The following is a 266,496-nucleotide window of genomic DNA, read 5'->3' as shown; positions in this document are numbered from 1 at the left end:
CCGTCACGTTCGAGTACGCCTTTGACAATGACACCGTCGCCAGCATGCTCGAAAAGGGCCACGACGTGACGTGGGTGCCCGAGGGCCGCAGCGCCGTGCAGGGCATCATCTTTGAAGACGGCGTATTCGAGGCCGCGAGCGAGCCGCGGCAGAAGAATAGTGGTGCATTTGTGGTGTAGATGGTTTAGATGATATATCACGCTTACGCTAGATGATGAGATTTTATGTGCGACATAAGCCAGGTTTATTGAGGTTATCTGAAGGAAAGGGGTATCCTCGAGTCTATCAAAGTACATATAGAAATACAGGCAAGAGTCAACAATGCATCTAGGGCGTCATAGCCACCAACTTCTCCATCTGGGCGATCCACTTCTCGTCAAACTCGCTCTCGGTGAAGCGCTTGGCCGACCGGCGTGCGCGGAGGCGAACAGGGAGCGGATCCTTGATGGAGAGGGCCTTTTCGTAGCCCTCGGCGAACTCCTTGACATTCGTAGCGTGGAAACCTATAAGCTGGTTAGTCTTCATCTTCACAGAAAGCTAGGTCAATACTAACCAGTGGGCTGGCCGTCGATTTCAATAACGATATCCAGCTTGGGACCACCGCTGGCGTGGACAACGGAAATCAGACCGGCGGCTTGGTACTCGACGACACCAATGCCAAAGTGCTCGTTCCACATGCCATTGACACCGACGGAGGCCCTCTGCAGCCAGTCCAGAATTTCAGGCCACGAAGCGTCCAAATGAAACTCGACACGGTCTTTGATGCCGAGCTCATTCACCAAGAGGCGCAACGTATACACCCGCTTGGAGTCGTGGTCGTCTCTGACACTACCAATGAGGACCAACTTCGCCTCCTTGGCGGCTTCGGACTTGGTGTTCAGGAAGTCGGCGAAAGCTTGAATGACCAGGGTATGGTTCTTCTCGGGGCGGAACTGAGCAATGTAGACCAAAGCCTGCTCTCGCTTCCGCTCACTGGCCTCGGATACCTCTACTGCCTCTTCAAGCTCCTCGACAGCGCATGGTGGGAAGTTGACAGCGATAGGGTTGTTCCTTCCCTTGGCCTGGCGGTAGGGGCCCCAGAGTTTCTGGACATGACCTTGGGTCCAGGTCGAGTTTGTCATGACAATGTCAACAGTAGATCCAACCCGGGAGTACAAGGCCGCAAACATCTTCCAGTAGAACTTCTTGACCTTGCCTCGGATACCAACGCCTTTGCCGGCGTTGACGCCCTGACTTCCAGTCTCGGCCTTGGGGTCCAGTGATTCCAGCATATCAGTCGAAATTGTCGGGTAGTGAACATAGGCACAAGTAGGAACTCTGCGAAAGAGCAACTTGCACAAACCCAGGGAGAAGGCATAGCCCATAGTATCAATGAAGATGTCAGGGACAAGGAGCTGGAAGGCATCCCATGCCAACACTACAGATCCAATCGATTGTCCAAGGAGGGTGAAGTGAGGCCATGTCGAGGCCAGAACGAGGTGTCTTGTGCTGACGTAGAGGAAGTTGATGGTCGGGGGATGCAGGTCGATGTTGAACCGGGTCTGAGACATGTCGTTAGTATGAGGAAAGAGGGGTTCTACGGTGGGAGACAAACCTTGACGCGCTCGAGCATGGCCTGCTTGTTCACTTCATGGTCGCCAGTGTACACAACACAGAGTGCATTAGGGTATCTCTCCTGAGTGGTCTTGATCGCAGCCCAAAGGACTCGCTCTCCTCCTCCGCCAGCGTTACTGGGTGCTGTTAGTGACCGTCCTTTTGGCGACTTTTGCAATCGTTCGACATACCAGAAAGGGTGGAAGAACCCAACGACCCCGGTCCATTCTGAGTCCTTCTTTTCGGAGCTTCCGGAAGCTTGTGCCTGCACATTGTTCTTCCCGCTGCTGGAGCTCTTTTGGGTGTTCTTGAATGACTGTTGCTCAGCAGTCTTGAGCTCCAGAAGCTGTGCTCTCCTTCCCTCTGTCTTTTTTCGTAGGTACCATCCCAGCAGGGAACCAATGCCTTTCATCAGCAGAGGAAACATGATGTAGGTCGCGATCGGTGTAAAAGCGATGATCGGCACGACGACGTAGGCTAGGGTCCAGGGATCGAGGCCAAAAGAGAAGGGCGTCTGCCCAGACGGCGCTGAGCAGGTTTCGGGCATCGGGGTGAAGGGATCGCAGAATTCGTAGGATTAGGTTTTGGTTCTGCTTCGACAAACCTGGGAACCGGTGGTGGTGTCGAGGTGGAAAAAAGAGGGCGAGTCGAAGCCGAAGGGGGCGTCGGTCAAGTCCAGCTTCAGCATTGCCCGTTGACGTCGTGGGATGCTATGGTGAGGTAGGGGACTCGCAAACTGGCCAGGTTGTACTGCAAGCTAGAAAATGGGGCGGGGGAAGCTGCAGCGGTACGAATACAGTGGGCAGTCGACCCCCACCTCTAAAGGGTCCAGGTCTTTTCCGGCCCCGGCGAGCTGTAGATCCGCTCAAGCCGCGCCCGTTGAATCAAAATGGCCCGTGCACCAGTCTGTTGGTGCTGCTCTGAATTGACCACTGAACGCCCGACGTAAACTCAGATATTCTCATGATCAACTATTGACAAAATCTAGCCTCAGCTCCTTAACGATCCTTGACCAGCCCGCATCCTTCATTTCAAGGGCCACTACCCTGCGCCGCAAGTTTTCGAAGAAAGTGTACCTTCTCATGCCCTCTGATGAACATTTAAGCATCTCATCATGGCTTCCCTGAGAGCGGCGCGTTGCGCCATCACACCCGGCCTGCGCCAATCCATCGGTTTCTCATTAGCAAGGCCACTTACCGCCTCTCTTCGCCCACACCTTGTCTCGAGGACGGCACGATCACCTCAACGAGAAATCGGTGCCAGAAACTTTAGTCTAGGCGGGCTCGTCAACAGCAGCGTCGAAGCTACCTCGCAAGTAGTTGTTTCGCTGCACTCGATGAACGCGACGGGAAATTGGACAGGCACCATCGTGTTCTCGGCCTTGCTCATCTCTCTGTGCAGAGCACCGCTTCAATACTACGCCAGACGCGTCGTTGAAAGACAGGGAGAAATCGCACCATTTATGGCCGCCTGGAGTCACGTAATTCGTGGGACCCGTCTCTCAAGGGCCATACAACTAGCCAAGGTTCGGAAACGAATGCTGAAAGAGCTAGGGGCCCAGAATTGGAAGACTTGGGCCCCAGCACTCGGCCTGCCCATATGGTATCTCATGTCTGAATCTCTGAGGCGTCTTTGTGGTGCAAACAGCGGACTTCTATCCTTGCTCACTGGCAACTACAAGAACCAGGAGGTTTCAGCCGGTGTCGCCTCGACCTCCGTTACGGAACAGGCATCAGCAGCAGCTTCTTCGTCTGCCGATGCTGTATCTAGCAACCTGGATTCACTAAGCTATGTTGCGGAAGGCATGGCAAATGGTGGCGTGCTATGGTTTACCGACCTCACGGTAGCCGATCCAACAATATTGTTGCCTGCTATGCTGATGGGCACTCTGGGCTGGTTAACGATGCCTAGAGGCGAAATGAGGAAGTATGTATTCAACCTCTCAACATCTGAGCAGAATGTGCCTCCGGGTCTGAGATGGCGAATTCGCCTCCAAAGAGGTCTACTTCTCACGGCAATCTTGATTCCCGCACTTTGTATCAAATTGCCAGCAGGCATATTTGTCTACTGGATTTCTTCAATGATCTTCTCCCAGATCTCTGTCAAGATTATGGATAAAGTACGCGGCAAACACGACCCTTGGAAGCCATCCCCTCATTACGAGCGCTTCCACTTGCGGGGGTTGTAGTCTTGGGGAGAAAAGCCATGGCAATGATAGAGAAAGAAGACACGCTGTCCCAGATTGTATCCTTAGCTGTACTTGGGCGCCTGATGTACAATATTCGCGAAACGCCACCACAACGCCAATGTAGAAACAGCAATCAAATAAAGAAACCCCCAATACCCCCATGACGTGCTAGTCCAATACAATTGCGAGAATGATGATGGTGAGGATGACTGCCAGGATGAGCATCAGACAACACCCCTTGTTGCGAGCCGCCTTCTGGTGTCTCGCCGCTTGGCGGAGCTCTATTTGAGCGCCCCGGGTATCGTCCCGCACGTCTTCCACGTTATCCGCGATGGAAGTAAGCTGCTCGCCTTGCTCGGTCACAATCTGAGCCACCTGCCTGAACAACACATTGAGATCGCCGACACCCTGCTCAATATTTCGGATCTCCTCTTCACGCTCGACAATGAGCGCTTCCTGGAAGTCCACTTCGTCCTGTGATGCGAGGCGGCTGACCTCCTGCTGCTGTTGAAGCTCGAGACGCTCCTCGGATCCAGCCGCCGCATCAGCTCCCTCGCCTTCGGTCGCTGCGCGCGCAGCTGTGACGGACGCTCGTTGTTTCTCAAGTGCTTTGCGCTGGATGTCTTGGAACTCTTGCAGGACGTTTTGGAAGTCGGTCGAGATTCTGGATTGATCGTACTTTTGTTGTTTCTATGCGCACGGTTCATTAGTATACGGCTTTGCGCAAGTAGTCTGTGGAGTACGAACCGTCAGATCGTCCCACGTCTGGAGCTTCTTGACGCCATCTCCAATCTCCTTGCACAGATCGCGGGTCTTCTCGAGGTGGTCGTGAACTCGTTCTCTGACACGGGGAGTATCGCGCTTCGTTCCAAGAATGTTGACGTCAGTAGTCAGCTGCTGGATATTGCGCCGCAGGTTGAAGATCTTGTTGGTCAACTGGGACTGAAGCTGCTTGAACTCGGGATCATCGGTGTATCCGCCTTGACGACCCGATCGGCCGGCTTCGAGCGAAGATAACTGGTCGTACGACATGATTGCAATTTCGAGGGCAAAGTATTCACAAATGAATCGGACTAAAGGAACGGCGCCGTTGTGATTCACGGATGTGTTTATTTGGCCAGTATGTATCAGTCAGGATGTCTGTGGACGATAGACTCGTAATGATGGTCAGGAACCTGCATGTCGTCGTCGGCTGTGGCTGGAACACTACGTAAGGGCGCCACCTTCCGTCCAATCAGCTCCTGTTCGCAATAGTGGTGCCTGATTGTGTTATCTCCACGTGATACATGTGGCTCAGTCCGCGTGCCGGGCGGGTCCCCTGGACCTCAAGCAAGCTCAAGTGGGAGCTGCGTGTTGTTGTACTGGAGATTTTTCCATTATTTACTTCCAGATCCTGGCTCCGGCACAAGTCCCAGTGCAGCCTCGCCAAACCTCAGCCTCCCAAACATTCGGTCTCGATGACCATGCACCTTCAGCATGGCACCGGCAACAGTCAGAAGGGCTCCGTATAAGGACTTTCTGCAGCCTGCGCTGCACAGGCGATTTTCCTCTACCGCTACTATTCTGCTTGCTATTTCTTATTTGCAAGCCATCCTCCTCTCGGGTTGGAGCTCTTGTGAGTAATGAACGTTGAAGATGCATGCTTGCGAAGCTTTGCAACTAACTAGCCTCTCGTAGACTTTTGGTCCTGGTTCCCCATTGGCCCCGCGGGCTTTCGAACACTGTTCCTCTTCACCTGCGGTCTCTCGATCTTGATCCTGCGCATTGCCCAGTACCACGTCGGCGCCCGCGCCTCCAACTCGACCTTCCACGCGTTCGCGCAATTCTTTTTTAGCATTCATACTCTCGAGGCTTTCCTCTTCTACGGTTTTTCGAGCGCGCTATTCAGTCATGTTTACCTCTGGGCCCTGCCGGAGAGCGCCAACTTGGGATGGGTCACATACTATAGTGGGGACCGCGCCCGCGTGAACGAGAGAACGTTGATCTTCTTCTGCTACATGGCCGTCAGCGCCGCTGTTCAGTCGATTTTCCACTTCTACCAAGACCAAGACAAGCTCATCATCGATGTCGCGCGGTCTGAGGGAGGCGAAGTCAAGGTTTCTGGGGATGCTTCGCTGAATAAGGTCTTGGGCGAAGTCCCTGCGATCCTTATCCAGTCTGGCGTCAGAAGTATCAGCACCACTATTGTCGCCGGAGTGGTATACTTCATGGCATTGCGATCGTTCTTCTGGGGCTGGGCTTTGTTCTTCTTGCGACCTTTCTATAACCTTCCGAAAACCAACATGCTTCCGCCTCAGTGGCCCGGAGACATCTACTTGATGTTCCGATGCGCGGTTGCTGGCTTCCTGATCACCGCCATCTGGAAGACAGCCAATCATGCGTTTTCGACGTTCATGGTTAAGGCGCCTCTCAAGAACGGCAAGCCTCTCACGAGTGAATCCAAGGATCCAAACGGCAGTCTTCTGAATGGTCTTAAGAGCAAGAAGGACTCCGTTCGGGTAAGTGTACAATCAGGCAGCATACACCGATCCTCAAGCTAACACTGACAGTGCTTTGCCCTCTGGGAATTGGCATACATTGCTCGTAACGAAGAAGGCAGACGCAAGGCCATCTTCATGGATATCGACCGTAAAGATGGTTCTACGTGGTCTCAGATATTCATTTACTGCCTGACTACCATCAAGAGTATCGAACAAAGAATCGATCAGTACGGAAAGCCCGCGGCTGTGCCGGCTGCCCCAGCGCCAACTGCGGAAGTCCGAGCTCGGTCTTCAGCGCCATTGAAGGAGGACCCTATTTTCACTAGCAAGCCCGCGAACAAGACGATGCGCGGCGAGCTGGAAAAGGCCCTCACCCAGGTGGGAAGCCACCCCGGCCATTCACCAGTGTCGCAGCTGAGCCCTATCGCGAAGAAGACGCTGCGCGGGGCGCGTGACAAGGTTCTGAGCAAGGAGCAGCAAGAGGCGCTGTCTTCTCCTCAACTGATGAACCAGTTCCAGACATGGGCGCTGAAGGTTATTGGCAACGAGTACGTTGGCTGGATATTCCGCCAGGAGTTCCGCAACCGCCTCACCGCCGTTATCCTCGGAACGCCGTACTCAGAACTGAGCCAGTACGTCAACGCTGTTGATGTGCTCAGCTTGTTGGCCGTTCACAGTCTCAATGATGATAACTACGGCAGGGTACAAAAGGATGTTCCTACCATCATCCGCACCTTTACAACCGTCATCACCAAGATTGAGGCATTCAAGGACAGCTTTCCCGTTCACTGGACCGATATTGAGAAGGATAGAACTGCGCCCGAGGTGGAAGCAGTGATTGCAGCCTTGAAGACGGGCTTGGCCCAAGTGATTGCGGAGTTTGAACGATACAGCAGCGACTTGAGGTTGACTCGCACGGATATCAGACTGGCCAAGGAGGCGGCAGCCCAACAAATACTTCCCACGAGTGAAGTCAGATCCCAAGGACCCGAGATGCAGCAAGCCCGCTAGTCACAGGCTTTGGCATATGTGGTGTCACGGTACAACCGTACTTTGTGAGGGGCGTTTGGTAGGCAAAACAGGCACGCATAACGGCATAACGACGTGTATCATAGTCAGATTTCACGAGGCAGTGAAACATTGCAGCAACATCATGGTTTTATCAACAGAAGGGCTGATTGACGGTCTCATCACATGTTAAGTGAGGCGCACAAACCGGCCTTGCCTGCGTCAGCTCATCGGTTTGAGCTAGTCGAGAGCAATGATACGAGACGATTGGATGCCCGCGACTGGGTACTGGCGCACGTGTAAGACAGCAGACGCTACCTTTTCTTAGTCATGGGGCTTATGCCTTTCCCAAGGCCAACGCGGCGTCACGGCAGGTAAAAAATAGGTTCCTCCATTCCGAAGACTCCCCTCTCTTCCCATTCCGTCCCATCCCATTGTGCATCTGTCTTTGAGCGCCTGGAATGTAGAAAAGTTAGTGCCCGTTGCCGCCTTCCCGCTGGTGCCGCTAAACCGGATTTTGGATTAGAGCATAGAAAGCCCACCTAAAAATCAGCAGGGGTCCGCATGGAGGAACCCCCACCTGAGCTTTGTTGCTTTGTGGCCGGGAAGGCACTGCTAAAACAAAATGAAAGCCCCCCAACCAACCTCTCGCTTCCCCCGTCCGTCATCTTCTTCGTCGTCACCTTCACGCATCTGCGTGCGCAACCTCCACCTTTTTCTTGTCTACTTACATATTCACCAACCTCCATTCTCTCCCTCCACCGTACTATACCCTTTTCTCCCCTATGTAATGTCTAGACTTCACACTGGCTCTTCTTAGCCTAGCTACAGCTACATTCTCCCTCGTCGCATAGGCTTCTTTCTTCCGCCCAGCCATGCTTTTCCAGTTTGCTCCATTACCTCATGCACTGGCCCGTCGGTCCATGATCCTCAACCAGCATTCTCGTCGCTTCCCGGGTTGAATCCTCAACGCTGGGAAACCCTTTCGAATCGCCCCCGATGTTCTCCCCACGAGCGATATTCCGTTTTATCTATGGAAGTTTCTACTTCGTCCTATGCTTCCTCCTCGCCCTTCTCCTCCTCGTCACCCCCGGCGACACCATCTACCAGGCCTATTCGAACAACCAGCCATATAACATATGGATCATTGCCGCCGCTCTGGTCCTCACCACTTTAATCGTATCCTTCATCTACGCGACGCGACTGTATCTCAACAAGACGATCCTCGCATCAATACCGAAGCCATGGGTTCCTATTGAGAAGGGCGACGTGAACAAGAAGGTTCACGAAATGATCACAGCCGACCTGAAGCGCAGCGCAGCCATTGCCTACGACGCAAGGCCGCGCATTGAGACGAATTTGTTGGGTGGCGATATGGAGGAGGTACTGGTCGAAAAGCAGAACTCTGGCGGTAGCGCGGCAAGGAAACGCTTTCAGCTACCGACCTTGAAAAAGCCGGCAACAACAGAAAAGGAGACTGGCATTGCGCTACCTCCTCGAAGACCGGTTTGGGGCGAGATCGAACACTACGGCTGGTCATCGCCCAACTCACTAGACCTCCCGGATCTACAGTACAGCACCGTCCTCTCCGAGCTCCCGAATCTCATCGAAGCAAAGGCCCTGACACTGGCGCCTCCCGATCCGACCTCTTTCAGTCAACCACCGATGCTCGATGCCGATGCGGTGGCCTTGCTGCAGCGCCCGTTACCCATGAGTCTGCGCGACTACCTTGGCCACCTTGCTGAGCTGGGGGTAATCTCGCTTAATGCGACGACCGCCGATTTCCTCTCCACCTACGAACATGCGCGCTTCTCTACGCGGGCTATTTCGAACGCCCAATTTCGCGAATTGATGCATTTGTTTGCTGCGATACTGCGCGGCATGCGACCGCTAGATCCGGCAGTCCTCGGTCCCTTGGACGAGCCCAGCGAAGGCTCAGAAAGCGACATCGACAATGATGCGCCCATGGCCACAAATCCTACCACTCCACGCAGCTTATCCCGGTCTGCGACACAGAGCACACAAGGCTCTTATACTAGGAGAGCGCCGACCGTCAACGCGCGCAACTCCTCTGCAAATACGTGGGCTCAATATCGCACCGCGCCGGCTACCCCGCTGGGTACATTACGAGGAGCCATATCGAGATCCTCCAGCATGAATAGCTTCGCCCAGACTCGGCCGGCGTATGGTCCGAATCATTCGTCATCTAGTGTCAGTTTGCGGTCGAGGGCATCAGGAAGTTCCGCTTCGGGCTCCGTCATTAGACTCGCGACGCGGACGGACTCGACTGATCTGCCCTACATCCTCTCTCTGCGGGAGACCAGGGCCTCGTGAGCTGGACCGACACAAAATATTAACGACTGAATGACTATGGGCACTGCATGATATCCACGGCGTTTTGGTGTGAAGGGGGGCTCAAAGGGCCGGCTCAATTTCTTTGTTGTATTATCTAATGTTAATCGCATGCATATAACTTTACTCTGTTCCTTTGAAGAGGTCCCACCACCCAAAGCAATGTTCCACCATGCGTCAGCCAATGAACGTTGTTCTCCAACCCGTGACATCTGCACCTCGATCTGACGTCGTGTAGATCGATTCGCATGCAGGTATTTCCAAGTCGGCGGGGTTCGGGAAGAGGTAGAGGCGCGCTTTGACAGGGTCGTCGCCTGTAGCAACCCGTGGTGGTGGCTTTTTGGGGGTTGAACTAGACTTTGGGTCTATCTTAGGTAGTGTGGGAAAATCTCCGAGGAATGGTAAGGTTTGATTCGAATTGAAGGGATCGAGAAGGCGTGTACGGGAGGAAACGTATCGAATAGGAAAATAGAGAGATGAAAGGTCAATCTGGGAAGGTTCGAGGCGGGAGGGGAATGGCATCCAATTAGTACTTTCCCGTCTGCGCGGCCCTGCTGGGGGCGCCTGACGGGATGGTACTTGGGGGGTAGGAATGTTGACACACCCCTGGCTGGCTGCAACCATTTGACGGGCTGGCGCAGCGGCGCAGCCAATGGAGTTTGGCGACGTGGGAGGTATATGTACCGGTAGGTGTACGAAACAGGTTGCAAGTACCAACCACACTGCGAGGTAGTGGTGCGATACACATAAGCTTAGATAACATTGTGTGATGAGCACAAGGACTGTCGGGAAAGCTGCCTGCCACGAAACTTTGCCGGCCCGGTACCGTTCTCCAGTTATTTGGCTCTCCGAATCCGAAGCAACAGGGCCGTAAATGGCACGTGCTTTCGGACAGGGCGGTGCGTTTCTGGGGCCGGGGTCCGCCCAATCGGTGTAAGCTGCGGCTGGCAAGGCTTGTCCAAGGCCCCCTGGTCGGATCCGAGTACAGGCGTGTGTACTAGGTACCGTAAGTAGTGGTTTGCAGTCTAGTGGTTGGTCGAGGTCTGGCCAGCGCACTTGTCAGTTTGTTTCTCCTCATGCCAGAAGTATGTGCACGCACTTGGCGGGTTGTCATAGACATGCGTGTTCTTAAAACACCCAAGATCTAAGAGGTATTCACGAATTCTTCACCGCATCTCATCCCTTGAGGGTGGACATTATGTCCTCGATGTTGCGAGCTGCTTCGGCACGATGCTTTGCCATGGACTTATCCGCCGAGGTGGAATTGTCAGAGAGCATGGTTTTGGGGCCGTTGTTGTCGCTGAGGAAGGACTGGATTCGGCTTTGTCGAAGCTGCTGCTCTTGCAGGATTTGAGCTTCAGTTTGGGGGGAAGGGGTGTCCCTTGAGGAAAGAAAACGTTAGCTTCGCTGGGAAGAGGAGACCGATAGAGAAAGTAGGAGCTTTTGAGTAGGTGTGTGAAGTGGGATAGGGTGGATAATATACCCATTGACAGTAGCTCGGTTTGAGGCGGCGTACATACTGGCAATGTACTGATGTAGGTACTAGGGTGCACAGTGTGTTGGATGTGACAACAATGTATTGGGAAAGAATGCCCCGTGGGCAACAGCAAATGCAAAGATGATCGAAACACGGATTCAAAATGTGTGAAGATGTGAGTTCCCGACTGTAGAACGCCGGGACATTCATCATACTTATGTAAATTCGAAGTTGGCCGTAGTTGGAGATGAGAAAGATTCGAGACTGCGGCGATTTACCGTGCTTGAAGTCAACATACCCTTGTCAATTCTGCTGGGGCATTTTGTTGATTATCTAAGAAGCAGCAGTACTTCCTCGTTCGTATCAAGCAAATACTACAGTTTGGTATGATGGGTAAGTTTAACCTCCTGGCTGTGTACTGTGTAGTTGAAGGGCCGTGAACCACTAGCGACGAAGGTATAATTTGCCAATGGGGAGCCAACCTTATGCAGGGATTCCATATCCGTACGTTAGCGCAATATGTACGGATAGCACGGTTGTGCATTCTAGCGCACGGGGGCGGGGTTGGGGGGGGGGGGGTGGCAGCAGTGTACGGATACTTATGGCTTCCCGCAACGCGGACGAGGAGCGGAGGCTCCAGGTGACGGGCCTGGGGATTTGACAGCCTGAATTCGAAAGTGATTGTGGTCAGTTGTGATGTGCGGTTAGTGGAGAAGGGCCTGGAGTTGGGCAGCATCGGGATCGGAGCCAGGGAGAGAAAACACCCGCCTGTCAGCCCTCAGGTCTGGACGCAACAGAAAGGATTGCTTATCACGTGCGTCTTGGCGTATCTTGCTGCACAGGTTGCGTCCTTCAAACTGAGGCATTCAAAAGCAGTAGAGATAGGCAGCTACCAGCAAGCGCCGCCACCAGACATAACCTCACACACGGTCACAGTTTTGCGCGCTGACAACCTGGCCAAAAGAGACTAAGTGCAGCCTTCACCTACGTTCTATCAGCATTGAAATCACTACCTCGATGAGTCAAGCGTGGTTTTGAGCACAGTGTGATAACCTTGTCGCATACGTACCATGCCGGGCGGTTTCCTTTCCAAGCCCGATACATTTCCAGATGGTTGTTTCCGCCAGAAAAGCCGGGGAAACAACCACCATCTGAGAGCATACTAAGCGTAAAGTTCTGCAGATTCTGTGTTGCTATGAAATGAACACCAGCGCTGAATGGAAATTTAAACGATCATGCAAACGTTGCCGTCCCCTACTAGGTCTGGTGCGACCATCGCAAGACTCGTGGAGTCTTCGTTATACTGAAGTGTCTAGTTCAAATCGCCAGCATCCTCGTCAATGGCGCAGATGCGATGGTCACAAAGCAAGTATGATGAACCATCAGAAGACCCGAAATTTCAGTCGGCACTAAGTTTTCTCAGAGGAGAAGCAGATGCCTGTCATATCATGTCCAACCGTCATTAAAGTAGGGCAAGTTGCACGTTAACGTGCGGCATGTCGCGATCGGGACTGGAAAACAACGAATCGAAGCCACAACAACCTGAGCGGCGCTAGGAGGAGGAGAGCAGGTAATACTGCGTAGACCAGGCCATTAAGTTGGGCCAGCCGTTTCCACCTTTGAGGGAGTCTCCGAGAATCCCTCACATCTGACTTACATTGACTGGTGTGTTTGGCCAGATATTGCCCCATGAACTTGGGCAATCAAGAAAGTATGATCGCGTCCCGGCCGCCCCTCTTCTCGAGTCCATGGCTTGAAGGTGCCTCAGTCGTCCTTAAGTACATAGACACTGGTGCACTACCTAAAAATAAGGTGTCTCCTGCGCGGGTTCCACCGTTCCGCCCCGCATCTGAACCCAAGGGGAGCTATGGCCCGGCCTAGGTGGTGAAATTTCGGACGGAGTGGATCCTGGAACGGTGCGCGGCGGGGCTGGAATCTCCTGGGGTGCCGAATTTGCATTACTTATCTTACCTACCCTACCTACCTTTGACACTGTAGTACATACTGAGTAGGTTGTCGTTTGGGGCAATCCTCATCGGTCAACCACAGATATCCATCTTAGGTAAGGTAACTTTATTGGTCGGATACCTCCAGTATGGTGAAGACCCCGGGTTGCTGCTTGGGTCACTTAGCCAAGACCGAAACTCGACCGGGCGCTATTCTTCCTGCGGGCCTCGTGGGATATCTCGTATTATGTATCAGGAAATACTAACATTGAATCTGCGTGCACGAAGTGAGGTGCTCATCCAGTCTTTGGTGTGGGTTCACGAGACTCGAGGGCGGGAAAGAAAGTTGATGGCAATGCAGCGAGGACCTACAAAGATCAACGGTGAAGGAAAAGAAGAAGTTGCCTAGCGATCATTGTAGTAAGTGTTACCCCTCGGCGTTAAAAGCATCTGCGCTAAAATACCATTATTTAAGTATTTAGCTAGATACCTTAAGTACCCTTTCCTCCGTCCCTCATGGACATTCGTCATTTCTCGGTGTGATCCTTCAACCGACTCGAAAATTAGCGAGCTAAGCTGTTCGGAAAGGTACCCAGGCACAGGTACCCGCACTGCAAACACTTCTCCACTTTCTCGGCACCGAATCCCTCTCCACTCCGCATCCGACCCGGCGTCATGGGTCCGGAATGTTGAAAGAAGGACTTTCCAGAAGTAGGGTGGTATCGATACGCGACGGGACGTGTCCCAGGCTACCCAGAACACCTACCGACCTCTACTCAGTTGAGCACCTCAACCATAAGCGTTAGATTAGCATATTCTTCTTTCTGGTCTATTCAGGCAGGTCACGCACTTACTTACATGTAATCTTTGGAATCTCACATCCACAATTCATTGCCCAAGTTTCGTTGCACCCGGCCCTCATTGATCCAGATACGAGATTATGGCCATGATTCTGTCGCGTTTATCTGTGTAGTGTTTTTTCGTAGACGCCTTGGAGGTATTCATCATATGAGGCAGCATCGGGTTGGGGTATTCACTATCCCCCGAGAATAGACGAAGTCGTTCTCTTCCAAGATGCAATCTCTCTTCGGCGTCGGTGTCCTTGCGGCACGGGGGTGAATCGCCATTACGGAAGACTAAGTCAGCTTGGTTCAGTAACGAATATGAGACAGCTCAAGGACGAGTTCAGATAAATTAATGGAAAAGGAGGTGTCTACCCATGGATAATGGACTTATTGGAGTTTGCAGTCATCGTTGTTTCGATCCCCGACAACTTCGACAGCAAAATCCCTTTCGAATGCTGGGTGACGAGAGAAGGACTTCCGGTAATTTCAAAACCTTGGAAAGTGATGAAAGTCAAAGGGAATATTTCAAGAAGGATGGCTCCGGAATTAGAGATATTTGTACTGTTTAATACTTTTCTGAGTGCCAGTATGAGACGAGGTGGTTTTCAAGTTTCCCTTCGCGGCATGTCAACTTGATTTCGGCGAGCATCGAAAAGACGGAGTGCAGCCCGTGGCCCCGATGGCGATGGAAGGCTCAAGTACGTACCTCTTCGGTAGGGGCTCAGAGCAGCTTACTTTAGGTACCTTACCTAGGTTGTCTGGTACAATAAAGCGTCCCAAGAACCCCATCCTTCGTCCTTTCCTGCGGGTATGGCCCTCAGGATGTCTCCATCCGGGCGCCGTAATCATTGGTATACAAGATCGTGATCCAGTCAGTATAGTGTATAATGCTGTCTACGAGGGGCTACTAAATCTCAGAGCATCATCAATGCTTGTAAGTTTCCCTTGCTGGTCTACTTCGTTCCCATTGAATACCTAAACTACTGTCGTGGTTCTAGACGACTCGGGAGGTATGGTAGTGCTGCGCTCCTGCTGGTTTGTTGACGACATAGTTGCTGCGTAACGTCCCGCGCCCATTGACTGGTTGTTGGCTTGGGCTTTATCCTGTATCAATCTACAAGAACAGAATTGGGTTCTTCAGTCGCAGGATCCTGGAACGGTAAAACGGAAAATATACATTCTGATACGTCGTCCACCAAGAAGAAATACATAGAGAAAAAGGGCAGATTTAGCAGACCGGGACCAACCGTTGATCAGCGAAGGGACCTAAGCACGTGGAGCACGTGCTGCGGTGCCTGGCACCACAGGCAAGGACAAGGCACCCAGGCCACCATTCACCTAACCCGCCCACCATCGTAACCTCACAATCTGTGCGGTTGGAACAGTGCCGGTACCTAAGGTACTCTACCAACCACGATCGGTGCCCTAACGGACAAGACCTTAAATAAGGTACCTTAGGTACGGAGCGAACTGTATCTTGTACCCAATCCTGGACAGGAACGTACCTTCCCACACTGCCATGGAACGCACTGAAGCTCTCCGCTACAGCTTAGTGCTTCCATTATTAGCGCCCTCCCTGGGATGTGTGCGTCATGGTTCCTGTATTCCCCATTGTTCCAGGCCATCGGGCCTTGAGGTGCACAACAAGAATGCCGTTCAAGATCCGACTCCATGCCGTTGACTAATCGCAAGATCATTGGGTATTAGTCGACGTGTTGGTGGTAGGCTAGACAGGTTTAACAGCTATGTGCATTCGGGTCGCTTCTTTCGTTCGGATGGGATTCGCAATCTGTATGATCTGTTCACTGTGGTGCTGTGCTCAGTATGTGTAGCCTAGCTACCGCGTAGATACTTACCAGTCGTATATGTCACAGACTCGAATTTTTTGCGCCAAAAAATTCCCAACTACTCTCAACGTTCGAACTTGGCCATGGTCTCGTTGATTTTCTGACTTGCTTTGGCGCGGTGTTTCACTAACGACCTCTCAGAAGACGCTGTCATGCAAGGCATCATAGTCCCAGGACCTTTGTCTGCTAGAAAGGATTGAAGTCGTTCCGTACGATCCACTTTGGCATATTCGATTCGACTATCGTGCGATCTTTGTGAGAAGTCTCTGAAGAGTCTGACATCAGTTTGAAATTCCGACAAACAGTAGGCACAAATGCAATGATGATAAGAGAGGAACACAAGGATCCACGTATTCCATACCCGTTGACGACTGCGCAGTCGGAGGTGGTGTCCATCTTTCCAATTATCTGTACACAATGTGTTTCTCGAGATCCGATGCGCCTGTAACAGTCAAACAAACCGGTGACGCAACTGCAGTGCAAAGCGGTGATGCTGGCAATGAAGCATGTTGGCAGGAGAGCTATGAGATCTCCATTTCCAATATATAAGAAAAATCCATGCTATGAGAATAGATTCAAACCGAAGAGACAGCAAAGTGCTTCAGCATCGCGTTCTTCTTTGATAGACCACCTGCACAGAACTTGCGTTATTGCCACTTTCGGTACAGCTGCAGGGAGATGGTGTCAGTGGTACAATGATACATGCATGCCGGTGCGTTTAAGGTTAGCTTGTAGTTGCCTTACATTGAGCCGCAATATGGTGCGCGCACCCATCCCTCTCTCGTGGAAAGGTACTTACGTAGAGCGAAGCCGAGTTCACCAGAATACCTAGACACTGTCCCTCATCGGACTTTCGAAAACCCGGCATTACCTGTCTGGCCAAACCAATTCACTCAGGACCGGATCTGAGATGATACACCAGCTGTGCACACTCCAAAGCTCTGAACCGGACTTCGGGCACCGGACGACACTACCGAAGCCATCGCCGTCATTGTACTGCCTGTCACCTGCACAAGTCGTGACCGGGAGTAAGTTATGGATTCAAAGCAAAGGATCCGGACTCTGCCTTTCATTGAGGCAATCAATTCTCTCTTATCCGGTCGCTTGTGCTTGCATGAGCTCCCCGCTAGATTTTATCATTGCTTCAAAGTTGAGCATTCCCTACGTGATGGCATCGAAAGACACAGATGTATCTTTGTTAAAGAAGCCTCTTCTTCTTCGAGAGAGAACTTTGTCTCGTAACGAATCTTCGCGTGCAGTTTTGTAAGAGCAGGTGGAAGTATAGTTTTATGGTAAGTAGCATGGGACTGATCTCCGTTCATCTCACAAGGTCTCATGGCTGTAAACACCACACCAAATATGAATCCATAACACTCATTGAAACTTGGTTTATTAATCCCTAAAAACACGCTATGAAACGAGGCGATACAACAGACGGCGAAGCCATCAATATAACGCCCCTTTCCAGGACTTGTCTGCATTACCAGCCCATCAAAGAAGGAGCCCCTCCATCGTCTACTAAATCGATGTGTCGAAATTTGACCAGCCTCCAAGATAAATTCGTGACGAGTCTTGAAGTTCCAGTAACCCAGGGCTACCCAGCACACGTCGGAGACCTGCTCGATGAAAGCACCTTCGTGTTCGACCCAACGATGTGGTGAACCAGTCAAATGGGCCCTAGATATTTGGAATCGGAAACGGATTGTTGGGGATTGTTGGGGATTTTTATTCGAGATATTCGAGTCGGAGGATGTGACACTTCTTTGGCGGACAATAATGTCACTTGGAGCCTTCCTCCTCGACCGAGTCCCGCGTTCCTTGGTACACTCTTCTCATAGTTCGCCAGATTGCCGACGGTGCGATGGGGAGGTTTTTCAGCGCAGGATACGCCTCACTTTATTGACACCCACTCTGGACTTTGGCTTTCATCATGTGAAGATAATAGATGGCAACACTTAGCGCAGACTTGAGACCAACCATTCATCTCAACGTCGTCCCGACCGGTGATGACAGCAGCAATGCCGCTGGCCAGCCTCACCTCGGGCCAGAACTTTAGACACGTCAGCTTGCTCCATATTCGGCAGTCAGTTCAGCGTATCAAATTCCTTCGCTTTCGATGAGCCCTGTTTACACATCAGCAGATGGTCATTCATCCTACTCATGTGGCCTTTTTTCACGGGGCTGCAGTAATGTGCCAACGTTGTTGGGACCAGCGGTCTGCACGATAGGTTTCAGGTGCTTCCAGGCTCCAACAAAAACAGATAGATAACGTTGTTACACAACTTAGCTAGCTTACTTTGAACACTTATACCTGTAGGCAGTGACCAGGCTGGCTGTTGACGTCTGATCAGGCAGCTTTAGAGCACGCCTTCTGGCTAGAGCCGCGAATGGTCTGCATGGTTCGCCTACGGGGCTGGTTCGCCCAAGCAATGTGGTGTTGGGTATCCCGCTGCCTCCCCTTCATTTCTCTTCTGAGGCATATGAGGGACTGCACCCCTACGATCAGTCCTACTCAATCGTTTATATCTCGTTAATTTTCTTCCCTTCAAGCCCCCTTTTCGCCCGACTCAAAAAGCTTCTCGACCAGCGGATAGACGAGAAAACCTTTCGTCCACCCAGCGGTGTCTGCGCGGAAATAATCAACCTTTGGCACCATATTTGGCACTTCGAACTTCATTTTCATCATCAGGTCACAACTTGAGATACGCCAACATACAGCAGCCTTCCTGGCACTAACTTCTTACCACGAAGTCAAAACGCATGAGTCGTCCAGCGTTGGAACCCTTTCTTGAACAGCAAGATCGGCCGATCGACACGATATGTCTACAATCGTATCCTCTTGGCCCATCATTTATTTTCAAGCATGACACGAAAGCGTACCCCTTTGGCGAAGCTTGAGCCACGACGAGTTGAGACCTCTTCAAATTAGGCTCCGAACAGTACGAACGGAAATATTAAGGTCTCCAGGAAAATCAGATCAACAAAATGCCGTCTTTAGGCTTCTGCGTCTCGATTCGGTACGATGTGGCTCGACTACAGCCAGGGTAATAGGTCGTTCTCTACGCAGCCCGACTTGCGAAAATACTACGGCATGGATTATGGAGCTATTCCGACACCTAGGAAACTTCTAATTATTCAAGTACGGTATCTCGAACATCATGGAGATTCCGTTTCACACGGGTCGGCCGATGATCCAGGCAGCATCGTCAGTTGGGCCCTGCAAGAGGCTTCTTGGAGTATTGACAGTATCTTCAGACGTCCTTCGACACCACGTTGCGGTGACTGTCATGCTTCAACGCTGATCTCGGCTACTTCCCTATCGTTGCTGAACCAACGAGATGCGTTAGCATGCAATGCCTATGATAGAATAGAGATGCCCAAAGCGTGCATGAAGCACATTACAAATGTCTGGTTCATGTTAGCCACGACAGACATCTGATAAAAATCGTCCCTCTACTAACCGCATTCAAGACTATGCCTAAATATGATAAGCTCGAGAATAACGATGTGTTGTGCGAACCCCGTGCTTCTCACAGGAACGCGGAGTGCACATGTCGAAATAGTGTTCCTGGATTTTGAGGGAAAATTATTAGGGCAAGTGAGACAGATGCTACCTCCGTACCCTATGACTTCGCGATTGGATACTGCCTGGTGGTCCGGATGCTTGACAACCGAACGGGACCGGGACGCTTAGGCAGATTACATGCAGACATACTATTCGACGACGATCCCAAGCCTCAAAAGCCCTCTTAGACCTTCGCCATCGCGATTCAATTTCGAGTCGTGTGGTGAATAATCATCAATCATGTGAGATTCATGAGAACGGGTCTCGCACGATCCGAATTGGTCCCATTTTTAGCATAAATCCATGCTCTATCTTAAGAAGGCACTACAGCTTCCTCGTCCTTTTTCTCTGGCTTCCGACCCCAAGCAGCATACCTAGAAGTTACGTTAGTTGATATTGTGTCTTAGATATCAATATTCCAATCACTTACACGTCGTAGTATGCATGAACTCCAATCTTTTTGTGTTCGTTCCTCACCTCAGCAATGAAGACCGTCGCCTCCTCCTTAGTCCAGTTCAGGACGCGGGTGAAGAGAGCCATAGAGGCTGCTTCAATTCCCGAGCCGGCAGATGCTTGAGCCCACAAGCCTAACTCCTTGAGCTTCGGGTCCTTAGGCCAGGGGTTGTAAGGCCAGATGGCCTTCTTCTCCTCGACATCGACAAAGCCTGCGTCCTCCAACATCTGCTTGAAGCTGGCAGCGACATTGACCGGACGACCCATCGTTGCAGCTGCCTCCATGACCAACTTCGTCCACTCGAAGGGCTTGAAGTCGTCCGTCATCGTGTCGTCTCGACACATGAGTGGAAACATGTTGTCCTGAAGCTCAAGATAACCGCCTGGCTCGAGACGCCTGTGTTCAACATGTGTCAATATTGATGACCTGCTGATCGAGGCGTGCTACTCACTCATAGGCCTTGGCGATCATTCCCGGCCAATCAGAAAAGCTCGCAATCATGTTTCTGACAAAGATGAGGTCAAACGGCTCCGACCAGAGCCACTCTTTCTCGACGTCGTCAACCTCAAATGAGCAATTTGGAGGTACGCTACAGTCAAGTATTAGCTGAGGGATCGTCTCTGTTGATGCTAGAACTCACAAGCCGGGTTGAATCGGGCTTAGGTCAACACCAAGCACCTGGGGAAAGTCAACGACTGCAACCGCCTTTTGTGTTTTCGTTGGAAATTACTATAGCTTCAGCGTGGTCGTCCGCTACATCCGTATTAGTCGCCATTACTACACTACATAGAAGGCGGATTGACTTACCATAGTCTAGGGCCCAGACGCCAGTACCAGTGCCGATGTCTAGCACGCGCTTGGCACCAGCGTTCTTGGGGCAGTTGCAAAGTTTGTTATCCCATGTAAGTAGCCACAGGTTATGGGTGAGATCTGGCAACAGGTGAGCTTGACTCAACAGGCCCACGCGGCGTTCGGCTTGCTTACCAAGTCTGTCTTGCTCTCGCTTGAAGTTGGTCAACCGTTAGAAATGAGCAAATCGTTGAGAGAGTCATGGACTAGTACCTCGTCATTGGGAAGGAGATATTCTGTTCACGATGAGACAAGGTTAGCCTTCGCAAAAGGCGTTGGGCGAGATGGTAACTTGCTTCCATCGCTGAGCCGATGATAAGTCCGACCATTTTCTCGGCGGTAGTCGAGGATGCTGGACCTCAGAGAAGCCAGCGAGTCGTCTATGGACTACATGATGTCAACCCATATCCAAAGTCAAATAGCCTGAGAAATATCTCTCACCGACCCACCGATAGAGGATGCACCATCGTCGATCTCGGGTTCCTGGAACTCATGTCAGTCACAACTTGCTATCTCATGGGCAATGAGCATAGGACATTGCGGCCGAATACTTACCGCAGCTATTATCGGCTGCTGTGCCTGATCAGCCATCTTACAATGTCGAGCAAGGGAGATTCCGAGTAAATTTTGGTGTAAACAATGATGAAGAACAGAACTATGAGTGAGGAAGAGTTCCAAGTGAGGGGGCAAAGGGCTGGGTAAATGTAATCTCGCGTCCTTCCGTATCGAGAGGGCCCCTGGTCGTCTTCTCCATGTTGATGCATCGCCCCCCGCTTGCATCCCTCTGTTGGTTTGCAGAACTGTGTTTGTTTACTTTTGATTGGATTTTGCCATCATTATCATCTCATGCATGAATATGCAAGGTGCCCGGAACCGTCATTCAGTGTCCCGTGGTGGACAATAAATCGAAATACAGCAAAACAGCGCCAAATTTACGGATCCTTGGTTCGCAAGTGACGAGGCATCACATCGGTTACGATCTCTTCAATATTAAAAACGGACATGCTTGTCAGGGAACGGGCGTCCAAAACTTCTTGCTTTAGCAAAGAATTGTGGCTCAATTCTATGGAAACTGTCAAATAAGGACATCAATTGAAAGAGGAAGCTGCCAAATGCCATGCATGCTTAAGCACTCCCTCTTTCAGCAGGTTTCCGACCCCAGACTGCATAGCTAGAGAATCATCAGTCAAGGTTCCCACTAAGACATCTGGCAATTGACTTACACATCGAAATAGGCGTGGATATTTTGCTGCTTCAACTCCTCTCGAGCTCCAGCGCAGAACACTAACGTCCGCGCCCGCGACCATCCCAGAACGCGAGTAAATAGAGCAAGCGAGAGGGCTTCCAGGCTTTCCATGGTGATAGACTGGCACCACATGCCCAATTCATGTTCTTTGGTGCCCTCTTCGGGCCACGGCCCAATCGGCCATATCTCCTTCCTCTCATGCACGTCTTCGAACCCAGCGTCCTCGAGCATCTGTTTGAATTTCGGGGCGTCATCAAGTGGCTGTCCAATCAATCCGGTGCTTTCAACGAGCAGCTGAGACCACTTGTATATCAATGAATCTTCTGGCATAGTCCCGTCGGTACAAATCAAAGGGAAGCCATTATCCTGCATTTCCAGGTATCCACCAGGTTCAAGATTCCTACATTGTCAGATGGTCAGTTATATATAAATGTAAGACTACAGCAGAGCTTGGGCGACCAACTTGAAGGCTTGGATTACGAAGTCTGTGCGACTTTTGAAGCAGGCGTTCATAGATCTAGAAAATATGAAGTCGAATGCCTCTAACCAAATCCACTCTTTCTCAATATCGTCAACCTCGAAATGGCAATTCGGAGGGACGCTGGTAGGTCAGTACGCCAACTCTCTTCTCACCGGGACAAAGTCGACTCACAATTCAGGCTGTATAGGGCTCAGGTCAACACCCAAGACCTGTGCATCTGAATGTTAGAGTTGTTTAATGCACGACTTTGCAGACATTAGTCGTCTTACAAAAGCTCCGGGGTGCTCATCCGCTTTCGTGCCATCAGTACCTCCATGATTTGCCTTTGAAGCCACTCAGCAGACTTACCATACGCAAGAGCCCATATTCCAGTTCCGGTTCCAACATCAAGAACTCTTTTAGCGCCGTATAATTTGGGGCAGTTACATAATTTGCCATCATAAGTTAACTTCCAAAGATGGTGAGCAAAATCTGTCTAGCGAGCTTAGTACTCTGTTTCCTTCTCGATGCTTCTTCACTTAGAATACATACCTAGGCGGTCCTGTTCTTGCTACATCATGCATCAGCAATTCAGTCCCTTGGATTCCATCATCCTAGCGCACCTCGTCGTTGGGAACGTGATAGCCTGTGTTAAAGTCTTGTAAGTGGCATGTCAAATGTTCAGGCTGAAGGATACTCACTTCCATCACTTAGCCTATGGTACGTCCGGCCGTTCTCTTTACGATAGTTCAAAATACTGGACCTCAAGGAAGCCAGCAAGTCGTGTGGTTAGCAGGAGGAATCTATCAGGAGTCTGGGTAACACACAGATCCTCCTATGTAGTAGGTTTCCTCGTCAGTACGATCATCCTATTCATCAAGTTAGCACACTCATCCGCTCACGTGGACGATGGCACTGCACCCACGTTTCCCGGAAGTTGCGCGTCATTTGCCATGTTGACTTGTAAGTTGGTTCAGCTGTCTTGATGTTCATAGAATGGCAATGACAGGCTTAAAAATGCAGCTGGAAAAATGAGGGGAAAGGAGGAGAGCCGACTGTTGGTTGCCCCTTGGCTACCCTTGCCACCATTCTTCTACACTTCCAACAACCATTCGCTAGACCCGCTTGTTATTATTTAGAGGCCAGCATTTATCAATTGTGATTGGCTTGCGCTGTCATCGTATCACCGGGCCTGCAGGTTTGCTAGCTGTACGACAAGGGTCGTGAATGCAAGCTCCATCACTCTTGGGCGTGCTCAGAACTAATACAGGCAGAATGACCGAGTAATATTGCCGCAGCACCAGTTCCTTTCTGGATCACTTCCCTTTGCGAGTACCACATCGTACGACAGTGCAGCGTTTCCCACCTGCCAGGCCTTTTTAGCCATGTTTGCAACAGGCATTCAGCAGGCCAGGATGCCGTCTTATTGATGAACGGCATGTGGGTAGCATGTTAAAGAATATGCAGTGTGTTTTGAGAAAGAAGAATGTGCAAAATATCACAGATATCTAACTAGCCTCCTCCTCCCCCTCCTTCTTCTCGGGCTTCCGGCCCCAAGCAGCATATCTATTCCGATTAGTTAAATGACCCGTACTACACGGCAATGAGCGAGTGAGTGGCTGGATACTTACGCATTGAAGTAGCCGTGAACCTTTTGCTGTTTCAATTCATCCCTAACCCCAGCGCAGAATACGAAGACCTCTTCTCGAGTCCAGCCAAGCACGCGCGTGAACAAGGCCATGCAAATCGGCTCAAGGCCTTCCATGGTACCGGCTCGGGAGCAGATTCCCAACTCCCTCTGTTTCGGATCCTTCTGCTGCCATGGGCTAATGGGCCATTTCTCTTGGCGTCCCTGAACATCTTCAAACCCGGCATCCTCGAGCATCTGCTTGAAGGTGGGCGCAACAGCCATTGATTTACCCACGATGTCCGTGGCCTCGACAATGAGCTGGGTCCACCTCAAGACTTGGGAATCTGCGGGCATGGAACCATCATCACAGAAGATGGGAAACTCATTGTCTTGGATCTCAAGATACCCTCCTGGTTCCAAGTTGCTTCGAATCATCGTTAGTCGAAGCAGAGCCCCGCCTGTGGCGTGGTAAGAAGCACTTACTCGTAGGCTTGCTTGATAGCGTCGGGCCAGCTTTTGAAACTTCCAACCATTGATCTGATGAATATGAAGTCGAATAGCTCTGTCCAAGTCCATTCTTTCTCGAGATCATCGATTTCGAAGCGGCAATTGGGCGGAACGCTGCCAAGAACGGTCAAAATATGGTCCCCTTCATGCCCCTAGCAAAGGACTACTCACTAGACGGGTTGAATAGGGCTCAAATCAACACCGATAACCTAAATTGACCCATCAGTGGGATTCGCTATGTACGAAGGGAGTTGGTTTGACATACGCTTGCTTCGGGGTGAGCATCCGCTATCAGGCAATGAGTAAGCAACCAAACTTCAAATGCCGTGTGAAGGTATTCTCAAGCCATCCCACTTACCATAATCAAGGGCCCAGATGCCCGTCCCGGTTCCAACGTCCAGGACTCGCTTGGCGCCCTTGACTTTAGGGCAATTACACAGCTTCCCGTCCCATGTAATAATCCATAAGTGATTGGCGAAATCTACGATGGGTTGTTGGCTTGCACGTCCAGAATATGGAAACCAGGCCAGCACGTACCTAAACGGTCTTGTTCCGTCTACGGTGTGCATGAGCTAGACAGGACAACTCCCAGGAATACGCAAAATATCTCACCTCATCGTTAGGAAGATAGTACTCTGTTCGACGGTCTCAGTAATCATTTGCCAGAGCCGAAGATCAAATCAACTTACTCCCATCACTGACTCTGTGATACGTGCGTCCATTTTCCCTCCGATAGTCGAGGATACTCGACCGTAGAGAAGCCAGGGAATCATCGGTAGACTATTTGTCGTCAACATTGTGGAAAACGCCCATCTTTGCCTGGGATACTGACACTGTCACCTATAGTTGAAGCGCCGTCGGTATCTTGAGGATCCTGCCTACCATATCAGCCCGGACTATGATTTCGAAATTCTGTTCAAGTTGTCCTCCGTACATTAGCTGGAACATTGTCTGTAGTTTCGGCCATGCTTGAGTTATGGAATGCACAGTCTTCGTATGTGATTTTGGAACAAGAGAGTGGCCCTGGAAAAGATTGAGGGGTAAGACGGGGTTATATGGTGTTTGCTGGTCGAGCTTGTTGGCGGCGGCGAGGTGAGCCCGTTGTGCATTCATAAGAATGTATCCGTACGGCGTAAGCGCCAGCAACTCCACTCGTTGGTTTCTCGAATTTCGTTCAGATCGAATGATTGGACCGAACCTCGTTCGTCAACCCATTTATGCATGCACCGGCTTGGTTGGTCGGTCTTTGAGCCTAATCTGGCCGGAACAGCGGAAATACAGCCGGTCTTCGGGGAAATATGCTTGGCAAGATGCAAGGTGATATGGATTCGTTCGAGGTTGATGTTAACTGCCCGATTCGAAAAGTGGCTGAATCCATGAGCAGCACTGTTTAACTCTATCGTTTTATATTACTAGAGGATTACCGCAGTATATATAGACGCTACCCTGCCCTCGAATTCCGTACTATTTAACCTTAACCCTTTTTATAAATTACCTATTCTTTCCTCTATTTTACCCTCTCCTTTATTAAAAAATTATTAAAATTATAGTTTTAATAACTTATTAATAAGTTAATATTATTATTTAAAAATAAGTAACTTACTCTTATATATAAGTACTAAGAGTCTTATTATTATAGAAATAGTAATAAATATACTAAAGTATTTAAGAGAGCTTTTTAATAAATTTCTAATATTATTTAAAATAATTATCCTCGAGTTATAAAAAGAAACTAAGGTATTATATTAATACGGCCCTATCCGTCTTATTAATACTAATAATACCCTTTTTAATATAAAATATATTAATAATACTCTATAACTACGTTATTATATTTTATAAATTATACTTAACGTCCGCGAGGATTTTAATATTATTTACTAAGTATTTTATTAAAGTTATTATTATAGGGTTAGTTTAGTTATTAATATTTTAATAAGTATTTTAACTTAGTATATTTAGAAGCTCTTATAGTTCTTAATTAAAGGTTTTTAAAAGACTTATAATTAGACTTTTCGTTTATTATAAATAAAGCTATTATAATTAAAGCTATAATACTACTTATAAACTTCGATAATAAGTAATTAGTAATATAATTATTTTTCTTTTATAATAAGCTTAAAAAAGTATTTTAATTTAAGTACTAAATAAGTACTATACTATTTTATTAAAACTATATTCTTATATTTATAAGTTAGAAAGAATTAACTTTCTTTAATAACAAGGTACTCAGAATCCATGAGCAGAAGAGCGCGCATGCGCACTCAAGCCCCTCTGTCCTTTTGAGATGCAGCACTGTGTCTGTTCACTGCTACAAACATCACGGACGGATATGTGTCTATGCTTAGACTAGCGGGTGTCACGGCCATAAGATCCAGAAGGAGAGTTGAGATTGGAATCGATTGGAGACTATAACAGCCCAAAGTCTCTACTCTTCTCAGGTGAGGTTTTACCTTATATCTTCATGGCCAAACAGATCTTTACGCTGATCACATCAAGTAGAGCCACTTGCAATTTACAACCCTGATTCTGAGAATAGCCATTTCGTGCCTCTTCGACGTCAAATGCGTGAGCAATGATCTAGGTGAAATGTTTTGTATGGAATTACCCAAAGCTTTCCGCTTTAGCACCCGTATGGTAGTCCGACTTCAGCCACTCCCGTAGTTTACTCCAGTAGAGCTGGGCTTGATGGTTGATGAGCCCGTTGAACCGTCTGACTTATGTTTCGTAAAGCTCTGCTGGAAGGTTTTGATGGCTCTAGTTGCTCGACTTTTGTGATGATCAATGGCAGACTTCAAGTCCCGAGGGTTGTGGGAAAGAGGCACGAGGGTGTTGCCGTCTTGGAGATGTTCCTGCTGAAACCGAGCTAGTTGGGATTGTCGAGGTATGTGTTTATCAACAGGGTTGATCCGAGGAACAGTTGAATCACTGGGTTTAGAGAAAGGTTAACACAGTCTTCTCAATGGAGAGACAGAGCTTCAACTTACATCCCATGATCAGGACTAGAACCAGGAGAAGACATGGCCGGGACTCAGAGCAATGGATGAGATTCCTCAATGAAGTTATTACATTGAAGCTCGGTGATCTCGACTTACTGGAACAATGTCCTCTACGATACTGGCGAGGGGAGGGTCTTATACAAGATCAAAATCTTGGCCGAGTGCGGCTGGGAAGACTGTATATAACGGCAGTCATTTCAAGGTGAACAGGTTTGAGACGGACATGAGGTACTGGCGAACTGCCAATGATGCTCTCGAAGCCAGATCAACTTGAGCAAGAGCTATTGAGTTTGACACAGAAAGAATAACACAATGGTCCGCCGGTGACCCGCGGCCGTTCGCACATGGACTTGATTTAACCGCCATCCCACCGTCACCGGTGATTTGCCCCAGAGTGGAGATGACCAACTTCGCATACTGCTTCACACCCCCTCGTCGTGCCGGATTCAACCTGGCTTGCTCCTCCTAAGGCTACGGGCCGTTACACCCACTTCCAGCGTCCCAGAAACCCGGTGCGTGGCAAGTCGGGAGGCTGTCTAGGCCCTTCACGGTATCGTCTCCGTTCAAGAACCCCTCAGGTAGTCTTCTTTCATCCTTCGAGAACATGCAAGGACACTCGACACCTTCCTCAAGGAGAAGCTCGTGTGTCGACTAGGGAAGATTACTCTTGGACCCCGGAAGAATACTGGTCACATACTGCCCAGCATGCATGGTATAAGCCACGACGATCTTGAGGGATAATCTCGTAGTCTCCACCACATGGTTCTCGGAGGTCTCCAAGGCGCTAATAACACGGCACCGGCATTCAATGAGACGTTGCACATGTTTCCTGTCGGGGAAATGAGGTCCCTGCCGGCGTTTGAGGTCGGGGCCACTGCGGAAAGTCCGTTACTGTCTCCGGAGTGATTGTGGCTGGTGTTCTGCAGCTAACAAATCCAAGGGCTTCAATGGAGGCTTCATCGTGCATGCTGTGGCTAGTGCTTCTGGCTGGTTGGCTGGAATGGTGATCGAAGGCAGAAACGACAGGCAACCAGCCACAAGTTCGGCCATGTGGTGTCCCTGTATTCTGATTTGCTGGAATGCGAGCAATAAGTGATGGTTGCTGAGCCGCTCACCATGCTGCATTGATTCGGCCCTGGAGAGGGAGGGATGCATCGCGTTATGAGGGACATTTCTGCCACCACCCTGGTTTGTCGCTCTTTTCTCGGTGCTACATTAGCCAATGTTACACGAGGATGCTTAACAGTCACCTGGCAGCTTGTTTGAAGATTGAAGGAATGGCAGATCAAGTTGCAGTATTCAATTTCAGGCCGAGGTCGCGAGGCTCCAACTGCTACGCCTTCTGTGGTAAGCAGCTATTCGATCTCCAATTCTTTCCCAAGTCTTATCAAGAGCCTACATGCCTTACCCTGGTATGTTTCGAAACTGCCAGTGTGACTGATACACGGTTGGATGGCGGCGGCCGCCGGCGGCGAACAAAGAACTTCTCAGCCACACTCAACTCCCGCCAATTGAATATACGCTTGGGCTCTAGCCACCGAGGCTGACTCTGTGAGGAATTCGGATTCTGGGCTATTCAATGGTTATGATGCTTGTAAAACCTGAAGATTTGCCATATTTCTCACGGCTACGCGGCATGATGGCCGCCGGTGTGGGAAACGAGGTGGTGTCCGCGGTGTGATGTGAAGTCGGAAGAAACGTCCACAATTGAGTTCCAGGTGTCTTAGGGGACCCCAGTCATGGTCCGCGGGGAGGTCTCGGGCGATGCCGCCTTGTGGCAGGTGTTGCAGGTACACCAAATGGCTCGTGCAGCCAATGGAGCTCCCCTGTTCCCAGCAAGTCCCAACGCCATCTTCGCCTGCACAACTCCCCTGCCCCTCGTTGACCACCTTGCCTGAATAGGACGGTTCCCCGCGAGATGTATCTGACAGCAGGCATCTATTCACGAATGGCCTCATCAGGCACACCATGATGGGATATGTCAGTCAAAATATCGACTAGGTGACGACCGTGTGCCTTTTGAAGGGGGCCTAACAAGCTAGCAAGATGCTTGAGGAAGCAATGCCGCTGTATGAACCCCTCGATGCTGGCAAGTCAGAAATCAGGCTTCTCGAATATGTCAGCTTCTCTGGTCAGCCGTCCCTGAGACTCAGTTCGGTATCTCTCGACGAAAAGCCTGTATACACAGCCCTATCATACGTCTGGGGAGATGCTTCCATCACTGAGTCAATCCTTTTGAACGACCAGGAGTTTCAAGCAACCAAAAACCTCTTCCACGCTCTTCAGCATCTCCAAGATCATTGGATAGACACGTTTCCTGGCCGACATCCGCAAGGCTTCAGGCTCTGGGTGGATGCCCTTTGCATCAACCAACAAGATGTCGCAGAACGAAATCAGCAAGTGCAACTGATGCGACGAGTTTACGCGAGTGCCGAGCTCGCGTTCTCGTGGCTCGGAACGGATACCGAGGAGATTGGCGCAGCATTTGAAACGATCAACCTGGTGGCTCACGAAATGGACAAAGTCGTAGGACGACGCCACATTGGAGGAGTTGAGCCGCACGAACTGATCAGCTGGATGAAAGATTGGCCACAGCTCATCTTGGCTGATATAGGACCTGAAAACGACTGGCATTCCAATCAGTCGTGGAAGAGCGTTCGGTCTCTTTTCACCCTACCTTACTGGTTTCGCGTATGGGTAGTTCAAGAGATTGTCCTCGCAGAGAACCTGGTTTTGTTATCTGGGAAGTCTTCTGTTGACTGGATAGCGCTTTTCCTCACATGCAGTTGGATTGGAAGGTTGAAAGAGATCCGGAGCTACTTGCAGAAGCCTTGGTGGATGGTTGATTCTGCCTGGCTCAGCATCACGTCGTCCGATAGGGTGCCATGGCACAATCCCATGCGACTCATGGAGGCGAAGCACCTACACAAACGACCAGAAACGCTGAGTGCAGACGAGTGGGAGAGCTGGGGCTGGCATTTGATGAGCTGGAATCACACCCTCTCCGCCACCGACCCCAAGGATAATATCTATGGCTTGCTTGGTCTCACCAATTTGCCCCTGATTCCCGACTACAGTCCGGACGTCTCGGTCGCTTCGGTATATGTCGAGTACTTTGCTCAGAATCTTGCATACTGGAAACGAACAGGACGAGGCAAAGAGCTTGAACTTCTTCCAATGGCTGGCCTACACATGACCATGGGGGCGACTCAACCACTGGTCACCCCAGACCTCCCGACGTGGGTTCCGAACTACCCACACGCATGGAGTGAATCAAATAGGTTGTTCGAGCCGATCATAGGAGACGCTGATAACGGAGTTTTCGGGTCAAATGTCCCAGATGCGAACATCTCGGGCGAAAGACACTTACTAGTGTCCGGCATTCGTATCGGCAAGGTAATTCGCAACCTACCGAAGCCAACATTATTCGATACTGAGAACAAGCTTGTCAAACTCACCGAACAACTGATAACTAGTAATGATCAGTTTTCCAATGGGATGACTGCGCAGGAGGCCGTATTTCGCGCGGTGTTCGAATCAGGCGGTCGTGGTGAAGCTGTCCTCTTTCGGTACCCCGAAGCCCGAGCTGAGATGGCTCTCGGCTTCTTGTTTCACTTGATGTACATCGATCGAGAATTCGCAGATGAACCTTTAGGACAGCGCCTATTCGAGCTACTCGGCCTAGACGACAGCAGCAGTGAGGCGTTCAATAGTAGCCTCTCGAAAGCATTTGTTTCTGGCCATGAAATCGAGGGCCCATGGCTGGAAAGGCTCGCAGAATGGAATCCAGAGGATGGCATTTCACCTGAGGTCCACGACCAGGTGAAGTCGGGTGTGAGCGCTTGGGACTGGCGTGATCGCGGGATGTTGTATATAGGAGGAGCCGGGGGCAACTACATTGGCGTTTCCCGACAAAACATGGCTGAAGCTGGGGATGTCGTATGTGTACTGAAAGGGTCTTCGGTGCCTGTCATCTTGAGAAAGACCGAAGACGAAGCGACTTGGAGCCTGGTTGGCACGTGTTGGGTAGCCGGGATGATGTATGGTGAGGTGAAGACTAAGCTTGATGACGCTTCCGTGAGTGTGGAGAGATTTGAATTACGTTGATCAGGGATCTCAGCAACATCAAGACGCCAGACATGAGAGGCCACAATCATCATGTAATCGCTCAATTCTCTTGAAATACGCTTAAGACACTTTGCGGAATAGTTTGCGCAAAGACTTGCCCCCGATCCATCGCTCGTGCCATCATATTGTTGACACCTACTTTCCCCTATTCATGTAAAGCTTGAACTCCATCATCACTGACTAAAAGTTACATTATTGAGATGATTTAGCTCAAATAATTCCATTTAAATTGGACAAAATCAACATTAGTAGCTGCGATAGTGCCTCATAGGTGAATCTTACTTCCACGAAGGCGGCTGGATGGTACTCTGTGCCGTTGGTGCCTGAGTATTCCGTCCGCCCCTGGCCATTCATCCCAACGCCGTCATCGCCTCTGTGGCTCAACCCACAGCCTGCACCCTTCATGACCATTCGCGTTGGAGAGTCTGTCGGGGTGATGAGAGGGTGCACTTGGCAGAAAGTTTTGATTGTGTCTTCTCACACTGGCGCATACGACCTTGCCATTTAAAGTCTGTTGTTCGCCCGGGGCGTCGCATTTCAGCAACATATCTTGCCATTTCGCCATTCGCGTACATTTTATTTTACCTATCTTACTAAGCGATATTCTGTTGCCCGCGTGAATCTTTGTACCTCGAGTATCTCGATATTGAGGTTTCTTGGCGGTTCAATTCCCGTCGTGGGCACTTCTTTGTATAGCCGTTCTCACGTTCGCCGCGTAAAAATGTACTTGGAATTCATGATACAGACCGACCCCGTCCGAGTAAATAGCTAGAAAGGCCGTAAATCAAAGAGAGAAAAAATCGTTAAGTAGAAAAAGTATTTCACCGATAAGGAATCGAACCAAAAACTTAGGTGTCAGGTCAATGGTCGAGGGGACTGAGATCCACACTCGGGTCTTCCCCCATGAACCCCTCGACCATTTCACCCGAATCACTTAAGTGACAGGAGTGAAGGAGGAAAGAACCAAGTACCCTCCGACCTCCAAGGATTCCGGTTTTCCCAGGACTATTCTTGCATATAAAAGGAGATTATTCGAGAGACCTGTTTATCGAAAGCAATGCCTCATGATATCGCAGAGTCCCTCGCGACAGTTCGAAAAGGCGTGCGATCTTGGGCCCTGAGAACCACCCTCCTTCGAGAAGATTCTCACCCTGGTAGTATGAGGGCCATATCACTCTTAGGTCTTCAGGCTTCCCCCCCCTTGGTTCTATGCAGCCATATCCCGAGGTTGCCCTGGCACACTGGACACTGTCCGTACTTAGTTCCAACACACCACCATGATGCACGTTATCCCTAGGTTCTTAAATCCCCTTCAGCAATTAAATAATACTCAGAGATTCGTGAAGCTTGAAAAAGAAAATGACCGCTGTCTATGACTGCCTAATGGATTGGATCAAATGCACTCACATCCTCCGTGCCGGACCGTCCCCGTTCTCGGCCCGGACCCGGAGCGGGGCCGACGTCAACAAAATTACCCGCTCCTGCCCGTCACGCTGCAAAAGATCTTTCAACGTTCGATTTGTGGAGAAGGTTGCACCCACCGCCGCCCGCAGCAAAGAACACACCTCTGGCCCCCCCTGTTCGTTCGAATTTCCAGGCCCGCGCACCCGAAAATCCACGCTAAGATAAACGACGATAAGACGTTGAGCACGAGCCAACGAACTCCCCCCCAGTCCCCAAATTTTTTAGTCGTCCTTCCCGTCGCTTCTGCGCATCTTCTAGACGCCGATCGTCAACAGCCTCGACTTGTCGCAACGTCGAGATCGCCAACGCACTCGTGTGACCAAACCTTCGAGTCTTTGAAGCACCCCAAGACATACAGCAGCCACATCATAGAAAAATTCTATACGTCTGTACACATCAACTATAAACAATGGCGCCAGCATCGCCGTCCGCCTCTACGGCAGCCCCCAAACTCCCCGCCTCGGCAGACTTCAACGCCCTCTACAACCGCATCTCCCTCGCCTCCGCAAAACAAGCAAACTTCCTCACCTCGATGCGCGCAAAATACCCCTCCCTAGCACGATCATCTTCCTCCTCCACACAAGCAACAACCTCCAACAACGCCGCTGCGCCAGGCACCTTTTCATCAATGTCGAAACCCACCTCCTCAACCGAGACCACAACCACAGCCACCTCAACAACCAGCCGCCCCCGAGCTCCCGCCGACGACGCGGACCTCCGCTTCGAAAACCCAAACACGGGCCTCGGCTTCGCGACCTCCAAAGCGGACCAGACCACCTCCGCCGCAACGCGGGACCTAAGCCGCCGCCTCCTCGGCAGCAAACGCGGAGGAGGTCGCGCCGTAGACGACCCGAAAGCCCTCGCCGCCGCGGCGCTCAAGAAGCGCAGGCTACAAGACGACGAGAGCGACGAGGAGGAAGGGAGAGGCAGCTGGGGCAAGAGCAAGAAGAAGAAGACCAAAGTACATCAGGAGGAGGGGGAGTCTGCCGGACCCGAGGCGCTCGTACACCCGGCGGCACGGGAACGGGGCGATGTCGAGATGCGCGAGGGCGGATTGCACGACACGGAAGATCAAATACACGACAATGGCCAAGACAGCAAAGAGGATGCTCCGATCGCTAGTCCGATCCAGCCGGAAATAGCGGCCATGGACCCCGCCGAGGGGGATGAGGCCGATAAGCGACCCGAGACAGACGAAGCCACCAAGGAACGGAAAAGGAATAAGAAGAAGCGGAACAAGGAGAACAAGAAAAACAAGATGGCAGCGGCCGCTGCCGCTGGAGGAGAAGGTAGCGTCGGAGCCGCTCAAAAGATATCAGTGGCCTAGGGGAAATCATAGTTCCGCACATGACGAGTGCAGACTGCGGATCAGCGACACACTGCGACTCCCTTGGCCCGAGATGCCGGGACATCATCTCGCCAAGACCGCCGCCCTCATCCCTTGAGACCCTCTGGGAACTGCATGTGCGGTAGGCATCAGCGACAAGTCTCGGAAACTGTCGAATCACACAACTGCCGCGGATTGGCTGGCTGTCACAATATTGGTCATTGCATCTTCGCATTAGATCTAGCCAAGACTTGTTGAGCATGTGCCATCAGGCCATTTACAAGCCACACACTGCTGCTATTCCTGACCAAATACCTCAATATTCAGATGTGAACATGTTATTTTTTGAATGATTATCCATTTCCTCTCGCATCCCAAATGCAGATGTCGCAAATTACACCCCGATATGGACAGTTTTGGACAAATCTTGACAAACCTTGCCGCCTGACGTCCCTTGGGTATCCCGTCTCCTGAGCTCCGACCGCAAACACACAGCCTCCATCCGAGAGTGAATAATGTGAAATGAGATGTGGGATCCGCACTTGTTCTGTTCGATGAGACGCCATTGTGACGCTGAATTACTAGAGTTGCTAGTTTATAGTATGTTGTTGCTTCACGCAGTTCGGCCGTGATGCAGTAAATAACACATGGTTGATATCAATGTTGAACTTTTTGACGATTGAGAAATCCGGTTGTAAGTCGAGATTGACCGTCGGTGAATCGTATTATGTAGTGACCGTTGGCTTCGTGTGTGTTTCGGGTCTTGAACCTGGAATTTTTGGTTGTAGATATGCATCTGTGCAGATCGTGTACTGATCCGAGTATGATCCCCCTTTCTTCTATACAAGGAAAGGAATATTTCCAGGAAATCATCGGATAGATGTGTCTATCTGATATAGAAATGTACGGGCACGCGTACGAGGAGTGTGCCATGCATAAGGATCCAACGGACGACCCTGAAGGAGGCAATTGCTTTGCTCACTGCATACGCTTGCGCTTCCGATCATCGTCGCCTCGGGGATCCTCATCCTCGTCGTCTCGTTCAGCCGTGTCAGTCGGGTTGAGGATATGCGCCATACTTCCGCGACGCGTGGGTGGTCCTGAATGATCTCTGATGGCTAAATTCTTGTTGTCCCGGTTGGCCGAGTTCCACGACCAGTTGCCAAAGGTATCCCCACCACCACCATTCGAAAAGGGTGCGCCAGGAGGTGTGGTCGGTCGCGATAGAGGCCGTACTTGGGTCGCGTTTTGCAGTGAGTAGGTGGACAGCGACTCCCTTAGGCGCTGGTCATCCGGCGCGAGTCGGCTGGGCGAAGATGGCCAAGGTCCGGAAGGCGGTCCTGATGGAGGCCCTGAAGCAAACGGCGGCGGGGCACTGGGCTGCCACCCGTGTGCCCGTATATCAGCCGATGTGTGACGTCTTGCTAGACTTCCAGGAGGCGGCTCCACCTGAGCCAAGGGATGCGGCCCCGGAGGAGGCGGAGGCGGCGCCCCCCGCAAGGGAGATGAGGCCTGTGGCACTGAACCACCGCCAACCGAACCACCACCAATCGAGCCATAGGGTCTTCGCGTGCTGATCGAGAGATTCGAAGGCACAGGAGGCCGGTAGAAATTCTGCCCTCTGGGCTGGGGAACAGCAAGATTCGCGTTTCGTCTTGGGTCATCCTGGGGTAACTGCCGCGGCGAAACCGGTGCATTCTCCACGTTGGTGAAGTATGCTCGGCTGCTTGAGAATGGCGATTCCTGGGGATCATCAATAGTTCGGAGCATCTCGGCCTGTCTTGCCATTTCCGATTGCAAATTGAGAACTGATTCGTGCAGTGTTAGCTACCAGCTACGTGGACCGCAAAAGATGCAACTCACCATCCCGGTGCACTGGGTTGTCGGGACTAGGGACGAGACTGAGCACCGTCCTAGACAACTCTTGGTTGAATTGGAGGAGCCGTGACATTGTTTCCATCACCGCTTGCTGCTTAATATGCATGTAATGGGCATTCTCTTCACTTCTCTGCAGTCGCATGCTCAGGTCGTACAGCGTATGCTCGAGCCCAGGCATACGCATTTCGGAGCCATCGCTCGGGGGAGGCATCGGTTCCGAAGGCGTTCCGGGCTGCGAAGGGCTGGGCTTTGAGTTGGGATACTCCCGGTGAACAAGAGCATGACGTGAAGCTCGCCGTTTGATTTCACGGAGTCCAACCAGGTCGCCTCGCTTGAAATTGCCGTTTCCATGTTTGAATTCCCACAAAGCGGTCTCGGGATTTGTCGTGTGGAAAACGTCGCTCACTGTTGCCTCAATTAGCATTGGACATTTTGTGATCAAAGGAGATGCTATCGAACCTTTATGAAACCCATACATGTTCAATTGTCTGACGAAAGAGGATATGTTGGTGTGTTTGAAATATTGTCTAGTCGATAGTGAGTAGGTGAAGGACATATTCGAAAGCGTGTTCACCTACGCTAGAACCTTGGAAAAGTCCGCGGACGGTGACATAACGAAGCTTTCAGCACTCGCTGACCATGATATCAGATGCTGTATGCTTGGGTCCTCCAGCATGCTGAACGGTGTTAGCTATACTGCTACTGAACATTGTTCTAGACTCCTGCTCACCTGTACAGCTTATGTATGAAAGCTGTCTGCACAATCTTTGGCTGGTGCACAGCCGCGGCCGCAGCTGCGGGCGCGGCGGGCATGGCGATCGAGTTGTTCGCAGATTGGTCTGTAGGCGAGGTGTGCTTGGATGCGCCGTTGGCATCCGTATCGTTGTGCTTGCTCGAAGGAGAGGTCGTGCTGGCGTTGTTGGAGGAAGTGATCTCCATAGGCTCACCGGGAGATGGAGCAGACATTTGGATGGTCGGGGTCGGGGTTGGGATAGGTACAATGCGATTCGGAATCAGATCGGCATGACCGTTAGCAGGCAGAGGAGCTCTCTGCGGACTCTCAGTCACTGTGGCCATCCCCTCTGTAAGACGCAAGAATCCGGTTAGCTCTAGAGACAAGGGCGCAATGAATTGCGAGGAGAACGCGGTTTTGGGAATGGCAGGGAAGACAGGAGAAAGAGTTGGAGCGGTATCGAGGCGGTCGCGGTGGGTTTGAGGAAATGGTTGAGGGGCTTGTCTCACCTCATGGCTTCGCAGAACGGTATAGGCGATGCGGGCGGGTTCTGCAGCGATGCGCGCAGAGGAAGACAATGGGATAGGTCTATCGCAGGAGGTATGGGGTTGGGGTGGCTATCTGGAATCGATTCTAGTGTCGAGTGGTGCCTTTGAGCCCTTTGGCAGCTTCGCGAGAAGGCTTCCTTTGGCTAGGATTGGCGAGAAACGACAGCAATGTTGGTTGAAGCAGGCGAGCGCGAGTGGGTGAGCGGTTTGGGGATTGAAGCGTCCAGCCGTGGTTCGGTTCTGCTAGCAGCAGGTCTCTGTTCCAGCTGCCGACAGGCTTCCAACGTCGGGGGATTGCTAGGTAGAGGGATGGATCTGCTGGAATGCGTCCAGATTGGCAGAGTTGAAGAAAAAGGTTCGGGGTGTTCTTCTCGTCCAGATGGGTGGCGGAACTCTCAGCGAAATACCTAGGGATACGGGATGCGGGATGCAAGAGAATGGAAGTGGAAGTGTCGAAGTTCTAGAGTTCGAAGAGAAGGAGAAGGGTTTCCGAAGGCCAGGGCCGCCGGAAATATGACGACGAATGAGGGACAAGGACGAGGGACTGGGGGTGGGTGGTGGTGCTGATGGTGGTGCTTGTGCTGCTGCTGGCGAAGGTTTAAAGTGGCTCGACTAGATCGATAGTCGGTTGGATCTGCGAGGACACCGGAAGAAAGAAGGCCTGATTAAGGAGAGCAAGTGCCACAAGAATTGCGGGATGGTGTAAGGTAGCGTGTACTCTAGACTGTGATTCAGCAGTCAGCTTCTGAGTGGCCCCGTTCTAATTGCGGCGTCGATGTGTCAGTCGGTTGGTAAACCCAATGCTTCAAGGTACCTTTTGTCGTGTTTGGGTCAAGGAGCAAGAGAGGGAGCAAGGACAGTAGATAGCCGAAGAAGCATGTGTGGGAGAAGGAGGCGGAGTGTGAGCGACGAGTCTCTATTGAGCCCAAGCACGGTAATAGTATCCGTAATGAGAGAGAGAGAGAGAAAAAAGGAGAAGGCGAAAGTAATAGAAATCGAAAAAAGGGATCTCAGGTATCCAATGTCAAATGGCCGAAAGTGGGAGAGAGAAGGAGGGAGGTGTGGCGCCCGTCCCACCAGCAGCACCAAGTGAGGATGTTCAGAATGTTCAGGTCGGGGAAAGTGTCGTTATTGATGGAAGCTTGCTGATTGGGCTGAAGGAGGGGGTGGGAGGGCATCCGCGGGCGTGTGAGATGGACGGCCATGCATGGGGCGGGCCCAAGTCGCTTTGCCTTGCAGCAGCAGCAGCAGCAGCAGCGAATTTTAGGGGTACGAAGTACCTAGGTACGAAGCACCAAGGAGAGGACGGGAGAGCTCCTACTCGGTCACTGAATTCTTCTTTCCCACCTTCACCTCGGGCAATCACACATTCCGGTACGTATAGTACCTTAGGTACCCAGGTATCTTACCTAGGTACCTCACTCAGATATGAGATATCTCACTCCAGGTCTCTCACTCACGCACAAATACATGGGACGTATTTGTACAAAGGTATACACGTGCGCTATCTTTGCCTATCTCTCTCTCATCTCACTCACACACGCATACACATGCTGCTGCACACAACAGGGCAGGTGGCACGGCAGGACAGACGATGTGGAATGGAAGATACCGTGGAAGCTCAGGAGAGAAGGGGGAAGGGGGTGTCCGGTCCCCGCCAGCTGAAAATGGGAATGGACAGGTGGGAAAGCAGGAAAAGGTCACATTCAATCCAATGGGTGGGTGGATCTGGCTGGAGGGGGGGTCGTCTTCTCCTCGCTGGGATCTCAAAGCGCACCCCCTCCCACAGGTAGGGAATTAGATGTGGGTGCAGATGCTGGGGTCCCTGGTGGCATTCTCCGGAACAGGGTCAAAGGAACAAGGTTAAGGCCGATGGATGAGCTGCCAGCCAGTTACTCAAAGTCTCAAAGGCTTCTTCTCCTGCATGTATCATCCCGTGCCTCTCAGTATGGGCGAATACACCAGTATTGTATTCTTGCTCTGGTCAGTCTACGCACGTCGAAATGGATAGCGCCCGCCGGGATCCCGTACCGCTCAGAGTCAGATTTTGGCTCGTCTGTCTACGTAAGGTAAGGTAAAGAGGTAAAGAGGTAAAGAGGTATCTCTGCAGCTACAGTACCTACCTACGCCATGAATCTGAATCGAAGAGGCGTTGAAGCCCCGTCAAGATGAGATGAAATGCAAGTCCTGATGTCTGAACCCCTGACGAGACTCTTTCCAAAATGGGCCAAGTTTGCTTCTTCTTTGCCGGGTCTTTGCTATCATACAATTCAAATTCACGAAACGTCAAACATGATGATGAAGTACACTGGCAGGCAGGGAGGGAATTGCCATTTCCCCATCCTCCAGACAATAGCCCAGACGTTCGATCGGCGAAGCTCTTGACGCTCTTAGTCACAGTCATTTGCTGATGCCCACCAGTCTAGAGGAGCACAAAGAGCTTCAGCCGCACGATGCCCTGAGCATCAAAGAGGTACATGACACCAGATAGGCCATGTCTCTTACCACTGATAAGAATGAGAGTCCGCAACTGTGTCGTACAAACTTCGACGCCAGCCAGAGATATGGCAGAGAGAAAGGGCAACGAGTGACGTCGGATCAAGTACCCTGCGTCCAGTCTAGTCCGCGCCTATCTGTCCTTGGCTGCCGTTTCCTGCCCTGCTAGGTGTCCCATCGAGTACCTATGCATACAAATAGGGAGCACCACAAGGCTTCTCATATTCGACTCCATATCTCCGGGGTCTGGGCAGCACTCTCTGCATTGACAGCCGCATGACTGCAGGTCAACCACTACATGAGGTTGCAGTTGCTTTGGACATGAGGTTCGATTGACAGTTTGAGCCATGATGAGCGAGCTAAAGGTACACTACCTTGGGCGTACAAAAAACACGGCTCGGTCTCTGGAGCGCCCGCCCGTAAGGAACCCTAAGACCGCCGGATGTTGGACCGTCGACTCGACTGTGTTTTAGCAACACGTCTTTCGCCCAGCCGCTGGTCGGAGCCGGCGTCATGGCATCAAGTGGATGGTCCTGGCGTACCTATCTGCCTACCTAGCTGCACGTCTGCTTCTCCCGTGCTTTGGAGCTCAATACGCAACTCTCGACTTACAGTTGCCAAGACACCAGCCTGCGTCGGAAACATTACACCAAGAGGCGCCCACCAGACAATGTATTTCGTTATAGCAATTCTCTCTGATTTGTAAGTTTTGGATTTTTTTGCCAGCCAAGTAAGTAGAATCGTGCCTTTGGCAGCTACCATTGGATGTAAGGAAGGGAAAAGTATTTGCATCTCCCGTACCAGTCAAGGCAGACTCTACCTAGGCAGGTAGGTATCTTAGTGGTTCAGTCAAGTACCCACGGCAGCAAGCAAAGGAAGGTGAGGTAAGGTAGATGGAGATGCGTACCTGCCAACTTGATACCTAGGGGTAAGATGATATTGGGAAGGGTCAGCACAGGGCACCTTCTGACTGGCCTTGCTTTTCCTTGCCTCGTGTTCTTTTCCATTCGTTAAACAGACAGTCAGACACCACCGGGCTCGACTCTTCGTTGCATGTGGCCTCGATTTCTATTTGCGCATTCCATCTCCGGCCCTTTTTCTTTCCAGCTTCGTTTCTTCGCCGTTCTTTCTAACTCGATTGAATGCCATTTACAGGGCCTGGAGCTGAAGCTTGAGCGACCCTTTCACTCCTCCACATCTTGAACAAACGCATCTCAATTTCATCCACCGCCCTCCCTCTACCTAGTCGTTTTCTGGACCGAGCTCTTTTAATTTCAACCGCCTCCTCCAGTATCAGCCTGGACGTAGGCATAACCGATTCAACGTTTCTGTCAATTTCCTAGCATGTCGCCTTCGGATACACCATGATATGCACATCATGTATTTGTCCACCTTTTCCCGTACCCCCTGAGACCGTCCTCTCCACCCTAAAGTCCGTTTTTTGCTTTCTTTTCCCGTCATTCGATCCCCAACTCCTCGTTTCTCTGACACGCTGTCTCAGTCGTGCAGCTCAAGATCTCTTCTCCAATCGCCCGGTCCAGGAAGCTACGAGATTGCCATCTGCGACAATCATAGCCTTTCAGCCAACCCCGTCTCCTCGATGCCTAGATGCGGCCGCGACCAGGAGGGGTGTGGGTGGGGAAGACACTATCCCAGCAAACCAAACCCATCTCCTGCTGAGAATGAGATGCGATACCCAAACCTACAAGGCAGACCCCCAGCCTCGATAGCTTCTAGCCGGCTGCAGCTAGAGGGTCAGTATCAAGTTTCGATCGACCCAAACGAGAGGCATCATTTTCTTCCCAGTCCTTACCACAACTACCACCCTTTAACCATCATCACCACCACCACCATAACACAGAACCAAACACTAAGGGCACGCCAGGACCCTGCAAGCCGTGCAGGCTGGATCATGCTGCTACCGAGATGCTCTGTGCTTTCTTTCTGCTTCAACAGCTCCAGCTTAGCCTATCCGTTGCTCAACTAAAGCATCCGGTTCGTTGACTACATGTCACGTCTGTGTCCGTTCGACGGCAGGGAGACGACAAGCGAAACTGGCGGGACTCTTACCGAGCCAAAGGTCCCCAAGCTCCCCGTCCCAGGGCCTAGTCCCCCCGGGCACGAGCAGATGCTTTTACAACTGACAAGCCAGTCGGGAGCTGCGTTGCTTTCCCAGGAGTAGTGTTAAATCTCGATCAACCGTGGGCTTCGTCGACTATCCTGGAAGCCGACTGGCCAAGAAACTGTGCCTGGCTGTCTTCGCTTCGGGCCCGTGCTCTGTGGTACTGCGAACGGTCCAGTGTGTGGCATGTGGAGAGCTTGTCCTCATCAAATTGAGCACGGAAGTGCTTCAGAGCGGCTTTTGCGCAAGCCCTTTTGCTTCCTGTGTCTTACCGTGGCGTGATGATGGCCTCTGCCACTCACCCAATGAACCTTGCCTTCCCACCGCTCAAAGCAGGCCGTCATCTTAACCAAAGGTTCGAGCTAGCGGTGGTGCGGTGCTTGTGGCAGCTAACGCAGGACCACAACCAGCCCAGGAATTGCGGAAGACTCGAACCGGCCAGACGGTGCACTTCTGTTTCAACGGCGTCGCTTCTTCGCGATAATGTCCACAATCCGCGCGAGACGGCTAGGGCAGACACGATCAAGCCATTCGCCTCCAAACGACCACCCTAGCAGAATGGCCGTGAGCTCAGTGCCTAGAGGCCCAGTTGACAATCGGGTCCGTCGATGCAGTACACACGCAATGATCACTCCGCGTCAAGGAGGAACGCACAGAGACCCATAGGTCAAAATACGATCTAGACAAGCACCGCATTGCTCTTGGCCGGAGGCTCTTGAGATGCTGATTACCTGCCGCAACAACCTTCATCACCAACGAAAAAACTCAACAGGTTGGGTCCATGTCGTCCACGGTGAATCGGAAGAGGCTATTGAAAGCGCAGATTCAAGATTTGATAATCAAGTTTCAGCAGGCATGTGCCGCCCACTGTGCCGTACCCGAGGGACTTGACAACCACGAAAACCGTTTCGTTACTGCACTCCGTACCCTGGTTAAGAGCTGAGACCAGAAGCGAGGAAGTCACTAACAAACAACCAGGGAGTTTCTTGTCTCCCATATGTAGTGCCTGCTGCCACGGGAGGCTAGGGCAATTTGATCTGCAACTACTCAACATCAAATGGCCCATCGTTCGTTGACGCCTCAACTCCAATCTCGAGCTGGCCAGTGCCAGTCCGAGGAAGTCGGCGTCTTTACGCCAAATTCTCCGCAGATTGTCCGATTTACTGCTCGCTGTTCACGCCTTCCCTCGCCTCTGGATATTACAGCAAACGATTTTTCGACAGGTGAAAAGGGGAGCTGGAGACCATGGACCGGGCCGACAAGGGCCCAGCCAGCCAGCCATACTCGACCGAGGGATAAAGCGTCGAGCAAAAGCCCTGAATTTCCCCTTCCAACCCCTGCCCCTGGTCCAAATCCAGACGACGACGTGTGCTTGTCACGTTTATTACCACGGAGAGGACTCGTCTAAGAAGCTCCTGCGAACAATGCGAAGCTATCATGTAGTCGTTGCATTCCAATGGGACAAGACTAGGGTGCTTCCGAACGTTGAGGAGAAATGTATGCAACCCCCTACCCCAGTCGCCCAGTCAGCATTGAGCACTGGAAGCAGTTTCTTCAGGGCACGCATTCCGATCTCTGGATACAGCTGGGTCGCCTTTTCCAGCGAAACTAGGCACAGTTACCGTCACATGCTCAAGATTGTCTTCAACCGTGCCTGGGACTACTTCATCCGGCTCTCGCCTCGAAGCTTGCTATACTCTTCCGTTTTGAAAACAAGATGTCACGGCCATTCAGCTCTGTCTTGGCGCATCCTTTGAGCCTCGGGTGCCCTTAGCTGAACAAGGTTTAGGGGGTGATTTCCAGCGCAGAAACGTTGACCTCGTTACAAGTCGACACCCGCATCTGCAAACTCTTCCTACCTTAATCGCAAATACGCCTGTGGATGGTGCCCTCCAGCGAGCGTCATATTCAGGTCATTCCGACGACGGACTGCTACTGCCGCACAACCGGTAAGTCTCTAATCCTTCCTGAGGGCTCTTTGCATCCACCTGAACCAGCTTTTTGACTTCTTTCCAAACGAACGAGTTTGTGGATGGCGGCCTGAGCGAACGAACTGCAGTCCCAACGTTTCAGCAGAACCGCTATCCGTCCAGCCTTGTGTGACTACTGGACACTTTGCTGGACTACGCACTCATCATGTCAGAATGGAAGCTGCTACAGGCAACTGTTAGATCGAGCACCTCAACGTTGTCGATCCGACAGTGTTCTCGACCAGCACTGGCTCTCCTACTCCTTACACCACCACCTGTGACCTAAGGCCCCGGCCCATCTCCATGGTCCGCTCTTGATGTAACGCGAGCCGGGTCCGGCGAACTCTCTCTGCGGTAAGCGTTCTTTCTGTCCGAAGAACGTTGAAGATGTAACGTCGACGCTCGTCTCACGGCGAATCGCCAAGCTTCTAGAAGTTTGACTCATACAATTGGCTTCCGGGAGCCCTTTGAGAATTGCCCAACCCAGAGCTCTGGTGTACCTTTCGTCTCATCTTCAAGTTACTGAGATTCTTCTTTAACAAGCAAATCGCTGCTGTCCACCTTTGCGTATCGAGTTGAAACCCAGAACGGACTAGTTCCAAGAGCCTGCTCTATACAGCATGGTGACTGGTTCCGTGGAACGACACATCCGAAGCCAAAGAAGAACCCCACGACCGAGATCTACCCCGTTCGACTCGAACTCTAATTTTTGCATTACCCTGTCGAATTCCGGGTATGGTTGTTCATCCTTCCGCCCCCTTGCCTAGTTTGCACCGGACAGATCCCGCGGGTAGCCTACGTCTAACTACGGTATGGCCGTTCTGCAAATAAGACAGGGTAACATGTCGCAATCACGACAACATGCATGCAAGCAAACGGTGATGTCCCACAACGCGTCAATGGATGCGTAGCATGGTTCTTTCCTTCGTCTTCGTGGCCGAACATGACACCTAAGCCTCTAAAAACAACAGGCAATGGGACGGATACACCATTGTCCTCCAGGCTCTGGTCACCGTGTACCGGATTCGGGCCGCACCTTGCCGCCCATTCCGCTTTCCCTCCTCCACCGTCCCCGCGCACACGGGAACGAAGAGTGCTGCTGGGAACTCGGCACAGTGTTCCGAGAACGACCATGGCGTCTCGGTTGGACTGCCGAGAGAGAGAAACTTGACACGAAGACGGCATGTCTTGGGACAACACATCTTTCAATCTTGAACTTAATCGAGAAGAAGTTGAGGTTGTGGTGGTGCGAATACTTCGACCAGGGTCCCGCGAGAAACCCTTACTTCCAGCACGAGGATGGAAGTCCAAAACCCAACCAAGAGACACGTGGACGCCCTCTTGTTGTTTGTTCCAGTCGGTGCGTGTCGTAGTCGAGTCTTCGCCTTGGTCCATTTCGTCTTCGGATTTGCTGCTTTACTTTACACGGAGGAGTCTCGGATCCGGGGGGTTGAGTGTTTGGGCTTATGCACCCATCACGTCCGACATTATGCCGTTCGAGGCCGGGGACCCAGAGGCTCCTTCTAAGTTCTGGATGGGCACCCTCTGGAAGAACCTAGTGTCCAAAGAAGGGAGGGCGAACAATTCGACCCAAAGTCAAATATCGACACAACGTTCTGACCCTACACAGTAGAAAAAACATCAGCTCGGAAAGTCCGCGAGGACCGGTGCCATGGGTGCCGCCCTCGTACCTGTGCTCCAGAGAGTTCCACGTATGGGAGATGAACCGCGACACATCCTCATCAAAAACACACACACGAAAACGACGATACGGACAGATCTCCGCCTTTTCACAGTGATATCTTGCTCCCTTTGCGGAGAACACGACGTGCTTATTCCTCGTATTATTCATACCCTTCTGTCCCGACTCCGTATTTTAGACATTTTACAAGGAACACGACATGGACGACGATGACTGCCGAAAAAAGCAAAAAGGAAAGAACCTCTATCTGTACGGATATCGCCTTTGTATTAGCTAGTCATTCATTTCACGTCTTCCGCAGGGGGAAAAGACAAACGCAGACCATCAAGTAGTCACTATCGTATCATCATCCAAACGCCTTTCCTTATACTGACGGGAAGGACCCATCCAAACAACCATGAAACCCAATTCCCGACATGGGGAGTGAGGGGGGTTAGCCCCCTTCCCGACTATGTGCCCTTCCCGGAGCAGCCATCCAAGCCATGGATGACCAAAAAAACGAAAAAGGCTAAAAGTCGCCATCGTCAACATCCATCCCGCTGACTCTCCGCTCTCCGATCTCGCGGATCTTGTCGCCCAGGATCGACCGTCCGTACCGCTCCGCAACCTTACCCGCCGCCTCAATCATACGGCCCGTCCGATCGCGCATCAGACCCACCAGCTCCAGCGCCCGCATGCCGCGCTCCTCGCCCTCGCGACACTCAATGGCCAGCATCTGCAGCAGCGTCTTGTCGAGCTCGAGCTCCAGCCGTGCAAGACCCGTCTTCTGGGAGTGCGTAGCGTCGGTGTGGTCAATGAGATCGCGCAGCTGGGCAGAGTGGATGCCGGAAATCAGGAGCTTCTGCTCCAGCTTGCGCGATTCGCGGCGGCCTTCATCCTCCTCATCGTCGCCGTTCTCTCCTCCCGCACCCTCCGAGTCCGGAGCGGGAGCCGGAGCGGAGGTTAGTGGCACGGAGAATTCAAACTCGGACAGCAGCGGCCGCGGGAAGTAGGGGTACTGGTCCCCGCCCTTGAGGATGATGCAGTGAAACTTCTTGTCGGCTACCGCAATTGGCCAGTAGGTTTCTGTCTTCCTTCCCGACGCTAAACGCGGGAGAAGCTTTGTGTCAAGGAGGGGCACCCAGCAGGCGCGCGAGGGCTTCCGCCAGTGAAGCAGGGTGAGCAGAGTGCCTGTCGAGTCATAAATGCAAGGATCCTGAGTCGGTGTACCCTGCCTGTCAGCGAAACTGCATCCCTATGTCCGAAAGGGAAGAAGGGGAGGAGGGGCGTGTAAACTTACGCCGACATCTGAGAAGAAGACGCTCTGCAACGTCGCGCCATCGGATAGTGCGACGGTGTCTTCGTTTTGGCAGATTTCGTCCCGCTTGATGTTCTCGATCGTGTACAGGAGGCGAGCGTTGCCGTCTGCGCCGACGGGGCCGTTGCCCATCGTTATGACATAGTCACGCCAGCTGGCGCAAGTGACCATGGGTGTGCTCTTGGGCCGATAGACCCGGTACGGTACTCCAAAGAGGGTGAAGATACGCACATAGTTGGCGGTTGTGGTAACTGTGATGAAAGACTCGCTCAGCGACATGGCAACTACGGCCTCACCCTTGGGCAACTCAGTCCGCCAGTCTGTCCGCTGCGTCCACGTCTCGTGTGGGCGGTAGAAGATGGTGGCGGGCGTGTTGTCTTGCGGTGGACACGAGAACAGAGCGCCGTGCTCTGTCAGGCAGGCCTTATCGTAGAGGAATGTGTCTGTGAAATGGAAGTCGCGGTGGAACTCGTGATCGTAGAACTCTACCGTCACGGTGTTGTGACCGTCCTGGTCGACCGTCCAGATGACGCCAATCATATTCAGGCAAAGGTATTTGCGGTTTCCGCGCCAGGGAGTCGAGCCTGGTTGGAAGGCCTCGTGGAAATTGAGCGCGAGCTGGCGGCGCTTGCTCGCGCGGTCGCCGTCGTCGCCGGCAGCATCGAGAGGCCTCTTTTGCCCCGTCGAGTAGCCCGCACCGTCATCGTCAACAACAAAGCCGTCTCCATCATCGTAGCCGTCCTCACCGTTGAGGAAGGAGTCAAGACTGCCCAGGGAATCGCGGCGAGGGCGGCTCGGGATCGCAGCCTTGCCGTTGGCATCTGGTCTCCTGGCGTTATTGGAGATCTCGGAGAGGGGATCGTGGATAAAAGGTGCAGGCTGGCGAGGCAGCTGCAGGAAGCTAGAGAACTGCTCCGTAATAAGGTTGGGGTAGATGTAGACCTCGCCGTCAGACGTTGTGAACGACAGCAGGTTGTCCTTGGGGTGCCATGTGATGTCAATGACGTTGCTGTAGTCAAACTTTTGAATCACGCTCTGTGTCTTTGTCTCCCAGATCAAGAGCTTCCCGTCCTTTCCTGCCGTCGCCAGCATTGCGCCGTTGGGCGACCACGCCACCGCGGTGACATCACCCAAATGCCCGTTGGCAAACGTCCGCTGCTTCTCCCAGTCGTTCTTGGACACGACCTGGACATCGTGCATGGGCGTAGGCACCGCAAAAGCCCGTCCGTCGGGATGCCACACAATTTTGGCCGAGTTCTCGGATTCGGGGTCGAGAGGTCCAATGATGCCGTCCACCTTGCGGATGAGCTCCGGCGTCTCTGCCGTCATGGAGTAGACGTATATGACTCCATCTGTACACGCCAGCGCCAAGAGCCCGCCCTTGGGATCAAAGGCTAAGTGCTTCGTCGGGCGCCCGTGGTCCTTGAGAACGCGGATGCGAGAGTTATCCTGGGTATCGACGACCTTGACCGTGAGCTCGTCGCTGGCGACGGCACACCACTTTGCGTCGGGGGATAGAGCGACGTCTCGAACTGGTAGGGAGGTGCGAGTGAGGAAGCGCTCGAAAGTAGTGTCCTCGACCGAGTAGACGCTGACGGTGCCGTCCTCTGAGCCGACCACGAAGAAGGCGTCAGATGCGGCAACGGCGCAGTTTTGCTCGGGGCAGTCGTCGATGTTGAAGGGCTCGCCATCGTGGTGGGTGCGGTAGAGGCGGATCGTGTTGTTGGAGCCAACGGTGACGAGGCGGGCGCCTGAGGGAGTGTAGGCGAGACGGGTTGTTCCTGTGGTGTGCGCCGGCCTCGGCCGCGGTTTCGGGGCGAGGGAGGAGGCCATTTCGGGGTTGATGTGTGGGATGTGGTTTAGATCTTGTTCATGGGTATTTTTGAACTCTTAATGTCTCGGAGAGATCGGTGATTATGAGTGATAAGTGAAGCTGACCGTTTGAAGAGTCGTGGTATCGTCAATTGGGGTCTTGTAGTTGGAGATGAGTGTTTGAGAGAATCGATGTGGTGATGGTGGGACAGAGGCACTCTGAGAGGGACGCGTTTAGACGCGTCGCGAATTCAATTAAAGCAACTTTTTGACAGGCGCGGGACAGGGGTCGTTGATAGAACCCCGCCAGGTACGTACTTCTTCAGTCTGGTCCTCTTCTCCAACCACTTGGTGACAGATGGGGGGGCTGTCACTGCTTTCACAGAAATGCATCGCAGGCATCAGAATTGATGAGAAATGCAGCTTGTGAGTGAAAGTGGGCGATCCGAAGAGTTACCTAGATTAGGCATCAAAATTCCCAAAACCCATTTTTTGCCTTCTAACCGACTATCGTATCTTTAACCAAGACTGAGTTGAGCTGCATTGTACGTATTTTATCCTACAGTTATTGAAAGGAACGGTCCAAGGACTTGGGCGATCGTGAGAAATACCCCTCAACATGGAGTCAACCAACCAAGAGACCTTCTTCGAGACGGAGTAAGTATACGTTGAACGAGGCTACCAAGAGAATGACTGACAATTATGTAGCACGCAGCAAGAAAAGCGCCAGCAGCGTGCCAAGAAGGAGGGAAACACGTTTGGCAACCCGCTGCGCATGCCCTCCAAGCTCTTGGCCGTCATCAAGGATACCAAGTCCAATAACTCCGTCTTCGTCGCAGAATCTGGTGGAAGGGTATCTAAGGTGAACATCGAGGTAAGATTCTCACATACCTGCGGCATGAGTCTTGGGATTCTCCCCCCTGGCCTCTTTGATTCCATCCCATCAGAGTGCTGTAGTGAGATAGTGCCCATCTCGAAATCAGGGGCTCACCACATCACAGACACGAACCACCACAGCAAAGTACACCGGCCCCTCCGTCCCAGTAACATGCCTCGCAACAGGCGGCGCCTCCAACGACACCCTCTTCGCAGGCAGCTGGGACAAGGCAATCTGGTCCTGGGATGCCACAACGCGCCGACCGGGCCGTAAGTATGAGGGCCACTCCGATTTCGTCAAGGCTCTGGTCTGCGGGCGCCTCGGCGACAAGACCATCCTCGTCAGCGGCGGTGCAGACAAGAAGATTATCGTCTGGGACGCCGACGCGGGGCGCAAGCTACACGTTCTCCAGGACCCGACCACGACCATGATGTCGCTGCAGTCCCTCGCCATCGACCCGGTCCTCAGCACCGCGGACGAGATCGTCCTTGTGAGCGCCAGCAGTGATCCGCACGTTCGCCGGTGGAAGATCAGCCTCGACTCGTACGCGCAGCTTCCCTTTGACCAGCCCCCTGCCGCTGGAGGAGAGAAGGCCGCCGCCGCGGGCGAAGAAAAGCTCACGATCCAAGAACACGAGACGAGCGTGTACAAGGTCCTCTTCGACATCACCGGCGACGAAGTCGACCTCTGGACCGCGAGCGCGGACGGCACCGCCAAATGCCTCCTCCGCGAAAAGGCCTTTTCCGCAGAAGACGCCTTTGAGCATGGCGACTTTGTCCGCGCCGTCGCGCTCACGCCGGACTGGGTTGTCACGGCGGGAATCAACCAGCACATCAAGGTCTGGGACCGGACATCGGGCCAGCTGTACGCCCTCCTCGACGCGCACTTTGACGAGATCACCGACCTTGTCGTCCTGCGGGGTTCTTCGACGGCGGCGGCGGCGGCGGATGTGCTGTGCAGTGTTGGTATCGACTGTACGTTGCGGACGTGGCCTCTTGACCGTAAGGGGTTGGATGCGGCGGTCGAGGAGATTCGGGCTGCGTCCGAGGTTGTTGATGGGCAAGAGGGTGAGGGGGAGAAGAGGAAGGACGATGATAAGGAGCCTTTGATGACAGCTGAGGAGGAAGCGGAGTTGGCTGCGCTGATGGAGGATGATTAGAAAGTACAGTCTAGTCAATGAGATGGAATGGCATCGCGATCTGGCTCGCATTCTGTTGCCATCAGATCTTCACGTCACCCTCGTCTGCTTGGCGAGCTTGCCAATGTGATGCAATCATGAGCTACACGTCACGAGCTCAGTAGAAGGAGCGGAGATCAGGACATGCGAATAACCAAAAACCGGTTTCGCATCGACTGCTCCAAGCCCGAGATGTTGAGACTTGCTACTTCCTGCATGAGGGCATCACTCAATAGGCTTTCGGTCAACTCAATCCTAAGATTTCATCCTGACCTCCAATACGGCTAGATGGAGGCAGCAGAATTATGTAGTTTGGCGGTCACTGATGGTCTCTGATGTTGGGCAATACCGCTGCTTCGTTTACTTGGCCTATCACTTTCCCCCAGTCAAAGATACTGTACTTCCGAAGAGAGTATAACGTCGCGCGCGTTTGCTCACCAGTAACGCCTCATCCAGACTGCCTGAATGCCATCAGTGTCTCGGCCTGCCCGAGGCAATGGCTATTGTTGGGGAGTCTCTTATCGGAAGTGGCATATTGGCGGCATCACATCTACAAAGCTATACAGGCAAACATCAACGGTTCGGATGACGTGGCAAACGGACAGAATCTTACATGGGTCTCTGAATTTCACCTGAGATTGCCGAGGGTATGGAATCAACGTCCTTCTCGGATTTAAGTTGCTGTTCTCTTTCGACGGAAGATGCAGTGCATGTCGACATCTGCGGCATTCCATGCAGCCGGTCGATCCGTGGCGTATCTTGTCCGCTTGGATGTCGCCGATTTCACCAAGGAAAGACTGATTGTAATTATTCGTTCGGGTGGGCTCCACGTGTTGCTCTGTGGGAGCTGCCGTGATATGTGATGGTCATCATCGTAGTCTGGCGTACCATGCTCGTATACAGAGTACTTCATACCAATGACCTTTCAAACGCCGTCCTCAATTCCGCATATGTTTTCATCCGTGTTCCTAGAATGCGGGAGCTGCCTCTGTGCTCAGCACTTATCTAGCGGCCCGGTCACCCGGATCAGTCTTCCGAACCAGGCCCGCCATACTAGGTCGTCCACGATGATGGCCGATCCCCAAGACTCACGCCAGCAAGTGCCACTTGCATGCCCGTGGCTGGTGGAGAGACTGGCATCGTATTCAAGCACATCTGCTCAAATAGCTAACAGAAATTAGTGGCTTCAATGGCTTGCCAGCCCGTGCGAGCATGCGAGGTTGCCGAAACGCGGCGATCGCCTAGCTGCCACCCTCGCCTATCACAATATAAAAAGTGGCAATGGGCCAGAACCACGATGCAGCCAAGCTTGAGCTGAATTGTCCATCCAAGGGAATCCTGGATTGGATTGGGGAACTATGGGCTGTTCTTCAAGCCGGCCACGATCAACGTACGGGTCAGGGGTACGACTGCCGGCGGAAGGGCTTGTGCGACCAGAAGAGCCGCGGGAATCTCGAACTTTGAATCTTTTGACAGCATGTAAAGACGTCCTTGGGTCGACTAACAGGTGGCCATGTAAAGGTCTCGCTATTGCCAACAGATGAAACACAGACGTCGAAGGGAGATTTCTTTCTTCGTTTTCCACATTTCCCATCAAACCGCACGGGCAGATCAGGGATCTAGGCTTCCCCAAGTGCGGCTATAGATGAGACACTTTAGCCGCTCCGTGGCCTCGGCTTGATGGGTCCCAGCCGATATGTTGACGCTGAGTGAAAAACGCATTGATTCCTTCTCAAGGTCCACGACGCGTCTATTGAGACGTCTTGTCTAAATCGTTAGTGCCAGCCGGCGGGTTCGCGACGACGCGTTCGAATATATTCAAAGTGTATACGTGTGCACTGGGTACGTGTGTAGCGCAGTCTGTGAGCCGCCGGACAATTATCATGCAGAAAAAATGGTACATAAAGACCAAATGCTGCAGGTGATGCAAGACACAGCTTATGCAAACGTGGTGGGGAATATCGAAGAGTCTAGGGCGGTTGGCGTGGTCCCAATCGAGGCAACGTTGTGATCCGTGGCCACCGTCTCAACGATTCAGGTTGTCTGCCGTACAACAAAGGCCGCATTTAGTCTGTTTCAAGCCCTTCACCGCTCCCTCTGATGACAAAGTCGTCCCGTTACTGCAGGAACTGACTCAAAGGGCAAACGATACAGTGGTGGTGGGGAACGCTCAAAGCCTGGCTGGATCAGCCCTTTGATAGTTTAGAGCAACGTACTGCCTGGCGATCCGAGAACACGGGATAGGCCCCAGAGACGCCGCGTTGTGGATTATCGAAGATCGATCTGCTGCCCAGCTGGGATATGGAGCGGCGCTAATCAAGGCTGGCAGATCCCTCTTCAATTTGCCCACGAAAAAGCAATTTGTGTGGGATGGCTGCAGGCAGAGAGTAGATTGCTCCAAAAAAGTTAAGGAGCCTGAGAATATGCCCAAGGTAGGTAATGAAGTAGTAAGCTGCATCCTAGAATGGCGAGGTAACTTGGCGTGCTTTTGTATGAGCACATCCAGAGCTGGTATGCTGGTCGTTTCGTACAACGTCGGACAACATCCGGGCTCGGGCTTCCTGGTGTACCTATCTCTGTAAAGGCCATGTTACGCGCGCAGGTTCGTGGTTGAGAGCGCTATAATAAATCTGATGGATGACAAAATTCGACATGATGGCGCCTATGCAGCATGTTGTTGGCGCCCAAGGAAGAGCGATGTCCATACAGCCAATGGCTCTTTGCCAGGATATAAAGTCTAACAGTATCCGTTGCATTCCCATCATTGATGAACGGAGCCGGTACGTTGCTGGAACCACGGTTCCCAATGCGTGCTGGGTAAAATCGAGGCGCATTTTTTGAAGGCAAAGCGAACGAGTCCGTGCAAAATTTGTATCGAGTCTGGTGTCGTAAAGTGTCTGCCTCGGCAAACCTGTCTCGTCAGATGCGTCCTAGTGATCCCTCCATGCCAAAGTATAGACTGATAGCGTGGCAAGAAGCTGGTTCCCTGATGCCGATAGCAATTGTTCGTATTGTGGACTGCACGCGTGTCCGTGACACGGTTGGCCAACCTAGTTGCTCGTAAAAGAGCGAAAACTCGGGTAGACTGCGACGGCGTGTGGAGATGGTGAGTGAAGAGGAGCGCGTATACACGCAGTATGGCACAGAGTTCTGGCTAGGGAGCAACTATGCGGGATAGAGTTGGATTGGTGGCGCGAGTCGGGGATCTGAGGGCGAGTGCCTCGGTTCTGCGACACACAAAGGGGGCTCCAACGTGAAACTCTGTCGAAATTTGTACTATCGATGGTAAAATTTGCCCAATTTGAGGAAACTCAAGGTGGCGATGGGCGGCACTCGAACAGCGGCCGTTTGCAAAGGACCAGGTCTCGTGATAAGCTTGTCAAACCCCATATGACAGGTAGAGGTGAGATGAGGTTCGAGGAATGCTTCCGGACGAACAGGCTACAGCCCTTGTCACGCAGCCTATGCAGGAACAGGATTTCCCTGCAGACACGTGTGTGTCGTGCAAAGGCAGGACGCAGGGGGCGGAAGTGCAAACAAAAGAGTGTGAGAATCTACCTTACTGTAGGCATCTTTCGCTGGAATTTTTGGTGAGAAATGAACGAAAGGTACTCCGTAAGCAGTGTGAAAATAAGCAGGAACTGGTAGGAAGCAAACAGCCAGAGCAGATCCTGCCTTGCCGATTGGCCCTTTTTCCCCGACTAAGAGCAGGCCTGTCGTCGATCGCCCAAAAGGGCAAGGCTCCTTTTCGAGTACATGTACCCCTGTCCACAGCCCCTGCTTCGTCCACGCTTTGCCCGCCTGGCATGAACCCTGAACCCTGGACCACCCGTGAGGCCCCCGCCAGCCGCCGTCTTGTAGACCCACTTTCCACACCCTCCTCCAGCTGAGTGGCCAGACACAAGGAACGCCATCCATCATCGCAAAGTGCCGCATCCAGGCGTCCCTTGTTCCAGCCTCCTAAGCCATCCAACCTCCCGATCTTCCCTCTTGTTTCTCTATTGCACGGGCTGCCCTGTGGTCTTGCAAAGAGCATGGGTCGTATCTTGCCTTGCGGACACTATGGGACGGCATTCGATGGGGAACTATGCCCGTCCCTTCAGACTATGAATACAACCCTTGCCTCGCACTCACTCACCTACGCAGTAGGTCGATCCGTTCGCCCTGGATGAAATGGAGGCTATTGTTTGGCCAACTTTGTTTGTCCGACACAGACTCGTCGCAACCGTACCCGCAAGGAACCTAGTCTTGCCTTAAGATGTTGTGTAGAAAGCTGTCAGCCCAGAGTGCTCGCAGACTCTGTGTTACATTCGCTTCGCTTGTTTCGTTCGTCGTGCTAGCAGCCCGCAGTTGCAACGTCCAGATACTGATACCGGCGATACGAGTCTACCATGGTAGGTAGGTAGGTTCGTCAAACGGCTACATGGCTTAGCCGATCAATGATGCAAGTGACGGCGGCCTGCACAACTGCCAAAGCAGTCTGCCATTGTTCCCCGAAGCTGGAAACGCCGACGGACTGGCTCCTGCGACACCCGACGCTGAGGTCAAATCGGATTATCGATTTGGGTCCTAGTCTCAAGCCATTCAGTAACGACCAGGGAGAAGGCGCCGAGGAGCTTGCCCCAAGCCTCCAACTCTACGTAGACAAGTAGGTGGTAGCAAGTAGCGTAAACCTTTCGACTAAACGCCCCAGACCTGCCACCACCAGTCACCCATCTCGACCTGAAGTGTCTTTGAACGCTACCGTCTTACTAAGGAACGCACGCAGTCTCGCTAGCTCAATAGTGAGCGTTGGCCAAGGGCGAAGTAAGACGGATTCCGATATCCCACACCGAGAGCAGACGCGCCGTTTAGTCTTCACCTTTTCAATTCCATTTCTTGGTGCGCCTCCGTTTCTGCATCCAGCGTTCCGGCGTCACGAGGGTCACCTACATTGAACCTCAGGAATCATTCGACAATACCTCCTGCTTCCTGCCTCTTGCCGTCTGCCACCTTCCGTTGCCCCAGCCAGTCCTTCCTCAGGTGGTCAGTAATGTGAGGTACCTTAAGGTAATCAACACTGGCAGGCCGCAGCACACAATTGGATTGCACTACGACTGGAATTTGATCATGAGATGCTCGGCTGAGGATTCTGGTCTTGATTTGGTTGGTTCGTTCTTTCATCCGGACAAGACGACGCATCTTTCCATATAGGCAACCAACCCCAACAAGGCCTCAAGCTTACCGCACCATCCCGTCCCAGACATCCGGTCACTCTTTCCACATCGCATCCCCTTTTTCTCGCCGGGAAGCCACTGCGTCGTTGCCAACCAGACTAGCGACTTGGGGCGTAGCTTGGAGACGCCAACTATTTGTCTACTCTCTCCTGTCTCCCTAAATCAGGAACATCGACTCGGTAGAGCCAAGCCACCTTTTCTGGCCCTTATGCCGCCGGCCGCGCTTACGTCTACGCCTACTCCATTACACCTCTTTATTCTCTCCAGGTCTGCCCATCATACTTTTCCCGCCCGGTGGCCGTTGGATTTCTCCATTTTTCGCATCCCAATTTCTCTTCTCTCTTTCGGCTCGTCACTGCTCTTGCTGTTGACTTGGACGAAACTGGCCAACGTGGGAGAATCGGCAACTGGTTGCACTGATTCACACCTTCCGCCTTTTATCGACGTTTTCTTCACTTCGCTAGCAAGGCCTCTCCGACAATCGAATACACTCAATTGCGTTACTTGAACGCTTCATCTCACCTCTTCTCCGCGACTACCACATAATTCATAATCAGCTCATTCGTTCGCGAACTTCACGCCTCTATCAATCTTCATCTCCCTGGACGACTCTTCCCAATGGCCGAGCCTGCTGAATACCATGGCGGCCTCGTTGCCTTCGAGGGTCCCCATGACCTCGTTTCGACTCAGCTCCGTCTTCTACCTATATCATCGCAAATTGCCATCCTTCCCAGCGTCAAGGAATTCCTCGAACCCGAGAACCCCGATGAGCCGTTTGAAGCGCGCAAGTTTGTCAGGCGAGTTCACAATGCTGTCGCCAAGAGAAGGGACACCGCTTTGGAATTCTTGAAGGATTCGAACCCCAAGCGTAAGAGACTGGTCTTCATGAATGGCGGTACGCCCAGCGCGCAGACGGTCTGCATCAGAGCCATCTCTCGGAATGAGACAGAGGGGGATATATCCAAAGCCGAAGCAATCTTCAATGACCTTGTTAAAGGTGGCGTTGCCGGCCTCGAGGACCCCGCCAACTCAAGCGGCTCATTCCTTGATACCTCGGAGGAAATAAGCGAAGACCCCATCACCAGAGCTATGCGTGCTGCCGATGCTCTCGACCGGGAAACTGCAAACTTACAGCCTTCCAGCGACATCGATCTCACCACTCCCGCCGGCCGTCCGCGCCCGAGAAGCATGAGCCTACCCATGTATAGCTTCGCCGATACCTTTGGTGATATGGCATCCTTCTACGTCTTTGGTGGCCAGTTCAGTGAAGATCATATCAAGGAGGAGGGGCAAGTCGAGGCTACGACTCCACATCATGGCCCAACACCCAGGCTCGCCATCACGAATTTCGACGAGCTTGAAAGAGTCTCCGGTGAAGGCTTTGATAGTGACGGTAAACCCATCGTCACTGCTCCACTTCGGTCTCCGAGCTGTGTGGGCGAGGCATACGAGCGGGATGATGTATTCTCATCTTCTTCACCTAACGCTCCTGGCCTTCTCGACGTGGCATCTCCCAGATCTGACGTCTTCAGCATCCGTTCGACAGAGCCAATATACATCGAACAAGCCTCACTCGTCCGTATGAAGTCATCCGCCTCTTCCAGGACTTTGAAGCGATCACAGTCGATTAGCCATCTCCATCGAAGCAACTCTCGCTATAGAGACACTCTCATGCGGCTGAAGCCTAAGGAGCAAAGTGCTGCTGAGAAAATTCACAATGAGAAGCCCTTCGCTGAGAACTTGTTGCTTTTCGCTGAGAAGACTACTGCCGAGAAGGTTGCCGAGGGTCGCCCTGTGTCGGTAGTTGAACTCATCGAAGACGCCGAAAAGCGCGAAAGTAGCGCTAAGCGCGTCGAAGGCCCGAAAACAATCTATGTCAAAGCAGCCCGACCAAACAAGGGAGTCAACAAGGCATTGCCGGCCCCTCCACCGTCCGAGAAGAGACTGCGCAAACGTAAGCATACCAAGTCTAGGTCGAAATATGTCGACAGAGGAACCGATGCCGAGGATGTCGAACTGAATGAGACGCCCTTCCGACCTGTACTACCATTCTATGAGGACCTAGTCATTCACTTCAAGGACGACAGTCCAGACCCAATCCTGGAATACATGATCAAGGCTTTCAGAGAAGGTGTTTATCCTGTTACACTGCCTTCTTCTGCTTCCTCCGGCACGCTTACTGCGGATGGTGACAGATCGACCCCGCAGACTCCAACCTGGCAACTGGCCGAGCCCGAAGTCACCCAGTTCACGTCCACGACGAAGGTCAGCACAGAAGAGTACGACCCTTTCTCCTACCAGGGTCCGACCTACACCGCGAAGTCTGTCCAGCCTTTCACCCGGACTGTAATAAGATCAGCTCTGCCTACGCCTGCGCATACCCCTCCGCCCACGGTGTCCGAGTCGGAGGATAAGTTCCACGATTTCAACGCCGTGCACGGTCAGACGGCTGTAGCCATGCAGAACTCCCTCAGATCAGTGCTTAACATCTACTTCCCACCCAAGGGAAGAGGGTTCTCTCAGTTCAACTTTCCGTTGCTTCCCGAGATGGACGCACTGTGGAAGCCGATATTCCGGGACGTTGAGCCTGGTGGAAGTCCAAGAAAAGACAATCACCGAATAGACCAAATCCTGGCCATAGGTGCGCAACGTGGAGTCAAGAAAACATTTGTCTCTGGAGTAACTAGCCAGCTTGAGAAGTTGGGCACAAAGTCGAGCGGCATTTCGAGGACCGGCAGGCTGGATTTCCGGTAAGTTCTTTTCTTTGGGTGATCTTTCCGCCTCTTGACTAACGAAACTTCTCAGATATCTCATTGCGAACGCGATGCAGTCCTTCACCGCACAGCCACTGGCCAACCAGACTCAAGACAACCCTTTCACCAACTCATATCTTCTGGCGACGCTTATCATTCCTCATCTTGAGACTTTCTTTGCTGCGCACTCCGAAGTCCGTTTTCTGATTCTCGACTACCCTCCGGATCATCTTGCCACCATCCTCGCTTTGCAGAAGTTGGTCGGCGTCGATTTGATGAAAGTTGCCCAAGTCATTGATGCTCAGGCCAAGGAGCCACTTCCCTTCACTCATGTTCGAGGTAGCTCCTTGGGACGTATTCCTACTGTGAGTGACTTGGCATCGAGCTCAAGCTCACTCCAGTCCAAGGGATCGAGATCTGCCGCATCGACATCTTCGCGAGATGGGCTGGCAGTTTCCAAGGCCAACTTTCTCCTCGCATCCACCGCAACAGAGGCGGAAGTTGCGACTTTTGTGTCCACCATCTGGAAGACCCTGGTTAGCATCTCCAAGTTTTACTTGCCTGAAGAAAGCAAGAAGCTTGAAGAGAGTAGTGTCAAGAGCAAGCGGCAATCCGGGAACTTCTCGGCATTCCCTCAGGCTTCGATGAGCCCTCCGATGTCTCCGCCATCCTCCAGTGGTCGCAAGGCCGTGAATAGGGCATCAGGCTCTATCAGAACTTCAGCCCGACCTTCTTCCATCGCAGAAACAATCATGAGTCGCCGATTCAAGTCACGACGAGGCGACAGAAAAAGCGTCGGCGATGCCACATCCATCTTAACCGTCGATATGGACTACGAGAGCGATCTAGACCTCGAGGAAAGACGTTTGATGCCCATGTTCTTGAAGAAGAACCAGGTCCGGAAGGGAAACAGCCGCAAGGCCCTTAAGTTTCTCGGCCTAGCTTGATAAGTCACTCCGTGACTTTGTACCGTTACTTGTATCTGTAGGGCTAAATGGCTCGGCCCTGCATCTTGTTTTCCTTTTCTTTGAAATGACCCCATCACGACGTTTCATTCTCAGTCTCAACACCATGGCATAAGGTGTTGCATCATGTTGGAAGAAGAGCCACATTATGTCGAAGGGGGAAATGGGGCAGAGGGCCGAGAGATGGATGGATACTTGCTGCTCGGTTTCAAGATCGATGATCTTGTTCTTTGCTCTTATCATCAGTTCCGAGCGCGTCATATGCGCGATCTTTCAGTTGCAGTCTTGGCTGGACAATACCCAGGGACAGATCTCCCATAGATACGAAATGAAACTTTCAGAGCGCCTGCATTCTTCCTTCTTGGTGTTGATACTTCGCCTACTTGGCGCGTCAGTGATGGTGGCACCTTGAGGTATCAAATAACCGACTTGTGTTGGACCTCTCGATGGGACTATACGTTCAAAGTAGAGGCCTCGACGGATACTGCAACATCAAGTGAGACAGAATAACATCAGGACCATGGTCATAATTGCCAGTAGCTCGGACTACTTCGACATCTCCATCCAGAACAACTCACTGCTTTTGAAATCTGGCCTGACCAAGTCGTTGCGCATTTGCACACAAAGACATCTGGGCACGCACCAAAGTCCTGGACATCGTTATCACGCCGGCTCAAAAGTCCGCCAACACCATCGAGCTCTCCCACCAAAATTATCTCCAGAATCCCCCACCTTCTTACACGACACATGGCTTCGAATGTATCTATCTCAGTTTTCCATTAATATCTGAATACGACGCTGATCTGAAGGATTAGGGAGATGTAAGATTTTCTGAATTTAAGTCTAAGGTGATAAATTTAGTGTGAGGAGACTGGAGAGAACTTTCAAGTGACCCTTGATGGTACTTCTGACTCACAAAAAGTTCATTTTCTTTGATAACAAGATACTTGGAAGTCGAGGGAAACCACAAAACCCAATATGCCGCCTCCAAGAATCGCCATAGATCCATCTCCATTTGCCTTTTGCCTGCGTTCAAGACCCCGAAGTCTCTCCCTCCCCCCTTGAGTATCAGCCAAACATTCAACAATCGATATCCATCATCCAACACTCATCATCCAACACTTAAGACGAGACCAACGAGATGAGCCAACGAGGATATTATAACGACCTCGGCGAGGACATCATACCGGCGGGTACCCCCTCCGACAACGGCATCCCACACCGCATCCAACAGCACTCTGAGATTGCCCGATTGTCTCAGGATCTAGAAAATAACCCGTCAAACCTCGATACACTTGGACAAGATACTCGACGAGTTCAAAGACATCGAGGGACCAGAGCTTTCTCGCCTGAAGGGAGAAGGCATCGATGTGCCGATGGCGCGTCTCGGTGGGCTCGATCTGAACTACAAGATCTGCCGAATCGAAGAAGATCTCTCGGCCCCTCGAGAAACATCCGCAGAAATCGACAGCGATGCCGCGGCGCAGGAATGTATCAAATGGAAAAGGTGCCGAGACTCCCTGGGCCAAACAGTGTTCCAGAAGAGGTCCCATATTATCGAGCATCTCAACGTGGCGAGCCTCTGGGGACCTTGTGCCAGGACCATAGCCCAGGGTGTGGAGACCTACTACGGCAGGTTTGATAGATACCAGACAAAGTCCCTGGGAATCAGTAATTGGTTCCGCAATAAAGCTCTGCTGTACTACGGAGGGCAATCTTGCAAATACCAGGCCGCAGAAATCTCCAGGACGGACACCGAGATGGCAAATCTTTGGGCCGAACCCTACGAACACTGCTGGTGTCACGCCACCGGCTCGTGGATGCATCTAGCAGACACACCAGATGACGAGCATGCTCAACCCCTGCCTCAGCGCTATGCCGCCGCGAACATTGTGCCGTATTCCTCGAACGTACTTCATGAGATCTTGGATCACCTTTTCCGTGAGAGAACGGGCGAATTGAGCGGGCCGGCGCATTCACTTTTACTTTCGACGCTGATCCAGTATTGGTTCAACCATTATAAGCTAGTCATTGTCCCTGTTGATCCGGAAGAACAGCCACTCAAACGATGGAAGATCGACATCCTCGACAAGGGCATAGAGGATGAACCCCCTTCACGACGTAACCCTCACACCTGGTGGGGATAGACCTCGCAGAGCCAGACATCTTCAGGACAGAGAATCGGTATTACTCAACGACAAGCGACCGGCTGCACGATTTCTGTATTTCCATTTCATTATGGCACTTCTCCGCTTGAAGGATACCAAGTCGGAGAGCGGGAAAGACGCCCGGGCAAAGTACTTGTCCCGTGACCTGTCCCCAACCCTTCTTCACTTCCTATCTCCTTAAGGGGTAACACTCTTCTCTCCCCCCTTAATCATGGGCCACACCCATTCACTACCTATTAGAGTATATTCTCCTATGTATGTAAGAACAATTTTGATGCGAAAGGGCAGTACTTGTGATATGAGTAGTGAAAGGGATACTGATTGAAATGTATGGTAGGAAACCAATTATGTTATCTTTGGGGAGTAGGTTCGATTCCTGGTTTCACTTCCAAGTGATTCGTAAAGAGTAAAACCTAACGCTATCTTGTACGAAACCCTCGTATGCGCCGCCCATCATACTCTCGTTCGACATGCAAATGCTCGTTGACTAGGTTGGCAAACGCCTAGATTGGTTCAGGCTGAGACCTCACGCGGGATGCTTTTCACGAACTGGGAAACAAACGGAATCGTCACCCTCGATTGCCGCAATATCAAGAAGGAAAACGTCACTTGCCCATTACTTCGACCCTATCTACCAGAAAAGCAGCAGCCGCCAAGGATTGGAAACAAAAAAAGAGAAGACATGTGGCTGGGAACAAACGCGCAGACACCCATACGTACGGCCCGCTGCGTTGCCTATGTGCTCGCCCCCCGGCCAACCAAGCTTGATTGCAAAGCACACGATACGCCGGCAAAACAAAGCCTACGCTTGTAATACACATCGAGTTGACCTTGTTATTCACTCTGCGCTCAGTGAGATCCCTAGAAGTCTCCCACCGAACGCCCCAGAGTCTGGCTTCTGAATTGCCGTCAGGCACCAGGAGCCTTGTCGTTTGCCGTGAACAACGCCATGGGTCCAGTTACAGAGGTATCTTGTGTCGATTGTGTGTGTGCAGTGCGAAGGAGCTGGGACGAACCAAATCAACACTCATCTATGCGTAGAAGTATGGAAAGCAGCCTTTGCGCGGAAGGAGAGAAAAGCGAACGACACAGCATCGTCCGAGCCAAAATGTGATCCCTACACCGTCATGAGCTGTGCATTCCCTTCCTCGCCCATTCTGCCCAGCTGTATCCCCTCCGCCGAGAAAAATCCGTAAAATGCCATAGAACACAGGTAAGGAAAGCGGGCTTCGTAGAAATCAGGGACGATACATTTAGCAGCAGCCACCTCCCGAGTTCGAGGAGACACCGTGGCCGGGGCCAACCTGTACGGAGGGTTTCGTGTTGTTCGCGGTCGTGCTACCCATGCGCTCCTTGATCTGGCGGGCCATGGTCAGGAAAGCCTGCTCGACGTTGCTGGCGTTCTTTGCAGAGGTTTCAAGGAAGGGAATGCCCAAGCTGTCGGCAAATTCCTATTGGAGGGTTAGCAAACAGATGGTCAAAATAAAGAACTTTACAGTCCGAGTGGGAGTTGTCGGGCAATGTGTCGCATCAACAGCCGGCGGGGGTAATCTGACCTTGGCGACGGTGTACTCGACAACCTTCTTGTCGGACATATCGCTCTTGTTGCCAACGAGCAGCTTGTTGACGCCCTCGGTGGCGTATCTGTCGATCTCCTGGAGCCATTGCTTGACGTTGTTGAAAGAGTCCATGTCGGTGACATCGTAGACGACGCAGATGCCGTGGGCACCACGGTAGTAGGAGGAAGTGATGGTGCGGAAGCGCTCCTGACCGGCAGTATCCCACTACCAAGTAGATAAAAATGTCAGCATTTGCGACAGCCTCATTTCCTCGACAACATTCTCCACCAGGATCAACTCACGATTTGCAGCTTCACCGTCTTTCCATCGAGCTCTATCGTGCGGATTTTCTAAGGTTTATCGTCAGTAGCCGATCGGTCGGCGTCGGCAGAGTGGGGGATTTCATACAAAGTCGACACCGATGGTGGAGATGTAGGACTCGGTGTATGTGTCGTCGGCGAATCGCAACAGAAGGCAAGACTTTCCAACACCGGAATCACCGATGAGGAGAAGCTTGAAGAGGTAGTCGTACCTGGCGTCGGGTCAGTATCGATGTGGAACCTAAATCATATCGGCGATTTTCGCGCTTTGCGCGCCATGGCAGCGAAAAGATCGAAAAGACGACATCGATGAGGGGGGGAGACTCTGTGAGAGAGAACAAGGTCAGCTTAGCGGCGACTCCCGAGGATTCCTCGTTTCGCAAGGCAAGGAGGCGGAGGAGGCGGTTGAGGCAACGTACTACTCGGGGTTCATTGTGAATAGCGGGGGATCTGATCAAGGCTGGTAGGGATCGAGAGACGCGGCGGATATAGGCGCGCTGGGCGATTATATGGACGTTGTGTAGGTGTTGGGAGGTTGATGGATTTCGGTGGTGTCGTGTTGAGGTTCCAGGTTGTGAAAGCAACAAAGCCAGAGTCAGGACAGGTCAAGTGAGGTGGTAGGAGTCGGACGGAGTAAATGCAGGCTGCTGCTACGTCAAGGCTTCTAGCGCGGTGTACAGAGTACCAGTCAGGTGCCAGTCTCTGATTACCTTAGTGCTCGGTGTCCTGTGCCCATAGTCCTGTGTCCTGTGCAGTGTCCAGTGGGTTACCGCCTGGCGGGAGGAACAAAAGGACCCACGTCGACCTGGGCAGTCAGATGTCACCGACGAATGAAACTCTTTGGAGAGGCTAGTACGGCACGGGATCAAGCACGTGATACGTCTTTTTAGTGTTCTGGACCGGCTCCAGTGGGGCTGTTCAGACACCTCTGTGACCTTGGGGAGGCAGGCACCTGGCACGCAAGCAAGGCAGGGACGACATGTTGAGCCTGTCCTTATCCAGTGGCGTCCTCCAGGTCGGGTGTCTGCGCCTCCACACTACTTCTGGGACATCGGATTCCGGATGCAGTACGTAAGCAGGTGCCGGGGTCCGTCCTCGTTCCTGCAGTCCTTAATATCAGGGGGTCAAGTGCTATTTGTCTTCCATGAAACGCCTCCGCCAGCAGCTGCGACCTGCGGCGAAAAAGTTTCCTTTCAAAATGTCGGGTAGTATCTGATCTGGGGGCTCTTTCAACGTTGGAAAGCTTGTTTCGTTTCTTACCATCAATTCCGGTTCTATCATCTGCTAATACCCTTGCTCCATGAGCCATCGCCACATAAAGCAAGTTTTGGGCAATACGGGTATCCCCAGAGCAGTGACCTTGACAGGTATCCCTTTATCTGGGGGTGAGGCCGTTGGTGCCAAGACACCACATTCTGCGGTTCATGTGGAGCTTTTCAGGTCTTCAACCTCACTTATCCCGCATATCTACTTACACGTGCAGACCTTGGCTGACTTTCCATTCCCTTTTGATATATGACACGGTTGATGATTGTCAGAAAAGGAACTCCAAAGTAGCACTGCCAACCCCAAAGGTGATGAATCTCTTTGTCCTTCCCTCCTGAAAGTTAGTTCACTAGATAGGAGTCCTAACTGCCCTTGACTTATTACTTCGCACCACCTTCTACTTCCATTGCTTTGTAAGATAATGATGGCAACACTACTATTGAGTGGCCTCAAATGATGAATGATGATGACCAGCAGGCATCAACGTGACAATTTTATCTCTGCCGGTAGTAAGATTGTCGATTTTGACTGCCGATCAGTCAATTTTCCTCTACTAGAGAAACTACTCATGATATCGAAGTCTGTAAAGAAGCTACCGCTTCAGTTGTCATCGGCTTCTTTTTTGGTCACAGCTTTCAGTCCAGCCATGGTCACTGAAAACTCGACAGCGCCATCCAGACCCTGCCCCGTAGCTCTCGAGTGAGGAGCGAAGACCACTTTCATCCATCGTCGCCAGTTCTTGAGCGCTGGCATGCCCCGATCATCGGCTTCATCTTCTATGTGCCGATGCACTCCATACACGGGCTTCTTGAAAAGCGCGATGCGGCACGCAATCTGTGTTGACCACACAAGACCTAGACTGGGCGTCTTGAGCCCATAGTCTGCAAACGGATCGTCGCCCCATCCCGTGAACCATCGTTGCTGGTGGTCAAATGCGAGCGCGGGAGGCGCAGGCGGGCCGAAGTCATCCAGGCCGGGAGGTTCAGGCATACTAGAACGAACATGTTCAGCTATGGACGATGTCGGTTCGACCGCCGACGGTGAGAAAGCTCTCAGCCCTCTGCTCCGCGATGCCAGTGGACTTTCCTGAGTGAAACTCGGAGCAGCGGCCGTGGGCGCCGCTCTAGGGGTCGCCACGGGCGCAAAAGGACTGGAGAAGCGATCCGCGACTTGGTTGGCGACAACAACAGCCAAGTTGTATGTTTGGGCCAGCTCTCTAAGCAAGGCTCCAAGTCGCGTGAGTTCGTTGCTTCGGGCTCCCATATTTGACCCATGATTACCAAGAGCCCCTCGCTCAAATTCGGCTCGATAGTTAGAGGCGACAGAGTCCAAGACGATGAGTCCAGTATTCCGCCTCTCAACTTCTACGGGGACTTGAAATTGGAGAATGTGCTCCTGTGACTCAAGGTCAGGTGTCGAAGTACTGAGGATACCGTCTAGAGACGGCTTGTCTTCCGGTGAGAGGTCTGCGAACCGCGGATTGGATGACAGTATTTGCGATAGACGCTTGGTGGACAACTGAGCCTCCGTTGTGATGTATATGGCCGGGCGCCCTAAGCCATACGGCGGCGGCAATTGAACGGCCAGCAATAAGGATAGCAGAAATTGCGTTTTTCCAGCGCCGCTTTCGCCCGTGATCTCGGTCACATAGCCGGCTGGGATTCCTCCCCCCAAAGCTCGGTCAAGAGAGTCGTCTAGAGTGCTAATGGTAGACCATTGATTCTCAAGATCCGTCAGAGAGCGCTTGAGAAACCGGCTAGCCTTTGGCGGCTCGTTGGCAGAGCCAAAGTCGCGATGGAGGGCATCGACGACGGCAGCGCAAAGTCTTTTGATGTCAAGCAAAGGCAGTTGAGTGCGCTTGCCTATGTCAACGACATCCTGAGTTAGTAAATCTGTGACGGAAAGCTGATGGCGTTCCAGAGCCTGCAACAGTCCAGCAAACTGCCTAACAGGGAAGTCAGGTATCAGTTGGAGCAGGTCGGACATGGCATGTGAAGAGAGTCCGGCGGCATGGATTGTCGAATAGCCTCTATATTCTCTTTGAAGTCTCCTGTCTCCGATGTGTTCTGAAGAGTTGATGTCTTGCGATGGTAAGGCCTGGTGAGTGAGATGTGAACAAGAATCGTCACAGGAGCTTGAGAGCCATTATGAGGTGTTCGGCCAGTGAAATGTTTGATAAGATCTGATCGCCAAGGCCGCGTCGCTGCTTCTTGTCGTAGCGTGTCAGTTACACGGAATGGGAAGTTATGGCCAGGATTGATCTTGCAAACGAGCGCGTATTCACCTACATGTATGGAAGGTATTGATGCACGCCATCATCACAAAGACAGAGCCAATGGAGAGAGGTTGATGATTCCCTCGGCTAGGTACGTACCTGATGGTGGTCATTTTTGATTATGTCATCACGCCCACTGGTTGAGATCTGCTGGCACTGGCATAGAGTCAAAATCGCCAAATGACTTAAGCAGTTAAAGCAACCAATCCCTTTTTGCGACATGCATGCTTTTTAAACTTTCACTATTATCTTATAACTGATCCCAATTTCATTATTTTGAGTGTATGGGGAGGCGGGCTGTGTCCGCTCTCACGCCCGCGAAGTGTTCGAGTTTAACGTCCACCGCGGGGCTGACAGCACCTTTACTTAGTCATGCTTGGGCATTGACATAGACTTCTTATATATCTGCCGTTGTCGATAGCCTGTCAGCACGCAAGTAGAAGACGGGTCTGATATAATGCGTCTCTGGATGGCCCGACTCGGGTGCTGGGTCGGTCATTATTTCAATGACATCGCTTGGGACTCAAGTCCGTTCCCAGGTATCATCATCATGCTCACGCAGGACAACGATGACAGAGACGCCAGCTACCGAAGCAAAAACGACGCTTGAAGGCCGAAGTCTAAGGGTATAACCCGTGGAGGAAGATGGGTAGTGCTCACAAAAAGAGGGAGAAGGGTGTCAGACCTCGAAGTATGGATGAAGAAGCGGGATTGCTTGCATGGTGGAATTAGTTTGCACATGGGAAAAGGACTCAAGCGGTAAAAGTTCTTGCAATCCAAAATGTTGAACACAGCAGGTAGGCTATCCCATCTCTAAGATCCCGGCATATCTAGCTTGAGAGCGACGGAAGCATGTTCATTGGGGACGGCGGGCAGATTTTCAAGCCCAACTTGAAGTTAGACCATCTCTTCATCCTTGGCTTTCTCTCCCACAAACGTCTTTGGTACTTGATTACCGGTAGCTTTAACAAAGCGTTGCTTAATTATATAGTTGTGATGATTTGAGATCCTGTCTCAGGCTGGGTTCATTGGTGCCAGCACAGTCACCAGCATGTCACTATTCTGCCGTAGTAGCTAATCAGTATCGAGATTGAGAGGTATAGGCCCTCTCACATATAACACCGACTCCCAGAGACTGATAAATGGTTGCTTTCCATTCAGTATAATGAATTAATTCATGTGAATGATCCATGTTTTTTGTGCCAAAGAAACGGCACCACAAATTTGGCAATACTGTAGGCAAGACGCCTGGGCAACCCAGACAACTCTGACAATGGCGAATCATAGCATGCCCAGCCAACAAGCCTCGTAGGTATGCAACTAAGGCTGGTATACTAGTCAATAAGAAAGATCTTCATCGCCTCATCGCCAACTCTGACTACGCCTGGTGCCTCGTTCTCGGTTCGATTCGAGGCCCTAGACTTGGAGGGATCCATCGGTGGGCTACCTTATGTCAGTGCAGAGAGACAATCGACCCGACGGATACAATGGAACCTTAACAGTGGAGTACAGAGATTAGAGGGGCGAGGTTTGAAAGCGGTTAGAGGAAGAGCTATCTTCCAATCGCAAAGCATCCTTGCCCTCCAGCGAGCCACTGAGGGACGTCAAGCAATAGCGCACTATCTAAGCGGAAGTTGTCTTCCAATCAAGCGCCTGCCTGCCTTCCTACCTACCCAGAAAGGGGGACGCATGGCAGAGGTACCTTCTACTGATGTTTTGGAATGGGATATCTGCCAATTTTGCTCTGTTGGCTACATGGACTTTGCTGCAGCAATCTATATGGTCAATACGTATGCAAATAGGACCGGTTTCCTTTTCTCTTTGACGCGAATTATTGATGGCGAATTTCCTCTGACTCTCGTCAATCCCAACTGAAGAAGGCTATTCATCTGCCATATCAGGCCAAGATTTAAGACGGAGGGGCGCACCTGCCGTCAAATTAATATCAACACCGTAGTATGTAAGGTGGGTGAAAGGTGGGTAGTAGGTGGCCCGCGACTCAATGACAAAGTCTACATTCAGCAAAAGGAACGGCCTCTGCCCTGCGCATCTTCATCTTCTCCCCTCTCCCACAGACTCCATCGACGACGATGACATGGACTTCACCCTACTTATATTCGACTTCATTCTTCTACTTCTACTTCTACAACACATCCTGCACTCGTAACTTTGGCTTTCAGTTCGAAAATCACACCATCAAGCTAAAGCTGTTGATCGGAATCTAGTCGACAGGGAAGTAAGCGCTGAACTCCTCAAGCTATCGTTAAAGATCAACATGATCACATCAATATGATGTGAATGGCCTCAAATAACAGACCCCTCGACGCCCAAGCTTTCCACAGCCTCAACGGGCCTCGAGCGCAGAAAAGTTCTGACGTTGACGAATGCCGATCTCACTGTCGATCACGACACAGTGGAGGCAATTTTTGGGACTCTTGTCGCGCGCGCGGCTACTAGTGACGTTGTCTTTGACTGGTTTTCTCCAATCAACCCGAGGTTTCGAGCATTAAGGCACGGCGGAGTCGTCAACGTGGAGTTCGCAACTAGGCCTGTTTGCGCCGTGGCACTCGAAGTACTACCGCCCGGGTTTGAACTTTTGGTCGAATAGTCACTGTGGAGAGATTGAAAAAAATACGTCCATCAAATGTAAGTGTACATCGATCCCGTTGTCTCTTCTCCATACTACCTTGATCAATACACAGCGTCAGCTACGGAGTCGAGCTGCCGCTACCGCCAACCCTACTTTCACCGCCGTTGTCAACCTCACTCTTGCCGTTGTCGTTATCCCTACTCTTGCCCCGGTCGTCAAACCTAGTCGCGACGGATGCTACACTCACTGTTACCCATACTCGTGGCGTACGAGGTTGACAAGACCCCAGCACGCTAGGAGAAGGAGGAGGGCGCACTGCTTGCCGAGAGTGTCAACCATACTTATGAGGTACTTGACCCTGAGATGCCTGTGCCTCAGTAAGACGACTGAGCAACAGCAGTATGACTCTGAAAATATTCTCATCTACATTCTACCCGAGCTTATAACCTGCTTTATCTCCCTCCCTCAAGGTGTTACCCCTTCTTCACCTCCAACCTCCCCATGGGTAACCACCTTCTTCCCTCTTTCCATAGTAAGCTATGTAAATCTTCCATGATGAAGATCTCCATCTTACAATGGGGCCACTTCCTTAGACTTCGGTCTCAAAGGTCGCTTTGGCAGCTCTGCGGAGTGTGGGTTCGATTCCCACAGCGATCACCAAAGAAGCAGCAGGACACCTGCATAACCACCAGGTAGATTTCTGACACTATTTTATAGTATTGCCTCAAGACCACTACTTAGTAAGGAATCGAATTCAGGCGGGGAGGTGTCTTTGCCCTCGATGCTTGGGCGGCGATGTGCTAGATGGCAGCAGCTGAGAGCTTGTTTTGCGATTCAACCTGGCCGCCGAAAAGGGCTTATCAATTCACAACGTGAGACCCTTTACGATGAAGTAATGATGGCAGTTGTCATTGCAGAGGAAAGGCATATATGTCGGCGCCATGGGTGTATGTTCCCAACGTCAACGAGCTTTAAGCAATGTGTTGATAAGAGCTTTGCAGGAGGCCAGCAGAGGGTTCACGCCTCCTCTTTCGTTGCACCTCTTGTAGACTTTCCCGAAGCATCTCTCTAACAGTATTCTGTGCCTCTCAACGGGTTGCCTAGCCATGGTGCCATTTTAGCCACTAAAATCCCGGCCAACCTGTCCAAATTCTCGGTAGACATCCTCGATTGGCAAGACTTGTTGTTTTGATCGTTCTTCACACGTTCTTTCGCACGCCCGCTTTGGGAACAGATGGCAGACGGAGCATATATCTTGTAGCACCGATGGTGTTCAGGCGGGAGCCGCTAGCTATCCGCTTTCGCAATTTGAACAAACAATCACAAGGCAACGAAAAAGACCAGAGAGTCGCATATTAGCTACTGATTCCGAAATCAATTGAGCTATGGGGCCGTTTTCCCATCTAAACCTGACCTAGGGAAATAAGCACAGGCCCGAGGCTGAAGCCTGCTTTCAGGCGGTGGTCTTGTCTAATTAGCAAATGCGAGAGAGGACTAGTGCAGCATACCTTCGTCGAAAGCTAGTCCGCGATGGCCTAAGGGCGCCAGACTCACACGCCGGATAGTCCTCGATCAACACGCTAACAACGGGAAACCTGACTTCCAACGGCAAGGTATGATGCTTATGGCACTCTCGGTTCCAGCGAGGAAGGATCCGATCTTCACCTTCGGCGTCCTCTTGGGAGGGAACAAGACCCCACTGGCCCATTTATCAGGGTTCGTCATATGCTCTTCGAGAAGACCCTAGATCTAGGCAACAGTATTGCCATAGCTTCCAGACTTGCACGACAGCCGCCAAACCCTCATCCGAGTCTTATCAATTCGGCGGCGCTTGCAGCAAGTCTTTTGTGCTACATTTTGGCTACACTCTGTGGTGAAGTATCTTCCCAAGGACCGAATAATCTGCTATTTCTGGGACGTCTTATCCTCCCTGCGCAACAACACTTTGTCCCAGCTTCTATTCTTCTGCTATGTCTTTGTCTCCACCCCCGCCATTCTCTTCCTGCTCACCCTTGGTGCAGCAGCCCCGGTGGCTTTTGTTCCTCTCTTTCCGTCCACGCTAAAAGCACTCTTGTTATTCAGCTTTGGCAAGCCACAATGATCTATCTCTTCTGCAATTGGTCTGGTTAGACCCCAGATGCCTGACTAGCCCATCCTCCCAGAAAACTAAGCTCTCTAGCTAGTCTAGGGCTGAGCAATTCGCGGATCTGCTGTTGAAGTCAATCCGAGCATGAACCGGTCCCGGGCGGTGCTTACACCTCATGGCTCACTATCAAGACAACTCGTACCTTGGGTCAGTGCCCCGAGAGCGCCCTTTGTGGAACAACAACGATGGAAACAGATACGGGAATACAAAGAGGGCTAGGTTTATAACCAAGACATTTAGCCCATCCGCTCCACGAGCGGTGTTCCCCTTCTCTTCTGTCTTGTTTGGTCTCCCTCGAGTCAACTTGACGCACAATACTGTAGATCGAGTCCTCGCCAGTCTCATTAAACCTGTTCAAAGTTCAATCAACATGGTGAACAAATCCAAGTCCCTCGCTGGTTTGGCGGCTCTCTCAAGCCTTGCCAATGCCAAGATCTACGAACTCCCCCAGGCTACCACTTCATTCAACTTTCCTCTCGACCAATTCAGCCCTCAGCCGACCAAGGCCCCCGCTTACGCTGACTTGAGGAAAAGGCAATCATCAGCAACAACCACAGTCCTCGTTGCGCCAGATAACACTTGTGGCTACATCTCTGGGCGTGCCGGCGCGGCATACACATGCGGGACCGCCGCCAGCTGCATCTTCTTCACATCGGTGAACAGAAATACCCCCGGCCGAGTTGCCTGTTGTGACGCCAGTGATTGTGGTGCCCGGCGAACATGCTACGATTCTAAACAGGTCTCGTCGTCTAGTCTCTGTGATGGTGGCTGTCTTGTTGATCGCTTCACCTTGAAATGGTATGTATGATCTCGAATATTGTTCTTTCTCCAGACGTGATGAGTACTCTAAAAGACTGATATCGTGTTCAGTACCAACACTGCTCGACCATACTGCAACACCATCTCCTTCGCAGACGGTATCTTTGACTACTGGTGTAATACGGCAGATATCTCGACCCCGCAAGCCGCGACGACCACTTACGCCGGCGGACCGGCGCGCAACTGGACACCGCTCGCCCTGACAGACGACACCACATCCAGCAGTGTCATCCGGCCAGCCAGCTCCGGAGTCATCACAGGCACCGCCAGTGGTTCCGTGTCCGCGCCCTCTATAACTACCTCTCCTGACAACGACAATAATGGCGGGATCAACAACAATAACAACAGCAAGTCCTCGACCCCCGTCGGTGCCATCGTCGGAGGCGTCATCGGCGGCATCGCCGTCATCGCACTCATCGGCTTTGGAATCTTCTTTATTCTCCGCAAAAAGAAGAAGACGCAGCAGCAACCCGGACCCGGTTCGCACGGCCAACCTCCCATGATGAACCAGCAGCAACAGCATCAGCCACCACCAATGGGCTACGCTCCGGCGCCCCAAGGCTCGCCGGCACCGTACGCCGCCCAAACACAAACGCACTCCTTCTACGAGCCAAAGTACGATGGCCAGGGCGGATATCCGCAGCAACACTACGGCAGCACGCCCCCTCCCCCTCCTCAACAGGGCGGCGGCTACCAGCAACCCTACTACAGCGGTAACATGGCGGTCCCCGATCGCGCGGACACGACGAGCCCCAGTGCCATGTCTCAGGGAACGCACAGTAATCGCCTCAGCACGCGGCCCGTCAGCCCGAATCACCCACAAGGCGGCTTCCCGCAGTTTGGCGGTGGTGGGCAGCCACAGCCGACAATTCACGAGGCGCCTGCGAGTGGCGATGGGCACAAGGGGCAGATGCACGAGCTTGCCTAGTTGCGTTTGTGAGGCGGTGGAAGCTATTGTCAATCTTGATCGTCGTTGTTACGACATGAGGCTTTTGTGTTTCTGTGTATAAATTTGTGCATCTTATTTGGGAAAGTTTATTCGTCGTGGAAGCGGTGAGTTGATTAGCTACACAGACTGTAGCGACCACCCGACCGCCCGTCCAGGGTGAACTTGGTGTATTGGGGTTGTACCAGACTCGGGCTTTATGATTTATATCCTAATGAAGGTTGCTATCTTGCAAAGAGATGTGTATGAGCCTCTTGGTTTTGACGGGGACTGACGGGCCTTTGAGAGGTTGATTCGCCCTTCGTCTTTAATGATATCTGAGCATGGTTCTGAGATCAATCGAGAAAAACTGATCCTTTGACACTTCCGGATTGGAGTAACGTTACAGAGTGAATCAAAAAGTTCCAACACGTGTAAAGATCGTACTCGACACGCAGCAGGCACAGCAGTTTCGTGCAACGTTTATAGACTAGGATGCCAAGGAGGGCATTAAGTGTCAACAACAAAACAGAACTCCGGTCAACGAATAAGTATTACTTTACTAACAAAGACTACCTCCATTATTACCCCTACTCTCGTCCTTATGTCAACCGCCTATATTACCATCGCTTTCCCCTTCCTTATGACAACTACCTCTGTTGCTACCTCTGCACTACGTCTCCTTAAGGTATATTCTGTAGGGGATACATGCTGGATGAACAAGATTACTCCTCGAAAGTAAACTGGATCCAGACTCACAAGAAAATGTCTTCCTTTGAGCAAACGCAAATACATCACAGGCATGTTCCCCAGAGGCGGTATCCGCGCCTTTGCAAGGTGATCAACCCAAGACTGGCTCGCTGATCTATAATGCCTCGAGTACAGCCGGCTGCTAAAGAAGGCAGATGGACGGTGTAGAAGTAGCGAAATGTCACGAGGTCACTCGATTGCGTGAGAAATAGTCTTGGGACTTGGAAACACAATCTAAGTAGATTTCTTCCCTCCTTCGCGCGCTGTGTATCCAAAGGGGTAAACTTCTTCCTCGATACCCTATTTACACGCTTCAATATACGAGCATCGAGCTTCGTACTGGCCAAAAAGACCTTGCTCTGCTGACGTGTATACCAACACAGATCAGCTCACACACGCAGCAAACACCACAGCATTTCTCCGTGATGCGGCGCAGTCACGGTCCCACGATGCTTCTACCCGTCCATCCAGGCAACGCTAATAGTCAATCAGCCGCAGCTTCTTCCCAATCTCCCTCCGGCGCGCCTGTACTGCCGCACGCTCAGAGGGTTTCGTCTCTCCGGGGTCCATGTTCTCTCCGCGAGCCTTGAGTGCTTGGAGAAGCATGCCTGCGTCAAAAAAGCCGTCTATACACATGTGGTGTCAGCAAAAGCTATTTGAAATGGAATTTGAACGAAATCAAAGAGCAACTTACATCCTCCAAGCTCATCATCCTCACTAAGCGTAACACTCTCCTCCGTAGGCGACTGCGTGCCCGTCGAAGACCTCGCGACAGAGGTCTTGATGGCGTCGTGCGCGGTAATAAGCCGGCCGCGCGACTTGATCCCCTTCGGCGGCTTCGGCCTCGCCTGGAGATCGAGCTCGCGCGCGCGCGTCTGCTTGGCGGCGCCCATGCCCGCACCGCCGGTGCCGCGGCGGGACGTGATGCGGAGGATCCGTCGCACCTCGAGGAGGTAGCTCTCAAGCGTATCGACGAAGCGTTTTGTCTGGCGGTGCTTACTCGACACGCAGATGGAGATGCTCTCGTCCTTGATGATGTAGCCAATGCCGAAGCCGTCACCCGACGTGGGGCCGAAGCCGAACTGGCGCAGGGAGGGGTTGCCGCAATTTGATGTCGACATGATTGTGTTGTTAAGCTTGTCCCAGCCCGAGTCGGCGAAGATTTGTGGCATCGAGGCCTGGTTGTTGCCGTTGCGCGAGTTGGTGCTGTCGCCGCGGGCGCGGCCAGTAGAAGAGGACTGCAGCTCGGCGCCGTTGAGGGAGAGCACCGAATCCCGGCCGGGGCTCCCGACGGCGGACTCGCTGACGTCCTGCTCCGAGAGGGCGTCGATGGGGCTCGAGTAGCCGTTGGAGCTGCCGGAGACCTCATCGTCCATGGAGCGCTGCCAGGTGCAGAAGAGGGCGTAGAGGTGGCGGTCGCAGCCCTCTGCCTTGGCGCACTCGCGCGTGCTGTTGACGTGTCGCTGGCACGCCTTCCTCAGGGCCTCGACCTTGTGCTCGGCTGGGTTGTCAGCCCAAAACGTCTGGACAAAATTGACTGACTCGTCCGAGACGCTGCGGATGGCCTCGGTGCGGCCATGGAGGAAGATCTTGGTCATGGCGGGTTCGTAGGTACACTCGACACGGCCGTAGAGCCCGTAGTAGGCGGCCTGGAAGGCCATCTGCACAAAGGCGTCGGGGGAGAAGCCCATCGAGGTCATGAAATTCTTGCCGTAGTGCTTAAAGTCGAGCGTCTTGAACTCATTTTGCTCAATGAGGTCGGCGAGACGGGTCTCTGCAAAACGAACGGCGACGCTGAGCTCCGGGTTCATGTCCCACTCGAGCTTGTGCGGCGTTGTGTTGACCTCGCCGAAGCTGTCCGGATCGCGCTTCGCCGGGTCCGGGCTGGTGGAGGCCCAGAGGGTCGGTGCTTGGCCGTTGATGGTCCGGGCGAAGCGGAGGATGGTGTCCGTGTACACATCGCTGGCGAATCGCAGCACCGTGTGACCGTCGACACCTGTGTGCTCAAAGTTGATTCCGGCGCTACCGTTCTTGCATACAATAATTTGCAGCTTGTCGTACCATCTGTTGGTACAGGTTCCGATTTGCACACCCTTCTCGACCAAGCTGGTGCCGCATAGCATATTACCACAAAGAGCGTCAGCGTCAACCGGCTCGGTGTAGTCGAGACACAGAACGAAAAGGGCCGAATCGACAATGCCCAAGCAGTCGGCGTTGTTTGAACCTTCTTCCCGTGTCAGGACATCTCTCAGTCCTGACCAGATCTTCCGGTTTTCCGTGCTGAGAACGCCAAGGGCCCCCTTGGCCGCATCCTGAATCGGCGTTTGGGCAGCATCGTCGATGATGGTCTGCAGGTTGATGGACACATCTTTCTCGCTCATGATGAGATCATTGTTGTCGTCCAAAACGTCGAACCAGTAGAATTGGCCGTGGCACATGACAATGATGTGCTTTGACTCTGGGTCCTGCTCGATCTGGCATCCATTTTCCGTGGGTACACGTGCTGTTCCGAAGAGCCTAGAGTATTGGTACATGCAAAGAGGCTGGCCTTTAACCGTGTCTGGAGGCAACTCTTCCTTGCGAACTGCTCTCACGAACTCCAGGGCCGACACCACGAGCGATGCCGCTCGGGTCACTTGGTTGTTTCTTGCAGGAGTGGGATCATCTTCCAGCAGGAAAAACGGGTTGAGATTAAGGACAACCGGGTTATCAAAGTTTAGGTATGAATCATACCCTTATAAGTGGGTTGTCAGTCAAGATTGAGCCAACGGGTGCAGATGGGCTTACAAAATTGTTCAATATAACTCGTCTTGTCCTGTGCGTACGTCTTCAGCTTTTCCTGCAAAGCCGGGCCATCGTGCTTCAGGAAGTCCTGTAGCGCCTGCTTGGTCTCCGAATGTTCTCGCGCAGACTGTAACGGCTTGAGGGCAGTGAGATACTTTTGCGCGGTAGCTTCCAATTCGGGGATAGGCAAATGCTTGAGCTTTTCCTGGGCAGCGAATGTGACACCGCCCTCGACGGACTTGTCTGTGTATACTGCCATAGAGCGAGTGGCTTCTGTACTCTGCTTCGGTTTTGACGGTTCGACTTGTTTCCAAAGATCTGAGGTGTCTGGGATGGAACGTGGAACCGAGGAAGGAGGAATGGCCTTTTCGAGAGTCTCACCGAGTGGCCTAGGTCGCGAAAAGATTCTGACTTGAGTGGGCATGGTTGTTAGCGGAAGGTAGGTCCTTTCTTTATGCGTAGAGAGGCGAGACGTTGGTGCTGATGTTCAATCCGCGCAGCGCCGTGCGGTAGAAGTAGTGGCAGTCTTGGAAGCAAAAAGGTGGCATTACACCAGACAATGCTACAACATCTGGACGACTGAGAATAGTGTAATAGATAGGGAGGGAGGGAAGAGAGAAAAGAGGAGACAGCTCGGCTACAGGAAGGGGAATGGACTAGGGATATATCGACGGGCCTAAGGAAGTTCGGAAGAGAGAGGGAGAGGCTGACAAAGTGAAGTCAGGGTGGTAGGCACTAGCATACTGAGAAAGAGGCACATCTGTAAGGCGGATGAGATAGGTACGAAGTACAGACGAGATGGGATCGAGTGGAACCCCCCACAAAGACGACTAGGATGGGGCTGGCATGCAGATACCAGTTCACTCTGGGGTCCCGGGGTCTCATCTCGAGGGAACAGGACGTCCTTTCACATGTGGAACAGAGGTCTTGAGGCATCGTACCGCAAGGCCGGAAGCAAGCGCTTGATTGGGCTGGCGGAAGACAGGAAACGGGGAGGGGACTGGCACTTCGGGAAATCCGCGCTGGCTGGGTCAGGCCCTGGGAGGCAGAGGGGAGCTTGGCTTGTGAAACTCGCTCCGCAGGCCCGATGCGAAATGATAATATGGGTGCGGCCAGTTTCGTAATCTGCCGAGACTTTATGGATAAAAGACAAAGCAAGACAGGGGAAAGAAAAGCAATGTCACCTACCGGCGCAGTCGAACCAGCTGTTTGCGGCCGCTGGTGATCTTTTTAGATGAAGATGTTGAACGTAGTTGGAGTAGAGAAGGATTTGTGGGCGAGATTGACGATTTGTCAAGTTGAAGTTGACTTCTGTACAATAGCTTAGTTAGAGATGGCTGGCTCTTTGGCCAAGACATGCTGCCTGGTCGTCCTCGGTGAAGGCATCCGTCAGATGGACCTGTCTAGCACGAGGACAAGCAGAGACACAGAGGCACAGGTCGGTATGGGCACCTGTCACTCACCTCGTTACACTTCAAACAATCGGATTGTCAATAGTATCCACAGGCTACTACTGTAAGGGGCTGGGTTGACCACGAGAAGTGAAGAGGAGTCAAGGCAGGATGACGGGGATGCAGGAAATAGAATTCGAGGACTAGTTCCGGGATGCGACTCGACGTTACTGGGAGTGAGCGGGTTGTCGGCTACGATGAAGGCGGCGGCGCGGAAGGAGGGAAAGAAGAGAGTGTGAGCGTGCGCGTGTGCGGGTGCGTAAGAGGATGACCGGGTGAGTGAGAGAGAGAGTGAGTGAGTGATGAGTGAGTTAGTGAAGGGTGTGTGATGCAATGAAGGCGATGGGCGCTTCTGGAAATCCGACGTCAGGCCCCACAGGCAGGTGCAGGCGCAGGTCGCAGATGATTTGCCTTGTAATACTCTTGGAGTCTTGGTATCCGTAGACTTGGGGTTGGGGAAAAGTGCTTGGCTGAGCCGGTTCAGGCTGCGAACCCCACGGGGTCGTGGACGTGGCGTTGGTGATTGTGAGTGAGCCTTTCGGGCGAAGGGGAATACCGCAACAACGTGGCAATGGACGGCTCTGGTTGGACGGACGAATCAAGCACCGGTTTGTCATGCGCTTAATGCGACCTTGGTGTATGTATGTACTCCGTACAGGAAGACCAGGCCAGCCCACAAGGGTTGGGAGTGTGTGTGGGTTGTGAGTTGCGACACACCTCCAATGCGCTTGGCGGCTGACTGATTCGGTGCGAAGGTTGTGCTGGCGCGGGTTTTGCTCGTGAAAGACGCCGGGGAGACACGGAGGCTAGGGTAGATGAAGAAGTTGGATGGGTGGATGGATGAGTGGGTTGTCGAAGACTGATAACCCAGCCGCTTTGGAGTAGACTTCTTCAACAAACCCGAGCAGCTGTATAAATGCCGGTATTCAGGTTGATCATCGACGTTGCGCCGGTTCAAGGTTGAGAAGCACGAGAGATAGCCTCAGTCGCATTCCACGAGTGGAGGTCGAAGAGAAGAACTGGAGCCGAAGAGGGTGAGAGAAAAGAGGGGAAGCCGGGAATTGTGGGTAACAAATCGTCCACTTCAGTTCCCCCCGCGGGATGACCTAGAGTTATTAATTGGAGAAAGCGCCAGGGTCCAGCGAGGAAGATGTACGAATACTCCGTACCAAGGTACTTGCTTCGTCTCCTCCTCCTTCCCTTGGGCGACGACAATAAGATGCAGGAATGGCCACAGAGGTAGAAAGACTGGATGGAGCCTGTATTCGTACCTTGCTGCGTCTGAAACCTGTAACCTTGCTGGATCGTGGATGCGGGTTGAGTCCAGTTACTGTGTACTAACTGACATGTGCCCAGTTGCGAGCCAAGCAACTATAGCGGCGATCAGGACCAGCGGAAAGTCTGTCAGGCTCGGGACCTTGGGGGTCGCTTTGCGGCGGTTGGGGTCCGGTTGGTTTGTTTGGCGTGCGGGGGTTTTCTTTTCGTCTTGTTTTCTTCCGTCGCCGAGTTGCCAGTCCTTTTGGGTAGTGGCCCGCTGCTTGAGAGTCGGGAAGCAACAAGAAGCAAATCTGGTCTTCCAGTGGTCGTTCGTAAAGCCGAGAATAGATTTTGGCGCTTCTTCAAGAGTCCGGGTTGAGTTGGGCAAGTTCAATGATGATGCTCGACTTTGGTTCATGCTATATCTGCTCCGGGAACGAGGAACAACCCCTCACGGTCATGTTGGAGAATAGTCGCTCAGGTGACACTAGCAATGACGATGCTGCTTGTCACTGAAGCACGGCTAGTCGCTGGTCTGTCTACTAGATATGACCTCCGAGTTGATGCCGGCAGACTCCATTTAAATCATCATCCTGTTTAACGGCATCAGTGATTGACGCGTTGCCAGGCTCATGTTTGTCCAGTGCGCAGCTTCCAGCACCCCTCTCCTTCACGAAACTCTTCCACCTTCCCGAGGACACCTATCAATTAGTTAGACACAACTCGTCAAAAGTCCAAGATGCATCGGACGAAGAAAATAGAGCAGCCTGGCGTCGGTCGGGGAAACGCAAGTGGCTAACAAATCAACGGCCTGGACCGAACCACCCGAACGCCGCCGGCCGACCCAACCCAGCCAAAGAATGGAACCAAACCAGTCCACTTTGTGGTTGACCTCTGGATTGCCGATGGTAAATCAAATCTCCTCCCCTCGCCTGTCTGCTGTTCGGATCAAAGGACGTTGAAAGACGTGGGACGCTGGCGGGGGTGCTTGGGTTTCCCAAATTGGACCAGCACCCATCTGGCAGGACCGCAGGACCGCAAGCAGCCGCCCCACTGTGAGGTAAGTACCAAGGTACCTTGGTGATCGCTCCACAGTGGGTGACAAAATAGGAAGTCAACAAGATTATAACGCCTACTTACCTGCTTATTATGCCTAATGTTCTTGTTCTTGTTCTCGTTCTTTTTATTCTTTTTATTATTTCTGCTATTAGTCTTGACTTTTGTATATTCAGTAGAGAATATTCTTCAAAGGATGAGTAGGAAGAGGGATAGAAGAGGCAGAAATAATAGGCAACGAGCTAGGGAGGGTACCGATAGAGCGGCAAGCGATTTTGTCGCCCACTTGCCGCCTGTCCGGGTCACCTGCAGCTTGCGCCCGAAGTGCCCTGGGGAACCTGCCGCCGCCGCCAGCTGACACGCAAAGGAACATCATTTGCCTCTCGTCTGGTTGGTCCGGTCAACCTGCCCTTCCATGATGAAGACAGGACCTTATCGAGAAAACTCCGGGGCTGCGGAACCCTTCGCCTGTGGGGGGAGCTGCCATGGGGTCGGGTGCTGGTGACACAGCATCCGGTGCTTCTTTTTCCCCGCCATCTGCATCTGGCATTCAGCTCTGCGCCAAGTTGCCTGATGTCTGATGACAGCTCTCATCCACATCCACTTTCGTACCTACTGTGAAGCCGAATGACTGGGATCTTTGGTATGTATTTGGAATATGATGCCGACGTCTCTAATTCTGCAATATGAAACAACGCAGATAGACAACGCGGTGCTGTTGTCGCCTCAATTGTAGGGCCAACCTACGATTGCTCGTTTGGCCACATGCTGGGCGACTTTCGGCGGTCTCTCTGTATATGCGTTTCACGACACCGAGTTGCCGGCCTTTCGGCTCCGGAACAGAACCGGCCCCACTTCAACTTACATGACATGACGGTTCGGGACTTCGGCAACGACGCAACGAGTAAGTCTCTCACTCAAGGAATAGGATCCATTTCTCATTTTGATTGCCGATCCTCCCTATATTTGTACCGCTCTTGCTTCTTATAAGCACAATCTCATTTGCTATGTAATTTCCATTCCCCAGCTTGCACCCGGAACAGCACCGATGAATGAGAGACAAGCAATGAGGTTGGTCTCCTTCGAATGCCCTCTATTATCAGGCGGTGTCACGTTTCTCGATGTATTTGTGGCTCGCAAATTTCGATTTTACTCACAAATGCCGTCTACGTGATACAGTCTCTCAACTCATAGCAAATATCCAAGTCTATTCAGCAGTCATCAATCAGGCGCCTCTGTCAGATTGGAAATCATACACGAGGTAGATTATTATGTCAACTATATCTAAGTGTTGGAATCCTAAATACTGAACTGAAAACCAGCCTCCATTTCCACCGCATATTCCCGATACTACGGTGTCTCTCCCATATGTACCATAAGCATATACAAAACCCCAAGTCCGTCATGAGGCTCAATTCGTAACCCACGCTCTGCCTGAATCTCATATTAAGGGAGCGCATAACAGGCTACCGGAGACTCAAAAGTATCTCGCTCACGGTCAGCGCAGACTCCCGAGGACAGAGCAACTATCACACCACCGCCACCACCCCAGCTGTATCGGTTTGGTATTACCCAAAATTTAGTAGTTGTTAGGGCAGCGAATCATCTGGTTGGAAGCGGTAGGACGGCCACCGCATCCGTGGTAGGCCATGGAGTAGCACAGTCCGTGGGCGCTGGCACCGCCGGCGTCCTTGTCGGTGTGGACGGCGTGGACCTCGTAAGGGGTGACGGTGGGGGCCTGGCAGGCTCTCTTGGAGTTGGCATCGATGTACTGGGTCTGTTTTTTTGGTTCTTTTGTCAGAAACAGCTCTCTCTCTCTCTCTCTCTCTCTCTCGCTATAGATACCAAAGGGAATTTTACTTACGACGATGACGCCCTTGTCGACGCTGAAGTGAGGTCTCTCCCAGAGGAAGCAGACGTTGAAGGCGCCGCAGGTGCCAGAGTAGCTGATACCGGTGGTGACACTGTTGGAAGTGTGTTAGTAACAGGTTCAGAATCTAGGGGAGATTTGTGGGTGCAACTGACCTGTCGGGAGATTTGCTGATGCTGAGGCCAAAAGTGCTCAGGAAGGTAGAGACGGCCTTGGTCCAAGTGTTCTTACCGCCGAACTAGAATCCTTGGGTTAATTTCACAAGCTTTCGATATAATGGCAGAAACCCCTTGTGGGTACAAGGCCTCTCTTTCGGAGGGGAGGGGAAGAACTTACTCCGGGAATACCAATGGAGCCTCCAAGGGTGACGGCGGAGGTGTGAGTGACGGAGACAGTCTTGCTGATAGAGCCGACACCACACTGGGGGTCCGAGACGTAGTGGTAGTATCCGTAGACGTTGTTGTTGAACGACTGTCTCACACCGCGGTGAACGTAGTTGGTGCAGCTGCTGGAGCATCGCAGCCTGTCGTCGTAGAAGCACATATCGGGGAAGGCTCTCTTGCTGACATGGCTGGCGGGTACGTGGACTTCCGAGTCGGGGTTGCTGGCGAGAGAAACCATGGATGCTCTATGGTTGCAAGTGTTAGTGGGAAACAACTCCAACCATCGTATGATGCCCTATGATGAGCAGTAGAAGGGGATCACGCACTGGTAAGCCTTGACTTCCTCATCCGTGGGGATGAAGTTGCCCTTGGAGTCAAAGTACTCGGGGAGGCTCATGTAGTGCGCCTTGAACTGATCCGTGGTGAGGGCAGAGATGTTGAAGTCCTGGTAGGTCAACTGCTTGCCGTCGATCTCGACCTGCTTGTCCATCATGGGGAGTCCCTCGTAGAGGGCCGAGTCGGGCGTCCACTTGTTGTAGTCGAACGCCTCTTCGGGCTTGTAGGTCGGCAGGTCGGCCGCATCCCTCTCGAGCAGGGATGACATGCCCTCCAGGGACGAGGACGACTCCAGGCGGGAGACCACACCAGCTTGGACCTGGCCGAGGGCCATTGCCACAGAGAGTAAACGAAGCATGTTTAGAAGCTTAAACAGATTTTCTGATTAGGTGAAAAAGAAGGTGTGGCTTGGAAGGATTGAGCTTGGTCTGTGTGAGGAGACTTGGAAAGAAGAATGCGGAGAGAGCGAACCGGAGTGAGCGATGCTTGGCAGAAAAGCTTGTCGTTAAGCATGAAGCTCTGTCGTTTATTATATCTTTTTTCACGAAGCTTCAATTCCCCTCTCCATCATCGTGGACCCTCCTCACCCCCTCAACCTCCTCAACCTCCCTATCCATCCCACTTCGCCCGCACTTTCGCTCTCGGAACTTGCCTGCCGTCGAAACATGAGTCTGTACTGGAGTCCAGATAACAAAGATTAACGAATGCCCTCACATGGGTTGCTCTGACTCGGAATTGAGTTTGGATTTTCGCTGCTAGTACGCTGCGCACCTGACCGTGTTGAAATGAGAAAAAGTGAGGATCGCGCGAGCACATACCAACTTGAATGGTTGAACCAGCGGTCTATTTCCCGCAAGCATGTTTAGAGTTTCTAGAAGCTCAGACAGAAGCTCTGACAAGTTCGTATAATTACGATGTTGGTCCAAACACTGACTCGCACCGATATTAACTTATCATGCTAGCTTGAGCTTCTAGACTAGAAAGCCATCAAACTTCACCAGGGTTCTGGCACGTGTATTCCGATCTGCCCTTCTTCTTGCACCATATGGCTTTGATTCTGCTCAATGTTGCTGACCGTTGCTCGGGTTTGCTCGAGTCAGACTGTCGAAAGACTAGTTGAGTTTCAACGAGAAATAATATCAGCACGTAAAGTGCACCAATATCGAACAAAGACTAGACTAAGTCATGGAGATTATGTGAGATAATGACATTTCCCGAGATATGGTGCCTCGAAGCCGTTGCCCAATCGCTGTATCGTTATTTTCGAACCGGAGGCCGAGAATACTGAAATATATACCACAGGTCCGGATCTCGCCAAGACAACCCCCAGTGTCACACCATCACCTCTATTTCAATCACATATTCTTTTGACCTACACTCTTTAGTCAACAACTACCTTCTCTCACGAATCTCAAAAATGGTTTCCCTGTCGCTTCTCGCACCTTCCAAGGTCGCCTCTGCGCTGGTTCTCGTCCTCGGACTGGCTGACATGTGCAATGCGGCGGTCCAGTGCGACATCATCACCAGCGTGAACTGCGGCAAGGCCAAGCACCACTTGGGCCACAAGCTACCTACCAGCGTCGGCTCGACATACTACGTGGACGGCTTCCACGGTGGTGTCATGAACGCAAAGTTCCAGTCCATGGTCAACTCCGTCCCGGGGTGAGTCTCTCTCTCCATCATCTCAGGTGGAGGTGATTGGTGGTGTTTGCTTTGCTAACTAGTGAGCCAGCAACTCTGAATTTGTCGACCTGACGTACAACTTCAACCTTGGCAACTACGACAGGGCGTACTGGGTCCTTCTTCCCACGTCCTTTGGTGGTGCCAACGAGTGCTTCGCGGTCTACAAGAACTGCGATGTCACAATCAGGTTCTGGGACAAGAAGGACCCCCTTCCCAACTGGTACACCCTGGCATAGATCCAGAGGGTGGTTGGCCTAAGTCTGTTACTTTTAATCCATTGCCGTCGTCATTCATATGCGCACGAAAGAGGCGGTCGCAATGGAAGTGGGCTCGCCTGGTTTTGTCGATCTAGGTGAATTTGGGGTGGGGAGGAGGCTCACGTAGGGCTGTCAAAGCAGATGACTCATACTGCGATATAAATAATAATACCACAATGTGCATAATAAGTTGAAAGAGTCGAGTTCCCGCAGCATGAAGCAAGAGTGAAGAGACTGTGATGTTTGGCGACCCAAATGACCCAAGCCAGGAGGCCACTAGATGGAAACTGAGAAGACGTACAACAATCATGTCATTCATCCCACCGTCACGCGTACGTAATAACAATCTTCCTAATGGGCTCTGGTCTGTGGAGTTTGCTTTAAGGTATTAGCAAATAGATTCAGTTTGATCACTAATTGTCCGTTATTGAACCCCAAAGGAAGGCAGAAAAGACATATCGCAAGGCGCATCAGATACACGGCGTCCCGGCATTCTGGGAAGTGAACAAATGTAAAAAAGCTTCGTGTGCGTGTTCAGTGGGCCTCGTCTTAGTTCTCGAGGGGGTTAAGCTTATGGCGAAGCAAAAGTAATCAGACTGACCAGGCTGACCACACCGACTCCAGACGAACTGCGCGTGGCAGTGGCATGGCATTGACTTTCTGATTCGTGCCCGCCTGCTGCCCCGTGCCTCGAGCCTCGTGCTTCGTGCCCGGTGCCGTCTCTGCCGCCGCCCGCCCCCGCCGGCGACTCGCGAGAAATAGGACGAAGGTTTTGCTACACTACTTGAAACGAAAGAAGAAGTTGACATGGATGGAAACTTTCGAGGAGACTGATTACGGGGTCCACTTGGCTGATGGTTTGGGGAGTCGCTCAATCAGCCGGAAATTAGGCACGAGGTTGAAGTTGCTCCACTACCCCGATAATCAGGTCGAGGTTGGCCGTTGCCTCAAAGTGTCAGCCGGCATGGGTCCGTGTTGCACCGACCGTAGGTATCAGTCAGTTCGTCCAATCTGAGGGAAACAAGTACGGAATGCGGATCGGCGTCAAGGATACTCCGTATGACGGGCTGACACTCAGCGCAACAAGCATTTGCCAATACGGCGCCATCCGGTCGCCAAGTAATAATTATTTGATGCCATCCAATGTGGCTTTCAGAAGCAGACTCGTGGTGAATGTTTTTGATGCATCCAACGAAGGTCTCAAAGAGGATATCCATTCGACACTTGGTAAAGTTTAGAGGTCTCCGTCGTGGCATTCTCGTGCCGACTTCCGAATGACTACGATGCGAGGCGCATAAGGCCTTTGGTGCTGACAGGCGCAGTCCGTTTAGGGTGTTTCTATCCCTTTTGGGAATTCGATTCGAGCGGCACGATGGTTAGGTATCCGACCGTGCGGATAAGTTGGTTATGGTCAATCCGTACTACGTGCCTAACGAGCGGGAATGACTGAGGATGACATCCTGCAGGTGTCTCATTGTTTTTTCTTCCCTCCCATGCATCATAAATGCGACTAGTCGCGATTTGGTTGAATCCACGAGCTGAGTGTGTGTGTCGTGGGGCTTGGATGAGTGGGAAGAAGTAGAAATTCGTAAAGGTGATCCAGAAAGATCCAAAGGATCGGAACCATCTCCACAACCCTCGCACTCGCCTAATTCTTGGCTTTCCCTCTTGTGGATACGTGCATGCTGGAAACACCTTATCGATTGGCCCGGTCGCATCGATAAGGTATAGGTAGGGCTGCCTTGGCCCGCCTTGGCAAGAGCTTGTCCTCTACTCCCGGCCTGCCACTGTCTGCCATCTTCCAACGACGCCCGGCAACCGCGAATGGTCTACCTTAAGGTACCTTGGTCTTCCAAGGTTCCTGATGGTCCCTTACTCCTTAGTCTCATGCGCGGACAACGGGAACGATGAGCCACACCCCATTCCATCAGTATGATCGCAAAAGCGCCAATCATCGACTACCATAGGTGCTTAGATACCTGATCATCGTCGTCGTCGTCGTCTTCTATGGGCTATGCATTTGGCGTCTACCTGCTTTCGTTCCCTGCAGGTGATGTGTGGGTCATGAAGCCCAAGTTTCGTCTATCTCTGTACTACTTTTGCTGCGGAAGAGAGAACATCTCGGCGAGTGTTTTGAGAAGATCCACGGGCTGCCTCCATCGCTGTCTGCATTCGCACTCGTCTAAACGGATTGAGGGTTCGTCTGACCCAGCCTCCACGGAAGCCCATTCCGGTCTGGTCATTCTGTATTCACCCCTGTCTCAGAGTGAACTACCCATGATGGATCTGGGTGTCAAGTAGACTGTCGCTGGCGAGAAGTTATAACACACCTCCGCCCCCCCCGATCAAGTTTATGTAGAGTCGATATTCAACCAAGCATTTTATTCCTACCCCTGACTCATCGACTTCGAATCTACCAGACACCATCATAACAACTACAAGAGTACATACTCAGACAAGCAGCATTAGACAACGACTCCTCCACCGAAAGAGACATCAACAACCCGTCTTACCCCTGAGAGGCAACTTCGACATGGTTTTCATCTACTTGGGGAAGAAGGCCTACCGGGCCATGAAGGGTTCGGGCAAAACGCAAACGACACCAGCCACAAAGTCAACAGCAACAGAAGGATCAACAAGCGAGAACATAACCTACCAGGACAAGAACAACCAAACCTCCTTAGAAAGAACTTCGAGTACACCGACTTGCGGTCACCAATTCGATCCGGCCTCTGGGCCCTGCCCAACATGCAAGTCTGAGCGCAAGGCCCAGCTCAAGTACAGAGTCAAGATCTTTGCTGGCCTAGTACTCCCCTTTGTAGTCCAAGCCTTGGACGTGACAATCGTAAGTCTGACCTCGTTAGAGCCGCGAAACATGTAACACAGCTGACAAGATCCAAAAGGTCGCCAGTGCCTTGCCTTGGATTGCAGCCGACTTCCGTAAGCCCCTGACTCCATATGCCCATCTTCACCACCCCTTACATGTCTAACAATCGCGCAGACGAGACTCGCCAACTCAACTGGATCATCGCAGCCTTCAACCTCACATCGGCCGCTTTCATCCCATTCTGGGGCCAGATCGCCGACATCTTTGGACGACACGTCTCGATACAGACCTGTTTGGTGCTGATGCTCATTGGCAGCGCGCTGTGTACCGGCGCCCCGACAGATGCCTTCCCCGTCCTCCTGCTCGGCCGCGGCTTCCAAGGCCTGGCGTGTGCTGGCCTCAATGTCCTCGTCCGCATCGTCATCGCCGACAAGGTGACCCTGCGCGAGAACGCCAAGAACTGGGCAATCTTCTCCTTCTTGGGAGGTGTGTTGGGATGGGGTCTGGGCCCTGTCCTGGGAGGTGAGCCACTCCAGACACTGTATTGTCGTTGAGGTATGAAGACTAACAGACGGCCAGGATACATCACGAGCGGTTCTTCTTGGCGATGGTGCTTCGGCATCAACCTGCCCATCGCCTTCGTCAGCATGTTCATCCTCTACTTCGTCCTACGTTCCGAACTCCTCGGGCCGCAACCCATTCCCCAGCTCGACGAGACGACCGAGACGGGCCGACGAACAACCTTCAAAAAGCGTCTGCAGACAATCGACATCGGAGGCCAGCTCCTCTTCCTCTTTGGCTTCGGTCTCCTGGTCCTCGGCTTGACGTGGGCCGGTGCCACATACTCGTGGACTAGCCCCGCCGTTCTTGTGACGCTCATCCTGGGCGTTGTGATCAGCATCCTGTTCATCGTCTGGGAGTACCACATGTCCCCAGGCAAGGCACTGGCCCGTCGCTTCCCGTGGCAAAAGGCCATGATTCCCTGGGAGTTGGTTCGTAACAGGGATATCGGCCTCTTGTTCTACACCTCTTTCGCGACGGGCATGGCCATGTACTCTGTACTGTACTTTTGCAACATCTACTTCACAATGGTGAAGCTTTGGTCGGCAGACCAGTCTGGCGTACAGCTGCTGTACTTTACTCCAGGCTTGGCAGGTAAGTTTTCCCAAATGGTGTATGACCAAACAAGTTGCTGACGGGTGAATCTTGCAGTTGGTGTCTACGCCTCGGCTTTCATGTGCAACGGCTGGCCGCGCAAGACGTTTCCGCCCATCTTTCTCGGATCGATCCTCGAAATGCTCGGCATCGGCTTGTTGGCGTGGGCACTTTGGACAGAACACAACCCAACCGTATACGGGATGATGGCTCTCACTGGTGTCGGAACCGGTCTTCGTATTATGCCCGGTAAGTGTTCCTCTCTTCATAATCCCTCTGATCATGAGAAGTGAGACTAATCCTCAGCCTAGTCCCTCTTCACGGTGTCGGCTACTTCCCCAAGAAGATCGCAGCCGTCATTTCTCTCATGGCAGTCGCCTACCCCTTTGGCGGAACGTTGGGCCTGACCATCATGACGACTGTCTTCAACAACGCTTCTGGCATCGGCGAGGACTCGCCCCTGAGAGACTTTGAGGCCCTCAGCCGTCTGCCGGCGGCCACGCAGCAACAGATTACCCACGACGCCAAGATGGGCGTCGTCTGGGCGTTTGTCGCCATCTGTCCTTTTATGGTCCTCGTAGGTCATGCCCCAATATTCGAGAAAGCTTTCTTTCATTATAAAGCTAATACAACGTCTTCCAGTGCACGATATCGGCTTCGCTTCTTGGCAATGTCTACATTAGTAAAGTCGAGGAGGGCAAGGATGAAAGGCAAAACGAAATCTACGAGGGCGTGTATTTGCTTAGCTATTTCCGCAAGGGAGGCAATGCCAGGAACCTCAGAAGGGAGCATTTGTCGGGCGGGGAGTCGACTTTGGAGTAGGTTGATAATGATTTGCATGGGCTGAACTATCAAACTGTTTATTGATTGTTTTTGATCATCTTCTATAGATTATGGGGAGTGGTTCTTTGATAAATTAGACTTGCAGCGTCATGATTAATTACTCCAATCTGTTTGTAGCAAGATTGAAATGAAGGTAAGATTGAGAAGGTTTATGAAATATACAACACAATGTTTGCCAAAGCATCAAAGCACTTCTGTTTTAGGGCCTCCCATCTACATCTCGCATCAATGAATTGACAGCACTTGACGTCGGACAGTGGCGAAGAGAAACAAGGAAAAGCCAACCATTCCTTTCATCGAGAACGAAAAACCTGCTGGCTTCGTCAAGTCTGGGTGCGGCGAATGTCAATCTGATTCGCTGCGCAACGCCGAGGCGAGGTGGCCAAGTTGGCCCGATTAGGAAAGTGGGCTGTGTGTTTTGTGGTGCGGTCGCGAAGCTCCGGCGGCCGGATCCTCTCCGCAACCTCACCTCACCTCATCACACTTCTAGCATCGTCTCTCACCGTCTTTATGAGAGAAGTGCGTTTCTTCGTATTCGGAACTGGACGCTCACTTTCATCAGGTAGATTGGCCGGAGGACTCATCCCCCTCACTCACAAGTCTCACTAGAGTGGGCCAAATCATCCCATCAAACTTGTTATCTCACATCCATCAAGCTGGCATTCATCAAGGCGTCGCATACACACATGAACCCGAATCTTTTCTCATCTCAATTCTCACCCTCACCACCAAAAATGGACATCGACCAACTTCCCACAACAGACGCAATATCCAGCCCGCCTCCGGCCTTACAGGACGAAGAAGCCCACCTCAAAGCACGCACCTCGGACTCCAAATTCTGGCTCGACTTCTCCCTCTTCGACGACGGCCTTGAAGCCCCACGCGCGGAGTCTCTCACGACCCTTTCGCACTTTCACCGCTTTCCGGACCTGCCGCCGGAGATCCGCCTCAAGATATGGTCTTACCTCATCGCCCCCCGCGTCGTGACGGCCTGCTGCTTCGAGCGCGATGCTAGGCTGCCTGCCCGGCGTGAGGCGTTTGCGAAACGTTCTCTCGCCGCACCCTGTTTCCCCTCCTCCTCCGCATGTTCCGCCACAAATACAATGCTAGATTGTAGCCCAATAAGAGAAGAAACACCAGGAGGGGTGACAGGGGAGGGAACGACAGGAGGAGGAACAATAGGAGAGTGTACGACAGGAGGAACAATGGAAAGAGAAGCGCCAGGGACAGAGACCAAAGAAGAACAAGACAAACGGATCTTCAACCCAACATGCCCCCTCATCCTCCTCATCAGCCGCGAATCCCGCGCCCTCGGCCTAAAACACTACGAACTCGCCTTCGGCTGGCGCATCTCGGCCCTCCTGTCCGACACCCCCATCGCCCGGCCCCCGCGCGTCTGGTTCAACTTCGCCCTCGACGCCCTCTACCTCGTCGGCGAGCTCGAGGCCTACGACCAGTACGGCTTCAACAGCCCCATGGTGTATTTCCTGCGCAAGGAGGACACGAGGCGCGTGCGGCACGTCGCCTGCGCGTTTGAGGAGCTGCATTACCCCGAGCAGGAGTCGGATCAGATCTTTGGGTGCCTATGGCACGTTGTCGATCGGTTCGCGGGCGCGAAGCGGTTGATGGTTGCTGTCACGCCGAGGGACGAGGAGGGGATGAAGGGGTGTCTTATGTTGAGCCCGGACAATATCATGCAGAAGATTTGGAACGGGTGGATTCTGGGGACGACGGTGACGAGCTCTAGTCTGGCGGATACGCAGATTTTGATGGTGAGGGAGGGCGATCTGGCTGATGTTATGGCGTGTCATGCCGAAGAAGACGAGGAGAAGGGGGCCAAGAAATCGGCCGTGACGGTGTGCCCTTAGGAGGGGTCCACTGATGCCCACAGAAGTGAATGCTCTTTCTGCGTGGTACGGAAGTTTTTGGAGTTGAAAGGTGAGGGTTATCTTTGAGATTGATTATACAGCTGTTGTACATATGAATAGAGGGGAGGGTTGCTATGCCGCCCGCCTAAAGACCGGCCTAATGATGAAATTGGTATGTTCCCGAAACGCCGTTTCCGTTGCGCCATTCCGCCCGAATATCTACAACACCACGGCATTCTGTGAAGCGGCCTCCATGCAGTGATGAAAGACCAGACTCACTCCTTGCCCTTGTCGAAACCCTCAAACGCAGGGCTGGGATTGTCTCCCTGCCTCCGCATGCCGCCAAGCAGCCAATCCGTCAGCCCGACGACCTTGGCACCGACACCCTTCTCCCAGTCGCCACCCTCTTGCACCGTTTCGATCGTATGGCTCAATATTTTGCCCTCAGCATCAAACTGGAACACGAAGAGCCCCGTGAACGCTTTATCCCCGCCGTCTTCCACCTTCACGCCCCCTCCTTCCGACGCCCCAGCGCTAGAGGACGTAGATACCGACCCGCCGCCGATCCCTCCGCCATTCTTCTTGCCAGATGCGCACCACCTGACCACGAGCTGCTCCGGGACAGCACCAGGGTGTAACGGCGCAAAATGGAGGGGCTGCTTCGTCACCCGCTCTGAGATGATGGATAGGCGGACGTTCCCGACCAGCGGCAGGCGGTTCCAGGCGATGGGCGAGGTCCAGAGGGCAGCGGTGTAGGCGACGCGGCCGGAGACGGTCGGGAGGTGCGGGTGTGTTGTCGGGAAGAGGTGGAGCGAGATGTTTGGGGCGAGGATCTCTTGCGGGAGCGGAGATTGGAGGACCCGAGGTAGGTGGTCTTGGAGGATGCGAAGGGCTGTTTTAATTGGGATGCTGTTAGCCCTCTAGTTGCGCAACACGCCTCTGACTCGTTCACGTAGGTTGAGAAAGACCTACTTTTGCCCAACTTGGCATTGTTCTCATCGCCTGGCTTCTTGCCGGGGCCGCCGCCGGTGGTGGATAGGGTTGCGTTGGAAGGGTTGAAGTAGCGGTTCTGGGGCTCGACGGCCTTCGTTCTCGCACGCGCCAGGGCGGATGGCGGGGGAGGAATTATCGTCTTTGCCGTAGTTGTGGCAGTATTCGCAGCGGCCATGGCGGCGGCAGCTACTGTCGCGGCGGGAATCGTGCTCGCGGTGCTCGTTATGCTTGGGGTGGACGCATTTACGGCGGCGGCACTGGACCACAGTTGCGAAGTCAGCGGCGACGTCGTAGCGGCCCGCACGCCGGGCGATGTAGCTAGGCGCAAGGTGGCCATGGATACTGGAGAGCGGCAGTCATAAATTAAAAGAATATCGCGCGAGGAAGAGAGAGCTTTGTGCCGTTGGGCGTAGTAGGCAAGAGGAAAAGCACGCAAAGGCGACGGATACAACAGATGATGTCAGGAACAAGTACGCTGCGGAGGGAAGCGACGGATCAGAATTCGCAGGGGTGAAGCTCTAGCTTCAGAAATCCCATGGTTCAGGTACCTCAAGCTTAGGATGGCCGGGGGTACGGAGAGGGACCCGCACGCCCGGATGGTGCCCCACTTTGACATCGGTCCAGACGGGAGACAACGTCTAACTGCCAATGAGGATACATGGTACTTGGGAGGGGAAAGTATCTCAAGTATGAAGGTGCTCCAGGGAATTGACCATTCAATTGCTTGTGAACCCTCGATTGATATCTACGTTTCTCGTGTGCTATCTATGCTTTTTAGACCTTACGCCGTCCTTGTCAAAACTCCAATATCCCGGGCTATGCGTGATACACTTCAAGTACTATACACGTCGCGCCATCTCATCATCTCGGGTGAGGGAACTCGTCTGCGAGCTGCAGCCTCACGCCGACGTTCATACTGATGAGCTCCTGCACCAGAAGTTTGGCGGCGTAGGGCATCGTCATCTGTGTAACCTCCCTGGTGCTCTTGCACGTGTGGCAGTAACCCTTGTAACCGAACAAACCGCACTGCTGGCAAATATCAAGCTGCGTTCCGTCGGAACTAATCATGAGACGCTCAAGCAGTAGCTGGGATGCACCGTACGCAATCAAACAATCGCGCTCCATCTCACCCAGACGGAGACCACCATCTCTGGAACGACCTTCTGTGGGTTGGCGGGTAAGGATGGCTCTGGGACCACGAGAACGAGAGTGCATCTTATCTTGCACCATGTGCTTCAGGCGCTGGTAGTAGATGGGTCCGTTGAAGATGTAAGCTTCCAGAGGCTCTCCAGTGATACCCGAAGTGAAGTAGTCTTTGCCTTCCCAGGAGAAACCGTGATCGACCAGGGCAGCGCTCATCTGTTCCAGGGGGTGAGAGCGGAAAGCGTCGCCAAATCCGTAGTCTTTTCGTCCGTCCAGAACCGAAGCCTTGCCAGTCAAGCATTCAAGCAGCTTGCCAACAGTCATACGGGACGGGAAACCGTGAGGGTTCATGATGATATCGGGAACCAGGCCAGTGTCAGAGAATGGCAAATCCTCTTGGTCGACGATGATTCCAACAACACCCTTTTGTCCGTGACGGGACGAGAACTTGTCACCAAGCTCCGGTCTTCTTGTCTGTCGTGTCTGAACCTTGACCACCATCGTTTCTCTCTCCGTGTGGGACACCATCACCTTGTCGATGTATGCGGGGTCCGCAATTCTGTATGAGATGGAGGAATCTCTGAATTCGCTTGGTCCACGATCCATGCCGATACCTGTGGATCCAGTATCGAGAGGTGTTTCCTTCTTGATCATGACCTCGCCAGAATTGACCTTGTAGCCCACAATGGCGAGACCATCGTCGTCCAAGGCCTCGTGCTTGGTCGTCCTGCCGTTTTCGTCGTTGACCGGATCACCAATGCGTTCGCGTCGGCCGTTGGGGTACTTTTGCAGCTCGGCTGTGTACTTGCGGAATACTTGGCAGCGTCCGAAACCGCGATCACATGATGCCTTATTCAAGACTAACGCGTCCTCAATATCGTAGCCCGAGTACGACATGACAATAACTGTTGCGTTCTGACCAGCGGGGAGTTTATCGTAGTTGACAAGCTGAATTGTCTTTGAGATGACCATTGGTCTTTGCGGATAGACAAGGGTGTAAAGCAGGGTGTCGATACGGTTAAATTGGTTGTATGCGATAGCGCCAATAGCTTGTTTACCCATGGCGCATTGGTAGGTGTTTCGAGGAGATTGGTTGTGGTGAGGGAAGGGAATGAGACCAGCGACTGCGCCAAGAACAGTGAAAGGCTCGATTTCCATGTGTGTAGTAAGAGGGGTAACGTCTTTCTCGTAGAGAGCAACGAGAGTGTCGTTCTCTTCGTTGACGTCAAGATACTCGACAATACCATGAGTTAAAAAATCGTCGAACGTAGCCTTGCCCAGTTGCAAAAGTCTCAGGTGTTCCTCCTTGAGCTTGGGCTTTCCGTTCTTGACAATGATGTAAGGTCGGCAAATACGTCCTTCATCGGTGGCAATGTGGACTGCGTTGAAGTGATTGTTGATATGAATGCTGACGAAGGGAGAAATCCAGCCGCGCCTTCTCATCGTTCTGAACTTACCCGCAAATCGCTTCGGGTATCTGGTCAATGCGAATGGGGTTCCGTTTATGTGAATGACGTACGAAGTCTCGCGGTGCATTTCTCCGCCTGAGAAGTTCCGAATAGGTTCCACACCGGCATCCAGAGTGAAGACCCATCGCTTGACTGGCGCTTCCTCTACGTTGGTTGTGATGTGCGTCATGAGAGCCAAGTTCTTGACCAAACCACAGGCTTCACCTTCGGGTGTATCTGAGGTGCAAAGCATACCCCATTGTGAGGGTTGAAGAGCACGAGGACCGGAGACTTTACGGGTCTTTTCAAACTGCGAGCTGATTCGAGTCATCATACCGAGAGCGCTGATGTAGCTTAGACGACTGAGGACGTGGGTAACACCGGCTCGGTTCATGTTGAAACGCTTGACGGTCCAGTTTCCTGTCTGGATAGCTCGATTGATACCCTGACCAATCATGTTGGCGTGGTTGCTGATCATGTTAACGGCATCAAGAGGAACAGCTCTGTTGTCTTTCTTAAGAACCTTGTCGATGCTGCTCTTGACGTTGCCACAAAATTGCTTGAATAAATCTTCAAAAAGCAGGGAGAGAAGTTGTCCTGCTAACTCGAGTCGCTTGTTTCCGACGAAATCACGGTCGTCAACGAGACTTGGGTCGGCTTGCGCCATCAAGACACGTCGCGTCATGAAAGCCACATAGACAGCCTTGGGATAGAAGTCCAGGCCCTCAATGGGGACGTGGGCGATGATGAGGTTCGCCAAGGCGTCGAGAGCTTCTTCGACGTGGTTTCTTCGGACTTGCGCGGCGAAGGGGACCCTACTTTTGCCCATCTTTACTCTGGCGCCGATATACTCCAAGGCTTGCTGTTGCGTATAGACGCCAACCTTGGTTGCTTCCTCAAATTGAATGAGGAACTCGTCTTGATATTTTCCGTTGTCGCCGGCAACGAGTTGCATGATTTCGTAGTCTGACAGGCCCCCGAGCGCCTTCAGGATGATGACAATGGGGATGCCTTCCACCAAAATGTTGGCAGTGAGAAGAATCCGGTCCTTCTTGAGCGTCACATACGTCTTGGACTTGCGTTCGTGAGTCGAACTGGTAACTGATGCTGTGATGACGCTGTTTTTCTCGTCGGCTTCAACAATGACACGGTTCTTGCTCAGCTGTTCCTGAATGAGGATGACCTTCTCCGTGCCATTGATGATGAAGTAGCCACCGGGATCAAGAGGACACTCATTCATGCGCGACATCTCTGCGTTGTTGGCCCCACCAAGTCTGCAGATGGAACTCTTCAACATGACGGGAAGGCGTCCGAGGGGGACATTCTTCCGAACAATCTTGGACTTGTCGCGAATGTAGGCGATGTCGACCATGATGGGTGCAGCGTAGGTCATGTCGCGCAAACGACACTCCATTGGTGTAACCTCATTCTGAGCTCTGATATCGTTGAAGTCGACGCGACTGGGCCGCTCAACTCTGATATCAGTGAACCTGGCAGGGCGTTAGACAAGCTCATGCAAAATGGTGCAGGGAACGGTGGCTTACTCGAGCCAGAATGAACTATTCACATCGCTTCGAACAATGCGGTTGGCGCGGACAATTTCCTTGATCTCATTTTCGACAAAGAAATTGTACGAGTCAATGTGCTGCTTGACGAGACCCTTCACCTTGAGAAAGGCGGGTAAGAGCTGAAATTTATCCTCCTTGGTCGAGATAGGATCCGTCAGCTTCTTTCCGTTGTAAAAGGGCTCCAAAAGAGCCTCGAAGCCGTCGTCCTGCATGATGGTCACCGTGTTCCGCCTGTGACCATTATGTGTCGTTTGGTATTTGCGGCAACGCGGAGGGAGGGTCTACCGCAGATTTTTGAGATGCAGGCGGTCGAGTCACATCGCGAGTTTGAGGCAAGTGGTGGGCAACAGAAAAGTTTGGCCCCGCGGTGCCGGGTGCTGGCAGCAGCCCCACCTTTGCGCGACCGAGTGTCACTGGTAGTGGTAAGGTATGTAATTCAGAATCTTAGTAAGCATGGTGAACTTGGGACGGCGACGACCTGACCGGGCTGCGCGGGGCACACCTTGGTTGACCTCGGTGAGCCACGCCGAGATGTGTCAGCCCGCCTCACAGCAAAAATGCTCTGCCATGCGTTGTCCACCTTGCCCTGCCTTACCATATTGCTTACTGACTTACCTTGGAGTGCCTTAAGGTTAAGAGACTGACCACACAGTTCATCCCAACCTGCTGATGGACCTAGTTCCTGGACTAAGGTGATTGATGGTGCATCTTGGGTTCAGGCACCCACATGGCATGGTGAAAGGTGATTAGTTTGCAAAGCTTACGGACACACATCCTCATAAGGTGGAATACCAAGTGGCACGATGACTTTGAAGCAACTTATTGAACCAACGGCTAATCAGGTCGTGGTCTTTCCATCTGTGGGTTCGATCTCTGCTAGGCTCTGCGTTGACGGGTGACCAAACCCAGGGCTTTGGGCCCGCCTCGTACGTTGTGCAGCACCGTCAATGTCAGGGACCATTTACACGCATACTGCGTATCCGTACCTCACTCAACGACCCGTACGGATACTTAGGTTTTCAATGCTTGTGCCATGGTCAAAGAAAGTGGATAACAGAATGTGAGCAACTCAGTCAGCGCTTCAGTTTTGGCATCCCAATGAAGCAGCACCGCGCTTGGCTGGAGACACCCAGCCGCGACTGCCTCCAAAGTCCAAAGCCAAGTTGACCAGGGACTTCGGACACTTTCCTCAAGTGGTTGACGAGTGGGGGTTGTCGCCGTTCCAGGTCACCACTTTAGGCTGTGGGAACTTGGGAAGCCACGCCTGAGCAAGGGAGGAGAGAAAGCAGACAGGGCCTGCGGGTGCCTTGTCGTCTGCTGCAGCCCCGCCCTCGGCCATCTTTTCTCTCTACTTCATACTTTACCCCTCTTCGTAACAGACAAAAGCCTCTATTTCAACAGTCTGGGTCTACGGGAGTATGGGCCCTCCGGACACGACCGACTACGTAGCCCTTACACATCCAATCTCAGAAATATGCTGGAACTGCATTATTTCGATATCTTGCTCTGCAACAGCCGTGGTGTTCTGATGTTATCCAAAATGAGAAGCAGTTCACGACACCAGGGTTGCTTCTAGGGCCTCGGACAGCAAATCATTTCGCTGCTCCTATCCATAATCATTGTACGGTCTTGTTCTGTCGTCACACCTGCATGGGATCAGAATGCTCCCCGCAGGGTATCCCTTTGCACGACCCGCAGCTGGTGATGCGGCGGCGACGGCGGCGTCTGCATGTTGCGTTGGCAGAGGGTATACTGCACTTCGTACCTACTGTGGCAAGCCAAGTCGCATCCCATCAACTGCAACTGCCCCTCTTCGACTCCAGATATCGGACCCCGATCGGTTAGGTGGTGAAGCTGCCCCGCGATACAATGAAACGGATACCTACACCTAGCACACGTCCCTCCAGCTTTAGAGCTACAATGAACGCTACTTCCAAGGGCACAATAGTCGATCGAGAGAGAATCAAAAAGCTATCAGTGCTTCGTTTGCCGCTTCTTACAGTCTCCTGAAACCGTTCTCTGCGGCGTAGTCTAGGCTCTGCCACCGTTACTGTTGACCTGGAAACACACAAAGACGTCGAATCTGGGCGAAGTTTGTCACCTATGATGCAACAGGTCAACCCCGCGAGTCACGACCTGCGGCCCCGAAGATTGCGGCCGATCTAGGGTCCAACCACTCTGTTATCGGACAACCCCTCCTCCTACTGGGGTTTCGCAACACAGAGGAGCCAGAGCCAAGGGCTTTGCCGCCTTTGCCTGATGGGACCTTTCCTCGACCACATGGACCCAGTGCCAGAATGGCAATCGAAAAAAGGGGTGGCGAGGGAATATCCGAACTAGTTGATCGTCGAACCGACTTTCCTCGGGTTAGCGCAGAATATGGCATATGGAAGACCATTCAGAATTCTAGCCCGTCGTCTTTCAACCAGGATCCGTCAACAAGCATCCTGCAAGTGACATGGGACGACAGTCAGAGTCAGAACGTCTTCTGCCATCCTCAAGCCTCCCCCGCCGCCAAGGTACAAAGCCGATACCTGTCGAAGCCTCCTTCAAGGCACCTTCTGACAAGTCACTATGGCCCTGAGCCTGGAGTTTTTTTGTTACTCTCCACGCCAATGCCGCTGCCCACGCCTACTTTGTCGCAGACTCGCAGATAGTCCACTCAATGCGGGCCTTAAAAGTCGGTGTAGAACCGAGCCGCTAGAAGCTTGCGACAGCCCATGCTTGCCGCCCAACAATTCAGTTTTCCTGACTGCTATTTTCGCGATTTTCAAGCCAGGACGGGCCATTCCATGCCTCTCAGGAAACCATCTAGCCGCATTATGACGAAGCACTGGAGCCTCTACCCCGACCATGGATCTTCGCAAACCACCCGGCGGCTGGAAGGTGGGAAGATGCAAGTCACTTCGAGACCCTCGCCAGCCCACCTGGCACCAGCAACGGTCCAAGATGCGGCGCCAATATGACAAGGCCTGCCACTTAGGTGCTGCGTCGCCGTGCCCGAATCGCGGGGCACATCACGCATGTTTCTGAATTGTGTGTTCTCGTCCAAAGCGTGCTGAGAATGAGGCTGGAAGCTTCAAGTCCTCCGTACTCCGTACACCTGGCCCTTCTCCTCGTTCGTCTCCCTGCAGGGACAGATGGCCTCGACAACCATACCCAAGCCGCAGCCCTAAAAGGCACGCACATGTTGGCTCTTTTTAGGCGAATCGACATGCATCCTGTATGAAGCTGCAAAGCATTCACTCCCTTGTGTGTTCGGAATCTTGAGCGTTGAGAATGCATAGTCTTCTCCCCACATGGAGGTTTTCTGAGTCTTGCTGTGTGAATACAGACTGACAAGCCACGGTTTCGCGCGCCGCCTAGCCAGGCCAGTTTTAGCCAGAGACCCTCAGTTCGGGAAGACCCTGTCTCCCCGCCAGCGGCTTACGAAGAAAAAAAAGAAGAAAAATGTTGTGGAGCTCTTCGGAGCGGCAGAAAAGAAGGGTAAGGATGGACCTGATACTCAGAATCGAGTAATCTTCGGGAGCCCCGTTCAGCGGTTCACCGACCAAGGGTTGCGGTCCATTCGTCAACTGGTGCTCTATATTCGCATTCACACGTTGAAAATCGCCACGGATATCATCAATTTACAAGAAAAACCAACGCCGCAGGATGGACCAATAAGGGCGAAGACCAGCACTTGTCTCAGGATAAATCTCACCGCAACAAACTCATGAGTTTGGATAGAAACCTTACACTGGAGCCGGCTCATTTGATCCTTCGGAACCTAGAGAGGGTTTCTGATACTGACCAGAATAAGCCTCTGCACTTCTGACGACGTATGTAGACTCTTGGGTGTCAACGGCCAACGGAGCCTCCCTTTGACGAGCGATTTGACGTTTGGACCAGGCACAAAACGGCAGGCCTCGAATACCTTGGATGGCTAAACAAGAGCCGATGCTCTACGTACCCCATGTGCACATCCTATCCTGTTCGTTGGCGAACAGCCCTTGTCTGTCCACTCGGTTCAGTCGATCTTCGACGGCCATGGCACAGACGTGCGATCAGTCCTTTTTTACCTCGACGCAACTCCTCATTCCCAGAGCCTGTTGCGAGCAGCAACGTGTACTGTCAATGAAGCTCGCGGACATCGCAACGTTGTGACAGCTGGCATGAATATCTAGATCTTTTGGCCGCACTCGTTCGATCCGGGGAAAGCACGTCGGTGTCACACAGGGCTATCCAAGTCCCGAAGAGCGATGCAACGCAGGTAGTGCGCGGCACAGACGGTATGCTAGGCTCGCAGACAGAAACAAAGCTACATATTTGACAGCCCACAGTACAGGCTGCCGCTTCACCGCTCAACGAAGCATGCAGGTCCTTGGTTCGGAGCTTGCTTCGCAGCAAAAACGAGAGCAAATCATGTACAAGGTGTTTCCCAAAGCCCCAAGCCCTACTTGGCAGATTGGCAATTCGACAAAAGTCAAGCACAGAAATGATACAAGGCGGTGACAGTCAAACCCAAGATGGGGCATCAACTCAGCGTGAGAACTTGCCGCCACAGACCTGGCAGTCTCTGCAAACTGGGTAATAGGGGATCTCGGGCCTCCTGTCAGACCGAGATAGAGTTTCCGATGCACTGGCAACAGCCATTTCTGTCGTCAACGCTCGCACAACCTTGACAAGCTTGGGTGGTGGGCCATCCGCACCGTGCTACACTCGCAAGAGACAGCCCCTGACAGGAAAGCGGAACAAGATGGTCAACTGGGACTAGTACGGATGACCTCCGACCTGCTAGACTCGGCGGTTTCTATTGCTGTTAGTGCACCAGCCCCTCAGCAGGAGAGGAGGGGAAAAGACGAGGGGGTAAAGAGAAAGAGAGACACACAGTGAGGGGGGCGGAAGGGTGTGCAATTGGGCAATGGGCCTGGAATGCTCGCTCCGTGCATGTCACGAGAGAAAAGGACAGGAGGAGAGAGAATGAAGCCAGACACGGCCGAACAAGTCAAGAGATATCGACAGACGAGTCGGTATATTGCAGCCATCGACCACTACCGATTCAACGGCAATGTCCACCGTTCTATCGTTGTATCACCGCTGCCAATACTGACTTGATGGTAACCTCTTGAGAGTCATAGAACGCCAATGGCTGACACAGCCAGGCTGGAGTTGTTTTAGTACCTAAGAGGTATCCCGCGAATATAGAGTGCAACCACATCTGCGGGCTTGCCCTCCAGTCTTGCCGCTGCTCCTGGGCGCGGGAGGGTTTTGAACAGGGTTCGCAAGACCGCCCCTCGCCTCCCACTGGCTGTTTTGCCCTTTTGGAAACTTCATGGGAAGAGGAATTGCGAAAGCCCAAGCTGCGCTGCGTCAGACTCAAGAGCCACCACCACCACCACCATCCACCACCCACACCCACACACACACGCCAGCACACCCGTCGAGCATCAACCACATGCACACGCACCGCGGCTACCCTAGCTGCCTACCTACTCTATGTACAGTGCAAGCTTGACGCTATCCAGACTTTGTACCTGCTCTGAGTACCCGCAACTCTCCTCCCGACCTGGCCAGGTACGGCGCGCGAAGGACTGGACGCTACCTTGACAAGGACAGGGCAAGGTGTGGTAACGCAATACGGCGCAGGGTACTTTGTCTTCCCTTAGCCTCCAGCCAGTCTCTGAGCGGGAGAGAGAGAGGAACGAGGGGCTTTCTCGTCACTTGAGAGTGCCCGTATGGTAGTTACGGATAGTCAGTAATTACCTACGGTACGGAGGAAGTCCTTCGCATCTCAGTCCCTACGGATATCCTTCGCGGACTGAGCAGGGGTTCTTTCGGTACCAAAGCAAACCACCCCTCCGACTTGCAAAGCCGCCCTGGCCTGGCACCTGGTTAGCGAGTGAGATGTGGTGGTTCCTGTCTGTGGTTCCTCTCTCGATGTGGCCCCCGTCAAACTGGGCACCCCCGTCGTTGGCGCAGGGGTATCTTGGGCCGCCGGCTGGCCTGCCACGCCCTCTCAACCGTGCTTGTCTCCCACACCTGAAAATCGCTACATTACCTTCTTATGCTCCGAGCCTGCTCTTTTCGTTTCTCCCCACGTTGGTCGTCGGTTTCCTACCCAGTTCTCTTTCTGTACACCATCTCGTGTGTCCGTGTATTCCAAAACCCTCTTCAACTTGTCGCTCCTGGCTCTCCAGGGCGCGGCGTGTGAATTTTATCTGAGTGTATACTCTGTACTGCACCGGGGAAGAATACCGCGGGAGAAGAAAAAAACCAGGTACGTTCCAGTTCTTTTGTTCTCTTTGTGCTTGGCTGGTCGCCGTATCACACCCGCATCTATGTGTGGTAGAGCTCGTCGATTGTGGGAGCAACTGCGCCGTGGCGGCAAGAAACACATTACACACAACGCAAACACGAGGAGAGAGACAACCAGAGAGGAAACAACACTTGCGGCTGCCCTTTGTGCAGTTATGCCACCAAATCAGCGAGTCAACTCAGTCGGACATGGTAATGCGCTCCCAGAGGCTTCTCGACATCCCAAAGCACAACATCGCAAAGCTGGCTGCCAGGCCCGAACGGAAAGGGGAACAAGAGGTAGGGATGCTCGGCAGAAGCTGGAGAGGCAACGACAACGGCAGTGACGGTTTCGGACCGCGATCCAGAGGCCCAAGAAGAGACAGGAGTTGCAAGGCGAGACATTCGAGTCTCACTCAGGCTGCCCAGCTTCAGCTGCTGCCATGCGTCCACTGCCATCATTCTCCTTGTCTCTTCAGCGCTTCACCGACCGCCGCCCGCATTTGGAGAAGGCCAGGACCAAGACCAGGACCAAGAGGGAACCCCCGGACCAGCACCACCAAACTTCGCCAGTTCCGCACCCCGCCTCCAATTTCCCTTGTTTCCAGAATCACGAAACTCTTGCTCTGTTCTGTTGTTTCTTGCCGCCATGGGCGTCACACGGAACCTCATCTACCACATTCTTTGATGCTGCCGCCGCTGCCTTTTCGCCGCAACAAAACCCTCTACATGTTCATTTTGCTGACCGCCGGCCTTGCTTGATGCCAGCAGTATATAGAAACCGCAGCCACTAGGCCTCTTTGCGCCGTGTACGAATTGTTGGAATAAGCCGAACCATGGACGAGCTGCGCTTCCGATCTCAACAGTCGCCCCGTAACGAGTCCACGATGAACACACTTGTCTCACCTCCGCGGAACGTCCGCCTCCCGCAGCCTGTTCAGGCCCACGATGGGCGAGGTGCCCTACCTCGCCGCTTCACCACGGATTCGGGGCGTGTACCAACATTGTCTTCAATCACCGGTCAGCGCGGCCCTGACCTTGGTGGCCCTGATTATAACAACGTACGTCTCTTATCCACGAGTGGAATGCTATCCCGTTGCGTTCCACGCGCAATTCTTCATTCGCCATCGTGCGCTGTGCTCCGTAAGAATGCGACTGACATTGCCTTGTCCAGACTTTCCACAAAGTTCAATTGGTATGTGGGCTTCCGTCATTTCGCTGTAGAATCTCGTTAGCGACAAGACCATCACCACAAGCAGACACTGCAAGGTTGATACACACAGTAAAGGAGGAAAGGTTATTAACTGCGTGGTCTAGATTGAGAAGAAGAAGATCGAATATGAGAGACTGCGCGAGCAGAGACGTCGCTTCGAGATGGAGATGCAGAAGCTGGAGCAGGCCCAGCGTCGCGAGGAGATGGAGCTTGCAAAGATGCAAGACGACCTCCGCCAGGGTCACCAGTCGGAGCCTACGACGCCGCCCGAATACCACGAATCGTCCGGCTTCCCCACGATGTTCTCGCGTCCCAACCGCTACTCGACTTCGAGCTTGACCTCGCCTCCCGGTCTCTTCAACCGTCCCGGCCGCTCGGGCTCGCAGCTCACTTCGCCGCACTCCACGGTGATGCAGTCCCGCTTCACCTTTGACGACCATTTGCCATCCCGATCCGTGCCGGGATCTCGCAGAAACAGCGACGAGGACGAAAAGGAGGAGGCAGTTCGCCAAGATCCGACTAGTCATCGATCTTCCAACGCGTAAGTGCAGTAATCCGTATAGTGTGACCAGTATGTTTGCTTCTTGGACAAGTCTCTGGATGAGTATCACGGCATAAGGTAGCGAATGCCGGTAAAGCTGTTTTGTCGACGTTTGGCAAGGTCTGGTACTGTTGGAAAGAAACGAGCGGCGGCAATGGGGCCCCACAAGTTGACTTTCAAGGACCGCTCTTGCCTTGGATGGGAAGAGTTCTTTCCTTGAGATGGGCGAGAGCTCCTTCCCTCGATCCCATCCCTCTGGATCTTCTACATCCTCACCCCACTCGTCGATAAAACAGCGATCTCGAGCAGCCAGCGGCCTCAACTTCGACCGTTCCACACCCACACCACCACATACTTTACGCACCACACCCTCACAGTCTCACACATCTATCGACCAAACAACAATAACTTATCCTTTCAAGTTACACCATAAAACATTGCGCACCTGGTCTTGCGTCTTTACACCACGCTTTAACGACGTTCAAATCCTTTGTTCCAATCTCACAAATCGCACCTGCCTCTCGAACGCTTCTGACAAAAGAACGCTCGTGCTGGTTTTCGAAAGCTCCGTTCAAATCGACCGCCGAGGAATCTTGGAAGGCCTTCCCGTTTTCTTCCATTTTCCTTCGTTTTGTTTCTTCTCGAAGCAGAACAACCGACAGCCCAAGACTTGCCCAAGAAGAGGAACATACTTACCGCACAGCAAGCAAACCTCTATCAATTTGAGCAATGGCTGACACTGGAATTCCCAACGATAGCTACAACCGCTACTCGATGCCGGTCACGCGCTCTCGCACTGGTCTCTACGGCGCCGACCTCGACCAGACTGGCACTGCTCGCTTCCTCTTTGGCGAGGAGGACGCTTCTGGCGAGAACAAGTACGGCCAGGCCAACGGCGACGACAACTTCCCTACTCTGGTTCGCCAGAACGATCAAATGGTATGTCTGCGCATTTTGTTTCTTCACATTCATACCATCTCTCTCTTTCTCTCTCTATTCTCTTTCTCATGACCTATTTTACCCTATTACCCTATTCAATGCATGAGCAAGCTGGTGCCTATGGTTCTTCTGCCTGCTCAGCAAGAAGAAAAAGGCCCACATGCTTATTTTGCCCATGAGTGGTGAAGTGCCACGTTCCGAACCTCGCGGCCGGGAAGGTGCGAGCCGCAAGCAACCGCACCTACTGCAGCTGCAGCTTGCTTCAACTTCACCTCCTGTCCGTCAGATTCACCCCGCACACCTTGGTCAGAATTTCCACTCCGCCCTTTTTTGCCCTCTTGTTTTTTGTCTTCTTTCCTGATTCCACCCGTGGATGCGAGTGAAAAAAAAAGAGGAGGAGCAGAATACCCCCATATCCGTCCCCCTTCCTTTTCTGTCCGTTTACCGCTTGCTCCTTCCTCCCGCCAAGGTCAGAGTTTTGCAGGGAAAATACTGTCGACACAAACCTTCGAATTTGTCAGCCTCCGATCAACTGTTGACAATTGTTTGCGTCGTATAGCTCTCTGCATCATCCGCTGCCCTTGACCTTGCCCTGTCTCCCTCGCCCGCTCCTGACGCGCCGTCCTCCCATGGTTGGGGCAATATTAACCGTCACCGAACCCAACAGAGCTTGTCTGCTATCAACACGTCTTCGCTCAACGGAGCTTCATCTTCTGGAGAAATCGGCAAGCGTTCCTCAGTCCGCCACTCGCTCGACTTGAAGTTCTTCCCGGACGCTCCCTCCGACAACCAGGCTTCCATCGTCTCTCCTCCCGGCAACCACCCCGGTAACCACATCATGGCTACTCCTCCCAAGTTGCAGAGCTCCTTCTCTGCCAACGATGTGCCTACCGTCAAGAGCACTACCAACGGCGGCCCTGTCACCAACAACCACGCCCAGCAGCATTTCCACAACCACAATGCCAGCATCGGTCGCATTCCCGCTGGCGCTGTCCCCGGCCGCCATAGCCGTGAGCTGTCCAAAGACAACAACATGGGCGGCCCTCGCGAGCAGGCTGGTTCTTATCCTTCCATCCAGTCGGCTCTTCAGGCCAATGCCGCTCCTTTCGGTCCTAATGCTCCGGGTCAAGGCTTCCCTCACACCTCTCAGGGCAACCAGACTCCCAACGGTACCGCCACTGCTGGCCCGAACAACGCCTACGGTGGATTCTACCCGAGCGGCTACGTCTCGCCCAATAACAACGGCGGTCCTCCCCCCGCATCTGGCCCTGGCCCCTACGGCGTCCCTCTCTTGGCCATGAGCATGCAGAACATGAACCTCAATGGCAACAACAACATGTACCCTGCTCAGAACTACGCTGGCTATGGCGCTCTGTACAACCCTCAGCCTCAGCCCCGTGATAGCCAGGCTCGTGTCATTCAACATCGACGCCAGATGGACAATGAAGGTAAGCTACATGATCAGTCTCATAATATGTACACATTACTGATATCTGCCTAGCCATGTCGCGCTACAACGGTCTCGCTCTTGAGAACGTTGGCGGCCAGATCTATGATCTTTGCAAGGACCAGCACGGCTGCCGCTATCTGCAAAAGAAGCTCGAGGAGCGCAACCCGGAGCAGGTCCACATGATCTGGCTGGAGACCAACCAGCACGTCATTGAACTCATGACTGATCCTTTTGGCAACTATCTTTGCCAGAAGCTGCTGGAGTACTGTAACGACGATGAGCGCACTGTGCTCATTCAGAACGCCGCCGTCGACATGGTTCGCATTGCCCTCAACCAGCACGGCACCCGTGCTCTTCAGAAGATGATTGAGTTTGTTACTACTCCGACCCAGATTGAGATGATCATCAACGCTCTTCGCTTTCAGGTCGTTGAGCTCATCCAGGACCTCAACGGCAACCATGTCATCCAGAAGTGTCTCAACAAGCTCAGCGCTCAGGATGCGCAGTTCATCTTCGACGCTGTCGGCACCAACTGCGTTGATGTTGGCACTCACCGTCACGGTTGCTGCGTTCTCCAGCGCTGCATTGACCACGCGTCTGGAGAGCAGAAGGTCTGGCTGATTGCCAAGATCACCGAGCATGCTCCAATTCTTGTGCAGGATCCCTTCGGCAACTACGTTGTCCAGTACATCATCGACCTGAACGAGCCCTCCTTCACCGAGCCGATTGTGCGTATGTTCCAGAACCGCATCGGCCAGCTCTCCCGCCACAAGTTCAGCTCCAACGTCATCGAGAAGTGCCTTCGTTGCTCCCAGGAGCCTTCTCGCGAGATGATCGTCGACGAGCTCCTGAACCCCGGCGAGATCGAGAGACTGCTCCGCGACTCATATGCCAACTACGTCATCCAGACCGCCCTCGAGTATGCTCCTCCTGCCAGCAAGTATCGCTTGGTGGATGCCATCCGCCCCATCCTGCCTTCCATTCGGTCCACTCCCTATGGTCGTCGCATTCAGGCCAAGATCCAGGCCTTTGAGGGACGTGGCAGTGCTACCTCGAGCGGTCAGGTTACTCCCGCGGATCCCACTCAAGGCCAGATTCCCCTGCGTCCGGGCCACAACCGCGCCATGTCTAACAACACCTCCATCATCGCCCCTGGCGGTGCCTTTGGCAATGGTCTGAATGGTGGTCTCAACGGCGGTAGTATGGCTCCTCGTGGCAACCAAGCCAACTACCCCACGACCAACAACGTCACTGTTCCGCCCCCCGCTCCCCAGAACCAGCGCGTTCAGCAGTTTGGCTACAATGGCCAGCAGCGCACCAACGGTGGTGCCGCCGCTGACGCCGCTGCAGGCGAGTCTCAGTGGCTGTAATTGTATTCGACGCGTTGTCGACCATTTCAGCCCGTTGAGATTCGGTTCCAATGGTACGACATGTTGCCCGGGCATTCGACAACGAACATAATGGTGGCATGATGCTTTCCGCGTAACGGTTTTCTTTCGACACAGCACGGCGGCTACGCAGCAACGACTTGACGATCTTTTTCCTTTCCCCTGTCTGTGCAAACACCACAAATCATCCTCCAACCAACATACAACAGCGCAATCCACCAAACCTCTTCATCCGTCGAGCACGGCGGTCCTTGCATCCGGTTGCAAGGCCTGCTTTGTGTGTACACTATGGATTCGGGCAGCGCATCAGTGTCCACCCTTCGGCATTTGCAGCGCAGACATAAGAATCGCATTCTGCTTCTCGGCAGCCGTCACCAGATCGGGCGGAGCCTTCAATAGGGCTTGTACTTGATTCGATGCCAACATCGACATAGACGAACGCTTTCCTTGCTTTCAGTTTCTTTTGTTTCTTCACCGCGATTTCTTACTTCCGTCACTTTTTTTTCATTCTCGACGCTCGTTCGCCAGGGTCAACTAGTGACCCTTGGCATCATGATTGGATCGGACTCACGACAACAACATTGGCATTATTCCTTTGACGATACGCCAGTCACGAAGCTGATCATGAGACGCGCAACGATTTCGGGAAGACTTGAGTTTCTTCCCTTACGAACGATGACATTTCGGTGTACTACGGGCCACCTTAGCCTTGCGAACCTCCACTCGAACGTTTCTACAACCCACGAAACGGTCCGACAAGATTATACAGGAGATACTTGACTGCGCACGCATTGCATAGGGGCCAACACTGAGACATGACAGCATCGGAGGCAGTTTTTTTTTTCTTTTCTTTTTTCTTTTTCCTCTTCTCGCATGCAGTTGGCACATCGTTTCGTCCTTTCAACCTGGACCACTCAGTATGACACCCAGACCTCTCATGGCTTATCTGAATTGGGAGAATACAACATCGATAAAACGGGGATATTCATCAAGAGCTCATGGGCTCTCATATTTTGGGGGGGTTTCTGGAGAGATTCGATTTGGCCTTCTGGAGATTGGAGAAGGTTTCTTGTGTGTGTAAGAGAACTCTAGGGATGAAAATTGGGCGTTACCTTTGCTTTTTCTGGCCGGCGGAGAACAAGACGTGTTTGGTGAGGCTCTTGGCTCGACTTGCTCTTATGCTTCTCAGCAAATGCCCACGACACACCCTCCGACCGCGCGCATGTAACTAGGCAGATAATTCGAGACAAAGATCTTGACTTTTAAGTTTTGCGGTGTTTCTTGACGTCTTCGTGATATGTGTTACCATGCTGACCACTAAGAAGGAGTTGTTGGTGTTACTAATTTTGGCTCGTATCTTGGAGTGAAAGCTCTCCTGAATGGTACGCTGATGCCCAGAAGCGCAATGTGCGACACAATCGAAGAGGGAGGCCTGCGATCGGATGGAGCATGTGAAGTGACCGAGAGTCGAAACAGCCGCTCCTGATTGGTCAAAGTCGGACCGTTCCCCCCCAAGAGCGCAAGTTCCAGAACGTTTGGTCCGGGTCGAGGTGGTCCCACACCAGTTCCCATTCACTGAGAGAGTCCAGGCGGGAGTGGGAAGTGAGTGAATGGAGGGGTTGCAGAGCGCTGACGGCGGGGCTGTGCTGGGTGCGGCGTTGCGGCAAACCTCGCGGTCGCCCTGGCTGGCAACCAATTAAAAAAAGAGTTCGAGGCCGAACCTCTGACCGCAATTTTTCCCTTTAAACCTTGCGTCGTTCAGCCTCTCTTTTTCCTCGTCTGACAACCGTCGTAAGCCCTCCATTTCACGTTCAACTGCGGAAACCACCCACGTCTGCGACTATTCGCAACCGTCTCCCGAGCTCGCACCTCGAATACTAGAAGATTCACCGCCTACCGTACATACGCCGAAAATGACCCGTGGCAACCAGCGCGACAAGGCCCGTGAGGCTGCTCAGAAGAAGGCTGCTTCTCAGGTGAGATTTCCCGTCTCGTTCTCCCCGTTCGGTTCACCACCCCCGGCGGCCATGGCAGCCTACGGGCAGGAAAACTATCAGCTCCTCATTTGGATATGCTGGACGTAGGGGATTCTGAGTGTACTGGCACCCCGAAAAAGGGGCCGCGTGCCCATGAGGCGTAAGGACTGATTGTGGTGGGGGCGGGGCAGTCGGTGTCAGCAGGTGCGAGAAAGGGAACTTATCGCGCAGATCGTTCGAATAACATCATTGAGGATTTGGACGAGCAAAGATGGCTGACAGATGTGAATTTTACAGAAGAAGGGAAACTCCATGAGCGGCACGGAGATGCAGCGTGCAAAGGAGTCTGCTGCTGAGATTATGCGGCAGAAGCAGGCCAACGGTGAGTCACTTCTCTTTTTTCTGTTCAAGTCGCTATTCCCACGACCGTCTCTCGACCTCGAGATAGCGTAAACGCAGGAGAAAAGGGGGGGGGGGGGGGGGGGACTCAGTGTCAGTTTTGACTGGCCGAGTCACTTTCACCTTTTCCTCCCCTTCTCGATGTGGTCTCGAAGGTGCCCTACCGGGGTTGATGGAAAGCCTTACTCTCGGGCAGTCACCATCGGTGGTGAGGGCTGTATGGGTAACGGAGATCAGGGTGGGAAAGACAGGAGTGACGAAGACTGAAACGAATCACTTCTATGGAGTATAGTATGCTGACGATGTAAATTATAGCTGAGGCCAAGAAGGCAGCAGAGGCAGCAGGAGGGTCGAAAAAGAAATAGAAGCAGCGCGAGAGAATAGAGGGTGGCGGCGGAGAGAGGCCATATTGGAATGGAATTTCTCTTTCTCCTCCATCTGTCTCACCTCTGGTCTTCGTCTTACGCTCGGGTTTTCAAGCTTCTCATGAATCTCCCTCTCACATGAAGGTAGACCAAACTAGTGAGATGAGACAGCAGATGTAGAGGAAGACAGGAGCAGGAGCAGAGGAGTATGGAATTTCTCAACGTCAGCCCCTTTGTCCAAAGCGCAGAAGGGAAGGAAGAAACTTATCAATGAACGGCGAAACGGAAATTCATAAACAGGGGGGTGTTTTTTTTCCCCCTTATACTGTAGTTAAAGCGATGGAGGTTGCATTCGTTCAGCATGGAGAGACGGCGTGAAATATCAGAACAAATGGAAATCTCAAATGACTTGCAACCAAAGAAGTACTCGGTCAATTGCAGAGAACGAAGTATGACGAACCGCGAGAGGGCCGCAGTTTCGTCAATTACTCGAACGATACAAAAACCGCTCTGCAGATAGAGACGAACAGACACATCTCCGGCAAGTCTTGCTAGTACTGGTAGACTGGTCTCTCTCGAGAGCAACCAGGCTCTCGGTAAATGAACTCGCATCCAAACCACTTCAAACGAATCCAAGGCCAAACGCCGCCGTCCGTTCACCACACATTCATCTCAACAATTCTCGACATCTCACTCTCTCTCTCCTCAGTCAAAGATCCTGCCTGACAAGCATACGAGTGACAGATGCACAGACACGGGCCTATCCCCCGTCAAAAACTTCCCGTGGATCGATCAGACATCCCAGACCTCGACTCGAGTTGACAGTGACGTGGTGCGGGATCACGAATGGCATAGTGAGGTGCATCAATTCCCGGGATGACGGGAACAGACACACGGCAGACACGCCTGATCGACTTCCACACACCCTTTCGGTCTTTCCTCTCAGGTCTCTCTCTGGTTTTTTATCGGCGCTTATCCGGCACACTGACGGTCGATCAAACCGGGTTGACCTCACGAGTCACGAGCCGGACCAGAAATTCCCCCGAGCCTGTCTTGCAAGTTGCCAAGCACTTTCTTAGGCGTTGGCTCTCCCCTCTCCCCTCCCACCCTGAGTCTTTATGATTCCTCTTACTAGCCGAATAATAGTAGTTTCGAATAGTCCAACTTTGAGCATCACGCGAAGAACAATGACGGAGAACACTGAAGCTGTGATCATTCATCATCCATTTATTTGATTCCTTATTAAGCGGTTGCGAACAAAAAAATGGTGTTTTTCCATCCAGGAAATACGAACCAGTCATACATCTGTAATTATCCCCTAAACCCTTCATCATCCCCATCGCCTCTTTTCCTTCCCTCCACAAGGGGAGCGGGCTCAACCCAAGCCGGAACACGTGGAAAAAGAGTACCTTCTACCCGCTCTTTTTATGTCTCCACAACCACCAAAGAGAAATCTACATGATGAAAAAAAAATGAAAAAAGAGAAAAAGGTCGTGATATGACGGGTTCCCCTAAAGGTGTGTATCGTGACAACAACTCCGGATATGTGGTATCGTTCCCAGCGGAGTGGGCAAAAACAAGTTCTCTTTTCCCAGAGGCGTAAATAAAAATGGGATTACTAAAGAAGGCGGATTACGTTCACCGTAAAGATGATTGGAACCGTAGTATCCTCTTTATGCCTCCATCATAGCCATGGGGAGAGATCCTGCCATGCCGCCGAAAGAGCCGACGCCTTGTGCTCCAACTGCGGGGAAAGATCCCGAAGAGCAGGTAACGGAGCACACGCAAGCACCGGCGCCGTTGATCTGTCCAGTGCCCTGCTGGATCTCGCCACCGGCAGCAGGGGCGGCAGGAGCAGCGGGGTTGGCGGCAGGGGGAGCGGCGGCGGGAGCAGAGGCCGCGGGGGCAGCGGGAGCAGCAGCGGGAGGAGTGCCTCCGGTGATGGCACCGCCGGCACCCTTGCCCTTCTGGGCAATGGCCATCGACTGGAACATGGCCTGAGTCTTAGCGGCGGTAGGGTTGATGGAGAAGGTCATGCCCTTTCCGCAGTGGTTGGCCTGAGCGCAGTAGAACCCTGGGAGCGCGTTTTAGTAAGAGTGAGAGGGTACACACAGGAGCAAGAGGACTTACACAAAGGCTCAGAGACCATGACTTGCATGGCAACCTGGGGAGGGGGGCTGACGGAGTTGTTGGGGTTGGCCATGAAGCCAGAGTTCATGCCACCAGCCAAGGGATCGCAGGGCGTCGCGAAGGCGGACTGGGTAGCAGTGTGGTTCTGGCTCATGAAGGTGAAGACAACCATGTCGCCGACGTTGGCCTTGATCTGATCGGGAACGAAGACGAGACCAGCGGCACCGCCAACCATGACCTGCGAGGGTGTTAGTGGTGACGATTTCGCTTACAGAGCTAAGCTCCAACTTGTGTTACTGACCTGGTGAGTCTGCTGAGCAGCCGGGGGCGCGGCCGGGGGAGCGGCGGGAGGAGCAGCGGGGGCGGCAGGAGGGGCGGCAGCGGGAGGGGCGGCTGCACCACCGGCGGGAGGGTTGATGTTGATCGTAGGGGCTCCGGCACCCGGGTTTGCCCAAATGATGATAACCTCGGTGACCTGGCTGTTGGAGACTCCGAACCCAGTCATGCCTGCGGGGAGGCCAGCGATCTGTCCAGCTTGAGCCTGTCCCTTTTCGCCCTTCTTGTGACCATCTCTACGGACGGGGTAGTGGTTGCGGACCGACTTGGCGGAGGCCATGACGGCGGCGGAGAGAGCTAACACTGCGGAGAACTTCATATTGACTGTTTAGATGTTGTCGTCGGTGTCGATTAGGGTGACCTTTTCTTTTCGTTTGTCGAGGATGATGCGACCTATAGTTGCCTCCTCTTTTCTCTTTTTGATTCTCTTCTCTGAAGATTTGGTAGTTGGCGAGACTGCTAGAGCCTGGCTAGAAAGTCGAAAGGGAATAAAAGGGTTTAGTTATAGCTGGATGGCTTTAATGGCGAGGGCCTGCTCGTGACGAAGAAGAGTGAACACGGAACCGAAAAGAGAACGAAAGTCACACAGGGAATGAGTGAAGACAGGCGGATGAAGAAGAGATGGGGGAGAAGAAACAGAAACCTCTCTGATGGCGAGGATGAGGGGGGAGGAGGAGAGCTTAAATCGAGCGAGACTCGGATAGCATGAGGAGCGCGAGCCACGTCGCATTATCGGTTCGTTATCCCATGTCATGGGCCAAGGTACTTTGAGTAGGATACTAGGAAAATACTCTACTGCGTGTGGTACGGAGTATGGTCATGGCAGGGCATGACATGGGACAGCCCCTTCCCGGCCGCAACATCGACCTCGACGAAACAGGACGAGAAAATCTTCCGCCAGCCCGTCCTTGGGACGTGTTGGAAAGGCACCAAGCACTTTGGACCCCGGTCATGCAAGCCAAGTGCAGCCAAGCAACGCCTCCGGGGGTCCTTCGTGTGCAGAAGGGGGGTGGGGGGAGGGGGGAGGGCGAGAGGCAAGGAGGATGGAGATAGAGCAGGGGTCTGGTGCGTGTAAGACGAGGTGTCTTCGGGCGGTTCGTTGCTCGGGGATGCAGCGTCCGATTAAGCACATGAAGCACAGGCCCACGGCGGCATTGCCATCCCAAGCTTGGAGCAAATTAAGAACAAAAAAGCCAAGACGAGATGGGTGGAGAGTGAGTGGTGGTACGAAGTGTCGTAGTAGGGGTAGTAAGGTTCAGGGTTGGGTGGAACAGGAACAGGAAGCAGGGGTGTCTATGTTGCGAACGGATGGATGACGGAGAGACGATAGACGACCTAAAGAGAGAGAGAGAGAGAGAGAGCGCGCTCAAGAGTGCCCAGCGCACGAACGGGAACGAGGAGACATAAGCAGGGATAGTAGAGACGACGATGATGCTGCCAACGGAGCCGCAGTCGTGCAGGTGAAGAGCTTGGTGTGCCATCAACAGGGAGGTGGGCTGTCTTGTCTCGTCTCGTAGCTGTCGTTGAGCATGGTGAAGTCACTTGACTAGGATGTTACTGGGTATAACGGATAGAATGAGTGAGTGAGCGAGTGCGAGTAACCTTGACTCCAGCCAGAAATCCCGCAGTGATCTATTAGCATGACTGTGTGATTAGTGAGTGAGGCCCTGTAATGTGGTGGTACACGGGAAGAATGGTCGGTGACTCGGGAGGCACTCGAGGAAGAGAATGGATGGAAAAGTCGGATGCCATGACAGCTCCAGCTTGGTTGAGACGGCACGCAGTTGCGCTAGCGCTGCGAAGGAGCAGTGTGCGGTCGAGGAGGCGGGAGCTGTGACAGAATCGTCTCGAGTCGTGTTTTGGCATCTCGCTAAGTGGCTCCCCCCCGGCCGATATTCCGAACACGGCACTCGCTCGGACCCTGGGCGATGGGACGTCTCTTTTTTGCATACAGAGAGTATCCGTACAGATGCCACAATTTGTGCTGGGCATGGTCTAGGAAAGGGGAGGCCTCTCGACAAAGTGAGTGAGAGTGTCATGAAATAGCGAATTTGTGACATTTGAATACCGAGAGGTTGATGATGTAAGGAAGGAATCGTGACAAGAAGAATGTACCTAATTGACCAAACAAAGTCCGAGATGTACTCCGTACCTTAGGTACCCTCCGTGCTTTCCAAGAAATGTCAACCAGATAAGGTAGAGAGATAGATTAACTGATCTCAGCAAGACCCTCCTTCCCCCATTGCACCAAACAAATTGCGAAGTAGAATTGCCCGATGTGCTTGTCACTTGTCATTGCCAATTTGGAAGGCTTGTCTCTTTCTTCCTTCCCCCGAGGTTCAGGTTCTTCATTAGATACCTACCTAACCTTACGCAAATTAACCCTCCCGCTGTCTTGGGGTGTGCTAAACCTTAATGCAGCCAATTAAGGTGGTTGGACCGTCGAATTGCCCCCTGACAAGACATTTTAGCTGCCGGAGCCACGGGATGGCGTCCCCACCTGCTCAACCCCTCGGTCTCCTTCCCTCCACTTTCCTCCCCCGTTTTCCACTTTTCCTTCCTCTTTCCTGCATCCCGAGTTGGCGAGTTCCTCATCTGCCACACCGTTCCTGCAGGTACCGAGACACAATACAACTCTACCCATCAACCTTATACCTTTTTTTTCTTATTCGTAAGGTACTCCCCCCGTGTTCCCTCTCCAGTGCCAGGCACGAATCCGTTTTTTTAGCGCTGCCACCCTCAAAATACGTATCTTTCTCCTTGAGTCTGGTGAGATGCAGTTGCTGGCATCTCATCAGGGTCAAGTTCCTATGTAGATAGAGATACTCGTTGAGTCGTTGCTGCTGGACATGTCAAATTCCGGGAACTAGGTCAAGCAGGTCCCATCGTCTTCACACGTGCCAAGGTACATTCCCCATTAGCATTGCCACTCCTGCCTTCTGGGTTCCTCAAGCCTCTCCGTACCTTTACCGTATGTACTAGGCAAGGTCGTATGCGGATATCGCTGTGAAATTTGCAACGCCATCATCCCGCACCATCTCGGTTTTCGGCTTCTTTGGCACCAGCCTAAGGCTCAAGCGGCCTTCTCCCCATCTGCCCGCAGTCCCGGCATGAGTCGGCACGGATAGCAAGGCATCGCAAGAACCAGGCGTGCCAGCGTCTCCAAGCACCTTGATGCTGGGCGTACAGCCGCCTCAAACAGCCAATGAAGACTTTGAAACAAGCCCCCTCTCCCTCTCCCCTCTTCCCCCTTTGCCTTGCTACCTTACCTACCTTATCCTCTTTTCATCGTGTCTTTTGGTCACGGGCAACTCTCCTCCCGGTCCACACTCCAAGACTTGTCCAAGACTTCTCTGTTGCAACTAGCAAGAGAGCCCACACACACTCACAGACATTCGGCCATTCAGATAGACACGGCCCAATCCAGTCTTGCCGTCATCCAGTCCTCCAACCAACTTTGCTCATCTCACCCGCCATTGTCAGTCGCCACACACTGCTACTGCTACGCCTACCTTACGACGGACCCTTACCACTCCTCCGTCCCATCCATGATCCCAACTTCCAAGACAACCACAAATACATCCATGTGCCCTGTTCTTGTCCAACGAGCATCGTGAACCATCCTAACCGACCGCTCCTACACTATCTGCTCCTATAGGACTTTGGTGCAACCATCAGCCTTGTCTTGACACAGGTCCACCGACAGCGCTAGACATCGGCTTATTCTCCTTCCAGCACTGCCATCATACCATCATCCCGTCATTTCTAGGTCCGAGTCGCAAGGAGACTGACTGTGCACAATACCGTCGATACACCACTTGGCGCAGCCTTCCTTCCGCCGGTACTTGTCATGTCAAGATCCATCTCCGGGTGCGGCCTGCCTGTGGTACTGCTTGCTGCTAAGTGGCTCGGTCAGCCTGACGTACGTATACAGCGCATCGCCAGCCTGCTCGGGCATGGGCCGAAAGAAGGCATCGGCCTCCTGTCAAGTCCAACCTAATCCTATCCGTCGTACCCGCGCCGTGTTATCCACTGCATCGCTCATTTCGGGATGGACGTCCGTCTTTTGCAACATGACTCCGGTCCGGAGGATCTCCACGCTCATTGTGTAAACCTTCTGGATAGAGCGGCTCAGGAAAGCGCCATCCTGTCATGAACAATTGGCGCACCAAGCACATGCAGATTCTCGAGCAACACTTCACCGACAGGGGAAACAAATTGGCCGGAAGTCGGCCCATGATAATATATACGGATACGCGAGTCCAGTCTGAAAATACCCGGATGGGTCTTGACTCTTGAATTATCGAGGCCATGGATCGCTGGAACATTGCAACTCCACGTTTCCATCCAATACCTTTCGACTTGTTTCCGATCGCAACCCTACAGAGAGTCATCTCAACTAAATTCCCTTGGGCCGCCTTCATCATACCCAAGACCTCTTGGCCGGCCTGCACTAAGGAGTGTCATCTCTTGTATACCCGCCCGCGGCGTGGCGGCCTTGCTAGGAATCTCTCTGTTCAGAGACTGGTCTGGTCGCCGCACATTGCCTTGTTATCCGCCCAAGCTGCATCTGCGCGATGACGATTAAAAATAAGAAAAGCCTTGACACGCATTTTGCTGGGGCGTTGCCTCTCGGGGCGAAAGGAGAGAAACAACCAAGCCTAGACCCTTCCACGGTGAAACAAAACGAACTCTTGGATAGCCGACATGATTACACTAGCTTTTTTTTCCCCCCTTCCTGCCGCAGTCATGATAGGTTTTATTGGGCCCGCCAGGCCAAGTTCGCCCGACCCCGACTTGGACCGCATCCTAAATTCCCCCGTCCCAAGAGCCAAGCAGACAACTTGAAAGAAAAGACGAATCAAGAGGCTGCTGATTGAAGAGGTTGCTGCTCCTGTCGTTCGTGTGACACATGCCACGCGAACCTCAGACATGGAACGGTGTGGCGCCGTTGCATCATCGGACGATGGAACAGATCGTGTTACAGAACTCGCCCTCCCGCACGTCGATCAGATAAACTCTCTGGTAGCCGCTTTCCAGGACGACCAACCTCACCCCATTCCCCACACAACCTTGCATTTTGTATGTCCCAGCTGGCCAGGCTCAAGGGGTCTGCTCAGCCTCGTCGTCGCACTTGCAGCCGCTCTCTCGCTGGGTATCGATTGGCTCACACTATCTACTTTGGGCATCTGTCTGGTCCCGGCTGTTGCTGCTGCTGCTGCTGCTGCTGCTGTTGTTGCTGGCCTTCGTACAATCCCGTGTAGTAGCCAGCATAGTACCATGACATCAAAAGTCTCTTCAAACCCTCGTCTTGCACTACAAACCCCGAAGAAAGGGGGGCCCTCAGTCAGTCCTGTGTCCAAGTTCAAAAGAGGCTACTCTGCAACTGCCGTCCCAACTCTGGATAGTCCAGGATCGTTTACATACCTGATCCGAGAAGACTCTGCGGGCCCATTGTCGCAGGCCCTGGGGGGCCATTGGTCTTTGCCATAGGCACACCTGTTGAATCTGCCTGGTCCTGGACCTAGATCGGGGGCGAGCAAGGAAGACGTTAGCGGAAGCGAACAAGATAGAGATTTGCTGCATAACGACGAGGTAGAGAACAGAGAAAGCCAAGCTTTTTTGATCTGCCTGGATTTTCGTCTGGGGAGGGGGTTTATCATTGGGGGGTGTTTTACATCCGTGCTGCTCAACCCCTTTGTTTTGTCGGCTCTCTCTGCAGCATCATCCGCGATCTCTGGCTGATCGACGGCCTGCGTTTGCGCGTCGTCGGCGGTCCTGTGTAGATCATTAACGTGTCAGAGTCTCGGGACAAGATTTCTTGGGTCTTGGGGGTGATTAAAGAAAGAAGGCTTAGCCGTACTGGGTATCTTCCGTCTTCTCCTGGAGATCAAGGTCTTTGAGCTTGCCTCCCTTGGCGTGGATGCTGTGATACTTCTGCAAGGTTGGTCAGCGACTGACTACTCTACTTCCACGAGCATTGCATTTCTCTTCCACGAGCATTGCATTTCTCTTCCCCTCCTCCCCTCCTCTGATGAGATTGGATCTGTTGCTTACTCTGTACTCGTCCAGGGCCTCGTTCCATGACTCTATCAACGCAGAGTCGTCCCACATCTCACCGTGCGACATTTCCACATCGTTGCCGGCCATGTTGCTGAATCGGGGCGAGCTCTCCTGAAGACAACGGCGTTTCTATTGACGATAAGGGCACCTATGAGGGCAGTCTGCTATGAGTAAGCCCCCTCTGTTCTTACTGACTGTAAAGTTGGCGCCAGAGGTATGGACGGTGTTGCTTCTTGATGAGTTTGGGCCGACCAGGGGAAATTTGCGCCGGAAGACTGGCCCTCCTCAGTTAAGCTCGTGGAGGTGAAAAGTCCTGATGGGTCCCTGGTGAGATATGTCGAGTTTTGTGATGCGTTTTTGGCGATATGGCAAGTGAAAACTGTTGTGATTGCCGTGGGTTGAAATGTTCTCTCTTAATTGTCGACTCGATTGCGGTGAAAAGGCAGTTGGGTGGCGTTCTTGTGGAGTCGTCGAGACAAAGTCGTTCTGATTGTAAGATGGCAAGATGATATTGCCGTTCTTTCACATGAGATCCCAGCCTGAGGTTTGTGAGAGGTACTAGCTGTGCATCAACCTCATTGACGGATTTCCAGTCCTTGGGCGTTGGGTTCCTTTCAGGGAACTAAAGGCAACCTCAGCTCCCCTGGTAAAGAGTAGATAGGTGCTGCAACACCGCTCAAGGACGGCACTACAGGCGCTCATGCAGTATAAATGTACCCACTAAAAAGTCGTTCTCGGGGCAGCTGGAAACACGCGCTGAGCGGGTTTAGCGGGGTCGCATGGCCTCACCGCCTCCACCTCGGGACGGCAGAATCTTGGAAATTTTTATTTTTTTTGCCTTTGCGACGGTACTCGATCAAGGCGTGTGGGTACAGGCTCGGTTTTCCAGGGACTTTGTCTAACCATTGCTCCCTCAAACACATCAGCAAGAATGGCCCCCGAACTGAGAAAAAGAACCAGATGTAAGTTGCCAAGCTGTAAAAGACCGTTCCTTGTTTTTTTAAAACTAATATTTGTTGTCAGCCGTCACTGGCAAGGAGCCTGTGGCGAAGAAGGCGGCCAAGGTCGAAAAGGTTGAAAAGGTTGAGCCTGCGACCGAAAAGGCGCCCAAGAAGGTGACCAAGAAGGCCACCAAGGAGGAGAAGGTCGAGAAAGCTCCCAAGCGCAAAGGTGTGTCCCGATTGGGTTCTAACGATGTTGCATTGGCTTACCACCATGCTCCCGAGCAGCTCCCGAGGAGGCGCAAGCTTCTCCCGTCGCGGCGAAGAAGCAGAAGCCCGTCAAGGCGAACGCGAAGTCGAAGAAGTCTGCCGCCCCCGCGCCCGCCGAGCCCGTCGAGGAGGAAGAGAAGGAGAAGGAGGCTGAGCCCGAAGCCACCGAGGATGCCGAGACCTCTGTCGTAGCGTTCGAGGAGGAGGAGGCCGATGAGGAGGTCGACGCTGACATTGCCGCCCTCGCCGCCGGCCTGGACCCGGAGGACGCGCCAGCCGGCGACGGCACCGTCTTCAAGTCGGGCCAGGACGTGGGCAAGGTGCCCAAGTTCAAGAAGCAGAAGCAGTTGACAAACGGCAAAAAGGAAGAGCCCGGCGTGGTCTTCATCTCCAGGCTGCCCCACGGCTTCTACGAGCACGAGCTCAAGGGCTACTTTTCACAGTTTGGCAACATCACCCGCCTCCGGCTGGCGCGCAACAAGAAATCCGGCGCGAGCAAGCACTACGCCTTTCTCGAGTTCGCCGAGGCCAGCACGGCCGAGATCGTGGCCAAGACCATGGACAGCTACCTGCTGTTCGGCCACATTCTCAAGGTGAAGACGGTGCCGGCGGACCAGCTGCACGAGGACGTGTGGAAGGGCGCCAACAAGCGCTTCAAGAAGATCCCCTGGCACAAGATCGCCGCCGGCGAGGTGGCCAAGCAGAGGACCGAGTCCGACTGGACGCACAAGGTGTCCAAGGAGGAGAAGAAGAGGCTGGAGCGCGCCGAGAAGCTCAAGGCTATCGGGTACGAGTTTGAGGCGCCCAAGTTGAAGGAGGCTGTTGCGCCGCCGCCTGAGCCCATGGCTGTCGACGCGCCTGAGGAGACCAAGGCTATCGAGGCTGCGCCGGTTGAGGAGGAGAAGAAGGAGGAGGCTGCCAAGGAGGAGGAGGAGGGGAAGGTTGCCGAGGTTGAGACGCCCAAGTCTGCGAAGAAGGCGACGCCCAAGGGCGGCAAGAGGAGAAAGTCCAGGGGTTAAAGAGAGGCTCTTTTTCAATGATATCCCTCGTCACGACGGAACTGTTTCTCTCCATCTCTTGGGGTTTCACAAAAAGTCTTGTGTTTTTTCTGTTGTTTGGCATCAGGTATTCTACTCGTGTTTCTGTCGCTCAGGAGTCGTTGCGTCAAGAACACACAATGGGACATAATTCAATGGGTTCAAGTTAGTATGTGCGCACATAGCGAACCCGTCGCACCCATTTCAACCCAAAAAGTTGGGGGCAAGCACCGGGATTATAAAAGGCGTTTAAATCACTCTACTTCAGCGTCAAAAATGAACAAGTCATTGGGGAAAATGCGCTTGCTCTAGTGATATTTCAGCGAAGGGTAAAATATGTGAAGAAGGAAAGAGGAAACGGGAAAATTTCCGTCAGACGGAGACGCTTCTTGAAGGCTTTGGGCGATAAGATAAGAATGACTAAGCGAGGGGCCCGCTATCTGCCCACCTCAGTCCCATGGTCGTGAACCGTGGAGGACGGACTTGCGCCAGCCGATACAGAGGTGCACTTTGTACGAGAAACAAACAAGCTGTTTGAGGTGTCTTAAACAAGGAAAGATGCCACATTGAATTCTTGTCATGACACTCTGAATCCTAGGCATTGCTTTATACAAGAGTCACCCAAAATTGTTTGACACTAGCAGGTCGAGCCACAGAAAGTGCAAGCCTCAAAGTGTGGCTCGTGTTAGTCAGTTGACCACCTGCTAGGGCCACCGTTTCATGTATCGATTCTGTGCTCACAGCAAACCGTGAAATCCAGAATGAAAACTGCAGGTTTCTTGTCCATATCATAAGACTGAGAACAGGATAGAGTCCGAATAGCTCAATGAAAAATACATGACTCTCTAGGATAAAAACCACGATTGTGTTTACGATGACAATGTTCACGTCCTGGCTCGACTGGATGGTTCCCAGCGTTTAAGCGCCGTGTCCACCAGGCCTTAGCTAATACACCTCGCTATCGGTACCTTTCTGTGGAGCTCAGTGGCCACCTACCTAGTGTGGGGGACGGGGGAGCAGCACCCTAGGTTCCGCGTGGGAAGTGAACACGCTCGCTAATTTGCGAACCTAGCTTACGTGGTGTAAGTACATGCAAGCCCGCCCAGGTGCAAACTGTCGACATCCCAATTCCCAACCGACCGGACCCTCGAGAAAGAAGAAGAAAAAGAGCTTCCCCCGTTCCCGCGCCCACCAGCTCAAAGGGCTATCCACACCATCCCGATGCATCTGAGAAGACAACATGTCGGCCGCCGCTCCCTCCACTGATCCGGTTCAAAACGCATCTTCAGGTTCGTGACCCCGATTGAATCCTTCCCGCGTCTACGTTGATGCGCGGCCCCAAGCTAACGGGGGACTTTGCAGGGAAGAAGAAGAGCGGCAAGAAGAAGAAGAACAACGCCAACAAGCCCAAGGAACCCATAGACACAGACAGCGCGCCTCCTCCGTCCGAAAATGCAGAGTATGGCGATGATGAGCCGGAAACCCCGGTGCAGGTGATACTCCCTTGATCCCCCCGCAAAGCCCAGCTTAGCTGACTGCCATCTTAGGCTTCCGCGCCGATAGAAGAATCCAGCCCCGAACAGTCAACGGGTAAAGACACAACAGCCAATGGCCACACGGAGCGGCCGACGAGCAACGGACATGCGAATCCCCCGATAGAGGCGGCCGCAGAGGAGCAGGGAACCAACCCCGATGCCACGGCAAAGCTGGACGCCCTCACAAAGGAACGAGAGGCGCTGCGATCAGAGGTCGAGCAATTAAGGAAGCAGCTGGAGACCATTCAGGGAACACACAACGAGACCGTCACCCAGCTCAAGTCGGAACTAGAGGAGACGTCGTCGGCCAAGGAACAGGCAGAAGAGAGCTACCAGGGTCTCCTCGAGCGAGTCAACCACCTCAAGTCGACGCTCGGCGAAAGACTGAAGCGCGATCGCGCCGAGCTGGAAGAGGCCAAGGAGCGCATCGAGGAGCTCGAGTCCCAGAACGAGGAGCTGCAGAATGGCGCCAAGGCATCCGAGGAAGAGGTGGCGAAGCTCCGGGATGAGCTGCAGGACACATCGCGCGAGGCGACAAGTCTGCGCAGCCGAAGCAATCTGTCCCAGCAGAACTGGGTCAAGGAGCGCGAGGAGCTTATGAGGCTGGTCGCCAACCTCAAAGAGGAAGTTGAGACGACGACGAACGCCATGGGCGAGTGGGAGGTCATCGCCATGGAGGAGCGATCCGTCAAGGAGAGCCTGGTCGAGAAGGTGACGGAGCTGGAGGAGCAGATTGCCGGCCTCCGTGACGGCTACGAGAGCGCCGCGTCCGAGCGAGATCAGCAATCGCAGGTCATTGACAACTTGCAAAAGGCCCTTCGCGAAATCCAGGATGCGCGGAAGAAGGAGCTGCGGGAGATGGTTGAGACGTCAGAAGAGCAGCTGCAAGCCATGAAGAAGCTTGTGCAAGAGGCGGACACCAGGGCTACCGAGGCCGAATCGGCCAAGGAAACCCTCACCAAGGAGCTCGAGCGCACAGCGCCATTCGAAAAGGAGGTCAAGGAGAAGAACCTCTTGATTGGCAAGCTGCGGCATGAGGCCATTGTGCTCAATGACCATCTCACCAAGGCTCTCCGTTACCTGAAGAAGACGAAACCAGAGGACAACGTTGATAGGTACTGTGACCTCTCTTTGCACCACGGGCCTCAACCGCAGACCAACTAACACACCCCCTTAGACAAGTCGTGACGAATCATCTCCTTCACTTCCTCACTATCGACCGCTCCGATCCCAAGCGCTTCCAGATCCTGCAGGTCATGGCCGGCTACCTCAATTGGACGGACGAGCAGCGCGAGCAGGCCGGGCTCGCCAGGCCGGGCGCGTCGAGCAGCATACTCCGCTTGCCGGCCTCCCCCTTCCACCGCACGCCCAGCACCCCGTCGCTGAGCGCCGAGTTCTTTTCCGAGACGCCCACCTCGGCGAACAAGGAGTCCCTCGCGGACCTGTGGGCGGGCTTCCTAGAGCGCAGCGCCGAGGAGGGCCTGGATCAGGGCTCGTCGGCGGGGACACCGCGCGATCGCAAGGACAGCGGGAGTAGCGCGGCGACGGGACGGGGCGGCAGCTAGTGGAGGTCGTCGTGGACCGGGTAAGATTTAGTCATGGGGAGAAGAGGTGCAGAGGCGTAGAGGTGGTAAGCCCCCCGGATGTATTCATTTCTGCCAGCCTCCAGAGCATAGGGGTGTGTAAAGACCATTATCATTGGGTACCTCTCCTGGGAAGGGTGGACGTGTGTGTGTGCGTGTGTGTAGTCGACCCTTCACCGCACTTGCCCAAACAAAACTACAAACAAGTCATAGATATGAGGACCATTAAAGACAAAAAAGAGTTCACCACCGGTGTGGCTACATCTCTTGGTGCTCATGCTGGGATTCGAACTCGGGGTACTCTCGCTAAGCCTGTCGTCGAGTAGGCTGGTTGCTGTATAAATCGATTGTTGACCATGAACCACTCCGCCACCCAGCCAGTTTGACCTGACCCGTCGACCTAGACGGGCGCCTGCTGGCTGGTGATGGGAATGGAGTCCGGGGGGGTATATGAAGGTTTGCTCTGTGTGGTTATTCGGGTTTGTGTATTCAGGTGGCGGGGGAAGGGTTATCGGGTGAACGTTTGGTAAAGAGTGTATAAGGTAACTACGGCGCGGCGAGTGCCAGCTCTGTCTGCTTTCTTTCTGGCCATACCTGCTCCATCTTAGGGATTTTGTTCTTTTTCCTGGCAGAGTAAGAGGGCCTGGTGTTACTACGGCACGAGACGATTGGAATCAAGGTTACGATGGGATAAGGTAATCGAGGCACAAGAAGGGATAAGTTGGGAACATGGGCTCATAGAATTACTCTGCGATGGATGACTGGCCCTGGAGACGTATCAGACACCAACATTACTTCTCTTCTGGTTCACGCAAAGCTCATCGCGTCCAGACCCATCCATAATTATATGCTTCTTTCTTATTCTCTACATAAGATGCTGCAGTGGCTATCTATACACCACCACGCATCAACTCTGAAACTTCCAGAAGGTCAAGAAGACACACCACGCCGCTCATTGCGCAGTGCCTTCCGGCTGTCGAAACACCCCGTCGGTATAACTCTCAGCATCGCTCGTGACCTGCTGTATATTGATCCTATTCTCCAGCGCATCATTCACACTCTCGACAACCTCCCTCTCCTCCATGGCATCGCGCACCATCTGGCCCTCGCGCAACCAATACGCCTGACTCCGCGCCCGCAGCTCCTCGTCGCGCATCGACGTATTCTTGACGATACCCAGGGCGTTCAGCTTGCTCTTGACCGTCGTCAGGGCGCGGTTGCTCGCCTCGATGCGCTCCGCTTCCGAAGGCGGCAGGACGAAAGCGCGGCGGGTGCCAGAGAGGAACAGGAGAGCGCCGATGCCGACGTCGAGGGCCGCGAGGGCGATGTAGCGCAGCGCGCGAGCGCGCCAGTAGAAGAAGTCCATGTCCTGGAGGCGGAGGGCCGCGGCGTTAGCAGAGTAGTCGTACTGGCCTACGAGGACGGCGTCTGCTGCGGCGAGGGCGGCGGCGGCCATTGTGGCGTGGGAGCGCCAGCGAGCACCATCGCGGCCGGTGAAGGTGGAGGAGGTGACGGCGGCGAGGGCGATGAGGTTGACGAGATGGGGGAGGATGATGGCGGGAAGCGCGTAGTAAAAGTAGGACTTGGGGTCCTCGGACTTGCAAAAGGGGCAGTCTGCGAGGGCGGCGGGGCCGAGCTGGAGGTAGAGGAGGCGGGACTCGAGGTTGACGAAGCGGGCGCGGAGGCGCTCGTCGGCAGCGGTGAGGGCGGATTCCGGGCGAAGGGAGGACAGGCGGTTGAAGAGGACGTCGACGGGGATCTGGAGGCGGGACTGGGTGAGAGTGAATAGGTTCTCCGGGGCCAGGGGCGGGAGGGTCTTGACGAGGTAGACGATTACGATGATGGTGAGGATGGCGAGGGCGCGGGCTATGCGGGGCGGAGGTGGGATCGGTTCGCCGCTGTGTTGGGAGGCATTGCGAATAGATTTGTAGGCTGAGATTGCCTTGGGAAGGAGGATCGGACCGAAGACGAGAAGTAGAGAGCGGATTCTGCAGTTGTGGTAGTTGTGCTATTAGTTTTAATCCTCCTGACGAGCATTGGTGGTGATGTCGCGAATTTGGCGATGATGTAGTTTGGGGTATGGGGTACGTGAGAGCGGAGGGAGGGACATGTGGCTACTTACTCTGACCAGCCAAATGCCATGACGGGCCAACGACGGCGGCGACTTGCTTTCGAGCAAGCGCTTTTACGTGATGCGTCCAAGTACCAAGTCGGGGGAGCTTCTCGAGAAAGAGAAAAAGAAGTCGAGAATTTCCGTACCTTACTTGGAGCTCGAGGCTGACAAGTGTTCTTTTTTTGGAGGTTGATAGTTTGAGGACGGGGTCAGCGCGTAAGGCTGCACCGAGGCCACGGTATGAGAGGGAAAAGATGAGTTAACTTTCTGCCAAGAGCTGATCTGGCTTACCTAAGGTGAGATTTTCTAGGCGACAGAAGTTAGGAGCGCATCCCGGTGCAGGGGTATGCTGACCTTGAGGGTTCGCTGTGACGGCACGATGATGTAGCCACTGCAGGTACGCTGAGAGCTTCTTGATTTCCAGCCATTGTTTACTGCGACAGGAATGGCTATAGCAACCCGACATCGTAGGAGAACAAGGCCTCAAAAATCACCACTAGGTTCCATTTATCAAACAGAAACATTGGGTTCAACTTAGCATAAAGATTAGATATTATGCTATTCGTTTCAATAACGTACATCAAAGCCAAGTCATTGATCGTCGCTGATGCTGTTTTCTTGCTTGCAGAGGCCGTCAAAAGCTGCTTCTTTTCCACCCATCTTTTTTGGCCTTTTTTAGCCCGCCACAGCTCCGAGTATCATTGACCATTTCCCGCCCCGAAAATCAAATGCACTTTTTTGGTTTTGGTATCCCGACTCCGTACGATGATGAATGATGAAAGAGGAGAGAAGAGAGAAGAAAGGAAAAGAAAACTGAGAAGAAAATAGAAACAACAAAAACCAAGGCCAAGGCTAAGGCGAGGGAATCAAATGCTGATGATGCTGGTCGCTTGTTTTTCGGTCGATGCATTCAAATGCAGATGCTTTCTCTTTCCCTTTTCTCCCATTTCGATTTCCCATGCGATTTTGCGATGTGCATGTGATTCATAGCTTGCGTCCAAACATAAAGGACCCGTACATACCGCCGACTTCGGCGCGCGCGACCGGGATCTTGCGCATGCCCCAGTTGTCGGCGCCAATCTTCCACCACCGGTAGCCGCGGTCCTGGTCCTTGCGGTGGTCCTGCATTCGGACCATCCAGCATCGGCTTCCGATCTCCTGCAGGGACCAGCCGACGCGCTCCAGTGCCCTATTCCGAGATAGGCTCTTGAAAGATTGCTCCGAGATCTCAACCACCTCGAGTGGCACCGAGCTCGGTTTTAGCAGCGAGTTTCGGCTCGAAAACAAATCCACAATATCCAACTCGCTGCCCCAGAGGTCCGAAAGGTCCAGGTATCGGATTGTGTGGGGCTCCTCCTGCTTCTTCTCGTCCGCCGGCTCAAGCAGCTTAGCGGCGGCATTGACGTCCATGTCGCGCCCGACGGCGAGCTCCTCCAAATACTTGGTCAGAGGTCGGAGTAATTCAAGGTGCGAGTCATCCATGCGGCTACCCTTTAGGCTCAAAGACCGAAGCGTCTTGGGCAGCACAGGGATGAGCTGCGAAACGTCCTCCACATCCAGAAGTTGGTGACTCCGAGCATCGGTAGCCACGCTCAGGTAGACGAGGTTCCTGACCGCCGGATGAGTCGCAAGGAAGTTGATAACGGTGGGAGCCGTGAGCAGTGTGCACTTGGCGAGGTTCAAGTGGGTAATCTTGGCCGTCTTCGGGATGGCCTGCAGCGCTCGGTCGGTGATCTTGGTCTGGGCAAGGTCCAGGTGCGTGACGTTGGTGAGGCGTGGCATGATCTTCTCGAAAAGCGCGGGAGGGAGCGTCAGGCACTTGTGAAGTGAGAGGCGAGTAATCGAAAGCGTCTCGGGCCAGTCCATGTCTACCAGAGATGCAAAAGAGTTCTTGAAAGACGGTGATGTGCACCCGGCGAAGTCCAAAGCCTGCAGGCGAGGCATGCCGAAGAAGAGCTTCTGCATCACCTCAGCGCCGAGGTCATCGTCAATATGCTCCATAGCCAGGAACTCTTGGAGGTGCGGTGTAAGCTCCAAGCATTGTAATAATGTCTCCTCCGTCAGGTTCCGCGTGCCCTTGCGCTCGCTGGCAGACTCGAAAAGAGTCGCGTTATTGAAGTGGCTGAAGTCGATGCGCCGTACAATGGTGCCTAGTGCAGGGTGTGTTGTGATGTTGGACAGGAACTTGCGGAAGATTCTCGAGTGAGGAATGGTAATGTGCTTGTACAGGGTGTTGAGGGTTGCGGCGTGCACCGATCTCGAGGTCAGAAGCAAGGACATCAAGTCGACATTGCGGCGCGCAGTGCCGTACGGCGGAGGGATGTCAAGGACCAGGAGCTCGATAATGGATCCTTTGATATTGTCAGCTTCGCGAGTTTCCATGATAAAAGACCGTGAACGTACCTAGAATCTCCAATGGCAGTCTCTCCATGGGCGCGCGGCAGTTGGTAGGCTTGTTGCCCTTGGGTGAAGGAGGAGGAGTGCTCCATGACATGTGCAGTGCCTGGAGGTCACTGAAGCTCTTGCTAGCCGTCTTGCCCTTGACATTGATTTGCTTCCAGCCCTTGAAGCTGGAAGCAGGATACCAGCCGCCATGAAGTCTGCTGCTGGGGTGGGTGACGGGGGGCATGAACTGAACTTCAGCCATCTCGAGGGAAGGTGAGGCGATCGGCGAGGGTGAGGCAGAGGAGTCGTCGAACACGGCGTTGGTTGCTTTCTGTGCGTAGGAAGAGACTTTTGAGGAAGTGAACGTCTGGGCTAAGTCGGAGTCGTTCTCGCGAATGGACGAGAAAGAGGATCTGCCATTCTTTTCCGGGGTAGCAGGTCGGTGCGGCTCTGGGCTGTCCATTTTGTATTCGACGAGAGTCTGAGTGTGGTTGTGGCCTGTCGGAGGAGTGCCTGGGGGGGTGTGTAAGGTGTGGTCCTGGGACGAGGTTTGCGGTTGGAGAAGTCGCGGAGAAGCCATGGCTGCAGGAACTTTACTTTGACCTTGAAGGTCCGGGTCGCTGCGCTCGTTGTTTCAATGGTTTGCTCGACACACCACCAAACGCACACACGTTTTCTCCACTGTCTTGGTTTTTTTCTTTCCCTTTCTTTCTGAACAAGCCGGGGTAAGGTAGAAAGAGACTAGTCGTATGGCAAAGCGTAAAAAAATGTGTGAGCTGCAATGTAGGAAAGACGAGACCGGGGGCCCGGGTCCGTCGACAGAGCAAGCCAGAAGCGACTTTTCTATTAGTCAAAGACCGGGGCTTTTAGGTAAGAGGAAGTTATGGTGATGCGGGGAAGATGGTGGTTTGGCGTGTTCAGGTGGTCCAACCTCAACCGTTTGTGATGTTACTAGACCAAGACCAGGGAACGTTGGAACTTGGGGAAAGGAGTCGAGACGAGGGGGTGAAGGGAGTGCGTGGCACAAGACAAGACGTGCTCTTCGCAATCGTTGAGGTGATGTTGGTGTGGGAAAGGGAGAGGGAAGTAGATACTCTATGTATAAGGGTGTATACGGGGCGTGAGAATCAAGAGACAGGGGCGGATTGGGATAGAGTCATCCAACGGATCGCGTCTGGGCTGGATTAGGATCAGGATATCGGGTTGGATGGGCTGGGTTTAGGTCCTTGGGAGTTTGGGACTGGGCGTGTACTTCGTACAGTAAGGTAACCAGTATCGCAAGAGGCAGGTTGGGGTTGAGGATGTCTCGTTAATGTCATGCGGAATAGTGGCTTGCACTGGGCGTTAGTAGCCGGGCGTGTGTGTGTGAGTGTGAGCGGCCCGCAGATTAATATAGCAAGTTGAAGAGGCAAAGGGTTGCTCTTGGCCAAAAATTGGGTAATGGAAACAAAGGAATGGAGACTTGCCTCGTCACATGAGCATCCAGAGCTTCATCCAAATGGAGGCGGAGCCTTGTCCGTACATGACACGGCGCGGTACGGCAGTACTGGCGTGCCGCCCCCAGGTGACATGCTTTGCTTCCTCGTGCTCACGGACGGTAGACGATGTCCGTCGGGTATGGTAGTCCATGTCAAGGTCCATGGTCCAGGGACATGAACCGGTCAAACAACACCAGGTCCGGATGGGAAAATAGAACGAATGGGCTGGCGAAGGAGAAAAAATGCTGGCGACACGAAGCAGGCTGGCAACCAACCATTGGACGGGTATTTGGTAATGAGAATGTCATGGGTGTGTCGGGTTGAGCCAGTAGGCAATGAGCTGAAGCATAACATCATTGCTCAGGTTTGTTCAGTCATTAAACGAATGCGCAAGATGTGTCAAGGAATGGTCGTCTTCCGCACTTGTCCAACCTTGCCCCGGACAGGCCGTTGTCTGACTGGATGTAGCCATAGCCATTGCGGGTTGCGAAGATGGTAACTCGATAAGCAGGCAGGGTGATGTAAAGGTCAGGCAACGGAGTTGAATTGACTACAGCGAGCCGCGACCATAGCGCACGGAAGATGAGCGGCTGGCAAGGCAAAGTCGGTCGATGGTGGTCGGTCATTCGGTCCCGCTAGAAAGATAGAAAAAAAGAAGAGAAAAAAAACCCAGAGAAAAGATCGGGGCCCAGAACCGAGTCCAAGGGAACATGGATGATGGTTCGGGATTCGTAGAAAAAAAAAAAAAAAGGGACGATCCAATTCCACATCAGAAAAGGACGGGGAAGAGACTGGGAGAAGTGTGAGCGTGACTGTATGACAGCACACGCTGGGGCCGGGAGCTGCGCAGAGCTGAGAGAGCCGGGTCACGTCTGGGAGCTGAACTGGCTGCGTGGTTGTGTAATTGAAAAGCTTGGCTTGGGGAAGTGATCAGATGAGGCGAAGAAGTGCGGTTCGGAAACGTAATGGATACAATTGTCGACTAATGGAAACTGGGAAAACTTTTTAGAATGACTCCAATGCTCTCCAATGCTTCCCAATGCTCGCTCTCAAAAAGTCGAGTCACGCAAGTACCCTAGAGGACGTCAGATTACCTAAGCCCAGACTTTGCAGAAAGTACCTGCCTTGCCCTCCACTCCTTCTATTCCTGAATCCTGTGTGCCTGCTGCCCTGCTCGCATTTTGATGCAGCGTTACATTGCCTTTGGGGACGTACCTTACGGTACGAAGTACCTCACTCTGTACCGCAGCGCAACCTCTCTAGGTGCATAAGAATAAAAGCAAATCGACAACGACATCCAAATCCAAGACACCTCTTGCAGCAAACGCAGCCTCTTGCGCCAGAGATCGTCGACGACAAGACTTGATCTCCGGTAAGATGAGGAAATCTCACTCCCAGACACGCACACCGTTACCCTCACACAGTGACACAGAGTCACGCCAGGAAAGAGCATCTCCTCGGCTCGGCATTTCCAGGCTCTAAGGAGCGCGGTGCCAGCGGCGCTCCATCTCAAACACCGAGAGAGCCCGCTAACATTCCATCTCTGTCACTGTGAGCTTTGGTGTTTGCGATGTCGCTGACTACGTAGTGAAATCGACGACAAAGCCGACAGAAGACCGGTACCGCACCCGAGACGGCCGTTCCGGTTGTCGGATGGTCGCCCGATCGGAACCACACAACGACCACGCACCTCTGACCAAAGGGAAAACGACAACCACGAATTTCTGTCCAGTTCCCCAGCAATCCGGATAGACAGGTACAGACAGGAGTGCTTGGCATTTCAAAACCGTTCTTCGACCGGATACGGACGGGATGCTCCAGGGCCACCTCATCAATCGGTCATCTGACCTTTCACTGCCGGAACGAAGCGAGCAGAACAGAAAATCGGGCTGTGCGCCAAAGCGAGCACGCGCCTTCTTTTCAGGCAGGCAAAAAAATTGAGTCTGAGGCGGTACCAAAGACCCAAGGGGGTTCCGAGCTGAAATGCGAAAAGGCCCGCCTGGAAGGTCTTCCCGAGCGCAGGGCGAGCAGTTCCCCAGGTCTCGAGTACCGTCCCCGGGTAGATCATTAGACGTCCATGCCAGTCTGGTATACAGAGCAAGAATCGATCACGGTCAACTATATTGCAGCTCTCTACTGTACCCATGCAACTGACTGGGTAGTGAGTATCCGGGCCTCCCTGGCTCTTACACCTGCGCTCGCACGCAGGAATAAGCCCAGACGAGACGTACAAGTCTCAAGACTCCTGGCGTCTGTCTGTCTGCAGATCTAGCCCTCTCACCATTTGATGCCGCCGACGGCGTTGTCTCTCCTTGCTCAGACCCTGTTACCTGCTACGGTAGCACAAGAAACGGAAAGGCAGGAGAGCAGACAGGTACGAAGCACTCGTACGAATGAGCGGGAAGATCCTAGCACCCGTGGCATCCTAGCGGATCTCCGGTTGGCGGGCTCGAAAAAGGTCGGGGTCGCTGGGGGCCGCGTGGTGTTGCCCCAGATTATCCACCCCTGAAAGCCAGAGGCTAGTTTAAAGAGAGAAGGCCAGAGAAACAAGCGTGACAGAAGTTCAGAACCGAGGCCAACCGCCTTGTGCCACCCTGTCGGCGTTGGGTCTAGGTCGGTTTAGTTCCAGCATCATGTGTGCTTTTCATCGACTCCTAGACCTAAAGAGAGAGAGCTGCAAAACTGTAAAAGCGAAGCATCGGACCTCACACCCACCCAGTTGTTATTGTTGGCCCTGTCGCCGCCTTCGATGTTCAATTTACTTACTAACTGCTGAAACTGGGAGAATCCAGTCTGATGACCAGAATAAGATGAGCGTCGAAACCGAGAAACCCGTGGAAACCGACACAGCCGTCTTAAGCGTCACGCGCATTGCAGAAAGCAGAAAAAAAAGGGACAAAAAACAGGGCGTGCAAGGCTACAAGCAAGCGTATTGCCGGATCAAAATCTGTCCAAAACACCAATGCCGTATACGCCGTACACGCCGTAGTAGTCATTAGTCGAGAAAGCGAAATGTCTCCATCTCCCCATCGAATGGCGCCATGCTTTGCTCGCACGTTTTGTCAAAAAAGAATACCTAAGCCAGGGCTCAGGGGGGGCTTGACACCAAATGCCAATGCCAATGCCTTGGGTGTTTCTCATGACTTGCCCCCGACCCCGTCATGGTGCTTTTGCTGTTAGTCATAGTAATAGCTCTTGTAGTCATGGTTTTCCCTTTAGTGGTCGGTCACGCGCAACGTAGAAACAACAACAGTACCACAAATCGACGATACTAACCAAGTTCCAACCCCCCTCCCCCCTTCTCCAGACTCCCCATCTCCGGCATCTCTGGAACAGGTCTGAGAAATAGGTCGACCTAGCGGGTGCTGGGGTACTTGACTTCTCCAAGTATCCGTAGTACAGACGAAAGTCCCTTGGAGGCGAGGTTCCGTCAAAGTCAGAGGGGGTCTTCGCGTACCTGGTGCATGTCTTACCATCTCTGTTGGTTTTGCCAATCGACGAATTATTGGGCAGGCAAGCGGCATAACCTTCCCCAAACTACAAAGTCGCAAGCTCGGGTTTGTCCCACAGTCAAGTTGACAACACATACACAACCTACGAAAAAGAGATGCCTGCCCGCTCGTACCCTCCAGCCAGCCAGCCAGCCAGCCACTCAGGACCCGTCAAAATTACCCCAGGTTTTCCCCTCAAAAAACTATTCCCATATCGTATCTAAACCAGACCAGACTCGGATAGGAAAGTTGTACTACCTTGCCTCGGACAACGGCACACCCTCAAGGCACGCGCCTAAGGTAGCCTCACCACTTAGCCTCAGATCACTTATTCGCCGCCTGCACTCCCCTCAGCTTCACGCCCAACGCAACTACTCCTGTGGACGGTCGTGTTCTGAAGCGCCCACCCCCTTTTTTTGGGTTTCTTTGATGGTCAAGAAATTTTCCAAAGAGCCAAGAGGTGGGGATGTTTACCCCGGAAAACCACATCCTAGCCCCAAATGAATATGCGACATGTCACAGCCAGGGCAATCTTCTTCCTCTCTGTTTCTACCATGGGGTCGTCGATATTTGTACTCCCCCATTCTTTTTATTCACCGACTTATCGAGGTCACAAACATAAGGGGGGCCGTTCATCAACTTGTCGAGAAGGGCACATCCTACCTGCCGTACCCTGAGTGAGGTCTGGCCAAATTCGGGCATTGGCGGCGCCGAACCCTAGATGCCAAAGGCCGTTCTGCTCGCCTCTATCTGTGTCTCCTCTCCATAAACTTGATGAAACCAAGGGCCTAGACCGCGTTGACATTTCTCACCTCGAAAGCAAAAGGGAATTATCCCACCGGAGGTCCCCTGCATCACGGTACTAGGTAGCTTTCCCCCCGCAATCCCCCGGATTTCGCTTCAACGCATTTGCTCGGTCAAGATTGAAAAAAAGTCACGATGTCATGCATTTTGCACACCTCTCCTTCCTAACGAGCTCCCTTCCCCTTTTCTCCTCCGGACGAGCAGGCAGGAGGAGCTTCAGGTCCGACGCCCGGCTTAGCTTCCGCGGCGGGAAAACCCACGGGGTATGAAACTCTCGTGGGGCCAAAGCACCGGGGAAGAGCGGCATGAAAGCCAGAACGCAAGAAACCGTCCGAAGAAGAGATATGCCTTTTCTCTTCCCCACGAGCCGAGTAATGGGGTTATTTCTCAAGACGTAAGGAATCCTCAATGGCGGGGAAATAAGGTGCTCAAGTCATGGGGAAACGTTTGAACCGTTTTGAGCCGTAGCTCTCAATTATTCGTAGATGCTCGTCTAATCCCCAGCGAAAAAGGGACTGCCGACCGTGGCCAGTTGCAGATGACGGGTTACAAGACAAGAACGCTTTCGACATGACGGGCCAGATTGCTGACTCTGTGTGTCCCAAACAACCCAGTTAATCAACTCCAAAAAAGAAAGAAAGACACCGCGCGCCTCTTGCCATCCCAGTAATATGTACTTTTTACTCCATTCCCAAAGGGGCAGCAAGTTTGTATGTGTCTTGAGCCACTTGAATCCATTTCCCACAACGAACCCCCGATGCTTCAAAGGTATCCAGGACATTGCGCCCGACTTCCATGCCAAACGGCAGAATGCAAACCAACGCCATATGGAATGTGGTATATACCACCCCGAGTTGCCCATTACATTTACTTCGTAACAACCGACTCAGGCGTAAGGGGGTCGTGGCTTGCCCGAGATACTGGGGGAATTTGGCAGCACGTTGTATTTGTGGCTGAGCTTCTTGCCCGACTTTGAGAACTTTTGCAGGCACACCTCGCAATACCATTTCGCTGGTTCGACGTTAGTATACGAGCACCAGCGGTCAACCACAAACGGATATCAAAACTTACAGCTTCCGGTAGGTGCCACCTTGAGGCCTACGCAGTTGAGATGGAACCATTCCCGCTCGCAGTTTGCTGCGTCACAGGCAACCATTTCGCCGTAGCTTACACCTTGGCAGTAGCAATACGTCGGCTCATCCTCCGTGTAATCGTAGCTGCGTTTGCCCGCCTGGATCTCCGATTCATCTACATCGTCACTCTCTTCGGGCTGGCCCGCTGCCTTGGCAGTCTTTGTGTTAATGACCGCGCTGCTCTTCTTCCGTTTGCTGGCCTTCGTGCCGTCCGTAGTGCGGGCTGACTTAGGCCTTGCTGCCTCCTGGAAGGTCGCCATGGCTGGTGTTGAAGGCTTGCTGGCGCGTCCACTCTTTGTCACTGTCGCAGCGGTGACCGTCTGACCAGTTGGTGCCGGTGTCTCCACTGGCGTCTCCGGCTCCTCAGGCTTCGGTGTTTCCTTCTTTTGCTTCGCCGCCGGAATACTTGGCTTGATGCTCGGTTCAGCCGTATCGGGCTCTTTCTTTGTCGGTTCTGGCACCGGCGGCGCGGAGGGCTCCTTGAACGCAGCTTTTACTTCGGCTGCAGGCTTCGGCAAGACAGGAAGAGGCACCGCTTCGGGTGTCGGTGGAGGCAGGGGTGCCGCGGTCGTGGCCGCTCCGTAAGGCTTGGTTCCTGAAGCAGCCGACGGCGGCCGAGACTGTTTACCGCCTTCCACAGCTGCTTGTTGTGTGATGCTTTGCTTGGCCCTCGAGGCAGTGGGAGGTTTGGGAGCTGGGGGTACAGGGGTCACAGTCATCGGCGCGGGGGAGCCTCGAGGCAACACTGGGTCAGGGAAGTTGCTCATTACAGGAGACGAAGCAACCGACGGAGACATGCCGGCGGCTCCATTCTTGCTATAAGAGACATCAGTACATAGTCTTTGACGGCAATTTGTCGCAAACAGAAGGATACAAACCTCTTCTTTGCTTGACCGGTACCCGTCGGCAGTGCCTTTCGCTTCTTCGGACCGCCACCTTCTGGCGCTGGGGTCTCTCTCGGGCTTGTCGTCTTGGCCTTCGAAGCTGTGGCTCCAAAGACGGTGCTCATGGCCCGCTCCGCTGCGTTGTTTCCACTGGGAGTTTTCTCGACTTTGCGCCTCTTGGGTTGCGGCGCGGCTCCGTTCGTGTTGCCATTTGTTGAAATTCCCAAGCCGACGTTGGCAGCAGCTTCAGCTGCCTTGCGCGCCTTGCCACCTCCATGGCCCTTCTTCGTCGGTTCTGGTTTGCTGCGACCTTCAGCGTCGTCAAGTTCGGATTCATGAGGCTGAGCCTGCGTTTTCTGACTCTTCTTAGCTTGGACAGCCTGCTTGCGTGCGTCGCTTCGAGCAGCGGCCTCCTCAGCTAGCTGTTGAGCGGCTGCCGAGATCGCAGCAGCTCCCTCACGCCGTGAGCGCTCAGTATGTGCCGCCTTGGTGGCAGCTCGATTCTCAGGGTATGCCCAATGGGTATCGCTCCCCCACTTCGCCTCGTCGCTAAACTCGTTCTCTACGTGCGGCCAGACATCGTCAATCCGGGCCAGCTGTTTCTGGAGGGCATCGTTCGCGGTCGAGATGACATGGTTTTTCTCTTCTAATGACCCGAGCATCTCCTGAATCTTGTAGGCCGTCTGTCGGAAAAGCTGTCTACGGGGGAAGTTGCTCGGGTCGTAGATGGATGTCGCGTAGGAACCGTCGGTCGAGGGAGCTGGGGGAGGAGCCGGGCCACCCAAAGGGACTCCGCTGGAGCTGTTCTGTGCACTCATTGGGGCCGACGCAGGTGCGACACTGCTGGAAGCATCATTCACTGGTCGGGGCTGTGGAAGAGGGGCATTCATGGCAGCGTCGACAAGCTTGAAGAGCGCATCCTCGGGAGCAAATATTTTGGCATCGACCTCTTTCAGAAGTGTAAAGTGTCGGACGAGCTCTTTCGGGAGGGCCGCAATGGCATCGGAGAAGTAGGATATAGCAGGATAAATGTCGATGGGCTGGTCAGAAGCAGAACCGCCAGCAAGTGAGTCTCGGCCGTTCGCTGATCCTCGAAGGCCAGAGGAGACGCGCGGGGGGTTGGTTCGTGTCTGTCGAACGGGTTGGGACCTCCGACTTGAGGGAGTATCCCCCGACGACGTCTTTGCCGACTTCATCGCGACGTCGATCGGCGCGCCGCAAGGAACGCGCGAGGTCGAATGTCGTAGTGAGAGAGAGCGAGGGTCTGGCGCAGTGACGGACGTAGAGAAACGGGTGCGGTGGAAGGGAAGAGTAAACTTTAGAAGGTTCTCGTGTCAGTGGAAACGAGATTTTTGAAATTTGAGAAAGAATTTGACAATCCTAAGGCATTCTGATCGATATGCAAACCTAGACGGTGTAGAATGCTTGTGGTGAGAGGGGGTAGTGCGCGAGGAAAATGAAGAGCGAGGCCGCGGGATCTTCCATCATCCATCCGACGCACTTTTGGGGACCTATCTGCCGCGGGCGGAGGAGGACTGGCTGGTTGAGTGACCCCATCCGTCACTTAGCGAGTGATTTGGGCCTGAGGCCTGAGCGGAGCTCACCTGAACCTGTCCACCGCCCGCGGTTGGTCCCTTCCCAGTTTCCCATTGGCCCTGTGCCTGGCGCGCCGCGCATTTCAGCCACATTTACTTTGAGACCCAGCGGTAATGGGGGGAAAAAAAAAGAGAATGGGAGCCCGCACATCGCGCCTCAAGTCACGTCCCGGGCACTGAGGCCAGTGTTGCGCGCAGCACCTCATTGAACACTGGCAATCCGCTATCAGCCACATCAACTGCGTCATTCCTGGGGTATCGCTATGTCGGCGCCACAACTTGATAAGTCCAAGTCTGGAGTAACTATCACTTGATGCGTTCCTTTGTAACATTCCAATTATCATTCCGCCATCAAGTGAACTTTGCCGGAATTTGCAGCTGCACGGGAAACTTCCCTTCCTGCACAATAAGAAGGCGTCATCTACGAATTATAAAGTTGATGGATATCAATATGGTTTACAAACACTCTCTCGTGGTATCAGGCCCGCCTTCCCTCCATGTGGTCTCTCAATCATGAGCAAAAGACCTCGAAGCTGGTTCTTTCCAGCCAAACACAACTACCAATAACTAAGAAACGCCTCCCTATGGAAACACTCGGCCGTTATGTTCAATGGGACAGGTTCAGGCAAGCTTTCGTGCCTTGGCCATCGCCTGTTTCGGCCGCTCGTCTCTCTCAATCTGCTTCTGCCTCCACTGCCACTCCAGAAGCACAGGCAGAAAGTGCTGCAAATCGAAGTCGGGCCAAAGACACTTCAAAAAGAAGATGTGCGTATCTTGGTGACACTGCCAAAGCATGAAATCGCTGAGTCTCTCTACGCCACTAGTTCTCACAAAGATATCCAGCGGAGGGTTTCCAGCAGTGTACATGTGGTTGTTGAGAGTCTCAGCCGTAATGGTCTCTGGGTTCTTCAGGCGGTGCCCGCTTGCTGCGCCGCTGTGCCTAGGCGGTGAAGGCGAGTCGGGAGGAAGAGTAGTCGACGACGACGCACCATCATCGCCATCTGATCGTGAAGAGGGAGCCGGCGATGTGTCCCGGATGGTCGGAAGGGGCTCCCGGTGCTCCAGTTGCTTCGACATGATCTTTTGCGAAATACGAGCAGCCGGGAACGGCGTGAACTTGGGCCCAGGGGGCATCATATACTCCTGTACCGTGGATCGCATGGCCGTTGTCATCTCTTCCCGCGAAGTATACGGAAAGCAGATGTTGAGCACATTTCTGACTCTGTCAGCCTGAGATATCTGGAGCGGTAGCTTCTGCCCACTTACTGCTTGTTGTACTTGGTCATGTCAACAGCCCGGTCGACCACCTCCAGAACATCCTTGCGAATCAGATCTCTCTGTCCAAGTACACGCACCGCCGCGCCGTATCGATCCAGGATATCGCCGTGTTTCGTCAGCTGCTCGAGCTTCACCTTGGCCAGCTGCATAAGCCCATCCACCTCGTATTGCGGGCGGTTGAAGTTTTCTATGCTGAAGGCGTAGACGGTCACGACTTTGACGCCGCACTTATAACAAATCTCGAGAACCTGTTGTGATGGAAGTCAGCAAGCGCAACACAAGATAGAGCCATGGGAACGCGCACTCTTGCTAGGGCTTCAAAACCGTGGTGGTGGCCTTCTATCGTCTCCATCTTCCTGCCGCGGGCATACCGCCTATTGCCATCCATCTCGAATGCGACATGTTGAGGAACCGGTCCTTGCTTCAAGGCCCCGATGAGGAGTTCGCGCAGTTGGTTTATTGCCCACTCGGCAGGCGGCGAACTAAATAGCCATCGAGTGATGTGGTTAATGAATATTTCCGACATGCTGTCTGATCGGGCTCTGGCGCGATGCTCAGCGTAAGGTAGGGAGAAAGGAAAGTTGTAAATGTGCTGAATTATGCGTTAGAAGGGATTCTCGTTAGGGAAGAAATTGGGGAGAGAATGTGGGACGAATATCTTTCACAAGAATTACAAGAAATCAGTGGTGTCACTATGTGAGGTTCGCGTCAGATCTGTTGGCACCTTGGATAAGTACCCGCCTAGAATCTTAAGCTTGGAGTAACGGCAGCGGCGGCGTGTGCCCAGAGCTCTGCGCCTCGCAGAAACACGTCGTGACAGGGTTACGCAAGGGACGCAAGGGTGGCACTGAATGGGAAGCTGCCCAGCAATTCGTTGAGCGAATGGCAATCCGGGGATCTGGCGGGTGGGCAAGCCACACTCAGCCCTCCAGCCTCGTCATTGCATGGAAAGGTTTGAACCTGTGGGTCTCGCGCTCTGGGGGCCCACCTCTTTCGTGGCGTCGTTGCAACGCCTGAGGCTGGGGCCATTCCCCCTACTGCATGGCTTTAACCAAGGACACACTTGAGGAGGGACAGCACAAGCTGTGCATCAAGCTCCAAGTGGGTTCGGCGACAGCCAAAGAAACCACCTGGCATCAACCATCCTTTGGTCGCCCTTCGCTCTCCGGCACCGCCCGTCGATTCCGACAACACCACGAATTTGCGCAATACTATCAGAACACGATTGAGTCAAGCTCCGTGGCAGCTGGCAAAGGACCCCTCGCAGCAAGGGCGCATTCAAATCGAGCCAGAGCAGGTGCCTCAATCCAAGGGCAAGGGATCGTCCTCACTGCCCCTCCACCAGTTGAGTGTTGCTGAGAAAGCAGCCCGGCCTACGATGCAATAGACGTCCAACCACAACATGTCCTTCACGAATGCGCCAGTGACGCGCACCCTCGTTCTTGGCCTTGTGACGAGCTCCATTGCTGCCAGCTTGCTTGACGTCAAGCATTACTTCTACATTGTTGTAGACACCCATTTATGGCGCTATCATCAGTTCTGGCGCCTGCTGGCGTACCAGCTATGCTGCACCAACTCGAGCGAGGTCCTCTTCGCATCAATGACTCTCTACCACTTGAGGGTCGTTGAACAAATATGGGGATCAAGGAAATACGCTGTGAGTGGCTGCAAGGCCTGAGTAGTGGACGGAGTGATGCTGACAGCGCTTTAGTCATTTGTAGCTGTATCAGCTCTCTTCACTGCAGTGATACCTCCTGTTCTACTGTCCATCATACCACGGACATTGACCGCGGGTCTATTCAACTATATGCCAGCCGGCCCTACCCCGATCATCTTCGCTATCCTCGCGCAATATCATGCTGCGATCCCCAATATCTACCGATATCGCGTCGCGGCTTCCGCAGCTCCGCCCACAAACGACCAATTTGTCGGATTGACTTTCTCTGACAAGACGTACCGCTACGCTCTCGCTCTACAGTTGGCACTCTTCCAGTGGCCGGGTTCACTGCTGGGAGCTGCGGTCGGTTGGATTGTGGGACACTCCTGGAGGAACGACTTGCTACCAGTTCCATTGACAAAATGGCGCCTTCCCGGGTGGATGGTCGGAGTCAAGACACAGAGAAGAAGGACAGAATTCGAGGGTCTTCGAAGGCGGTTGGAGGGTGAGGGTTCATCTGCAACCACCTCGGGCGCGCAGGGCCAGGTGGATGGAGACGCAGGACGGAGGAGACCGGCCGGCCAAGATAGGCGGCAAGACTAAGTTAAATAGCCCTAAATAGACACAAAATACCACTTACACTGACGTGAGCTCGCTGCTGAAGCACTGGATGATACCAGGTCTGCGAGAACACTTATTCGGGAGTAGTTTGTTCTGCGTTTCCGAGATTTCACAAAGACTCTCTACCAAGTACCAAGGATCTGCCTTCAACCGTCGGGAGGACATTATGCATTATCTCTCAAGCTATGGCAAATGCAGCAAGACTCCAGTCTGGTCCTGCAAATGGTTAGGAGTATGAGCTGGTGAGGCTCAATCTACCGAATAACCCAGAGGGTCTTGCTTCTATAATGTTAATAAACCGATGAACCATTCACAATTCATGGTGGACCTGGGAAGACGGATGGCCATTCTTGGGATGATCAATAATGAGGTGCCCGAAAGAGGTTCGGGCGTTTCTCAAAACGGTTTAGTACGGTGCAATCCTGGCTCCAGATCCTGGCCGTCAAGAAACCCGAAATTACGGTGTAATTCACTCCCAGATTGCACCAGTCTTATGCTGATGCGACGGTTCGGCAACCATCCGCTAAATACAGAATAACGAGGGGTGTTACCGACGCAATCTGGGTACAAAAGGGAAAAAAAGCAAACATCAGGAAGCTTCCACAGCCTCCACAGGTGAAGAAGCAAATGTGAAGAACTTTGTATTTCTCATGGAACACGCAGATGGATGAGGCGGATGCAGCAGTCAGAGATCCTAAAACTAAAAATACGGTCCGCTGACTCTCACTAGCGCGAAATAGTGCAGTACGTACCATCGACCAACGGGCCCATCTGCCAATAGCGTAAATGGAAGGTAGCCGCAGCGACGCAGGGAAAACGGGTAAGGGACGAACCCAGTTAAGCTTAGCGCAAGAGCCCCCCCGAAGTGGGAGCTGCGAAGCATCGCCAATTATGAACCATCTGCCAGGGGGCGGGGGGCGCTTTTGCTGCGGTAGTGTCAAATGTGTCTGCCAGACTGCCACCCGCTGCGACAGGTCACCCAACTCAATTTTTGGGACGGCAAACTCAACTGCACCAGCACCTGCACCTGCACACATTGCACCTCGTAGTCGCTCTTGCACAAGCCGATCCACCTCTCGTTCTGGGAGAAAAGGATGTCTATGCCTCGTCGGGGGAAACACTCTCTTTAACCTCGCAACTTTTCCCCCTCGATTACCTTTTGCGAAGCGGCTGGTGTTGAGTCCGTCTCCGACGACGTCCCCCGTCTCCACGGCGATAGCGACCTCGATACTGTAACAGTGAACAACCCCCTTGCCTCCCTCCAAGGGGTTTCGGCACAAATCCCACGCGCCAGCCACCAGCCACTCTTTGTTCATCCACGCATCGCTGTACCATACCATTGTTCCAACGTCCCCGTCCGACGTGTATTCGAACATACACTTTACCTTAGCCTCCTCGTATCCGTCCGACGAACATGCTTTCCACAACCGCAACGACATCATAAGCTACCTACGACTCTACGATTCCGCTGTAATATAATGATTTGACGCGACCCGTCCTTTGCTACACATCTGACCCCATATCATGAACGGGTACTCCCCGGGGAGGCCCTCGCCGCCCCGGGCTGCTGGCCCTGGCGGAAGGTCAATAGGTGGGGATGGCCTCAGGAGAGACATTATGAACAACTTTGGAGGGGCGCCTCTGCGCGTGAATCCGGTCAGTCCTCGTCACTGGTCTAGCTCGCTTAGTCCAGACGCATCTAACACCACGCAGACGAATGCCAAACTTCCGCCGAGCTCTGCACTGGTTGATCTCAAGGACCCGATTCAAGTCCACCTATTGACGGAGACGGCGTTGACGGACAGCAAGCAATACCGAATATTGTCGCAGGAGGAAGTGGACGGGCTCAAGAAACAGATTCAATCCTTGAGCTTACGGGTGGAACAAACACGCACGAACCTCGCTATCCAGACCAAGTATCGAGATGCCGCTGTATCCATGGCCAAGCTGTACTCGCAGCCCGAGGCGGGCAAGAGGAGGAGTCTGATGGGCAGTAACCGGAACAGCACGGGGGAGTCTTTGCGTGAGGCCGAGGCGGAACGACAGGCCAGCGAGAAACGAGTCGACGACCTGTCGAACGAACTACGGAGCCTCGAACAGCGCCTGGTTGAATCGCAGAGGGGTCTCCTGGAGCACACCGCCGGCATCCTCCAGCTAACGCATAAGGCATCGAAAAAGCCCGTGAATCAAATCCCCGCCCAGTTGATGAACGGAATACCTGGAAGCCCGGAGAGCTTGTACACCTACTCAAACGGCCGCAATAGTTTAGAGGTCGGGGACGACTCCTTCGACGAAGATGGGCTTTTCCAAGATCTGAGCAACATAAGTCCGCCTCGCGGGAAACCCAGAGTTGCTCCGCTCGATATTCCCTCAAAGGCGCCGAGTCGTGAGCAGGATACCCAGCTACGGGAGGAGGCTGATAAGCTGAGGGAAGAGAACGCAAAACTACGCGCGCAAGTCGACGCGTTGAACAGCCTTCGGGAAGAGAATAGCCAGCTTCAGGCGCAAACTGATACCTTAAGCGGCGAGATTGATTCTCTCAAAAAGGAGAACGCACAACACCTACAGTCCGTTTCTGATGCGGAACGGAAGCTAACGACATACAACCAAACTTTACGAGACGTAATTATAAACTTTAATCCGGCCAAGAACGGAGGCTTCAGCGAACCTCCCTCACTAGTAGCGGAAGGGCCAGCCGATCCTGGCGCTACACTGGGAAGCCAATTCGAGTACCTGGAGGCAGGTCTGTCGACTGTACGCCAGGAACAAGAGCTTCAAGGACAGTCGAGTAGTACTCTGCAGGACGCGGAGGCTGCTGCTGCTCAGGCATCTATCGCTCTCACGCAGGCAGAAGGCCGTCTCGAGGATGTAAACCAGAAAATGCGGGATCTTCTTGTCGGAGTTGACCCAAGCTACCCCGAAGTTCCGGACTCTGGCATCGACGCGCAGTTCGAGTGGCTCCAGAACGCTCTAACTGTTGTGGAAGAGGAGATGAAGAAGAATGCCAGCAAGTCGGCTGTCAAGAAGCAAGACGACGAGCAGGCTGAGGTCGTACTGATGGGCCTGTGGGAGATCATCCAGACTGGTTTCGCAAGCATCCAGCAGCAGAAAGCAGACCGCCGCCGTACACGTATGGAGCAGGGCAGATCTGACAACGATGATGACATGTCTGGAGACGAAGCTGTCGATACATCAGAGCCTTACTCGTTGTCGGCATTCTCTACAAAGGTCCAGTGGCTCTACAGTCAAGCCACGAGTCTCAAGGAGCAGAAGTCCGTTCTCAAGCGCCAGATCAAGCAGCAGCGAGAGTTGAACAACAAGTCCGACTCGCAAAAGGATGAGGAGCTGAAGACCAAGCAAGACCAACTCGACCAGCTTCGATCAGCCCAGATGCGAGCTGAGGAAGAGAAGGCACTCGAGCTTACGCTCAAGCAGGACCAGTTGGACCAGCTTAGGTCACTGCTCGAACGGTCCGAGGAAGAGGTTGCTGAGGCTCAGGAGAAGCTCGCCAAGGCGCAAAAGGAGGCAGAGGTCGCCACCACTACGCGCATGGCCAATGAGTCCAGCAGTGCCAAATCCCAAGATGAGATCAGGGAGCGTGATGCCAAGATCGCATCTCTGGAGGCAAGCAGCAAGGAGGCCCAGACGACGCTTGCCAGTCTCAATACGAACGTTCAGGACATGAACAGCAAGCTGAGCAAGGCCAATGAAGAAGTGGCGCTCTTGACGACGAGGCTGGCTGGAGCTGAGAAAGCCGCAGTCGAAAAGCAGCAAGAGGCTGCAGCCAAGGACAAGGAGGTCAAGGAGAAGGAGGAAGAGATTGAACGTTTCAATATGATGATTGTCGAGCTCAAGACGGAGCTGACGATTGCACAAGCCGAGCTCGATGGTGCCTACGGCTCTCGTAAGGAGAGGGCCAACCAGGCTGCGGCTGTCAAGAGCACCGTCGAGGTGACCCAGCTCAAGGCAGAGGTCGACAGGCTTAAGGAGGAGCTCGCTTCGACACTCAAGGAGCTGGAGAACATCACGGCCGAGACGATTAATGCCGAAAGGGAGAAGTTTGAGGTCGAGACTAAGCTTGATGACGCGCTTGCAGTCAAGTCGAGCCTCGAGGGCGAGATCAGCTCATTGAAGGATCAGCTTGACGCCGAGGTCAACAACTCGAGGTCCAAGATGTCGAAGCTGCAGGAGGAGCTTGACGACGCGCGTCTCAAGGTGACCCCAGGCACTGGCGCTCGTGGTGCTGGCGCATCGATGCTCAGCGAACAGTTCCGTACTACAATGAGAGAGGAGAGGAAGAAGTTCCAAGAGGACATGAGGGTATGTTATCCAGCCTTTGCCGATCTGATTACAATTTATACTAACTATGTAACCAGGAGGAGCAAGCTAAGAGGAGAAGACTCGAGGAAGAGCTGCAAAAGATACGGAAGACACAGGGCCCTGGACGGAGCCCCTTGAGCCCGCGATGAAGACTGCCACAACGAAATCCTCGTTCCAACAAGAACAACCAACAATAATATGAGTTATCGCACATCTATATATTCTCCACGGCGTACCGCATTTCTACTTATCACACCCTCGTCCGTTGCAATTATGTACCACTAGCACGAATCCGCGTCGCCTCGTCTTTGTTTTCTACCTTTTTTTTTGCATAGCGGGATCATAGACAAGAGGAGACAGAAAAGGGGGAAGTGGAAACATGTTATTCTCCTTTGGGGATTGGATACTAGTACCTATTGTTATTTGCTATTCCGGCACGCCTCTAGATGGGTTACGTCGAAGGTACCTCTGGATGGTCTGTTGTCCGACGTTGCTGTGAAAAGGCCTTGTTCTTGCATAACCAAGGTTTGCTGTTTTTCTGGATACCAAGGAAGAAAGGGGGGAGAGCAGGCGTAGTGTGAAGAATGATAGTGAGGAGAAAAATACCAAGTTACAAAGTTGTGGAATATCATCGTATCATCCTGTCATATCCTCTGCCTCGCAACTGTCGCTTGATAGCCTCACTGGTACAGTCGGCGTAGATCGTGAACAGCAGTAGGTTGTCATGACAAAGTATCGTGATCACGCAAGCGAGTATGCTGTCAAGTGATAGTATCGGGACTAACACACGGTGGGAAATTGCATGTAAGGCAATTGCCACTCGGTCAAGCTATCAGCTCAGATCAACATGCTGACCGTCTCCTCCTCTACTCGATCCTCAACACGTCTTTTGGCTACTTCAAACCTCAAGTGTCCGATGGTTCGCAGCCATGTTTGCATCAAAGCAACCCCGTCGTGTCGACACACCACCAAAAGGCTACAATCATCTCGGCCGAGGATCGATTCGAGCCCCCCCCCCCCCCACACCTCTTTTTGTTCATTCAAACCCCCAATGTTCGATGGTTTGCCGCCATGTTTTCAACAAAACAACCCCCCCGGGTGGCCACCCCCCCCAAAAGGCCCAAACCTCCCGGGCCGGGGGGGGGTCCGGCCCCCCCCCCCCCCCCCCCTCCTTACATTTCCAACTCGTCAAACGGACCAAGACTTGGAGAAATCCTCTCTTGCCGTGAAAAGCCTAATAACGTAGCCCATGGGATGGTTGTCCTTCTGACGGATTGCTCCGCCTCCCACCTCGTATCACAGCGCGCATCCACGAGGCCGATTCATATCCGTCAAGCCCATCGCTCTCATTACAACATCCCCCAGAACCTCCAGAGAAAACCATAGGACATTGGATATTCCGCTGTCGTAAACAAAAGAGAGTGATGCTGCACCTCCCAACCGGTTCCGGTCAAAGGGTAACATCGACAATCCCTCCCTTTGATGAAAGGGCCCCCATCTCGGGTCTATGTATAATGAGCCAGCCCTGCCAGGTGACATTGGGCGTGGAGATGGGCGGTCACCCTCGTAGATGACCGAAAAGCGTATCCGTCAGCTTCACTGAAAAGGCACGTGGCTCATTTCACGGCTCTTTTCGAACAAAAAAAGAAAGTCTGGGCCTCAACCATGATCCCGACCGCGGCTCAACGTTGGAACGCAAAGGTGCGGTTGTCACCGCAAAAAGCCGGAACGTCACGCTGGGTGGACGTTGTTGTCTCGAACAGGGTCGAGAGGCCGAGATCGACACTTTGCTGATCTCTACCATTTCTTTGACATATTGAATGGATCACAGGACTTTTCGAACCCTCCCACTCCTACAGTCCTACCTAAGCTCCCCTGGCACGGTCCTTTAACAGGTATGCAGTACGACCTCGTAGAATTGGCACATATGAATAGCGAACTTGGGTTGAGTTTCGCGAGTGACGAACCACCGCCCCCCACGATCTCATTTCTTCTCCCCCCCAAACAATGGTGCAAGCAAGCAAGCATTACCGAAACGGAACGAGAAAAGAGCGCGACCTAGAGCAGATCCTGCAAGATTCTTCAAGGGATCTGCGCGGTCTTCGACCGACTACAAGGCCACAAAGGCTCTAGGTCGCCTTTTGGTCGTTCCATTTTTGTGAACGACCTAGACAGAAAAGACAGAAAAAGAAAGAAAAAACAAAGATCGGCCCATGGCCGACTTGGTTGGACTCAGTTGGTGAGAGCCAAGAGACTTGGTCAGCTCGACAGGCAAAGAAGTTGTCTGGCATAGCTCGGAGCCCAACCCATGCATCCTTTGTCTCTTTGACTGCACAAGCCGATTTAGGCACTGACAGTGCCCTCGCCCTCCCAAATGATTTTTTACAGGTGCGTTTCCACGCCGCTTTGGCATCGAAATTTGGTGGGGAGGCAATGGTGTCGCCGATCTTCATTGTCCAGTTACCTTGCGGAGCTGTAAAGTGGCGGGGGGGCCACTGGCCTAAACCGGACGATTGGCAATCTTTGATTGGAGATGCCGCTTAAATAGTGTAATCCAGGGTGGCCACGAGCAGCAAAGGCAAGTGGCTGGCAGCGCTGACTTGGTGGAAGACTGTTCCTCTGTTAGGCCTTTCCTTTGGGGGGAAAGATGTAGTCGTGATGCGTAGTGGCAACTCTGCGTGGCCGCTTGACATTTGCTCCACGTCGAGAAGCGGTAAGTGCAAATCTTGCTGCCAAATTGGAGCGGTGATCATGGCGGGCGAGGTTGCCATGCAGTCTGGCTGTATTATGGGAACAATATCCATAATGACAGGAACAACAAGTTCATACATCACCTCACGTGTCCGTATGAGACGTGGGTTTGGCGGTGCGGCTAGAGCGCAAGGACTTCACCGCCCTGGGCTTACCCGCATCGCAGGAGGAAACACCTTCTTTTTAGTTCAGACCTGTGGTTCCAGACTCACGAGTTACAAGACCCTGTTGAAACCAACTATCAGCAAGCGAGAGAGACTGCTGAAGAATTGTGGTCATGGCAGAGTCTTTGGGGTCCGTAATCTCGTGTGCGTGGTGGATTCAGCGAAACGAGTCGCAGCAGGCCAAGGCGAATCCACCGAATCGTTGTATCGCTTTGAGCAACGCATTGGTGGCTGGCACACGTAGTGTATTCGTAGGGCTTCGATGGAAGAAGCTGAAGCTGAAGCGAATGCTACTCAATAACAAAATATGGAGACGGGCAACCCATCCACTTTGAACCCACAGAGGCGGAGTCACCGATGCTGGCTCGAGAACGGCGTATGGAAGTCTGAGATGCTTCTTCGTCAGGGGGTTGAGCCTTCTAGAAGCCACGGAAAAGACGGGTAAAAGAGGAGGGACCACCATTCGGCCCAGATCCCGCTGTGATGTGATTTGAAACGGTTGATGCTGGAAGGTTAGTGCTCTGAGAGAGTGGGTGAAGCAGGGCAGGGCCGTCGATGAGGAGAGACGAGACATCGACTGGGCACGGAAGACAGGCGCGCTTCGGGAAAGGCCAGGGGCACGGTCCGGACGTTGACCAGCAGAGGCCCTTCTCTTCGGCCCAGGATGCGACAAGAGGCATGGCGACAGAGTCAGCGACGTGTACGAGCTTTGTGTAGTGTGGGTGTGCCTGTGTGCGTCTGACTTGTCACGGCTGGCTCATTGTAGAGGGCTCAAACAAGCCTGGGTTGTCGAAGCAGTGCGTCTTCTGGGCGCGCACGATTCCTAAACGTGGTCCAACGACAGATCAAGGACGATCAATCCGAAGGTTTTGGGACGGTGTGGTCAAGGTGAGTTGTCATCAATCAGCGTTTGCCACAGCTTTGCTGCGTTGCTAGCCTCGCCGTTGACTCCCGAAATTCCAATCTGGGCCGGGATCGGAACGGGGACCAATAAAGCGGACTAGGTGGGTGATTTAGTTTGCGTTGCTTTGCGTTGCGTTGCGTTTCCTTGCGTTGCGAGCGGAAACAATGTGTGGAAATCCCATTCAGAGGCCAAGCTGCAAGCTGCAAGCTGCAAAAGCTAGCGGGTTGCAGCATGACCGTGATATCGCCGCTGCATCGTCACGCCCACCAAAGGATTGGACACGGGAGTCAAACTGTGTGTCGGTCGTCTGAAAGCGCTATAGTGTAATACAATGTGAATGTGTCCACAAGGCAGAGGAGAACGCTGTGGTCGGGGCATGCCTGGTGCTCTCTGGAAGCGGGCCGAGTCATGGGCGTATCATCCTTTATATTGTCAACAAGGCGGCGTCCAGACGATAGCCCGTGGCGGGAGTTGGTCGAAAACCTTGCTAATGAGAGGGCTACGGAGCAGGACTGCCGCGTTGTGTGGCATCATGGTCAAAGGGCTGCATGATTTGTCGCACAAGACGCACAACAAGCTCGCAACTGGGTTGCATGAGATGTTGCGAGGATGTAATGCCAATCGTACTCTTGTAGGCAGGTCGAAACGAGCCAGCAGCAAAAGGCTACGCCACAGCGTATGAGAATGCAAGCAAACGGCGACTTTGAACTACCCAACCATCTCGAGCGGCGGCCGTATCGAGAGTTTTCAGTGATAGAAGAGCCTTGGGCATCTCAGATGCATCAACGAATAAGCCCCGGTGTGATGTGCTGATGGCGTAGTTGGGACCGATGGGATCTGCCAAGGAGTCTGGTTGGCGCCTCGGGCACCTTTCTAGGTGAAAGTGGTGAGGGTGTGTATTAATGGCACTCTCAAGCTTTGGGCCGGGGTTGGCACAATGTGGCCAGGCCTGCTGAAACCTAGAGTCTTATTTTCCATTCTCGGTGTATGGCGGCAAACGGCAGACAGGTGAAGGGAAGACATGTTGGTAGCCGCTGGACTGTGTCTTCCTAGTCTTAACTCTGGGCATTACGGTCGCTAGATATTGTGTTTGATTGAAGGTCTAAGACCATTGAGGTACGGATAGTGAGGACGATCCTGCAGGCCGGTGCTCACGCAAATTACTCCGCGGACGCATTCTGCGATGATGGAAGTAACGTTGGGCTTGGTCGCAGCAATGCAGCTCAAACTTGGACGCCGATGGTCGAATTCTGACCATACACTGCAAAGCCGGACCACTGAAACCAGAGGGTGGCCATGGATCGAGTGGTGTGAGCTGTGCAGCCTCATTCTCAGCAGAAGTCGTGCGAGGATGACCCTCGCCCACGAGCAGCCGCGGTTCCCGGTCTGTAGACCCCTGGAGGGCTCCATCAACCACATGGCAAGACGAGGCAGAGGGGATGGAGGGTTCGCCATGGCCGAGGCGTCGAGGTTGACGCGTAGCTCCGCACGCACACGGCCATTGTTGAAAAAGGAGATTGTCGAGTGTCGACGTCAGAAGTTGATTGACTCGTACCTGGTGGAGGATGGGCGTTGGTGGCTCAGGCAAGACTCAAGAGTCAGCCAGCGGCAATTTTAGATGCAGAGCTGATTCTGAACCGGGTATTCGTACCCTAAGGTGGACGGTTGTAGGAAGATGAGATGATCTCAGCTCATCGACGCCTCGGCCATCCATCTATCCATCCATCTGCATGCATGGAACAGGAACTTGGAAGTCAAAGTCTTTGTGGTCTGCGGAGGTGAAGTCGGTACGGGCACTCGACTGTCGTCATTGTCGACTGCCAACCTGCGACTTTCAGATTCTCTGCCGGCCGCCGTTCGTCCTGTTCTCCCCCGGAACTTGGAAGACTCTTTGCGAGAGCCGAGAAGCCAGGGCCACCTTGAGGTCGGAGAGCGGGCGACAAAGAGGACCAGGGGCGGGCGAGCACCATTGATCACGCATGGAGCAATGCCGTCGCGGACATGAAGCGTGCAGGTCTGAGTATCGGGCAGTGGCCGGCGTCTCGAGACTCTGAAATTATCCAAACTATCGCATCCCGTGCGCCGTTGGCGTTTGGACCAAAGTGACGGGCGCCCCGGGGACTGAAAGGGACGGTTGCACATATTCCCGGGGCACCGTCTAGACCAAAGCCCTAGCAGCATCAGACGACGGCGGACAATGAGGCGTTCGCCTCGCCGTCGGCCACTTTCCCAGTGGCTCCGATATCTCGGCCGCTTGCACCCAAGGACGGGTTAATTAGCATCCACACCCCGCGGGTCAGGCGCCTCGATGCAGATCCAAGACCGGTTGGTGGACGATTCATATCCATAGTCTTACTTGTAGGCGTTGGCAACAAGGAGAATAGAAAAAAGGGGGGGCGAGAGGGTCGCATAAGGCTACCGGTCCGTATTTATGTTTCCAATATCGTGAGAGGCGAGAAAATCGTGAGAGGCGAGAAAGACTCGAGAGAGATCAATCAAGAGAAGCATGAAAGTGCAACGGCTGGTTGGCATAGAGTCCTCCGTACTCCGCAAGCCATCGAGTGTGTGTCTGCTTCGATTGGAGTGGCTGCTTATCACTAGACTTATCGTAACGTCAAGTTAACGATGAGTCGAGGGAACCTGCGGGTATCGTAACCGGTTTAGATATCGCATGCATCTACAGCAGCACTGTTGGCTGGATGCAGCAGGACGTTGTTCGTTTGAGTAGTATGAATATTGTGATCAAATCTGTGCGAGCCTCGTATACGTGGGGATCGGAGGGCATCTCCAGTCGGGTCAAAGTTGTGTAGGTATTCGTAACCACATGCATGTAGGAGCAGACGACGACGACGGCTCCGAAGCGAGGAGACGAATTGATTGCGAAGGCGATCAGCAGGACGGCTTTGTTGGTGGCTGGTTGCATCTGAAGTGGACGAGGCCGGTGGATCGTGGATCGCAACTAGATGGATCCAATCTTACTGCCAGCGGGAAGGGAACAACGGCCACTCGCTGCTAGGTTGCCTCTTGCCTTCCGCGAGGCGAATCCTGCCTCGTGGTTCTAGGAGCATGCGGCTTGGGATTGATGGGGTTGATGATGAAGTGTACCAAGTATGCTTCGTACTCTGTACTCTGTGGTTGTACCGTGTGTCCTTGTCACGGAGTCAGGGGTTTCCGGGAAGGGTCGGTTTGCGGTCCGGCGTCCTGCTCTAGCCTAGCTTGCCTACCTTATTAGCTGTGAACTTGTGAAGAATAGCTGAAAGGAACATTGTATGGACGGTGAGATGACCATTGAGGCTAGCTCCGAGGTTTAGAACTAAAGGGCCGGGTTGATGATGGCAAGTGGAGGCGGAACAGAGTTTGAAGATTCCGTGATGTCGAATTTCTTTGTTGCGCAAGCAGAAATTGATATTCGTACTCCGCAGTGCCGTACACAGGAGACATAGTGTACGTAGGTAGTGCGGAATAGAGACAGCATCTGGGACGGATGAGTGGAACGGGAGCCGTAGACGGAGCGCATTCCGTATCCGTCGAGCGCCGTTGCAGCCACACAACCGCCTGGCGTAGGTAAATTTCTTCGCAAGGCAGGAACGGCAAGTAGCCGTACCCTGGAGTTAGAAGTCACCTGCACTCTCAGGTACCGTTACCTTCCTGCTTAGTGCTCTCCCGCCATCTTCCACAACCTGACTGCGTCCCATGGTAGGTGGCTTGCGCCCCTAGCTGATGAGGTAAAGCAAGACGGAAGAGCTACCTATCTTACTGTGTGGGCACACCGTAAAGCCAGCCGAGGTACGTATTGTGTTCCAAGGCGACGGTCATCGTCACCAATGACCGGGGGGGGGGGGGGGGGGGGGCGGGGAGGGGGGGGGGAGGGGGAGGGACTCGCGAGGGCGCGTGCTGGGGGGGGAGAGTGGGGCGGGGCGAGGTGGGCGTGGGTGGGGGGGGGGGGGGGGGGGGGGGGGGGGGGGGGGGGGGGGGGGGGGGGGGGGGGGGGGGGGCCGACGTTTGGAGTCTAAACCACGCCTTGTCTGAGATGGGCACCTCGAGGCCCTTGAGTAGGAGTTTATGGCTCAAGCCAATATCCCATAGTGGTGTTCCGGCTCCGAAATCAAAGTCCAGGTATGGAGGCCGGCCGCAGGGTCCGTAGCGAGGCACGCTGGGCTGGTAAAGGGACGGTCCATAGATGAGTGAGTCCTGTAGCGGCTCTCATCAGAGACTTGGTTTGACGCAGATGTGATGCAGGGACGAGAAGAGAGGAATGGAGAGGTTCGAGTGAGTCTAGACCTGCCGGTCTCGATTGGAGGGTTCAAACAATAGGGCAACTAATACGGATGAGCGCTCGGCACGCGAGTCTGAGATGCTGGTTCATGGGCCTGCGGCCTGTTCCCGCTCCCAGGAACAAGGCTGGTGAGCTTCGAGTCGTGAGTCGTGATTGTCTTGAGATGGCACCGGCCTTGCCTGGTCAAGCCCTGTGGATGAAATGTGCAATGGCAATGCACTTTTGTATTATTCAGCCATTGAATATTAATCTTCACTCCAACAGGTACGCAATACCTTGTACCGTGCGGGGCCATGGTCTCTCCTCCCACCAAGTCTACTGCAGCATATGGCCCGTGGAGAAGGGAGGAACTGCAGCATGGAAGGCATTGATTTGTTTCTAGCAGATGGTTTTTGTCTCCCTGATTAATCCCCGACCCAATTAATTCAAAATGGCGACTGCAAAGCCCCAGCAGCGCGATGCAACGCTTCGGCCGAGCATGCAGGATTTCGTAATTGTCGTCATTACTATGGGTTCCTGATGAGGATCTGTTGGTCAGCCTGTCATGCTGCGCGGACAATAATTATTAAGTAGTCTTTTGTCGTATTAATCTGAAGGTGGCGGCTTGCTTTATGTTCAGAGCGTCCGAGGCGACCGTGATATAGAAATTGTCAAATTGTCATCTCGGATTCGTTCGACCCGCCTCACGCTAGCGATGGCCTAATTCACTATCCCCTTGACTGCACGTTGTCAGCCGCCTCTTCCACATGTTGGAGTCTGGCATGAGTGAAATATGTCATGAGTATGTCGAGTCTACACTGTTTAACTCCATCGTTTTACATAACTAGAGGATTGCCGCAGTATATATAGACGCTACCCTGCCCTCGAATTCCGCACTATTTAACCTTAACCCTTTTTATAAGTTACCTATCCTTTTCTCTATTCTACCCTCTCCCTTATTAAAAAATCGCTAGAATTATAATTTTAATAGCTTATTAATAAGCTAGTATTATTATTTAAAAATAAGTAACTTATTTTTATATATAAGTACTAAGAGTCTTATTATTATAAAAATAATAATAGATATACTAGAGTATTTAAAAAAGCTTTTTAATAAACTTTTAATACTATTTAAAGTAATTATTTTCGAGCTATAAGAAGAAGCTAAGGTATTATATTAATACGGCCCTATCTATTTTATTAATATTAATAATAGTTTTTTTAATATAAAATATATTATTAATATTCTATAGCCGCGTTATTACCCTTTATAAATTATACTTAATATTAATAAGGATTTTAATATTATTTTTTAATTTATTTTTTAATTTTTTTATTAAAGCCGTTATTATAAAATTAGTTTAGTTATTAATATTTTAATAAGTATTTTAATTTAATTTAAAGGCTTTTATAACCCTTAAAAAAAGGCTTTTAAAAAACTTATAATTAAACTTTTTATTTATTATAAATAAAACTATTATAATTAAAACTATAGCGTTACGAACCTCGATAGTAAGTAGTTAATAATATAATTATTTTTTTTTTATAGCGAGCTTAAAAAAGTATCTTAATTTAAATACTAAGTAAGTACTATACTATTTTATTAAAACTATATTCTTATACTTATAACTTAAAAAGAATTAACTTTCTTCGATAATAAGGTACTTAGAGTATGTCGAGTTTTGAGTCTCGAGTGTCTCGGGTTGTGTTAGCTCAACAATTCGCCAACTGCGTACCTATTACTTGGATGATTGTAAGTGTGCCCTGAGCTCACCTCACCTCACCTCACCTGACCTTCCCTTTTCTCTCTTACACACAGTCTCGAGTCTCTTGGTCTCACTCTCACCTCGAACCCACCTGGGAGATTCAGGCAGGGTATCAGGTGTGCGTAGCGAGGATAGCAAGGCCGGTAATAAGCTGACCCTGGCAGATCCTACAAGGCTCCTCCTTTCGTGTCGTCTGCGAGGCTGCTCCTCTTTCCCAGAATCCCAGGTACGAGGGTTGGGAACCTGGGATGGACATGGCTCTCTCGAGAAATCCAATCTAAGACTCCTGGGACCTGGAACTTGCAAGGGATCCCCCCTGCCGCCCGCTCTCAATCCCCTTCCTTCCTCCTTCCCCTTGCAAGCCAACGAAGTACCTCGGTACCCTCCGGAGGTACCGGAGTACCTCCAGTATCGGCGTCTCTCTGCACCTTCCACAACTGCCACGCACACCCAGCAAACGGTACCTCATCCCCAGTAAGGTACGTCGATACGGGATAGTGGGATCAAAGTGGCTATTACCGACGGCGCGGATTGCTGGGTTGTCTCAACTAGCCCTTGCCGTTCCCATTTGCCCTGGCACTGGGCTCTCTTTCTTTTTTTATTCCTACGTCTCCGTATTATTCTTTTTTTCCAGAATCTTTTCCCTCTCTGGCATTTTTTCACAATTATTCCTCCGATGGTTTCTTCTGCCCCTCAGTACTCCCTACTCAGTACTCCTGTACTTTCCTCCCCTGGACCCTACCCTCGTGCCTCCCCTGCCCCTAGTTGGAGTACCTAGGGACCCCACGCCTAGCGCACCACTGATGATCTTCTTCTATTTGCTTTTTCCGCTGGTTCCCTCTTCCTCTTGCACTAGACTTGATCTTGGTCTTGGTCTTGGTCTTGGAGTCGTGATCCTCAGATTCTCATAGTCAAATCCTCGAGTTCGACACGTTCCCCCAGGACGCCAAGAACTATATCACCACCGCTTGGACACATATTTCGAATGGATGGATGGATGACGGATCCTTAGCAGAAAGGGGCGCTTTGCTCATGTGTGATGCTGACGGTCCTCCAGCTTCTATAGTTCATACTACCATACCGTCCTTGCATGGTCGTGCGATCCATTCGGAATTTCAGTCTTGGACTTCTGGCAGATCATGCAAGTCTGCGAGCGAACGGACGCACAATCCTGAGTGTTTTGACCCCCCACCCCCAACCGGCCGGCTTTTTACCTTCATCTCTTGCACTTATTCGCAACACCTTGACGGTGTACCGCGACCTCCACGGCCATGAGGTAGAATGGAGAGGCACACGAGCAGTCCGGTGTACACCATGACCTCGTGTGGGTGCAGATTCTCGCCTGCTGCAGCAGTTTGAGCCTGTTCTTTCGTCCACACTGCAGCTACCGGAATTGGAACAATGTGCCGCTGGTCGATCAATACGAAGGTCATTGACTCGCCGCCGCCGCGCGCCGCCGCCTCTTACGGATACGCTGCCTTTGACAGCAAAAATTGTGCCGCACACACCTAACGACTCATTCACCATACCTTTCTTTGCTGCTTCGTCTCGCAGCGCGCTCATTTGTCTCGCCAGTTGAGTCAAAAGTTCTGGCCCGAAGTTGTCTCTTGAAATGATGCCGCGGCCCCTCTCTCCTTTGCCGTCTTATGGCGGAGCGCCCGCGAAGACCATGCGTCCAAGTTCTTTCAAGTCTCCTCGCGACTAGTCGCCTGCTGGCCGCATATCTGGAGTATTCGTTCGAATTACTGGATACGCCGTCTTCTCGGACAGGAGTCTGGTGTTTGGGGACATTGTGGGCGTTCCTACAACGCTTAATCGGCCTGGCCCGTCCAGCGCCACCTCTTGTTCCCCTTTTTTTTCATTCGAAACTGCTATTCTGGGGAAGTCAACAAGGCCAGGCGAAGATAGGCAAAGAAGGGAGGCTGGTTGGCATGTTCCACGAGGTACCCATCTTGCGTTCCGTTCTTCGAGATCACCGACAGGCGCATGGGTTGTGGTTCTTTTGACTCTCTCCAGCTGGTAGGGACAGGCCCGAGTGGACCACCAAAGACCCAAGACTCCAAGAGTCCCGAGTACCAAACGAGTTGTTCGTCCACCCCCCGGCCCGGCGCAGGGATGGCCTTGGTGCTAATCGCCCCAGCGCGCGATGAGCGTGGCACGGCATGGCATGGGCATGGCAGCATGGCAGCATGGATAGTTATCTCATCGTAGCAGCCATCCGTCAGTGTGTGGGCTGTAACTTGGGAGTAGCAGCAGACTCAGAGTTCCCTCAGTCCACTGTCCACCTGACGGGGGTTGGTTGACGATGCACTACCGTGTCCGGATGGCCAACGGCAAATGACGAGGCCTGCCGCCGCAGCAGCACCATCGGTGGCACCAGCGAAAGCAACTGCTGTTCCCCATGCCTCCATTCGCTACTCACGATACTGCTGACAGGAGAGGCGCCTTCTCTTTGGATCCCGATCTCCGTGTTGTTGCGCCTCCGGTGCCACTCTGCTGGGGCAACGACCATGTATCCGTATCGGCCGGAGCGGGTGTTGACACACGTACTGGCCCGCTCTATATGGCGTGGCGTAGTAGACGAGTATGCGGCTTGCATGTACGCAGTACACATGGTTTCTCACTCGGTGAGACCCCGAGGAACTACTTGACGAGGAGGTGTTCATTTGCACTGTCCTACTGCAGGCCGCTGCTACTCTGCTACGGCGACTGCCACTGCCACTCCCGATGCCGCCGATGGTTGTTACTGCCGGCGGTCGGGCGATAGGCGGTGGGCGGGTTGGGTGGTGTTGGCAACAGGCGGTGGCCGTGGCTTGTTCAAGGCCCCGGAGACGACGGGGGGGACGACATCACAAAGGGGCCTCTCCACGATGACGCGCTAAGGCTGACTAGAAGCGAGTAGCGGGCTGGAAGTGGAGGGGGAGTGAAGGGACTCTGCGGCTTGAGGCGTTGATGAGGCGTACCGTACCTGACAGAGAAAATGGCAAAGTGCCAAAAGACCACGGACGGGAACTGGAAGGGATGCCGAGTCGAGATGTGATGGGAGGGAAGAGCTGGACAAGAGGAAGGGAGGAAGCATGACACGGCCTGGCACGTACATGATGGATGTACCCAAAAAGTTGCTTTTGTGAGCGCAAGATATGGGGCGAGTACGGAACGGATACTTCTGGCCTTGCATATCCTACACAACGAGACGGAATTTGACGACACCCTCAACTCGTCCTTCACTATCAGTGCTCGACCGCGAAAGCCCACCCACCCAGCTCCTACCTAAGGTATGGAGCCTGACTACCTTACTTGCTGTCCTGGCCTCGTGCTCGCATTGGAACTCTCCTTCCACACACAAACATCGCACACACACACACTCATCGTCGGGCATACAGGGCAGGGAACAGTGGAGGAGCGACAGCACAGTACAAAACCAAAATGGGAGGGGAAGGGGGGGCCGAGAGAATGGATGGCCCAGTGGCCAGTGGGTGCTGCCGCTAAAAAGATGAAGCTCCGGGTGTGTAGCGTGTGCCGTGTGGGAGTGTGGGAGCGTGGGAACGTGTGGAGGGTCTGGTCTGGTCTGGTCTTGTACTGCACTTCTTTCTCTCTCTCTCTCTCGCTCTGAGAGGTGTGAGTCTGCATTGAGGATGCATTGCCAGCAATTTCACCCAAGTTCCCCCAACCCATCCAAGCGCATAGTCCCCTTGGACATTTGGGTCCTAGTTCCTGGCCCGGCGGCGGAGAAGGGTACGTACCCCCGATCTGGGGCCACCGTCCGTCACTTATGGAGACTCAACGTAGCTGATGTACGGACTACGGAGTACCTTGCCCTGCCTCACTACCTTACTTACCTCGAGGCCCATCCCCTCCCCCCTTTCTGAGGTGGCCCCTTCACAGAAACTGGGAGGCAAAGGGGGGGCCTTCACCGTCCGGTTTAGTGTGCCAACACCCTCTGTACGCTACTATGCAGTAGAGTAATGTAGGGTCAGGATATGGAAGCCAAGTCCAAAGTACCTCTCCACCATTCGACGGATGACTAGTGACCTCCCTGGGCCCTTTCTCCTCGATGGACGCTACGGCTCTCTCACACATACACTACTCCGTAAGGTACTCATTGGATGCATGTACTCCGTACTCCGTACCCATCTTACCTCCATGCCACGCCTTTTGCCTCGTCTTCTTCCACGTTCAGGTACATGCTCTCTGCACTGCGACTCTATGTAGGATGTACGTACCTTGACCCGGTATCTGTACCTGATCTGTTCCTACCCTCCCATACCTTACCGTCTTAATATTATTGTTTGGCTTTAACATGCTCCAGTCCTCCTTGCGCTCTGTTACGACTCTCGCTCACACTCGCCGTACTCCTTTTTTTTTCCCTTCTCATCCCTTCCCCGACCGCATACTCCGTACTGCACTGACCTGACCTGACCTGACCTGGGCTGGGGCCTGACCTGACCGTACTTACCGACCGTATTTCTCTTGCCTCTTTCCCACGTCCCTGCACATTTGAAAGACGTACTCGTTCTCTTCTTCTTCCTTCCTTCTCCGTTTGCAATTTCCTCCCCCAATTTGTAATTAACAGACGGATATCCTCTCTGGCTTGCTTCTTGCGCTCTTTCACACACTCACTCCAGACCAGTCCCTCATTGCCTCTGGATATCCCACACCCCCTGAGCAATCTCCGTCGCTGCTGCTGCTTCCTGCTCCTGCTCCTACCTTCTTAAACAACCACCTCGCCGCCCTCGCTCGCCCTCCAATAGACTTTTACCCTTTCCCTCCTCACGAATCCTCACTCTTACAACCTCCGACTACTGCGGCATTCTTACCTCGCCAACAATACCCGACCAACAGCCGATATACACTGTACACCCACTCGACCACATCCTCGGGCTCTGAGTTCCCGTCAGATCCAACCAACGACATCTCAAGAAGTGACTTGGCCGCTTGTTTGCTTCTCAGCCGTGCCTCTGCAGCAAGCACACTCCCACAACGGACTCCTTCTGTGGTCCAGTCGCTCCTTTCTGCTGCGCTGCGCTCCTCTGCCTGGGCAAACATCCCTCGGCCGATACGTCCACCGCTGATTCTCGTACTCGACGACTGCAACTCCTGCTGCATCCCGCCCCCCGCCCAGCTACTACTGTTTTTGCTGCAGTATTTTGTCACATTCGGTAAGTTACAACAAGCCTACTTGGCTTACCCGGCCACAGATGGCTGCAAACTCGCGGGCGTCCTTCCCCCCTCCCTTTGGAACTCCCTGGCCCATTACACAGGACTCCGGGAACCAGCACCTGCATTCGCCCGCGTGTGTGTCGCTCACGAGACCCTCTTCGTCTCACAAAACTACCGATGCTTGTTTGCGGCCCTTCGACTAGATATACTCTTGCTAACTTGCTTCCTCGGGGAACACCAGCCACACAAGAACGTTTCAACCTGCTTTGGTTACTTAGGCTTCGCAACTTACTCCAACGTCGAGTTCCAGCGTGTAATATTGGAGGATCTAGATTTGGTTTCTGACCAGTATTTACTGAAAGCGCGATTTCCGACGACTTGGAGATCAGTCGAGCAGAACGTATAACGTACGTTAAATCGACAGAACGAGAATCTCGAAGATGGCGGGTGATCAGGGAGCCGGTGGCGGCATAGAAAGCAACCGTCGCCACATGTCGACTTCGACTCGCAACGGCGAGAACGAGCCCATTCAGGAGTCTGAGCCGCAGACCGGAAAGCAGACGCAACAAGAGGAGGCGAAGCCCCAGTTCAAGCAATCGTCACAAGTCTCTCCCAGAGGCTTCAACCCACCCTCGAACACATCAACACCCACAACAGCACCTCTCATGGCCAGAGCATCATCCAACAGTTCAACTGTATCAACGCCAAATGTGCCTACAGACAGCTACTTCGGGACTGTGCCGGAGGTCAAGGCTTCTGCTCCCCGGATCTCTCGGCCGATTGAGCCCCCTGTGACCAAGGTGACCCTAAGCGAGCTGGATGTCTGCAAAATTATGCACAACCCAAAGTTGCGTCATGACATCAACTTTGACCCCGAGTTGCACTTCCGCCCTAATCTGGACGGCGACAAGGGCAAGAGGAAACAACACAAGGCGGACCTTTTCTGGAACACCCTTCAGGAGCAGCTCATCCAGTTCGTGAGCGAACCAGAGTCCTTCTTCTCTGCACACGGTCAGGATGATGACTGGTGCTTGCCATCTTTGTTGAAGGCGGTTAAGGAAATCATTCAGACTTTGGTGCCCCAAAGAGACAGAGTTTACTTGGATGAGGGCCTCAATGTCGATTTGCTGATGCAGCAGTTCTACAGGGGAATCGCAGACTTGGAAAAGCTTGCTCTGTGGCTATCTCGAGTTCTCAAATCCCACTGCGCTCCGATGCGTGACGAGTGGGTGGACCAGATGTACACACAGTTGAGCAACGGAAACCGGACCAACAACGTGGATGAGCTTGTCAAGGGCATGAAAAGTCTGCTCAGTGTTTTGGAGGCTATGAAGCTCGACGTTGCCAATCATCAGATTCGCTGCCTTCGCCCGATCCTTATTGAGGGAACCATTCCATTTGAGCGCAAGTTCTTCGAGAAAAAGATTCAGGGGAGCAAGCTGGACGTCACTCAAGCAAATGCCTGGTATAGGGATGCTGAGCAGAGATATGCTGCTTCTGTGTCTCCCATCGCAGCTCATTCCTTTGGGGAGATGTCTGTCTTCTTTGAAGCCATCTCTCGCCTGGTCTTGCCCTCGGTATCCGAAAAGGCGTTGCCCAACACCTTCATCTTTGACGAAGAGAGATTCGGCAAGCTCCGGGCGGATATGTTGGACGCCATCAACTTGGAGGTCTGCATGCGTATGTACGACGACCTCGAGAGAGTAGGCCGATTGAACGCCCCTCTCTTCGCCAGCTCCTTCTCACAGTTCGACGACGAGCCTCGCAGCCGCCCTCTTTCCATGACTCCCGACTTCAACTTCAACACTCCGCCCTCGCGGCCGTCGAGTCTCGCCTTTAGCTCCGGCGACTCTGCCACTTCATCGCCCCGATCTTCTCTCATCCTACCGCCTCAACCTACCTCCGATCCCACAGAATCTCTTGCCAAGGCTAGAGATGTCTACAACTCCTTGGTCGCGCTGCTCCACACCTCGCCGCCGCCGCGTAGGCACGAATCTCGCTGGGAGGCCATTGCTCCCTCGCTGGCCCTTCAAATCTTCCGATTCACCAACGCACCCGCCGACATGCTACCGGTCTTCGAGTCGAAGCTCGCTTCCCACGTTTGCGACATCAACAGCCCCTTGTTCCAAGAGGTCGAGGCGCACTTCCACCACAGGCTTCTGATGGAGCTCCAGAAGCGCGTGCGCGAGTTTCGCGGGCTGACTGGGGTCGGTCTTTTCACCGTTGCCACTGGCGGCCGTGCCCAAGGCTCAGGACGATCCATCGGCAGTCCCGACCGTGAGGGCTCGGTCTCCGACGGCAACCGTGAGAACCGGGATGACGGCGGAATCGAGGACATGGCGACTCGGCTGGCACACCTTGGCATCCTCCACTGGAGAGTTTTCGCCGGCCTTGCATACACTGAAGAAGAGCAGGCCGACAGCTTGATGGAAATGAACCAGTTCTGAGGCATTCAGCCTTCATCTCCCAACACAACTCCATTTAATCAAGGGATGCTGGTCTCAAAAGAAAGACGAGCGACCCGACACGCCCTGGCCCTAGCATAGGGTTTCTCTATTATGTCTGGCCGAACAACAATACCCCTTTTTACAGTTTTTTAATTTTGATATTGCGGCTATTTTTCACAAGACTCTATTTGGCTATGGTGGGGGTTACGGAACCTTTTAGACGGTGTTTGGGGGTATCAAAGCATCAAGCTCGCGAGCGCTCTTGCCGCAATGGATTACTTGGTTCGGCGTTGCATTGGGGAGGTGGTCACATCCAGATACATAGCGCACTTTTGGCATTGCTGAGACAGAAAACAAAGAGTAACATTTCGCCATTCACATTTTGCTCCACCTCTTTTGCTCGTTCTATCATGGATTGTGTTATGTGATTGGCATGCTAAATTGTGGATTGTTTGTCTGTCGGCTGTGTCCGCTGCAAAGTTGTATCCGCATAAAGCAAGCAAGTGCCATTGTTGTTGTACAAGAAGAAAAGAAAGATAACGCTGGACCGGTCTTGAGGCAGCCACAATCACAATCACATGCGGATGCCGGGTGATAGCCAATCGGTGAGTTTTGCTTGCATATCGATCCGGGACGTGGATGTATGTTTCCCATGTATGTATCCTTTTCCTTTGGAAGTTTTTGACGGGGTTTTGGTGGTGTTTGTGATTTTAGGTCATACGTGGTTATGGAGTACATTCCAGACGTCAGTCAGGGCTGGTACGGTGGTTGCGGTACGTTGGGTTTGCAATGATGGGGTTCGGCTGGTAAGTCTACCTCTTTTAGCAGGTTCTCTAATGTTAGTATGTGTTCCATTTCATGCTTTGGTGATCATGGAAGAATAGATATATTCTCAAATTGTATTGATTGGTCGTCTTGTCTATGTCCTGTTTGCCCTTCCTTGAATGCCACATGTTGACAAGTGCTCATTCAAGAGGCGTTATTAGAAATCTGCCACGGATCACTCATGATCTCTAGTCCAAGGGAGATTGTGACGATTGATAGATATTTTGCCAATATAAAATACGTTATTTAGGAATCGAAGCTGACCTTAGCAGATACGCTCTCAGTCGAAGTAAACGGAATCAGCTGAATGTCTGAAGCACTGAAGAGGAAAGAAGACGATGAGAGGTCACGATGAATGACAGAAGCAAAAAGCGAGCCTTCGTTCTTCAGCAATGTAGCGCGGCCGTACAGCGAGGGCCTGTTGACCATTCACACTTCCCGACAGCTTTCCCTTACTCGACTGACGACTATTCTGTCCAGTTCCGGAATGGTCAACCATTCCGCGTTACCGGAGGCCATGAAGAGTTGTGGTTGTGGACTTGTTCTGGACAGCGGTTCAGTCAATGTGTCACGACCCCCACCACACTCACTCGTGTCTTTTTGCTATTTGCCCTTTCTTTTGTATTCACGAGACGCGGCGACAGAGTTCAGCCTGAAGTCGAGGTTATCTATATGTCTTCTAGCCCTACTTTCATCTCATGCGTATCGGTGAACAATTCAGAGCCTGACGTTCCAATCGCGGTACAATGTAGTGAGTATCAAAGAGTCACGTAGAGAATTCCGAGTCGGGAAGTGCTGGTTCACTCCAAGATCCTCCAACAGCGGGCCCAGTCATATCGAACTGCTGATCAAAGCTGCAATGCGTGGTTTGGAGGGACTTTTCGTGATATTGCGCGTGTGGCGTCTAACCGTACAAATCCACAAGGCCCCTATCGACGGTTTTCGGTTTCTTTCCTAACCGGTTGCTCGTTGCTGGAAGGGACTGAAGACAGAAAAAGGACGTACGAATATTGCCTTCGAGACCTGTCACCAGGCTATCTTGTCGGCTACTATTCTATTACTTTGATATGCCAGTTGTTCTGGCCATCCCTCGAACGTTCACGCAGTCTATGTTGGCACGTGGGGTACTGGAGCCAACACGATTTCCTGCTCTGGTGACTTGAGCTTTCTCCGGAGAAGAGAAAAATTGCCTTGTACTTTTTGGTGCCATTCTTCCCTGTAGATACAGATAAACTCTCTTTTACGTGTGTCGACTTCCGCCCCATGTTCTTTATTTTATTTTTGGCGTATGATCCAATAAGTTGTCTACTTCATGACGTCGGTTTGGTTAGCACTGCTCTGTGATCTGGTGCCAGCAGGTTAATGTATGCATCGATAGCAAGAAATTAGTCGTGGGTATGGTGCTCTGTTTCATTGGAAAGACATTGTCTGATGGTCTTCCCATCGCCTCGACTAATTTTGTCTTTGAGGTTGCTTGTTGTTCCAACCAAGGTTCGATCAAAGTAGTATGAGGCGAGGTGGCAGGCGACGCGTGCGATTCGAAGACAAGGATACCAAAGATTAGGACAAGATAGACACCAGTATTGATGCCGCGGATACGGCTGGTTCAGTCTCGATAGGTAATTCTCAGGCAGCCGTGGCGCTTCGGAAAATATGCGACGGTAGATAAATTTATTTAACTTCAATTTGAGACGATATCATGGACAGATTAAGGCGACAAACCACTAACGAGTAATTACGTACGGAGTTATCGCGACGGGTAAGCTTTTCTGCCTACTTACGTGGCCAGGATTACATGAAAAACACTTCAAGATTGAAGTCCGTACAGATTGGTAGCAAAGATGTATGTTTTATTACTTCATATCCAAGTGCTTCTTATCCAGAGACTTTATGTTCTCGATACTAAGATATATCGACGAGTAGTTGACGAAGAGCTTATCGATGGTGGTTTCTCCGGAATATGACTCGGAGTTTGTTGCTGCCACAAATCTTACATCTCAGATGCAAAGCTTACGAACCTCGACGACTTTCCAGATCAGGACCGAGAGAAGTCGCCTACTGGGCGACGAGGGACCGTTGAAAGCGTACGAGAAGGCACTGGGCTGCTTCGAAGCTTGTAGTCAGAGACAAACCGTCGGTTTTAGAACTCTGAAAGTCATGCGTGGCACAGCCTACAAATGTACATGACGTCTAGATCAACGCCAGTGTCGGAACCGCAGTTGCCGTCGACGGTGGCGGAATTTCTTGCATTATTTCTACTGTCGCCGGACAGTACCCATATACTACTGATATCGTTATGCGGGTCTCATTGACCGTAGCCATATCCTCTTTCTTACGCCTGGCGCTGGCATCCATCTAACAAAGCAATGTTTCATTTCCCAGACCAACTCCAAACCATTTAACAAGTCTTTTCGTACCCCCCTCGAGAGGGGTTCCGCTCGCGCGCATTCATACAAGGAGGGGTTGAGTGTTTAGTTGATGAGCATGGAGACCTATCGTTACCCAGTTAGAATCGCAGAGGGGAGTAGTTGGGGGAGGGAGAGACTTGCCGCCATGACGACACAGCATAAGCTGATGTATGGACTTAACCGTTCGCCTACTCTTGCGAATTTCCAAAATATGCCCATGATACTGTCGAAACATGTTAGAAAACATGTTCCTACACGTGTGCGTGCCATTGTGATCCTACCCGTCCTTGTTCCGGTCCATGATGGCGGGCATGAGCTGGTGCGCGTATGCGCATGTGCAAATGAGAAGGAGAATGACGAGGAGGAGCGACTGGAAGTTGAATAGGGCGGTCTGTGTCTGGGTTAGTACGACCATGGTATACTGAGCATGATCGCGGAGCTTGACATACCATATTTGCAAGTTTAGTCCCTCTTTGAGAGTGAGTTGGCGGCTTGAACGGGGAATTTTGCGTGTATGGACAACCTAGCTTGACTGTCGCGATACAGGTGGCCTAGGGGTGCAGTTGTCTTCAGCTTCTCGTCGGTGGACAAGGTGGCCTGGAGAGTTTGTGCCACATGTGGCCTGAGCTTGGAGCTCTGCATCAGCCACGTTTGGATGTCGAAGCGCCACCCCCACAGCCAGCAGGGGTGCTGGACAAGGCCCAGAACCTGAGGCTCAGGAAGGTGCCTTATCTTATCGCAACCCTGCAAGCTGAGGTGCCTTCTGTTCTGTGCCGTGAAGTCTGTCACTCAATCCCAAGCACCTACCTACCTACCGACCTACCTAACTCTCAGCCTCTCCACGACGACTCTACCCTAGCAATCCGAACACTGAATTTACGCGCATCACGAAGGAGCCCTTGCGAATCCGTCCAGAGCGAATACAACGAAAATCAGAAACATCTTGCCCTTAACGATCGGATAATCAGGAATACCTGTCCATCATGGAGCCTCGCGCCCGCGCCGCCAAAAATGTTGGCAAAATGAACTTCAGCCACAACGAGCGTATGTCCCTGCCTCTGTAGAACTCAGCGAAACCAGTCGCCGGGAAATCAAACTAATAAAGCTCGCATTCTGCAGTGGCTCAACTACTATACGCCCACGGCGACGTAAGGAATCCGCTCCCCGAAACGATTCGCGTGCTCGACGAGATCGTAACCGAGTTCATCCAAGGCATGGCCTTCGAGGCGACGCGCGCAGCCAACTACGCGGGAAGGCAGAAGGTCAAATACGAGGACTTTGAATTCGCGTTCCGCAAGAACGACGCCTTTCTCGGAAAGGTCCAGGAGGTCTTTGAGAAGAAGGGCGAGATCGAGTCGGCCAAGAAGATTTTCACAAAGGACGACGAGGCGGTGCTCATGAAGGACGCCGCGGACCAGGAGCACGGCAAGAAGGATAAGGCTGCCAACGGTACGGGCGAGGCTTCGAGTGCGGCGGACGCGGCGGTGAAGCAAGAGGAGGAGCTGGGCGAGGCCGACGACGACGCTGATGCCGAAAGTGAGGTCGCGGGACGACCGTCGAAAAGGGTCAGATTGGACGGGGACGGGAAGTGAGTTAACTTCGGGTAATACGGGTGGAAAGTACGGCCATTTGGGCTCTTTTTTTATTTTATTTTGGGGATGAGGCATAGCATTAGGCGTTTGTTGGATGGTGGTCTTGGGGTATTGGCTTTGATATCATCCTTACAAGGGGGGTCTGGCTTAGGAGGGGTCAAAAAGCATCATATTCACGATGGTCAAATGGACATTCATCAATTTTTGGAAGACTTACTGCGAAAGGCAGTTGATTTCTCCTAGGGATAGCAACTGAGTTTCGGAGACTAGCCGAAGTCTGGTAGATATGAGCCAGGTACCCATGCATGTTGACCGATATCTTGTCTAACGACCAAGCATCAAGGGCTTTCAGTCGGATCATGTAGGATCATATATTTACAGATGCTATGTATTGCTGTGACCGAGTTGAGAGAAAGTCATTTGATAAGGCCATCGAAGTCTGGTCGAATAAGACCACCTCTTGGAATTGTATTGCTTTGGACTTTCGATCTACAGCTTAGCAGAGACAGTACTGAAAAGTCGATACGAAAATCATCAAGGTTCAGCCGCTTGCATATTTCTACATGCATTCGAACGGCTTAAACTTTAAAGTTTACAAGCAACCAGAAACACGGGTTTCTGGCATCTGCCCGAGTCATCCAACCCCATTTGCTCCGAATCGGTGCCGGGTCCGCCGCTGTCGGTGTTTGTGCGAGTGGATCCGCGCCGAGAAAGTGGGTTGGTTCAGCCCCCCGGCAAACGACATCCGGCGCATTTCTCAGTGCCTTCCTTCTCTGGCAAAACCTGGGAACATGGTGTGGTTGCGATATCGGGGGGGGGGGGGGGTTGGGCTGGGGGTGGGGTGGGGCGCGGGGGTCGCGGGCCGGCTTGGCGCTCACCCCACACCCGCCGCACGCGGCATGGGGCTGTCTTCTCCGGCGCTTGTGGGTTGGGGGGGGGGGGGGGGGGGGGGGGGGGGGGGGGGGGGGGGGGGGGGGGGGGGGGGCAAATTCCCTAATCAGTCTACAGGTGACACCCAGCGATGATCATACTGTTTCTGTTTTCTCGGTGTCGGCGGCGCATCAGCGGAACAAAAGGGCGCCCTTGCCAGCGGGTTGACGCCGGGCTAGCGGTAGCGGGGGGTTGGTTGGTTAGTTTCCATCGAATCCTCTGGGCGTTTCTCAAGTGGGTTGGTTCATGACCATTCGATGCTGGGGGATTCCCACTCCGCCCACAGCTCTTTTCCCTCCTCTAGCGAATCCGCATTGCTGCATTCGCCAACACTGACTTGACTGACACACTTGGAGAGATTTCAGAGGGGGTCATCTTCTCACGCATCTGCCACTAACACCCAGTAAAGAGAAGACGGGCACGACGGGATGCATGGGTGGGAGACCTGATGGTGGGCTATGCAGGCACGCCAGGCAGCATGTGCCCACGCCGCCGCACGCAATCAACCAACACATTTTGCACATCGATACTCCTCCGCTCCCACCTCCGCCCCCGTCTCCGCCCTGGTGAGGAACTATCCCGAGTGACTGACTGAGTAACTGACAAGTAGGGCCCCATACACTACTTTACTCCAGCCTCCCCACTTCCGATGAACGATGGGGAGTCCTTTTGGTTTCTGTACCTTTTGTCTTTCCCTGTGACTACACCCCGCTTCAATGCATGGTCGAAAATTTCTGTCTATCTCTGTTCAAGTGAAGAGTTCATTCTTACACACGCTATTTTGGATATTGAGTGAGCTGGTCGAGATCACTTCTCGCACCGAAGACATAGCCTACTTACGTACGCCAGCCCTACTGCTTCACTCTGCATGGCTTTGGACCTATAGACATGAAATCACCTAGCCGCCATGTCCGAACAGAAGCAGAACCATGATAACCTATTCGTTCCTCGAAACACCGAGGCCAAGTTGAGGTCTGATAGAGAACCAGAACACACTGATGAAGCCAGTCAGAGGTTATCAATAGACAGCAAGATGTCCTGGTCACACGACCATGGGAAGGGACTCTCAGCCCTACCAGATCCAGATTCGTTCCGCAGATTCTCCACGAGCCCGTTCCAGAATGGGAGGACGTCACCGTTACCAGGGGCAGAGTACCCTCCAACAGTATTACAGAGTTCTCAAAAGAATACGAAACTGGCGGCGTTCTGGAAGACCAACAAAGGCGTCGTCTTGGTGGCATTATCACAACTATTCGGTGCCCTGATGAATCTCACAGCAAGGCTCCTCGAGCTCGAAGGCGAAGGAATGCACCCACTCCAGGTGCTCTTCGCCCGGCAAAGCGTCACGATGGTCTGTTGCTGCCTCTACATGTACTACATGAAGACGCCCGACTTCCCCTTTGGAAAGAAGGAAATCAGATGGCTTCTCGTTGCCAGAGGCGTGACGGGCTTCTTCGGCATCTTTGGCATGTGGTACTCGATGATGTATCTCCCCCTCGCCGAGGCCACCGTCATAACCTTCCTGGCCCCCAGCGTCGCCGGCTACGTGTGCTATCTCGCCCTCCGCGAACCGTTTACCAGAAACGAGCAGATCGGCACCGTCATCGCCTTCTTCGGCGTCGTCCTCATCGCCCACCCGACCTCGCTCTTCTCCGGGGACTCGACGTCCACGGCCGCCGCCACCGCGCCGGAAACACCGGGCCTGAATAATGGGACGATGACTTCGACGCTGCCGGGACTAAACCACCAGGCTACGACGGCGGAGCGGCTAATGGCCATCGGGGTTGCGATAGTGGGTGTGTTCGGCGCCGCCGGAGCATTCACGACAATCCGGTGGATCGGGAAGAGGGCGCACCCGCTCATCTCGGTGAACTACTTTGCGACGTGGTGCACCATCGTCTGCACCGTCGTGCTCACCACCGCGCCCATGCTCGAGATCGGACAACCCGCCCTGCGATGGGGTCTACCACAGACGGGACGGCAGTGGCTCTTCCTCGTGCTGCTGGGCGTGTTCGGGTTCGTGATGCAGTTCCTCCTCACGGCGGGGCTCGGCACGGATCGGTCGAATAGGGCGAACGCCATGGTGTATACGCACATGCTCTTCGCGGCAGGGTTCGACCGGTTCATCTTTGGCAACGTCATGGGGTGGATGAGCCTTGCGGGCTGCGGGCTGATCATCGGAAGTGCGCTTTGGGTGGTGCTGACGAAGAGAGCACCGGCGCCCAAGAGGGAGGCGGATGTGGAGGTTGCCAACGTGCGGGATACGGAGGCTGTGCCGATGTTGGCTGATATGGATGGTGGAAGGGACGAAGATTTTGAGCTTCAGAGAGTGAGGTGATGATGTTTCACGGCTTACGATGTATGATGTTTGGATCTAAGCCAATAAGATGAAGAAAAGGGACTCGAGAATTAGAGATACTGGCCAGGCCAACTGGCCTGCGGCATTTGATAGACGCCCACAAAAACGCGTCTTGGGTAAATTGTACCGATATCCTTTACGGAGCAAGGTATTAGACATTGGCACTTCACAGAATATGAGTGATTAACATGCAGTGTTTACTGATTGCCCATATCGGCAAAGAGTTCAGAGCCCCCCCGAGAATAGAATGAATGATGGAGCAGGAGACTTCAAGGTATGTGGCAGCGAAGCTCTGGACTAAGAGAGAATACAGGTAGAGCACAAGTTGGACAACACTCTGCTCAATCCTATCTCACCACGCAATCGATCGAAAGAGCCTATCGAAGGACATTTGTGCTTGTGGTCTGGGGTCGGTAATTAGATTGCTTCATGAGCTCGGGCGAAGGGGCAGACCCTCTGCCCTGAGAAAGTAGCTTGCCAGAGCCAGATCTCAGGACATCGTGTGTTTGTAATACAGCCTAATTCACCGAGAACTCAATTCATCTGTCACGGGAAGCCGAACTTCGGCGATCATCTCCGAGCATCGTCGATGGGCCTTTCACTCGACCGAGACCTTGGTTTCTCACGAACGACGTCACAGGGGATTCTTTAGGGGACTTTCGAGAAAAGGCACCGAAACGTGTCGCCAAGCCAAGGGGGTGACACTGACGGCTTACGCATCCAAGGGGTGACTTCAGGATTCCAGCACGGCGGAACGCTGTTTGTAGACGGATTACACTGGTGGAGAGGGTCTCAGTGAGACAACAGTCTCAACATTCCCGAACGCGGGAGCAAAACTGTGATTGAAATTAGCATTTGAGTCAATTTGACCTGAGCACATGGGGTTTGACGGTTCCGATCGCACATCATGGTCCGATGGGAATTTCTTCGCTTTATGAGAGACATGATGTGCAACGTCAAATATTTTACCTTCTACAGGATATTTGAAAAGTGCCAGCCGCTGTTGAGGGTTGGGGCGTTTGGCGAAATAAGAAGAAGCTGCTTCTGTCCGTGTACTGCGTGTTGATCCACCATTTGTGTACAGCATTTGGTACGGTGGCCGGTCCTTTACTCAATCATTTCGTTGTTATAAAATTGTGAAACAACTGTGCATAATTTCTCAAGCATCAGATCAACATGAAATTCCAAAATATTGGTTAAGTGCGCGAGAACAAGCTGAAGTGATATGGGTGAAGTTGAATGAGGCGCAAACGGGAAGCTATCCACAGGTCACGTGTGGGGCACCCGATTCCTAATGTGTAAGTCGGCGCCTGCACTGTGCACCTGCAAGTTTGCAGGGATAGACTGAGGCGCGTCGCCCCGAAATCTTTTGGAGCTTCATCCAATTCTGTCTGACACCAACCACCCACCCCCAAGGCCAACGATCCATCACGACCGCGACATATTTGCTGACACTCCGATCGACTTTCCCATACACGATTGAATTGTTGATACCACACGAATTGACCGCCGGCAACCGACGCTTCCGCCGCGAAGATGGTCCAAATCAGCGAGGTTAAGGGAAACAGTCGCGAGAACCGCACGGCTGCCCACACCCACATCAAGGGACTGGGATTGAAGCAGGATGGCACAGCAGAGAAGCAAGCCGCTGGCTTCGTCGGCCAGTCGACGGCAAGAGAGGTGCGCTGATGATTGATGGCCACAACCTCATACTGAGGCAATCACTAACTTCGCGACAGGCAGCTGGTGTTGTAGTTGACCTTATCAAAGCACACAAGATGGCCGGCCGCGGCGTTCTGCTGGCTGGTGGACCCGGTACAGGAAAGACGGCTCTCGCTCTCGCCGTCAGTCAAGAACTCGGAACCAAGATCCCCTTCTGCCCGATTGTCGGCAGCGAAATTTACTCGACAGAGGTGAAGAAGACGGAGATGTTGATGGAGAACTTCCGCCGGGCCATCGGCTTGAAGGTTCGGGAAACGAAGGAAGTGTATGAAGGCGAGGTTACGGAGCTTACGCCTGAAGAAGCCGAGAACCCTCTGGGCGGATACGGCAAAACCATCAGCACACTTCTGATCGGCCTGAAGAGCGCAAAGGGACAGAAGAAATTGCGCCTGGATCCCAGCATATACGAGGCCATCCAGAAGGAAAGGGTTTCAGTGGGAGATGTCGTCTACATCGAGGCGAACACGGGCGCTTGCAAGCGCGTGGGAAGATCAGATGCCTATGCGACCGAGTTCGACCTCGAGGCCGAAGAATACGTCCCCATTCCCAAGGGCGAGGTGCACAAGAAGAAGGAAATCGTGCAGGATGTGACGCTACACGACCTCGATGTTGCCAACGCGCGGCCCCAGGGTGGTCAAGACATCATGAGCATGATGGGCCAGCTGATGAAGCCCAAGATGACTGAGATCACGGACAAGCTGCGCGGAGAGATCAACAAGGTGGTGAGCAAGTACATTGATCAGGGTGTTGCGGAGCTCGTGCCGGGTGTGCTCTTCATCGACGAGGTAAGAAATCTTTGAATGTCTGGCGTAGTTGATAGGGAATCGTGGGTTAATCATTTATGACAGGCACACATGCTCGATGTCGAGTGTTTCACGTACCTGAACCGGGCTCTGGAGTCTCCCATTGCCCCGATTGTCATTCTGGCATCAAACAGAGGAATGGCCACGCTTCGCGGCACGGATGATATTGTCGCGGCGCACGGCATTCCGGCAGACTTCTTGACTCGCATGCTCATCATTCCAACCACGCCGTACCAGGCCGATGAGATCAAGCGTATTGTTCGCATCAGGGCCACCACCGAGGGTGTGCCTATTACCGACGCTGCCCTGGACAAGATCGCGGAGCACGGCGTCCGCATCAGCTTGCGGTACTGCCTGCAGCTGTTGACACCCGCCAGGTGAGTCTACGGTGAACCAAACCATGACAACATTGCCCTGTTTCCCACCGCCTTTGCTTCATCCCTAAAGCCATTCCCCCATCCCCTCTCTGTTGTGGACCATGGATCGACCGGCTAGTGTGAGACAAGTGAGCTAACCCCAATGAAAGCATTCTTTCCAAGGCAAACGGCCGCAGCCAAATCGACGTCCAGGACGTGGCCGAGTGCGAAGACCTCTTTTTGGATTCGCGGCGCAGCGCCAGTCTCTTGAGCAGCGAAAGCGGCAAAGGATACATTTCGTGAGACGAGTGCAAGAGGTGATGGTTGGACGATACGCGAGGAGAAGTCATAGAGCCCATGTCGGCTTCTTTCTCGAATGAAGGATGGCGGCGGCGTTGTAAAAAAGAACTTGTTACAATTATCGAGACCAACAGGTATTCCATGGAGTTGTTCTTTGACATGAAATATTCATCTGGGAGAGAGGACCAGTCATCTGTCGACAAGCGGTCTGGGGGACTCGACTGTATGTGTTTGAATCGGAGTACGAGTGTGGTTAGACGACATGGCGCACGCCTTGGAACTGTGAGCAAAGGCATTGAATCCTTTTCACGTTATCCTACTCGGCTTGACTGGGCATCCGGAGGTTTGGATTGTGAAGAAGAGGGCGCGCTGTTTGCAAAACAAAACGACTGTCAAGCTTTCCAGATGAGGAAAAAATAGAACCGCCCATCCCGACAGTGTTGAGACATTACAGGCCGCGAACCATAAAAACGCAAGTTTAACGAGAGACAACCCACGCACCGCCAATGCCAGTGCCAATGCCAGTGCTATTCTTTCCTAACAATAACTAGATGGAAAATGTCCCTCACCGCGTCTTGTCTTTTTTCCTGGCTGCTCTCCCAGAGTTCCCGTTCTGAACCCCGGCTCCCCCTCCCATCCGTCCGTACTTTTGCGTCTGTCATCAGAGACATCACCAACGCCAAACGCATTGTGTCCTGCCGATCAAATTTAAAAATTTCTAGTATCCAACAGACAGAAGAATGAAGCAGAGGAATTTCCTCATGGGCCCAGCTTATCCGCCCTTTCCCTTCTTTTCATCACGTGGGAGATGTGTCCAACCAACCTAGCCTAATTTCGGCCGGGGGTTGAGTGAGGAGAGGGAGGGGGGCAGACTTCTTTACATTGTCTTTGTTCCTTTACCGGGGCGGGCTTATGATTGAACATTCCAACCGGGGAACACAGCGCTCTCGTCCTCTCTGTGCATTCATTCCTTTACTGCCGCCTTTAATCTTCTGCCCCCGGTACACAGTCCTCATTCTGATCCTGGCCACACCCATCCAAGGGTCATTGTTTCTGACGTCCACCCCCAGCCCATGAGTCTGCAGTCGGTCTGCGGCTTCTTTTGAAGAGAGGGACTGGTTGGCAAAGCAGGGGGGGGGCAAGGAGGAAGAGCCCAGTCGCGGCGGCAGAGACAGCGGCTGCTGCATTAGTAGCAGCAGCAACACATGCGGGATGGGCATTGTAGATGGTCTGGGCTTGACTGCATTGCTGATGACATGAAAGGAAAGAAATGCCTAAAATAACATGGGGGGGATGAGAAATCTAGACTGCTTTGAGCAGCACATAGCCTTCCTCGTCTTTCATCTAACCAGGGTAAACCTCTACCTATCCTCACCAAACAAGACTTGAAATTGAATGTGGAGGGATATTCTTCAAAGTCGCGTCTCCGTGTCTCGTTGTTGTTCATACCTTTGAGTCATTATTCATCTTTTTGCGTCCTCGTCTAGGTCGCTCTTGCTACCGCCGCATCCTTTCCCGCCTTCTACTGCTCCATCTTCGGACTTGGGGACCCGAAACTTGCCTATTCCTTGTTCTCAAGGTCTGAGGGCAAGAAAGGCATTTGCCCATTTCTTGGCCTATACTCTGTCTCTCCGTCTCCAACGCTCTATGCGAACGGAACGCCTGGGCGAGTCCTAAAGAAGAGAGAGACAGACATAGACGACGCGGGCACCGGTCACCACAGGGCAAACGCTTCTTCACAAAGAAGCCCATTTCCCTCATCTGCAACAACCTTGGGTGTCCGGTACATTCCCGAGACACATTTCCCACCCCCCAAAGGATCAACATCTCTCTCTCTCTCTCTCTTGCGAGCTTACCCTTCTTACTTCTTTTCCGTTTCCTGACTTCAGTTCGTCCATCCTTCCCGCCTCTCCCTTTGCTCACCACTCAGATCCATCTCCTTCCCTGCTCAGAGCCGTCGGTCAACCGTCGTCGTTGACGCTGGTCGCTGTTCGTCGCTGTCGTCTCGACGACATCGTACCAACCGCCCTGCCTACCCTGATGTTCTTTCTTCCCCATAATGGCCACCTCCATCTTTGAACATAAAGTCATTGAGTTAGACAGTCATTGTCTGCTCGGTTTCTGCTGAATGAGAAGTCGTCGTCTCGATATCACAAAGGAGAAGGGGAAAAAGGTCGGAACGAACAATCGGCCATCGAACAAAAGTGATCTCGGCCCCGTCTCGTCTCGTTCCAACTTACCGATATACTGCTTCGCCTGTCTCTCGCACGTCTGTCAAATCATTGCTGCCTTTCCTGCTCGCCCAAGTCCACAACTACACGGATTCGCCAACACTCTTCGAACCCTAACTCAACCCTAGCATCCCGTCGTGTCTCTCACCATTGACAACGTACATACACCCCCTGTCTCTTCTGCTTCTTCAAACGCCCCCCTTTCCGAAGCATGGTGTAAGTCCAAACGTCTCATAGCTTCGAACGCCTCGCCCACTTGTCCCCAGTCCCAACTCGCATCTGTTTGCACACCTCCTGCAAACCCTTACAACCCAAAAGATGACAGATGTGGTCTCTACGCCTCGGCCACGGCGGTCAACCTCTTCCTCTGGTGGCATCTCTGCCCATTCGGCCATGGAACGAAGAGCGAGCCAGGAGACGGACGAGGGACCAAACTCTGCAGGCTCTGCTGGCAGTCGCGCGAGCAGAAAGCGCGTTACGTCCATTGATATCGAGGAAGCGAACACCTCTAAAGTGAGAAACCTCAGCTTGGAGACCAGACCGATGAGTAGCCAGAGCGGCAAGGATACCATCTGTCTCTGCACGCCCGGACTCAAGATCCCAAGGCCTCGCAACCGTGAGTCGCACATTTCCCGCTCTTCATCCCACATCGTCGGTCGACACATATTCGTCACAGGCCTGATCTGAGACCGGCCTCGGGGGACTTTTCTTTGTTGGACGATCCAAACAGACTGCTGGACACTTATGTAATGCCCGTTGACTGACGTTGTTCTTTGACAGCCTTCATACTGTATAGACAACACCACCAGGCTACCGTCTCCAGCGAATTCCCAGGCCTTTCCAACCCAGATATATCCAAAATCATAGGACAGCGGTGGAAATCACAGGACCCGCGAGAGAAGGAAATTTGGAGGCAACTTGGAGAAGAGGAGAAGAGACGGCACGCGGAAGACTACCCAGATTACCGCTATCGGCCTCGTCGGGGTAGATCTAGGAGTCAAACAGGATCGTCAGCCTCGACTAATCCAGGACGGTGCCCCAACTGTGGTGGCAGATTCATCGCAACGCCGAGAACGCCGTCAACACCAGCAGGCACACCGACAGTCGCAAAACCAAAAATGCAGCCGCATCGCCCGAGCGAGGCTCGCAGCGGGGACAGCGATCACCTTCGGCGTGCCTTACCTGGAGAGAAACAGCCCTACCAACACCAACACAACAACTTGCGGGACGTGGAAGAAGAATACGAACCAATGTCGCCATCCCCCGAGCTCAAACGACGCCGAATCAACCCCTCTACGGGATATTACCAGGCAGTTCCTTCATCCGGTCCATACACAGGCCATCCTCTATCGAGGCAGCCTAGGTCATCGGTGAGTATGCCTCCTACGCCGCCTATCGCCGGCTACGGGCCTTTGCCCGGTCCATCATCACTCGCGAGGCCCGGGTATAGTAACATGGCGCCCCCTCCTCCACGACCGCCCCATCCGGCGAACGCGGGGCCAAGCCGCGGCCCGGGCTACGATGAGAGTCTTCGACTGCCGCCCCTCCAGACCCAGTCGTCTCCGCCAATCAACAGAGACAACGATATAAGCGACCGCCCGAGTGCACACCCAATGACTGGCATGGGCATCGCAAACCCGAGAGATAGATATGCTCAAAGCCTCGAGGCCATGATCATGACGATTCCTTTCTGGAGCAAGCTGAAAGTCCTGCAAAAGATCAGCCCGACCTTGGCTCCGCCGGGACCGGCCAGTCCTGAAATCGAGATTCGCGGCGCAGTCGTTGCCGTTGAAGGGGCTGATCCTCGACAGCTAGAGCAGGTGGGAACGGCAGTGCATCGGTCTCTCCTCGGCTTGAGCGAGATTGATCTGAAGACGTGGAGCGAGGGACCGAGTACGCCGTTGTCTGGCCTGTCGGCCGAAGATGACGCAAGGATGAACGACACGGCCTCTGCTGGCGGCAGCAGCAGGAAGAGCAGCCATTCGCAGCCCAACTTACACGCCTCGGAGCTGTTCTCTAACTATATGGAGAGCATCCTGAAGTGGCATGTGAAGTCGCGAGAGATCATCAAACACGTCTCCACCAAGCCGACTTTCGCATCGAATCCGCCTCCGCTCACGAGGCGGGCATCGGAGGGGGAGGGTGTCGGGTCTCGACATAGTTCGATATCGGTACCCAGCAAAACACCAGTTGCGCTGCTCCCCGCGGGATTCAGTCTGACTCTATCAGACAAGTACGCTTGCACATTGCCCATCTATGATTGCTATGCCCCAATCGACCATTGGCAATGGGTATCGACTTTGTGGAGGGGAATCATTGGACCGGACCTTGTCATCTACGTCAAGTCAGTGACTGAGGAGGAAATCACTCACGCAGGTGCAGTTGAGTTCCGAGGCCACGGTGTGATGGTGGTGAGAGTTGCGCATAATAAGCCATTGGACGAGAAGACTGAGCGACGCATCTCTTTTGAGTTGGTGGAGTGGATTCGAGGAGGTAGCTATCAGGAGGGATTCGGGCGAGGTTGAGATGGCTACAAAAGCAGACTTAATAATGTGATGATTTCCAGCGGGATGCGGTGACGGATTTCCTTCTTTTCGGATTGAGACACACTATTGATTTTTCTTGACATAGCGTAGGCGTAGATAGGCAACCAAAATACTGAGCAAAGGTATTGAGTCGATTATTGGACAGCGCGTGCTTCGAGTGAGTGCATCTGAACGCCCAAATAGGTCAAACGATATCTCCCTGCGTTGTGTCGAGAGCCGATCTGCTACGCCCTGACTACTTTATAGAGTGATGCATTTCATGGGCGTTTTGCTGAAGGGAATGAGACAATGTCGCTGTGTATTTCTTTGAAGCGCGTTTGCTTTGTGTTTGAGGCAGCATTGTTGTCGTCTACTACCCGTGTCTTCTTAGTAAGGCCTTATGATGGATGTCGGTCACTTGTACACAGTACTGGTGTATGAAGTTATCCATTAGGAAGTCTCGCTTAAGCTCATAGCAGAAGACCCTGAGATGCGAGGCAGAAACTAGCCAATCAGGCACTGACTTTGTATTGACATCACCCCTACTAAACCCCTTGTCAGTTTAGTCGCAGGTGCCGCAGCAGCAGCAGCAAGCTCCAAGCTCCAGCGCGTTTATCCGATTGGGACGCGCTCCCAATGGCCCCCTGGGTGACATCCAAACACAACGTAATCTTCCAAGTACACACCACTCATCACGACGGGGCCTCAACGACTGGCCTACGCCCCACGATACCGACAGCAATAACGAACATGGTTATCTCCCAGTAGACTCACAACCGCGGAACAATGTCGGAGCTCGCAGTTGGCCAGACGGTACGTCTATCAGACGGCCGGACTGGCATCGTTCGCTTCGCCGGTGGAACGCACTTCGCTAGCGGTGATTGGGTGGGCATTGAGCTTGAGGATGATAGCGGGAAGAACGATGGCAGCGTTCAGGGCGAGCGATACTTTGACTGTGCCCTTGGGCATGGCATGTTTGTGCGCCCGACGACATTGGCCATCATCGCCCAGGCGCCTGCTCCGGCGGCGAAGCCAGCAGCTCGCAGGCCTAGCCGGCCGAGCAGCTTCAATCCTGGCGCTGGGAGGACGACCAGCGACACGGGTTTGACTAAGAGGATGAGTCTGAATGCGCCGAGTCCTAGTCCGGGACCTAAGGTGTCCCGGCCGGGGAGTACATTGAGGGTGAGTGTACAGATACCTGTGTATACCAAGAGCAACGACTCACCATGGGTATGTAGTCACCGACCAAGTCACCCACAAAACAGCTCGGATCAGCAACATCGAGTACCGCGCCATCGCGAACTACCACACCGTCCAATACACGTACACCAGCTACAGCTGCCAAAACGCGGCCAAGCGTGGGAACCTCTCGCAGCTCCATGGGACCTCCACCGATACCCGCCAATAGAACCACGAGACAACCCTCGACATCTTCAGCTCCCACACGGCCCACCCCAGGAAGACCTAATAGTGGTCGACTTTCCATCTCTGGACGGACTGCGGGTTCTGCGAGAAGGCCCTCCGCGGACATGGGAGCTGGGAAGAACGCCGACAGCGGTGAAGACGCAGGTGCCACGTCTCCCAACAAAGATGGCGAGACAAGCCCCGTGAGAGCAAGGACAAAGGCTTTGGAGAAGCTCACATCAGGCTCCGCGTCTACAACGCCTACAAGCTCAACAAAACCAGCGACAACCGCCCGTTCTACACCAAATGCCGCCGCTGCGAATAGAGAGATAGAGGACCTCAAGGCCAAGCTGAAAGTGCTTGAGAGAAAGAGATTGGAGGACAGAGAGAAGTTGAAGCAATTGGACCAGGTCCAAGGCGAGCGGGACAGATTCCAGTCCATCATAGAAAAGTTGCAGGCGAAATATCAGCCTCAGCAAAGCGAGAACAATGAGTTGCGAAAACAATTAAAGGAGGCAGAGGAGAGGTTCGAATCCATCGAATCAATGCAGATGGAGCATGAGACCGCCTTGGAGCTGGCCACATTGGACCGTGAGATGGCTGAAGAGACGGCCGAGGTTCTTAAGGTTGAACTTGAGGCTCTGAAGCAGAAGTCGGAAGAGCTTGAGCTCGAAGTGGAAATTCTCCGCGAAGAGAATGCGGAATTCGGCCAGGGTATGTCAGCGGAAGACCGAGCCAGCACCGGATGGCTGCAGATGGAGAGGACGAACGAGCGGCTCCGCGAAGCTCTCCTGCGATTGCGCGACTTGACTCAGCAACAAGAGGAGGAGCTCAAGGACCAAATCAAGACTTTGGAGGATGATCTCCAAGAATTTGGCACCGTTAAGGAGCAGTTTGATGCGGCGAAAGAAAAGTTGGCCCAATCCGAGGCTGCAGTTGAGGATCTTCGGCAACAACTCGATAATGCTTTGGGCGCTGAAGATATGATCGAGGACCTCACTGAGCGTAACATGAGCATGTCTGAGCAAATCGAAGAACTCAAGGCCGTCATCGAAGATCTCGAAAACCTAAAGGAGATCAACGACGAGCTGGAGATCAACCACGTCCAGAACGAAAAGGAGATGCAAGAGGACCTCGACTTCAAGGACAGCGTCATCACGGAGCAGGCGCGACGGGCGGGCGAGCAAGAGGAGGCCCTGGAGGACATGGAATACACCCTGTCCCGCTTCAGAGGACTGGTCACAAGCTTGCAGAGCGACCTCGAGGACATGCGGGCGTCACATGCTGTGACCGAGACGGAATCCGAGCAGCTTAACAGCAAGTCTCGCGCTATGATGGACCTGAACATGAAGCTCCAGATCTCCGCCTCCAAGGCCCAAGTCAAGACGATCGACCTCGAGCTACGACGACTGGAGGCTCAGGAGGCCGAGCAACACTTGGAGATTGTCAAGATGTTCTTGCCTGATACCTACAAGGAGGACCAAGACTCTGTGCTTGCTCTGCTGAGGTTTAGGAGATTGGCCTTCAAGGCCGAGCTCCTGCAGTCGTTCATCAAGGAGCGTGTCAACGGCCAACCTCATCCTGGCCACGAGGACGACGTCTTTGCTGGCTGCGATGCTATTGACAAACTTACATGGGTCGCTTCTATGTGCGAGCGCTTCACTAACGCCATCAGCCACTGCTCGATTGAACAGTTCCAGCGGTTCCAGAATGCCTTGTTTGAGCTGGAGCCAGTGGAGCGGGCGCTGAACGGATGGATCGACGGCTTGCGACGAGATGACCTCAAGGAGCAGAAGTGTGCGGACGAACTCCAGCGCACGATTGCGCTCATGTCTCATCTCGCTGAAGTTCACCTCACCAACGAGCTGCCCGACTTTGCCGAGGACACGTACATGCAGACTGTCGTCATGCAGAGCCATCTTGAGTCTGCCGGAGCCACCTTTGCTGCTTTGCGTGGAATGGTCCAGAGAGTTGTGCCCCCCGAGTCTGAAGACGATGAGATGGCGCAGCACTTTAGCAAGAAATCCGAGTTTGTCGTTGCTCAGACCCGGAGTGCCAAGGTTATTGCTGGGAAGGCTGTGCGGGCCCTGCAAGATCTCAAGTCTCGCTCGCTGGCGTTGCCGCAAGAGACCAAGGAGTCCTTTGAGCAGTGCCAGGATGCCACTCAACAGCTGGCAGCGTTGGCTCGTGAGATTGGCTCCGACTTGCATACGCTCCTACACGAGGAAGGCCGTAACGAGCCCTTTACGTACCGCGAAGTCCAGGATACAATCTCCAAGGCCACCACCAAGGTTACCATGTCGAGCGAGTCCGACCTCTTCTCAACGTACCTGTCTAGGCTTCGTACTCTTACCAGCCAGATCTCAGACCTGGCCGCACTTAGCGCAGATTTGTCCCAGACGCAAGAGTTTGAAGTCAGCCCCGCACCGTGGAAGCTTCGTTCCCAGGAGCTCAAGGCCATCAAGACAATCCCCGTCGATGCGGAGGAGGAGATGCGCCGCCTTAAGGAGGAGCACAACGAAGCCCGCGTGGCGATTGCGCAGCGCGACGAGAATCTGAGCACGGCCAACCTCAAGATTGAGACCCTCGAGTCGAGGATGAAGGATGCTAATGCCAAGGCTTCCCGCATTGAGGATCTCGAGGCGCAGATCGAGGCTGCGAAGCAAAAGGCTGCTAGTCTCAAGGAAGACATTGATAAGCAAGACCGCGAGCTCAAGACACTGGAGACGGACCGCGACAAGTGGAAAAAGATTGCCGGCGACAGCAAGGCTTTCGCGGACGGCGCCGGTGCAGCGGGCGCCAAGGCCGGCCAGGAGCGGGCGGTTGCTACGGCGCGCGAGATGGATGCTCTCAAAAGCGAGATTGCGAGCCTGCAGGCTGCCGTGCGATACCTTCGCGAGGACAACAGGCGCGCCAGGACGACGGAGCAGCACAACTACGACTGGCTGGCGGAGCCGCTCACCAAGTCACCTTCCGTCGTGGAACAGCGCCGCGCCCTCGTCGTGGCGGAGGGCAAGGATGTTCTCAGCGAGCTGGTCAAGTTCACAACGTCGGCCCGCGTATACGACCTTGCTTCCCTGCCGGAGGACAAGCTCGCGTGGAAGCCAGCGCGCAGCACGCCGCAGTACCACGCGGCCAAGCAGAGGGAGGACCTCGCGGCGTGGAACAGCTGGCGGAACTCGGTGCTCAAGAAGTCCGAGGTCGTGCTAGGGCGCAAGGATGGGGCGGCGGCGGAGAAGAGGCAGATGATGAAGAGCGTGGCGGCGAGATTGCAGATTCGTTTGCCGGACGCGGACGGCAAGATGGTGCCCGGCGGCGGGAGGGATGTGCAGATTGTGGGATCGCGCGAGTGGGAGGGGATACAGGGCCGACTGGCGGCAGTATGATTATCATGGAAGCGATGCGATGTGGCAGAAGGACTAGTAGGATGTTAAATACCCCCTGAATCCCAACCTTATTCTTCAAGTCTAGCATGCTTAGATTGGGCTCCCTCAGCCTTTTTCTACGACCTTCCCCTTTGTATCCCCGTGATGTCGTTTCAACTTGTTGACCATTGACCGTTGGCCGTGGTATGTTTTTTCATGATGATGCTTAGAACTCCTTGGATGTGGTCCACCCCTGGTTTCCCTTTTGACGACTCTCTTTCTCTTTTCTCCGACAGTCCACTTCAAGCCTTGCCCTTGCCCTTCTTCTTCTTACCAGCCTTCTCCTCAGCACCGCTACCACCACCACCCAAAGCACCGCCCTGAGCCTGCTGCATCAACGCCGCCATCGGGTCCCCGCCCCCCTGCATCTCCTTCATCATATCCTTGAACAAGTTCTCGCTGACGCCGCCGCCCGTCATGGCGGGACTGATATACGGCAACAGCTCGCCCATCTTCCACCCGCGCGGGACGGCAGGCCTAGGCCACGGCTTGCTGGGATCGTGCGCGGGAGCACCCTGCACGCGCGCCTTTAGGGCGGCGCTGTCCTCCGTCGTCGGGTTGCGCTTGAGGTGCTCGGCGACGAGGATGTACAGGTGGTGCTTGTTCTTGATCTCCTGACACCCCGCGGGGCGGCTCGCCGCGCTGGCTTTGCCGCCGTCCGGGCCGAGTTGGCCGTTGAAGCGCGTGCGGATCTTGACGCGGCCCGGGTTCGCCCAGTCCTTTGGGTGGAATTTGGCGGGCTCGAAGAGCGTCGGCAGGCGGAGGGCGGCGCAGGCGTTTACGATTTCGCGGGCGATGGGGTTCTCTACGGCAAGGGATTTGGGGACGCGGCGGCCTTCGGCGCGGGTGCGGCGGGCGTCAAAGTAGATTGGGTAGAGGCACTGGAAGTCTGCGTATTGCTTCTGGTCGACGGTCGTTTGGAACTCGGAGGAGCCGCCGCGGGGGCCTGGGCCGCTGGCGGCGGCGGGGGGGATGGTGGAAGGGTTGATTTGCGGTGCGCGTGGTGCTGACGATTTGGGCTCGACGCGGCGCATAATGTCGTTGTCGGCAAAGTCGTCAATGTCGCCCTCGGAGGGGTCTGATGCCTCGAGGTCGCTGTCTTCGACCTCCTCTATGCGTGGGTGCGACATGGTGGTTGTGGTTTGTGTGGGGGGTTGTTGGTGTGGTATTGTCTGGCGGACTATCTGTGATCGCCACTTCTTGTTTTGTACCCGATTGAGCTCGTGGCTCTCGAGGTATCAGTCGCTTCGGGAGCTTTCGTCGTCGTCGTTGGTGGTGGGTTTGGAGGCCTGGCAGATGCGAGGTGAGGATACAGTTGTGGATTGAAGAGGAGGCTCTCGCTCTCTCTGCTAATCCACTCTGGGATTTTGGCCGGCAGGTGTGGGGTTGGTTGCAAGACCACGGCTCGTGGTGGGGTTTGGGTTGGAGTGGCGGGGTCCACTATCTCGCTGGGGCTCGGCAGACAGGCACAGGGCATTACTTCACCTCAGCTCATGGGTAGCTTACAGACGAAGGTATACACAAACACTCGTTTTTCCCTCTGCAAATAACCTGCAGCTTCATGGATGTGGCAAGAGCGATGGCTTTTCGTTAAAACAAAGAAAAAATGCCTACGAGGGAATTCGAACTCATGATCTTCAAAAATATAAGCCACCGGGGGTCAAGATGCTAGCGCGGAGGTCGGGAGTGAGCAGTCGCAACTATAACGCCAACACGTCTCCTCATCCGATGGTGACAATCTGAGCAAATTGCTGACCCATATAGCTAGAGCGTGATGCAATGGTTTTGCAGGGCCAGAAATTCAGGTACGATTGGTCCTCCCTCAAGCGCTACGTGAGCCTCACTGCATGAGGAAAATATCTGGAAAACAGCCATCCATGTATAGCTATACGAAGCTCATTTGGCAAGCTCAAATTGCCAGTGAGAAAGCTAACCATACAAAAATTAATTCTCAAAAAGCGAACCTAGTACGTTGAGAGACCAGCAGCAGATGAGTTACGACTTTCTGTGCCACAGCCAATTCCATGTGCCATAGCAAATCCTGTCCCTTTGTCCTTTTGTCTCTCCTTCCTTCCAAAATCGGCTTCTCGAAGCCGTTCAGTTTTCGTAAATTTTGGCATTCTTGAACTTTGTGCCAGGTGGATGATCCTCAACTCTAAACTTGCAATACGGGTGGGTGCAGGTGGTTCCAGTCACGCTAGGACACTGCGAGACTTGTTAGTACACCTGTTCTGCAAGAGTGAAAGGCAAAGACTTACATGATGTCCGTAAATGCAGTTTTCCACGTCACACTCTTGACCGCTGGTGCAGGGGTTGAGACGAGTCAAATGGGCAATGGCGTTAATTTCATCCGGGTTGGGCTTGTATTTGTGTTCGAAGCAGCACTCATCGCCCTTGGCACAAGGACCGCGCAGGTAATGGTTGTTGCACAGCTTGTCCTTGCCTGTTCGTTTCTTAATATTGTCCATGGCTGTTGCGTTGATGGGGATGGGGGGATCCAAGCCACGCTCGCCAGGGTTCCATGCCGGTGTTGCCACTTTTGGCTCCGGAGCCTTTCGAGCTGGAACATTGACGGATATTTTAGCCAACGGGGTGGTGATGACAGGCGGCGGGCTAGCCTTAGCGGTGACCCCGGCCCAGGAAGAAGAGGCTGTCGTCGCCAATGTAGCAGGGGGTGAGGTTGGCGAAGCCACCATCACAGGCGAAGATATTGACGCTCTAGATGGAGCCGGAAAGAAAGGTACCGACGCTGGTGCCTGCGCCGAAGATCTGGCGTATGCCTCGGCACGTTCAGCAGCGCGGTCGCCGCTTCTATCAATGAGCTTTTGGTTTCGGAAAAGGCTGGGTAGCGGGTCGAGGATATGAACGTTGGTGTTTTTTAGCTCTCTGACCGTAGCGACGCCCTCAATTAGACTGACTCTTGAGCGAGTATCTGTATCTTGAAGGATTTCATCGAGGAAAGGGGCATAACCAGCATCGTGGGAAATGCCTAGCAAAATCTGTCTGCAGTTGTAGTTTCGCAGATGCCAGCGGGTGGCCTCTATGGCAATGTTAGCCCATGTGTCACTACTACAACATCGCCATCTAGTCTCGTGTACAACGCACCTTTGATCTTCGAGTCGGCACGTTCCTTACCGTGACCAACGTCGATGAAATCAAACGAAGCTTTGGCCTGTGTGAAACCCAGAGAAAACTCCCTGAGCTCGGACTCGCTATCGAGGCAGCCATCTCTGCGCATAGCACGTCCAAGACCGGATAGATTGGCGCAGACTTTGGCGACGATTTCAACCTCACCCGACTGGCTGCCAACATACTCGGCAACGGCAGTTCGGAGGGCGTAGGCGGCTTGCTTGCCGCCCTCGATACCTTGTCTGATAAACGATTCTTGGAACTATTGAGAAGGCGCCGAAATTAGCATTACATCGAAAACCCGAGGTAGTAGTCGGGGCTACATACAAGAAGTCCATCTCCATCAATTAGAATCAAGACGTAGGGATTGCGATTCTGCGAGGTTTAGTCACTCTGGAGCTCAAGGGTGGGGAAGAAGCTGCTGGACAGCAGACGGCGCCGCTGTCTACCTTCATGTAGCTGTTATCATAATCAAGCTCTTGCAGCATCTGCTGCATCTCTCTTCTGGAAGTGGTAGCATGCTCGAGGTCGAGCTTTGCATTGCGCAACTCCTGCTTGAGTATCTGATTTTCATCGGCATATTGGCCCTGAATTTCTTTGCAGTATATCAAAAGGTCCTGTGGTATCAAACGAGGTTAGCGGAATGTAACTTTGGTCAAGGTTCATAACCTTGTTCAGAGGGGCGGTCCCATGTTGGGATGGACGGGAATAGCAGTTCGTCGCGTCTCGTGCAGGTGGATTGAGAGTGGGCTTGGAAAGGTGGCGATGAGGGAAGTAGGGGATCAGCAGCCGAAGCGCGTCAACAACGATAGCTGCAGCGCCAACGCCAAACAGGCGCTGAAGCTAGACGCGGTAGCAAAAGTTGACGACATGCCTCGAAAAGCTCGAGCTCAAGCTCAAGCTGGGGGTGGCTTTGCTGCGGGACCCTGTCGAGCAAGGGACAGGAAGCTTTGGTCTCTCTGCAGACGCAGACCAGCCGTGGAAAGGACGCAGAAGATTCAACCGGGAGAAGGGGTGGGCAGGCAATGGCAAACCATGAGGGAAGTGAAAAACGCAAACGTACCTTCATCAACTGGTCGCTGGCGTTCTGGTAACCCTGCAAGTTCTGATACCGAGTGACAAAGTCCATGATCTCTGGCTTATCCAAGGCCATTTTGGTGGATGGTTTTTCTTTCTTAATGCCTGATCCGATGGCCGAAGGCAAGGTGTTGCTCGGCGAGAAAGGAAAAGAATGCAACGGAGATTGGCTACTGGTGCGAAGGTAAGGTGGGAGAACAGGGGCCGAATTGTTGGTGTTGATGCCCAGGTTGTTGGTGTCAAAAGGCGACCGGGTGGTCGTGGTATGAGTGGTGGTGGGCATCTTTTTCTTTTTTTTCCCCCTCCTTCCCTCAGGCAAAGTGAGAGCTGCTTTTTTTTTCTGCCACCAGTCAGATTCAGCGAGCGAAATAAATTGAGAGAGCCCAAGCAGGAAGAAGAGTGAGAAAGGTGAGGCGGACGCTGCAGTCCTTGTGTGCCAAAGGGAAAAGGCAAGAAGTCGCGGCGGTAGTCTCAACTGCTGCACTCTCTATTGGCGCCAGCAGGTGCAGGTGCAGGTACGGTAGATAGGTGGGTGAGTGAGTGAGTGAGCGAGTGAGTGAGTGCGTGTGCGTGTGTGTGTGTGTGTGTGTGTGTGTGTGTGTGTGTGTGTGTGTGTGAGTGAGTGTTGTGCTTGGACGGGACGTGGATGTGTGGATGACCGTAGTGCTTGTGCTTGGTGCTTGGGTAGGTGGTAAAAAAATAAAAAATAAAAATGTAGGTGAAAGTACCGTGCCTGCCTCGTGTGCTTGTGATGCTTTGGTGCGATGGCCCAGCCGGATCAGGCAGATAGTGTGCTCTGCTGCAGATGTCGCTGTAGCAAGAAATGCGCCTAGCCAGTACGTAGCAGGTTACGTCTCTTCTGGAAAGCGATTTATGAGAGGTAAGGTGAGGTAACCTTTCGACTAGGCTTGTGTGTGCAATATATGAGAACCGCGTAGGTAGGCAGGTGGTTTGATGATATGAGGAAAAAAAGTCTTTGTGGCTAAACCCTTTCTTCACATCTAGAGCTTCGTGTGATCTGCAATAAGAACCTCGAGAGCTGTGAAAGGCAAAAAAAGCCAAGACAAGTGGATAGGGAACCAAAAGTGTAAGAATCTGGAAAGCAAAATAAGATGCAGCCAAAGAAAGGAGAGACAAGCACTTAGAGACTACCTTAGCGCAGCTCACGTCTCGTCGATCGGCGATGGGATTGATAAGGTTGATAGCTGGACAGGGCTGGAGTTTGGGGGCAGAAGAGGACGTTCAAGATGGTCGGTTCAGGCAAAAAGTCATGGGTAATCGAGTAAAGGGAGGTAGTACCTGAGGGCTGAAAAGGTGAGGTGTGACCGACCGGTTGAAGGTGAAGCAGTGCCAAAAAGCCTCTGATGGTGCGTCTTGAGAGAGCGAGTAGAGGCTACGAGGGCAATGTAACGCCAGGCAAGACGATAGACAATGGGGTAGGATCGGGATTCGACTAGACCAGGATTCAGGATGGAGGTTGGCTGGTAGATGGGGTCTCTGAGGCGAGAGGGCGGGAGTACGGATATGTCTGAGGTTGAGACGAGGTAAGTCAAATAAACGGCGGGTGCCGTAGATATTTTGTTTAAGAAAAAGTTGGAATGGCAGCAGCTTCTTTCCCTTTCCTGTACTTTACGAATAAGGGTCAATAAGACGGGTTTATGTAAAAGGTGGAAGAAAACGAACAAATATTGCAGACGTGTCTGCGAGACGGAATAACGCAGCAACAAACGGATTTTGGGTTGAAAGATGCCAGCCGTCTGTTGTCTGTTGTCTGCTTCCTCTCCCAATCGATACCTGACAGCAGAGAGTGACGGGAAGCGGTGAAGCCACCACCGGATTCTAGTATATCGATCTGCTGGGACCCGGGATGCGGAAAGCAGGATGAGCGCTCACTCGCCGGATGCGAATGGATGGCGGGGGTAATCTTTCTTGACCCAACCTAGGCACGGGTAGACTTCCAATTGTCAAGAGATGGGGAAATGTTCACAAGTGACATTCGAGAAACCGTGGGAAGTTGATTGCATAGGCAAAAAAGCAAGCGTCCGATAAGATGTTAGACACGCCACAACACAACTCGTTGGCTGGCGGAAATTGATTTTTTTTTTCTTCCTCTACGGATATGGTGTTGGTGCCATACTGTCTGGACCCCGGAAAAAATTGTTAAACTGGCATACGAAAAAAAAAAAAGTTTACCACTGGTCCCAATCGTCATAGGCCGCAAGGATATGCGTACCTTTCATCCCACAAGACACCGGTGACACCCATTCCCCAGTACGCCGAACGACACAAAACCTCGAATCGGAACATGGACATGACGGCAACAGAAAAGTACACTCAGGGTATACATAGGATATATTATGGTCATCTATGCATCCTCGTTGTTGTATCTGCCTCAACCATTCTTGGCTACCTGCTGGCTGACGACTACCTAGCAACGGCTGCGATGTGCCTGGCCTGCACCTCGCTCGACTGATTGTCCACCGCTTGTGCATGAGATGCCACTTTAGCGACAACTTGCGAGGCACCACGGAACCCGGTAAGCAGGCACTGGCAGGGCAGCTCCTTCTCCGCTGGCGCTAAATCCACTACCGTTGTCCCACCTGACTGGCCAGCATCCCCCATCAAGGCAGGGGGGTGCCCTTCAGCTGTAAATCATCTGTCCCCCAAGGCGCTCAAGTTCTCGACTTCAATTCAACCCACCAATGCATGCAGCCAATGACAACAACTCAATGTCATGCACTGAACCGCCGCTAGGCCGCGACCTTTTCACCATCTCTTTTTCGACTCTCACCTGCGACGTTCAAGAAAAACGCCTTGCCATCCCTCTTTCCTTTACTGTCTCAATCATCCAAGCCCCTCGCTCCTTCTTCCAGGAGCTTGCAGGCAGATGTTACGGATAGTATCTTACTCCAACTTGAAGGTGAGCGGCTCAGGCTTGAATGTCCCTAAATGGCCTTTGTTTCTGTCCGTTTCAAATATCGTTCCTCAGTCTTCCATATAACGTACGTAGTAAGGGGCTCAAACAGATGACGGGTCGTACTGGTTTAGCAAGTTCCACACACTGTCATTCCCAAAATCTCCTTCGAATGATGTTGTACCAGCCACCGGCGGTGGCGGCGTCGCTGCTCCCCACGCGGGGAGAGATCCGTCGTCCGGTATACCGTTGAGGTCGTGGTAAATGAGGTCTCCCATCGGGAATAGTGGCGCAATCGACGTGAAATCCCAGTTATTGGGTATGTTCCAGTCCGAGGCAGAGGATGGCAAAGGATACGCCGATGCCGCGTCTGATGCCATGGGCAGCGAGGTTGGTGTCGCCACCGTACTGCTCTTGCTCACTGGCGTATCTGCCGTGGCCGCTGTTGCCGTTGACACCGATCCGCGGCCTGAAAGACTGCTGTTGTCTGCCGTCGATGCCGGCGTTGTCTGGGATGCCAGGCTTGACAGGCTCGCTGGTGGCGCCGGGTTTCCTACTGCTTTCTTAAACTTATTAAATATCGCCTGGAGAACTCCCTTTGCCGCCTTTGCAAGAGGGTTTCGCTCTTGCATCGCTTCAAACCTCTCCGTTGTCCAGTGGAAGTGTTGCATAGCGCTGCCTGCCATATCCAGGTTCTCCTTGGGGAACAGGATATATATCGACGCCATGAGCACTACTGCGTCAAAGCTGCCAAAGAACAGCGAGAAACTAGGCAGGCTTGTTAGCCTAATCCGACAGGGAAATGCATGAGACCTACTTTCGCCATGATCCAGCGTCAAGGCCTTGGAATGTGAGCATCTGTCGATGCAACATTTCAATGCTGGCCTTGAGCGCCTCTGTCCGACTCTTTTGCCTGTTAAAGATGTATGGTCGGTGCAGTGCCATTAGATTGAAAAGATTCATCTGCGGTAGGTAAAACCGCACCGACTGTAGCCAGGAGGAGCACAATGGGTTACCGTCCCATTTCGTGTCCGGATTCTCCAGGCGGAAGTATGCAGGTGTGGCCTCGTCGAGTTCCATACATATTTGGTGTACCCGGTCGACCTTGGAATAGTCTTTCGGACACGGGCCGTCGTGCTCAAGCTCGAGGATCTCGCGCATTGGGCCGACGAGCTTGAAAGCCCATATGCTCTTAGTCAACGGGGTTGGAGGGTCTCTCTCGTCATCCCTTGGCGCAATGGGCGTCTTGCGGCGGTCTTTGGGCGGAGGCGCGTCTATTGGTAGACTGGGTGGGAGTATACGCCAGTCGATGCTGCCAGGACGTCCAAGCACAAGCGCACAGTGGATATCCCTGTTTGGTGTCAGCCGAGTCATAAACAGCCATGCTTGCCGTCCGGCAATTGCTCACCATGTCATGAGGACCATGTAAAGCTTTCTCCTCCGCTGAATCAGCCACATGTTCTCGAGCATATCACCAGTGTCATCACTGGCCGGGGAAGGATCCAGGCTATCCCGGTGCATGCCAATCTCTTGAGCATCTCGAATAGCGCTACCAATGGCATGCCACTGCACTCATTATTAGCTTTTTGACGGCCTTAAGCTACGCTCGGGAGTTCACCTACCGATTCCGTAACCTTGGCCATGTATTTGAGAAACGCAGCTCGAAGAAAGTCGGCCTGGACTGTTGTGAGAGTGATTTGCCGCTTACCAAGCAGTGACAAAATGCCAACGCCAGATTCGCTGTAGTCCGCGGCAAGGTCCTCGAAAGTCATGTTCCCAGCATACTTGAGATGATCGTAAAAGTCTTGCGACCCTTCCGGTAGAGTCAACAAGGCCGTCGCCAGTACCTGAAAGAGCAGCGCGGGAAAGACTCGCAAGTCGGGCGAGAGTGCCTGTGGACCAGAGTTGGAAAGCACGCTGAAGGGGATGTTGGACCACTCGGCAAACTGTTCCTTGAAGAGATCCTCCTCAAGCGCATAGTACTGGTGGTTGAACTCGTGAAAGTATACGTCGATGAGCTTTTCGATGTAACCCTTCGCCGGCAGCTGTCTGATCAACGACTTGTATCGCTCCTTGGTCGCAAACTGGTCTTCGACGTGGGCCGCGCCGCCGAGATGCGACAGCTGGCCGTCGCCGTTGGCGCTTTCGATTTTCCTCATCAGACCGAGAGTGGAAGCCCCAGCTTGAGAGTAGCCCCAGTTCGCGGCGGCATTGGAGAGGCTCTGGACATGTGTCGGTCTCGCGCCTTCGCCGTCCGGCTTGCGGTTGTCTTTTGCTGTGGGCGCGCCTGTTTCGTACTTGCAAGCATCCTGTTTGTTGCGCGACTTGCAGTTGGCGCATGGGAGGTCTCGGTCGCACTGCGCACAGAAACTGTGTCAGCTACGAATTGCAATGGCGGGAGGGAGAATTGTTGCGGGCAAGGCCTAGCAAACCAACCTTTTGCTTCCGTCGGTGGCATTCCGTGCAAGAAATCACCACGCGTCTGCGCTTCTTGGGTGGTGGTCGGGCGTCTTGCGTCTGGTTCTGGTTCTGCATTTGGGTCGGTGTTTGAGTTGGACTTGTGCTCGAGTCCTGACCATCCCGCGCCGAGGGTGGTTTCTCGGAGCTGTTCCGCCGATCATCGGCCATGGCCAGCCGTGTAAATGTGTGTATGCGTATATACGGCAAATACTGCGCGGCGGACGTGGTCGTTGAAAGATCGTGTTCGTGGAGGCGCACTCGGGGAACGGCACGATGTTCTCGAATTGTCGGCGCCGTCGCCGCCTCGGGAATTGGTTGTGTCAGTGGTTCAGGGTATTCGGTCCGCAAAGTGGGAGCCGCCTGGATTCGCCGCGAGCTCGGCACGTGGGTTGATGGAGTTGGCTGGGCGTCTGAATATCTTTTCGTAGAGTAGCGCAGGCAGGCGCAAGGCCTGAAATGGAACAGTAGAGAGGCGAAACGAGCAAGAAAACCCGGTGAATGTTGATCTCGGTCGTGGTTCCTCGCGGTGACAGCTGCCGGAAGAGATGGAGGGAGGGATGGACGATTACGGAAGCAGAACTGGTGGGAAAAGTTGGAAAACAGGACCCGCCCACGATCAACCTGTGACTCTCGTCGGCGAGCGAAGCAGATGTCGCCTTAGACTGGGGCACTGTGTGGGAGAGAGCGGAACCTGGTGATTGAGTAAGGTATGGTATAGTGGTGGACTGGAGACACGCCAGGGCGGAAAGAGAGAGCAGCAGCTGCTACTGCGTAAGGTAGGGTAAAGTAGACAGACGTCGTTGGTATTTCGATCGGGGCTGGGAAAGACGATGGTGAGCGTATTCGTAAATATGGGCAACCGGGGTCCAGAAGTAGCAGGCGCTCGCTCTTTCCCTTTGGTAGCCGGGCACCTAGTTAAGGTATAGGTATAGGTATAGGTAGGTACGGATAAGGTAGACAGGCTTCAACTTCTCACACACGCAACTCACTCAACTTGCTGCAAAGGCAAGCAAGCACCTGGTGTTGGCAGTTGCGCTCCTTCCAGTTCCAGTCCAGTTCCAGTCCAGGTCTGCGGCAAGAGCAAGGCAAGGCATGTGGCCGGCGGTGTTGGATTGTGGGGCCGGGAGTTGATCCTGTCTTGTCTGTATGGACTACGGAGAGGTACCTTACACGGTGCTGCGTGCAGTAGAGTAAGGTAAGGTACGTCGACGTATTTTCGTTTTGCCCTTTTCGATTCCTGGGTATCCGCAAGGTGTACTCGGTAAGGTGCAGCAAATTGTAAAATAGGTAGGATATCCCTGAAGCCCCGAGGGATAGGAGAAAAACAAGAAACTCCCGTTGTCAAAGGGCGTTTTCTAAATCCCCATAGTTTTCTTACACGTCCGGCCGGCACTTGGATATGGCTAATGTAAGGTGGTGTATCCGTAAGGTATGCGAAATGTACCGGCCAGCCTTGGACAAAGTAAGGTAGTGTACCATCCGGGATACAACAAAAGCCCATCAACAACAAAAACATCAGATTCAAAAATCCATTGCCCATCCATGGATACATCCATCCCACCCCACCCCCTGCCTGGCCACTCACTCCATCATACTCTGACGACACCGACGGAGCGAACGGCCGGTCCCAAGGGTCACGCAACGATGCTCCAAAGACAGCTAGCTGCTGTTTTGTGATTTGCTGACCTGCAGCTTGTCCCATCGCAATTCCGCCCAAGCTTTCTAGTCCTTCGCCGACATAGATATCTACCTACCTGTATTGTTCGACGTTAGATCGGCAGCGCTTAGGTCACATTGAGAGGCGTCTTGGAGGTTCTTGGGGACAGCAACCCAGGTCACAGCTACCAGGCAGCCATATGGAATTCCCTCCGGCTTTCCTGTACACACCGACTTCTGCAGGTCATGGCGGCATGGAGAAGAAGAACCCGTGTTCCGCACCGTTCGCGTTCGCCCAGGGCAGGTAATAGTCGGGGTTCAAACAGCAAAAAAGCATCGTGCCATTCGTCTTCCGCGGATCGCCTTTCAGGAGGTCGAAGAGAGAGAAAAGGGGACCCGAACAGTAGGAAACACGGCGTGGAGGGGTAGGGCCGGCAGCCTGCCGACAGGGGGCACGGCGCGCCGAAAAATCAATGTAAGATGAGACCGAGAGAGATCTCATCCCACGCCTCACGTCCCACCGTTCCCTCACGTCCCAACGTCCACTTAACATACACGGCCAATGTCCTCTCATGATCCCGTCGCACCAATGCCCTTTCATAGAGCCAGCGTCAGCGATCTGTCGGCATCGTCGTCGTCTAAACAAGTCGGGACGACCTTTTGAAGTAAAAGGCTGTTGGTGCGCTTCCGGTACTTGTATAGTCGTTACTTTACGTGCGTATAGCGTTGTGTTTGTGCTGTGCGGCAGTTGAAGTCAACGCGAGATGGTGCTGTGCACCGGCCGGCCACCCCTTGCTTGATCTTACTTGGTGCGCGTGGCAACGGTGCACACTGCTCAGCTTCGAATTCACCATCATTTTTGGTTTGGGGGGAAAATAGCCTTCTTCATCTTTTGAATCTCGCACCTCACACATCGCGGGACTTGTAGGGAACATGTCGCATCCCGGGGAACCTTGCCCGCCGACCCGACATGCTCTTCTCTCCCTCTCCCTCTCCCTCTCTCTCTCTCTCTCTCTCTTCATTTTCTCTACGGAGTACTCCGTACACAGTAGGGAAGACTCGTAGTGGTAACAGAGAGTCCATTTACCTTTCTAACCATGAGTAGACTTCTTCTGCCTCTAGATCGGACCTGACCCCGTCTCCCCTACTAAGTCGGGTGAGGGTCCCGCCATGGATCTCGTCCATCGGCTTTAGGACTTTGGCCCATTGTCCGCCAAAGTCCGTTGTCCAATCGCCTACGGAGCATACCTGGCTACCTTATGGGCAAACCTCCTCAACTCTTTCTTCCCTTCCATCCCTGTCCCTGTCCCTCCTTTCCCTTTTCCTCTTCCCCGTGCCATGTTTTGTAGTAGCATGCTTGGATGCCACATGCCACACACCATGCCGTCGAGAAACTACTTTGCCGTCAGCTTGTCGCAGAACATTAAGCTATGCTATAGAAGGGTGCGCGATCAACGGCAGTTCAGGGTAGCTCAGGTACATACTTTCCTCAATAGCCGATCACCGACACCTTGCCTTGACTGGACGAGGGATCTGATCTGATCTCAAAACCGAGTAAACCGAGTAAGCCGAGTAAGAAGGAGCTACTCAGAAGAGAACGATAGCAGCAGCCAGCCACTCGTCTTACCCACTACCACACCTCAGAGATAGGATCGATGGAATGGCCGGACGGTGTTGCTCACGATCCAAAGGGTATGCAGCAGACTTGGAGATCGAGGCAAGGGCCATCACATATAGACAAGTAAACGTGGCAGAGAACTGTCATTTCAATGATATATGAACTGCAACTGTCCGCATGCAAGACCTGCATTTGTAGAACCCGCAGAAATCAACGCCGATCCCTTTTTTTTATTTTGCACCCGTCTTCCGGGTCGCCGAGTCCCCCCCGTCTAAGAAATCGCCCCAGTGCCGAGTCCGAATCCCCATCCTCTACGACATGAATACCATTGCAAAACCGAATATGCATGAACCAGCAGTAGCACCCTAGAGAATATGGCGTAAAAGCCCGCCCCGACGTCGGTGCGACTGGGGACAAAAAAACAACGATGGAAAAAAACACGCCTGGGTATTGACTTTGGGTGTGTGTATGAGTTTGGTGGACAGGTGGAGGAGGGTGGTGGATGTGTGTGTAAGAGACGAGCCGTCTATGCCACACGGGAGAGATAGGCTTTCCAGGCCTTCCTGCGGTATCTCTCGGCCTCCGATTGAGGATCACCCGCCTTCAGGATACCACGACCAACGATAACGACATCAGTGCCGCAAAGCTCAACAAGCTTTTGAGGCGTGTTGTATTGCTGTCCCTTGCCGTCACCCGCAACGGCGCCGTTCTCCTCGTCACCTTCCGGCGGCAACTGGCATCCCGGTGTCATGTGAATGAAAGAGTCTTCTGGCTCGGTGTTGAGGCTCTCCTGGGACACGAAGCCCATGACGAAGTTCTTGTTCTCCCTAGCCGCTTCGACACAAGCGTCGGTGTACTCCTTGTTCATGAAGTTACCGGCACTGGACATTTGCGCCAGGATGAGAAGACCACGGTCCATGGGGGCCTCCTCGATTCCGGCGTACAGAACCTCGTCAGAGCTGTGGGACTCGTTTCTCGGGAATCGAGGGGAAGGCGCAGGTTCGAAGTGCTGTGTCAAAGTCGTGATGGAGACAATGCTGCCCTTGCGTCCGTTGACGTCGTTTGGTCGTGGAGTGCCAATGGTATGTTCATACGAATCCCCATTGTTGTCCTCATCGTAGTCGTCGAAACTCTCCGACCTCGGGGTTCCAACCGTAACCGACGTCTTGACCTCGTAAGGGTACCTTTCGCGCCATCTTGCGGCTGCCTCTGCGAGAGCTGTGACGGCGGCCTTGCCCGGAACCATGTTGACGTTGATGATGTGCGCCCACTCGATAATCCTTGCCGACCCAGCGACGTATTGCATTTGGACCGTGTTGCCAATGTCACCGAACTTGCGATCCTCGAAAATCAAGAAACCATGCTTGCGAGCTAGTGCCGCGAGCTTAGCGCCGGTACCAGTCTGCGGGTTGAAGTCCCAGCCGGAGACGATATCGTGATGTGTCTTGAGGACGACAATGGACGGTCCGACCTTGTCGGCGAGGTAGAGCAACTCTCGTGCGGTGGGAACATCGGCGCTGAGGCAGAGGTTGGATGCCTTCAGGTCCATCAATCGGAGGAGGTAGGCTGTGAGCGGATGGCTGGCGGATTCGGCGCGGCCAGCGAAGGTCGCCTTCAAAGTACCGTGAGAGGTCATCCTAGCAGATGTCTCTCGATTCGTCAATACTGTGGTCGAATGCGCGAAAGGGACGTGCTGCGGTACCAGGTTCGTGGGATTTGTACACTACGGCGAGGCTTCCAATTGAAGGAGGTATGTACGGCGGTGGAGAAGGCGAAGGTGCCTGTCTGGGTTGGGTGAAGTTGAAGCCGAGAGGGGGAGGGGGGGATGCCGAGCAAGCGGGAAGAGAGGGGGTGAATTCGGAAGTGACGAAGATGGCTGAGAGAGCGCAAACAGGGTTTTTGTATGGTTAGGTACGAGAGCCACACGAGGGCGTTGCGAATTGCTCAGGTCTGGGGGTGTTCGTGCCGTGCCGGGCTTGGGCTTTGACTTGGAATTGAGAAGCTTGACTAGATGCAACGTGGGCGTGCCGTGACGTGAGGGAGAGACAGATGAAGAGCCGACCAGAGAGTAAAGGGGAAAGGAAGCGCGAGGCGGGAGGCCAGAATAATAAAGTGACGAGACAGCGTGAGGTGGGCTGGACTTTTTTAGTGAGGACTAGAACAGATAATAAGTTAGTGAGAAGTTGATGTGTTGTGTGTGTGTGTGTGTGTGTGCAATGTGACTGTGGGGGTGCGCTTAAGACTAAGGTAGGTAAGGTAGGTACCGAGCAGCTAGGTACGGTAGCCCAGTCTCGTCCGCAGTGAGGTACCTTACTTAGGTACTCCGTACTCTGTCCCAGACTTCCAGTCCCAGTCCCAGTCCCAGTCCCAGGTAAAGCCGCAAGCCGCAAGCCAGGTGTGCTGAGAGCGGCCGACTAAAAAATTGTCGGAGGGGAAACATGGGAGGGAATGGGGGGCTTGGAGGGGGACGATGGAGGGGTTCTCTCATCCGTTCTGCATGTCCAGATCCCCGTAAAAAAAAAAAAAAAAAAAAAAAAAAGGCAAGAAGGGGGCTGGATTGGAGGAGGGGAGGGTGCAGGGTACCTCAGAGGCAAGGGTGCCACTTTTGGGGGCCGGAGCGGGAGATCCAGGAGGAACCAACATAAAAAAGAAAAAGAAAAAAAGTGCATGGGTCATTGAATCAAGAAGACAAGAGAAAAAAAAAAAAGGTACCGTGTCAGTCACAGGAGACGGGAGGAGAGAAGACTGGACTCAGAGAGTACCGGAGAGAAACATTGATGAGAATGCTCTGGTGCTATTTGCTATTAACTTACCTTGGGTAGCAGCAGGCAATATCGGAGGGACCCGAGGGATAGCGTCAATGGAAGGAACCCAAGAGGGAGGAAAAGACGGGATCCTGTCCGATGCCCTTCTCTCCTCCTCTTCCTCTTCTTCCGCCTCCTCCACCTCCGCTCCTTCCTCTTAACTACTTTGCTTGGGCTATCCGTACGGATCCTTTGCCGGGAGTTCTCTACCAAGGTATCTGTAAGGTGAGGTACCTTAGGTAAGGTACGGATAATTGCTCCTACTATGTTCAAGTACCTTGGACCTTGGGCTTGGCAACAAATCCAATGAATTTGCATCAAAAGGCTCATCCATCTGTAGTTTACCTCAATTTTAAAACTCCATGCCCCCTTTTTCTCGCTTCCTACACCATCTTCGTCTACTCGTAGGTACACATCCATTTCCATATTGTCTTGCGGCATGACTACACCGTCATCTACCGTGGTCCGTAAGGTAGCTTTACCTCTCCCGCTAGTCTACAGAGTCCAGCTGCTGCATTCCTGGTGATCGGAATCGGACTGGCCAGGGACACCGCCGTTCTTGGCCAGGCTGGAACATCCCGACACATCCTTGTCGGTGTACGATACTCTGAATCGACAAAGGTACCGTAGTGAGGCACTCACTGCAAGACACCTGGCCTGGTGTTCAAAGGCATTATACAACTGCACAATACGGTGTGGGCTAATTAGGTAGTCGATTACTGATTAGTATTCGTAGTGTACCTATGTCCATAGTCCTAGAACCAAAGCATGCCGACCTTCCATGTGGCATCCCGGCAACCAGACCTGTCCATGCCGCCGCCAATGCCAAACTAAGGGACTGACTTATTCCAGGCATGCCAATGGATGGACTGCGTCGCCGATGGTCACTTGAGCGAATGATTCAATACATAGCCGACTTCAGCTCCCATCACCTCATCTCACCAGGCCAAACCGGCCCCGGAGCTTCGAGGGGCCGCTGACCATACTGCGGCAGATACATTTCGCCATCAAACTATGCCCCCGAAGCCAATCCGAATGGAAAACCATAAAAAAAAATTACAGAAGAAGGGAAGAAACAGGCAAAGCTCGAGCCGCGGCACCTCCCAGGCTCGACGGCAACATGCCTGAGTCGATCCCCAGAGGCAGACCGACGTGGGCGACCAGACGAGATGGGCTCGAACCCACCTTTTGCACGTTCTGGAACAGACCACACGTCCGGCAAAAGTATCTTTCTTTCCCCGATCAGACCCTGCAAATGTGACGTGTAGCCCTGTGGACAAGGGTTTTGATGATTCCTTCTATTTGTGGTGTGTGTTTTTGTACGCCGATGGAACTGTCGCCAAAGACAGCAACCACCACTTGCGCAGGACCGCCCAGCTAACACAATGGTGGTGTCGTAAAACGGAAACCATGGATGCAGTGGACGCACCAATCCCATGTCCTCGACTGCTTGACTTTGCGTCGCATTGAGCGGCAGTGCGAATTGTGTCAATCTCCCTGTCGGCCCGTTGCAAAAGAAAAAAAATTTGTTGGAAGCGCAGAGTATCCGTCTTGACTGAGATGTGATAGGGTGTGGACCAAAGGAGAGCATCCTGGTCCACGAAGTCTGAAGAGGCCACCGTGACTTGTACACCATCGCCATTCTCTGCGTATCGTAGATGAGAGAGAGAGGCCGGCCGAACTCAACTGTGGTGACCCGGAAGGCTGGTTGGGCTGTTTGGCTCGTCGTGTGGCCGCAGCCGTCGAAATTCGCCGCCGGAAGCGGCAACGCCGTCTCATGCGGTGAGGCCGCCGCGGCCGCCTCCAGAACTACGCAACGGTGAAGGCTATAGTACGGGCCCGAAGCTGTAGGTGAGCCTGGTCAGTAGTGAGCTACTTGGGCTTCACGTATCCGTATCCATAGCTGCTTCTATTTGGCCTATCAAGCCCGAGCGGCTGGGCAATATCGTGCCATGCCCCCGGGCCTTAGTCCCACCAAGTAAGGCATTCTCGTGCCATTTTGCGAGGGAGAGACGGGAAGTCCGATGAACCAAAGAACGGTGTGTGCCTCTTCCCCGCAACCATGCTACCTTCTGCCGGGAGCCCTGGCCTCGTTCCCTTTTCAAACTTAGCCCAACGGCTTCTGCCGATGGTAGCGCAGAAACGCCGACTCATGGCCAGTCTGTCACACTGTCAAACACGTGCAGACCTGCGCAGTATCCGTAGATAGAAATCAACAGGTTGTGGCAAAGCTGGCTTTCGAAAATGCCTGCAAGACGCCCAAGCTCTCGGGAACGGCCTTGGCAAATCCCCGACCTGCTCCATTAATAAGGACCTCCCGCCAAACAACCTATCTGTTGCCGAGACTATTCCGCAGACGAGCTCCATCAACTTGTCACCCGAGGGCGCGACATATTCAGGTCCCCGCGATCGGCAACCTCCCGGCGAGGATGTTAGTCTATGAAACTATGTTTTCAAGACTCTGGTCTAGGGTACTAGTAAAAGACCCGGTAGTATACAGTTCGTTCCGTGCGTGCACTCGGACTGAATCTGACAGCCAAGGCTCACGAGCCCAGCCAACGGCTCGGACAGCATGATCGATTTGTGGCCTGTCCATCAGACCATATGGAGCCAAAGCGGAATCGAAGGCAGTGCAAAATTCGAGAGCTAGCGATACTTCAGCAGCGGCAGACATGTTGAGTAGTTGTTTCAGCAAATGCATACGTGGGTGATGACTTGTATGGCTCACTGCCAGCAACTGTATCTTGATTCTTGAAGATTTATTCTTGGTGGGGTAGAATCCTTGGGCGATACGACTGTGGGGTGCTCTTCGAAAGAAGATAACAATGGCGGGGTGGTGCAAGACTGGTCATCGCAAGAGAGAGAGGACGAGAGAGAAAATAGGCCTGAGACAAGTATGGACAGGGGCCAAGTCGTGAAGTTAGCAAGCCAGCATTGGTTCAGAAGCACCAGGTTATCTCAGGCGCACGACATGTTATTGAGATAAGAAGATCCCACTGTTTAACTCTATCGTTTTGCATTACTAGAGGATTGCCGTAGTATATATAGACGCTACCCTACCCTCGAATTCTGTACTATTTAACCTTAACCCTTTTCTTACCTATCTTTTCTTCTATTTTATTTTCTTTTTTATTAAAGGATTATTAAAATCGTAGTTTTAATAGCTTATTAATAAACTAATATTATTATTTAAAAATAAGTAACTTATTTTTATATATAAATATTAAGAATCTTATTATTATAAAAATAGTAATAAATATATTAAAGTATTTAAAAGAGCTTTTTAATAAACTTTTAATACTATTTAAAATAATTATCCTCGAGCTATAAAAAAAAGCCGACGTACTATATTAATATAACCTTATTCGTTTTATTAGTATTAATAATACTTTTTTAATATAAAATATATTAATAATACTTTATAATTACGTTATTATATTTTATAAATCGTACTTAATATTAATAAGGTTTTTAATATTATTTATTAAGTTTTTTATTAAAGTTATTATTATAAAATTAATTTAGTTATTAATATTTTAATAAGTATTTTAATTTAATTTAAAAGCCCTTATAGTTCTTAAAAAAAGACTTTTAAAGAATTTATAATTAAATTTTTTATTTATTATAAATAAAGTTATTATTATTAAAGCTATAATACTACTTATAAACCTTAATAATAAATAATTAATAATATAATTTTTTTTATAATAAGCTTAAAAAAGTATTTTAATTTAAATACTAAATAAGTACTATATTATTTTATTAAAACTATATTCTTATACTTATAACTTAGAAAGAATTAACTTTTTTTAATAATAAGGTACTTAGAGATAGAAGATCCGAGACATGCAGGTGCCTGCCTGCCTGGTACCTTGGTGTTATCTTATAGCAAGGCAGGTGCGCTTCACAAGCGACTTTTGCTCTTGCATTTTGCGGGCGCATATGGAAGGTCTGGGGTTGTCTCGTCACTGCCATCGTCGTTGTCGTCATCATTAGGTTGTTGATGTGAAGGAACATTGATGAGGGATATGAGATTTCGATGCCTGTTCTCATAGTTCCCACAATCCCGTTCTGGCCTAGGGATGCTTGAAAGACATGGGGAAGATGAGAAAATCTAGAATGCCCAACACACGCTTGGATGAGTCGTGTAGAAGGGCATGGTGTTCTTCAGTTGCCTACATCGATAAGAGCCGTGCTAAAGTTCCAAGGTTCCATGTAAGGTATCTTTCTCTTATCATGCCTTGGATCCTAGTGCGAATCTCAGGCTCCAACGGATGGGTAGGCTGGAGTCAAATGCCACATAACTGACATCTACCTAGTGCTATCATTCATCGCTCTCAAGAGGGAAGATGTTCGAGTAATGGTTATAACGTGAAGTAGGTAGTGCATGCTCGTTTGTGCAGTTTGATCTCTTCTTGGTGATGATATGAACGAAAGCGAAATTAGGAAGCGAGATGGCGCATCAGCCTGCCCATCAACCACCTCGAGGTGTCTTACCTACCTTGCCTTATCTCTCTCTTATCCTGTATCTTCTTATCACTGCTAGATTCAAAAGGCCGCTAACACCTTACCTTAGGTAGCTGGGTCATTTTGGGTAGGTCGAACCTGCCAGAGGCTGCGGATACTTGAAACCTACGAATAGCAGCGCGCCTTACGGTCTTTACCAACGTGCCAACGTAGTAAGGTAACACAAGGACCTCGAGGAGTGCAGCGTTTGTCTCCGCCTTCAAACCCTTGTTGAGAGGCAACTTAGCGAAAATGGCAACTGGAGTCGAGAGAGTGTGCCCACTGCCGATCCGGAACACCTGCAAGATATGTAAGACTGGCCAAACAGTGGTTGCTTCCTACGTAAGGTAGGTAAGGTCGGGCGAGCATGGGGTCGGCAGGGCAGAAGACCCGCTTCATGAAGTAGGTACCTCGCCATAGAAATCCAGGGGAAGAGATACCTTGCCTTACGCGTACGTAGTACACATGGATTCTGTACTCCGTAGGTAGTGCATGTAGTGTACGAACGAATGGTAGTGGGTGGAAACTTATTCTGTGAGATCAGAATGGAAGAGAAAGGAGAAGCCAAGCAACGATAGCGTGCCGCAATCTGTCACTTTGGGAACCTTGGGTCGACTTGACACCGGCTAAGCTTGCTCAAGGCTCAAGCTGAGAAAACGCAGTAAGCTGGCACCGCAGGCCCTTGAGCAATTTCAACCCACCACTCCGAACGTACCGTCCCATGCCACATCAGCACAGGCGTCTGCTATCTGTATCATTTCACTGCGCCTGCTGCCTCTCGAACACTCCTTTCTCTTCCAACACCTCCTCCTCCTCCACCAAACCATCCTACACGTTTCGCTTCCGTCCGTCAATCCGATCCGACATCTCTTGCGTCCACTGATTTCCTCTTCGATAGCTCATCTCCGCAAGGCTGGCTGGCAATTCTGCACCCATCTCCATCCCTTGTCTTGGGCGACGAATCCTGTCACTAGGAGCCACTTATCGATCTACCGTGTAACCTCCACTGGAACGCCGGCTGCCTCGGTCGCCTCATCCACGCCGTTTAAAAGCTCTTCGCGCCCCATTCTTCGACCGATCAACCTCTTCCATCTACTGAGCTACAGCCTCCAGACACCCATCACCATGTCGGTCCGACAAACGAGGCGTCAAGCCGCCCAAGCCGCCGCTGCGGAATCATCCAAAGTTACAACCACCGGACCAGCCGACCAGGTCGCGATGAATGGCAATGGCAACGGAACGTCAGTGACGGAAGCTTCGGAAGATGGCCCTAAAGAGAACATTTTCCTGTTCTGGCCCAACATCATCGGTTCGTCTGTCTGGCAAGCTGTAGGCATGCTAGCAAACAGCTAACAAGTGTCCCGTCTCAGGCTACTCGCGCATCGTGCTCGCCATCGCCTCCCTCTACTACATGCCCCTCCACCCACGAACCTGCTCCTTGCTGTACAGCGTGTCCTGTCTCCTGGATGCTCTCGATGGATACGCCGCTCGTGCCTTTGAGCAGTCCACGCGCTTCGGCGCCGTCCTGGACATGGTCACGGACAGATGCACAACCTCGTGCCTGCTGGTGTTCCTGTCCTGCGCGTTCCCCCGCTGGACCATCGTCTTCCAGATGCTCCTCTCACTTGACTTCTCGAGCCACTACATCCACATGTACACCACTCTCACCATGGCGGGCTCCGAAAGCAGCCACAAGAATGTCGACGAGAGCCGCAGCTGGATCTTGCACTTGTACTACACCAATAAGGTCCGTTACACTTTCAAGCGCAGTGAACCCGACTTTTGAGCTGACCTGATGCCCTGTAGACTGTTCTCTTCGTCTTCTGCGCCCTAAACGAACTATTCTTCATAGCCCTCTACCTCTTGTCCTTCTCCTCGCCGCTTCTGTCGCCCTCTCTCCTCAACTCCGTCTCCAACTCAGAGGCAATGCAGATTCAGGCCGGCGCGCAGGTCAATACGTCGCTGCTTAGCCAGATCTTCCCGAATCCCTACAGCGCGGCAGCTCTCGAGCTTGCGCGCGCGAACAAGATGGATTCCTTCTGGCCGTGGGTCCTTACTGCCATCAGCTTCCCCGTTATGGCTATGAAGCAGTTCATCAACATTGTGCAAATTGTCAAGGCGAGCAAATGGCTCGCTGAGGGCGACCTCGCCATGAGGAAGGCGCAGGGCTTGCCCAGGAAGCAGACCAAGAGCACCTAAGTCAGGAAGCAAGTGGCGACAAGTGCGTTCGCACCAACGGACGCTGCTTCTGACGTCAATCTGCTTACGAGGGAGCTTGCGTTCCAGAGCGCGCCTTCTCCGTGATAAGATGGCAGGAGAAGGCAGCTGCACCATCAACGGATCCGTGTCGACGTACCAAAATGGCCACGTCACCGGCGACTGGCGACGGTGCTGGGAAAAGAGAGAATTGAGGAGCTCGAGTATAAGACCGTGTAGTCTCTAGAAAATAGGAGCACGGCGAGGAGCAAATTCCTTTGGTATGGAACTCTAATGGCACCAGGTGCATTCACACATGTCCGGCTAGGAACGCCGAGGACAATCACGTAGGAGAAGAAGGAAACGAGAGTCTTGGCCGAACGTCAGATTCAGGAGTCTGGAGTTTGTTGTCTTCATTATTCAATTTCTTCCACACATTAGACTAATTGATATTTCATCTATTCATGAAATCGGGCCCCCAAACTCTTACAAACGTCGTCACGAAGTATTTCGTCAAAGGAAATATTACGCTACAGTGCTACACCATCCTGCTACGTGGATGAGCCGCCATGGCCTCCCGGCCAGGGCAAAATGGCTTGCTTGGCCGAACTGCACCTGTGCTCATCCATTCAACAACAGTATGGTGCTCACTGCACAACTATCATACCATTTCACCGTCAAGCATGACTTACACCAGACCCGCCGGGTCCGGCTCCAACCATGATTGGTTCCTTTTGATGATTTCCGGCGGTGTGGTCCACCTCCGCGGCCACACCCGGCGCCGGCGCCCTGTACCCGGACTCGGAGGGGCCGTCTGGCGTCTTTGCGAGACCGTACCACGCCACAGTCAAAACGCCGAGGATGCCGGTGATACAGCTGAAGACGAGAGCGACAATTCCTCTCGAGGTGAAGCTAATGTTTTAAGCTTCCCGTCAGTATATCCATGGTTTATTACAGCGGTGAAGTGTCAAGATGACTCACCCATCCGGAAGACGCGATGGCGGTGTGTTTTGTCCGCTCAGATCCAGGTAGTCCCTGGTGTTAGCTGCGGCATTGCCGATCGTCGGCACGCTGCCTGCAGTGCAGACGTCCAAGTGGTTCTGAGGGATTGTGAGGTTCTTTTGGAGATCCAGCGGTGCCTCGACAAAGGTTGCCATCAGACCAGAGGTTACGTGCCACTCGATGTGGCAATGGAATAGCCAGACGCCTGGAGTTCAGGACTGTTAGAAAACGTGATGGTTCAATCTCAACATGGGACACATTCACATGTTGGACTGTGTAGACCAACTCACCAGGATTGTTTGCTCTGAATCGCAAAACGATGTTTCCATTCGGCCAAACAACGAGGGTATCACGACGCATCGGCGTAGCAGGGAAATCCGCCTCGGTAACATTAGCATCGGCGAACGTGCCACCGTCTTCGGCGGCGCGGTACAAGGCCTGGAAGTTGTGGCCGTGCAAGTGGAAGGGGTGACGGCCCGGGTCGAGGTTGTTGACAACGATCTGGACGACCTCGTTGCGCTCGAGCACAAAAGGGTGGGTGTATGTGCCGTATACCTCTGCATTTGTCGCGGCGTCACCAGCGGAGAGGACGGTGTAGAGAGTGGGTACCTTGGGAGCCTTGTAGGTGATGTTGTTGAAAAAGGCGTAGTTTGCACCGTCGCCAAGGTTGTCCATGATGACATCGAGCTCAACAGTCTGAGAGGGCTCCGGGAGGAGGGGTTGCTTGTCGTAAGGGACGAGGGTCATGTCATCAAAGGGGTTGAAAGCGTCGAGCGTCGCTGCAGGGTCTGTAGGTTTCGAGTCATCGTAGACGAGCCAGCCGGTTACGTTGTAGTTGAGGTCATCCGGGAGGGTATCGAAGAGTGACTATTTGGTGAGCTTTGTGTGCGAGAGATACGGTTTGGAGCTGGGCCATAACTTACAGTGTCCATGCTTCCCACAATCGCAAAGTTGGACGAGGTATCATTTCGGGTCGTCACGAGGAAGCTGTACCGCTGAGCAGCAGAGATATAGATCATGCTCGCCTCCGCGGGCTCCGTGTAGACGCCGTCGACCTCAACAATAGAAATGTTATGGCCCTCGATCCAGACGTATTGCCCAGCAAAGGCAGCCACATTGACCAGTCTAAAGAGATATGTCTTGCCAGGCTGCACCGGGACCTTGAGGTTCTGCGTGTCGTTCATGAGAGCGGCTTGCGGGACGGGCTCTGCACCCGTTGGGTTGCCCTTGCTCATGAAGGGAGGAATGAGGTCGGCCATCTGGTCATGGTACCAATCGGACAGAGATACAACAACTTCTTCATCGTATTGGTCCTTGAGGGGAGAGCTTGGGTCGTGAATGACGAATACTTGTCGCAGGCCGTCGGGATATTGCGACTGAGTATGGGAGTGGTACCAGTATGTTCCCGGCTGGTTGATCTACACTCGACCGTCAGCAAGTCTCTCTCATCAACCCTCTCAAAAAAAAAGTACTGCTTACAGTGAAGTTGTACGTGAAAGACGACCCCGGCGGGATGGCGCACTGGCTGACTTGAGCCGGTCCGTCCATATGGGTTGTGCCGTTCATGTAGAGGCCGTGGAAGTGAAGGGAGGTCGACTGATTCCCTAGCTGGTTATGAGCATTGATGATAACATTGTCTCCGACATTGGCATCGATGCGAGGAATCGGCCATTGGCCATTGATACCAATTGTCGGACGGTCGAAGGCACCATCTGGGTTTGCCGTCACCCAGCCGATGTTGAAGTCATACGTGACTGTGGCAGCGCAGGCCGTCTGCGCGATGGCGGAGAGGAGGGCCAAGAGGCCTGCTGTGCCTGTCATGTTTACGTTTCTTCTTCTTCTGTTCCTCTGCTTCGGTCTTTGCTATTCCGTGGTGCGCGGGGGAGGAAAGAATTCGCCAGGAGCAAGGCGGCGGAGAATGACAAGTCTCGCAGTGACACGAGCGGCTTCTTGTGTATCCCTTCAGGAAGATTGATCCGGGGACAGACCGGAAGCAAAAAGAATTCACATCGTTCGAAAGAAAGGGAAACGGGCCCTCTACAAAACTTCCGTTCGATTTGGGTCAGGTCCGTCTATCTGTCTGGCTGGCTCTCCTCTCAATTCGCTTCAAGGAAACGGCAACTTCTGGCGAGGAGGACCAATGCTTGCCACCCTGGCTGGGATGGCGCTCTTCGAGTTTCCACCCCCTCCTCCCCTTGTCGCTTCTTTTCGCGGCTTTTGGCACTTTGCCCAAGACATCTTATCAATCTGATCTTCCACTGGTCCCGACACCTTTCGTTCCAGCTCCTTGGCCGGAGGGGGGCGGCTGGGCACACGCTACCCCCTTAGCGCGCCATCATCTTATCAGATGTTACTCGAAAGACCACTGAGCTTTCTACACTACCAGAAGCCACTCAGACCCAAAGACCTCAGGCGTCGATGGATAGCGCGAGGCGCGCGAGGCGATGGCTTGTAGTAGCGAGAGAAAACGACTGGCTCGCACGGAACTCGGCATCATTCGTCCATCACGTTGCTATTGCAGCTTGCAAAAGAGAAAGGGTGGGGAGGGGACCTTTTTCACCTGCAAAGGAGATCAACTAACCAGGGGCCCCTACAGCCGAGAAAAAGCTTGTCTCCCCGCGCTAAGGCGAACCCAGGTCTCGCCTGGCCTCGCTTCTGCCAGAAGGTGTCCCCGAAGTGGGCGAGGTGGGCAAAGATGGCCTGTAAAAGAAGAGACCATGACTCCATGCGAAGTCGAGAAAGAGGGTCTCTCGACTATTCTACTACGTACCTCGTCCCATTCCGTCGGTTTCCGTCAATGCTGAAAGTGTGGAAATTGCTTTTCGGCCTTGCTGGGATTCTCGAGCGAGCTGAACAGCGAGATCTGTCATAGAAACTCAGGATGAACCAATACACAAAGGTGTCGAAGGGGGTCCTCGAGAGCAGAAGACCAGGTGCAGAGTTACGGAGTATATGGAATCCCGTTGGCTGAGGGTTCATTCAGGGTCATTCAACTTATCATGATTGCCAACCCTTGGCTGGAAGTGACAAGATACCTTTAGGTCAATCTGTCCCATGTGCCCATTCAAATTTCATGAAAGCTGGTTCCAAATCCCTCAGCCTATCAGACTTTTTTTTGGCGGCGATCGCAATGCTGTTGATGGAAATCCGCCATCGCTGTCGAGGCCAACTAATTCCAAGCTGTACATTGTCAGTGATATTGTCACGAGTAATGAGTCCCGCCACGGGAACCAGCCGGCTCAATGGTCACCTAGCAGTGGCAGTCTAGCACATCTTTGAGCCCATCTCTGGCTTGCCGCCGGCATCCCACATCAAGACACCTCCAGCATCCGCTACATTGCTTGTCTGGCGTAGCACCAGTCAACGGCGTTGTACGTTGCCGACATATGGCTGAAGATCGACAATTGGGCGTCTCAGCGACAGTCCATTCCGTTGTCCTTCTTGTCAAAGATAGAAATAATGCTAGGCTAGAGGCAAGTCAATCTGTGTCATCTCATGTCGATCGTCAGAATCACGGGCCTTTCCTTTACATCTCGACCATCAGATCACAGCAACGCACCCACCAGCCTTTCCCGCCCGTCAAACTCTCAAGGATCGAGCAATATCGCGAGCGCATAAGTGCCTCAAGTATCCTTGCCCGTTTGAGGCCCCCTTCCCCATCAATCCGCGCTAAGCAACGCGAGCCAGTCCCAGGGATGCAGCTCTCTCTCCCATGCATGCTTTATCCCCAACACCGTAACACGAAACGAGAAACAGGAAGCTCCCCTTCCAAAATGTACTAAAACCAACTAGAAAAGCTTGTCGTAAAGGAGAATGGTCCGGTCTGCATGCAACAATGAGACCTCGGCGCTGGTCTAATTGGCCCTACGCCTGGAACCGGGTTTTGGAGCTTGCACCACCTTCGTCCCACCTCCCCTCCTCGCCTTGTCGCCCTCGCCTCAACCTTCCCTTCGGACTACAGTCGGTCCAGAGCAGATGTTCCGCCCTTTCCATAAGTCAATGATTGATTGCTACCGTACAAGAAAAGGTCGGCTGATTATCAAGATATGCCTGTCCTTACTTACTGGCCTTGGGCAAATTTGGGCTAGCGTTCCGCCTTTCGGCTCTTCGTATCCGTTGCCACAAGACCAACCAGTACCGGCACCCTCATCGGCTAGTCCCAGCGATTATCTGATTTGATTTTATCAGATTAATCTGTGCCTGTGTTGCCCGTCTCCCCTCTCCACGCTTGTCAGACAAAAGTCTGTTTTCCTCTTTCTTCCTTCTTCGTTGCTCGGAATCTGTGACCAAGACAAACGACATACGCCCTTCTCACAGGTGCCAAAAATGACCGTCGACGTGTTTTCTGTACCAGTATTCCTGGTCGTCTTTCGAGAGTCTCTGGAAACCGTCATCATTGTGTCGGTTTTGCTGGCTTTCCTCAAGCAGACTCTCGATGGACCCAACAGAGATGTAGCCGTGTACAAGGCCTTGCGCAGACAGGTAACGACAATCGAGACACTCGTGAACCGAGAACCGTTGCTGATGCGTTCTCCCAATAGGTATGGCTCGGTACAGGTATCGGTTTCTTGATATGCTTGATCGCCGCAGCTGTCGTCATCGCCGTCTTCTACAAGGTCGGCCGAAACAGTTGGGAGGCCCACGAGCTCTACTACGAAGGTGCCTTTTCTCTACTCGCCGCCGTCATTATCACCATCATGGGTGCTGCTCTACTTCGCATTGGTAAAATGCAGGAGAAGTGGCGCGTCAAGTTGGCAAAGGCAATGGAGTCTCCCGTCAAGACTGGTGCGAGCCGGGGGTGGTTCAAGCGCTTCGCCGAAAAGTACGCCATGTTCATCCTGCCCTTCATCACCGTGCTTCGTGAAGGCATCGAGGCAATTGTTTTCGTCGCTGGCGTCTCCTTCTCTGCGCCCGCGTCTGCTGTGCCGCTGCCCGCTATCGTCGGGTTGATTGTAGGCGCCTTTGTCGGCTACCTCCTTTACAAGTAAGTTGTATGACTCTTAACGATGTCCAACTGCATGCTGACTTTGGCGAAGGGGAGGATCCACGGCCAAGCTGCAAGTGTTCCTTGTCATCTCCACGTGTCTCTTGTACCTCGTTGCCGCTGGCCTCTTTTCCAGGGCAGTAGGTGACTTTGAGCAGCAAGAATGGAATAAGGTTGTCGGCGGTGATGCTGCAGAGCTTGGGAATGGACCGGGTTCGTATGACATTGACAAGAGCGTGTGGCACGTAAACGTAAGTCTATTTTCGTTTCTTGACTGACGCCCAGTACTGACCTCTCGAAAGTGCTGCAGCCCAGAGCTCAACGGTGGCGGCGGATGGGGTATCTTCAATGCCGTCCTCGGATGGACAAACTCGGCAACGTACGGCTCCGTGATCTCATACAATGTCTACTGGATCTTCGTCATCGGCTGCTTCCTCCTCATGAGATTCCACGAGACCAAGGGGCACTGGCCTTTCATGAAGGCAAAGGTCCCACGGGAAGCCGACAGGCGTCTTTCCGATGACCGTAGCGGAAGCGAGCAGGCGAGCACATCTGAGAAGGATAAGGGGGCAGCGACCACGAAGACAGTGACCGCTTCGTCGTGATTGGTAGGCATCTGAGTGTCGTTATTGAACCCTCGAATCTATGGACGATCATGTCTGAAAAAAGATACCTATGCTTGTGGACAACGTAATATGAAAGCTGTCTGTATGATAATGAGGTCACAAGGGTGGCCAACTTTATAGGATAAATTGGGCTAAACATTGGTTTGTAAATCTAGCCAAAGCATTTACGAAAGCCTCTCTGTGTGTTCGTCTAGAATTAAAGACTACATGTGATTGTCATCCATCCATGACACCTCAAGAACACAACTAATGAGAATCAAACTTGGCGTTGCCAGGATCGATTACAATACTGAAGCGAAGAGGGAAAACGTCTCTATTCAATATCAACTGGTCCTGCACCCTTCCCAGGTGTTGTGAGTTTTGTGCCTCTATTCGATCAATATTCTGGCGTCCAATCCCATCTATCGGCGGTGAATAGTCTGCGCGCCATCTTATCAGCATACATATTGCCCTCGTACCGGAGTCGTTGATCGCCTGCCAAGCTCCTAGTGAAGTCAAACTTCTTCTCTTCTCTGTCCACTTTCGACACGTCTTCTGCCGGGACCCATGTTGCCGTTGCCTGGTTGTTCTTCCACTCGACCTGGGCAATAGACAAGACGTTGGACGACATCATCGATCTGATGTACTCCACAATCGAGTCGAGACGTGCTCGAATACCGCAATTGGTGTGGTGCTTGTCAATCTGATAGCTTGGCACTTGCTTCAGGATTGCCAGTATGTCTTCGATATCAATGACCGAGGAATCTGGAATATTGTCGTAGGAGCTGGGTCCAAAGTCAACAATACCAATCAGCTCCTTGGCCGTAAAGAACTTGAGCATCTGGCCCAGCTGGAACGAGTCACAAGCGGAGCTCGAGTCGTAACCAAGCTTACATTGTCTCTCGCGAGACGAGTAGAGGGCAAGGAAATGGCGATGGACTGAAGCAATGGTATTCAAAACACACTCCCGCCGGGACTGTAATTCCCCTGATCCCAAGTCAGCAAATGTCAGTTATTGAAACCAGGGCCAAACAGCTCACTCTCCAAGCCATCCGGCAGACTCCACCAAAGCTCAGTACGTGGATTTTCATCGAGTGACAATTCGCTCCATCGGACAGAGCCACGGAGAATCAATTCTCGTGTGTAGTTATGGAGTCTGGGCGGCTGCTCCAGCAGCCAAGCGACCAGGATCTTCTGCCTGAGCACATTCTCGGTGTCTAGGCTTTTCTTCTGAGTGCCCGCCCGCACCGGTTTGGCATTTGTCAAGGGCCACTTGAACTTGAGCTCGATACTAAGGTATCTTGAGACCAAGGATCGGCAGTCAAATCGATCGGCCAGAATGGCTAGAGTAGTCACATGAAGCATGTTGACAGAGTTGGATTGTATCTGCTTCCCATGCATGATCCTCATCAAGTCCTCAAAGACCTTTTCGCGGCCGATGGATCGGGTTGCCTCATCGTCATCGACGATTGTGATCCAGGGTAAGTCTCTGGCATCTACTTCCGCCAGCTTGAGCTTGTCCGCGGTCAGGCGAGCGAGGGTTTCCTCGACGTTACTCGCCTCGGCAAACTGTTTGTTGCCAAGAAGATTCTCAAAGTACCGAGAGTGCTTTCTCAATACGGAAAGCTTGACTCGGTAGGCGACTTGGATGTTGGGGCTCAGGTTGGGTTGGGGCATCCGTGGTGCGCCAATCTTCTTACTGGCGGCTTGCCAAGTCCTGCGAGCCACAGCAATCGTTTCTCTGGACGTCTCGAATGTAACGTTTAGAATAATGTCCCCATCGTCGGATACGAGCACAACGGGGGGAGAGGCGCCCGAGGACATATCCGATGTGTCATCCTGAACTGCTGCCGAGTCTCCCATCGTAAGACAGCACAACTTGGGAGGTGAATCTCTGCCGCGACTCAGGGACTGACATGTATGTCGATGCTATACTTGGCCATCGCACGGCTCCAGCAAAATGTTATGTCAGTCAGGCAGCCGTCTTGAGATTGGATGCGTAGGAGTATGCAAAAATGTCATTAATAAGGCCGTGTCAGTGACACTCATGTCATTCGCCTCTCCAGGAGACAAAGGCCCTTTCTGCCTGCCCGATGCCACCGCAGTGGGTCTACTGTGTTTCTTTGACCACGAATCTGAGCATTTACACGGTGTGTCCCGGGTGCTGATTAGATAAGATTATCCCAGCCGAACGCCCGTGGCAGCTGTCGGTTGGTAGGTAAGGTATGTGTGACTTATCCAGGTACTGCTTACACCACCTAGAACAGCTTCGGCAGGTACCTACCTACCTACGGATACACAGCACCTCCCTTACCTAGGTCCTGGGATACGGTACGGTAGGCCCGTTCTTCCTAACCGAATCCAAGGGTAGCCTGCGGGATTAGCTGCAGCTAAGGCAAGCAGCTGGCAGAGCACGGAGAAGGTACCTCCAGGTTCAGCATGTCCCCGTCCCGTCCTTCCTTTCCAGGTCCGTCTTATTACGTCGCTGGGTCCATCCATGATCCAACCGAGGCCGACAGTGTGCCTTGGCCAAACCCAATCCTCCAATCTCACAGTGTCAAGACCAAGCAGTCAATCGTAGAAACAAACACAAAAGCTGTCAAGCAAACTCTGCGACCCATCTGTCCCTCCCGCCCTTTCGACACTTTCCCGGGGCCACGCACGATACCCAGCTCGGTGGTAGTCCATTGCCATTGCCAACGCCAATGCCTCGCCGTCGCCGACGCAACAGCTGACAAGCCTTCCCCTCGTTCGCGCCATCGACCAAAGCTCGCCCACCCAGAATCCCGCTCCACGTTCCCTAGGCCGCCGTTCAAGCTTGACGAGCTAGCTCATGGCTTTCGCAAGCTTGAAGGTCGTCCTACTTGAGCTGCTGCAGTGCCGGTGACACCCTCTTCCTCGCCAACAGACTCCCGCCCTTTCGGAACAATGCCAGCTTTAACACGCTGTCTCGCAACGCGACGAATACCGCCGTATCATGAGACGGCGCGGATCCTCTCGCCACCAGCTGTGCGATGTGTGAATTCCTCCCTGGATACCGGCATCGGAACTTCCACCGACAAGCCCACCTCTTCCGCACTCCCTAGGCACCCGCCCCGACGATGCTACACTACCCAAGAGCCAACCCCTCGACGGCTTTCGATTCGGACCCGCACGTCACTCGGTTACGAACAAGGAAGCATACTGAAGACTGACAGACTATCGATCTCGACAAGCCGGCGACTCTTCCATAACTACTTCGTCACCCATCTCCCATCATCTTCTCTGCACCCCGACTCCCGAACGTCATCCGGCCCCGGTCACAAGCTGCCCCGCGATGCTTCGACCCCCCACAAAGTAACGCCGGGGTCATCTCCAGTAGCCGCAGCACTCAGTATGCCAAGCCGAGATCTTACAGTGGTCCGGATCCCGCTCAAGAGAGCTAAGCATCACTTTGGCGTTTTCTCTTCGAGGGGTCAACGGGGGTACAATGAGGACACCAACCAAGCCGGCACAATCAACATGCCGGCTTTTGCTAAAAGGGCCCCTATCAGTCTTCAGAGGCGACCGATCCAGAAACCAAACGAGGCGACATCGGCCGACAGCGCACTTGGTGACCCCCAGGTCTTCTACTTTGGTATATTCGACGGACACGGCGGATCTCAGTGCGCCGAGTTCTTACGTGATGAGCTGCATGGCTACATCGAGCAATCCTCTGCCGAGTTCGGCCTTCAGAGTAGCCTGGCAAAGAGCCCGGCACCAGAGACGGGTCGCAAGGAGGAAGACCCGAATGAGGAGCTTTTTATGAAGACAGAAGAAGATGTCAAGGACGACATTCGTGTTCCCGAGGAAGACAAGCATGGCGTCTTGACGAATCCGGAAAGAGAGGAGCCCATGAAAGGGGCCAAACCAGTCTCAGCCAAAGTAGAAGATATCCCGAAGGCTATCAAGTTGGCACAGGATCTTGTGGAAGAGTACCGTCAGACAGTCGGAGGATACTTTCGGCGCTTCAACCCCGAGTACTTCCATTTATCAGAAGAGAAGATGAACGACGCCGACGAGCCTGGGGTGACGGTCGAGTCCGTCCTCATGTACGCCTTCCTCAGAGCAGACTTGGATTTCATCTCTGCCCAGGCACGCAAACCGGATCCCGACGACCCTCAAGCAAACGATCGCCCCGTCAATAACGACGAGATCCTTGGGGTTCCACATAAACCACCATCAGGCCACGGCATCGGTGGCCCGGCTCGCTTCAAGGGCGGATCGACGGCATCCGTCGCTCTCATTTCGACGCCTACTCCAGCACCATTCTGGCATCCTAACGCGCAGTCTACCCTGATTGTCGCTCACGTGGGTGACACCCGTATACTTCTTTGCACAACGACTACCGGCCTCGCACAGCCCCTGACGTCAGATCATCACCCAACCACTCCCACGGAAAGCCGTCGTCTCCGCCGTTATGCGCCGGCCGGTTCAATGGTCTCGGCAGACAGCTTCGGGGAGGACCGGATCGCAGGGTTGGCCAATAGCCGCGCATTCGGCGACATGCGAAGCAAACGCATCGGCGTGTCGGCCGAGCCAGAAATAACCCGCGTCGAGATTGGTCCAGCGCAGTATTCCTTCCTAGTCCTCATGAGCGACGGCATCTCAGGCACACTCAGCGATCAGGAGATTGTCGACGTGATCAAGGAGGCCAGGACGCCCGAAGAGGGCGCCAAGGATGTCGTCAACTATGCCACCGAGGTCTCCCACGACGGCGACAACGCCACCTGTCTGGTAGTCAGACTCGGCGGCTGGGAGCGAAGGTCGGAGGGCGGAGTCGGTAGTCTCGGCACCAAGGAGATCCGTGACAAGAGGAGGGCAGAGGCGCTGGATCCCCGGCGCGGCAAGCAGTAATACTTTCAACCACTGCGAGATATTCACCATGCATGTCTTGTTCAAAATCATGGAGCATTATTCACCATCGTTATCACATCTTCAGGAGTTGGGCATCTAGAAATGGGCTTTCATCGGTTAGTCTGCCACATGTGGGCATTGGCAGGAAGGGTTGGTTATTCAAGAGGGATGAGATAAAGCATAACATACAAGTCAAAAAATACGAACATCAAGCACAGGATAAAATATTGCAATTCATACTTTGTGTGCCGTTTAGCACAGCTCCAGGGAATCATTCTCATCTGCCATACGTGGATTGCGTGCCCCGCCCCTTTCACTCCCATCCATTTCCGTGTTCCCCAAGACTCCAGTCCGTAATCCGCAACCCGATCGTTAAATTGTTCACACCTTCCCATTTCCGCACCGCACAAAATGATCTAGTAGCGGTGTTGGCCCGGGTACTGGCTCCAGCCGCCGCCACCCTGCTGGTGATGCGGTGGGGGTGGACCTCCGTGGTGAGGAGGGTATTGAGGTTGTGGCGGTCCACCGTAGCCGGGTCCCCCGTACCCAGGTCCGCCGTATCCAGCTGGAGGACCACCGTAGCCCGGTCCGCCATAGCCCTGCGGAGGTTGAGGGGGACCCCACTGGCCCGGAGGCGGCTGGTGCTGCTGCTGCTGCTGCTGACCGTAGCCTTGGGGCTCGGAATGACCGCCACCGTAGTAGCCAGAAGCCTGTCCCTGAGACTGAGAGGCTGAGTAGTGGTGACTGGTGTCACCGCCGCTCTGGTGGTATCCATAGTCTTGCTGAGATGAAGGGAGGGGAGAGCTTGACAAGGGCTTCCTGTCATCACCTTCCATGGAGCTGAGATCTCTAGTGCGGATCTGGTTCCAAAGGGAACCTTGCACCTTGCCGTGTCCCAGCTCTCCAAAGCTGTCGAAGGCTCCATGGGAGTGTGTATGACCTCCAACGCTCTTCGTGCCATCGCCACCGGTCAAGATATGGTTCTTGCCAGCCTTGACAGACTCGGACGAGAGCAGGTGGGACAATTCGTGCTTGAGAGTGCTTTCATTTGCCCACTTTCGCACCGTCTCGAACATATCCCTCTGGATTTGGACTCTCTCATCGCGAGCTGCTGGGTGGTGGAAAGCCCGGAGGACGTCATTAACAACCTCATCAACAGGAACACCCGGATTTTCCCAGGCATACAGAATTCGCCTATCTTCACGTTAGCTACGTTCAAATTACCTGACCATAGACAGTGTCTACTTACGGGACGACATATTGCAGAATAGTCGCAGCAACCCTGCCGGCGCATGAGTTCAGGATGTTGGTGAAATGGTCCTTTGAGAGCATGGAGTGAGTAGGATCAGAGCAGTTGGGATTCTTCCAGGGCTCCAGCTGAGAGTTCGAGCTTGCGTCGATGACAGTAGATGAACCATCCTTCAGAACCTTGGAGACCTGTGTAATGATGGGTCTCACAAACGGCGCCAGCAACCCCAGGATAAAGGCGGTCAGCGTCTCACTGATGTGATCCAAAAGTTTCTCGAGACCCGGGATCTTGGAGATGAGGTTGCTGATGGACTTGACAATCTTGTCGCGGAACTGAAGAATCGGATAGATCTTGCGCGCGGTCTCGACAGGGTCGAAATTGGTGCTCATACCAGGTACCTGATTGGAACTCTCGCGGCTTAAGTCACCACGGCTGAGGTCGCCTCCAGACCGAGTGTTTTGCTGCTCCTGTGCACTGGACTGGGCCTGCAAATCACGAGCCTGGCTTGCCAAATCTCCACCAATACCAGGAAGCTGGCCGACGAGGGAGATGAAGTCGTTCGGCTTCGAGGACCCAATCCCCAAGAAGCCACGAGATCCAGTGCCGCCACCAGTGATGTTCGCAGACATACCCTCGGCATTCTTCAGGGCGACATTCATTTCGTCTACCTCAGATTGCGTGAAGTGGTCCGTAGCTTCTCCGAGAACAGAGTGCAAGAAGTCCACAGCACCGAAGGTACCCGTTACGATAGGGTAGACACGGCGGCCATTCAGGTTGATTTCAGTTTGAGTACCGCAGTGAGGGTAGACGTCGTGATAGCCCAGCTCTCGAAGCGCAAGCTCGCAGTAGTTGCTGTGCGCGCTGAAGTCCTCCATACAATGGAGAGCCTGTCCAAGACAGCGCAGTGCCTCGCAGAGATCAGCTTCTTTTCCTGAACCCCGCGAGCCGCTGGTATAAACCCGGCCGAAATGGATGCTGCGGGCGAAACTGAAGCGCAAGTAGCCAGCACTGGTCGCCCAACCGCCAGACTCATTGGCAATGTAGTTCTTCATGCCAGTGCGGGGATCTATCTGTGTCTCGACCGGGTCAACGGGACCGCGCAGGCGAGGGTCGAACTTGCGCGCGTCCATGCCGTCAGCGTAGCCCAGGGGGTTGTCGATGTGTTCCTCTGGGCGGTAGACGCCAAGGCGCTCCTCGGTGACCTCGAATTCCTCCGTCGCATAGCCAAAGGCCATGAAGGAGAGTACCCATACCTGTCGGAGAGAGTCAGTACAAAGGATACACGCCGATACCTTCGTCGCGACAAGGGCTTACCAGGATTCTGATGGTGGGAGCGTTGACTCCCTTCAAGCTGCCCACGTCGACGGCTTGGGAATAGTCTCGAAGCCAGTTGCCAAAGTAGACTCGGGATACCAACATGGAGGTCCATTTCTTGCCATGCAAGAAAGCAATGGTCTTGAGCATGTCCTCGATATCTGTGCGCAAACATGTCAGTCAGCTGTAGGGGTAAGCAGAGCGAAAACAAAGGTGCGCACCTCCATGACGCCAATTGTGACCCTCGACCTAGACGTAGATCGCAATGCATTAGTTTACGAAACGGTGGAACATTGGACGAGGTGTCCAAGGTGTCAAAACCTACCTGGGCAATAGAGGGGATATTGCCGGCGCCAAAGGCAGCGGCGCGACCTGGCAGAAGCACCAGAAGCAAGCAGAAGGCGAGGAGGATGGAACCTCTCCCGAGACCGGATGACGCCATGGTTCAGGGTCGCGGGAGGCTCGGAAAGCTATTCAGGAATTGGTAAAGACTGGATGTGAAGTTCAGTCGCAAAGATGCGTTGGGTATTCGGGAGAGTGAGTGATGGAGGGGTCGCGCAAAGTGTCCGGGTCCAGGAGGTCAAGAATCGACCTTTTTTGGGTTGTTTTGGAGGGGTAAATGAGCAGGCGAGGTGAGGTAAAGGTGAGCGGGAAGGTTCAAGTCTGGCTAGACGAGGTAAGCTCCAAGTTGTTACCTAAGGTGATGTAAGGCACGCCCACACGTATGAGGGCAAGGCAGGTAGAGCCGAAGATGATTTTCGGGGGTCTAGTCGAATTCACAAGCCCAAGCTGGGATTTCAGTGAGGGCAGGGACAGCAGCAGTTTGCGTCCAGAACCACCGACGATTTAATGACTACCTACCTACCTACCTACGTTATTGTCTGGGCGACATCCACTTGAGGTAGCACTCGCAGCGGCAAAGACGTGCCGCGAAAGACTTTGAAGGCTTGGGTTGTCAACCTGGGGCTGAGGGGGGGCGGTTTGCTGCTTTACCCAAGGTAGTCTTAGATAGTGCACAGGGTGTAGGCGAGGCGATAGCACTATCATCAAGGACTGATTGATTGTCCCCGCCACGCATGTCTGAATCACTGCTGACGACACCTCATGCTTCCCTTGCCCTATCAACTTACCTTTGATCAATACGTTTGGATGATTCCGTGGGCGAAAGGGGTGGGGGACAGCTGAGCTTTGTGGAAACAGGAGCTGCAGTGTACCTAGGCTCATTGGCTCGCGTCACATGTGTGCCATACTGACCTGCATTGCACCGCGATGGGTAACACATTTTCTATGATGGGTACTATGTAGGCGCAGACGTACAGACAGACGCATTGTGACATCCCAGATTGCTGAGGAGGCGCTATATCCCAGAGATGCCTAAATTATCTTAAGATTGGCGAAGCAATAGACGCGTCTTGCCGAAGCTGCCCAGCAAGACGCGCTAAGTTGGGCTTAACCTGGTATAAGCATGATGGGCATTGACTGTCCCAACTTAAGATAGAATCCCTCGATTCCTTTATCCACTTTTGATTTCTTCTACCATTGATTAATCAAAGCGAACTCAAACACGGAAGCCCTGCAGGATAATCGTCTATGTGTAAACCAAGTAAAGCCGTAGGTTACCAAAGTTGACACTGAATCACTTAAGCCGGATGTTTTGGGGTAAAGCAGGTCGTTGATACTTGTGCATACGACCATCAGATGCGCAGGAACCTTGAAATACCTTATTTGACTCCTGGCTCCCTGCCCCGCCTCTCTGTGTGCTGAGCTCAGCGCAGCAGACCACGACTGTCCCCCAACAATGAGTGCCCCTCAAGTAGGTGACATAATCGTTTGCCGCCCCATAATAAGGTACCCTAACTGTACTCTTACCAAGGCATTCTTGTTCTTTCTATTGTTCCTATGGTTACCTATCATCTTGTCTGGACTTCTCAGAGACTACACTTCGAACAGACAGGAAGGTTCCTACAACAATCTTTCGTTGACAGACATCCTATTTTGGCACCCATTTGCCCCTCCATCAGATACGCCCAGACCTACCTTACCTAAGGTATTCTTACGGAGTAGGTATCTCCCATAGGTACGCGCAACAGGGTGGGATCCGGCTGGTAAGGTACCTTAGGGCAGACCCGCACAGGAGAGCCCCGCCATTGGCTTAAGTCGAGGGGTTCCATTCCGACCAGGTAGACGGTACCTGGACCAATGCCATGCGTCCCTGGCGGATTCCAGGCTTGTCCCCAGCAACTCGTTCCGCACGACGAGATGATCAGGCATCTTCTTTTCCCATCTATTATTCTCTCAATCTTGGGCGCGCCTTAACTTTGGTACTGTGATATAATGGGTGGCCAGCTAAGGCAAGACAAGCCAGTGAGATGAACAGGATCCAGATAAATGACCTTTCTGTCTGGGTATACAAGGTGATATAAGCCACAGTCTCTCCGTTCAGCTCAACTACCTATCTTAACGAGACCAGAAGACTAATCAGTCCGAAAGGCACTGTTTGAAGAGACCCATGAGCGGCCCATGAGCCACAGATTGTAACCTTGAAAGCTGCGTCTCAGACTACCTACCTACGGATACTTCGTATAGCTGCTGTGAGGTGGCTGGGTCATATGGATTAGGTAAACCCCCGTGGGCTGAGGTAAGGTAAAGTACGGTACGGTACCTTACGGAGTACTGGCGTCAAGGCATTCGGGTGAAATGCACGTGTAATCAAACAAGAGGACTTATCGCGGGTACGTACTTGCATGCACCTCCCATCTCTGGCTCATGCATCAATATGCGCCGTGTGAGAAGACGCTTCAACTTGCTTCCACTAACTCAATCTCAGACTCGACCCCAACAATGCTCACTGTCACAGACCGCCGCCGCTGCCATCGCGCGCCACTCACTGCGATCTTGGTCCTCGGGTCGGGGGTCACGGCCCATGACTGGAGGTGCTAAGACTGTGGGAGGCCAAGAGTCCATTGCCAATCTTATCTCGAGTGTTCCAAGACTACCCCTCGATTGCAAGCCACGAGAAGCCACCTGTTGTTCCCTCAGGTCATTACCTTATGCTAAGGTAGGCTCTTGTTCTTGATTGAAGGAACAGTAATTACACCGCTCCTCCTGCGGTCCCACGGCTCGGTGTTCCTTTCATCTGATTACTTATTACTGATCGCTCCTTCATTCAAAGAATACCTACATCAACAGATAGGCAGGGTGTTAGGTCAGGATGCGAAGAAAAAACCATCATCCACTCGACATGGATAACAAGACAGCCAGCCCATTTAAGGTAACCGTAGATGCCTGTTACCTAGTCAGATCAAAACTTGGTACGGAGGCTCTAGGAGCCCTCTGCACAGACCTGGCAGCTGGGTCGATCTGGCTGGGCCGGCAGCCGATTGCATTGTTTCTTAATGACTAGTCCTGGATTTGCTTATTGCCTGGGCCCTGAGGTGCTGGGCTCGGTGATTGTCGCGGACTAATTCCACCGGGATTAAGTGACCATGAGAATGTCCATGTAGTCACCACTTCCCGCCTCAAACTGCCATGCAACTTTTCCCTCACCCTTCTGCCTCTAGGATTTTGCCGAACTTGCCCAATGCCCATTTCGCCCCGTTTGAAGTTTCGATGTTCCCCTACCTGTTGGCCTAGGCATTACACCTAGATAGGGTGGCGTTTCTGCTTGTTGCAGTCGTGGCAACGACAATGTATCGCGTGGTGGGCATTATGTGCCCTTTCGTACATGTTCCTAAGTCCCCGTTCCTGGTCTTCCGTCCCAGACCGTCCCAGGCCATGTTTGGGTTCCCAACAGCGGTTCCCACACCTCCCCGTCAGTCCCGCGTCCTGACTCCCTCATCACCCACACCTTTGGCTTCCTGGGTACTGTCTGTGTCCATACACTATGTACAGTCTGGCATTGTCAACCCCGTCACTCATTGCCCGTTCTGGAGGTGTTCGACTGTTGCTGAGCTGAGGTAAAAAAGGTGCAATTTCGGGGTCTGTAACTTTTGTATCCATTTGCCCACCTAAACAGACAGAGAAAGACACTCACACAGTGTAAACCCTGAAGAGCCGGGCGAAAGTGGTCAACAGGTGGAACCACGAATCGGCTGTCCAAGCTTCCGCCAGGTCCCGTTCTGTGCCAAAGTAACGCCACCAGGCCGTATTTTTTTTCTGGCCTAGAGAAGGGTGAGAGATTGCTAGTCGCGTAGAGAGCTTCTCCTTGGCCCTGCCACCCACGCATGCCTCCACGTTCACCTCACGTCCCCCGATCCCCAAATCAAACATCCCCCCTAAATTAATTCTTCGACCCGTCTCCGTTCTCTCACCACCCTGTGCCCACCGAGCCTCAAGTCACATCGCCCCGGCCTTCAACTTCGCCCTCCCGGCCCTCCCGGCTTTTGGCTCCTTTTCGGTTTCCCACCTCACCTTAGACCGCCTGCTTTAGTCGCCCAACCATACACCGTACTCCATCTTAATACTTCTTCCCTCCGTGCCACTTCTTCCTCCAACCTTCACCTTTCCCTCTCCTTCGCTAGGGCCTGCGACTGCGACTTCTGCTGCGATTTTTTCAACTCGTCCACTCCCTTCGTTGTCTTTCGACTCCTATTTCGTCCACCCTGGACCCGGGCACTAGGAACCCTCAGCAACAACAGTAGTACTTCCGAAAGTCCCTTCTCTGCCGTTTACGTATCGCCGCGAATCAATCGTCAAGCAACCACCAATATGCCGGCGCGAACTCTCCCTACCTTCACTCGCGCCGAGGTCGAGGCTCACAACTCCAAGAAGTCTTGCTATGTTACCATCGGTTCCAACGTATACGATGTGACCGACTTCGCCCAAGACCATCCCGGTGGAGCCGATCTCGTCTACGACTACGCTGGCAAGGACATCGACGCCATTCTAAAGGACCCAACCTCTCACCCTCACTCCGAGGCCGCATATGAGGTTTTGGATGACTCCCTGGTTGGCTTTGTCATTAACCAGAAGGCCGTCGACGGCCTTCGCAAGGTCAATGGCGCAGTAAATGGCAAATCGAATGGACATGCGAATGGAAACGGCAAGGCGAACGGCACCGTCGAGAAGACTGACGAAGCCGAGGGCGTCCAGATGAACGAGCACGGCGAGCTTTGGGACGGTGAACGTTGGGTCCACCCCCGAACCGGTATGGCCAGCGAGGAGGATCTGAGCAAGGAGACGGATTACACAAGCGACTATAAGAAGCATAAGTTCCTCGACTTGAGCCGCCCGTTGTTCCCTCAGATTTGGTTCGGCGGCTTTAGCAAGGAATTCTACCTTGATCAAGTCCACCGTCCTCGCCACTACAAGGGCGGCGAATCTGCGCCTCTGTTTGGCAACTTCTTGGAGCCTCTGTCAAAGACACCTTGGTGGGTTGTCCCGCTTGCATGGCTTCCGCCCGTCGCCTACGGCACCTATCTGGCTAGAGAAGGCATGGACAGCACCTTCCAGGAGGTCTGCTACTGGGGCTTTGGATTTTTCCTCTGGAGCTTGATCGAATACGTCCTGCACCGATTCTTGTTCCATCTCGACAAGTAAGTTTTCTTGCAACTTGATCTAACGTGAGAGGCCATTGGACTAATACGTTGGATTAGGTGGCTTCCTGACAACCGTGTTGGCATCACTGCGCACTTCCTCCTCCATGGCATCCACCACTACCTGCCCATGGACAAGTATCGCCTGGTCATGCCTCCCACCTTGTTCGTTGTTCTCGCCACGCCGTTCTACAAGCTCGCGCACTGGGTATTCTCTTACAGCTGGCACGCTGCCACGGCCGTCTACTGCGGAGGCATTTTCGGCTACATTTGCTACGACTTGACGCACTACTTCCTGCATCACCAGAACCTCCCTCTGTGGTACAAGGAGCTCAAGAAATACCACCTTCAGCACCACTTCCTCGACTACGAGCTCGGCTTCGGAGTCACCAGCCGGTTCTGGGACAGCATTTTTGGCACCGAACTTCCTCCCATTGTGAAGGCCAACTAATTCCACCCGACCACCGCACACGACCGCAACATACACAATGTCATGATGACGACTTCTGGGGCCTATTCCTAATACCGAACAGAGCAAGTTTGCTCAATTTCACCCTTACGTGTCCCACAATGTATATACGCTTTCAGGGCTTTACTTTAACGCTGTAATGGGGGTCATTTCATGGGCGTTCTGAGGAGATGGCTTGAATGAGCCTTGCGTATTACAGCGCCCCGGCCAGCTATGATGCGGCCGGGAAGAGCCGTCATGTTCTCATGACAGGCTGGTTTAGTACAGAGTATTTTGAATGATACCACACACCGAGATTATGCCATAAAATGACTAGACAGCACGTTCGTTTCCCGCCCAATCATGACTGTAAAAGGTGATGGGTTTGATGATTGCTCATGGCGAGGATCATAGCTTGATGGAGAAACAAATGGAGTAGCTTTCCGGACGCCATGGGCGCATCTGAACGGCGAACCGTTGCAGCAAACGTGTTCACGGGCAATCGTAGAGGGGGTCTGGTCGGGCCTCCAGGTTGAAGTCAGTTTGACATTTTGCAATGCTCCATCCTTAGCTTCGAGTTTGGGAAAAGGTATGCGACCAGTGGTCACGTGTTAGCATGATTTCCTCGGGATGAGGAAGGTCTATTCCTCATGGCTCAGATGGACGTATGGTTCATCGGTATTTCTTTGTCGTAGAGCATAGGTACCTCAAGGTTAGGTAGCGTGGGAAGGTACGATGCTACCGTGATACGCGGAACTTGCCCGTCTGAGTCAGCACTGTTATTACGTAAGCCACGCTCTTTCTGATTGCTACCGCCAGTGGCCACCTTCCAGATTCGCTTGGCTACCTAGCAGGTCCTGTTCAGTGCTTGGGCTGTCCCTAGCCCGATTCACTGTCTCGCCTGGCCCAAGATTTCTGTCGGACGCTTTCGTGTGACTGCGCCAACCTCTCCATCCCACGAATCACCTCGCTCTTCCCCTCTACACCCACACCGCGATAAAACCTGCCATCTCGAAAAATCATAGACAGCAGAAGCGAAAGAACAGCGTCGACTCTCCCTTCCTCGTCTCTTTCGCACTGAAATCAGCGCAAGATGTCGGGCCTAGACGTCGAGGCGTTGCTTGACGCCACCGCAAAAAGCTCTACCGAGACGAAGACACACGACGTCGAAGAACGCACCAATGGCGACCGTTCCGAACGTAAGGAGCGCGATCGCGGCCGCGATGGAAGCCGTGACAGGGACTATGATAGTCGTCGTCGAGACCATGAGCGCCGCGACCGCGACCGCCGCGACCGTAGCACGACACGCAGCCGACGTGGAACCCCAGACGACATCAAGACATCAACCCCTCGGAGCGACGCTGGTAGCCACAAGAGTAGGCGGAGAAGCAAAAGCCGCGATGATGATCGCCGTCGCTCACGTCGTCACAGAGGAGATGGTGATTACTATAGAGGCGGACGAGCCCGCTCGCGATCTCGGTCACCCCACCGCTCTTACCGCTCATCACGCGATGACTATCGCGAACGCCGCGATCGCTCAGATCGCTACTCTGGGGACCATCGCCGGGCTAGGGACGACGATCGTCAGGAAACTTCCAAGCGTGAGGCAACACCACAACTTACTGAAGATGAACGCGATCGCCGCACTGTCTTTGTCCAGCAGCTCGCCGCCCGTCTTCGCACCCGCGACCTAAAGGCATTCTTCGAGAAGGTCGGCCCCGTCATTGAGGCTCAGATTGTCAAAGATCGCATTAGCCAAAGATCCAAGGGGTAAGTTGAAGTTCAACCAACCTGACTTTAGCTGAAGAGTTGCTAACCACATGTACAGAGTCGGTTATGTTGAATTCAAAAACGAGGATTCAGTCACTCAAGCGCTTCAACTTACCGGACAGAAATTGTTAGGTATCCCTATCATCGTCCAGCTCACAGAGGCCGAGAAGAACCGACAGGTCCGCAACTCCGAGACCACCAACGCCCACCCGAACTCGATCCCCTTCCATCGCCTCTACGTGGGCAACATTCACTTCAACGTCACCGAGCAGGATTTACAGGCTGTCTTTGAGCCTTTCGGCGAACTTGAGTTTGTCCAACTCCAGAAGGACGACAATGGACGCAGCCGAGGCTATGGATTCGTGCAGTACGTTCTGGTCCTCTTCTACTGAATCTCAAGGGCAATACTGACTAATAGTTTGTAGATACCGCGAAGCCAGCCAAGCCAGGGAGGCCCTTGAAAAGATGAACGGCTTCGATCTCGCTGGTCGCCCGATTCGCGTCGGCCTCGGAAACGATAAGTTTACCCCTGAGAGCACTGCCAACATCTTGCAGAGATTTCCTGGCCAAAACCCACAGTTCCAAGGCTCTGCATTCTCTGGTGCGGGTGGCCGAGGCCCCCAGACATCGGCATTCGATCGCGCGGGTGGACGAGACAGCGAAAAGTCTGGCGGTGCCAGCGCCCTTGATGACACAGATGTCGCCGGTGTCAACTTTAACAACTACAGCCGTGATGCCCTGATGAGAAAACTTGCCAGGACTGATGATGCTTCCAACGGAGTAGATGAGCGACAGGTGTTGAAGCCCAAGACCGAGACCAAGCCTCTGCTGGTCAACGTGAACATGGCCAGCCGATGCGTCGTCCTGCACAACATGTTTGACCCTGAAGAGTACGTTGCCCATTTTCTCCCACCCTCTTTTTATACAATGCTAACAATCTTTTAGGGAAGAGGGAGAAGAATGGGTCAAGGAACTGGAGGATGACGTTCGACAGGAAGCAGAAACCAAATACGGCCGCGTCGTACACATCTCCGTCGATCCGAACTCCAAGGGCGACATTTACCTCAAGTTCGACAAGGTCCAAGGTGGCGAGAACGCCATCAGAGGCCTCAACGGTCGTTACTTTGGAGGCAGGATGATCGACGCGTCACCTGTTGTAGATGCCGTCTACAGCAGTTTGTTCTCTCGCACACGAGCGATCTGAAAGCTAATCCATGGCCCCGAAACTACTCGTCTAGGACCCCCCTAAAGTAAGATCTAACATATCACGTCACTCTACCTTCGCTCACAAGATTGCTAGGCTGATGCTATCGTCCTCCAAACCTCGCTCATTAGATCGAGCCCAGACGACCGCGAGACTTGCACCGTTGAGTCGCCTGAGGCCGCCGTTCGCGTCCTGCCAAGTCTTTGTCACATCAGACACCAAGGCCTACCTACCCCAACATCACTGGAGAGCAGGTTGACATCGCACTGATTATCTGCAGAAAAAGCTTTGATTACACATTTCGATCGCCACTTTTTTCTGGCTGATATTTGTACCTTAGGTTGTTCCCTTCCAAGTCCTCCATTACATGCGGAGCGAATAACAGGTTGCCAAAACGGCGTCTGGGTAAGGAACAAAGGAAGCTGTAGTTTATGCACCACATTAGGTACTAAAATTGTTCTTAGCAAATGCTGCTTGATCTTTAATGAACTGGCGCGATGGCTAGTCGCAGGTGGCCTCATCGTTGTCGTCTCACTTGCCCTCCGGACACGTTAATCCTTAAAGTTATTAAAACTGGCCATTGGGCTGGCTGTGAGGCTATATAACTGGCAACTATATTCATAACTCCGTGAGCGAGAGCGTACGCGGTCACTGTTCACCACGGCGGCTTAGTGGTGGGCCCCATCGAGTTCTCTGGGACTATATCTTCTTTCAGCCTATCTATTCCATCCTACATATTAGCCTGGTCCTCCACAACGACCTCTGGTCCTGCCAGACCAGTTTGTGCTCGAACGAGTAGTGCTCCTGAGTGCGATTAGAAGGGTCCCAAATTCCCAGCTTTTTGGCTTCTTGCCACATGCTGCTCAAGATCTTGGGCTCTTTTCTCTTCTTTATCATCTAGCGGTCCTATGGCAGCTACCTTCTTTGCTCAAGCCCATGGGCATGAGCAGCCTGGCTCTTGCAAAAGTCTACTTGTTCTTACCTTTTTCTCCTCTTTTGTTCTTCACTTTCTCCTTGATCACCAGACACGTAAGGGCTTTCATCGGACATTAAGCAATCATACCAATGTCACAATTATCAACCACAGCTAAACAGGCTGCTTCTGCTTCATTTACGCGTGAAAGATCGCCAGGTCATGTACCCATCATGGTGCTTTGCAAGATGCCCCCTCTACCGAGGCCATCTGCCTTGACTGGATTCTAGGAGGTGTGAGAACACTCGCTATAATAGCAGTATCCCCCATCTTATTGCTTGTGATAAGGAATACTTTCCTTATTACTCTTGATTCACTCTCATTGCCTACCAAAGCCAAACAGAATCTTATCATTGGTACCAGTAGTCCTGTGAGTTTCTTTCTGTCTGAAGTGGCATTGTTGTCTCGTCGCACATCTCATCGTTCTTTAGCATTTAAACCGACGACTTCACATGAAATCAATCATCACAAGGCGTATCCGTTAGAACATCTAGAAGCCTTAGATTACACAAGGTCATTTGGCAGTATTTGAACAGCCCTCTCGTCTTTCCACATTCATGCTTCATAACTTGAGCCGAGCTGCTCTCATCAACTGTCTTCTCATTGAAATCTGCCTGCTGACGAACATACACCAACCCCTGAAAACAGCGAGAGCTAACAACTTCCTCCCGCCTCTTCCGGTAAGAATATCATGTTGAGAAGGAAAACCAACTGTCCCCCGTGCTCTCGCCCTTTTGAGGCTTTATGAGATCTCTTCCCCTCGGCCCTCGCCTTTCTGAAGACATGTTGAATATCTTGCCCCTGAGCTCTCGCTCTTTGGGGACATATGGTAGAGTGTCATCCCACTTGTCTCCCTCCCCCTCCTGGTGGGACATGAATTCAGTGCATCCTATACTCTCGCCCTTTTCAGAACTGGTCAAGGTTCGTCTCGTAAGCTCTCGTCCTCCTTGAATAGGCCTCAAATAACTTCATCCCCGTAGTCTCGCCACGCTCCAGAGGGCATGAACAAAGTCTGTTCCTCCCGTGCTCTCGCCTTTCTGAGGTTACCTGAAGACTTTTCTTCCCTCTCTTCTCCTCTTGCTTTGCCCACCTCACCATCCTTTTTCCCAAACTTCTTCCTTCCAATATCATCTACGCCCATCCATCTCTACTCTCACCCATACTTATCTCGTCATATTTCTCTCAACCTTACTCCTCGAATTCCATCACGAAAACACTCTCGAAATTCCTTCCGTTCAAATCCACACATCCAGCTTGCGGCTCCAAAACGTTCCGTCTGGACGCCTGCTTGGTTGAATTTAGCCTTCACTCTCAACAGACAGCAATAGAGTAACGTCAACAAGGTAAGGGCTGTCACTTCTACTCCCATCGAGTTCTCCATCGTCTTCTCATCACATTTCTTCTCTTTCGCGGTTCACTGACCAACTATTCCCAGGCTTTTCGGCCCGACAATATCGCTGGCTCTTCGAGGAGCTTCAGAAGACGACGACACAGCTCTTGCGCCTCTCAACAGATTTTGAGCTTGCCTCTGGACACCAAGGCTTCTCCCTGAGATCACCGTGACAGCGCTGGAACAAGATTATTGTCCTTCATCGACCCCTTTGGTAAGCTTTCACTTCTCTCTTCCCTCTCGAGATCCAGCTTACGAGAGAAACAACATACAGCCCGAACGAGTCGACAAGTTTGCTTGACTTGCTCAATTCTTTGCAGATCACTGGCTCCATAGCTTCAACGATACTCCAGAAAAAGGGCACGCACCTGCTTCAACATCTGACGATACCGTCGAGTTTATTAATTTTGCTATCTCGGTATGTAGCATTTCTCATCAACCACTGATACTCGTCTTCTTCCCGCGCCTGTTTTGTTTGCTCTCCTTCTTTCTTACTGCGACGAAAGTCACATAGCAAGGCTGTGTGGCTCGAGTCGCTGTGGTGACCGAGGGAGCCAATATCCTCTCCCCTCTGGGGCCACGAAGACAAGTGTCGAGGGGTAGGATCTGCACATTGTTCACTCATTCGTATAGCCTCATTCCCTCCCCCAATCTTCCAGTGTCAAATGGTTTTAGCTCACTTACAGACCAACCCAAATGGGTTGGCGGGTGGGTGTTTGACACGGTGCATAGATCCAGTGATCTCACCGAGCTCACCTTCCACTTCACCTTGCCCATTTCTGTGCGTATTCTCCTGAAGATTTCCCGGGTGCGCCTCCTTAAGGGACTTGTGTGGGCTGCACCTGCCTTCTCGGAAGATATCAATTTTTTTTTTCACCCTTCTTTGTTGTATCACCTACAAACCTTCCATTACTTCTACTTCCCACCTTCAAGACTTCCGGCGCTTCTGCATCACCCAGCCTCTTCACCCTCCCATCACCAGTCCAGAAATATTCCTCGAGTATTTCCACATACTTCCACACTACCTTTCGTTTCATACCACATCCTACACGCCCACACTTCCCAATTCAATCCGTCTCGCGTGGTCAAGATGGCCGACTCAGGTAGCGCTCGCTCTCGGGCTGGGCGCGGAGGCGTTTGTCTCGCCGAGCATTCGCCCCAGTTCGCTGCGACACGCGAGCCATTCCGGACGACTCCTAGCTCGTCTTCTGACAGCACCGTCCGCAATGCTGGATCACCTTCTGATGTCTTTGCGGCCGATCTTTCTAACCAAAACTCGCAGCTCAACCACAAGAGTTACCAGTTGCCTCAGCCACCGAAGTTTCAGCCGACAAACCTCACTTCCACCAAGAGTCAGGATCAGGAAAGCAACCAGAAACCAAGTCGTACTATCAGTCAGCATCCGCCGCACTTCTCAACAGGAAAGGCATCATTTCCCTCTGAGAGAACGGCATTGGCAACTCCAACTGGGCGTTCTGCAGTACAGCCAAACACCCTTGGACATCGATCTGGCCCGCTGCCGTCTTCTACATCTATTCGTGACTTCGAAGGTACCCCCAGCGCCAAGACTCCCGGTCATCATACCCCGGGTTCCTTGAACAACGACACTCGACGAATTCAACAGCATCCTGCCCCCGTCGAGGACAAAACAAAGCTCAAGCCAACTTCTGAACTCACAAAGACGAACAAGATTATCGCGAAGATGGCTACTCACTGTCATATTGACGGACCTTTGGCTGGCCCTCTCCGGGAGAGTCGCCGCTCCGAGCTGGCCAGAGACCATGTAAGTCACATTGTGCCTCGATTGGGGCCTTCTTTCACCTTGAGCCAGGCTTCTCATCTCCCAGTTTCCATCTTCGCCTTTCTTCTTTGGTTCTCACTGTTTTGGCTTTTGTTTGTTGCTCCGGACCAAATTGCTGACTTTGAGATGAAAGCCCGCTTGGATTCCCGCTCGGCAAGTTCAAGCCGGAATTATGACCACTCAGCAGGCGATCCGCCGCACTCCTGGCATTCCGGCCAACATTGCCAACGACCTTTGCGATGGCCTCCAGGTGTACTCGCAAAAGGTTAACGACATTCTTCGCCAGGCTGTCAATGAGGTCGCAGATATCAAAATCGATCTCGAGTACAACGACAAGGTTCTTTGTTCCAATAAACTGGAGGCTAGCATCATTTCCGAGGAACGTGAGCAGCTCAAGCGCGATGTTGCTGAGATTCACCGCAAGTACGAGGAGTTGGAGGATCGTCTTGCGCGCTACCACGTGGAGCAGGAGAACCACAAGAACACGGTTCTCGAGTTCTTGGCCCGCCTCGATCCTCGCAATGATGAAGAGAATGGAGACAGAGAGCAGATCGTTGCCGAGTTGCTTCAGGTTCGTTTCCATGATTCTCGTTTATGGGAAATTGCTAATGACACCACAACAGACTCTCAAGGACTTCATGGACCGCCCTAGCTCCCGCTGGATGCACGGAGAGCGTGAGAACTCTTCCAAGGCCATTGCCATCCTCAGTACCGAGAGCATCGCCGCGCTTGAGAAGGAGAACCACCCTCAGTCGGCTAAGCGGCTTCAGCAGTCTCAGGATGCACGTCGTGCCCCTGGTTCGGAATCACATGAGATGATCCCCACCTTGGACAATGCTCTGCAGCCGTTCTACCACCAGCAGAACATTCCGGGCTTTCCACCTGCTCATAATGCCCCTTCCACTTCTTTCCCGGGCATGTATGGCCCTGGCCGTCGGTCTGGTGACAACCGCACCATATCTTCCGCGGGTTGGACGCGCGCGTCTAGCGGCACCCCTACTCAATATACCGGTTCTTACTCGCAAACTCGAGACATTCAGAACGGTTTCAGCGGCGGATATCAGCAGTCCAATGGCTTTGAGGGACCCAGTAACCATCGAGGCCGGTTCAACATGCCGTCCCGCCCTGGCACTGCCATGGGCCACCGCGGCTCGTTCCGTCCCAATGCTCCTGAGTTCCACCCGGGCATGTATGGCAACGCAGACAACAGTGGCTTCCACAATGATACGTCCTACAACATGAGCTACGGCTCAGGATCCAATGCTGGTTCTCGCCACAACTTCAACGGAGGCAGCACTCCTTTCCGCAGCCCGACTACTCGCTCCGCTGGTCATTACGGCAACTTTGAAGGACCCGGTGGTGGCTTTCCTCGCCCGCCTCCTCTGGTTCCTTCGGGACGTCAAATCTCCCATGGTTCCCAGTACGGCATGGGCTCGAGCCACATGGGCTACAGCAACGACTACTCGATGGTTCCACAGCGCACTCGTAGCCACGGCCCCAACTCGTCCGGCAACAGCCACCATACGGCTAACATCCGTCAGCAAGGAGCTTTCAGTCCCGGTCCCTTTGGCCAGGGTGGCCATGGCCCCAGCCATGCAGTCACCAGTCCATTGGCTCCCGGCAACGGCTTCAGTGAGGATGAAGGCGGCGACAATGAGCGCTATGCTCGTGCTCTTGAGGGCGTTTGGGGTCTCGCGCGGGGCTAGGTGCTCCAGTTTGCCTCGAACGTTGACCTTAGCATTCTGTCGCGCTCCAACGATGTTGCCATCCTTCGTTACATGATGAAGCTCTATGCTCCCTTCAGCGAGCAGCAGGCGTGGTCTTACATTCGTCAGCACATGAACGACCCCATGAGCCGTGCTTGTCTCATCTCTCGTACCATGATCGATCTTCTTATCAATCGGATCTTCACTTTCGAGGCCTGGGAGGGTTTCTCTGTTGATGCTGATCGCCAGCTGCGTGAGATTCGCCACGAGATGAACAATCTCCCTGGTAAGTTGTATCTGACACGTCTCTCAATGCAAGAATATGACTAACTTAAACAGCGGGTCAAGGTGGTGCTCTTCAGCTGTGTATTGATCGAGTTGCGTCCCTGGTTAACTCTTGCATCAACCATGAGCGCTACGACGCCTACCGCAACCACCGGATCGAGTACTTCCAGGCTGAGCTCCGCGAGATGCTCTCGCCGCTCTTGCTGCCCGAGTCTGAAGGCGGTCCCGACCTCGAGAGGGCCGACGAGGCGCTTTGCCAGATGTGCGAGAAGGCATGGTCCATCTCGGCGAAGATGTTTACCTCGCGATGGACTTTCGAGTTCCGCTTTCCCGATACGGGAGCGCGCTTCAACACTGGAACCATGGTTGGAATCGCGCCCAACATTGGTCCGCAGCTTCTCCAGGCTGAGCATTGGCGCGTGCAGCTTGTGGTTACCCCCGTCATCACCGTCCGCAATGATACGGGTACTTCCATCTCAGTTGCCTCAATCACCAGCGCTCACGTCATCTGCATGAAGTAGTCGGTGGCTTTACGCCAGACCAACTTCGCTGCATTTCACTCTGCGTGCTTTCTTCACCAATGAAGCTTTCTCTATATAACGAGGAAGCTGCTGTACGACTTACGACTCACGACACGTTTGCGATTCTGCTTTCTCCCGGTTTCTTCCTAAAGCTCTCCAACAGCAATCATGAAAAGACCAAACAAGAGCGGTACTCTCAACTCCGCCAAAGTTGCCTTTCGAGAGCTTTCATACAGAGCCATCATCGTCACCATCACTATTATCAGCAAGGCTCTCACCGATACTGAGAAAGCAGTGCCACCAACAGGCAAGGTTCTCAACACGAAGAGAACAGTGCCACCGTCACCAGTACAGCACTGAACGCGGTCCATGAGACCAAAGAAGACGACAAAAAGCCTTAATGATCTTTGGGAATTCACAACTTGGACTTCTTCTCCCTCTGAACATGTTGGAGTATTTGGACATGCGCCCCCGACTCCTTCAGCTCCATTGGAACCAACTTGCGAGAGACCTTTGGAACATCTCGGAAAATTGGGAATGGATACGCAGAAATTGGGTTCGGGATTGGCAGTTGCGACAAAAATCAACAAAATCACCAAAAAAATCATTTGCTTTTTTTTTCTTTGCTTTTTGTTTCCATGGGGGATTCCCTTGGCTAGCTACACTGGTCACTGAAGTTTTCTAGCTAAATTTCGAGGAAAGATGTGTTGCGGCCGAGGGACTGGATCTGGCTCAGAGAAAATTGGCGATAGAAAAGTACCAAAAAAAAATCGTAAAAGTCTTGTAAAAACCTTGGTTCTCGAAATGATGGTGACAAGGTAAAAGTGAGTAAGGCCTCTCTCTGCGTGAGTGAACTATGCAGAGCTTCAACATTGTGACTATCGCTGCCGTAGTAGTACAATGCTGCATTTCAAAGTAAGCGACATGGAGATTTGGTTTTCACCCCAGCTATCAAATCACTAGCAATCTGAGACAAATTTTTGTATGTTGCGATAATTCATTCATTGTAACACGCTCTACTGGCGTATTGGTCTGTTCGGCATCAACTGTGCCGTCTTCGTGTATACGTTCAAGCAATGAAGACTAGGGTATTCAATCTTCATCCGTCGTGAGTCGTCCGTTTCCAACTCCATCCAATCCTCTATCCTAGGAACCACTCTATAACGTCTAGTCAGACGACTTGCGGAACTTGTTAACGACACGCTCAATACCGTCGCATCCCTTCTTCAGGGTCTCCATCTTGGGGCCGTAGGAGAAACGGACGAAGTGGTGGCAAGGGCTGTCGAAGAGATCACGGCGTCTGGAGGGGTTCAGGTCGAAGAAGATACCAGGCACGACGATGACCTTCTCCTCAAGACAGGCCTGGAAGAAGTTGAGACCGTCGGCAATGGCCTCAGGAAGACCCTCAAGGTTGAGCCAGCTGGTGGATGTCAGTCTTGGCGCTTGACTTTGTCTCTTTCAACGACAGCAACTTACAGGTAGAAAGTGGAGTCGGGGACGTATTTAATGATGAATCCCATTTCGCGGAGTCTGCGAACGACGTAGTCACGCTTGTCCTACTCACTTTATTAGGAAATTTCAAACTCGAAGCCGCTCGCTCAATCGACTTACGCGGAAGTGCTTTTGCAAGGAGATCATCTCCGTCTTGACGAGAGTAGGGTCAAGCATGGGGATTGCCGCCTCCTGGAAGGGGTGGTTGGCACCACCGTCAAGGTAGCTGCCGCAAGAGCCAATGCTAAAGTTTTGTCAGTGTCTCGGTCCACCGTTCCAATCTCATGGCCACCATTAGGCACACATGTGGAGGAAAAACTCACGCCTTGATGTATTCTGCAAGCCATGTTAGCAAGTGGTTCATTAAATTTATAGATATCAATCACATACCCTTGGGACCAAGGATCCACGCAACACGCCAGCCGGGCAGTCTGAAGCGCTTGGTCAAGCCGTCGATAATGAGAACATCGTCCTCATCGACGTCCTCGACGTTCTCAGCAGCAGAGATGGTACTGCCGTCACAGTTGCTCGTATAGTTGTAGCCGGAGTAGAACTCGTCGCTGACGAAGGTGGCGCGGCCACGGCAAATATCCTGGATCTCGGCCAACTCGGGGTTGGCAACGACACGGCCGGTGGGGTTGCGGGGGTTCGAGGTCAGAATGACAGAAGAACCACGGGAGATCTCCTCAGCGATGCGGTCAGGGTGGATGTGGTAGCCGTCCTCCTCGGCGAGAGGGACAGGGATGGCGGAGAACTAAATACTCAGTGTCAGATGCTGTACATTCTTTCATGCTTCAAACTCAGAAATAGAGACATACGTTCTTGAAGAGAGACAGCATCTCGTTGTACGCCGTGTAATCGGGCAAGAAGAAAGAGAGGTAAGAGTTCCCGAGAACGGCAGCGATACGAATCAGACCGGCGCGACCACCAGGGACGATTGCGACGTTCTCCCAAGTGTACTTGCTATCCTTGCCCTCGCGGTGCATTACGTTGTAGAGGTTGGCAACAGCCTCGCGGAGTTCTCTGATACCGGCTGTAGGGCCATACTCGCGACCAGCCATGGAGATATCGATAGTGGTGGGACGGGGAAAGCAGCCAGCAATATCATCCTCAACTTCGGGGGCACCCTGGCCCAAGTTGGCCCAAGCATCGGGCTCCTCGAGAAAACCGTACTCGGAGGCACGCTCAGTACACCAAACGACACCGGTGGAGGCACGGCTAGCATCGAGACCGGCGTGGGGCTGGTGGCCTTCGTGGGCATTACGGAACTGTCTGTGAGTCTTTGACTGGACCTCTGATGGAATATGTCAGCATTGGTTTTTTCTTGAGGTGAAGTTATCATGGCCAATGGCGCCGATCAGAAAGCCAAGAATGACATCGAGCTTGAGTTGGAGTTGTGTGGAGAACGAGGGGCAACTCTGCTCAGCTCCTACCCCGCACTCAACACCAGAGCTCGACAACAAGCTTTTCTCCCATCCTTTGTGCGTATCTGTATAACTTGCTTGAAGCCACGACAAGTCGAGCAGATAGGTATTGCTTGGATGACTGAATGGAATTTGTATAGAAAGGAGGAAAGGGAGGTTTTCGTTCTTACCATTGCCTCCAACCTCGCCGACACTGAAGCGTCTTGGCTTGGGCACACCGGTGTGCCGGTTGATGGAGAACTTGCGATTGCTGAACATATTGCCTTGTTGCACGCAGCTGACGAATGTGTGTGGGCTTTGTTGTGGAAGTGACGGTGGGAGATATTAGCAGCTGCGTACTGGGAGCTGCAATTGAAAGGGGGGAAAGAGTTTAATGGTCGGTGAAAGAGGTTTCTCCGATATCACCTGGCTGGAGCAAAATCTGGGGAAGGTGAGGAGGGAAGAGTGCAGGTGCGGGAAGGGTGAAGCTAAAAACAAAAGGGGGCAGAAAGGGCTGTTCACCTTTTCAAGGTGAGGCAGCGAGGGGCACAAAAAACGTCTTATACGGGGAAGCTATGAGCTGGAAGGCTTCTCTTCACCGGCACTTGGGTCCTGACGTTGGCTTGGGAATCCCTGCAGGTCAAGAATGCAGCTCCTATGCAGGCTCTTCCAGGTGTGGAGATTCCAGAATGCGATAGCGACGCTGATAGGCCGGGAAACCGATTTCTTCCTTCTTGAAGATGAACGTGGGACTGTCACTTGACGAAGTTGAGCGGATGGTTACCGAGTCTCGCAGGGCGACGGGGGTCAAAAACAGGTCCTGAAAGGATAGTAACAGCAAACAGTGTTTGGGTCTACAGCCAGAGCCAGTCTCAGTCTAGTCCGCGCCGAATCCGTGCCGCTTGTGCCGTCTTCAGGCCAGAACCAAACGAGTCCTGAATCGTCGATCTGTCATTAGGGGCAGGTTCGGTGATGAGAGTGAACGCAGCGCAGACGACATTACAATGTTTCGCAAGGGCACTTCTTATCGAGAAACGCAACGCCAGCGCGTTTCTGTGCCCGAAAGTTGCCCCTCCTCTGCCCCTCGTTCTCCCTCGCCAACGTCAACGATTCGGGTTGGTACCACGACAGTACGTAAAAAAAGCGGTGTCTAGAGTCAGTGTCCTGCTCCAAAGCGGATCTCCGCATCACGGCCTGCCCCGTACCCAGTTGCGAATGCGATTCGTGCCCAATCACTGCAGGTAGCCGTCTCCCGTCCCGGATTGAGGGCCGCGAGGGCCTGACTTCTGGGGGGAAATCGGCCCTCGCCAGACCTTCTCCAGAGTCTAGCAAGGGGCAGGATATCTCGATTTATCGTGAGTATCAAGTCATTAACGGCACACAAAGTGGATATTGCACAGCTTTCTGCGTTGCTGAACGCCCGGCCCAACCATGTAAGATAAGCCTGGCAACCTAGGGCGGGTCCCGAACGTGACTTGCCGGGACACTCAGGGCGCTTGTGTTGTCGTCGTGGGCCGGCGCACCCGATCATCGAATTTGATAGGTTTTCTAGGCCAGAGAGCAAAGGAAATATCTGAAGAAGCCAACCAGCAGAATCATTTTGTTACCTACGACCAACAGATAGAGCCACCTCATATGGACGCATGGACAATCAGCCATGACGCATCTGGGGGAGAGCATAACCCCAGCATTCATCACCTCGAGAATCGAAAACGGCAGTGACAGAGACTCACGAAACCGGCGACGGCGAGTACATAGTTCGCTGGGTCCCGTGTACCGAGACCTTAGCGTCACCTTGACCCCGTTCGTCGCGGTCCCTGGGAGAGACGGAAGACGGCCGAAGATGCAGGCCGGCCGAAAACAGTCAATAGAGTCACGTGATTCGTTGTCTTCTCTTTCCCCGCCAAGCCACGATGCGATCCCAGAAACCCGGGTGGACAAATTATGACGCTTCATGTTTGGCATTGTTCAGATCCGAGGCATCCAGGGACTCAGTTCCTCCATTTTTCCAAAGGGGCGAACCACGTGTTGGCTATCAGGCGCACTTTCTTCAAGCCTGAGCATCAAGGAGAAGGCGGTGCATGGCGGTGCAAAAAAAGCCTATGTGGCTGCGGCGAGCCTCCTGGCCAATCAGACTGCGTTTGTGACTTCACCCAATAAGCCCCTCAGCGGTCACGAGCAATGCCCCCGGGGAGGCTCAAAGATCATAATCTCTCAAAGACAAACTAGTCAGAGCGATAATTCAACTTCAGACTCAGGCAGAATGACCAGGCAGATTACTTTGTCAAGGCTCTGAGAGCTTTGATAAGAGGCGATGAGTAGAACCAATATAAGATGACTGGTAGAAGTAACTCAGCATACCCTTGAAACCCATACCATTGACAGTAACAACAACAACAAAGACTTGAATAGTATCAACTCACCTCACATCTTGCTATTACACCTTTGTGGCCCATACTATTGATTGAGTAGCATTTCCCATCAAGTCAAACTTTCGGAGCTTTCTGTTTTACCGCAAACTTTCCTTCGAGAAAGAACAGCCACATACATCGCCTTCCCCGACGGCTCCAGCCCCACTTTGACATTTATATCAACTTCACTGCGGCAGCAGCAATCCTCCTTCACAATGCCTTACCTCGGCGATTCTTTCTCCTCCACAAACCCTTACTCCGCCAGCGAGAAAACCGAGATCAGCATGTCTATCTTCGGGGCCTTCAAGCAGAAGCTTGGCCGCAAGTCATCATCTTCTCGCAAGTCCAAGCAGGCATCCCAGTCGAACATGACGACACCCGGCAGCAACAACCCCTTTTCAAGCCCTGCAATCAAACCCGCCCATCGTGAGTCTTTACCCCTACACCATCGTTACTCCTCCGTCTCAGACCAAAAGCGCTAATAAGCCTTCAGCCCCCGACCATGCTCCTCCAGCTTACTCGGTAATACCACCTTCTCCATCAGAGAATGGCTACCTGGGAAGCAATGGCGGGCCTGTTAGAAGCCCCTCGCCAGCCCCATCCAACGCCGGTTCCATCATGTCAAGCACCGGCATGAGCGTTTCGACCCCAGAGGACCCCTACGCATTCCTTTCCTCATTCGACACCATCTTTGTTATTGACGATTCGGGGTCCATGTCCGGCCGCTCATGGCCTGAGGTCCAGGGTGTAATCCGCAACATCGCCCCGATCTGCACATCGCATGACGAGGACGGAGTTGACCTCTACTTCCTCAACCACAAGACCCAGGCAGGTGGAAATCCTCGTGAGGGTAAAGCCGCGGGTGGCTACTACGGCATTCGTCGTGCCGATACGGTCGAGGGCATCTTCACGTCGGTTCGTCCTCGCGGCTGCACGCCTACGGGCCAGCGCCTCCTGGCCATCCTCAAGCCTTATCTTCAGCTCCTCGAGACCAAGAAGAACGACATCGAGAGCGTCAAGCCCATCAACCTCATTGTCATCACTGACGGCGCCCCCTCCGATGACGTCGAGGCCACCATCCTCTATGCAGCCAAGAAGCTCGACAAGCTCGACGCTCCCATGCATCAGGTCGGCGTGCAATTCTTCCAGGTTGGAAATGAGCCTGGTGCCCGCGAGGCGCTCCGAGAGCTCGACGACGACCTCGTCGGCAGATGCGATGGCGATCTTCGAGACATGGTTGACACTGTTACCTGGGAGAACGGTACCCGCGGCGTGCTCACGGCAGACAATATCCTCAAGGTCGTTCTCGGTGCGGTGGTCAGACGTCTCGACCGTCGTCGTACAAGTGGCGAAAGCCGTCGCTAAGAATGGCCAGCTGCATGCCTTTCTCTCCTTTGTTAGTGATTTCGGGCATCAATGGCGTTTAGGAGGATAGAATCAGTTTCCAGGCCCTCTCACGAGGGCAGTTTATGGCTCAAGCCAATACCTGATACCCAACGGAAGGCTTTCTGAATTAGGTCTTTGTTAGAGGCGGGCCATAAGCCCTAGACGGAGGTGGTATGGCTCACGCCATCGGAAGAGGTTCATGTACCACCTTCCCCTTCAGTGAAAAATAAAGTAATAAACATAGACAAAATGTTTCCTTTCAATGAAACATAGCCAAATTGCAATATTCGTCTGTGTGCGTGGGGGGATGTGACCAAGTTACGATGTGTAGGCCGGTACGCCCGCAAGTGTATGACAGAATAACACACGGCTGATGTATCCTCACTCACATTCGTTACCACAATATTTCAAGCCAAAAAATTTTTGCTTAGAAAAATGCCAGCTACCACGAGATAGTACGGTAATAGCGATAGAGAAAAGAATGCATAGAGCGGCAGACGATTTTACCACGCAATTTGGTGGTTTGGACTGTTTGAATGATTAAACAGGACAAAAGAGAAGGAAGAAGGTCAACCGGGTCTGGAAATTACTAGCAGATACTTTTGGCAACTCCAACGCCAAGCGGGGGACCCACCTCACTCTCACTTTGAATATCGTCAATAAACTCACCACAACTCACCAACGAACCCTCCCAAATTTCGAACGCCCCCCAACCTCGGTTTTCAAAGGCTCAAACCCTCGCTGCAATTACCATACCAGAAACGAAACCATTTACGCAAGACATTACCCAAATGAGACCACCGTTCGGCTACATCCCACGTCTATACGCGCCTCTCCGACTCTCAACCCGCCAATCATTCGGACCGTCACCCGCGCTGACCGCCGCCGCCATCGCCACCGCGACGACGTCGACGAGGAGGTTGACGTTCAAAAGCAGGATGAGCACATCATCGGGCCCTCAGTCTACGACAATGTGGTCGGCTGCAGGACAAGGTGAGGGTGAAGAAGAGAGGAAACTGAACGGCGGCGATGGTACCGGTAGCCACCGAGAGCACCACCCCACGGAAAGCACGTCACCGGCCCCTAAAAAAACGACATCAAACGCCCCCGCGGAGGCCAGTCCCAACACCAGTGGCGCCGACTCTAGCCAGTGCCAGCCTCACTCCCAGGGCGACGATCAGGGCCTCGCTGGTGCTCAGCGGCGGGATGGACCCCTGGCTTTGCCGCCGCTGCCCGAGGGCTACGGGACGTCTTCTGCTGTTGGCGGGAACTCCGCGGGAGGAGGAGTGGGAGGAGGAGACAACAATAACAAGGGCGTCAGCAGCAGCAGCGGAAGCAACACCATCACGCTGGACATGAGCGGCGGCGACGCCTCGACCAGGCTGGACCACCTCGGCCCCCTGGTCGTCAACCAGGACGGCACCATGTCGCGAATCAGCAACTGGGGCGAGATGACGGAAATTGAGAGGCGCAACACGCTGAGGATCTTGGGTAAGAGGAACCAGCTTCGACTTGCTACGCTCAGGGGGGAGAAGGAGAAGAACGGGGCCGAGGCTGGAAAGTGAGGATTGGGAAGAGAGACAGAAAAAAACTCACCTTAGAGACACTCCCCCCTTTTTTTCCTGTCTCTTCACCCACGACTGTCACGAAGTACCTCTCGGTGAGACTCATCTCATTCGGAGAGACTCGTGAGAAGGCCTGGAAAGAGTTTGTCAAAGATATTGTATGATTAAGTGGATGTGCTATGGTAGTTCCCAATAGCAAGAGGATCCCCATCTCTCCCCCCCTTGACTCCGTTAGAGTATCGACGAGGGTTCGGATGGTAAGGCCGAGTGGTTGCGTAAAACCACTGCACAGTTACCAGCACCGAAGAAATGAATCGTCTCCATTCGACCCAAAAAGTCTGCATCCCGTCTTGTTCTACCGTGCCGTCCTCGTCCTCCAACCTGGTTCTGAGCCTGGCCGCCCACGCCGCGCCCGCCCCTTGGGCCTAGACAGACAGGATTTTCCGTTTCGCCATCGTCAGCCCTCGCTCTGTCCTATCCCGTGCCTTATGATCCGTCTTACTCTCTCTGAACCCAGCCCACCACATTCCGGAGAGGGCATATCGTTATGGATTAGCGGGTTCCGAGTTTTTCATCGTTCTCTGGAGACTGCAGTCTAGAGTCCGATCCATGGGACAGATGGGGTCACCGTACCTGTAACAAGCCTCGAATGTTCGGATCCCCGTTCCAGCCTACCTACTAAACCTCCCATGGGCGAGACATGGCGCTACGTACCTCCTCAAGACTGACTCTGGGCCCTAGACAAGGGCCCGCGAGTCTGTGGCGGCTTGGCCATCAGTTCTTACTCTTTTCTTGTCAATGGGGCATGTCGGCGGTGAAGTGGAGAGGCGCGGGGGTCACCAGTGAACACGAACGTAGAGCCGAGCAGCGGCTCTTTCTCTCCCGATCCATCCATGGGCATAAGAGCAGGTGAGGCCAGGGGATGCCTGTGCTGGCTTGGGGTGGTTGAACTCTACCTGATGGGGACCGCGGGAGCACGCCTTCGAGTTGCGAGATGTTGAGACCTTCTAACCTGACTCTATCCTGAGCACACACGCTGGGGGAGGGAACAAGGGCTTTAGGAGTTTTGGTTGAACAAAGAATAATTTAGAGTTGACTTTAGTCAATAGCTTTAGGGTCGATAAACCCATCCGTATAATTCATTGCTGTGATATACTCTATCACGTCCCAGATCATGAGTTCGTGCAGGTATACATACATGTAAAAATCTCATCACATGTTGCCAATCAGTAAAAACAAGCCGCTCAATAGTACCGCCCGTTCATCTCCCCTCTAACCCCCCCTATCACGACTCCCATCCCACAGCATGTCTCTTCGTCCCTCCACGGTATCAAACTCCATTTGGTGCCAGAATAAATTCCAACGTCTTGAACATGAAACGCATTGCATACAGGCGTCATTCGGAGAGAGTATAGTGACTCCTCCGAATATTGACAAAGCTTTCCCATTTCTACTTTGCCTCCTCAGTCTTGAGAGAGTCCGAAGATGTCGCGGTCGTCTTGGTTTGCTTGTTCTGGAATTCCTTGAGCATAGAAGCAATGTCCTCGCTGCCCTCGTTCTTCTCCATGACGAGGTTCTTGAGCCAGCGGTTCTCGGTTTCGAGAAGGTTGATGCGCTGCTCCAAAGCCGAGACCTTGTCCGACATCTCCTTGGCGCTCTTCTCGAGAGCCTGCTCACGCTGCTTCTTCTTGATGCGGAACCTGGCGCTGGCGGCGGTGTTTCTCCTGCGCTTATCCTCCTCTGCGGCAACGCGAGACTGCTCCTCGAAGTTGTGGCCGGGCCTGCTGACTCCGTTCAAGGACTCAGGAGTTCTGGTCTCGGCGGCAGAAGGCGTGGGAGCAGCATAGTGGTGGTTGTGCTGCTGAGATACAGGAGGCGGTGCGTAGGTGGGTTGCGGGTTAGGCTGGAGAGGTTGAAGGTTACCCAGGCCTTCGGCGAAGGGCGGGACGCCCGAGGCAGGGTAGGGGTTGGTGAAATCGTGAAAGTTGAATTCGCCTGTCATTGTTCATGGTCAGATGGATGATTCAAGGCAGGAGTTATCAGTTCCTGGCATCGTGGCGTCGTCGAGACGGTGGAATGAGGGGAAAGACGGGGCGGATAGCGCTTGATCGAAAGAACAACCGCATCGACGAGTCTAAATGTTGGAGATACAAGACCATCAACCATAGCACTTGCTTAATCGGTGTCGGATGGCGGCTGCCCAGATGGTCGAAGCATCCCTGCTAGGATGAATGACGAAAAGTCACGGGATATTGCACCATCCCCCGGCAATTTGTAAGCTCCAATCTGGAGTCGCGGCTCTCCCTCAACACCGCACGCCGGCAACCTGCATAAGAGCAGGCAGCTTCTCCCAATCAAGACATCCGAATGAAACATGGACTGCGCATGAACAGGGTGGGGTAAGAAAGGACAGGTTCGAAAGGCTGGTGATAAGGCGGTCGCATGCGCTTGGCTGCGACCCTGAGAGAAAGTTGAGCTGATCGCTGATGAGAACTGGGAGGTTAAAGTTCAGAGGGGCCACTTGACTCATGTGTGAACGGTGTGAATCGTCGTCCGTTTCCCATTCGCCCGATACTAAGGTGATTGTGCCCATGGCTGTCTGTAACGTGGCAGATGGTTGAAGTAAAAAAAGTCAGGTGTGAGTGATGAGCATGGTGATGATGAGTGAGAATGACGATGTGATGTGACTGGGTCAGAACTTTTGATGAACAACCAAAAATCCATACCAAATCCCACACAAGCCCATACGCCTCAACATGAACAAAAAGGATGAAGTACACCAAATCCCAAGTAAACAAGAAGAAAGCATCTTCTTACCTGGCAGAGAAAAGTCGACATTGCCAAAGTCGCCAATGGGAGAGGTCAATTCTTCGGTGACGGCGCTGGATGGAGGCTGGGGCTCAGCAACGGTAGCGGTCTCGGCCTTCTTGGGCGGTGCCTGGTAGTCGGTGTGCTGGCCAGTCTCGAAGTCGAAAAACTGAGTGTTTGTGAACATGGCGAGATCGTCCTCGAAGGTGAAGTTCTCCTCGGCGGAACCGGGCTCCTTGACGGTGTTCAAGTCACGCAGGTAGCGAGACACATTGGGCGCGCGCCCGCCTCCAGTGCTTGTGTAAGGCGACATGTCGCTCGGCCGGTGAAGGCTCTCGGGTACGAAGCCGGCGGTGTTGGAACCAAAGAACAGAGAGGCAGAAGAGCAAAAGGGCTCCTTCAAATCGACTCGGAGACGAGGGTGTCGATTTGTTTTGTGGTTGTAAAAGACTGGGTCCCTGAGGTCGAGTCGAGGACGGCGGCGATGGCGTTAAGTGGGTTGGTGTTGTGGCCGCGTTGGTTGTAAAGCCCCCAACGTAGTTGAATTAAATGCGCGCGGTTCGTGGACCGGGATCGATTCCAACTTTTGCTCGGCAGTGAAGTCGGCGACGATGGAGGGGCAAAACTTGGCGTCGAATCGGGTAGATGTAAGACGAGACCTGGCGATGGTCTGTCGAGGTCGAAGGTGTCGGTCGGATGTTTTCTTGAACGGTTGTCTGCCTGTCTAGGTTGTCGAGTGCGAGGTTCGTCTCGGTCTCTGGCTGGACTGCTGGGTGGTTCAGGGAGAGGAGTGGATGGGATGGGGGAAGAGGAGTCAAATTGGGCGAGAATGAAGCCTTTGTTCGGAGAGGCAGGTTGCGGACACAGGCCGAGTGGATAGTATTAGTCAACTTCTTTACCCGACAGCGCGACTTTCAGTGCCCCCGAGGGAGGGGCCCCCCAAGGGCCCCAAGGGCCCCAATGCCCCAAGGGTGCTCCGCGGTGCTGGTTGGCTCCGACCATTGGCCGACGGCCTTGTTCATTTCCCTGCAAGAGGGCACGCCGCACCCCACGCATCTACGTTACTTGCTGCGTACCTATGTACCGCTGCAGGCTGGTCGCTTGTCTTCCTCTTGGAGATAGTTCCATCGACGGGAGACTTGACTCCTTGGGACTGAGACTCGAGTGAGTGGCCAGGCATATGCTAGCCATCCAGGCCTGGAACCTCCACCCACACACGACGCCGCTTGATTACCGGTACCTACGCCCACGTCCTCTCCCACCACTTCCACTGAGTCTCGCACGCAAGAGGGAAAAACATCACACCGGAATCATTAGCACCTCACCCATTCCCATGTGCAGAATACCGCCGGCGCCTCGCTATTTTTGCCTTGGTCCGAAGGTTCCCGGTACCGCAAGGGCAATGTGCAGCCCCCCACCCGCCGATGAACGGGGACGTGCCCCATCTGACGTCCCATCCTCCAATCACCTACGAGGTTCCCAGTCAACATATGCTAAGCTTCTACATTGAACCGGGAATGGCATTACAGCCAAGTCACAGCAATAGGACATTCCGAATTTCCGTATCCTCATAACCTGCCTTCTTTCCGAGCACGCCCTTTCCAACTCCCGGAACCATGACCGGGAAGCATGAGCACTCGATCTTGAGCTCCTCTCCACAGTCCGCACTCCACTGTTGTTGATGCACACATCCACCCGTCATCACTCACCCATGGCTGGCGAACGAATCATCGCTTAGCCAATCTTCTGAGAGCCCCGCGGCAATTGCGCATCTCTGGCCTGACAGTGTTCCGACGCCCCTCGTTTTCGGGCTGTTGGCAATTGACGTCTTCAAGTCGCATTTTTAGTTGATCGACATCTGTTTTTGGTTTTGTATTCCATGTCGCTGTGCCGTGTACGGAGTATTGTTCAATCTCTGGCAGTGAGAAGAAAATTCTGACGCTGTCAATCAATGCGGCCTCTCTTGGATTGAGTTCCAGAAACATTCCACTGACGAAACGTTATCACACAGATTCTAAGTTTTGTGCGCACAAATGAGTCCACTTACGCCGTGGCTTGCATCGCTCGTGGAAGATTATTAATGTTTCGGTACTAAATACCGGCGGTAAATGCAATACCCGCGCTACGGTCACGACAGCAGCAATCCCAATTACCCAAATCCCGACTTCCCCCAACCACGTTATTCGTTGCTCACGATGAGAACCCGGGTCCATCATGACTCGGCTGGTCTCGTTTGGGTATGGTCGCGGGTTTCTGGTGTCAACCTTGCCGTGTTTCCTCTGGCGTGTCTGGGCATCGCATCGTGCCACAGCTTGTTAGTTGTTACAATCCTTCAGTGTGTGCGTCCTTGTGAAAGGACCCTTAAATCTGAATTTCTAAGCAACTGCCAACCCCTCCGACCCTCGGAAGTGCCACCGGCCATGTTCGGGAAGTAGGCCCGACCGTGCCTCTCAGCCGCTGCATCCTGCACCTATTCCTTTCTACATACATACTTCAGGCTTCAGGGACTTTACTACGTACCGCGCAGACCAGGACCGCCGTCTGCCAGGGAGGGACCACAGCCCCGCTGGCTGGCTGCTAATCTGTCCGTTTACCCATGTCTTTCTCGCTGCCCACGCCCTGGGCTTGCACGTTTGATGCCAACCATCTCAAGTGTGATACCTACCTTACCTTACAGGCTTACGCAACGTACTCCGTACCTTAGGTAAGGCACATCTCGGTCCCAGAACATCGTGAACCCTGCCGTCCATGTCGCCGTCAACAACCCTTACGCCTCCACTGTCAGCAACTTGCTCCCGTCATTTGCAAGCTCCGAGCTGGGTACCACGGGTGCCTTGGCCGCCGGCCTCTCTCTACCTTAGGCCCCGCCGGCACGCATGGTCGGATCGGGCACCCATAACCCGTAGCCGTCTCGCCTTGCCTACCTAAGCATTCCGATCCTGTCAGCGTCCCTGCGGACTGCCTTCCTCCCCCCCTTGTCCAACCTTAACGTCTGCCGCCCACAGAGCCACTGCTCCGTGCCCCTCCGTTGTGGCCCGTGTCCCCCTGTTCGCGGTAAGCCCCTCCGACCCCGTATGCAACATGTGCTCCGTGCACCATAACTGCATGTGAGCTTTTGACGGTACGGATACGCGACGCGTCTTTGCTCTACAACGATTCAACGACCAATAACAGAGCCCATCTCCGCTCAAGATACTTCAGCCTCAGTCACTGGGGTGATTGACGACATTTCCGAGGCTCAAGCATCGCGATATTTCGTATCCCCCCCTCCCCACCCGCGAAGGTACAAGGAAAGTGCAGTGCAGTGCACTCGCGACACATCAAAACACTGCCAGATTTTCCCTCACAAGCACAATGTTTTGACGGCCATGGCACGATTCTCAATCCCAACTACAGGACGCTTGTCGTCAACAGTACGACTACCGCCCAGCAACTCTTCCGTTCAAAAAGCTCTTGGCCGCTTATCGCGTTCATCCTTGCTGTCTCTGGTCCTCGAATGGCTCAGTGATGAGAATGTACCACTATGCGCGCCTATACTAGACGAAGAGGATAATGATGACGGTCTCTACCCCCCGGCATCATCGGTAGAAGAGCTACGGACCATCTATGCGGACCTACAGTTCAGGAAAGGGTCCAAACGAGAGATCATTGATCGCATCACCGACGGCGATTGGAGTCATGGCCTAACCCTATACCAAATGGCGCTGGCAGATGCCCAATACCTTCAAGACCACCCCACCTCGCAGAAATGGAATGCCTATCGTATCATGCCTCTCAAAGAGGCTTCATACGTGGATGATGAAGAGCAGGCCCCAGAAGTCGACACTGCGTCTTTGACCCTTCCCCGGTTTCACCCATCCACGTTCATCCAAAACCTTCAGTCACACGTATTGCCCGACGTCAAAGCTCATTTTCATTTTCATCGACCCGAGGGGCTTACCCTCTCCGTCTTGCGCATCTTCATGGTCGAGTCTCCTTACAGCACGAGCATGACTCAACTCGGAACTGGTCTCACGCAATCCGACTCGGATCTCGACAGCTCACGGACGTTATACATCGCCTTTCCAGATGCCTCGCCGTTCGTCTATTTGTCCAAATCTCAGACAGTCGGGTCTTTGGGAGCAAGCGAATCTAAAAGCTTCCGCAACCTGGTTGTCGAAGGAATACCGAAGGCGCTTTCTCGACCGCGGGAACGATACACACTGAAACCAACAAACATTACAACCAAGAACCTCGATGCGCTGTTGCAATCCAGAGGCGTTGGCCGAACGAATGCGGCAGGTGGCGGTTGGGATATCTATGCCGACAAGAAGAAGAATGAGTCACCGCTTGACACCATCTTACCAACACCGCCTTTGTCGGAAGATTCGGCGGATGACACCTCGGCTTCGGCGGCAAAGAGGGACTCCAAACGGAAAGCTGGCGCCGCTGAGACAGACGAAAAGTTTTACAAGAGAGCTCGTCTATGTGCCCAGGCCAGATTCGGCGATACAGCCAAAATCGACGATGGACTGGGTATCGAGCGAGTAGACATTGTCATGGAGGATCCTTTTCCTAACAACAGCTCTCGAGCTGAGTCAGGTGCTGAAGATCGGCCCCGAACACAGTCGTCAACTTGGGCCCCCAACGTCAAGCTGATATTGCACGGATCACATGTATTCGCGGGCATACGGCAGCTTGTGGAGAACGGCATCATAGATGGAGAGCGAGTGCCGGGATGGTTGACTGGGGAAGAAGGTGTCACAGTAGGGGCCGTACGGCATGGCCGGATCAGGGGCCATAAAGGGTCTGGCATATGAAATCCTCTCCGAAAGGAGGCTATCGTAGGCCGCAGTCGTTGCGTTGCGCGTGTACTTTCAATGATATTGATACCCCCCAAATTGATTTCTTTCGAAAGTCTTCTGGTCTATTGTTCTATGCTGTGCTCTACGCTCTATTCTACGCCGAAAACCTTGACAGTATTTCTCCAAGCGGCTTCGCAAATGTCCTCAACCTCGACTCCCTTAATACCCGCCACGGCTTTAGCTACACGCTCAATCATGCATGGCTCATTACGGCCCTTGATCATGGCTCCTTCCTCCCACTTCTCCTTCTTGACGACCTTGAAGCGCTCCGGCACTTCAGGTTCCTTTTTCTGATTCTTCTTCTTGGGCTGAGGCTTCGGAGCTGGGACTTCTGGGGTTGCAGTCCCGTTGGCAGCATCTTGAGCGGTGCCGTTAACCTCCGGCTTTTTCTCAATGAGATACTTGTAACCGAAATGGCTCGGTCTAATTTCGCACCAAGGGCCATCGGTCTCAATCATCATCCTGTCCAAGCCGATCTGCTTGACGACTTCACAGTTCTCCTCGGTCTTGAAACTGCATCCATTGATGCCAATGTACAAGCCAAGATCCATCAACTCCTTGGCTTCCTGCATGGAACCAGTGAAGCTGTGCACAACGCCGCCCTTTTCCAGCTTCTCGAGCTTGTCCCCAAACTTGTCCTTGAGTAATTGGACGAAGTCCGCGTGTGCTGCTCTAGAGTGTAGGAAAAGGGGCAGCTGAGGCTTCGTCTCGAGCACGAGATCAAGCTGCGCTGCGAAAGCGTGGATCTGAACCTTCTTTGAGCAGTAGTGCAGGCGGTCGTAGTCGAGCCCGAACTCCCCAAAGGCGACGACGCCGGAGTGGGAGGCGGTCGACTCGTTGATGAGGTCACGAAGCTCGGCTATGATGGCCTCCGTCTTCTTCGGATCCGGCTCGTGGTGCTCAGAGATCGGCTTCTCGGGGTCCGGATCCGTGTTAATGCCCTCTGCGGCATCGTCCGAGCTGCTGAAGATTGCGCTGCTGCAGGGGTGGATTCCGATCGTAGTATACACGACGCCAGCTGCATTATCGCGAAGTCAATGACAGGTTGACGTAAGGTGCACATCTATTTGACTCACGGTAGTCTTTTGCAATATCCAGGGCATCTCTGGAGCTGGTGAAGTCGGACCCCGTGACTATCAGCTTGGTGCATCCGACTTCCTTCGCTCTTGAGATGACCCCGGCAAGGTCGTTAGGGTGCCGTTGCTTGCCGTGGTGCAGACCTCTGAAGATGGGATCGGCCAAGTTGATGCCAATCTACCAAGAATAGAGGGTTATCACGCTGAATCATGAGTAAGTTTGACGAGCGTGAGTTACACACATCAATATAGCGGGGCTGGTATGCCGGCTTACAGGCCTCTGTGGGAGTGGCCATTGTGAGTATGGGTGATGGCGATGACAGAAAGCTTCTATGCAATGGTTGAATCAACTGTTGCGGCCGTGCTCTGGTGAGAAACAGAGGCGAGAATCCTCTCATGGATAATGGGCAATGATGTCTTCAAGCTTCAAAATTTCATGTCTTCAAGGCAGAAAAACGCCAATTGATATAGTCGTGACGTCGTTTGGCCTCAATCTCACTGAGGCTGTTTAATTGATTTTGGCCTCTCTCACGTGACATCGTGATGGAGTGGAACCCCCACCATGAAGCGACGTGCAGTGCACGCGTAAAGTGCCTACAGAAAAATCCATTAAAGTGCACCACCGCATCGCTGCGCTGAAACGGTGATGAGGGGTCAACGCGTGCACTGCACCCGACTAATCGGTTTGACGCGAGTAAAATCAATTAAAGAGTTTCAAAGTGCATTCCAAGCAGGACAGTTCCTCGGGACAAATGTGAAGTCATCTCTCCGTTGCAAGCGGCAACCCGCGTCAGATGGGAAGTGAGAAGAATGGGAAGAGACAAACAACAATCCATCCACAGTGGAGTTGTTGTCAGACTTGATTTCCAAGCCAGTCAGTCGTACGTACCTTAGCATTAGTCAAGTCCAGTGGTTGCCAGCTGTGAGATTGAGATTGTCCGTTCTTTTTACAGTCGTCCATTGTGTTCCAGGTAAGTGTTGGCTCGGGGATGCGAACGTGAACCGAGGGGCACGGGCGGAGATGCCTAGCCTACAAGGCCAGAAAACCACTTTTGCGGCCTTTTGCCAGCCAATTTATTATTGATGCCTTGACGTGCCCCCCCTGCCCCCCTACCTCGTCGCGCTAAAGTCCACTTTGGCGTTGAGACCCGTAGACGCGTTTCTACGCGAATTGGCACTGCCATAAGTATCTGCAGCACCTCCTGGCATCTGTCTATTCTCTTCTCAACCTCCCACAACCCAAACACTCTTGACGCAACTTCTTCTAGCACCATTACAGTTCTAATTCTTGGTGCTCTTGATACCCCATCTCTCTTCTACAGCAATTCACCTTCATCCTCTTGCTCTCGAGTGTTCCTACGTCTCCCGCGAGACGACCCAAAACCCCCCGTCTCCCACAATCTCATAGCCGAACTCAGGCACCATGTTCGTGAGGAAGCGCGGTATGTACTGCTCAGACGCGTTAAGTGGTCGCTCACGATACTGATTGAGCGCAGACGGGCGCCAGGAGCGCGTCCAGTTCGACAAGATTACTGCCAGAGTGTCCAGGCTATGCTATGGCCTCGACATGGACCACGTTGACCCGGTTGCCATCACCCAAAAGGTTATCTCCGGTGTTTACGGTGGTGTCACGACTGTGCAGCTTGATGACTTGGTAAACACTGCTCTCCTCTACCTCTCTCTACCGGGTGCTAACAATTTCATGAACAGGCCGCCGAGACTGCCGCATACATGACTGTCACCCACCCCGACTATGCCATCCTCGCTGCCCGCATAGCTGTCTCCAACCTCCACAAGCAGACCAAGAAGCAATGGTCTTCGGTCATTAGCGACCTCTACCACTATGTCAACCCCAGAAACAACCGGGCGTCTCCCATGATTGCCAAGGAGACATACGATGCCGTCATGAGACACAAGGAAGAGCTCGACTCTGCCATTGTCTATGACCGTGACTTCAACTACCAATACTTCGGCTTCAAGACCCTGGAGAGATCATACCTGCTCAAGCTTGATGGCAAGATTGCCGAGAGACCCCAGCACATGATCATGCGTGTTGCTGTCGGCATCTGGGGTGATAACGTCGAGCGCGTCATCGAGACCTACAACCTCATGTCCAGCAAGTTCTTCACCCACGCCTCCCCCACACTCTTCAACGCTGGTACCCCCCAGTGCCAGCTGTCTTCATGCTTCCTCGTCGACATGAAGGAAGACTCTATTGAGGGTATCTACGACACCCTCAAGACCTGCGCCATGATCTCCAAAATGGCTGGTGGCATTGGTCTCAACGCTCACCGTATCCGTGCAACTGGCTCCTATATTGCCGGCACCAACGGCACCTCGAACGGTGTCATTCCCATGCTTCGTGTCTTTAACAACACTGCTCGCTACGTCGACCAGGGTGGCAACAAGCGTCCTGGCGCTTTCGCCATTTACCTTGAGCCCTGGCACGCCGACGTCTTCGAGTTTATGGACTTGCGCAAGAACCATGGCAAGGAGGAGGTCCGTGCCCGTGACCTTTTCCTCGCTCTCTGGATCCCCGATCTGTTCATGAAGAGAGTCGAGAAGAACGCCGACTGGACCCTCATGTGCCCCAATGAGTGCCCTGGCCTGGCTGACTGCTACGGCGAGGAGTTCGAGGCCTTGTACGAGAAGTACGAGCGCGAGGGCAAGGGTCGCAAGACCATCAAGGCCCAGAAGCTTTGGTATGCCATCCTCGAGGCCCAGACCGAGACTGGCAACCCCTTCATGCTTTACAAGGATGCTGCCAACCGCAAGAGCAACCAGAAGAACCTCGGAACTATCCGCAGCTCCAACCTCTGCACTGAGATCATCGAGTACTGCGCACCCGATGAGGTCGCTGTCTGCAACTTGGCTTCCCTTGCCCTGCCCACCTTCGTTGACTACAACGATGGTGTCTACGACTTCCAGAAGCTTCACGAGGTCACTCAGGTCGTTGTCCGCAACTTGAACAAGATCATTGATGTCAACCACTACCCCGTTCCCGAGGCTCGCAACAGCAACATGCGTCACCGCCCCATTGGTCTTGGTGTCCAGGGTCTTGCTGATGCTTTCCTCGCCCTTCGCATGCCTTTCGAGTCTCCTGAGGCCCGTGATCTCAACAAGAAGATCTTCGAGACCATCTACCATGCTGCTCTGACCATGTCTGTTCAGCTGGCCAAGGAGGAGGGCACTTACTCCACGTACGAGGGCTCCCCTATCTCCCAGGGTATCCTCCAGTACGACATGTGGAACGTCAAGCCCTCTGACCTCTGGGATTGGGACTCTCTGAAGGAGCAGATCAAGGAGCACGGTGTGCGCAACAGTTTGCTCGTTGCTCCCATGCCTACTGCCTCCACTTCGCAGATCTTGGGTAACAACGAGTGCTTCGAGCCCTACACCTCCAACATCTACCAACGTCGTGTTCTTGCTGGCGAGTTCCAGGTTGTCAACCCCTGGTTGTTGAAGGATCTCGTCGACATGGGCCTGTGGTCCGATGCCATGAAGAACCGTATCATCGCCGAGAACGGTTCTATCCAGAACATCCCCAACATTCCCGCTGAGGTCAAGGCTCTGTACAAGACCGTCTGGGAGATATCCCAGCGCACCGTTGTCCAGATGGCTGCCGACCGTGGTGCCTTCATCGACCAGTCCCAGTCCCTCAACATCCACATGAAGGACCCGACAATGGGCAAGATCACCAGTATGCACTTCGCCGGCTGGAAGCTTGGTCTCAAGACGGGCATGTACTACCTGCGTACGCAGGCAGCTTCTGCCCCTATTCAGTTCACCGTCGACCAAGAGGCGCTCAAGATCGCTGACGCCGCCGTCGGCAAGGCTCTCAAGAAGCGTGCGCCTCCTCCTGGCCACGTCGCCGCCCCTGTCGTGAATGTCCCCAGGCCCATGTACGCAAAGAAGGACTCTTCTTCTGCTCAGGACAACGGCATCCCTACCCCCAGCGTCACCCCTCCTCCTCCCAGAACTGCCCCGGCTCAGAAGCCTGACAACTTCACTGCCGATGTCGTCGAGGGTGACAGCCCTCGCGCGCTCCCCACTGAGCCCGCTGAGACTCTCAAGATTGAGGAGCTGCCCGTCTCCGGCAGCAAGACCCCCGATGCTGAGGACAAGACCGAGGAGAGCAAGGAGAGAGAGTTAGATATCTACTCCGAGGCCGTGCTTGCCTGTGAGTTACCCCACATAAATCTATTCCTTATGGCACTTACTAATTCCCCTCAAGGCAGCATCGAAAACCCCGAGTCCTGCATCATGTGCAGCGGCTGAAGAGCACTGTAGATGAAGTAGTGATGGATTTGACGGCTGATGACACACGTTGATGGCATATTATGGGGTTCGGGGCATTTCAGTATGGGATCACGCTGGTAATAGTTTTATGTTTCAGGCTCATGGGTGGTATTGGTCATTGACACCCCATTGGTATTTGTTTTGACGTACAACGCTCTGGGCGAGGCTGCCCTTTTTTGCTTTCTCGCATGGGCTGCTTACGAGAGGTTCTGGTCTTTAGACGCTCTTCCGCGGCTCAGAGGGCTCGACGGTTCCGATGCTAGGATTTTGACTGTTGCACACAGATCACGGCGTTGGGAAGAAAACTTGGTTTGGTCACAAGTCCTTTTAGCAGTAGTATAATTGTTACTCATACTCGTCAGCTACGCGACTTGCGAACTTGCAATCTAGTGAATTCGCACTCAATTGATTGGGCGTTCCCCCAAAGCTTGGCCCATTTCCGATCAGTGGAAGGCGGCCTATACCCGCAATGTGTAATAAGACAGACAACATGAGCTGACATTGGCTGGGCCAGAACTTTCTCTCCCGCAAATGACAAGTCCCGTCTTGTGCGTCGGGTTCCTGTACGTTGTGCTATGAGCCTAGACAAACGCATGCGCGCGGGGAAAACATGCCGGAGCCGATCATGACAACATCAGCTATGTGTCTGGCCTCTCAGCTGTGCAAGGCTGCCACACACACTCTCTCTCTTACACTTACACACTTACACTTACACACGTATGCGTATGTGTGTACGCGTTGGCCCCATGTAAGCAAATGGTCATTGGAAGTTGACGAAATGAAGGTCGTGGCCGCGGGGACGGGTCGCATGGTGCGGATCGTATAGGCATCAGTCGAAGCGAACAAACGGCTTTTTGCTCGTCACAAGAGTGATGATACCGTAATGATGGTCCATCGCTATTGTGCTTCCAGTCGAATTGGTTATTCATCCTCACACATACGCGCGGCCCGATGGAATGGGTCGAAGACAGATGGGCCGACACTGATTCGTTCGCGGAGTCGCGGTTTGTGTTTTTTCCCCTCAGACTGAGACCATTCATCTCATCGATCTTTTGCCGAATGTATGTACTCTACTGGGCATAATGATGAAGGCAGAGTGACGGGTATGATGGGGAAATTGATCGTTGCTATTCCCATTGCGATGGTCTTTCTTGTGAAAACACCAGAGAAAGTCTTCGACCCCTCCACAAATGTTCAACAATGTCAACAGTTCCCACAAGTAGACTGGCCTTCTCTTCTCAACTACCTACACAGAAGCAAATGCACACGTGTGCCAGAAAGCAAACGGGAATTCCTACGGCCATCGGCTGAGAATCTCGGGCCTTGGCCATGTTGCAACTCTCGTGATATTTGCCCTCACGGCACCGTGGTGCTGCTCTTGGCGGCGTCGCAGTTTTGCTATTTTCTTGTTTGTTTCACACTATTCTCGGCTACCCGCATCATGCCACTCGACGGACAACGCAACGTTCACACCCTTCAACATGACACGAGAAAGGGGCGGGGGCGGCTGTCTGCCTACGTAGGTGACCTGGTGATTGAAGACCTATATATTCGAGGAGGTGTTTGGATGGAAGGGCACGGATGGTGCGCGTTTCGCGAGGCAGGCATTTGAGGGGGAACGCACCGATCACCGCATGGATTGTCAGTGGTTCACGAGTCGGCAGGGATGTCACGTTCTCTTAATCCGCGTTGCACATTCGCTTCCAAGAGAGCAAAGTCCGGATGACAGGGGCTTTGATGGAATTCAGTTGCGATTGCCAGCACCGACACGCAGAATCTGCAAAAAGCACTGAATTTTTTCTGATAGATCGAGAAGGACACTCGGTCAAGATCCCCGGGTGAGGCCGTGACGCCTCTTTGAAAGTCCGTCAAGTGGGTGGCTGGTGTAGTTCGACTGTTCGGGCCGTCGTCAGGTGAGTCGCGGCGATAAGGTGTTTTGTGGATCGGCCATCGAAGGGTAATACGTCAGAAGCTTTCCTCATCGTGGCTCCAGAAAGCGGCCGGTCCAGCAATAGCGCGACAAGGACGTGTTCAACCTTGAGGGCCGACTTTCCGGTTGACCGATCTCAAGCTCTCACCCCATCGTTGGTCGACCTAATCTGATTGCGATGCGCGCAGACCAGCTTGAAATCCGGGTGCTTCATCTCTAATGTCTCGGAACGTCTACCACGAGATTGCTACCCCCGTCCTGTCTCTTGACGCGACCTCCCCTCCCCGCAGCGGTTGGCTAGTAGCAGAGATTTGCTTGTTTCTCTCCTCAAGGTCAACCACTGTGGGTGGCCTAGCGTGGAAAGTTGGAAAAAGCTCATCGAGTAAGGGGGGCTGCCTCTGGATGCGGGACCAACCCTTGGCAAGCTGAGGGATGGGTCCAGTGCCGACAAGATTCGACCAAGGGCCTTGGCAACGACCAGCCCCCTGGCGTGGGCCAGGGCGGGAGCGTAACGTTGGGGAAGCGAATGGCGGTGTTGGTGGGACGGGGACCTGACGGGTGTGCCGACGCTCAAAGGGCGATGTAGAGCGATGCAGAGCGATGCAGAGCTGGTCTTGAGGCTACTGCGCAGAAGGGTACTGATCTCCAGGTCCCACCACGCCGCCGATGCTCTATTGAGAGGTAGTGTGGTGCAAAGTGTGGAAGCTGGCGGTCACCATGACAATAGACATGTTGGTCGTTTTCGTTGGCAGAAGAGCTTTGCTTTGGGAGTTCGATATGCGCTCCGACGTCAGACGAGTCAATCCTTGTCAGAGGAGAACAGTAACATAGTTTATGGGCCATAATTTAGCTCACGATGAGTTTTGGCACAAAAGGGAAGCAATTGAGTGTCTCGTGGCATCCGGCGCAAAAGCATGAACAGATGAATGATGGAGAAAGAAAGTGTGGGAGAAGTCGTTGGTATGTGGGAATTGACTCTGAATCCCCGAACCCCCCAGGCATAAGGTAGGAAGCTCAACCCCTGTCTCCTTCCCTCCCCGTCCTTTCCCTTTTTGCCGAACCTGCCCAATCAAATATCCGAGTACACAGAGTGGAGCGCCACGGCGCCACAACAGAGGGCTCCCGGGGTCATTGGCGAATCGGACGCGTCGATGTGCATTCGATTGACCTCATCCCTCTTGGTACTGCGATAGCCACGCAACCACGTCCTGCCCAGACCTTGCCAGCTAGCACTTTTTTTTTCCTTGTTTCCAGCCGTAACTGACTGCAACTCCCCCCTCAGTCACCAATGGCCCGGCGGGATCTGTCTGCCCACGATGATTTTTCTTCTGCTGTCAACCTTCGTCACTAACGGTCAATGTAGAAGCTATCATGCTGCCGACTTCCGGCTGCCTCTTTCTAGCATGACGAGAGGCCAAGCGTCGGACGGTGTACTCCTCCCAAATCAAGGCCATCATGATGCAAGATGACCGAAGTCAGCTTCACGTGGCAGATACAGACTACGTTGGCTTGCGCGTCTCACATGTATTCGTACTGTACCTTACAATGAGGTAAATGCGAGCTTCTCCGGCTACCTCCCAGCTTCCTCGCTTTTGGGAGCCCCGGAATTTGTTTCGAGCTTTCCACCCCAAGTCCCTGTTTCCTGTTCCTCATTTCTGGCCCCAGAAGCTTGATTGTCGCATTGAGAAACAGACCTTGCCTCCTGCCTTGTTAGTGCTGCAAAAAGCAGGTTGGCATGGGTATCTTGGGAGGCAGGGTTCGGAATCAGCAAACAGCCCCCCTTCCCATGTCTCGCAGTTCGCTTGAATTGTGAACCCAGGCTTCCGATAAGGAAAGAGGTAGCGGTAGAGCCTCCCATCATCCATGGACCCATACATACTGTGGTGATGTAGATAGAGGTTCTGGTTGCTGGGCACGGTTCCACCAGGAAGGTGTTTTTTTTTTTTTTACTTGACATCGCATCCGTTGCCTTAGCCTGCAGATTCGCACGTCCCCCAGCCTTCTTGCCTTAGTTTGGCAGTGTTTGACAGCGTTGCAGCGGAAGGGATGGAGTCAAAAGTGCGTCAGAGCTCAGGCCGAACGATACCACATGGCACTAGGTCGTTTCTTTACTTACTGGAACCTGAGAGCTTGGGACGGGGGTTAAATCTCCCGACTGAGGGGAGGTGAGGTACGGAGTACTCTGTATTCGTAGACGCTTGCAGGCGGCGGCAGGAGGGTTACATCAAGCATATCCTGGTCAACATCGCATTTCAACCCCGAAAGTAGGTCGCATCTCTCATCTCGTTGCGAGATCTAGCCCGCGCTGGCCCCCAAGATTGGTTTCTTGGGATATTACAATTTACTCGAGGGGCACTTTGCCGGGAGCTAATTTCACTCTTCTGGCTGTTTGCGCGCGACTCGCTGTTCACAAAGAGAATTCAGCTTGCCTCACAACATGAGCATGCAAGCGTGGTCGGTCTTAGCTGAGATTCCAGCCACCGGGCCGACAACTTTCGGGTCTCGGTAAGTCCAAGAGGATGCAGCTTTGGGTTTGTGGCTTAGGATCCAAGCAGGATTTTTCTTGTGTTGACTTTTGGTGCTGGAGTTGCCGGCAACGGGCGTGGAGCAACGAGAGAGCTTCCACCGCTTGGGGCCGAGCTTGAGCTGTAAACACCAACCTGGCGCCACTTTTGCTGCAGTACTAGCCTGGAAGATAGATGAATTCCACATCAGATACCCACATCGACTTGACCATCTTAGCTTCGGGTGGCTTCTCATTTGCTGGCTAGCGGCATGTCAACGTCAGGACAAGCGTGAGAGGCAAAGCCGACTAAAGTTGGGGCAGCCGAAATGACATGGTTCTCCAAAAATCTGGGTATCAAACAATCCAACGTTGATCGACGGGAAAGCCCACCTCGCAGTTCACCGCAGATGCTCTGCATGCTAAGGCCGGGTTCCCGTCGGCCAGGCCAAGTGAAGGTACCTTGTCCAATGGTTCGAAAATCGAATAGGTGGTGGCTATGAAATAAGGCCTGCCCATGAATTCAGGTCTACAGGGTAGGTAGCGACGTAGCCAAGTATCCATACGTAGGTAGGAAGGCACGGCCCTGAGTTCGCACGTCGTGCCCAACTGCCATCCCGCACCTTCTTCTCCCGATTGACTTATAAACGGGAAGGCACTCCCTTTACCTTCCGCGTTCCTGCCCTCTGTCCTTCAATTAAGGTACTCTACTCTAATACTCAGCGCTCCACGTGACATTCCAATTGTTTACCTACCTACCTCGATTCGGCACTCTCGAATAATATCTCCCCTATCCACCGAGACACCTCACCTCACCTTACCTCACCTCGAGTAACCACCAACTTCTCTCCACCAACACTCTTCCATCGTCACCTCACATCATCACACACTTTCGCTCCACCACTGCGAAATACTCTGAAGCACGCTTCCAACAGCCTCGACAGCTTTGACATCAATATCAATCGTAGGTAAGTTGATATATCCCCGATATCTCTGATATCACGAGCCTTCATCATTTTCTTTTTGCGCTGCCGCAAGCTGCTTGCTTCGGATTTCCACCTTTGCCTGTTCAGTTTTCAAGCACACGAAAAACGGAACACCAACATTTCACTGTCAGTTTGTTGACTCGTCTTGTGCGACCTTGGACCTGCCTCGTTCTTTCCCCAGTTACACCACACCTTCCCCCAGGCGCAGCTTCCCAAATTTGCGTAACACTCATTTCCTTCACCACCTGCCACTCACCATCTCGTGGCCTTCTTTTTCCCCTTCCACCCACCCACAAAGTTGTCTCTCTTCCCTTTTCACCACACCACCTTTTCCGTTCTTCACCATCACAAACAATCTTTTAGGCTTTCTTTCCAAGCCCACGCACGCTCTTTGTCACCAGGTAATTTTGTTCATTGACTGCTTTTGCGGATTACCTCACCTCACGCTTTTATCTTATTTCTATTCTGATTCGATTGCGAAAATCCGAGCTCTGCTGATATTCCACCTCCAGGTCCTTCATTGCCGACTTTTTCTCGCAAACGACTTACTCTTCTCCAGTCTTACAGAACCCATCAACAATCATTCACAATGAAGTCTTCCATCATCCTCGGTGCTGGCCTTCTTTCTGGTGCCATGGCTCAGGGCGCCTGTGGCGTAAGTAGATTTCCTCCCTCAACTGTGAACATGGAAAATCCAGTCACATGGACTTCCATTCTCAGATGCTCATTCTTCACCGCCTTGAATCATATGTGATTCTAACTCGATCAACAGACTGGCTGTATCTCCGCCATGCAGGGTCTCGCCTCTGACCTGGGCTGCACCGCTGGCGACAACGCCTGCCTCTGCCGCAACCCGAACTTCGCCTATGGCATTCGCGACTGCTCTTTCCAGAGCTGCGCTCAGTCTTCTGATGCTGAGGCCGCTGTCGCCTCTGGCATTGAGCTCTGCCGCCGTAAGTTCTGCTCTTCCCAGCAATCTCAAGCTTGACTTGAAACCACTAACAACCGTATCAGAGGCCGGTGTCGTTGTCACCGTTATCCCTGGTGCCACTGTCACTCAGCCTACTGGCACCGTCACTGCCACCGCTGTTCCGGTCGTTTCCTCGATCTTCTCTGAGATCACCTCTGGTGGCAGCACTCTCACCACCCTCCTTGGTGTTACCACCCTCACCAGTGCTGCCTCTGGTGGCGGCGAGTCTGCGACCCCTAGCCCGGTTTCCACCTCCACCTTCACCACTGTCATTACCAGCGGCGAGTCCACCATCACCTCCACTGGCGAGACCACCCTCTTCGGTGTTGGCGGTGTCCCTGGTGCCACCTCCCTTCCCCAGACCGCTGTCACTACCGAGCCAATTGTTAGCACCATCACCTCTGATGGCAGCGTTATCACCTCCACCATCGGCTCGACCACTGTCCTTTCCTCCCTCACTGGAGGCGAGGCTTCCAGCGCTCTCTCCAGCCAGGCTAGCGAGGCTACTGGTGCCACCACCACCACTGGCGGCTCTGGCTCTGCTTCCGGTTCTGCCACTGGCACCGCTGCCAGCTCCAGCTCCAGCGGCCTTGTAAGTTCCTACTTGCCTGTTTACCTTCTCTA

At 53.0% G+C, this 266,496-nt stretch overlaps 87 protein-coding genes across 87 annotated transcripts in view; 45 read left to right on the top strand and 42 right to left on the bottom strand.

The window, feature by feature from the left end:
* CABS01_12384 (gamma-glutamyltranspeptidase) overlaps positions 1-179 on the top strand; it is a gene marked incomplete at both ends in the record, with an annotated part of 2,102 nt that extends 1,923 nt beyond the window's left edge. The window contains one exon of the mRNA XM_060545738.1: positions 1-179. This exon is cut by the window's left edge and continues 284 nt beyond it. Within this exon, the coding sequence (XP_060396595.1) occupies positions 1-179 (179 nt within the window).
* Positions 180-327: 148 nt separating this feature from the next.
* CABS01_12383 (alpha-1,2-mannosyltransferase alg-11) lies at positions 328-2,140 on the bottom strand (the record flags this gene model as incomplete). Its single annotated transcript, XM_060545737.1, has 4 exons — positions 328-503; positions 554-1,541; positions 1,595-1,730; positions 1,785-2,140. 4 exons carry the CDS (start codon positions 2,138-2,140, stop codon positions 328-330), a joined length of 1,656 nt encoding a protein of 551 aa, XP_060396594.1.
* A 567-nt stretch (positions 2,141-2,707) lies between these two features.
* On the top strand, positions 2,708-3,781 carry CABS01_12382 (uncharacterized protein; the record flags this gene model as incomplete). The annotated part of the gene is made up of 1 exon (XM_060545736.1): positions 2,708-3,781. The coding sequence occupies one exon, from the start codon at positions 2,708-2,710 to the stop codon at positions 3,779-3,781; it is 1,074 nt and encodes a 357-aa protein (XP_060396593.1).
* A 168-nt stretch (positions 3,782-3,949) lies between these two features.
* On the bottom strand, positions 3,950-4,813 carry CABS01_12381 (SNARE domain-containing protein; the record flags this gene model as incomplete). Its single annotated transcript, XM_060545735.1, has 2 exons — positions 3,950-4,471; positions 4,529-4,813. 2 exons carry the CDS (start codon positions 4,811-4,813, stop codon positions 3,950-3,952), a joined length of 807 nt encoding a protein of 268 aa, XP_060396592.1.
* Positions 4,814-5,171: 358 nt separating this feature from the next.
* Positions 5,172-7,272, top strand: CABS01_12380 (nucleoporin protein Ndc1-Nup; the record flags this gene model as incomplete). Its single annotated transcript, XM_060545734.1, has 3 exons — positions 5,172-5,396; positions 5,449-6,279; positions 6,331-7,272. Coding segments are annotated over 3 exons (1,998 nt in total), but the record flags the coding sequence as incomplete, so codon positions are not given.
* Positions 7,273-8,268: 996 nt separating this feature from the next.
* On the top strand, positions 8,269-9,603 carry CABS01_12379 (sucrase/ferredoxin domain-containing protein; the record flags this gene model as incomplete). Its single annotated transcript, XM_060545733.1, has 1 exon — positions 8,269-9,603. The coding sequence occupies one exon, from the start codon at positions 8,269-8,271 to the stop codon at positions 9,601-9,603; it is 1,335 nt and encodes a 444-aa protein (XP_060396590.1).
* Positions 9,604-10,797: 1,194 nt separating this feature from the next.
* CABS01_12378 (uncharacterized protein) lies at positions 10,798-11,139 on the bottom strand (the record flags this gene model as incomplete). Its single annotated transcript, XM_060545732.1, has 2 exons — positions 10,798-11,002; positions 11,105-11,139. The coding sequence occupies 2 exons, from the start codon at positions 11,137-11,139 to the stop codon at positions 10,798-10,800; spliced, it is 240 nt and encodes a 79-aa protein (XP_060396589.1).
* A 2,823-nt stretch (positions 11,140-13,962) lies between these two features.
* Positions 13,963-14,296, bottom strand: CABS01_12377 (uncharacterized protein; the record flags this gene model as incomplete). The annotated part of the gene is made up of 2 exons (XM_060545731.1): positions 13,963-14,170; positions 14,262-14,296. The coding sequence occupies 2 exons, from the start codon at positions 14,294-14,296 to the stop codon at positions 13,963-13,965; spliced, it is 243 nt and encodes an 80-aa protein (XP_060396588.1).
* Positions 14,297-15,800: 1,504 nt separating this feature from the next.
* Positions 15,801-16,132, bottom strand: CABS01_12376 (uncharacterized protein; the record flags this gene model as incomplete). The annotated part of the gene is made up of 2 exons (XM_060545730.1): positions 15,801-16,002; positions 16,077-16,132. The coding sequence occupies 2 exons, from the start codon at positions 16,130-16,132 to the stop codon at positions 15,801-15,803; spliced, it is 258 nt and encodes an 85-aa protein (XP_060396587.1).
* Positions 16,133-16,872: 740 nt separating this feature from the next.
* Positions 16,873-17,559, bottom strand: CABS01_12375 (uncharacterized protein; the record flags this gene model as incomplete). Its single annotated transcript, XM_060545729.1, has 1 exon — positions 16,873-17,559. A coding segment is annotated over one exon (687 nt), but the record flags the coding sequence as incomplete, so codon positions are not given.
* A 2,055-nt stretch (positions 17,560-19,614) lies between these two features.
* Positions 19,615-21,195, bottom strand: CABS01_12374 (methyltransferase domain-containing protein; the record flags this gene model as incomplete). Its single annotated transcript, XM_060545728.1, has 11 exons — positions 19,615-19,675; positions 19,732-20,151; positions 20,207-20,344; positions 20,396-20,433; positions 20,486-20,508; positions 20,563-20,685; positions 20,740-20,758; positions 20,818-20,840; positions 20,931-20,991; positions 21,046-21,087; positions 21,160-21,195. The coding sequence occupies 11 exons, from the start codon at positions 21,193-21,195 to the stop codon at positions 19,615-19,617; spliced, it is 984 nt and encodes a 327-aa protein (XP_060396585.1).
* A 534-nt stretch (positions 21,196-21,729) lies between these two features.
* On the bottom strand, positions 21,730-23,265 carry CABS01_12373 (methyltransferase domain-containing protein; the record flags this gene model as incomplete). Its single annotated transcript, XM_060545727.1, has 9 exons — positions 21,730-21,775; positions 21,828-22,250; positions 22,314-22,451; positions 22,503-22,540; positions 22,601-22,623; positions 22,680-22,802; positions 22,863-22,881; positions 23,138-23,179; positions 23,236-23,265. 9 exons carry the CDS (start codon positions 23,263-23,265, stop codon positions 21,730-21,732), a joined length of 882 nt encoding a protein of 293 aa, XP_060396584.1.
* A 553-nt stretch (positions 23,266-23,818) lies between these two features.
* Positions 23,819-25,414, bottom strand: CABS01_12372 (methyltransferase domain-containing protein; the record flags this gene model as incomplete). The annotated part of the gene is made up of 11 exons (XM_060545726.1): positions 23,819-23,876; positions 23,942-24,364; positions 24,424-24,561; positions 24,619-24,656; positions 24,713-24,735; positions 24,806-24,928; positions 24,985-25,003; positions 25,060-25,082; positions 25,137-25,227; positions 25,280-25,321; positions 25,382-25,414. 11 exons carry the CDS (start codon positions 25,412-25,414, stop codon positions 23,819-23,821), a joined length of 1,011 nt encoding a protein of 336 aa, XP_060396583.1.
* Positions 25,415-27,095: 1,681 nt separating this feature from the next.
* On the bottom strand, positions 27,096-27,469 carry CABS01_12371 (uncharacterized protein; the record flags this gene model as incomplete). The annotated part of the gene is made up of 2 exons (XM_060545725.1): positions 27,096-27,375; positions 27,435-27,469. The coding sequence occupies 2 exons, from the start codon at positions 27,467-27,469 to the stop codon at positions 27,096-27,098; spliced, it is 315 nt and encodes a 104-aa protein (XP_060396582.1).
* A 2,023-nt stretch (positions 27,470-29,492) lies between these two features.
* CABS01_12370 (uncharacterized protein) lies at positions 29,493-31,553 on the top strand (the record flags this gene model as incomplete). Its single annotated transcript, XM_060545724.1, has 1 exon — positions 29,493-31,553. The coding sequence occupies one exon, from the start codon at positions 29,493-29,495 to the stop codon at positions 31,551-31,553; it is 2,061 nt and encodes a 686-aa protein (XP_060396581.1).
* Positions 31,554-33,447: 1,894 nt separating this feature from the next.
* Positions 33,448-34,365, top strand: CABS01_12369 (uncharacterized protein; the record flags this gene model as incomplete). The annotated part of the gene is made up of 1 exon (XM_060545723.1): positions 33,448-34,365. The coding sequence occupies one exon, from the start codon at positions 33,448-33,450 to the stop codon at positions 34,363-34,365; it is 918 nt and encodes a 305-aa protein (XP_060396580.1).
* A 978-nt stretch (positions 34,366-35,343) lies between these two features.
* Positions 35,344-37,209, bottom strand: CABS01_12368 (HSF-type DNA-binding protein; the record flags this gene model as incomplete). Its single annotated transcript, XM_060545722.1, has 5 exons — positions 35,344-36,173; positions 36,229-36,648; positions 36,703-36,770; positions 36,822-36,920; positions 36,974-37,209. 5 exons carry the CDS (start codon positions 37,207-37,209, stop codon positions 35,344-35,346), a joined length of 1,653 nt encoding a protein of 550 aa, XP_060396579.1.
* Positions 37,210-41,384: 4,175 nt separating this feature from the next.
* CABS01_12367 (uncharacterized protein) lies at positions 41,385-41,750 on the top strand (the record flags this gene model as incomplete). Its single annotated transcript, XM_060545721.1, has 1 exon — positions 41,385-41,750. The coding sequence occupies one exon, from the start codon at positions 41,385-41,387 to the stop codon at positions 41,748-41,750; it is 366 nt and encodes a 121-aa protein (XP_060396578.1).
* A 4,572-nt stretch (positions 41,751-46,322) lies between these two features.
* CABS01_12366 (WD domain-containing protein) lies at positions 46,323-48,944 on the bottom strand (the record flags this gene model as incomplete). Its single annotated transcript, XM_060545720.1, has 2 exons — positions 46,323-47,024; positions 47,094-48,944. The coding sequence occupies 2 exons, from the start codon at positions 48,942-48,944 to the stop codon at positions 46,323-46,325; spliced, it is 2,553 nt and encodes an 850-aa protein (XP_060396577.1).
* A 598-nt stretch (positions 48,945-49,542) lies between these two features.
* Positions 49,543-50,959, top strand: CABS01_12365 (WD domain-containing protein; the record flags this gene model as incomplete). The annotated part of the gene is made up of 3 exons (XM_060545719.1): positions 49,543-49,580; positions 49,632-49,797; positions 49,925-50,959. The coding sequence occupies 3 exons, from the start codon at positions 49,543-49,545 to the stop codon at positions 50,957-50,959; spliced, it is 1,239 nt and encodes a 412-aa protein (XP_060396576.1).
* Positions 50,960-55,064: 4,105 nt separating this feature from the next.
* Positions 55,065-55,223, top strand: CABS01_12364 (uncharacterized protein; the record flags this gene model as incomplete). The annotated part of the gene is made up of 1 exon (XM_060545718.1): positions 55,065-55,223. One exon carries the CDS (start codon positions 55,065-55,067, stop codon positions 55,221-55,223), a length of 159 nt encoding a protein of 52 aa, XP_060396575.1.
* A 1,588-nt stretch (positions 55,224-56,811) lies between these two features.
* Positions 56,812-59,893, top strand: CABS01_12363 (uncharacterized protein; the record flags this gene model as incomplete). The annotated part of the gene is made up of 2 exons (XM_060545717.1): positions 56,812-58,943; positions 58,999-59,893. 2 exons carry the CDS (start codon positions 56,812-56,814, stop codon positions 59,891-59,893), a joined length of 3,027 nt encoding a protein of 1,008 aa, XP_060396574.1.
* Positions 59,894-61,052: 1,159 nt separating this feature from the next.
* On the top strand, positions 61,053-62,058 carry CABS01_12362 (uncharacterized protein; the record flags this gene model as incomplete). Its single annotated transcript, XM_060545716.1, has 2 exons — positions 61,053-61,104; positions 61,235-62,058. The coding sequence occupies 2 exons, from the start codon at positions 61,053-61,055 to the stop codon at positions 62,056-62,058; spliced, it is 876 nt and encodes a 291-aa protein (XP_060396573.1).
* Positions 62,059-63,332: 1,274 nt separating this feature from the next.
* Positions 63,333-64,265, bottom strand: CABS01_12361 (GTP-binding protein ypt1; the record flags this gene model as incomplete). The annotated part of the gene is made up of 5 exons (XM_060545715.1): positions 63,333-63,530; positions 63,636-63,863; positions 63,941-63,988; positions 64,047-64,170; positions 64,261-64,265. 5 exons carry the CDS (start codon positions 64,263-64,265, stop codon positions 63,333-63,335), a joined length of 603 nt encoding a protein of 200 aa, XP_060396572.1.
* Positions 64,266-65,824: 1,559 nt separating this feature from the next.
* Positions 65,825-67,210, bottom strand: CABS01_12360 (DNA repair protein RAD57; the record flags this gene model as incomplete). The annotated part of the gene is made up of 1 exon (XM_060545714.1): positions 65,825-67,210. One exon carries the CDS (start codon positions 67,208-67,210, stop codon positions 65,825-65,827), a length of 1,386 nt encoding a protein of 461 aa, XP_060396571.1.
* Positions 67,211-70,060: 2,850 nt separating this feature from the next.
* CABS01_12359 (uncharacterized protein) lies at positions 70,061-70,314 on the top strand (the record flags this gene model as incomplete). Its single annotated transcript, XM_060545713.1, has 2 exons — positions 70,061-70,145; positions 70,202-70,314. Coding segments are annotated over 2 exons (198 nt in total), but the record flags the coding sequence as incomplete, so codon positions are not given.
* A 2,291-nt stretch (positions 70,315-72,605) lies between these two features.
* CABS01_12358 (uncharacterized protein) lies at positions 72,606-73,982 on the top strand (the record flags this gene model as incomplete). Its single annotated transcript, XM_060545712.1, has 2 exons — positions 72,606-73,033; positions 73,106-73,982. 2 exons carry the CDS (start codon positions 72,606-72,608, stop codon positions 73,980-73,982), a joined length of 1,305 nt encoding a protein of 434 aa, XP_060396569.1.
* A 1,224-nt stretch (positions 73,983-75,206) lies between these two features.
* On the bottom strand, positions 75,207-77,937 carry CABS01_12357 (choline/Carnitine O-acyltransferase; the record flags this gene model as incomplete). Its single annotated transcript, XM_060545711.1, has 3 exons — positions 75,207-75,355; positions 75,424-77,463; positions 77,517-77,937. The coding sequence occupies 3 exons, from the start codon at positions 77,935-77,937 to the stop codon at positions 75,207-75,209; spliced, it is 2,610 nt and encodes an 869-aa protein (XP_060396568.1).
* A 4,919-nt stretch (positions 77,938-82,856) lies between these two features.
* CABS01_12356 (uncharacterized protein) lies at positions 82,857-84,224 on the bottom strand (the record flags this gene model as incomplete). Its single annotated transcript, XM_060545710.1, has 5 exons — positions 82,857-83,054; positions 83,142-83,241; positions 83,303-83,385; positions 83,484-83,775; positions 83,857-84,224. 5 exons carry the CDS (start codon positions 84,222-84,224, stop codon positions 82,857-82,859), a joined length of 1,041 nt encoding a protein of 346 aa, XP_060396567.1.
* Positions 84,225-84,475: 251 nt separating this feature from the next.
* On the bottom strand, positions 84,476-84,726 carry CABS01_12355 (uncharacterized protein; the record flags this gene model as incomplete). Its single annotated transcript, XM_060545709.1, has 2 exons — positions 84,476-84,542; positions 84,638-84,726. The coding sequence occupies 2 exons, from the start codon at positions 84,724-84,726 to the stop codon at positions 84,476-84,478; spliced, it is 156 nt and encodes a 51-aa protein (XP_060396566.1).
* A 557-nt stretch (positions 84,727-85,283) lies between these two features.
* Positions 85,284-85,785, top strand: CABS01_12354 (uncharacterized protein; the record flags this gene model as incomplete). Its single annotated transcript, XM_060545708.1, has 2 exons — positions 85,284-85,528; positions 85,599-85,785. 2 exons carry the CDS (start codon positions 85,284-85,286, stop codon positions 85,783-85,785), a joined length of 432 nt encoding a protein of 143 aa, XP_060396565.1.
* A 112-nt stretch (positions 85,786-85,897) lies between these two features.
* On the bottom strand, positions 85,898-86,125 carry CABS01_12353 (uncharacterized protein; the record flags this gene model as incomplete). The annotated part of the gene is made up of 1 exon (XM_060545707.1): positions 85,898-86,125. The coding sequence occupies one exon, from the start codon at positions 86,123-86,125 to the stop codon at positions 85,898-85,900; it is 228 nt and encodes a 75-aa protein (XP_060396564.1).
* A 2,214-nt stretch (positions 86,126-88,339) lies between these two features.
* CABS01_12352 (major facilitator superfamily transporter) lies at positions 88,340-90,610 on the top strand (the record flags this gene model as incomplete). Its single annotated transcript, XM_060545706.1, has 7 exons — positions 88,340-88,651; positions 88,710-88,746; positions 88,808-89,155; positions 89,213-89,788; positions 89,846-90,037; positions 90,100-90,365; positions 90,431-90,610. 7 exons carry the CDS (start codon positions 88,340-88,342, stop codon positions 90,608-90,610), a joined length of 1,911 nt encoding a protein of 636 aa, XP_060396563.1.
* A 755-nt stretch (positions 90,611-91,365) lies between these two features.
* CABS01_12351 (uncharacterized protein) lies at positions 91,366-92,499 on the top strand (the record flags this gene model as incomplete). The annotated part of the gene is made up of 1 exon (XM_060545705.1): positions 91,366-92,499. One exon carries the CDS (start codon positions 91,366-91,368, stop codon positions 92,497-92,499), a length of 1,134 nt encoding a protein of 377 aa, XP_060396562.1.
* A 275-nt stretch (positions 92,500-92,774) lies between these two features.
* CABS01_12350 (uncharacterized protein) lies at positions 92,775-93,829 on the bottom strand (the record flags this gene model as incomplete). The annotated part of the gene is made up of 2 exons (XM_060545704.1): positions 92,775-93,391; positions 93,472-93,829. The coding sequence occupies 2 exons, from the start codon at positions 93,827-93,829 to the stop codon at positions 92,775-92,777; spliced, it is 975 nt and encodes a 324-aa protein (XP_060396561.1).
* Positions 93,830-94,353: 524 nt separating this feature from the next.
* CABS01_12349 (DNA-directed RNA polymerase III subunit RPC2) lies at positions 94,354-97,863 on the bottom strand (the record flags this gene model as incomplete). Its single annotated transcript, XM_060545703.1, has 2 exons — positions 94,354-97,573; positions 97,628-97,863. The coding sequence occupies 2 exons, from the start codon at positions 97,861-97,863 to the stop codon at positions 94,354-94,356; spliced, it is 3,456 nt and encodes a 1,151-aa protein (XP_060396560.1).
* A 6,274-nt stretch (positions 97,864-104,137) lies between these two features.
* CABS01_12348 (uncharacterized protein) lies at positions 104,138-109,440 on the top strand (the record flags this gene model as incomplete). Its single annotated transcript, XM_060545702.1, has 7 exons — positions 104,138-104,227; positions 104,296-104,499; positions 104,722-104,988; positions 105,245-105,681; positions 106,440-106,620; positions 107,180-108,068; positions 108,122-109,440. The coding sequence occupies 7 exons, from the start codon at positions 104,138-104,140 to the stop codon at positions 109,438-109,440; spliced, it is 3,387 nt and encodes a 1,128-aa protein (XP_060396559.1).
* Positions 109,441-111,371: 1,931 nt separating this feature from the next.
* On the top strand, positions 111,372-112,198 carry CABS01_12347 (uncharacterized protein; the record flags this gene model as incomplete). Its single annotated transcript, XM_060545701.1, has 3 exons — positions 111,372-111,434; positions 111,732-111,816; positions 112,149-112,198. 3 exons carry the CDS (start codon positions 111,372-111,374, stop codon positions 112,196-112,198), a joined length of 198 nt encoding a protein of 65 aa, XP_060396558.1.
* A 1,673-nt stretch (positions 112,199-113,871) lies between these two features.
* CABS01_12346 (uncharacterized protein) lies at positions 113,872-114,983 on the bottom strand (the record flags this gene model as incomplete). The annotated part of the gene is made up of 3 exons (XM_060545700.1): positions 113,872-114,272; positions 114,329-114,566; positions 114,630-114,983. The coding sequence occupies 3 exons, from the start codon at positions 114,981-114,983 to the stop codon at positions 113,872-113,874; spliced, it is 993 nt and encodes a 330-aa protein (XP_060396557.1).
* Positions 114,984-119,840: 4,857 nt separating this feature from the next.
* Positions 119,841-120,814, bottom strand: CABS01_12345 (uncharacterized protein; the record flags this gene model as incomplete). Its single annotated transcript, XM_060545699.1, has 5 exons — positions 119,841-119,980; positions 120,092-120,188; positions 120,343-120,442; positions 120,528-120,601; positions 120,722-120,814. 5 exons carry the CDS (start codon positions 120,812-120,814, stop codon positions 119,841-119,843), a joined length of 504 nt encoding a protein of 167 aa, XP_060396556.1.
* Positions 120,815-121,658: 844 nt separating this feature from the next.
* On the top strand, positions 121,659-122,957 carry CABS01_12344 (RNA recognition domain-containing protein; the record flags this gene model as incomplete). The annotated part of the gene is made up of 3 exons (XM_060545698.1): positions 121,659-121,689; positions 121,751-121,897; positions 121,957-122,957. The coding sequence occupies 3 exons, from the start codon at positions 121,659-121,661 to the stop codon at positions 122,955-122,957; spliced, it is 1,179 nt and encodes a 392-aa protein (XP_060396555.1).
* A 1,258-nt stretch (positions 122,958-124,215) lies between these two features.
* CABS01_12343 (uncharacterized protein) lies at positions 124,216-126,075 on the top strand (the record flags this gene model as incomplete). The annotated part of the gene is made up of 4 exons (XM_060545697.1): positions 124,216-124,264; positions 124,338-124,468; positions 124,523-125,625; positions 125,688-126,075. 4 exons carry the CDS (start codon positions 124,216-124,218, stop codon positions 126,073-126,075), a joined length of 1,671 nt encoding a protein of 556 aa, XP_060396554.1.
* Positions 126,076-127,045: 970 nt separating this feature from the next.
* CABS01_12342 (uncharacterized protein) lies at positions 127,046-128,672 on the bottom strand (the record flags this gene model as incomplete). The annotated part of the gene is made up of 3 exons (XM_060545696.1): positions 127,046-128,081; positions 128,216-128,261; positions 128,471-128,672. 3 exons carry the CDS (start codon positions 128,670-128,672, stop codon positions 127,046-127,048), a joined length of 1,284 nt encoding a protein of 427 aa, XP_060396553.1.
* A 518-nt stretch (positions 128,673-129,190) lies between these two features.
* CABS01_12341 (leucine Rich Repeat domain-containing protein) lies at positions 129,191-131,171 on the bottom strand (the record flags this gene model as incomplete). The annotated part of the gene is made up of 2 exons (XM_060545695.1): positions 129,191-130,557; positions 130,610-131,171. The coding sequence occupies 2 exons, from the start codon at positions 131,169-131,171 to the stop codon at positions 129,191-129,193; spliced, it is 1,929 nt and encodes a 642-aa protein (XP_060396552.1).
* A 6,079-nt stretch (positions 131,172-137,250) lies between these two features.
* CABS01_12340 (PHD-finger domain-containing protein) lies at positions 137,251-139,577 on the bottom strand (the record flags this gene model as incomplete). The annotated part of the gene is made up of 3 exons (XM_060545694.1): positions 137,251-137,375; positions 137,436-138,313; positions 138,376-139,577. The coding sequence occupies 3 exons, from the start codon at positions 139,575-139,577 to the stop codon at positions 137,251-137,253; spliced, it is 2,205 nt and encodes a 734-aa protein (XP_060396551.1).
* Positions 139,578-140,597: 1,020 nt separating this feature from the next.
* CABS01_12339 (di-trans,poly-cis-decaprenylcistransferase) lies at positions 140,598-141,780 on the bottom strand (the record flags this gene model as incomplete). The annotated part of the gene is made up of 3 exons (XM_060545693.1): positions 140,598-141,192; positions 141,243-141,502; positions 141,559-141,780. 3 exons carry the CDS (start codon positions 141,778-141,780, stop codon positions 140,598-140,600), a joined length of 1,077 nt encoding a protein of 358 aa, XP_060396550.1.
* Positions 141,781-142,656: 876 nt separating this feature from the next.
* On the top strand, positions 142,657-143,514 carry CABS01_12338 (UBA domain-containing protein Ucp14; the record flags this gene model as incomplete). The annotated part of the gene is made up of 2 exons (XM_060545692.1): positions 142,657-142,911; positions 142,966-143,514. 2 exons carry the CDS (start codon positions 142,657-142,659, stop codon positions 143,512-143,514), a joined length of 804 nt encoding a protein of 267 aa, XP_060396549.1.
* A 1,542-nt stretch (positions 143,515-145,056) lies between these two features.
* On the top strand, positions 145,057-148,001 carry CABS01_12337 (involucrin repeat protein; the record flags this gene model as incomplete). Its single annotated transcript, XM_060545691.1, has 3 exons — positions 145,057-145,188; positions 145,246-147,852; positions 147,909-148,001. The coding sequence occupies 3 exons, from the start codon at positions 145,057-145,059 to the stop codon at positions 147,999-148,001; spliced, it is 2,832 nt and encodes a 943-aa protein (XP_060396548.1).
* A 7,989-nt stretch (positions 148,002-155,990) lies between these two features.
* On the bottom strand, positions 155,991-156,242 carry CABS01_12336 (uncharacterized protein; the record flags this gene model as incomplete). Its single annotated transcript, XM_060545690.1, has 2 exons — positions 155,991-156,137; positions 156,168-156,242. The coding sequence occupies 2 exons, from the start codon at positions 156,240-156,242 to the stop codon at positions 155,991-155,993; spliced, it is 222 nt and encodes a 73-aa protein (XP_060396547.1).
* A 3,321-nt stretch (positions 156,243-159,563) lies between these two features.
* On the bottom strand, positions 159,564-160,204 carry CABS01_12335 (uncharacterized protein; the record flags this gene model as incomplete). Its single annotated transcript, XM_060545689.1, has 2 exons — positions 159,564-159,925; positions 159,997-160,204. The coding sequence occupies 2 exons, from the start codon at positions 160,202-160,204 to the stop codon at positions 159,564-159,566; spliced, it is 570 nt and encodes a 189-aa protein (XP_060396546.1).
* A 2,115-nt stretch (positions 160,205-162,319) lies between these two features.
* Positions 162,320-165,299, top strand: CABS01_12334 (T-complex protein 11; the record flags this gene model as incomplete). The annotated part of the gene is made up of 3 exons (XM_060545688.1): positions 162,320-162,851; positions 163,131-163,200; positions 163,277-165,299. Coding segments are annotated over 3 exons (2,625 nt in total), but the record flags the coding sequence as incomplete, so codon positions are not given.
* A 578-nt stretch (positions 165,300-165,877) lies between these two features.
* CABS01_12333 (uncharacterized protein) lies at positions 165,878-166,183 on the top strand (the record flags this gene model as incomplete). The annotated part of the gene is made up of 1 exon (XM_060545687.1): positions 165,878-166,183. The coding sequence occupies one exon, from the start codon at positions 165,878-165,880 to the stop codon at positions 166,181-166,183; it is 306 nt and encodes a 101-aa protein (XP_060396544.1).
* A 2,412-nt stretch (positions 166,184-168,595) lies between these two features.
* On the bottom strand, positions 168,596-168,947 carry CABS01_12332 (uncharacterized protein; the record flags this gene model as incomplete). The annotated part of the gene is made up of 3 exons (XM_060545686.1): positions 168,596-168,616; positions 168,725-168,755; positions 168,814-168,947. The coding sequence occupies 3 exons, from the start codon at positions 168,945-168,947 to the stop codon at positions 168,596-168,598; spliced, it is 186 nt and encodes a 61-aa protein (XP_060396543.1).
* A 568-nt stretch (positions 168,948-169,515) lies between these two features.
* Positions 169,516-170,124, top strand: CABS01_12331 (transcription initiation factor IID; the record flags this gene model as incomplete). The annotated part of the gene is made up of 2 exons (XM_060545685.1): positions 169,516-169,576; positions 169,652-170,124. The coding sequence occupies 2 exons, from the start codon at positions 169,516-169,518 to the stop codon at positions 170,122-170,124; spliced, it is 534 nt and encodes a 177-aa protein (XP_060396542.1).
* Positions 170,125-171,961: 1,837 nt separating this feature from the next.
* Positions 171,962-173,392, top strand: CABS01_12330 (integral membrane protein DUF6; the record flags this gene model as incomplete). Its single annotated transcript, XM_060545684.1, has 1 exon — positions 171,962-173,392. The coding sequence occupies one exon, from the start codon at positions 171,962-171,964 to the stop codon at positions 173,390-173,392; it is 1,431 nt and encodes a 476-aa protein (XP_060396541.1).
* Positions 173,393-174,949: 1,557 nt separating this feature from the next.
* CABS01_12329 (uncharacterized protein) lies at positions 174,950-176,597 on the top strand (the record flags this gene model as incomplete). The annotated part of the gene is made up of 4 exons (XM_060545683.1): positions 174,950-175,093; positions 175,153-175,920; positions 175,984-176,315; positions 176,465-176,597. 4 exons carry the CDS (start codon positions 174,950-174,952, stop codon positions 176,595-176,597), a joined length of 1,377 nt encoding a protein of 458 aa, XP_060396540.1.
* A 2,546-nt stretch (positions 176,598-179,143) lies between these two features.
* On the top strand, positions 179,144-181,350 carry CABS01_12328 (HMG box protein; the record flags this gene model as incomplete). The annotated part of the gene is made up of 2 exons (XM_060545682.1): positions 179,144-179,441; positions 179,606-181,350. 2 exons carry the CDS (start codon positions 179,144-179,146, stop codon positions 181,348-181,350), a joined length of 2,043 nt encoding a protein of 680 aa, XP_060396539.1.
* Positions 181,351-182,136: 786 nt separating this feature from the next.
* CABS01_12327 (CAP-Gly domain-containing protein) lies at positions 182,137-186,140 on the top strand (the record flags this gene model as incomplete). The annotated part of the gene is made up of 3 exons (XM_060545681.1): positions 182,137-182,452; positions 182,616-182,708; positions 182,788-186,140. The coding sequence occupies 3 exons, from the start codon at positions 182,137-182,139 to the stop codon at positions 186,138-186,140; spliced, it is 3,762 nt and encodes a 1,253-aa protein (XP_060396538.1).
* A 281-nt stretch (positions 186,141-186,421) lies between these two features.
* Positions 186,422-187,309, bottom strand: CABS01_12326 (uncharacterized protein; the record flags this gene model as incomplete). The annotated part of the gene is made up of 1 exon (XM_060545680.1): positions 186,422-187,309. The coding sequence occupies one exon, from the start codon at positions 187,307-187,309 to the stop codon at positions 186,422-186,424; it is 888 nt and encodes a 295-aa protein (XP_060396537.1).
* Positions 187,310-188,276: 967 nt separating this feature from the next.
* CABS01_12325 (uncharacterized protein) lies at positions 188,277-190,866 on the bottom strand (the record flags this gene model as incomplete). The annotated part of the gene is made up of 6 exons (XM_060545679.1): positions 188,277-188,384; positions 188,438-189,219; positions 189,285-189,570; positions 189,636-189,683; positions 189,758-189,925; positions 190,372-190,866. Coding segments are annotated over 6 exons (1,887 nt in total), but the record flags the coding sequence as incomplete, so codon positions are not given.
* Positions 190,867-193,403: 2,537 nt separating this feature from the next.
* Positions 193,404-195,927, bottom strand: CABS01_12324 (fungal specific transcription factor domain-containing protein; the record flags this gene model as incomplete). The annotated part of the gene is made up of 5 exons (XM_060545678.1): positions 193,404-194,067; positions 194,117-194,650; positions 194,708-194,865; positions 194,922-195,656; positions 195,736-195,927. The coding sequence occupies 5 exons, from the start codon at positions 195,925-195,927 to the stop codon at positions 193,404-193,406; spliced, it is 2,283 nt and encodes a 760-aa protein (XP_060396535.1).
* A 3,632-nt stretch (positions 195,928-199,559) lies between these two features.
* On the bottom strand, positions 199,560-200,669 carry CABS01_12323 (orotidine 5'-phosphate decarboxylase; the record flags this gene model as incomplete). The annotated part of the gene is made up of 1 exon (XM_060545677.1): positions 199,560-200,669. One exon carries the CDS (start codon positions 200,667-200,669, stop codon positions 199,560-199,562), a length of 1,110 nt encoding a protein of 369 aa, XP_060396534.1.
* Positions 200,670-200,756: 87 nt separating this feature from the next.
* On the bottom strand, positions 200,757-201,188 carry CABS01_12322 (uncharacterized protein; the record flags this gene model as incomplete). The annotated part of the gene is made up of 1 exon (XM_060545676.1): positions 200,757-201,188. A coding segment is annotated over one exon (432 nt), but the record flags the coding sequence as incomplete, so codon positions are not given.
* A 2,137-nt stretch (positions 201,189-203,325) lies between these two features.
* Positions 203,326-203,616, bottom strand: CABS01_12321 (uncharacterized protein; the record flags this gene model as incomplete). The annotated part of the gene is made up of 1 exon (XM_060545675.1): positions 203,326-203,616. The coding sequence occupies one exon, from the start codon at positions 203,614-203,616 to the stop codon at positions 203,326-203,328; it is 291 nt and encodes a 96-aa protein (XP_060396532.1).
* A 3,852-nt stretch (positions 203,617-207,468) lies between these two features.
* Positions 207,469-208,542, top strand: CABS01_12320 (CDP-alcohol phosphatidyltransferase; the record flags this gene model as incomplete). Its single annotated transcript, XM_060545674.1, has 3 exons — positions 207,469-207,652; positions 207,714-208,090; positions 208,150-208,542. The coding sequence occupies 3 exons, from the start codon at positions 207,469-207,471 to the stop codon at positions 208,540-208,542; spliced, it is 954 nt and encodes a 317-aa protein (XP_060396531.1).
* A 674-nt stretch (positions 208,543-209,216) lies between these two features.
* Positions 209,217-211,362, bottom strand: CABS01_12319 (multicopper oxidase; the record flags this gene model as incomplete). Its single annotated transcript, XM_060545673.1, has 5 exons — positions 209,217-209,451; positions 209,521-209,746; positions 209,832-210,408; positions 210,465-210,959; positions 211,021-211,362. The coding sequence occupies 5 exons, from the start codon at positions 211,360-211,362 to the stop codon at positions 209,217-209,219; spliced, it is 1,875 nt and encodes a 624-aa protein (XP_060396530.1).
* A 2,505-nt stretch (positions 211,363-213,867) lies between these two features.
* On the top strand, positions 213,868-215,130 carry CABS01_12318 (iron permease FTR1 family protein; the record flags this gene model as incomplete). The annotated part of the gene is made up of 4 exons (XM_060545672.1): positions 213,868-214,023; positions 214,083-214,525; positions 214,578-214,776; positions 214,828-215,130. 4 exons carry the CDS (start codon positions 213,868-213,870, stop codon positions 215,128-215,130), a joined length of 1,101 nt encoding a protein of 366 aa, XP_060396529.1.
* A 397-nt stretch (positions 215,131-215,527) lies between these two features.
* On the bottom strand, positions 215,528-216,993 carry CABS01_12317 (uncharacterized protein; the record flags this gene model as incomplete). The annotated part of the gene is made up of 2 exons (XM_060545671.1): positions 215,528-216,117; positions 216,171-216,993. The coding sequence occupies 2 exons, from the start codon at positions 216,991-216,993 to the stop codon at positions 215,528-215,530; spliced, it is 1,413 nt and encodes a 470-aa protein (XP_060396528.1).
* Positions 216,994-218,058: 1,065 nt separating this feature from the next.
* Positions 218,059-220,005, top strand: CABS01_12316 (protein phosphatase 2C; the record flags this gene model as incomplete). The annotated part of the gene is made up of 1 exon (XM_060545670.1): positions 218,059-220,005. The coding sequence occupies one exon, from the start codon at positions 218,059-218,061 to the stop codon at positions 220,003-220,005; it is 1,947 nt and encodes a 648-aa protein (XP_060396527.1).
* A 416-nt stretch (positions 220,006-220,421) lies between these two features.
* CABS01_12315 (heterokaryon incompatibility protein Het-C) lies at positions 220,422-223,010 on the bottom strand (the record flags this gene model as incomplete). Its single annotated transcript, XM_060545669.1, has 5 exons — positions 220,422-221,199; positions 221,255-222,507; positions 222,569-222,729; positions 222,790-222,817; positions 222,894-223,010. The coding sequence occupies 5 exons, from the start codon at positions 223,008-223,010 to the stop codon at positions 220,422-220,424; spliced, it is 2,337 nt and encodes a 778-aa protein (XP_060396526.1).
* Positions 223,011-227,275: 4,265 nt separating this feature from the next.
* On the top strand, positions 227,276-228,553 carry CABS01_12314 (cytochrome b5-like Heme/Steroid binding domain-containing protein; the record flags this gene model as incomplete). Its single annotated transcript, XM_060545668.1, has 2 exons — positions 227,276-228,102; positions 228,163-228,553. The coding sequence occupies 2 exons, from the start codon at positions 227,276-227,278 to the stop codon at positions 228,551-228,553; spliced, it is 1,218 nt and encodes a 405-aa protein (XP_060396525.1).
* A 1,090-nt stretch (positions 228,554-229,643) lies between these two features.
* Positions 229,644-231,524, top strand: CABS01_12313 (CC1-like family splicing factor; the record flags this gene model as incomplete). The annotated part of the gene is made up of 4 exons (XM_060545667.1): positions 229,644-230,320; positions 230,379-230,687; positions 230,746-231,210; positions 231,266-231,524. The coding sequence occupies 4 exons, from the start codon at positions 229,644-229,646 to the stop codon at positions 231,522-231,524; spliced, it is 1,710 nt and encodes a 569-aa protein (XP_060396524.1).
* Positions 231,525-234,977: 3,453 nt separating this feature from the next.
* Positions 234,978-237,394, top strand: CABS01_12312 (uncharacterized protein; the record flags this gene model as incomplete). Its single annotated transcript, XM_060545666.1, has 3 exons — positions 234,978-235,670; positions 235,822-236,259; positions 236,312-237,394. The coding sequence occupies 3 exons, from the start codon at positions 234,978-234,980 to the stop codon at positions 237,392-237,394; spliced, it is 2,214 nt and encodes a 737-aa protein (XP_060396523.1).
* A 72-nt stretch (positions 237,395-237,466) lies between these two features.
* Positions 237,467-238,200, top strand: CABS01_12311 (uncharacterized protein; the record flags this gene model as incomplete). Its single annotated transcript, XM_060545665.1, has 2 exons — positions 237,467-237,680; positions 237,734-238,200. 2 exons carry the CDS (start codon positions 237,467-237,469, stop codon positions 238,198-238,200), a joined length of 681 nt encoding a protein of 226 aa, XP_060396522.1.
* A 146-nt stretch (positions 238,201-238,346) lies between these two features.
* Positions 238,347-238,808, bottom strand: CABS01_12310 (uncharacterized protein; the record flags this gene model as incomplete). Its single annotated transcript, XM_060545664.1, has 1 exon — positions 238,347-238,808. One exon carries the CDS (start codon positions 238,806-238,808, stop codon positions 238,347-238,349), a length of 462 nt encoding a protein of 153 aa, XP_060396521.1.
* A 559-nt stretch (positions 238,809-239,367) lies between these two features.
* Positions 239,368-241,373, bottom strand: CABS01_12309 (aminotransferase class I and II; the record flags this gene model as incomplete). The annotated part of the gene is made up of 7 exons (XM_060545663.1): positions 239,368-239,620; positions 239,677-239,756; positions 239,812-239,935; positions 240,015-240,027; positions 240,082-240,445; positions 240,510-240,985; positions 241,286-241,373. The coding sequence occupies 7 exons, from the start codon at positions 241,371-241,373 to the stop codon at positions 239,368-239,370; spliced, it is 1,398 nt and encodes a 465-aa protein (XP_060396520.1).
* A 296-nt stretch (positions 241,374-241,669) lies between these two features.
* CABS01_12308 (uncharacterized protein) lies at positions 241,670-242,816 on the top strand (the record flags this gene model as incomplete). The annotated part of the gene is made up of 4 exons (XM_060545662.1): positions 241,670-241,733; positions 242,111-242,224; positions 242,255-242,527; positions 242,647-242,816. The coding sequence occupies 4 exons, from the start codon at positions 241,670-241,672 to the stop codon at positions 242,814-242,816; spliced, it is 621 nt and encodes a 206-aa protein (XP_060396519.1).
* Positions 242,817-243,720: 904 nt separating this feature from the next.
* CABS01_12307 (uncharacterized protein) lies at positions 243,721-244,870 on the top strand (the record flags this gene model as incomplete). Its single annotated transcript, XM_060545661.1, has 2 exons — positions 243,721-243,931; positions 243,999-244,870. The coding sequence occupies 2 exons, from the start codon at positions 243,721-243,723 to the stop codon at positions 244,868-244,870; spliced, it is 1,083 nt and encodes a 360-aa protein (XP_060396518.1).
* An 812-nt stretch (positions 244,871-245,682) lies between these two features.
* CABS01_12306 (uncharacterized protein) lies at positions 245,683-246,456 on the top strand (the record flags this gene model as incomplete). Its single annotated transcript, XM_060545660.1, has 1 exon — positions 245,683-246,456. One exon carries the CDS (start codon positions 245,683-245,685, stop codon positions 246,454-246,456), a length of 774 nt encoding a protein of 257 aa, XP_060396517.1.
* An 893-nt stretch (positions 246,457-247,349) lies between these two features.
* CABS01_12305 (uncharacterized protein) lies at positions 247,350-247,457 on the top strand (the record flags this gene model as incomplete). Its single annotated transcript, XM_060545659.1, has 1 exon — positions 247,350-247,457. The coding sequence occupies one exon, from the start codon at positions 247,350-247,352 to the stop codon at positions 247,455-247,457; it is 108 nt and encodes a 35-aa protein (XP_060396516.1).
* Positions 247,458-247,906: 449 nt separating this feature from the next.
* On the bottom strand, positions 247,907-249,577 carry CABS01_12304 (basic region leucine zipper; the record flags this gene model as incomplete). The annotated part of the gene is made up of 2 exons (XM_060545658.1): positions 247,907-248,451; positions 249,274-249,577. The coding sequence occupies 2 exons, from the start codon at positions 249,575-249,577 to the stop codon at positions 247,907-247,909; spliced, it is 849 nt and encodes a 282-aa protein (XP_060396515.1).
* An 867-nt stretch (positions 249,578-250,444) lies between these two features.
* Positions 250,445-250,774, top strand: CABS01_12303 (uncharacterized protein; the record flags this gene model as incomplete). Its single annotated transcript, XM_060545657.1, has 1 exon — positions 250,445-250,774. One exon carries the CDS (start codon positions 250,445-250,447, stop codon positions 250,772-250,774), a length of 330 nt encoding a protein of 109 aa, XP_060396514.1.
* Positions 250,775-252,632: 1,858 nt separating this feature from the next.
* On the top strand, positions 252,633-254,063 carry CABS01_12302 (uncharacterized protein; the record flags this gene model as incomplete). Its single annotated transcript, XM_060545656.1, has 1 exon — positions 252,633-254,063. One exon carries the CDS (start codon positions 252,633-252,635, stop codon positions 254,061-254,063), a length of 1,431 nt encoding a protein of 476 aa, XP_060396513.1.
* A 134-nt stretch (positions 254,064-254,197) lies between these two features.
* Positions 254,198-255,582, bottom strand: CABS01_12301 (TatD family hydrolase; the record flags this gene model as incomplete). The annotated part of the gene is made up of 3 exons (XM_060545655.1): positions 254,198-255,126; positions 255,185-255,362; positions 255,427-255,582. 3 exons carry the CDS (start codon positions 255,580-255,582, stop codon positions 254,198-254,200), a joined length of 1,263 nt encoding a protein of 420 aa, XP_060396512.1.
* Positions 255,583-256,607: 1,025 nt separating this feature from the next.
* Positions 256,608-259,462, top strand: CABS01_12300 (ribonucleotide reductase; the record flags this gene model as incomplete). Its single annotated transcript, XM_060545654.1, has 4 exons — positions 256,608-256,626; positions 256,681-256,838; positions 256,895-259,364; positions 259,419-259,462. The coding sequence occupies 4 exons, from the start codon at positions 256,608-256,610 to the stop codon at positions 259,460-259,462; spliced, it is 2,691 nt and encodes an 896-aa protein (XP_060396511.1).
* A 1,084-nt stretch (positions 259,463-260,546) lies between these two features.
* CABS01_12299 (uncharacterized protein) lies at positions 260,547-261,095 on the top strand (the record flags this gene model as incomplete). The annotated part of the gene is made up of 1 exon (XM_060545653.1): positions 260,547-261,095. The coding sequence occupies one exon, from the start codon at positions 260,547-260,549 to the stop codon at positions 261,093-261,095; it is 549 nt and encodes a 182-aa protein (XP_060396510.1).
* A 4,396-nt stretch (positions 261,096-265,491) lies between these two features.
* The window catches only part of CABS01_12298 (CFEM domain-containing protein), a gene marked incomplete at both ends in the record, with an annotated part of 1,100 nt that continues 95 nt past the window's right edge, over positions 265,492-266,496 (top strand). The window contains 3 exons of the mRNA XM_060545652.1: positions 265,492-265,557; positions 265,675-265,855; positions 265,917-266,464. Of these exons, the coding sequence (XP_060396509.1) occupies positions 265,492-265,557; positions 265,675-265,855; positions 265,917-266,464 (795 nt within the window). The remainder of the gene's footprint in view (positions 265,558-265,674; positions 265,856-265,916; positions 266,465-266,496) is intronic.

This window comes from Colletotrichum abscissum (assembly GCF_030869225.1).
Source record: "Colletotrichum abscissum strain IMI 504890 chromosome Unknown Scaffold_37.1, whole genome shotgun sequence".
In the NCBI taxonomy this organism is placed as follows: Eukaryota; Fungi; Ascomycota; class Sordariomycetes; order Glomerellales; family Glomerellaceae; genus Colletotrichum; species Colletotrichum abscissum.
This window is presented reverse-complemented; position numbering and strand designations above follow the sequence as displayed.